General features: G+C 39.6%; 2 protein-coding genes across 3 annotated transcripts in view; one reads left to right on the plus strand and one right to left on the minus strand.

The window, feature by feature from the left end:
* The window catches only part of Srr (Serine racemase), a 197047-nt gene extending 194748 nt beyond the window's left edge, over window positions 1–2299 (minus strand). For both annotated transcript variants that reach the window (XM_067136428.2, XM_067136427.2), the window contains exon 1: window positions 2161–2299. In XM_067136428.2, the coding sequence (XP_066992529.2) occupies window positions 2161–2196 (36 nt within the window). In that variant the 5' untranslated portion in view covers window positions 2197–2299. The remainder of the gene's footprint in view (window positions 1–2160) is intronic.
* A 43182-nt stretch (window positions 2300–45481) lies between these two features.
* LOC136857268 (L-threonine ammonia-lyase-like) lies at window positions 45482–208964 on the plus strand. The gene is made up of 8 exons (XM_067135782.2): window positions 45482–45575; window positions 81284–81354; window positions 83698–83985; window positions 96725–96887; window positions 146777–146932; window positions 163939–164075; window positions 196921–197146; window positions 208818–208964. The coding sequence occupies exons 1-8, from the start codon at window positions 45558–45560 to the stop codon at window positions 208962–208964; spliced, it is 1206 nt and encodes a 401-aa protein (XP_066991883.2). The 5' UTR covers window positions 45482–45557.
* Window positions 208965–267410: the final 58446 nt, after the last annotated feature.

Consider the following 267410-nt stretch of genomic DNA (forward strand, 5'->3'; position numbering starts at 1 on the left):
TAATTAAGGTACAACCCCGGCATTTGCCTGGTGTGAAAATGGGAAACCACGGAAAATCATCTTCAGGGCTGCCGACAGTGGGGCTCGAACCCACTATCTCCCGATTACTGGATACTGGCCGCACTTAAGCGACTGCAGCTATCGAGCTCGGTGTCTTAGATTTTAAATAATAAGCGGCGTTAAAAACAACACACTCTTAAGGGGTTTTGTTTGACTGGGGGAGGCCTGATGACAAAACTATTCATTTCTCTAAAACAGTTGTACTTACGAAATTAACATTTATAATGATATCCTAGGTATTAACTAACAGAAATTCTGAAAAAACACCACAGAGAGTTAAATGAGGGGTGAGGGTTTAAGATCCGAAAACAATTAATTCCTCCGAAACTGTTTAACGTACGGAAATAAAATTCCAAATAGCGGTATATATTGTATATGCTAGGTGTGAAATATGTACTACTTTAAAACTTTCCACCTCTATGGGGTTAAACGGAGTTAGGTCCCGAAACAACATTATTCATCCCTCCAAAACTATTTGATGTATGAAGTTGTAATTTTTCAAGAAGATTGTTTTCTTATGCCCTATGTGTCAAATATCATATACTTCAAAAATATTTCTCCTAAAAGGGGTTTTGATGGGGTTGACTCTGAAAATCACAATATTAATTCCTCTAAAGCCGTTTCAGGTACGGTACGAAATTATAATTCTATGACGTCGATGTAGATGTTAAATAAGAAATATTTTTAAAACATTCTACCCCCTAAAAAACTAAACATTAATTCCTCCATTACTATTGGACGTACGAAGACCAAATTTTATATATTGATTCGTTTCTACGTCCCAGATGTTAGATAAGATAGGATTTTAAAACCTTCCAATTGTATGGGGATCAAATAAATGTTAGGCCCGAAAATAATAACTCCTCCGAAACTGTTTGACGTACGAACTGAGTGTGTATTTACAGGCTCAACCGACAATGGACTCCTCAAAATGTAAAACTTTGAAACATAACTTTCAGTTTAAAACCGTACCAAAGCACGGGTATCCTCCTAGTAAATACAATTTAAATAAATATGTGCTAATATTGGCAGATATTCAGTAGCGGCGATTGGAAATTAGAAGTGGAGGAGGGGGGCACAAACATTTATAGAAAACAAAAAAGTACCCGGGACCTGGGAATATACTGGGGAGTGGGGGTAGACAACAAAATTGAAACAAAAGAGCTACAAAATGTTTTTTTATGCTCTCTGGTGAATTTCGACAGAGAAGTAAAGCTTGACAGTTTTTTTTTTTTTTTTTTTTGCTAGTTGCTTTACGTAGCACCGACACAGATAGGTCTTATGGCGACAATGGCATAGGAAAGGCCTAGGAATGGGAAGGAAGCGGCCGTGGCCTTAATTAAGGTACAGCCCCAGCATTTGCCTGGTGTGGAAATGGGAAACCACGGAAAACCATTTTCAGGGCTGCCGACAGTGGGGTTCGAACCCGCTATCTCCCGGATGCGAGCTTGACAGTTTACCAACTTAACTGCGGTAATTAATTTTTTTTTTGAGATTTTGATTCAATACTATCCAAGAAACATTTTACCAAAGGAACAATTACACATGGGCGCAACTAAGGTTTTGTGCCACCAGATAGGCTACTAATCACGCTTCTACACGTCTCCACTACTTGCAGTGTCGAATGATATTTTGTACGTATTTCTGCTTTGTAGGTTTGCAATATTTAAACAAATTAAAGGAAAGAATTAGGTAACAAACAACAGGGTTTGTATAAATTTTTTAAAAAATAATTCTTAGTTTTAAGTGGGTAAAATGGAATCCCTACTAATCGCCACCACTGGATATTGTGTGCGGAAAAATAAAGTAAATGTTCTAAATCCGTGTCTTCTTTCCGAGTAAGTGCAACTCTTTTCAGACACACTCCCAATGAAGGTGAGCTGCGAGTACCATTTAACCACGTAACAGCTCTCCTGCCAATTTTAAATTTCTGGTAGTAACGGGAATCGAACCTGAGCCTCCGAGGATGACAGCTTAATTGTTACACTACGGAGGTGTTAATATGATTAAATGATTTCTGGAAATCAATATTGCCGTCCGATTTCAAACCACTTAAATCACCGTTATGGCTTTCTAGATGGAATTACACGTTTCGCTCACCTCTGACGTAGTTCGTTGTCTGCTTTCCTCACTCATGTTGGCGCGACTGGACACGAGTGATTCCGAGCTGGACCTGGACCGTTCTGAAGACTGACTGATAGTCAAGGTTTACATAGCCTCATACTACGCTCATCATCCGCACTCTACTGGAAGACAGAGGAAACATTTCCTTGGACATGACCCCCAATGAAAGACGGAAACGAACGTATCACAATCAATCAATCAATCAATCAATCAATCAATCAATCAATCAATCAATCAATCAATCAATCAGTGTCCGACTCGTTGGCTGAACGGTCAGCGTACTGGCTCTTCGGTTCAGAGGGTCCCGGGTTCGATTCCCGGCCGGGTCGGGGATTTTAACCTTAATTGGTTAATTCCAATGGCACGGGGGCTGGGTGTATGTATTGTCTTCATCATCATTTCATCCTCATCACGACGCGCAGGTCGCCTACGGGAGTCAAATAGAAAGATTTACACCTCGCGAGCCGAACCCCTTCTGAGATATCCCGGCAATAAAAGCCATACGACATTTCAATCAGTCAATCAATCAATCAGTCATTTACCACTGATCTGCATTTAGAGCAATCACCCAGGTGGCAGATTCCATATTTGTTGTTTACCTAGTCTTTTCTTAAATAATTGTAAAGAATTTGGAAATTTATTGAACATCTCCTTTGGTAAATTATTCCAATCCCTAACTTCTCTTCCTATAAACGAATATTTGCCCCTATTTGTCCTCTTTAATTTCAAATTTATCTTCATATTGTAATCTTTCCTACTTTTAAAAAACACTACTCAAATTTATTCGTCTACTAAAGTCATTCCACGCCATCTCTCCACTGACAGCTCGGAACCTACCACTTAGTCGAGCAGCTCGGCTCTTTTCTGCGAAGTCTTCCCAGCCTAAACTTTGCAACATTTTCGTAACACTACTCTTTGGACCCAGACTAAATGAAAGCAAATCGGTTTCAATAAATGTTGAACAGGAAAAGCTGACAACAAAGGACCTGACTCTGTATACTGATTGTTTCATAAGATACATTTAAAAATGGGGGGGGGGGGATCCAGTAAATATTTAGGTATTTCATTCAATGATGTGATAAAATTTGATGGTGAATCATTCATATTAAATCTTTGTTTTACACAGTGGCGTATACTGAGGGCTACCAAGGCTATCGGTGAAGCCAATCCTCAATTGAGAACGAAGGAAGTCTAAAGCACATTATAATGTATCTGACACATTGCTCCATTTTCAAAACTTGAAAGCAGTGAGAAAAAAACGTCGCACGTATTTCTGAGAGAAAGGCATCGGAGACTAATGTCGCAGCCCAGACTCTCGTCCCTCTCCCGTCCACTCACCCATAGCGACTTGCTGCTGTATACCGGATAGGAGCGGGGACCGGTGGGATAGGTGTGCTAGGCTTCGGTCCGTCAGATCGCCACTACTATCAACCATGCGTTACTCATCGTATAATCTTCCTCATCTCATACTTCTGACTTAATCATATAGATAACAGAGTGCTGGTATTTCATTCTCGTTTCCTTCTACATCCTTGTAGGATGATACTGCAGGGCTGCTGTTATAGGAGCGATATAGTTTTATTTTTATAGGTACAAGTGCTAAAATGAAATGCAATCTTTCAGGTTCTCTTTTGTTGGTTGGAATCGAACCCGTGATCATGGGTCAGACACCACCACTGATCTCCCGAGGAAGGTAATAAACCAGTGAACGATGGGTACGACCGCTGTAACATTCAGCATTTGTATTTAATAATAATAATAATAATAATAATAATAATAATAATAATAATAATAATAATAATAATAATAATAATAATAATAATAATAAAAATAATGGTGCATGGCATCTGTGTAGGGTTGGTGGTGTCCTAATGAGGATAAAATGAATGGCGAAGACGTCATGAACACCCAGTCCCCAAGCCAGAGGATTTAACAGTATGAGGGGTTTGATTCTGAAAATTGGTCCGGGGCCATCGGACCATCTATCCATTTAGCCACAAAGCCAGACTGTAATTTGCTAAACCGTCGGCTACCATCTCCACTGATCAGGGGTTGAGTATTGGTAGCAGCAGAGGCCAGGGCAGTAGCTTGTGAAGCAGATTTCACAACACAGCAAGCAGGCTTCTCCGTGGCTATTGGCTGCAGCTCAAAACGTTGAAGGCTTGACGTTCAGTAAACCTACCAACGAAAAGGGGTAAGCTAAGTCCACTGGTAGCCCACGTCTTGATCCCAGCACAAGCCACTGATCAATCAATCAATCAATCAATCAATCAATCAATCAATCAATCAATCAATCAATCAATCAATCAATCAATCAATCACCACTGGTCTGCATTTAGGGTAGTCGTCCAGGTGGCAGATTCCCTAGTCTTTTCTTCAATAACTGCAAAGAATTTGGAAATATATTGAACTTCTCCCTTGGTAAATTATTCCAATCCCTAACTCATCTTCCTATAAACGAATATTTGCCCCAATTTCCCGTTGAATTCCAACTTTATCTACATACACTTCCCTGCTTTTTAAACACCACTCAAGCTTATTCGTCTACTTATATAATTCCACGTGAACTCACCACTTACTGCTCGAAACATACCACATAGTCGAGCATCTTGTCTCCTTACTCTCAAGTCTTCCCAGCCCAAAGTTTGTACATTTTCGTAACGCTACACCTTTGTCGAAAAACACCCAGAACAAATTGTGCTGCTTTCCTCTGAATTATTTCCAGTTCTCGTATCGAGTAGTCCTGGTGAGGATCCCAACAACTGGGGTCTTCCCAGAGACTTATACGCCCTCTCCTTTGCATCCTTACTACATCCCCTAAATGCCCTCATAACGTTGTGGAGAAATCTGTAACCTTTCTTGACAACCTCCTTAATATGATTTCCGCAATACTATTCCCTGTACTATTCCTTAGTATCTAGTCAAACAAGCAGCAATAACAACGTTAATATTACGGTAATTACTCCAGAAGACCAGAGATGAATGCTAGTCGAGATGTGATGCTAGCCATGTCAGTTATTTCTCCTCTACCAGACGTAAAGTTTGTGGGAGAGCTTTAATATACTTTAACTTGCCTTGTGGGTGGGGGCAGTAGAATAACACCCACGATATCTCTTGCCTGTCGTAAGAGGCGATTAATAGGGGCTCCAGGGAGCGTGGGTTGGCGACCACGAGGTCTTTAGCTGAGCCCTAGCATTGCTTGTGCCAGGCTCCTCACTTTCATCTGTCTTACCCGACCTCAGTTGATCAACTCTTGTTCATTTCAGACCCCGACGTTATTAGGTCACGAGACCTAGGGAGTCTCATTTTCATGCCCGTAGTGGACTTTGTCGTTCTTTGGCCGATACCTTTATTTTTCTAATTGTCGGATCCCCTCTACTCTCCCTCCCCCCCCCCTCTGATTAGTGTTATCGGAGGATGATTGCCCAGTTGTACCTCCTCTTAAAACAATATTCAGCACCAACACCAGTGCTGTGACAACAATGGTGCGTCACCACATTCTCTATGCGGTCCGTCCTTAATGTTATAATTGGTGTCTGCAATAATATCCTAACTTGAAGGGGGTATGCGAAGTAGCTCCTTTGGGAAGAGCTTTCGCATTACTGGCCATCCGCATGGTCGTTTGCAAGACTACTTTTTATTTATTCTCTCTCGACTGCGCGTCAAAATTTATTTTATATTTTATTATCTTCTCCATTTTCTACCTTGAAAGCCTTGCAGGCGGCCATGGACCGGGGGTGACAGTGGCTCTTGAGCGGCAGTGGTCTAGCGCCGGGGATGTCTTGGTATGACCGCGACAGGGTAACCAATGCCGAAAGGAGATATGGGATTGCCTGGTGGGTTTAGGGAGGTTTCTCATAACTTCTCCTTTACGGAGGGGTGGAAGTAGCTGGCAGAAGACTAGCCTTTGCACCTCAAGTTATTCTGTACTCTTGTACTAGGCTATGTTCCTGCGTTAGTACTCGCTTGTCGGTCATTTGTCCAAACAGGTAGGTCACCACGGGCTGTGAGGCGGGGCGGAGCCTCACGGCACCCCCCCCCCCCAAGAAAAACGACTTCTTTATCTCACCTAGAAAAAGGCAAACCTTGTCGAGCTGGGTTGAGCGATGACTGTCCGACCAGGCCTCCAGTGATTTCCATCTATTCGGATCGTTGATGAGGCACGAGGATGAACGTCAAGACGTGGCTTCAGAAACTGGAAGCAGATTTCTGTCTTAAACAACGTCGATGTCTTGATGTAGAGGAACAACAGCTTAGATAAGAATAGTGAGTATGTTGAATAGCAATGTGTACTACTATGTATTCGTTTATCTGCCTGCAAAATAAAGTTTCTCCGTGCAAGATCTTGTTTCCTTATTTTCGTAAAGGTACATTGTACTTATAACACATGGTGCCCATCATCGTTGAAGGGTCTGCCTTACAAAGGCTGCACCACTCTTAGTAATAAGAAATACAAAATACACCCTGGGGTGTACAAAATTCCCTGTACTTGGCCAAACATTCCGGTTCCATTGGTGTTCGTATCAAGGAACACCAAAGTAATATCCGTCTCAACCAGCCAGACAAATCAGCAATAGCTGAGCACGCCCTATCTATGTCGCGTTCCAAGATGTTCGACTACTACTAACATGTTTTCATTCCTTCCTTGAAGGGGAAGGTGAGCCTCTTAGACGGTGACGCCGTCTCTCAGACCAGAAGATGCTTGGAGAAAGTGAGGGGGTAGGCGTTCGTTGCCTATACTAGGAACTGTCTCGGCATTCACCTTAGTGCAAGAGAATGGAAAACCACGGAAAACAATTTTCAAGACAGCCGAACGTGGGAACCAGCCCCTCTCCGTCTCCGGAATTCAGAGGCGTAGAGCCGTGGCCATCCCTCCTCTGCTCGGTTGACCGGTCAGAGCGCAGAGCTGTTGGACCACTGACCAGCCGTGACCACTTGTAGGCCCAGACTCACCCTGCATCCGCCGACCCGATGTTCGAGCTCTTACCCACACTAAACACTACAGGTCTGGGGTTATACGGAAAGCTGTGGAAATACGCATTTCAACAGGGGCACTCTTTGTCACTTAAGTAATCTGTGGTTGCCAGCCATTAAGGATTTATATAGGTGTCCTTTCACTATTATTGTTTCTTTCCGATTTTTTCCAAATTCGTATTCTCCTCATCACGAGATGGTTCGCACTGCACACAGGGAGCCATCTAGTGGCGAACGAGAGTACCAATTGCTATAGACAACTGTAAAGCATTCTTAAGTTCAAGTCATTCAAACCTTCATTCATTTTTAGAGGTCTTACTCTTGAACAGACGAGATTATCTTTTGAAGACGCAGAGCAAAGTTCTCTGTGAAAAAAGCCCAAAAGCTTATTATCGTATCTACATACAAGCTATCATTATCTATGTAATGTCATCATCATTCATTGTGCAAAATTTAAATCACCAGTATACTGTATTTCAAGGAAAGTGTGTGTTTGGTGGTTACTTACACTAATGCCTGTATTTCATGTACATCATCATTTAATTGGTCAGTTTCATTTGTAAATGGTCTGAAGGAATGCAGCTTAACTAGTTTCTGTTGACTGGGCAACCGTCCGAAGCAAAATTTGAAAAGTTCCAACAATGCTTAGAATGAATGTATTGTCCAAAGAAATACAAGCACCATAAAGGGCTTGAAAATGCAAGACTCCCCAGGCCTCGGAAACCTAACACCGTCGGAACAGAAAAAGAACAACAGTTAACCAAGGGAGGTCGGATAAGAAATATGAAAGCGAGTAGCCTGACACAAATAACTGGAAGCAATGTCAAGCTCAAAAATGCTACAAAAATGAAAGCCTCTGGGACCCCTTGTAGTCTACTTTTACGACAGGCTAGAGATACCGTGAGTGTATTCTACCGGCCCCACCCACAAGGGGGAAAGTAACATTATTATTACTATTATTATTCCTGCCCTATCACTAAATTCGTTAGTCAGCCAGTACCGTAGTTAGGTCTAGCTTTAAGGCTGAATATCCTTCCTTACGCCAACGCTGTGTAGTGAGATGTCATCAGTATTACGTGTTTCTGTGGTAGATGGTAGTGTGATGTGTTTAGTGTGTATGAAGTGTATTAAGATAATAATAATAATAATAATACTAATAATAATAATAATAATAATAATAATAATAATAATAATAATAATAATAATAAAACCAGCGGTTCCCGGCTATTTAAACTGCGCGCCATCTCTACGGCCATCTATGCCAACGGACTTGAACTTATAAACTTCCAAGGAATTTCGTCTTCTACAGTTAGATGGCTCTAACATCGATTTGCTAGCTCACTCTCATGCACCAAAAGCCTAGAACTTAGGAAATTTCATTTTTGTTATTGGTAACCTTTTTCTGAAGACTGTTTTTTTTTAAATGTACCGAAGTTGTCAACACTTTAACTGGTTCCTCCTCTACTGTAATCTAAATATCAGATGCTTGTAAATATGTTCTCTAGCCAATCAAAACCGGAGTTTTGTACAGGAATCCAGCCTATCAGCAAAGTGTGGTTCAATTTAATCGGGAAGCTCCCCCTTACAGAACTGCATAAGCAGGGCACTTTAGGGCCGTCTTGTCTGAATTGCTCCAGTGCCTGGGTGTGTGACTTGACGGAGGTCTAGGAGGCAGGAGCGCGGCCTGTTTGAAGAATATCCAGTGATACAAGGTAATGGCAGAATTTTCCTAAACATGTGATAGCTCCTGCGGGTAGTTTGAGGGGAAGGCTTTAGCCGTTTTCTTTTAATGTAATTTTGTAAACTGGTGGTTTAAATGTAGGATTTTCGGCGAAGTCTGAGGACTATTCCCAACCTGCAAATATGTAATGCAAGGGAAAGAGGAGTGGTGACCCTCTGCCGTCTCCCATTCAACCATGCAATTGGGCGACTTAAGTTCTCAAACTCTAAATTTTGTAAATCTCGTTTTGGCTCTAAAGGTTCCTCCTTTAGTCACCCTCTTGTAGTATGGGCTTAACCTCTGTATGTCTGGGCCGTAAACCCACTTAGGTTTTTAGTAATTTATATCAGAAGTGTTGGAGTTTTGCCTCCTTGCCTTTTGTTAATGGCGGGTTATATGCAACCTTTTCTCTTTTACTCTTAAGACCATGTAGTATGGTCAATTATGCCCCTGTTTATCCTGTATTATCCTAAGGCAACTATTCTTCGATGCAGCTCAAAACGTTTAAAAGGCTTGCCATTCACTAAACCAACCATCGCAAAGGGGTAACCTAAGTCGAGTGGTAGCCCACGTCTTGGACTCAGCATACGCCACCGGTTTTACAACATTTTAAAGTCGCATCGACACAGATAGGTCTTATGACGACGATAGGATAGGAAAAGACTAGGAATGGGAAGGAAGCGGCCGTGGCCTTAATTAGGATACAGCCCCAGCATTTGCCTGGTGTGAAAATGAGAAACCACGGAAAACCATCTTCAGGGCTGCTGGCAGTGGGGTTCGAACCACCATCTTCCGGATACAAGCTCATAGCTGCGCGCCCCTAACCACACGATCAACTCGCCTGGTACTAAATCTTAAAAATAATCCTGAAAATTTAGTGTCAACAACGGTTCCGGCAATACTGCCAATTGAATGGAAATGAAATCTGATTTAATCGGTAGTATGATCGATTGATATGAATATTCTAAACCGTCGTTTTCGTGTAGGAGTTCTAGGTTGTTCCTGTGATGTACTTTGATTTTCCTCACTCATGTTCAAGCTTAACCTATATTTTGACTTCGCTTTGTAAATAACAACAGTATTTAAAGTGTTGCAATTATGCCGCCAATTGTCTCACGACGATGCATAATCGATTCGTATTTTTTGTGTCAGTGGTTGCCAATACGAATCTCAAAGATAACCGAGGTCTACTGATTCAACACTAGGGAGCCGAAGATAAATTCACCGATATACATAACACCATACACTAATTAAATATTATTTACTAGTGACTTTCAGAATGCACCTAATGAAAAACTAAACGCAGTATGAAAGATAACTTGACTATGCGTTCGTACAACTACATCTCCTTGCCTGTAACTTCAGAATCACATCCATGGGGCTTGGAGGTTCTTACGTCCTACCACCCGACGGCCTACCTTGCAGTAGGGCTCGGAAGTTCTTGCAATGGGGGTTGGGAGCTGGGAGTTGTGCGTTAGCCATAATGTGGACTTAATAGAGAAAGTTTAACGAAATTATAATATCACATACAAATTCTAAATCAGTACATTCATGAAGTATTTAAAATTTGAACGGAAGCGGAGCTTCCAACACGTCCATGGACACTACGCGCCTGCAGTAGTTAAAAACCCTCAGGGGAAGTCTTCTTCTGAGGGTATGGCATTTGAAAAGCGTTGACTGCAAAGGGCAATGAAATCGAATTATACAGTGAGGTCATCGAAGCCAATAATTGGATAGCCAACACGGCAGGATTGTCTACCACTGAACTGGTTTCATGTCTGAAAGTGAAAGGAAATATTGCTGCAGTAATGCCTAGTTTACACGATGCCAGTTGATGAGACAATTGTTGGCGACAGTTGTCCTCTAATTACTGCAGGACAATCGCTGCCCAGTCCAGTTGAACGAGAACCCGTTCACACCAGGAAGCTATTACCACGCCAGTAGATGACGAGAAAATGACTGAGTGCGAAGCGTCTGTAGTATCCCATGAGATATTAAAATTATTTTGTAATTATATGAGCTGGGATTTCATTGCTGTGTCATACAAAGGTTTGACCTCAATCACACTGAATCCTTTAATTTTATCGGTATTCTCAGAAAGTGCCGCTCAACGAGCATTTTTGTCTTTGTACAGGTCTTCATGCTGGTCCCACGAACATCATCATTCGCTGTACAGCTCAACGAATTTTACGTTAGTATCGTCACACCACTTCAGAGCCATAATTACGCGAACAGCTTACAAATAATTTAAAAATTAAAGCATTTAAATTATAAGACCACGCAGGCGGCTGCACCTGTCGGTTGACACAAGCGAACTGGCACAAAATAAATATACAGCTACTGGCCTGCCACGTTCACTCAGTGTCAACTGTCCCGACAACACTGAGCTCCGGGTGGTGGGGGTTGCGGCTGGGCCTAGTGGTTGTCCTCAGTCTACTCCTGGAGACAGTCTATTGCCTGGACAATTTTGAGGGCAATTGCCTAGACAACTGGACCGAAGAGTTCACACGTAGCCAATAATTGCAAGCCAGTTCAACTGTCTTCTGACAGTTGTCTCATCAACTGGCATCGTGTGAACTAGAGTAGTTCCCGGTCGATCCTTGGATGGTTCCCGGTGCAAATACAGATGCCCGGAGAATGAAAACCCTTATTCACGTTCAAGGGCAATGATATTTTTTTATTTATTTGATATTTATTTCCAGAAGTCTATACAGAGTTTCCTCAAATGAATAGACCCTATAATATCTGGAATATAAGCCTACTTATAATATTATATTGTGCAAGTGCCTGCATGGGCGCATATGCCAAATCCCCACCCCCATTTACGGATAACCACCAACCAGGGGGCAAGCCTCCTATCTCTCCCCGCCACGGATCTCCGGCAGCTGAGGAGAAGGCGCTGTCACCTCATAACTGCTAAATAAGCTAAAAGCTAAGAGCGCCCATGCACACACCATATCCTACTCCACCAGCTACGGATAACCGCCAGCTGTGGGTACGCCCCTGTCTCTCTCAGTGCCTGAGTAATTGTACATATAGCTTTTACCGATATACACATATTTCTGACTACAGCTAAGTACTTTCTTACATTACTAGGGTTATTCCATTCATTCTTACTACAGTTTCTTGATATCATTCAAGGGCGATGTGACCGTGGTTTATTACTCAGAAACGCTCGACATCAAGTAAGCACACAAACTGCAGCGGCATTGAGAGACAAATCATGGGAAATTGAGGAGGAAGTATCCTGCGTTGCAACAAACGGCTCCACTAGACAAATAGACACCTTGGCATACTCAAAGGTCACCAGAAATGGATTCATTATAGACCCAACAATTAGATATGAAACTGGAAGAAATCAGCTGAAAAAAGTAAATGCTGAAAAGAAGAACACCGAGTATAAGGAGCCAACAATTGGGTATGTCGAAGTAAAATATCACCTGAAACGACCTAGAAGTTCAGAGGTTATACTGTACTTCAGCCGTTAGCAAAAGCTGGTACACTCTCCCAGATTACAGCCAAGATCGAACATGCAATACTGGTATACTTTTTCTAGTAGCCTATACATTTTATTTCATACTATGGTGTAAACACCTTCTTCCCGTACTCAAAAGGGTACGGAAAATGACACTGTAATTACTTTCGGCACTGTATCGTACTCACAAAGATGCACACAGGAGATACTGCCAATTAATTGTGTACACTGTTTTATTTACAAACTTATATACACATCATACACACACATTAATGAACCACCATCTTGAACAAACACTTCACTGCTACATTAGCATGTCGACCGATTACCAATACAACAAAATCACAACATGAGTTCACACACTGTATTCGACTAGCGACTTTCGCTAACAACTCAACTCTTTATATACCTTGCCTGACCAGGTTTCTAGAAAAGTATGACACAACATGATTTCTCGTATCTTCTCGAGTCTCCAATAACTTATGTACAAATGAATAGAACATTCTGTAAAACTCTAGTGATGAAGGTGTATTGTTCTATAATCTTACCCTGTGTTACACAATATTACATCGGATTTATACATCATATTTACAGGTAATAATACAGTAAATTATATATGCCTTTGCTGGCGAGATGTAATGTTTACAGTGCACTATGTCTTCTGGTATGGGCTAGAATAAATTTGTTACTTCCAATGACCTGTCTCAGTCTCATCCTTGGCTTTGACAATGTGGTATCACTGAGGTATGAGTGATGCTAGTAATACCATTCCTTATGCAGCCAGTCCCTGTTATGAATGGTGTGAAAATATCGCTCATAGGGTCGGTTGGTGCATACCTTTTAGTGGGCTTGACAGACTGATATGTAATAGCAACTTCTGACTCAGTGAGGAAAGCAACAGGAAACTACCGCACTCCTCACTTCCCTAGTACGCCTCTTCAGTGACGCCTAGGCTATTTATGACAGCTGTTGGCGGAGCTGTGGAGGATCAAACCAGCCTTTGGGCTGAATACCCAAAATACATACAATACATTATATACTATTAATTACGTGCTCTTGTCGATCCCGTGGTGTAGGGGTAGCGTGCCTGCCTCTCGCCCGGAGGCCGCGGGTTCGATTCATGGCCAGGTCAGGGATTTTTCTCTCGACCTGAGGGCTGGTTCGAGATCCACTCAGCCTACGTGATTAGAATTGAGGAGCTATCTGACGGTGAGATGGCGGCCCCGGTCTCGAAAGCCCAGAATACCGGCCGAGAGGATACGTCGTGCTGACCACACGGCCGCTCGTAATCTGCAGGCAGCGGTCGCTGGGCAGGCCAAAGCCCTTCCAAGGGCGTTAAGTGGCGTGGGAGGGGGGGGGGGGAAATTACGTGTTCTTACATTAAATAAAGTCGTATTAATATACATACACCAGACGAATGGTGACATAACCTCGCATGTTTTGTTACAGAAGACGGATCATACAGCACATAAATAATAAATGATACGACCATGATTTATACCAAATAAAGTCCGTATATAACCTGTCGAACATAGCTACGTATCTAATAATAATAATAATAATAATAATAATAATAATAATAATAATAATAATAATAATAATAGTCATAATTTAATTTAATATACTTTCGCACAATGTGCATAAGTAGAGGACATACTTAAGCATTTTCACAGAATTTTGTCAGAGATATTTCTCTGCGCTTACATGTCATTATGTGCTATCTGTCACATGGGTTATCACAAAGTTTGCATAGCCTACGCACCGTTCATCCGGTTGGTGGTAGATGTCTCTCGTGCAGATACGGTGGTGAAAGCCATGAACAGCAAAACACGTCATGAAGTGTCTCAATGCATAATTGGCTTTTATCCATTCTCTGTTGACCATAGCATCTGTAGCGTAAAATTCAGGAAATATTTCTTCTCTCTTTCCTTGCAGTTTTCGGAGAAGACTCTGGTATGCTTCTATTGATGGCAGGCATAGGTCGTATCTCAAATCCTCAATGTAGAAGGATTCTCTGGCGAGAACATATGCTAGGCGTGAGGGTGTATACTTTGAAATACACAAGGTCTTTTTCAGGAATCTTGCTTTTAATTTTTCGATTTCCTTCTGATTCTTCTATCTTAGTTGGTCCCAGATTAATGTCAATCCATATGTCACTATTGGGGTAATTTTTAACTTAAATTTTTTTAACGCAGTATTTAATGATAACTTCCGTAAATTCGGTATACTGTTCGTAGTTGATAAAGCGGCGATAACTCTCTCCCGAACATGGATACTGTATACATTTCCGTGAGTCTGTATTGTGATTTCCAAATATTTTTAATGTGTTATGATCGATAGTGTGCTTCTTTTATAAATTATAACATCGTTAGCTGCCGGTTTGCCTCGTTTCCTGAAAGTCATTGACACAGTTTTATTTTCATTTAATCGAAGTTCGTTCTCGGTTGCTCATACTGTAAGTTTGTTGAAAGCCTCCTAGAGATTCGTTAACTCAGTTGATACAAGCACCATGTCGTCCGCGTATGCGTACAATTTGACCTTTCCTGTTCTAATGCTCTGAGTTATGACCGCAGTTACAATGTTAAATAGGAGCGAGCTAAGCGGATCACCTTGTAAAACTCCGTTTGTTTGTTCTATTGGATTTGATATATCAACATTGTCATCTATTTGTCTGAAATTTTTGTTCGGAATGTTCCTTAAAATCCTCGTGATGTAATTTTTCCCAATGAGTTTCCAGTTTATCGAAGTCTTAGTGTAGTCTCTTAAGACAGCGTGTAGTTTACCTCTGTGGAATATTAATACATCTCCTATGTCCCCTTGTAAACATTTTACTGCTTGGGTTGTTGATTTACCCTTCATGAATCCAAATTGCTCTTCCGGTATTGATCCTTCAACTAATCTGTATAGACGTTTTGTTATAAGGCTTTTCAATATGTTTAGGGCAGTACATCATCATCATGTCCGCCTCTGTGGTATAGTGGTTAGCGTGATTAGCTGCCACCCCCGGAGGCCCGGGTTCGATTCCCGGCTGTCACGAAATTTGAAAAGTGGTACGAGGGCTGGAACGGGGTCCACTCAGCCTCGGGAGGTCAACTGAGTAGAAGTGGGTTCGATTTCCACCTCAGCCATCCTGGAAGTGGTTTTCCGTGGTTTCCCACTTCTCCTCCAGGCGAATGCCGGGATGGTACCTAACTTAAGGCCACGGCCGCTTCCTTCCCTCTTCCTTGCCTATCCCTTCCAATCTTTCCATCCCTCCACAAGGCCCCTGTTCAGCATAGCAGGTGAGGCCGCCTGGGCGAGGTACTGGTCATTCTCCCCAGTTGTATCCCCCGACCAAGAGTCTGAAGCTCCAGGACACTGCCCTCGAGGCGGTAGAGGTGGGATCCCTCGCTGAGTCCGAGGGAAAAACCGACCCTGGAGGGTAAACAGATAAAGAAGAAGAGTTTATTGTCCGTTTATGTTTATTTTCTCTTTATAAAATATCCAGTAGGGGTGGGGGTGGGGGGTGTTTCTAACCTCCAGTAAGCCACCTTGGTTACGGCCCTGGATTCATTCCTCCTTTCCATGAGAAAAGCAAAGTTATCCGTGATCTAGCATAAAACAAACACTATATTCGTTAACTAGATTCATTACACCCTATTGCGCACCACTTACAAATTACGTACTGTACAACTCATAAACCTCCATGGCTCAGGCGGTCTCTCACCGCTGGGTTCCGTGGTTCAAATCCCGGTCACTCCATGTGAGAATTTGTGCTGGACAAAGCGGAAGCGGGACAGGTTTTTCTCCGGGTACTTCAGTTTTGCCTGTCATCTTTCATTCCAGCAACACTTTCCAATATCATTTCATTTCATCTGTCAGTCATTAATCATTGCCCCAGGCGACAGGCACAATTTCTATCCTCGCCGCACGACGGGGGCTTCCTTCATTCCATCCCTGACCCGGTTACTGACTGGAAAACAGGTTGTAGGTTTTCAATCACTATTATAACTCACTACGACACTTACCTCTATCCTGCCTGGTGGCCTTGATCGTTAAGACGTCAAATCCCGGTCTCTCCATGTGAGATTTGTGCTGGACAAAGCGGAGGCGCGACAGGTTTTTCTCCGGGTACTTCAGTTTTCCCTGTTATCTTTCATTCCAGCAATACACTGTATGCAGGATGACCAACTGTTGAAGCAAGGAATGAGGGATAAGAAGAGTCAAGAAAGGAGGATATTCGACAATTTGGGGGACAGCTACATTTTAAGCAGAAAATTTAAAATGGTCCGTCTCTGTGGTGTAGTGGTGAGCGTGATTAGCTGCCACTCCCCAGAAGCCCGGGTTCGATTACCGGCTCTGCCACGAAATTTGAACATTTCCAAAAGCATTGTGTTGCCACATTCCCTTTTTTTTTTTTTTTTTACTAAGAGCCCTTACTGAAGTAATAACAGAAAAAGACATCCATATTTATTGTACACTTTCGTTCCCTCTTCCTTCTCTATCCCGTCCAATCTTCCCATCCGCTCACAAGGAGGCCTCGTGGGCCTAACTAGAACGTCTTCTTGCAAAGTTTACACAAGACAACAAGTATGGTGCGTTGGTTTCCCACTTTGCATTATATGCACATACGGTACGCGAATATGGCGCGCACAAACACAACTCACACAGTCACAACCATGACGTCAGGGACGCACATACCAGTGCAAGCGGTACCTAGCCGTTCGGCCAGCATTATAGACCTCGTGCGCATGATGAGTGCTACGCTCTGGCGGCAAGTCACTTAAACACTCAGAGGGAGTCGCAGTCGAGTGCCTGTGTTGGTTTTGTTTATACTGTTTGTACTGTTCTCGAAACAGTAGAATAAAATATTCTGTGGTTGATTGCAACTTGACGTATATTAACTGTCCTTCTGGCACTAAGCTTTTTGTGTTTCCAAATAAAAAGCAACATGAAATTAGAAGAAATGCCTGGATTGCGGCACTAAACCATGGGAGCCCAACGAATAACCCGCGTGTTTGTAGTAGGCATTTTGTGAATGGAATGCCTTCGAAAGATCCTGACAGTCCTGGTTATGTACCGAGAATGTTTATAAAACCGTTTGTTTCGATCGAACGTCAGCAAGAAGTGCACCGAGTGACGACTAGATACAAGAGGCGAAAACGGAGACATGAAAATGTTGAAACTAGTGCCACGGAAGATTTTTCGAAATCATACAGTGATTCAAGCACGCAGCCTGAAGTAATGATCACCAATGGTAACAAAACCAGTGTGAACGTGTTATTTTCTGCTCTGAAAAATAATTGTGAAGCGGAAGTTCAAACAAATTTGCCAATGCGTCGAGTGAATATGCAGACGACGACTGACACTTATTTTAAGGGAGATTGTGGTGTTCACGTGGACTTCCTTGACACTAGACATACATATAGTCCATGGATACAGGTCAGTGTAAGACGAGGAACAAACAGCAGCATCTTGAAATAGCAGGTGTTAAGTTTGCAGTGTTTCATATTCTCTTATCCTTATTACCCTCTGTTCATCAGAACTGTACATTTACTGAAGAAAGCATGCTGCTTCTACAGCTAATAAAATGTAAAATCGGTATTAGTTTCGCCACTCTAGGCGTAATTTTTAACTTGTCATAGGACTACAGCACCTGCTATTTTTAAATTCGCTTTCCATCATATTTTTGAGAAAACAAAGGAGTGGATTTTCTGGCCACAATGATCCACTATCAAAAGCACAATGCCTAATGCTCTCAAAAAACGAAAATTGCTCGTGCATTATAGACTGCAGTGAAGTGCTCTGTGAAAGACCTAACAGTGCTCGTCAAAGAATTTTAATGTTTTCTCGTTATAAGAATTAATTTATAGTCAAATTTCTTGTTGCCATTACTCCATCAGGTTACATTTCTTTTATAAGCAGTACTCCTCAAGTGCCTTCCGTTCATTAGCTCTGCCATATCTCACTGCAGGAGCGTTTAAATTCTTAGATAAAAGAAACGGTAATGTCAGCCTTTCGTAATCTCCACTCTGTGGCGTTCTGATCTGGTGTACATTCTGGCTGGCCGAAATGCTTAACTTCCTTTGCTGGAACCAGGAAGGATATAAAGATTGTTCCTTTGTCTCGACTGCAATTGCACGCTTCTGTCAATTTGTTACTTTATCATTTTCACGACAAAATTTCAATAAATCATTTGGCAACATGCACTCATAATTTGTGGAGGCTAGTGATATGTTACCACCAGGCAAATTATTCACAAGATAGCATCTTAATAGTTTATTAACTGTTTGTTTGCCCAACTGGTTAAGACACTGAAATAAGAGGCCCATTAGCTCTACGGCGCTTTCAACGATGTTTTGAACTATGCAAGTAGAGGTATGATTCACCTTCACACACTCCTTTCAAGATTTTCGAGAAAGCACAGTTTATGACCTTAACTTTTACTTGAGGTTTCAACATTTTCACTTTCCGACGTGTAATAAATTGATCGCTTATTTGGTGGTCCATTTAGTATTTCTTCTACATTTCCTCCTTTAAAATACTCCGCAATAACTTTTTTAGATTCCTCCCATTGTTGCAGAGAGGAAGTCTGGGAAGAATCTCTCTCAGTATTGATATAAATACACAATGCAGCAATATGTTTACAGCATTGTGAAAGTCCGGCTTTGCAATCGCACTCATCTGATTCAACCTTTCTGCCGCAATCAGTCTGTACAAAGATTTATCTTGTGTAAATTAATTGTAAAAACAATTAAAACTACAATAGATGCAAATACTGTGCTACATTATTATATAGAAAAGAAAAAAAAAACATTTGCTTACTTTAATTTTAACAGCATAAGGCGCCCGATGGATGTTTGTTTCCCTCAAACACAAGCAGGTTATTTCTTCTCCCAACGCTTCTCTTGCTTGTAGTATGTGATGACTGTCACAGTTTTTTTTTGGCACCCTTCTTTAAAGTAGAAGCTCTGAAATACGATGCATCCCACTGAATTTATCGAAATTCTACACAAACATGTAGAGACGACATTTGAACATTCAATTCTTCCCTGCGCTTGTAGTTCCACAAGCTACTACCGTCCCCCTGAAAGACTACACAAGTCACCGCTACGAGCGCCAGCAACTAAAATCACATGATCCCACGAGCTCTATAGCAGAGCCCCAACTAGAAGTGCGCTGCACAGGGAAATCAAAAATGAGTGGCAGCGGAATGGGAGAGCGAACGGGGACCGGGGCAGTGCCCTGAAGAGCTGGACCTCTCCCAAAGGGAGGAGTTACAGGAGTCGCTTGAACGCCCAGCCACGGACTCCAACTCAGAAAATTCGAGGCTGGTGATAGACGAATATCTCGTCACCGAAACCAAGGAGACGGCTGAGAAGGAGGAGGGGATGGCTGCACCGGAGCGCAAAGCGCCTACCTTGCAGACCACGGCCCCCGAAGCGGAGAGCCATCAGGGGCGCTTTATAGAATTCAAGAACAGAAGGGCACGCCAAAGGGAGCGTAAGCAGGTTAAGGAAACTCAGCCTAACGATCACCCCAACGCCTCTGTCCGCTCTGAACGGTCACTCAACTCCACAATACAAAAACCCAAGAGGCACCACGACAACATGAGAAACCAACCTACCACAATATATTCTAATGAGGTAATGACATACTGAAAATTGAGTCCGCGTTGCTCAAGCACCTTCCAAACAACGAAAGGAACTCTAAGTTCGTAAAGCCCAGGAGGGATTCACACGAAGCTGTCCAGCTGATACTATACTCAGAAAATAGTTATCACCTAGCAACTACCGCACTTGACGAGCTACAAATACAATATACATTGCTCAACTACGGGAGGACTAAGAGATACGTACTCAGAACCCCCGTAAACAAGTATACACTCAACGAGATTGGAGACGCCATCTTAGCTGAGAGAATCCCTATCCTGGCTGTACAGCGGATGCGAACAAGGGAGGGGAGAAAACAAGCCCCACTATTACTTGTCACACTGTCGGACGAGTCGGGAGTGGAGAAGATGGAGAGTCTGCGCACCCTCCTAAGCATGGCTGTGAAAGTGGAGCCTTACCGGCCTAAATCCACGTGCGCCCAGTGCAGAGTGTGCCAAAGGTTCGGTCACTCCTAAGTGGGGTGTAAGCTTAGCCACAGGTGCAGGTGATGTGCTGGGCACCACTCTTCCCGTGTCTGTCCGAACGGCGGCGATAGAGAATATGTAAAATGTTGCAACTGCGAGGAGAAACACGCGGCCAACTACAGAGAATGCCCCAGCCGCAGGGAATACGAAAGCTTCATCAGAATTAAGAGACCGAAGGGCGCTGGAGACCAACAGCGTGGCCGCCCTGAAGCTCAAAAATCGCCCTTCTGGGAGCAAAGGCCCCCTAGCCAACCAGGCCCATCAGGCAAACCTGGCCAACCGGAAAGCAAGGCCCTGCTAAGGGAACAGGCCCCTCAGGCCGAGGCAAAACACACACTAAACAAACACGAGAAAACAGGCATCCCGAGCTCAAACACAACCAGTCCTCTCTCTCCAAGCCTCGGGTAACAGAAACCCAGCCTCAACCAACAAAAGCAGGGCCAAACCACAAACCAAATGCAACGAAAGGGAAACAGAGGCCAGACCTAGGGAACCCGAGCAGGAACCAAAGGGAGAACCCGCCGCCTGCTCCAGCCCTCGCAGTCAGCGCACGGTACCCAGGCTCACACATAAAGCACCCGCTTCCCAAACCGAGCCCATCAACAATAACACAACTCCGAACCCACCTCCGCAGCCACAACCCCCACGAGATCATCCAGGTCAAAGGACCAACACAGCCAAAGACATATTGAAGTCACTAGGCATAAACAATTAAACACACCTCTCAGCATCCTAATCCCCACCATTCTAAACTTCTTAAGAAGGGTGGCTCTGAGGAAGAGGATCTTGAGTGGCTGAGGATAATAGTAAACCTCATCAAATTATATATCTCTATACCTTGAAATGGCTGCACAAAATACACAGCACATAAATATACACAGCTCTCGCGGACTATGAGTTCTAATTTGGAACTGTGAAGGAATAAGCAACAAGAAAATAGAACTCGAAGCCTTCCTTGTAAAATACGAAACACATGTATATACCGGTATATAGCGCTAACCACGGAGACTTTTCTCGCCCTTGGCACGAAGCTAACAATTAAAGGTTATACAGTACACAAGTATGACAGATCTACAATCAGAGCTGGCGTGGCAGTTCTGGTAAGAAGGGACCTAAAACACATGGAACTCGAAATCCCAGAACTAGTTGCAATGGAAGTATGCGGAATACTCTTACTAGTACGTGGTACGTTAATTATCGTCATAGCAACGTACCCCCACCCCTAAGGACAGTACATTCGTAGCGTTTGCTTTCTAAGGTGGTGTTCACACAGCGAGTGTTTATTAGATTGCGAAGGTCCCTTATTGCCGTTCCGTAAGGGAGTTTCGCCGCTGCCCGAGGCATTTGTTTACATGTATTCGAGACTGTTAAGGTTGGTTTTGGCCGCGTATCCCCATGCTGGGGCAGCATACTTGATGATTGGTCTGATTAGGGCTTTATACATGTCGACTGCTACCTTGGTGGTTATGCAGGATTTGCTGTTTAGTATCGGGTACAGTTTGACAAGCCTTATGTGTACGTTTCGCCATTTATGTCTCTGACATGGTGTAGCATAGCTTTTTGTCTAGGATTACCCTTAGATGTTTAGCTCTTTCGTGCCATTCTATTTGTTTGTTAAATAAAGTCAATGGTTTGATGTTGGTAGGTTTGTTTGTGCGCTGGTTTTTACATGTGAACTTCACTGCTTGGCACTTCTCTACATTGACTTTGACGCGCCATTTAGTTAGCCACGGTTCTAGTGTGCGGAGCGCTACCTGGATCCTCTTTCTGGTGCACAGGAGCTGAGGGTGCTGGACTGTTACTGCAGTGTCGCCCGCATAGAGGTACGACAGTCAACACAGGGGACATTGATATACTCCTAGGACTAGCCAGGAACACGATAATAGGCGGAGACATCAACTCGACCAAGACCAATACAAAAAGTACCCCACGCCGAAACACGTACTGTTCGGCCACAGGAATAGAAGACAGAGGGCTCGTCCCACCCTTTCTAAGGCGTCTACCACACCAAAAATATACAACAATTATCACTAAAAAACTGTATATATTCCTACTATATCCTATGTTCTATGTTTATGTTTATGCTTCAGTAACGCGAGGGACAACCAGGTGACCGGCACCTCAAGAAGCACTCGGAAAACAATCAAATAAGATTGGATACAGCGACAAGAGAGCGAAACCCAGGGCCCGCCCTCAAACTTAGTGTACAGTAATGATTATATTATCCACCATGTATGTCCTTGTATGTTTATCTCTAGAATAGAAGTGACATGAGTGACCACCACCGCAATGCCTGTACGCACCCAAGTACATCAGAGGGATATGTGATGATGAAAATTGGTTCATGAGGAGCCAGTATGGATTTAGAAAGAAATTTTCTTGTGAGGCACAACTGGTGGGATTTCAGCAGGACATATGAGATCAGTTGGATTCAGGAGGCCAGTTAGATTGCATAGCCATAGATATTTCCAAAGCCTTTGATAGAGTGGAACATGGAATATTATTAAATAAATTGGAGGGAATAGGATTGGACGTAAGGGTTATATGTTGGATAAAAACATTTCTAAATTCAAGGGTACAGAAAGTCAAAGTATGAAATAATATATCACAGGAAGAGAAGGTATGCAGATGACATGATTGTTTATAGGGAAATAAATAACATTAAGGATTGTTCAGAATTACAAAGGGACCTTGAGAGTATCCAACAATGGGTTGAAAAAATAATATGAAGGTTAATGGAGGCAAATCAGCTGTTACAACATTTACAAACAGGAGCTTTAAAACTGAATTCAAATATACTTTGGATGATGGCAAGTGCAAATACTTAGGTGTGAGTAATTTGCACTGGAAGGGTCATGTTGATGACATTGTTGGGAAAGCATACAGATCGTTACATGTCATAATGAGGCTACTTAAAGGATGCAACAAATAATTAAAAGAAAAAAAGTTGGTTAAGTATGGTTCGTCCATTATTGGAATATGCAAACAGTGTTTGGGATCGAAATCGAAAGCGACTTTCAACCTATTAGGTCGTGTTACGTACATTTAGTACGTGTTGAATAGATGTTAAGTACAGAACAAAAATGGCCAACCAGACACCAGAGGGATCCGAACCCACAACCTCCCGATTTCGCGTCGGTTGCTCTACCAATTGAGCTATGGTGGCCTAGGCCATCTTTGTTCTGTTGGAAAGGATCTAAGCTACAGGTCTGGTACTGGGATCCTCACCAAGAATACCTAATAAAAGAAATAGATAGTGTGCAGAGGAAAGCAGATAGATTTGTAACAGGGGATTGCAGGAGAAACAGTAGTGTATCAGAAATGTTAGAAGAACTTGGGTGGGAAACTTTAAGTAAGAGTAAATTATAGGATTATATGGAGCCTATACCGGAGAAGAAGCATGGGGAGAAATCCGTGAGAGGCTTCAGTTGGAAAATAATTACCATATATCGGCAGAACTGACCACAAGTATAAAATTAGAAGGAATTTTAGCCGAAGCGATTGGGGTAAATTTTCATTCATCGGGAAGTGCGTGAAGGAGTGGAACAATTTACCATGGGTAGTGTTTGATCCTTTTCCAACATCTGTACAGATAATCAAGAAGAGAATAAACAGCAACAGAGAAAATTAATGAAATGTTAGAGGGCATTCGACCAGTGCAGGTTATTGAAAATAAAAAATGTGTGTGAATAAATTAATTCCATCCCATGGTCTATGGAGTTTGGTCAGCCGAAGTAGGGGACTGCCTGTAGGGGTGAAGTACAGTGGGGACTTCGAGGGCCCTGGGACCACTACGGTAGCTGTGAAGGCCCTTCAGGAAATCTGAAAAGTGGTGGCAAAAGGGGCTCTGGTTAAGACGCAGCAGGTCGTTATGCTACTTAGGTTCCAAAATGGGTAATAAATAAATTAATAAATGCAATGTAAATTTTAATCTTATACCAGTTGTATAGTATTATTTGAAGTAATTCCACGTACTGTATATGAGTTGACTATGTTTGTAAGTACAGGAGATATTATAAGTAGAATTTTGTAAACAATATAAATTTATTAAGGATGAGCTGTGTGTTTAATAGAAAACATTGTTGGCGTAAATTGTATAATATTGTATTATAGGAAAATTTCCTTCTTCTCTTGTTAATTTAAAATTTAGTGCTTGCCAATAATGTATTTTAGTGTACCATTTGCCACCGAGGTAGACACCTCATTTGCAAATAAAGAGATTTTGATTTGATTTGATGAAAGCTGATAACCCATAACAAACAAACATTGCAGGAAAATGGACACGACTTGTGCATGATACATACTCCTCACTAACATAACCTGGAAACTTCCAGCCCACATTCTTGCATGTGCCATCTACATAATGTCATGTTTTACATGTAGGCATCTTTCTATTTCCGCCTATGTGGTTTTTTACTGACCCTTACTACCCGATTATACCGCTATTGATACCCATCACCACATCTGGTCTGGTAACATGCTGAGCATGGGAACAGGCAGATTCTCCCGTAGAATCGCACTCCCGCTCCTCCCTGATATCTTCTTCTTCTTAGAACTAATAGCATGTCGGAGGCAATATAGAATAGTGACGGTTGCCATGCGGGGAGAGCGAACTTCTCCCCCCCCCCAAAAAAAAAAGAGAGCGTTAGTTACCTGTGAGATTGGACGGAGTTACTGTGTCAAGAATGCCTTTACAGTTTACGACGACGAAGAGGCCAGTATCAACAGCTCACTGCCGTTGAACAAGGCCGTATATTAGGGCTACATGGAGGTGGGTTTTCCTTCCGCGCTATTGCAGAACGGCTTGGCAGGCGTGTTGGCAGCAGTGTCCACGAGAAGGTACGCTCGCAAGAAGACCGGGCTCCGGACGTCCCCGTTGCACCACCGAGAGGGAGGACCGCCGTACTCGGCGTATGGCGGTGGCGCAGCGGACGGCGTCTTCAGCTGCAATTCGAGCGGCAGTTGGCACCACAGTGACGCAACGAACTGTTCGAAATCGCTTACTTGAAGGACAGCTCCGAACCAGACGCCCTGCGGCGTGCATTCCACCTACCCCAAACCATTGCAGTCTGCAACTTCAGTGGTGTCAGGCGAAAGTTCATTGGAGGATGGAATGGATGTCTGTTGTGTTTTACGATGACAGCTGGTTCTGCATTGGTGCCAGTGATGGCCGTGTGTTGGTTAGAAGGAGGTCAGGTGAGCGCCTGCATTCCACCTGTCTGCGGCGTCGACACACTGGGCCTACACCGGGAGTTCTGGTCTGGGGAGCAATTTCCTATGACAGCAGGAGCACTCTCGTGGTTATCCCACGCACCTTGACTGCAGATGTGTACGTCCGTCCGGTGATTCGACCTATTGTGCTGACATTTATGGGCGGCATTCCCGGGGGTGTTTTTTCCGACAGGATAATGCACGCCCCCATGCCGCTGTTTTAACCCAACGTACTCTACAGAGTGTCGATATGTTGCCTTGGCCTGCTCGATACCCCGATCTCTCCCAAATCGAGCACGCATGGGACATCATTGGACGACAACCCCATTTTTGTAAAATATGGAGCCTCAAAACAATTTTATTTCGTGGAAGAGTTTGTTGTAAAATATTAGTACCTTTTAAATAGAACGTTTTCAACATATTATTTATTTGCCCTTACTCAAAAATAGTTGTCTTGACCTCTAGTTTCATTATTATGCATTTTACGGCTGGTTACCATCTCACATGCATTTTTTCTTACCAGTAAGATAACTTTCAATATATACAAAGCAAAGAGTATCAAAATACCATCTAGTTGAAATGCAAACCTACTCGATTCTCACCGCCTCAATCGAAATATGAATCTAACTACCCTTTACTATAAAACCTGTCCTTGTGACTACGTGAAGCACCTCCCCACATTACAGTGCCATATGATAAATGAGAATAAATTAAACGATAATAGTTTGATGCTCAGTGTTTATACATTGGTTTTGGAATGAAAGAGTTTCTATTAATTCTTATGTAATTCACTAATCTGTCCCTCCCTAGTTAAAGCATAATCTTCTGTAATATTGATTAAAATCCCGCGGTCCCCTCGATCAGCCCGGCAATCGAATCTGAGGCCACGAGGACGGGACACGGACTACTCAGCCATGGAGCCGGTCACTCGTCAGAGTATTAGCACTGGACAGGAAGAAAAGTCCCTGAACAAATTATAAATATACCAGTATGCCACTAATTAACTAATTTGGTGTGGCTATTTCTAGCCGAGTGCATCCCTTGTAAGGCAGACCCTCCGATGAGGGTGGGCAGCATCTGCCATGTGTAGGTAACTGAGTGTTATTGTGGTGGAGGATAGTGTTATGTGTGAGTTGCAGGGATTTTGGGGACAGCACAAACACCCAGCCCTCGGGCCACTGGAATTAACCAAGGAAGGTTAAAATCTCCGACCCGGCCGGGAATCGAACCCGGGACCCTCTGAACCGAAGGCCAGTACGCTGACCATTCATCCAACGAGTCGGACAGAATGTCACTGGGAGACTGAGTTTTACGTTATTTTGGTAGACCCTATTATTTAAAAAAGGCGACGCCTGATGTAGTATATTCACCGAAAGGCCATGATAAGACAGTTTTCAACTAAAAGTTAACTTGAAAAATGAAGTAGAATTAAGATCCCCTGGGGACCCATTTAGTAGCCCTTACACCAGGCAGGGGATACGTGGATGTTATTCTACCGCCCCCACTCACAGGGGGATAACTGCTAGAAAGCTATGTAAATAAGCGAAAATAACATTTTCATAAATTTATGTCAGAAGTGTTGCCCTTATTATTTGGAAATCTGGACTGTTGGAAAATGTGAAAGGGGAAAAATAAATACATTCGATCTGTAGTATTGATGACGAATGGAAATAATATCGTAGACGGCAAAAATGACTAATTAACATGACTAATGATAACCTGAAAATGTTTGAAAATGATCTATAAAATGACGACAAAAATCCAGTAAAATGATTCAAAACTTTTCAAATGGCATAAATTAAATGAAATTTTACAATCAATTTACTAATCGAGGTGGTATAGCCTCTGTTTATATTATAGTCATTATGATAAGCTTTCTCGCTTTTGCCATGTCAAGAAAATAAGGTGAAATTCTTCACGTTTCGCAGAGAACTTTGCTCCGCATCATCAGAAGAAAATCTCGACTGTTCACGAGGAAGACTTCTATAATTGGAGGCGTCTCTCCTGAATTGTGGACATTTCCAAGAAGTAAGTGGTGTTCTTTAGTCCCCAGATTGACAAAGCGTTGTGAAGATTCTCAAGTCTCCGTATCCATCCTCACTTAAAGTTGCGATAATATCCAATACCACACGCATAAATTCTTCAAAAACCTCAAACGTGTAAGAAAGTGACTCAAAAAGTATTAAAAATTCGAATAAATTCCATAAACTGACCAAATATGACCTAAAAATACAAAGTGGCAAAAAAATGATAAAAATGGCCTAATATAACATTTCTACAATGTGGAAACCATGATCAGGATTTATGTACAAATTAGCATTGTCTGTTTTGAATCAATTAAAAGATAACATGTTATCAAAATCCTAGCCTCGCTAATGAGGATGTGGCGAAAACAGAATTACTTGGAAGATGCTACTTAAACGAAGTGATCGGTTTGTTGGACTCTGGCACAGGCTCATTGAATGTTTTAGAGAGTAAACTGGAGAGTAGAAGAGGAAGAGGCCGTTTTTTAAACAATTACAGAAATGTGGAAATGTGGAAATCTATGTTGAAATGAAACTACTAGCAGAAGAAAAGGAGTGAAGAAGATGAATGGCTGCCTACCAATCTTCGGACGTCCAACAATATGGCGGATTTAAGCAGACGACGTCTCGAAGAGTCCAATTAATCATTTATAAGTTGGCATGCTATAAGTCATTGCAATCAAATCGTTTGTATTCACTCTTTTTCAAGATCATATAACCATTATCCCGATGTTGATATCTACAGAGTAGACCAAAATGCGTTCTTATACACTGTCTCTCCACTTAAGGGCTCCTTGGTGTCGACTCTAGTTGTATAATAGTTGAATAGAGTCGAATGAAAATACCGGAGTAAACATCAAATATGGGAGATAGTATTCCGGTCATTATTGCGCTCCTTGCTTTAGCGCCAGTGGGCAATCGCTTGAACGAGTTACTCCATCCGTGTCAAGTCCAGGTCCTCTCCCGTCAAGATGAGCGACAATCAGGCAGAAGTGAGCACAATATTAATACACTTGTAACATTTCCTTAGTTAAGGGAAAAAGTTTCAGTTTTATGTAGAGTTAATATTTGATACCAGAAATTCTTAACTAGCGCAGCAGTTGTCTGTGAGCAAGCTACGATATTCATTGTTATTTTTGCACCCAGAATTTCTGAAACTCTCACTCTTCTACCACGTTACCATTATTTTGAGTTATGTTGTTCCTTATTTCTTTGCTAGTGAGTTGCTTGACTGACAGCACTCCCTTATTATCAACAAGGTTAGAAAGTATATTCCAGCGTGATGTTGTTCCTTCTGCTAGGATTATCAGGGAAATCTCCTATTTTATAGTAGGACATCGAGAACAGCGAAACAGACATTTAAATTGGTCTTCAAATCGACAATTGATTATGGCAATTATTTCAAAATTTTTAGGAAAATGTAGGCTATTGAAAAAATGGTCATGTTTGCATGCAACATCATGGTGCTGCTTCTTAGTTGATAGCGAATGTGCACGTGAAGCGTTTTATTTATCCAAACTGTCTTCTTCAGGCTTGCTTCGAACAAAGAAAGAAGCCTTATAATTTTACAAAGATCTGATTGCTAAGTCTCGATTTAGGAAGTGGGCGTGGCCTTGAAGAAGGTTACGGAAGGTTACGTCCCAGTGGAAGTTGAAATGGGAATGCAAGATCATTCCGAAGATAGCTGAGACGGGATTCCAACACAATCGGTCTAAAAAACCCATGGGTAAACAGATCCCACTGTTTCAAATGTGCTTTAGTATGGTAGAAAAGTGACGCTCTTTCCTATCATGTGGTGTTTCATTTAACTGTCACTTTAGGTTAAATTCGTTCCCGAACGTTTATTTTCTGAAAAGCTGTGCGGTAGTTGTTTGATATATTTCCAATTTTTTGAGATCATTTAAGAACAGACTAGGTAAAGAACTGATAGGGAATCTGCCACTTGGGTGACAGCCGTAAATGCAGATGCATGGTTACTGATTGGATTGAATACCTCGAGAATTCGATATCATTCTTAGGCATGCATTTAACACGGTAGTAGTATTATTGTGTCGTTTCATTTGGCATTTAACAAGATCTTCATATGAGTGTGTTTTGTATGACCATTTTCATATCCTTTGATAAGTGATGCCTGCAACACGGTTAATTTTCTATCTGTTATGAAGAAGGTATATTTCGAAGCAGGCGTCCCCCAATATGCTGTATACCCCAACATTTGTTTGAAGTGAGTGTGGATAAACCTGTGTTGGAATCACATTCCGTACGACCAATGAATATAATAACTGTAACCTTGGATAGAACCACGCGATGTAAGTTTGCGACAATTATTTTGTCCATGTCGTAGCGGCGTTAGCTGTGATCTAGTGTAGAGTGACCAGATCTAGAATAAGAAAAATAGGGACACATTCTTAGAACATTTCGTTGAAACGATTTCATAAGGTTAGTGGCATGCAGTGGCGAAGCTAGCTATATTACTTGGGGAGTCTAAGAATATTGTTTAAGCTTACCTTAAATTCTTTTATAAAGCAAGTGTATGCGGCGCTCCTTTCTTTCTGCAAATGTATCAATGACGCGGTCCCTGAAGCTCTGGTTATTTGACAGTTCGTGCAATAGAGATTTCTCTATCGCAAGTGTACTTAAATTACATGGTCTACTGTTTGTCAATGAATTCCTCAGGAAGGTTTTAGCGCACTCATACTTCTTTCACTCGAACATGTTATCACTGGAGAACTAAACGAACCAAACAAGTTGTTTATTCGTAAACCTTGTCCAGACCATTATCTAACATATATCTTAGCAGTATTTGTGGAGGTAGATGTTTAGTTTCATCAGAGTACACATTCACAAGTTCATTTGTCAGTTGTTCGCTTTCGAAAAAAAGGGTACATCTTCAGGAGTTGTTTCATTTTCATTGAGGGAAAACTTGTGTTGTAAGCCTTAAACTGATTTTCTTCTAATAATTCAGTAAAATGGAAGTTTTCAAAGTCACAGAACCGTATTTTCATCTGTACCACGGTGGTATCAATCATTTCATATGCTAATGCTGTGAGGGTTGGCACTACAAATGATTCTGTTGTCATTGCGGTATTGAGAGCTCTGCTGGTGTCTATGCATTCATTCACTGTTTCTTCATTTCTCAAATTTTTTAATTTATGGTTTGCTTTATCTCATGGTTGCAGATATTTACATTAGATGTACATTTTGCTTGCAGCACCTTGAATAAATGATCCGTGTAGCAAAATATCTTGTTGAAGACGCACAACAGGAAGAGGAAATTAGGGTCATCTAATCTCTTAACCAGTCCCATAGCACCATTAACAGATTCACCATCCCGTTCTTCATCTTTATCAACAATGTGTGTAAGAGCTTCTTTCAAGTCCTTGAAATGGGATGCTGTTGTTGCTCTGGAGTGGAAGTTCCAACGTGTCGTACATGCCGGGGGAAGTTTAAAGGACTTGAGTTCTCTTTGATGACTTGCTGAAATATGTATGGAAGGCAGTCAAATCATAAGTAAAGAGACGCACTTTCTTTATAGTTTTTGCTCCATACACGAGTACCAAATTAAGTTTATGTGCATAGCAATGTATAAACATTGCATGTGGTCAAACTTGCTTTACGATAGTTTGAACACCCCCTATAGAACCCGCCATTACGGAAACCCTGTCATAAGTCTGACATGTTAATTTCTTTTCTACGCCCCATTTTCTTAAGACATCCAATATTACGGCTGACAGTCCAGTGGCACTTATATCTTTTGAGACGTTGTAGAACCCCACAAACCTCTCGTGAACGTTATAGCCAACACAATACCGAAATATAATGTTCATCTGATTCTGACAAGATATATCTAAAGTTTCATCCGCCTGAACTGATACAAATTCACAAATAGAAAGTTCTTTCTGAATCTCTTCATTCATCACTTGAGTTACACAGTCAATAAGTTAATTCTGAATGTCACTCGAAGTTCCTTTAAATCCTGAAGTTGCTCCCAGATGCTCTCTCATGAATTGTTTTTCTTGTGCTAGCAGTTAGAGGGTCTCCAGGTAGTTACATTTATTTACTGAGTGACTACTGTCGTCATGCCCACGGAATAGAAGTTCTTGTTTTCCGAGAAAACACACCAGCTGCAAGACGAGCCGCTTTTGATAAGGCATGCTCTATTCTACTCCTGCCGAGAAAAAGAAAACGCTGTGTTCTGAATATGTCTTTTTGAAATCTGGTGTTTACTTGCTCTTCTGTGAACATTTTTAGGGTACTGATGCCCCTCATTCCATTCACTATCACCTCCAAATACTATGCAAATGTAACAATAAAACTTACAATCTGTCACACTTGCTGTAAGCCATGTACAGTCCTTATACCATTGGGACTGGAAAGTTCTTATTTGGTTTCCATCCTTTTGCACAATTTTCAATAATGGCTGTGGCCGCTTGTCTTTCAGGGCACATTTTTCTTCGAAAGACAAAGAAGAAAATGTTCGAAGCAAGTATGTAATAAGATCATTACTTTCATTCATTATACACGGATTTAAAAGATACTGGCAACTCTTTTCACAAAACACAGACCGCTAATAATAAGTTGTAAACTTCACAGATCAACAGATCACAACGTAAACATTAACTCGTAACTCGAGACTTGGAGACTAGACTCCCAGCTAGGTTTCAAAGCGAGCACTTACCGTTGCATGACGTCATATGTTGTCATAGCAACCAGCACAAACCCCGCCCGCTAGCACGAAAGTAGGACCAAGGACCAAAGGGCCACCTAGAAGGTTACGCCTTCTCTCTGGCCAGGAGATTTGGCGGGGTTTGGGGATTTGATTGGTTTGGATGATAAAAAGGAGGGAGCTTTAATTTGGTGATGTGGTGATGGGGCCTCTTGGCTAAGGGGTGTAGTTCCGTTTTTTTGCTTTTCATTGAGCTTGAATTACAAAGGTTACTACATTATGATTTACAATTTGGTTACATTGAGTTACAATACGGTTATAATTGTTACAATACAGTTGTAGTTAGTCACTGTTGGGAGGTTGGAAAAAGTAGGTTGAAGGTTTGCTGGTAAAGGTAGGAGCGGTTGTATAGGTTGGACGGGTGGGATTGCGGGTTGGGAGGCCGGGCACGGTTTCGAGAAGTGATGGGGTGGGAGGAGGGTTGCGGGGGAGATGACTCGGTGGTGACGGCCGAAGAGTTTTATCACCTGCTGTATAAGTCGCTGGACTTCCTCTGTTGTTTGGAGCTGGAGTCGCAGCATGAAGATGGGCCCGGTTTCGTTGTGGATTCTGGATGCTCGTTTTAAGTGGAGTCCGGCGAGGTGCAGTTCCTGGCTGATGAGGTTTATCGGGATTCCTGGATTTACTCCTCTCACGACGCAGCTAGGGTTGCATTCCGGTGGTGGTGATGTTCTATTGGATTCGGGCGCTGGTGGTGGCGTTGTTGATCTTGCTGTTACAGTTGTAGATGCTTCCTTGGTGGGTGGCCGGGCTGTTGGGTTTGGTGAGCTGATTGGAGAGGTGGAAATGGGAGGCATCATAATAGGAGAGGTGTGGGTCTGGACTGTGGTAGTTATGGATATCTTGGGTGAGGTGGGGGTAAGATAGGTGGCGGTAGTGGTGGTAGTGGTAGTAGTTGGGGTTGTATACGTATAAGACGGGAGCTGTTGTGGCGGGATATAGGGAGGTGGCTGGGTGCAAGGTTTCGGTGGTTGCGGTGGAGGAGTGTAGGTAGGCGGCCGGGTTCCCGGATTCGGTTCAAATTCCTTTTCTAGATGTTTTGGGCATGGATCCACGATGAACTGCCGTCCATGGATGTATATTCCGTAAATCAGCGCCTGGTGAACGTCTTGTGGTGTAGAGGAGTCTGGCTGAGACTCAAAGGCTAGGCTCAGTGCTCTGTGAGTAGCGCGGCAGAGCGGAGTGCCGTGAAGTCTATTTTATTAGACATAATTTTCGTGCCTTATATCGATAATTTATTATTCGTAATTCGTCTGGGGAATCTGAGACTCTTAGATTCCCCCTAGCTTCGCCACTGGTGGTATGTTTCATCATAATTCTAGTGATGGAGAAAGAATAATTGGATATAGTTAAAGTAAACCCTTTTGCTGTTTTCATTTTCTTTAGCAATCAAACATTCAGTACCGGTATATAAATACAGTAATGTCACATCCTTTGCCGTCCAACAGTTTTCTACACTGATAAATCAGTCACGTAGGGCATTTCCTATTAAAAATGTGTGCTGATCAAGTGGACTGAAGAAAATCCGGGAGGTTTCTCCTCGTGACGAGCCCATCATCGACAACTTCCGCATTTCTGATTCACTGTATTTTGAGTGAACTCTAGAACATTAGTTGCCATGTTTCCATACCCGTTTTATAGCCCGGTCACCACCTCTTCGACGACTAACGTCACCACCAGCACCATTATCGACTTCAACCAAACAGCCGAAATTGCCTACCGTTCGGCTGTGATGTCCAGATACGCTGCTCCTAATTATCAAGCCAGATATATTCCTGCCACACCTGCTCCACCTTTAGATAATTCAAGACCGCGATGTCACTTTACGAGCCTGACTCCAAGATCAACTCCAGAACAAGTACCAGCCACACGGCACCTGGAAGTGGCCTCGGAACGGATCCCTCAACCAGCTACGTCGCGTGACCCGTCGCTCGCTATGGAAGTCAACACGCAGAGAGACCTTCCACCTGCAACCATAACCCCTACAACCACCACACCTACTCCTCCCCAGCTCTCCTTCATTGCTGAATCCGGCACCAGACGCCAGACGCCCTATTAATCACTCCCGATTACTTCAACAAACTCCGTCAGGTACTCATTCCTGTTTACTCTCCCATCCCTCCCCTGCTTTCCGATCACCTCAGGCCATATTTGCCACTCTGCTTTGCTTCAACATGCGCCGGGAGGATATCGCAGACATCCGGAAAACTACTGCCGGAGTCATCATCCAGGTCAACGGGGATGCTGCTGCCAACCTGCTCACTACAATTGGATCTCATCATTTCGGTTTAAGCACCCCCCTTCAACGCCTTCCACCCCCACCCATTAAAGCTTCGCCTACTCGTACACGCTATCGACTCCTCAGCTGCGTAATACGAGGTGTAGACCCCTCTATTACTGAAGATAACATCCTCACCGAACTTAAAGCCGAAGGCATCCCAGCGAAGAAGGTATTCAGGATAAAGAACTCAACAGGACCCGCCTACATGGTTCGAATCCTACTGCCGACACATGAAGACGTGGACCGAGTGCTGGCCAGCGGAGTTTCAATCTACAGACACCATCACAAAGTGGAGCCATCCCGAGCCCCGCCACTACAATCCATCAGGTGTGAGTGATGCCTCTCATACAATAACCACCCTATCACTCAGTGTACAGCAAAACATCCTGTATGCGGTCATTGCAGCCAACAGCACTCTACATCCAGGTTCCCCAACACCCGTCAACCTCCCGTGTGTCACACTTGTGGAGGCAATCATCCAGCATATTCACGCCGTTGCAGAAGCCGCCCTACATCTCCCCAAAACCGACCTGAGCTCATAGCTCCTATACGAACTATCGACATGCCCACACCATCCAACTGTTCCCTCCTCCCACCACCTACAGTTGAAGATCTCCGCTTCTTAACCATTTCCCTACTGGATATTTACCCCTACCACAGATTGTTAGTCCTCACTCATCTACAAGCCGTGGCGAACCAAACATTTTTTTTTTTTTTTTGCTAGGGTCTTTACGTCGCACCGACACAGATAGGTCTTATGACGACGATGCGATAGGAAAGGCCTAGGAGTTGGAAGGAAGCAGCCGTGGCCTTAATTAAGGTACAGCCCCAGCATTTGCCTAGTGTGAAAATGGGAAACCACGGAAAACCATCTTCAGGGCTGCCGATAGTGGGATTCGAACCTACTATCTCCCGGATGCAAGCTCACAGCCACGCGCCTCTACGCGCACGGCCAACTCGCCCGGTAACCAAACATTCAATCTCCATTTCTCAACCACTTACTCGGGCTTAAACTCCCACTTCAATTTCATACCTCTTGAAACTCTCGTCTAAAATCACTCCACATTCTTTAACTCCAGCCAATAAGCTCCATCTTTCATTCATTTCTTCACTCATAAATGTAATCACTCAAAATTATGATACAAACTTGTTGGTGTGCCAGTGTGCTAGAAAAAAAAAAGTATTTAAATTCAGTTTTCTATTTTCATACATGTCCTTCCAGACGTAGGATGACAAGGAAATTCCTGGTATAAAATTTGTTCAAACTGTATATTGTATGTACGTTCTATATAAAAAGAAAGGGAACAAAAAGAAAAAAAAGAAAAGATGAAATAAATAAAGTGTAAACTACTTAGGCATAGGCAAAATTCCTCTCCCATCTCCTCCTTCTTCACATTATTTACCCACCTCCTTCTTCCATCACATCTCCCCCACCCGTCCGCCAGAGAGAGGGCGTAACCCTCGAGGTGGAAGGGGTGGGGGAATGAAAACATAGATAGATAGATAGATAGATAGATAGATAGATAGATAGATAGATACAATAATCTGAGTGTAACTCAACTGAAATAGATTTGCAGCCATCTACATCCTGCTAGGTTGGTAAAACATGCTATATTGTTCTAGTTGACATGTTTATTTTGAGAATAAAATATTCCATAAAAGGTTAATAAGATGATCATAATAATATCATCTTCCTCTTACATAACCATCCAAATACAAAAGATCTTGGAGGAGATCCGCCTGATCAATGAAATATAATTAAGGTAAACTGCCAGCAGAGTACAGCTCCATTCCGATTTCAGGTTTAGATGCTATAGGTATATCTTCCATCAGTGCAGACAGAAAAATGGGGCAGTTATACGTCCCGTTAAGTTTATGTCGGTATAACGGGACAGGCACTAAAAGAAGGGACAATCCCGTTTTAAAAAAACGGGACCCTAGAGTAGATTAGGGTGACTGTTTCCGTATGTACAGATAGTGGGTTCGAACCCCACTGTCGGCAGCCCTGAAGATGGTTTTCCGTGGTTTCCCATTTTCACACCAGGCAAATGCTGGGGCTGTACCTTAATTAAGGACACGGCTGCTTCCTTCCCATTCCTAAGCCTTTCCTCTCCCATCGTCGCCATAAGACCTATCTGCGTCGGTGCGACGTAATACAAATAGGAAAAAAAAAGAACTTTAAGAAATTCCTCAAGAAGCAATAAGATGCGTATTGGTTTCTTATCAGTATATTATGAGATTTTTTAATGAGTAAACGGAAGGCACTTATATTGCAGAGGTTTATGCTAGCTTTTTGGGCTAATAAATAGCCTAAAATAGTCTGTGTGAATTCTGATTCTTATCGTAGTGTATATTCTGTTGGGTGAATTTTCAACTAATTGAGTCTAAAATAGGGAAGAAACCAACTGTGCCCGAACAGAGTGTCCATTTCAGTGTCCACATGTAGCTGAAATTAGATACCACGAAAATAATAAGTAAAACTTCGATGATGGCCAAAGGTGGGATATGAGTCTGTGTACTTGCTACTTTACTCAGTACTACAACACACCGAGATACGCTGCTCGTGAAGATGATGAGGCCTTCCGCTCGTTGTCGTCTGTAATTTATATTCTGAGAACTCTGGGTTCCTTGCAGAAGTTCAGTTGACCTCCCGAGGCTGAGTGGACTCCGTTCCAGCCCTCGTACCACTTTTCAAATTTCGTGGCAGAGCCGGGAATCGAACCCGGGCCTCCGGCGGAGGCAGCTACTCACACTAACCACTACACCACAGAGGACGACTGTTTTCCAGTTCTTGAATCAAGTAATCCTGGTCAGGGTCCCATACACTGGAACCATACTCTAGTAGGGGTCTTACCAGAGACTTATATTCCCTCTCCTTTACATCCTTACTACAACCCCTAAATACCTTCATAACCATGTGCAGAGATCTGTACCCTTTATTTACAATCATATTTATTTGATTATCCCAATGAAGATCTTTCCTAGGTACTTACAATGATCCCCAATGGGAGCCTTCACCCCATCAACGCAGTAATTAAAACTGAGAGGACTTTTCCTATTTGTGAAACTCACAACCTGACTTTTAACCCCGTTTATCATCATACCATTGCCTACTGTCTATCTCACAACATTATCGTGGTCATTTTGCAGTTGCTCACAATCTTGTAACTTACTTATTACTCTGTACAGAATAACATCATCTGCAAAAAGCCTTATCTCTGATTCCACTTTTTTCACACATCATTGATATATATAAGAATACACAAAGGTCCAATAATACTGCCTTGAGGAATTTTTCTCTTAATTATTACAGGGACAGATAAGGCTTCGCCTACTCTAACTCTTTGAGCTCCATTTTCTAGAAACTTAGCCACCCATTCTGTCACTCATTTGTCAAGTCCAATTGCACTACCGAACTCGATAGCTGTAGTCGCTTAAGTACGGCCAGTATCCAGTAATCGGGAGATCGTGGGTTCGAGCCCCACTGTCGGCAGCCCTGAAGATGGTTTTTCCGTGGTTTCCCATTTTCACACGAGGAAAATGCTGGGGCTGTACTTTAATTAAGGCCACGGCCGCTTCGTTCCCATTCCTAGGCCTTTCCTATCCCATCGTCGCCATAAGACATATCTGTGTCGGTGCGACGTAAAGCAAATAGCAAGAAGAACCAATTGCACTAATTTTTGCCAGTAGTCTCCTATGATCTACCCTATCCAATGCCTTAGATAGGCCAATCGCGATACAGTCCATTTGACCTCCTGAATCCAGGATATCTACTATATCTTGCTGAAATCCTACAAGTTGGGCTTCAGTGGAATAACCTTTCCTAAACCCAAACTGCCTTCTATCAAACCAGTTATTAATTTCACAAACTTGTCTAATATAATTAGAAAGAATGCTTTCCCAAAGCTTACATGCAATGCATGTCAAACTGACTGGCCTGTAATTTTCAGCTTTATGTCTATCACCCTTTCCTTTAAGCACTGGGGCTACTATAACCACTCCCTATTCATTTGGTATAGCTCCTTCTTGCAAACTATAATCAAATAAGTACTTCAGATATGGTACTATATCCCAACCCATTGTCTTTAGTATATCCCCCGAAACCATATCAATTCCAGCTGCTTTTCTAGTTGTCAACTTTTGAAGCTTACTATAATAATACCATCGTTGTCATAGGTACATTTTAATACTTCTTTAGCATTAATCACTTCCTCTATCTGGACATAATCCTTGTAACCAACAATCTTTACATACTGCTGACTGAATACTTCTGCCTTTTGAAGATCCTCGCATACACACTCCCCTTGTTCAATAATGATTCCTGGAATATCCTTCTCGGAACCTGTTTCTGCCTTAAAGTACCTATACAAACTCTTCCATTTTTCACCAATAGTTGCAATCCAATCAGAAATGTTCAATTTGAAACAGTACAATGGACCTAGTGTTTACAGTGCACTAAGTCTTCTGGTATATCCAGAGCAACTGTGTTACTTTCATCGATCTGTCTTATCCTTGGCTTTTTACAATATGAAGGTGACTGAGGTATGATCGATGCTAGTAATGCCAGTCCTTATGCAACCAGTCCCTGTTATGAATGGTGTGAAAATGTTGCCCATAAGGTTGGTTGCTGCATGCATTTCAGTGGGCTTGACAGTCTGATATCCAATAGCAACTTCTGGCTCAGTGAGGAAAGCAACGGGAAACTACTTCACTCCTCATTTTCCTAGTACGCCTCTTCATTGATGCGTAGGCCATCTGTAACTGCTGATGACGGAGCTGTTGAGGATCCAACCAGCCTTCGGGATGAGGACTGAAGATACACACATATGTCATCTGCTCTTATTTACCCACTCCAAGTTGCTCCCCTAAAGAAGATTCCTCAAACTTTTCTGATAGACGCAGATAAAATATTAAAGAGTGGAAATAAAGAAATATTACAACTACCTGCGGACGTTCCGGGTCACCGAAAGGAAGTATAAAGACCTTGGTTTGTTTTGCGCTACTAGGGACGCCAAACTGCAGCATATTAATATTTTTAATACATTAACGCATACAAACAATGGCTACATTAATGGATCTAGCAACTTGGAGCAAGAACGTCTGACTTATTTGCAGGATCTAGGTATGCTCAGGGAAAAATTGTATTAGAGATGACCGAGAATTATCCTGTGTGGATTGGAGAGAGACCATGAAGATGACGGCGAATTTTTGCGCCGTTCGCTCCGTGCCAAGTCAGCAACCATCTGTCTCTCGGCATTGCTACGAAGAGCACGAAACTCTTACCCATTCCCTGGGCACCGAGTCCGCACGGGGAGGTATTGAGAAATGTTCGCATTATTTCGATAGGGCACACGATCCTGTACTCACTGAGAGATCACGGTTTCACACTGTTCGAAGAGGTTTCAGGCGTGGCTACCGATGGGAGTAAACAGGGACATTGACATGATAAGTCTTTCCACCAGCTAGCAAGCAAGGACTCATCTTAAATCCCACAATACGGTACCCTTCGAGTTACACGTTGGCCAGCCTGAAGAGGTGGATGCCTAGAAGAAGTCGATTTACCAGTCAATCGTAAACGATTATCTGGACGACATCTTTGTCCAAGGACTCATGATAGGTGCTCGAGGCACAATTCCTAAATTTCTCATACAGCTGTGGGATCTCTTGGTCTCAACCGGATACGACTTCACGTCATCGCTATCGCCTCAGTACACGATTCAATAACCATACTTCGCATTCATTTATATAGCATTTGACGAGCTGTACATTATACTATACCTTCACATTTATTTCTAAGCCTTGTGCTATTTGCTATCTTATAAATAATAATAAATGTTTTATTGCGCACAAATGTGCATGGACAGAATTCTTATGAGCAATCGTCTGTACAGAATTTTATTAAGGAATCTATTCTCAGTTTACACTTAAGTACGTGATAGCGTTCACAAAGTTCGTCGCATGTTTTGCACCTGCAGTCTGGACTTGGCTCATGGAAACTCGCTTTAATACACAGGCGTTGGTGAAACCCATGGACTGAGAGTTTGGTCACAACGTGTCTCAACTCATAGCCTCCCTGAGTCGAGTTGCGGATGATCATCGCATCATATTGGTAAAAGTCCCACCATATGCTCTCCCTTTTTTGTTGAAGCCCTGGTAGGAGTTCTTTATACGCTGCGGTGGCCGGGAGCAGTAGTTTCAAACACAACTCTTCCACAAAGAATAATTCCCTCGACAGTTGGTATACGAGGCGTGATGGAGTGTACTTTGATAGGCAAAGTACTTTCTTTAAACATAGTGTTTTCACCTTCTATATACTATGTAATTGCCTCTTTCCAAGATATATCCATGTATTTTCTAATCCATAGGTGGCTACAGGACTAACCTTAAGATGAAATAACTCGATGTCACATGAAAGTGAGAAATGGCTCAAAGATCTGATGTCGTTAATGGATTTTATGACAGCATTTAGTCGCTCTTTTACATGTAAAGAGAACACGTTCCCCGGTGTTTGAAAAGTGACTCCTAGGTACTTAAAATTTGTGACTGACTTCAGTTGCTGGTCATTGATTAAGAATGTTCCGCGTTTTCCTCCTTTTCTGAAGGTCAAAGAGACAGTCTTATTTTCATTTAACCTCCGCTGGTTCTCTTCTGCCCATTTCGTAACGTTATTAAAAGTAGTCTTCAAATCCAACTGAGAAATTGACGTCCGAACCATGTCATCTGCATACATGAGAATATTGACATTTTCTGAATCTACACTTTGTACAATGTCAGCTGTGGCGGCAATGAAAAGCAATGGGCTTAGGGGGTCGCCTTGAAGGATGCCGATGGTTTGAAGTATCGGATATGACTTGGTGATGCCATCACTAATCTCTACCCAGTTGTTTGTAAGGACATTCTTAATTATTGGAAGTAGATAACAACTAGGCCCGATGATCTTTCGCAACTTCTCTAATAGGATACGATAACTCTATTGATCGTATCAAATGCCTTAGAATAATCAATAAACATTGCATGAAGTTTTCCCTTTGTATTTGCGAGAGCTTCTTTAATATACTGTTGTAGACAATTGATTGCTTGAATGGTTGATCTTCTTCTTCTGAAGCCAAACTGGGAGTCTGGGAGCTTGTCGTCTATTAATATTATGAGGCGCTTACATACTAGCTGAGTCAATGTCTTTAAGAGGGTGCCAAACGATCGCGAGCCGTACCGAATTGCATACACGCTGAGCGAGATAGGTTAACTACGTGGTGAACGTAAATATTAGAGTTGGCAACTAGGTTTCGAGATCATGCTCTGCCGATATAAATCGATATGAATGACAGCTTGGGATTGGTTGGATGTCTATGCTGCAGCGCATAACCACCAGACAGAGCCAAAATCTGACAAAACGTCAATTTAGAAGCAGAGTCGTACGGAGTATAGGGGTTGTAGTAAGGATGTAAAGGAGAGGGCATATAAGTCTCTGGTAAGACCCCAACTAGAGTATGGTTCCAGTGTCTGGGACCCTCACCAGGATTACCTGATTCAAGAACTGGAAAAAATCCAAAGAAAAGCAGCTCAATTTGTTCTGGGTGATTTCCGACAAAAGAGTAGCGTTACAAAAATGTTGCAAAGTTTGGGTTGGGAAGAATTGAGAGAAAGAAGGAAAGCTGCTCGACTAAGTGGTATGTTTCGAGCTGTCCGCGGAGAGATGGAGTGGAATGACATTAGTAGACGAATATGTTTGAGTGGCGTTTATAAAAGTAGGAAAGAAGATAAAGTTGGAATTCAAGAGAACAAACTGGGGCAAATATTCATTTATAGGAAGGGGAGTTAGGGATTGGAATAACTTACCAAGTGAGACGTTCAATAAATTTCCAATTTATTTGAAATCATTTAAGAAAAGGCTAGGAAAGCAACAGATAGGGAATCTGCCACCTGGGCGACTGCCCTAAATGCAGATCAGTATTGATTGATTGATTGATTGATTCCAGAGCAATTCCTCTGTACGAATTAGGGTCTGCTGTATCACCTTTGCCCTTATACATCATTTTTAATGTGGACTTAGCCCAATAGTCTAGTATCCTACCCTGTTGTAAACATTCATTCAATAACAGGCAAATGGATTCTTTTAACACTGGGAATATCCTTTTCAAATGTTCGTTATAAATGTTACCTGGACCACATGCTTTCCCATTTTTTAGGCTTTTGACAGTTTCTTCTATTTCTTCAAGCGTAAATCTCTCTGAGTCATCTGGGATAACTGTTGTGTCGACATGAAAATTGATTGGCCGCGTGTCCATCTCCTGAAGAATTGCACGAAGGTGCGCTTCCCAAACATCCATTGGTATGTTACGAGAAAACTTTGGCTGTTGGGACGCAAAGCTTTGTAAGGGTCCTGATTAGCCTCTTCAATTAAACGTTTTTCTTCCTTTTTCAAAAAACATCTGATGGGCTTGTTTAGCTATGGCTTTATATTCTCTTCTTAAATTAGCGTAGTACTCCAGCCATTCTTTCGTGCGCTGCAATTTTGCTGCATGCAGGGCTGACAAAGCTGTTTTTCTTGCTTTGTAGCAGGCATCTGTAAACCACGGTTTTGCTTTTCTATTGTTAATTACTGTAGGAGGTATTGCCTTCTTAAGAATTTCCTCCAGTTTTAAAGCAGCCTGGTTCAGGGTCCCTTTGTGTAGTGTATCGATTATTGCTTTGTTGTCTGATTCCTCTAGTAGTGTTAAGTCCAATGTTCTTCTCAACTTTAAAGACTGTAACTTCTTACTGTGATTCATACCGTTTATTTGCAGCGTTGTTTTCACGGGCAGATGCTTCTTCTCAGCTTCCATGATAACACTTTGACATTTGGTGGTTATACTAGAATTTATGAAGACAAGATCAATCGTGCCGTTGCCATTATAGCAAATATATGTTGGCTGTTCCTTCTTGTTGATTAGTATTAGCCCTTCTTCTTCTAGATAGCTCAAAACTTCTTTCGATTTATGTAGTTCTGTATCTACACGACAATTGAGATCACCCGCTAGGATGATGGGACCGTCCTTAGTTACAATATTCAAGCAGTTACCTATTTATTCTATAATATCTGTGGATGTAAACTCTGGTTGAAAATAAACACATATAAGTACTCACTGCCTTGTTCGTATTACTAACGTGTTCTTTGACTTATGTTGTATAGCGAATAGTGCGAAATTCTCTTTGAAAAAGCAGGCGATCCCCCTTTTGGCCTGCCAGTTGGACCTTTATCCGCCAAGACATGAATTGAATAATGGCTATTGATGTTCCACTCCAAAGTTAAAAAAGTTTCTACTAAAATTGCGATATCGTAGGCCTGTAACATACTCTGAATTATTATTGCTCAAGAGTCCTTCTACGTTCCAAGATAGCAGTTTAATTTCCTGCGAGATCAAGTCTTCCTTTACAATCAGACTGTGTTCACTTTCGAACACTGGGTGGAAAGGACTTGAGGCCAGAACTCTGGGCATTTCACCGTGTGAAAGTGGTCAAAATCTATTCCTACCTTAAACGTCTTTTTTATTCCATCGCACAAGATGTCTCCAGTGATTCCGTTATCTTTCAAGTATTTTATTAGATCGTCTGTTTCGTTCGTTTGATGGACACTATCGACATATAACCAGGCAGTCCTTGGGGCAGCCTTAAGGCTGCCATCGACAGTTTGTTTCGAATCCCTGACGCCGGCACTCGACCAGCGAGAACGTTTACGGTGAACGGCCTCCGTCCAGATCACTTCCTCATTTTCTTCCGAGACGTCGTTGACCACTCTCGAGGTATCTGATATGGCATCCCTGATTGCTTGGGAATCTCTTTGCTGTTTTTTCGTCTCTTCGGGTAACGACACAATTGTACTGGTTATTTGGGCTCTTATTGGTTTTCTGGACGGGTCAGGTGCCATTCCTTTTTTTCCTTCTATATCTCGAGCTTTCTCATTTCTTAGGGCGGGGATGGAAGGTCTCGTATCTTTAGTCATTAATTCTCGTTCTGACTGTGATAGAGCTTGTCTTATTTCCTCTACGACAGTCTGCTTTATTATAATTTTCAGGTTTCTAATCTCCTCCCATATTGCTTTTAACTCTTCTTTGCCATTTTTAAGCATTGCAAAGTCAGCTCTGCATTCCGTGCATAGCCACATAAGTGAGCAGCTAGGCTTCTTAAGCGTGGCAAAATCCCCTGCACTGACTGCCGCACAATCTTTGTGATACCACCTCTTACACATTCCTTCACATTCAATCACTGCATCAGCTTCCATTACAAGCTTTTCGCAGCCTCCGAATGGCGCGTCGGTACCTGTCATATCGACCCTTGGCATGCTTCTTATGTGACTGCGTAGAGAATGTCTTTGGCAAGATGGCGGTTCCTATAGATCGTAATTCAGGCCTAGTTTTGATTCGATAAACACAGTCTATAACTTCTATTCCATCAACTGATAATATGGACACTCATAGAGGTTCGCTTTTACACTACGAAAATCACTATCCGTGTATTTAACGCGGTCTGTATCACTACTAAAGTCACTTTATAAACGGATAATTCAACTTCACCAATCACTGCCACCTACATTCCGATCACAGAAAAAGTATCTTTCTTATCTGACATATTCTACTACATTCACCAACGACTTGGAAGACATAATATTTTGTAATCGATATACTTTGTCGTTGTGGGAGAAGTTGCATTAATAGTGATATGTGAAGGAATTTAAGTGTTTATTTCGAGATAACTATCGTTGTTATTTTTACAGGAGGAGCTGGTTGATCCGTACTGCCTACCCGACAAACCTGTGAAAATAAAGTTTGAAGATATTACAGCTGCAGCTTTTAAGATAAAAACCGGAATAATGATTACACCTTGCATTGTGAGTAAATCATTCAAAACTAGGTACAGATTTGTAAAACCGGATAGACCTACAGAAATATGGAATTCATATTTTACGATATCTCACCACAGCATTAACTGTTGTACAATAAATAAAGCGAGTGTTTCGGGCAAGTTTTGAAATACTTCCTTAAAACATAATATTTGAATAGGATGCAAAATAGATTGAACTCCAAGGCTGCAGACAATTTTATATTCTCCAGCAAAGCACTCAATAAGGTAAATCATCATCCAGGTATTCTGCCTAATGGCAGGTCTTTTCATGGATGAACCTCTTCCACTTTTGTCTGTCCTGCGCCAAGTTTTTCATGTCCGAATATCTATTTCTTTGGATATTGTCCGACATTTGATATCTTTTCCTTCCTCTTCCTCGTTTGCCTTTCACCATTCCTTCTTTCAGTAAACAGCCCCTCCTCAAACAATATCCGATCGAGTTCAATTTTCTCCTTCTAATGATTTGCAACATACTTCGTTCTTCTCCAACTCTTCGTAATACCTCCTCATTCCTTACCCGGTCTTCCCATTTCACTTGTTCTATTTTCCTCCATACCCGCACCTCTGGTGCCTCCAATCTTCTCTCATCTTTCTTTCGCAATGTCCAAGTCTCTGCGCCATACAGCGCTATGTTCCAAATATAACACTTAGCAAGTCTTTTCCTCAAATCTTTGTTTAGTGGTCCACAGAGTAATTTCGATTTTTTCTTAAAGATGTATTTTGCTATGGCAATTCTTTTACTTAATTTCTGTCGTGAAATACATATCATTTCTGATCATACTTCCCAAATATTTGAAGTTACTGACTTGCTCTATTTTTCTCCCCTTATAATAATACTGCAACTTCTACCTCTTCCTCCAAATATCATACTTTCGGTCTTATTCTCATCCCATATTCTTCTAGTTTCATGTTGAGTTTATCTAACATTTGTATCATTTCACGTTCACTTTCTCCCATCACAACCATATCATCTGCAAATCTTATACATTCTACTCTCCTACCTCCAACACAAACTCCACATTTTCCATTAAAACTTTCATTGATTATTTCTTCGAAATAGATGTTGAACAGTGTCGGTGGAGTTCACTGTGAGGCGTGGTCGTGTTCACATCGCGTGCTCCGCTGTTTCCCCAGCGTACTAAGTACTGTGTTTACGTGTGTTTTAGGTCTATGGCTTATGTGCTATTAGACTTTACATATCTTCCACTAATAGTTGACTGTGTTTCCTTTTCCTTTCGTTTCAAATAAGAAATAGCAGCAGTTCGAAAATTTCGTTTGTATGTGTTTATGTGAGTGCATCATGAACGATCCACCTGACACGGGTCAGGTAATTAATGTTGCTTTACAAGCATGCTAGAGCAACTCTCCACCGATGAGTCCGGAATACTTTACGTGCCAACAATCCTCCGAATCCACATCTACTTCTGTCAAATCAACAACCTGTCAACACCCACTCAACAGAGATGCAAGGAGCATCTGCCGCATTACTACAAAGAAGTCGGGTACCAGTACCCAATGTTTCAGAGTCAGCCATCAAATCAGGTAATTCTGACTCTGAAGTTTTATGTGAATTCAATTCCCAGAGCAAAAAATGCGTCCTAGTGGAAGTGAACCCCGTCCTGCAGAGGAGTCTGACATGCTCCTTGATACCATAAACAATTTAGGTTCAACTGATACCACGAACAGTTCTAATGGTGCAGCTGTGAGAGAAATAAATACTTTATCCCCATCTGTAAATCAGCCCAACACTCATCAAAGAGTTGTATATCGCAATAGCAGCGAAAATAAGTACAATCCCAATGATCATGGCCTTTTCGTTGTTATCGTCGAAGGTGTAAACAAAGACGTGCGTAGTCTCCATCCAATGGCGCTTGGTAGGCTGTTATTTAACGAGCAGGTCGTGTGCCGTCAAATCATCCTGGACATAAAACCCATAGGGCAAAACAGACTTCGAGTTGAAACCACTTCAGGAGCAGTGACGAATCAACTAGCGGAAACAAGTTTTTCGTAAACAAAATCTAGAAGTTGAGATTCCGTCTAGTGTTATTCAAAGAAAAGGTTTAATAAAAAATGTCGACCCCTCAATTAGTGAAGCTGAAATATTACGGGACATACAAACCCCGTTACCAGTCGTTCGTAAAAGCGCTTCACTAAGATTATTCACGGGGAGGGAAGGCCTATCCCAGTTTGTCCGTTAATTTTTCGTGCACAACAGCTGCCAGCATATATTCACTTACTCAGAACTAGATGTGCAGTGCAACCATTTGTGATGTCTGTGAGATTATGTGAACGATGTTTGAGATTAAATCATTCTAGCCTGCAATGCCGAAGTGCCCAACGCTGTAGTCGTTGCTCAGGGCCTCATGATGTTAGTCAGTGTTCGGATTTAATTACTCCCTGTTGTGTTCACTGGAAAGGAGATCATCTCTCCACTGATAAAAGATGCCCAGAATATGAAAAGTGGATTTCTGTTCGGGAACTTACGGCATTTAACATCATCTCGCAAGTGGCTGCGCTTGATATTTATAACAACAGAGCCTATGCGGACTCAGCGTGACCCCCACCAGTTAATTATCAAAGTCAGGTGGAATTTCCCCTTCTACCTAATATGTTTGTAACCTCTAACATGTCAACACTAAGAAATATTCCAAGACAACATGGGCCCTTGACACCAATGGTTACAGCAGAGCCACCAATGAAGGAAGATGCACCATGGAATATAACACAGCAGAACTCTCCCCATTCAATATTTAACCCACAACTCAACCATCCATTCGCCTCTCAACGTAAAATGTCAGTTCCTGTAAACCCGACAAGACGTCCGTTACAACCTTTTAAACCCAGTTTCCCCCCGATTTCTTAACTGGCCTATATTCCTCCACATTTACCTGTTACTCCGATTACTTACAATCCATACCCTCCCCAACCCCATCGGGTAACATCAAATTCTGCTAAAAACAACGATCAACTTATCGAGCAAATATTCAATATTATTATGCTCATAGTAGGCCAGCTTCAATCTTCAGCGTCCAGCAAGATTCATCCAACAGCAATCCGCGAAATGATTACCAATATTTTCGACACTGAAAATTGCCTTTAAAATCTTACAGTGGAACGGCCGGTCGGTGACCTCGAACAGAGGTGTTCCACACCGCGAGATTCAAAGCCGAAATGCATCTATAACAGCACTATCTGAGACATGGTTCATTACTTTACTGATCCAACAATCTTCGTCTCAAACATATGAGTCTATACAACCCATGGCGATCAAGAATACCTATGCTGCTACAGATTTTCAAATCTCATAATGGCATTTAAAATTCTTCAATGGAATACTCAATCGGCTATTTCAAACAAAGAGAGTCTAGATAATGCACTTCACAATATAAAGTCTCATGTTGTTGACCTGTCAGAAACATGGTTCAAACCTCAAAGATATATACATATACAACATACACAACTACCACTATAACGGAAGAGCGTGATGATGGATATGGTGGTGTGGCTATTCTGGTACACACGACATTATCTTACAGACAGCTAACTATCCAACGTAGTGTGCCCTCGCAGTTTCAGCTGATTGCAGCTATCATCCAACTATCCTCTAGAACTCTTACGATAGCATCTGGATATTGCCCACCGAGAACAGCAATCACCTTGTATATTTGGCAAGAAATCATGACGCAACTCCCCCCCCCCACAGATCATACGTGGAGACTTCAACACTCACTCCACGGCATGGGATTGTCCAACCACCGATCGCTACGACAATGATATAGTCAATATGGTCGAACAATATAATTTAGTCATACTGAATGATCATTCCCCTATATTGGTTCCTTCACCGAATCGGCAGAAATCGGCAGTTGACCTCAATATTTCCACCCCTCTTTATCCTTGTCCACCAACTGGTCCGTCCTTACTGATTCTGGTGGTTGCAACCACTTTCCCATCTTGATTACAATAGAGACTTCTCGTCTTCCTCAGCACCAGCAAGTGTCGACAGGCAAATGGAACTGCTCTAAAGCAAATTATCCAATATTCACAGCCAATATGGATGAAGAGATATTACGCCTTCCACAGTAAACTTCTAGTGGTGTCAGCTACAATTCGGTATTCTGTTAATCTCCGCTATGGAGAAAGCTGCATCCGATTCAATTTCCCTGAAGAAAGTTGGATCTACACACACGGGAAAACCAGCTGTCTGTTGGACCCCAGATTGATCTCGAGCTGTTGTACGACGACGGACAGCGCTTCGGCAATATCGGGAACAATCCACTTTAGAGAGGTACCAGCAATGCCTGCACACTACAGCTCAAGTAAGAAGATGTTTGAAAGAAATAAAAAGACACAGCTGGAAGGAATTCTGTGCATCATTAGATAGGAATTCCAACATTCCCAACGTCTGGAACAAAATCAAAACATTCCGCTGCAAAAATCACAGTCTGACCTGCCTGTATAGGGAGATTCTTCGACAAAATAGCTCCAACATTTGTTGATTTTCAACCACTTCAGTTCAACACGAACCCGAATACTCTTTTCTTATGCTCTCTCTTCACATTGGCTGAGTTGCAAAATGCAATAAAACAGTCCTCATGGTTCCAAAACAAAGCAAAGTCACCTCCGTACAGGCCATGAAGGACCTTGGAGGAGTGGAAGGTAAAGGCTTCCACCATTGTTAACCTCGGCACGTGATGGGGTAGAGTGGTTATCTCTACGCCCGGCCGCTTTTGCTCCCAGGAATTAACCTGGTACTCATTTTTGGTGTAGGCTGAGTGAACCCCAGGCCATATGCACCTCCGGAAGTGGAAATCTCGTTTCTTAAATTTTACGACTTCCTGACGGGGATTCGAACCCACGTCCTTCCGGGCGAACCGAGCACGCCTTTACCGCCTCGGCCAGGCAGCCCCTCCTCATGGTACCAGGTTTTGAAAATAATTGTTACCCGATGCTGGCGCATGAATCAATCCATGCTCTACAGTGGCTGCTTCGCATCATAAACGAATTATGGACTCAAGGAGAATTTCCGATATCGTGGCTAACAGAGTTTGTGATACCCATCCTCAAATTCTGAAAGGAACCAGAGGATCCGAATGGATGTCGTCTGTTTACTGAAAACCCTCGAGAGGATGATTAAACTTCGACTCGAATGGTGGTTAGAATTTCATAATCTTCTACCACAAACTCAGAATGGTGTTCGAAAATGAAGAATTTCCTATGACAGTCATGCACTGTTCATTACGGACATATATAAGCCATTTGTTAAGAACAGTTACAAACTTCCCCTTTTTTCTGGATATTTCTGCTGCATACGACAATGTTGATATCTCAAGATTAGTGTCTAAAATGATGGACCTCGGCCCTTCTCATCCGATCATCAAGGGAATTTACAATCTTCTGCACATCAGATGGATATACTGGGTATATGCGTTATCATGACAAGCTACTTGGCCCACGCTAAATCTCACAAGGACTGTCTCAGGGTGCAGTGCTTAGTCCGCTGCTCTACACCATTTACACCAGTGGTCTAGAAACCATATTTTCACCCAGGATTAAAATGTTACAATATGCTGACGATGTGTGTGTATATACTTGTGCAATCTCTCTCCAAACTGTCGAAGCCCACATGGCTTCAGCTGTACATCAATTAGACTAATGGCTCCTTGAAAATAATTTATCCCTATCGCCTTCCAAGTCTCAAGCAGTGATATTTACGCGAAAATACCTAAGAGCACCGCCCTTAACCTTGAACTTGGGACCGCACAACTTCAGAGTAAAACCTCAGGCAAGGTTTTTAGGTCTCACATATGACACTTGACTGACATGGTCGCCACATACATCTGAACTTACACCAAAACTGGAACGAACTCTGAATATTCTTCGTGCTCTCACCCGAACATGGTGGGGGGGGGGGTATAATCCCTGTGTTCTCCTTCTCCTATATAGCAGTTTGATCAGATCCAAAATGGATTATGGGAGCATGTTTTATCATAATGGAAACAAAATCCCTCTGCGCAAGCTGGACAGAATACAATATCTCTCGTGTCAGAACCTGCATTGGAGCAATGGCTTCAACCCCAACAAATGCGTTGTTACTAGAGTGCGCCGAACCTCCTCTTGCTGTATGTCGACAGTATTTAGCAGACAAATTTGTATTAGCCAGGATGTACAAAAACGAACCACCAATCTGCAGCAGTCTGGCTGATTTAGAAACAGTTCTTGAAAGAGCACGGACACCGAAAATGGATGAAAACTATATGCTTTCTGAACAGTCTTCAGTTTCTACGCCCCATACTTCCATCGTCAACATCCCACAAGTCTTTCCCTGCTCTTGAGATTCTGTACTCCTACTTATTTTTTCCTATTCCGATGCATCTTCTTACAACAGACTTACTTCCTCTAACCAGAGTTCAGTCTTACTTTGTAGAATATCTCAAATACAGTGGCCCAATGCTCTTCAGATCTTCACTGATGGCTCAAAAATACCCTCACCGCCTGCAGTGGGATTCGCTTTTTACTGCCTTGCAACTGAAGAATATCGTGTATTTACTTTACCGAATGACTGGACTCGTTTTTCAGCAGAAGCTGCCGCTATTTCCGAAGCTCTACCATACAGTTTAAGAGTTAAACCTTCTGCAGTTCTTATAATTACTTACTCACTCAGTGTCTTGAAGACTTTACAGTCACCTGCTACATACAAGCTAATGGTTCATCAAATTCAGATCATTCAGAGAATTCGACAACTTACACGTCTCAATATTGCTGTGCACTTTCTTTGGATACCTAGCCATAAAGGTATCACACACAACGAATATGTTGACCGGCTCGCTAGAGCAGCAACGCATTTGAGCGAACGACTAGATTCACCAGTGTCTATTCGAGACTATGTGCCACGTATCAAGCAGCGTTCACGGATGCTAATTGAAGAAGAATGGTATATTACAAAACGGCAACGGGGAAAACAATAAGCTGCAGTCCAACCATACCCTCCTCACTCACTTTGGTTCTCCAAATGGAATGCTTGTCGCCGATACATCACTTCTCTTATTCGCATGAGGTTCAATCACGGCAGTTTTGCAACTCATCTCTACCGAATAGGTGTCCTAAACTCGCCTCACTGTTACACATCTTCTCGTGCCATATTTATAATGTACAGCGGAAAAATGCATAACAAGTTTACTTTCACTGCACTTCCAAATACCACTCAACATCCAGTGCATTTTATCATCCCAACAACGAGAGGTGAATAATGCAATCGCCATATTATTAAAAGACACCGATTTAAGATTATAAAGTTTGACGTGATACTACTTCAGAAAAAATACGTAAACATCCTACAGTTGCAGTGTGCCAATTTGTTCCGTGTATGTGTGTGCGCATTCGGCAAGGACTCAGAACGTCATCACAGTATAATATTATGGAATATTCATATGTGTATATGTATTCTCAGTGTCTATTTAATGTATATGTTTTGTATTCTAATATATTTCTAGCTGGCTTTTTGATCTGGTACCTAAAGCCAATAAATTAAAAAAACAGTGTCGGTGATAAAGAGCAGCCCTGTCTTACACCTCTTCCTAATTCAATTTCTTCACTCATCTCATCTCCTATTCTCACTCTTGCTCTCTGGTTTAAATACAAATTCCTTATTAGCCTTTTATCCCTCCAATCAACTCCATTTTCTTCAGAATTTTCATAAATTTGTCCCATCTGACACAGTCAAAAGCCTTTTCAGGATCAATAAATGCAGTATAAACCTTCCTGTATTTCTGTATTCCCGGTACCTCTCTCCTATCACCCTCAGTAGCCCAATGGAATCTCTTGTTCCAACTCCTCACCTGATACCAAACTGTTCTTCACCTATAAAGTTATTCAGCTTTCTATATATCCTTCTGTTGAGCGTCCGCAGTAAGACTTTGGCTGCATGTGAAGTTAGGCGCACTACCTACGTTCTTCACATTTTTGCTGTTTTTTTCTTTAAAACTGTTCTTCACCTATAAAGTTATTCAGCTTTCCATATATCCTTCTGTTGAGCGTCCGCAGTAAGACTTTGGCTGCATGTGAAATTAGACGCAATGCCTACGTTCTTCACATTTTTGCTGTTGTTTTTCTTTTCCATAGGGATTAAGATGATTTAACAAAAGTCCTTCAACTCCAATCAACTCCTTTCTTCCTTCGTTATTTAACGCTTTTAACAGTTCAACAGGAATATCATCTATTCCCATTGCTTTTCTATTTTTCATCTCGTTCAGTGATGCTTCAATCTCTCCTCTCAGTATGGTTTCCCCATTATCATCCTCTTTAACCATATCTTCCTCCCAATTCAAGTTCTTCTCCATTTGATGGGTTGTCCAGATCATATAGACATTCTACTGTAAGTATTCTTCCCATCTTTTTATCATCACATTAAGACACTTGTCAATAAAAATATCGGCACATTCCTTACACACATGATGCAATGAATTAACATTTAAAAGCTGGACAATTTTCTTCTTAACATGAAGCCTACTAACAGAAAGAAAATCTATAAAATCCCGGCTTTAATCTGAGAAGAGGGATACAAGAAAAAAAGTATGAAAATGTTGTCGATAGTGATGCTTTGAGGAATATTTACGTTCAATTAGAGTAAAAATGTAACATGCCCTTGGCTGTATATTCGATGATTTCTATAGTCGCTGGCCTGGAAATGATCTGAACAGATCTTATAATTCTTATATAAGCGTAACGTCCCTTCTTCCTTGTACACATTATCCAAATCACTTCTGTGACATTTCAAAACCCACAGATCACACCTACAACAACACATCGATATTGAAGTTTAACTTCTGCACTATACAATAAAATATGCGTATTATATTTTAAACCCGTTAACATATGGGTCGAGCAGGTCAGAAGATTATGAAGTACTATAAAAATATCTTTGTCACTGGATGAATATATATGCAAACAGAATATTGCATTTTCTTGTCACGAGAGGAGCGAAAGAAAGACCGCACATTCTTCTCTACTTCATAGTTACTGCAGCCAAACACAGCACATACCTTTCCCCTCATGTTGAGAGGAGATATCAAGGAATGACACACGCTACTATTTAATTATGTCAACTCACTGGAAACGCATAAATAACACCAAAAACTTCACACACAAATACACGTGCTCTTATGACAGAATCAGTAGTTCTCAGGTCTACCCGCTAGAGAGAGCTCTAATAGCTGTCCATCGATATCTCGCTGAGTGTCGCGTATTTTCTCTACTGTATTTGGTTATACCTTCTGAACTATAGACCTCGTACGAATGGCGATATTTTACCTGCTGGCGCCCCTAGCGGCAACTCGCTCAGAGCATCCATGTGACGAGTGTATGTAATGGCTTGTGCGGGAGAATCAAGTGTGACAGTGAAGGAACCTATTTAAATCTGAAATGTCGTCCATGGAGATTTGTGTGGGCTTGCAGAATGTTCGGTGGGATAAGTCGTATTTCAGAACTTCTACGCTAAAGAACGGCGGACAGCTCAATGAAATTAATCATATATTCCAGGTGAAAGAACGATTGAGAGAAGAAATATCCAGTTAAATATGCAGTTAAACTTAAGGTAATAACATAACGTATCGAAGAGGAAGAGCGAAATCTTCACGAGTTACCATAGACCGCCGCACAGATGGCACTGCCATCCACAGTGATGACTGAGCGCGAGGGTAACAGAGGTATTATCGGGAGTAGTACTTCAAAATCTACTAAGAAACTCAAGCATGCAACTTATGTTTGAAAATGATTTCATCTGCTGGACACTTCCTGGATGATTTCGCTGTCTTCGAAGTAACCAGCCCCCTTCTTATCTCCTACGTGCGGAAGAAGAATCGACATTTCAAGTAGTGAAATGCGAGTTTTGGTAGCAAATACAACACATGATCTTCACAGCACACCAACTGCGATGACTTCACTTTAATAACATCTAATTTCTCCAAGCACTCGAAGAAAGTATCACCCCATAAACTATACATACACGAAAGCTTTTCTGCAACAACATTTTCCACTCGCATCAACACATCATAAACACTTTCCGATGCATACGTGAGATATGTGGCGCTTTGCACTGAACCGTAATCTTTAATTAGTTTTAGGGAAGCAGGCACATTACCAGTCGGTTTGCCGAAAAGGAAAGGACGACATAAATCACACTGAATCACTTTTGAAATATTCCGCACTATGTATCCGGCTAAATGATACACTAAGTACTCTTTGCTACCATTCCACCCACTTAACTCAGGTAAACTGTTTTCCCAGTCTGGTATTCGAATGTCATTTACGATGTTCACAATTTTTTCCCTGATTTCATCTACAGCTTGTGTCTTCACTGCACGAATTTTACTTTCAATTTCTCTTGCAAGAATACGCATTTGATTAACAAGAGACGTCAATGGGGATTCAGTTCTGTACTCACAATTTCCGCCAGACGATAAGGCAAATTTAGTCGGTACGTAAATAGACTGCAACGTGTGTAAATGTAGAAAGTCAATAATGGACGGATGATCATCACAACCTAGTGAACGCAGAATACCTAAATGCCGTTCTAGGGATCTTGATTACATTTTCCTGTCAAAACGTAGCTATAATTGTGTTCCCACAAATATTCAGACTCTTTTAAGGTAGGCCTACTTTTCACGGTAACTCTTAAAGACCCCAGTGTCCTTTGTGAAGCGAACGAATTTTTAGTATCTCTGAGAACATTCTGCCATTTAGTTAAAGTTTCAGGTGCCTGTGATCCTTTATACAGTGCTTGAGTGGGAATAACCGAATTTAATGCGTCAATCAGACAATTTAAATCGTTTGTGAAAATTTCCGTTTGTTTACTGTCTTATAAACCGTGTGTTTTAATACCCAGATTGAATGCTATACCATTAGCGACTGATCGACTGAATAGTTGAAATGCCACTCTTACACTCATTCGCTGAAACGAATTAGGATCCAAGTGAGCAGAGGTTAGTTTGCAGCAAACTTTCAATCCGGAAAATTCAGGAGACGAGTCACATTCGTAAACTTTCCTGTAGAATGAATAACCAACAGTATTGCCATTATAATTAACCAGTCCTTTGTCATGAAAATGATTTCTTACACATTTAAATATATGTGGCGCGTTTGAAAATGCCCATAACTTTCTGTTGGAATCAGCTGGATTGGAAATATAACACTTCAGATTCTTTATGTTACCAGATATTCCTAAGCATTTCCATAACTTTTTATTCGACTAGCTACCATCCGATGTGAAACCAATGATTCGGACACCAACTTGCTCTAATTGTATGACGACTTGAATGAGAATGTTTGCAATGATATCACCAGGGGTAGTGTTCCGGCTAGCATATATCGCCATGGGTTGTATCCAGTTATACAGAAAAGGAACAAACATAAAAACTAGAGTATGATTTGCCAAGTGACCCTTGTTTTTATCTTCAGTAAATTTCCCTAAATCAACAAAACCATTCACTTGCAACGACTCCGAGTTAAAGCGAATTTCTTCGCGTGACTTTACCTCGTCAAATATCAACACCCCTAAGCGTTCATGTTCATCCTTTCTATTAAAAAATCTGCTACAGCAGCGGTAGCATGCTCATTTAAGGCGTACGAACATTTTAGGTCCTTCACCAAATTTCTCAAGTGGGATTCAGAAGGCAAAGGCAGCAAGTCATGATTTAAACAGTGCCGATAACCATTGGGAGACTTTATTTTTAATAAAAGTTTATCAAGAAAAATTCATCACTATATCTCATTCCTTTTTACTTTTCGCTTGACATTTCTTTAACATTACATCGACTATAATTTCCTGTTTTTTTTGCTGAGAGAACCGAATTGTTTTGACTAAGTGAAACTTCTCTTTGATTTTATGTCAGAAAGGTCTTTTTCAACCAAATGTATCTTAGCTTTAGCGACATTGAGTTGATTCTGCGTTCTAATGTAATTAACTTTCAGATTCTTCAATCTCCTCTTTAATACCGCAATTGTTTTCCTAGCATCTGCGACATTAGAGCTATCTTCAACTGCTGAGCATATAGGTTGTTCACTATCACTGATATTTACGATCTGTTCAGGGCTTATTAGAGAAATCTCTTCGTGTGGATTGCCTGTTCGTGGGGGAGTTGCGTTTCTTAGCTGCCTTAGAAATATACTTCGGTAGATTAGGAAATATGTCAGGAAATGCTTCTGGTTTTAATTTCCAGCGCTATCTTGGTATCTATACTCTTTCACCATTCACGATAAACGAGTATACTTTTATTAGAAAGTCATCGCAAAAATGAATGTCAGACACGAAACAGTTATGAGTTAATTTTCGGTCTTTTCTATGGATAGCCTTCTCCCATTTCAGTAAAACACCACTCTCTTTAGAGGGCCTAAATAAAAGCCTACCTGAAGACGATCGGTCATATCCAGATCTGCAGCCGGGTACAAAACACGAGGGCATGATTGGTAGTTTCCTCCCGAACTGATATACTGAACCCTTGGGCCACTATGAAGTGTACCTACCTTCATTATCTATCAGCAAATTTTCATGAGATCTGTCTCTTGGGTCGTTTCGAGTTCTTCGTCACTTGCTGAGGTAAAAGGTAGGGTTCAGTAATCCTAACCTACCTACTCAAATGAAAGGTCTATTCACAAAATATTTGTATTTTATTTTGGAAATTGCGGAGGAAATATTAAATCAATATTTTGGATTCGATCTTGTCCACTTGACACCCCAATAATTTAACACAAAAGAGCGGAATAGTGGTTGAGCCTTTGACTTAACTGCCTGATGGGCATCCTTACTAGAAACCATTGTCTCATACACTTAAGAAAATGCAAAATTGCAACACCATGAAGGCATTGGTCGTTTGTGTTGATTTTCAAGATGTGCAACGATACCATGTAGGCATGTAAACGATCAAAGTTTCAGACCCATTGAATTGTTGCTACAGGCTTCCCACGTGATTGGTCGTGGAGGAATCAACTCCAGTGTACGGACTCTTGTGTAGCGTAGTTGACTTGCAGTCTGTGCAGTGAAGTGTTCCCCGTCAAGCATGCCTCGACGACAGAGAAGAGCACGCTATCAACAACTGTCGCCGTTTGAGAGGGTTCGGATAATTGGGCTGTGTGAGGCTGGATTATCGCTAAGGACTGTCGCTGCACGCGTTGGCCGACAGGCATCTACGGTACAACGTGTATGGCAGCAGTGGTGAAATGAAGGTACCCACACTCGTAGACCTGGCACAGGCCCAGCGCGACAGACAACTGTGAGAGAGGATCGCCGCATCATTCGGATGGCCCGGATGGAACCCCATACAATAGCAGCGCAAATTCGAGCAGCTGTGGCACCCCACGTTACACAAAAACAGTTGGTAATTGCCGGCGTGCAGCTGGCTTACGAGCCCGTGTCCCTGCAGAAGGTGTTCCATTGACCCCACAACAGCGACGTGTAAGGCTGGCCTGGTGTCGAGAAAGATAGACGTGGGTCGACGAATGACATAGGGTCGTCTTTAGTGATGAATCACGCTTCTGTCTTGCCCGCAGTGATCGCCTGAATCGTGTGCGCCGACGAACCGGGGAGAGGGGCCGCCCAAATCTATTGTCGAGAGGCACACAGGGCCAACACCAAGCATTATGGTCTGGGGAGCTATTGGCTTTAATGTGAAATCACAATTGGTGCTTGTTGAGGGCACTATGACTGCTCGACATTACGTTGATAGGGTACTCAATCCAGTGGTTGTCCATATGAAGGCGAGCTGCTAATGGGATGTTTCAGCAGGACAGTGCCCGGGTTCACACTGCACGCATCTCCAGAGAAGCTCTCCACGACACCACAATCTTAGAATGGTCCGCCAGATCCCGGACGTCAGTCCTATTGAGCATATGTGGGACATGATGGGTTGACAACCGGCCAACCGTCCTCAGCCACCCACAACTCTGGAAAAACTGACCCGTGCAGTGCAGCAAGCATAGGCCACAATTCCTCAGGAAGCGATCCAGGGTCTTATTGACTCCATGCCTCGACGAATTCATCAATGTATTGCAGCTCGTGGTGGGCACATCCTGTACTGATTGTTGTCCAAACTTGCGGTCAGAGGGACCTAAAAGTGTAATAATCGAAGCACAACCGAACACTCGTCCTGCATGTTCAATCGCAGCAATGTAGCACCACTCCTTCTGGGTGTTGCAATTTCCATTTACTTCAGTGTATTTAATAAAGAAAAGAAAGTCTGGAGATCCTTAAATTCGGCTTCCAACGGAGACTGCATGTGCCATCATAATGATTCTTGATGAGCCATCCCTCGTAACACGAACTCTGGACTCTGGGTATAATTAAAGCAGTCCAATCGGCGTGTGCCACACAGTGGTTGTACGGCATGGACCCTTAATTGAATAGATGTGACCTGCGACTATGTTATGGACCGACATCTAAACTTCTAAGTTACTTTAGCGTTATTGTGGATGATGACCGCAAGGAAAATGATGCTACAGTGGAATATGGCCTTAATCTAAGTCACTGAGGTTGATGACCCCATGACCATCCAAGTTTCTAAGCTGAAGGCTAAATACAATTAAGTTACATCGGTTGATGACCAAAGTTTCCACTTTACTAACCCCAGCACATTTAATACTCAATAAATCAAAGTCAGATAATACAACAACAACAACAACAACAACAAAAACGCTCACAATACTTTGTGGTAGTAAAATCCATTACCTTCGGATATGTCCCCTTAATCGTTACGTTAACATTTGAATATTTCCAGAAAAATAAACTAAGATTTCCAGAATGTATCTTCAAGTTATTCACTTGGTTTAAAGTTATTTCACAAATGCGGTTTCCACTGAATTTAATAATTAAATGATTTAATAAATCTTAATAAACAACAAATTGACGAATGGTTTCTTCCACATGTCCCCAATCAAATTCTAAGATAATTTTAATTTATTTGATGTTTATCATCTGTTGTTATCGTGCAGCTGGAATAATTTACATCATTTATTTCCAGTATTATATCTTGTTTCATGACATCACACTTTAAATCTAATCTAATACTAGCCATTATTAATACTTGGATAATCCAAATAATTAAGCACAAAGCAAAAATCCGCATGAGTAACTCGCCGTACAATCTAAGCCGATTACGATGGCATATCTCATCATAACATTTCCATAAAGCTTTGTGCATCCCTCAAAATAAATCAGTCATCACTACCATCACTCTAAATTTTGTACAACCGTGAAGTTGGCTTACCTCGCTCATTATACTCTAACTTTGGGGTTTCAAATATACATTACGATCTCAATTAAACAAATTCACAGTATCTAATAACATACACGTTACTACCGGATGTAAATTTCAACTAGTTCACGCAATTAATGATCTCCGTTGCCAAAAAATGTAATCGCATTTTTAACACATAATCTGCTACACAACTCCCGTTATTCTAACTGCCCCCTATCGATCAGCTGGCGGCATTGAAAACAAACGACCCTCCTTGCTGTCAGCTTTGATATGTAACACATGTTCAGGTCATGCTTGACTGGCCTTTAAGAATGAAATCTTCGACTTCGCAAATAGAATTAAAATACGATATTCCTGTCCAAACAGATATGCACATAGATTTTACTTTTAAATGTCCTACAATAATTGTACACGTCACAAATTAATACCTGCGTGGATTCTCTCGCACCTTTCCATCCCAAACATTACACAAAATCTTCCTCGGGCTCACATAAAATCCCGGCATCATCTACAGGCTTCCAATCACCTGATTCACAAATCCTACCTCAATTCGTACGACAAATCTAAACTCTTGTCTCAAACTCGACGACTCTCACTGACAAAAGAACTGGAATAAAAAATCCTTCGAATCCACGACGCATAATTACGCACAAATACTTTAAAAATGAACAACTTCGCATAAAATGATCTCGTATATTAAAACTTGGATTTTCAGAAAAATGACTGACAAACTTTAATGTTATTTATTGTCACATAGACAGTTTAACGGACATAGAATTGTATTACACTTCGTGACAAATATTCGCCGATCTGCATTACTCAACCCGACTGCGCGCTTCCACCCGATTGAAAATGGGTAACCACGGATTTTTGCACCAATTTCATCAAAATTCAAACAGAAAATTTTACGTCAGATAAAACATTTTAATTTGACATCACAAAATATAGGCAATAAATTCACGGAAATGACGATCTACTTTGGACGGATATCACTTCGAAACCCTCACTAATACATTTTACCACGTGTTACACGGCATTCGCAATACTTTATAAAAATTTCTCCAAACAAAAAATAAAACAAATGACCTTTTGTCATATTTCTGACATTCACAAAAACGTATTGGTGACCAACTGCGTCATAAATACCCATTTCAAATACATACAAGTTTGACATCATAAAACAAGATATAGTACGCGGTAAGATGGCATTTCACCTACCGTAATTTTACGTCAGCTTCCATTTTTGGGCTCACCAGTAACCGTTCTATATTTATTTATTCATTGTTACACTTCTGGCTTCGGATTTTGTTTGAGTCATATTTCCTGAAAAATAAAGCATAAAAATGCCCTTCACTTGGTGTTTCGTTGATCGAACTCGACTGATTGTCTTTGTTGCCCGCACACGAATTACTTCTCTTTACCACACAATATTATACATTTTACAAAAACTACTTCGGTATCTGAACCGTCTTTTATCAGATTACTTCTGCTATGAACAACTCTCTCCACATGGAGTTAAGACCCAGCCACATCGACAAAATTTAGGTTTGCAGTACTTAGTCTACTTTTTGACAAACGATTTACTGAACAGTTCAACCCTCTCTCTAACACGCTTCAATGATACAAATGCAGGGGTTTAAATATGGCGTCCCTTCTTATTTTATAGGAGCTATCCTCTCTCCAGGATCTCTCCCTTGCCGCCAAGAAATTTGCATACTTTTTCCGACTTAATGGAGTTTTTGCTGTAACCACGTACTTGCTACCTTCCTAGCGGCTGTATTCATAAACATTTACAATTTATTCTTACGAAATTAACTGGTTATATTACCTCATTTGATAGGCACTATTTTCTGTCGACTTAACGTGGGTAAAATAGACCCGCGCGTCTCTTCTGAAATAATCCACAGAAATGGCTTAGCAGTCTCAAATCCGTCTTAGTAAAGACCAATTGTCTTATAGATAAATACAGGACCCTCATTATACTGCGTTCACTACTAATTCTTTTATTTAAATTTATTTATTCAACATAAACTTTCTACTGTATCCATCCATTTTCGACACGTGCAGATGACGTCACATGCCATAGCGTGGGAAGGGAGGTAGCCACCCCCTTCCCACGTGTCGCATCTGAGGTATATAAAAAATTCGAGATTCTTATTACAATTGACATGGGGCCTCCTGTAATAACTTTTATACTTACAATTCTTAGGGCACAAAGGTTCAATACGTTGCCTTATGGCACAATAGCGACAAAGACCGAGGTATTTAAAACATAATACTTTCACACCACTCAATCGTGAATACACTAATAATGCAAACTATCGAAACATCACTGACAGCGACAATAATGAGCAATAAAAATGACTACTACTCAAGGCGAATATAACTCGGGCTAATGGCCAAGGGTCTCTGTTGACATCACAATCGCCTGTGCTGCCACCAAGCAGGTGTCCCACCAACCTCTTGAGCTCTCTTACGGGCGAACGAAGAAGATGTCACACTTCCTCTTCGATACGCTATAGTAATAGTTACCTTTGTCTTGAACCATTAATTATATTTATATGTATATAGACTATTAATTTTAAACATAACTTTATTATACAGTACATATGGTCCGTCTCCATCGGCGTTGTAAATTATTTTTTTCATTAATTAATGTTAGTCTTGTTTTAATATTTAACAGATCGATTGCAACAGGAATGTTCAATCAGCCGAGTGTGAATGCAAAGCAGGCGTTTCCAAATACTGTAATCACATTGATGCGCTTTGCGTTTATATTAATACAGAAAGAGATTCTTCGAAGACTTCCTTCCTGCGACAATGGGAAAAGCCTAAGAATGTTGCCCCGGAATATTCTAAAGGTGAACATTTAAGAGAAATACTCAAGGACAGATTAAGTAAGCGGCCAGTTTGTAGCGAATTCAAAAAGTGAAGTATTTGAAACATTCAGCGAAACTGAACTATATGAGAAAATGGAAATTATAGACTGTGCTTTGACAAGAAATTTGAAGGCCGAGTGTGAAGGTGAATCCTTAATTTTTTCTATTTCCATTGTTGAAGCTATCCGATGCTGTAGAACACAGCGAAACAAGACTTTTACTTCAGTGTCTTCAGCAACTAGACCTCCAATCTGTTTAGATGCTATGGAATAAATTACTTGCCAAACAGCAATAATGATATTGTGATGTAAATCAGTATTTGTTAAACATTCCTTGTTATATATGTAGTCCTATGCCTTATCTGTTAACTGAAACTAAAAGCTGCCAAGCTGTGGTTGTAAAGGGCAGTCCCTCCTTGTGCCACTAACTCACTGGGACATTCTATAACCAATAAATAATGAATAAATATATGGCAAATTATCATTAGTGCCAAAAATTTATGAGTGCACGTTGCCAAGTGACGCCCTGAATTTTTATTATGGCAACCTAAAAGTCACAAAATTGCAGACGTATGCTATTGCGATCGAGACTGGGGCTCAGTTTAAAAATCCTGCGTGGTTCCATCAGAGAAAATTACGCATATCTGCCAGCCAGAGTGTACACAAGATTATGACGCTGCAGAGTGGAGATTTTAATAAAATGGCAACTCAGCTCTTTATTTCTAAAGACATAAACAGTCCTGCAGAGAGATGAGGCAGAGATAATGAACAGAGGGCAATTGAGAAATTCTTTTTGTCGTCCCATTGTTGCGTGTTACAATTGGGTTTGTTAACAAAGAAGAGCAAACCTAGCTCTGCTGTAGTCCGGATGGGATAGTGCTAAGTCAGGACTGTCTCTCTCTTTTGGAGATTAAGTTCCCTTACTCGTGTCGGGTAAAGCCCGTGATTGATGACAACATGTGTAATGTTCCATATTTGTATACTGACATTGATGATTATATCAAGTTAAAGGAAACTCACGTATATTACACCCAGGTACAGACATCATTGTAATGTATATTTTGAACCTCAACTCCTGTGATTTTTTTGTATATTCTCCAAATAAAAGTGTGAAAGTGGGTGTCCTTTCAAATATTTTCCCACAGTAGAGAGGTTTCATTTCGAACATTATGTTCCGCTAATTTTCAAGCTTTATACATAGTGTTACATTATTACCATTCTCAAACATAAATTTTACCACTATTCAGACATTTTAAACAAGATATAATTTCTACTCGAGTTAGAAGTAAAAACATTAAACGAACAGTGTAATCATGTACAATTCAATAATTATGTATCATGTCTAAGTTTAGGTCCTACCTAAAAGATACTAGTCGTCTACTTTAATGATCGGAGGAGTGAAGTTCACTAATACACCTACGAGATGAACAATCTTTTCTAAATGAGGTACCAAATCCAAGGCAACTCGGTTACACTGTATTATATAAACCTTCATTCTATGTATGTCTCTTTCAACATGAATTCTGACAGATGCTATATCGTATGTTTTTTCTACTTCCTCAGCTGAAAACTGTGGATTAAATGCAAACGATGGCATTACTATTACTGCGTTCTTCTTTTCAGTGCACGTTTTTATCTGTCTTTATCACACATAACAAGGTCTCCTGGTTGAATATGATTTAGTATAACGGAATGTACGGTAATGTAGCTACCAGTCGCTCTTCCACCATAACATTTAGAAAGGAAAGAAATATAGTCTGAACGAGTAATGGCAACCAGAAAGTTTACAGTTAATGTATTTTTATAATGAGAAAACTTTAATATTCTTTGACGAGCGCTTTGAAGTTTTTCACAGGACACTTCACTACAATCTAAAATGCGCGTGCAATTTTCAAAATTACTTTTAAAGGAAATTGGCATAATAGATTTAATAGTGCATCATTGTGGCCAGAAAGTCCATTCCTTTGTTTTCTCAAAAAGATGATAGAGTGTAAATTTAAAGGCAGCAGAAGCCGTAGTCCTGTGATAATTAAATAAAACGCCGAGAGCGGCAAAACTAATACCCAGTTAGCACTTCATTAACAGAAGTAACATATTTTTCCCTTGGCAATAGTACAATTACGATGGACAGACGGTAACAACGATAACGAGATACGAAACACTGCCAGCTTTACGCCCGCTATTTCAATAACATGATGTTCATTTTCTTTCACTGACTGGTTTCCACAAAAATAATGCGTCTTGTCCACAAGGTCTACATTAACACCACAGTCTTGTTTTAAACAAGTGTCAGTCATTGTTTGTTTGTTCACACGGGGAATAGGCAGATTTGTCTGGACTTCTGCTCCGCAATTATTTCTCAAAGAAGAAAACAATATATGCACATCAGTCTTGTCACTACAGTTATACGGTCAAAATATCCGTCTGCGTGCTCGCGTCACTGAATGATCCATGCTCCATCACACTTCCTTCTCATTTTCATGCTTCATTTTTAGCCTCTTGTATCTCGCCACTGTCTTCGTAATCTACCAGGCCGTACCGTAAGAAGTGCGCGAAGGCAATCAGCTGATCGATTAGGCTGAATGTTACTAGTTGCATCTGTGAGTGTAATACGAAGTGATTGAAAGCTTTCTGTGAATCATAGGGGTTATTGAAAGTCAATTATTGATTTTAAGGACGGTACGTTAAAATATCTTAATTCATGAAATCAAGATTCACATAGGTAGCTATAATTGAACTAGTAAGAAAATGTCGTTTAGGTTAGGTATGCTACCACCTCGTCTGGAGTTGAATTAATTCAGAAGATATATTGCTCCTTGTTAAATATATTAAGTGAATATTTTCTGTTCTGTGTAAATATTACGTGTTGTGAGTTGTGTGTGTGTGTGATAAGCGATTGCCATTATGCCAAGACGTTGTTGTGTACCACAGTTGAATATACACCAGTATTTTCAGTTCCTTCGGATGCGGAAAGAATTCATTTATGGAAGAGTAAAATTCCGAGGGAAAAATTTAACAATCATAAGGAATACGGGAGTGTGCATAATTCATTTTCCTGAAGACCAGATTGTGAGAGAAATCAGAGCAACCCGTGCTGATGGTGAGTCCTGCTTTTGTCTTTCTTCTTGTGGTACAGATTTATAGTAGTGAGTTTTGCAGAATAAGCCTACAAGTAATGAAAAGGTCAATAAGTGAGCCTGAATTTGTGACGTTTCTTGGGTAGGGATTATTGAGAATTAGCTGTCTTTTTTCCTCTGATTCTCTTACTTAAAATGCAGAAATGAATGCAGTTTGTAAATCCTAATCTTTGCTAAATTATTTTTGCATTATTATAAAACTGAAAAGTTAAACTATTGCTAGTATGAATGATTTTTATCTTGTAGACAACAACAAATGGGTCAACGTTTTTGCTTAGGTACTGAATTGGTGGTACCACGCAGGAAATTGGAACTGACAAGTGATGCCATGCCATCAGTAATTCCAAATTTACCAAAGCATCTCACTTCAGACAATTGCGTTCATTGTAAATATCCAAAGGAAGGAAGAAAAATTTATATCCAAAATGAAAACAGGAAATATACTCTGTGGCTGTCAGAAGATGAAATTTCAAATTTAGATCATGTTTAATGAATCAAAGTATAATCATTTAGATTGGATAGTCAAAGGTAAAAATGAGAAATGGTATTTTATGAATGTAGATTTCAGTAAATGTGCATCCCTTAAAAGAACTGTGACCATTGATAAAGAGTTAAAAGTAAGCATTGTTGTTGATAGTATAAATATTGAGGAAGGGCAGTTTTCATATATTTTAGGCCCAGAACTGTTATGCAACTCTTACTCTAAACTGGTTAATTTGTTAACGACAGTAAACAACCTTGAAAGTAATGATGTTACAATTAAGGATAAAATTAGACATATCCAGGTTCTTAAAGAGTGTAATGATGTTTGTGAGGAAAGCAGAATAAAAGCTGCTCTGGATTTCATTAGTGAACAGCTTGCACTTTTATTTTCAAGTCAGATGAGGTATTCTGTTGATTCTTTGGTTTTTGCCTGTAGCTTATTTTATTCATTTCTTGCTGCTTACAGATTTCTTAGGGATTTGGAAATGTTTGCGTTGACACACCCTTCTTACCTCTAAACATTCACTTTATCTAGCATTAGTTCTGATATTAATGATTCACTGAAGAAGTATCTGAAAGTAAAATGTGATGCCCTGGAAGCACATGAAAAACTGGTACCGGTATTTCTGTTGTAAGATGAGATATATGTTAAACCAAAAATTACATACAAAGGCAACAAAATTGTTGGCATGGCAAGAAGTACAAATAGTGAACAGTTTCCTGATCCATGTTTCTAATAGGCTCAGCATATTTCTCTCTCAAACGAATCCCCTTCTCGGGATGCTACACGTTAACAATCATCCACAATTTCCTGATAATTTGCAACCACCCTTTCGTACCCTCTGTATCGTGGATAGTAGATATTGCAGCAATTGCTTTATCATAAAAAACAGCTACATCCTACTGGTGGGGGGTGGTACTACCACTTCTACGTGATATCGACATTTAAATGCTATTCTTGAAAGAAAAACACCTGACTACATTAGATTTCTGCCTTTCCTCGCCCCCGGGCATGGGCGCCCTTGTTTACCATCACTCTTCTCCCGAATTAAAGCCACAAACCAAGCGTTCCTTCTATGAACATGTTGCTTGTTGTTTGGGAATACGAAGAACTTCGTCCCAGGCGGAGAATTTCAACAGGAGTAGTTACATCCAACTACAGAAGAATATGTTCTACTCTTTGTAGACCTTTCTTCCATCTCGAACTTGATTTCGTACCTTAACAAACGCAGCCTGTTAATCGAGTTTCTTCTTATTTTTCTTCTTCTTCTCTTCTTGATGTGTGTGGGCTCTTGTACTGTTACCCAGTCACTACATTTTTCATATAGAAAAACACACGAGAAACTGTATGGTTCCATGAACTCCCATATGGAATAATTCGGATTCACACGCAAAACTATATAAAACTATTATGTAACGAACAGTATTACTAAGTGATACACAAGTCTCGTATGGAAGGGGTCGTACACATAGTTCTAATGGAAGCAGGAGCGACAATGAAATTGACATAGTCAATTGAGCGTTATCGAGGTATTGATTAAGAACCTGTTATATTGACAGGATAAGGGTCAGATAACAAACAAGATATACTAATAGGAAACGGAATTTTCATCTGTATGAGGTTATGAAGAAATTTACGAAGAGAGTGCAAATATACGTGATATTGTAAAAATACATGGTTAAGAGTCTCCAAAGGAATCAGCACAGACGCAATAAGGCAAAGTAGCAAGCCGAAAACGATATTTATATTGGGGAGTAAGAGCATGATTGAACCTTAGGCGTATAATGTTAGTGACTTTTCGGCGTGAATATCCTCCCTTATAAAACCAAGGTTGAGAGGGGATGGATGGTTGAAGCTGATAATAGTATTGGCCTGTGGAACGTGCGGATTGACTCCATTGTTCATGCTAAGCCCGGTAAGGCAGTATACTGTACAGTATACAGTGGTAGTAATCAAGGGGAGGTATGGCTACTGGGAGGGGAGGGGTGTAAAGTCGACTGGCTTCTTCGGCGGCGGAATCGGCGAGCGCATTACCTGCAATTTTTGAATGGCCAAGGATCCATACAAGCGTTAAATATACTCCATCACGCACGAATTGAAAAAGTAACGATTTAACATGGTATGCATACCAATTGAGAGAGGGGAAAAAGATAATAGCGCATACAAAACACTTTGAGCATCTGTATAAATTGTGACTTTGGGGGAAGGAATGTTGTTGAGTATAAAGTAAGGCTTGTTGAATAGCAAATAATTCGGCTGAGAAGATGGAAAATGTTGCTGGGAGATTAAAACGTTCTATTGTGTGGGAATGAGAAATGTAGAAGGCTGCACCAACTCTTTGCGAAGTTTTAGAGTCGTCAGTATAGATAATAACGTCACATACGGAAGGGGTGAGGCGCAGTTTTTTCAAGGAGGGACTGGAAACAGTCGTGGATACGGGAAATAGGGACTTATTAGAATAAATTACGTTGGGGGTATAGTGAAACATATCAAAAGGAAAGGAATGCATGAGGGGCGTAGATGTTTTAAGAAGCGAATGTCGAAAATGATTAAGGGTAATATAAGCTGTGTATATGGCGAGAAATCGTCCGGTTCGATGAGGCTTGTTTGATAATATTCATATAAGAGTTGTAGCTTCGGCAATAAGGAGGAGGAGGAAAATGTAAGGCGTTTAAGCTAGTATTTTTCTGCAAGCATACGCCGTCGTAGTACTAGGGGAAATTCACCAGCCTCTACTAATAATACATTGGTAGGTGTAGTTCTGAGATCACCAAGGCAAAGTCGTAAAGCGCGAAATTGTAGGGTATTAAGTAGCGTAATGGAGGTAAGCGAGGCTGTATTTATTATATGAGAAGTAATAGTAAAAATATGAGCGAATAGTCGCTTTATATAATGAGAGTACGTTGACGGGATCCGCACCCCATTGGCGGCGTATAGCAGTTTGCAGAATTTGGAGGTATCTATCAGCTTTTTGACATAACGATGTAAGATGTCGCTGCCAAATAAGCTTTTGGTCAAAGATTATCCCAAGGTATTTGTAATGAGGTGTAAATGAAATACTATGTCCTTGGGAAGTGTGAGGGAGCGGTCATATGAGCGCTTGTGTGTAAACAGCATTGCAGGGTATTTGTTGAGAGACAATCGGAGGTCATTATCATGAAACCACATATATATCTCACTCATGACGTTACTCATAAGTGTGCATGCCTCGTCAATACAATTATGAGGTGTGTATAAAACAATGTCATCCGCATAAATGAGAACACGAACATGCTTCTAAATAATATGTTCGAGATCACTAATATAAAATGCAAAAAGAATGCCACTTAACATATCTCCTTGAGGTAAGCCACTGAAGAGGAACTACTAGCTAAGTGATGATAGGACGATTGAATTGTTAAAGAGCGAAATGTACATACGTTTTGTAAGATAGCTAGGAAGGTGGCAGGTAGCCGTTTCGTAGCGAGTTTAGCCCAAAGAACATGTAATGGGACGGAGTCGTAAGTTTTATATACATGATGTTTCAAAAAGGACTTTACAAATTTGACAGCTCATAGTTATTTATTCATTTCAGTTACAGGCATGGTTTTGGTGTCATCTTGACTAAAAATATATCAAGTTCTGACTCGCGTGGTACACTAGTACAGAATCGCGCCATTGCAAGTGTTATCGGCAGTTGCAGCAAAGATGGCTGCCTTCACCGTTCCCGAGCGCGCTCGCTGTGTATTTTGGTTTGAAGAGTCGATGTCGGCGACAACTGTGCAACGTAATTTTCGTACAAAGTATGGTAAAGATCCTCTCAGTAGGCCTACTACTTATGAGTGGCGTAAGTGCTTTATTGAAACTGGATGTTCCTGAGGAGACATGCCATTGCTGGTGGGACCTAGTGTTTACAGTGCACTATGTCTTCTGGTATGGGCTAGAGCAATTTTGTTACTTTTATTGATCTGTCTCAGCACTATGCTTGGCTTTGACGAAATGAAAGTGACTGAGGATGAGTGATGCTAGTAATGCCAGCCAGTCCCTTCTATGAATGGTGTGAAAATATTGCTCATAGGGTCAGTTGGTGCATGCATTTCAGTGGGCTTGGCAGACTGATATGTAATAGCAACTTTTGGCTCAGTGAGGAAAGCAACGGGAGACTATCTCACTCCTCATTTCCCTAGTACGCCTCTTCAGTGATGCCTAGGCCATCTATGACAGCTGATGGCGGAACTGTTGAGGATCCAACCAGCTTTCGGGCTGAGGACTAAACATACGTTCCTGAGCAGCAGAGAATAATAAGAAATGAACGAATGAAGAAGTTCTGGGAAGAGAAAAGAAGAAAACTGGGCAGAAAACATTAAGTTTCACGCGGTCCACAGTTGGCCAAATTCGGAAGCAAGAAGAAGAAGAAGAAGAAGAAGAAGAAGAAGAAGAAACTGGATGTTCGGTAAGCCATGAGAAATTCTCAGGTCGTTCACATAGTCTGACGATGTCATAGAGCAAGTGAGACAACGCTTTGAGCACAGTCCTCGAAAATCGACACGGCATGCTTCTCGAGAGCTGGGCGTCGCACATACGACTATTTGGCGTGTGTTGAGAAAACGATTACATCTCAAACCATACAAGTTCACAATGGCACAGAAACTAAAAGTCACTGATAAGATTGCTCGTAAGGAATTTTTGTGTGGACATGTTAAATCGGTTGGAAGAAGATGAACATTTCATTGGAAAGATTATCTTTAGCGATGAGGCAACTTTTCACTTAAGTGGTAAAGTTAATAGACACAACTGTAGGATCTGGGGCAGTGAAAATCCAGTGAAAATGCTAGAACATGAACGTGATAGCCCAAAATTGAACGTGTTTTGTGCATTGAGCAAGGGCAAAGTTTACGGTCCTTTCTTCTTCAGTGAGTAAACTATCAACGGAATAGTATACTTAGGTATGCTGGAAAACATTTTAATCCCACAGATTGACGCTGATAACCAAGAACTCAGCATACACTTCATGAAAGATGGCGCACCGCCACACTACCTCTCCGACGTCCCGGATTTCCTGAATGCACGCATTCCCGGGTATGTGGATTGGACGAGGTGTACCAATTGCATTGCCCCCACGCTCACCAGACCTGACACTTCTTGTCTTTTTCTTGTGGGGATTCGTCAAGGATACAGTGTCTGTTCCACCCTTACCGGCTTCTCTTCTAGAACTCAGACGTAGAATCGGCATCGCAATTGAACGAGTCACACCTGACATGCTGCAGCGAGTTTGCCAAGAAATCGACTTCAGTTGGGATGTGTGCCTCATGACCGATGGAAGACACATTCAACCTGTTTAGGTAAAACTTGATCTATTGTCAGTCAAGATGACACCAAAACAATTTCTGTAAGTAAAATGAATAAATAACTATGAGCTGTCAAACTTGTAAAGTCCTATATATATCCAGAAATGGCAAGGGTACTGTTTTTACGGTGTTGGGCAAGGAGAAGGTATATGGTCAAAACATTAATAGGATCATGAGTACTGCTGCCTTTGAGAAATGCATATTGGTCTCTGGGGTGTAAATCATAATATTCCATTTGTTCACAACAACCGCTGTAGGAATATTTAAAAAAAGTTTTTGCGTATACAGGATCCGAGGACGATACCACGATAGTTCTCTCGATTTGTAGAAGATTTTTGAGGTTTGGAAGTTGGAATGAGGAAAAAAATCGTTCCACTGAAGAGGGGTATGAGTGGTAAACGGGATATCGTTGTAAAAGTGCAGGAGTATCGACTGCGCGTGCAAGGGTAATAATCGAAGCATTTTATATGTGCTGTAATCTGGACCAGGAGAGGATGTGGATGCTGAATGAAGGACAGATTGCAATTCACTTCATTGGAGGGTTTGAAGTAGGATGGAGTATTGAGAGTCTGAGGCATACGGGGGAGGTGGAAATAGAGGTAAAATATAATTCGGGGTCAATGAATGGAAAAAGGAGAGGAGAATATCTTATGGTATGATTCGTTGAACATTATGTGAGGAGGAACGTGACATGGTCCGGATGGCATTCCATAATTGTACGGGAGAAAAATGCGAAGCGAGAGAAGATATAAATAATTTCCACGCGGCATGACGTTTATTATTGAAAATTAATTTGGTTTTGGCAACATGATGTTTTAACCTGAGATAATTCAGACGTGTAAGGGATTGCCGATAGGTATGGAATAAAAGTTTACGCTTTAGAATGAGTTGGTGGCACTTATTATCGCACCAGTGAATATATTGAAAGGGACGGGGGTGGAGGTAACAAAAGGTCTAGGAAGATTATAATATACTGGATGAGAAGTGCAACGAGAGATTGATACGTTAAGGTGTTTTCCGAGAAAAAGCGAATGTGATATTGTAAGTGTGAGGAAAAAGTTTGATCACCGAAATTCCGTAATGATCGGATATTACTAGCAGGGGCATTAGGATGAGCACTGGGGACAGGGCGGCCAAACCTATATGTAACCCAGATGGGATAATGATCGCATGTGAATGTGTCCGAGATTGTTGTCCAAGTAAGCCAGGGTGTTAGATTTGACCGGCAAAAGGTAAGATAGACTGCACTAGGTGGAGATCCAGGAGAAGCGATTCTCGTTGGACAGCCATCGTTAAGAAGAGTCAAATCGGAACGTTGTAAAGAAAAAAGAAGGTATGAACCACGGGGGTATCACTAGCTCCACCCCAGGCGGTATGGTGTAAGTTAAAGTCACCTAAGTAGAGGATATTAGGTAAATGCACAAATTGTTGGAAGAATTGCGCCCATTGTGTGCTTGTGATATGAACATCGGGGGGACACTAAAGATTGATAAGGTGTAACTGTGTATAAGTAATACCAACAATGAAGGTGTGAGGTATATGGTTCTGAATAGATAAGGGTTGGTAAGGGAGAGAACGATGGATAAAGAAGGCAGCTCCACCTTAACCTGGGCCATCATGACGCTCCTGATTGTATCCTGGTAACGAAAATGTTGTTTGGTCCGAAAACCACGTTTCTTGTAAAGCAAGAATATGAGCACAGGCTTCATTAATAATCAATTGAATGTCACTCTTTTTACTGAGCACGCTCCTGGCGTTCCATTGAGGTATGTTGATTATAAAGATTAAAAATGTCACATAACCGGTCTCGCAGTTGGTAGATGACGTGCGTGATTGAGGTGTGATCACCTAAGGCTTGGATTAAAAGATTAATAGTGGATATCTTTCTGAAGGTGTACCTTTTGGCGATAAACTGGGTGCTGCGTATGTGTTAAGGGAGCGGTGGGGAAACTGACGTTAGCTGTAGAAGTAGAGGGTTGGGACTGCAGGGGTGATGACGGGGGCGTTAATACTCACAGGGGAGTTATGTGGAATGGGTGGATCACTGTGGATAGCCATATGTGCAGCACTATCATAACTCGGAGGGGGTATAGGTCGAGGCGAATGCATAAGAACCTGAGTAAAGTTACGTTTTCTCGGGTTTTCGCTGGGAGGGGAGTATGGTTCCCTAGAAAGGGGGAACTGTTACGGATGTTGGGTAACATAATATACCGGGGGTGAAACTTTGGATTTTGCTTCGGGAAAAGATATGGTCTCAGTGCTCATAACTTTTTTTTACAAGTCGTTGATGTTTATGTTCGGGGTATGTAGAGTGCCCTGTTGGATGTTCTCCTTTACAGTGTGCACATGTTTTGATCTGTTCAGTACATTGATCCGTGGCATGCTGCATAGAAAGTTGCCGCATCGATAAGCTTGAGCCCGACACTGCCGTGTTTTATGTCCATAGCGCTGGCATTTCTTGCAAATAATAGGGTTGAAAATAAATGGTTCAACATCGAGAAAGACACTATAAAGTGAGACGTAGCGTGGAAGATTTTGCGAGCGAAAGACTACTTTTACGGAACCAGTGGGTATGTATTCAATGGAGTCATTAATAACAGCCTTACGATGGAGCCGATTGTCAGATTTGACCTTGTTATCGGATTTGAGGAGTTGGAGAATAGCCTCTTCAGTCAGGTTTTTATCCACACCTCGAATAATGCCAAAACGGAAGATATTTTGCTAGGTATATAGGCTCTTGCGTGAATGGTTTCAAGTAAAGAATGACGCAAAACTTCATTCGTTTGAACAGCGGAACTGAATTCAACATAAAGACGATTTATTTCTTTGTGTGTAATTGAATTAACTGGCATTTTCCTATCATAAAAAGGCAGCCTAAAGCCATGGAATAAAGCTGACCTACATTTTTATCTGCTACTGATTCCATCAAAACAATACAAAACAATATATGGTCCAGAATGTTCCCGGGTATAAAATTCCTGTATAGCGGGAGGGGGTGGCTTTTGACCACGTTGCGCTGTTTGAGTTTCGGTTACTTGTTCCTGAGTAGACTGTTCTATTGATTGATTATTCGAAGTCTCGTCGATCATGGACACTTCATTATCGATAGCCAGCTGTAAATTGTCCAAGAGGACCTCCCTCCGCTGGAGGCCGACATCACACGTATTACTCACAGCTGAATATATCAAATACTCTTTATTTGCAAATGAGGTGTCTACCTCGGTGGCAAATGGTACACTAAAATACATTATTGTCAAGCACTAAATTTTAAATTAGCAGGAGACGAAGAAAATTTTCCTAGAATACAATATTATACAATTTACGCTAATAATTTTTTCTATTAAACACACACATCATCCTTAATAAATTTATATTGTTTACAAAATTCTACTTATAATATCTTACAAACATAGTCAACTCATATACAGTACGGTATGTGAAATTACTTCTAATAATACTATACAACTGGTATACGATTAAAATTAACATTGAATTTATTTACATATTTATATTTTACCCATTTTGGAACCTGAGTAGCATAACGACCTGCTGCGTCTTAACCAGAGCCCCTTATGCCACCACTTTTCAAAGTTCCTAAAGGGCCTTCACAGCTACCGTAGCGGTCCCAAGGCCCTCGAAGTCCCCACTGTACTTCACCCCTACAGGCAGTCCCCTACTTGGGCTGTCCTAACTCCTTAGACCAGAGGATGGAATTAATTTAATCACACACATTTTTATTTACAATGTCCTGCACTGGTCGAATGCCCTCTAACATTTCATTTATTATCTCTGTTGTTGTTTATTCTCTTCTTGAATATCTGTACAGATTTTGGAAAAGGATCAAACACTACCCCTGGTAAACTGTTCCACTCCTTCACGCCCTTCCCAATGAATGAAAATTTACCCCAATCGCTTCCGCTAAAATTCATTCTAATGTTTTACTTGTGGTCAGTTCTACCAATATAATTATTTTCCAACTGAAGCCTCTCAGGGATATCTCTCCATGCTTCTTCTCCTGTATAGGCTCTATATAATCCTATAAGTCTAGTTTTCTCCCTTCTCTTACTTAAAGTTTCCCACCCAAGTTCCTTTAACATTTCTGATACACTACTCGTTCTCCTGAAATCCCCTGTTACAAACCTTGCTGCTTTACTCTGCACACCATCTAGTTCTCTTATTAGGTATTCTTGGTGAGGATCCCAAACACTGTTTGCATATTCCAATAATGGACGAACCATACGTAAGTAACTTTTTTCTTTTAATTCTTTGTTGCATCCTTTAAGTAGCCTCATTATGACATGTAACGATCCATATGCTTTCCCAACAATGTCATCAACATGACCCTTCCAGTGCAAATTACTTTCAAATCTCACACCTAAGTATTTGCACTTGCCATCTTTCGGGATAACTACCTCATCCAAAGTATATTCAAATTCAGTTTTAAAGCTCCTGTTTGTAAATGTTGTAACAGTTGATTTGCCTCCATTAATCTTCATATTATTTTCTTCAACCCATTCTTGGATACTCTCAAGATCCCTTTGTAATTCTGAACAATCCTCAATGTTATTTATTTCCCTATAAACAATTATGTCATCTGCATACAATCTTATTTTCGATATTATATTGTTCCCTAAATCATTTGCGTATATTAAGAAAAATAACGGACCGATTATACTACCCTGTGCAATTCCCTTCCAAACTTTCTCTTCCTGTGATATATTATTTCCTACTTTGACTTTCTGAACCCTTGAATTTAGAAATGTTCTTATCCAACGTATACCCCTTACGTCCAATCCTATTCCCTCCAATTTCTTTAATAATATTCCATGTTCCACTCTATCAAAGGCTTTGAAAAGATCTATGGCTATGCAATCTAACTGGCCTCCTGAATCTAACTGATCTGATATGTAATGCTGAAATCCCACCAGTTGTGCCTCGCAAGAAAATTTCTTTCTAAATCCATACTGGCTCCCCATGACCCAATTTTTATCATCACATATCCCTCTGATGTACTTGGATATTAAACTCTCCAGTATTTTACAAACTATACTGGTCAGGCTGATTGGTCTGTAGTTCTCTGGTTTCCTTTTATCACCCTTTCCTTTATAAATTGGTATTATTATAGATTCCTTCCATTCCTTTGGTATTATACTATTATTTATGACATAGTCAAAGAGAAATTTTAAATAAGGCACTATATACCACCCCATTGTCTTTAATACCTCCCCAGTAATTTGATCACTTCCTGCTGCTTTTCCTTGCTGAAGCAGTTGGATTTCTCTGAAAATATCATCATTCGTGAATGAGAAGCTTCTTGTTTGCCTCTGTGTCTCTCCCTCTCTATCTTCTGTTACGGTTTCCAAGTCCTGACAATCTTCTACTGGATCTCTGAATTCCCTACTAAAGAGGTTTGCTTTCTCAGTATCTGTTAAATAGTGTTCACCCCCTTCTCCCACCATTGTAGGAATTTGGATTCCTTTTCTTTTTTGATTCCTATTACATGAATACAGCTTTTTCCATTTCCCTTTGTGGCCATTACCCTCTTGAAGAATGCCATTCATATACTTCTCTTTTGCTTCCTTTTTCACTCTATTCAGTTCCCTCATTAGCTGTTTTCTAGTTTCTCTAGTCTCCCTACCTTCTTTGATTTTCCTGTTTACTATTCTACATTTTCTTTTTAATTTTCTTATTTCGCTTGTATAATAAACAGGGTCTGAGGTCATTTTACCCTTCTTAACAGGTACAAATCTCTTCTCTCCTTCCCAAATGATTCCTATAAATTTAGCCCAAAGTGTATCCACATTATTCCCTTCACTTATCCAACAACTGAATTGTGATTTAAGGTAAGTCCCAAATTCATCAACTTTAGTTTTTCTGTATAATTTCTTGTCTTTTGTGATCCTCTTATTAAGCATTTTTGGTACGAGTCCTACATCCATTATTACAGCCTTATGGTCACCTATTCCTTCAATTACCTCAGTTTTATCAACAATTTCCCATGGTTTAACCAAGAATACATCTAGCAAGTTATTGAGACGAGTTGGTTCTTGCACTACTTGTGTAAATCCTCCCTCCCAAATTAACTTATTTGCCAGTTTCTGTTCATGGGCTTCACTTGCAGCTCCATTCCATTCAACTTCAGGCAAGTTTAGATCTCCCCCAATTATTACCGTATCATTATTGTTTTTATGAGTATAATCTATTATTTTCTCAAATATTTCCATGTCTCTTTCCTCTCTTCCAGGCCTATATGTTCCTATAATTCCCACCTCCTTCATATTATCACAAACTAATTTTATCCCTAATATTTCATCCCTTTCATCCAGTAAACCATTCATGTGAACAATAAGTTTTCTTCACCAGAATAAATACCCCTCCTCCCTTTTTATCTCCTCGGTCTCTACGATAGACTGTATACCCTTCTGGAAATACTTCTGTATTACCCACCCCTTCTCTCAACCACGATTCCAATCCTATCACCACATCTGTCTCATAAGATTCCATCAATGTACCGAATTTTAATTGTTTATTTACTACACTCTGACAGTTTACCAAGAGCAATCTCAGACCTCCTTCCTCCCTAAAACTTGACTGTTGCAATTGGGTAACGTTGGACTCATGAGTTGAGAACTTCTCTGGAACCCAGATCCTTGTACATAGATCTTGATTTAAGGGTCTGGGTTTTCTGGCAAGTTTCCCTGTATGCGCCAGTTTAGTGGTATGGGTTTTCTTAAGTACAGATTAGTTTGCAAATCTCTGTTGATAATTGTAGCAATTTGTCTACAGAGAGTTGCTTTTCCATTACCATTTAGATGTAACCCATGTCTAGTGAACATTTGCCTGCCAAGACCTAAAGTATCTACTACATAGACATTTCTAAAACTTTTACATAATCTCTTGATTTTTATATTTACATCATGTACAGCTTTGTTCACACATGAGTCCTCTAAAAGGTCATACCTGGGTGGCACATTAACTACAATTACTTTTGAGTCAGGTAGTTTGGAAATCTTACCTCTGAGAGTCGTAATTAGTTCCTCACCTTCATTTGCAGCAATGTCATTTGTACCACTCACAATCACCACAAAATTGTCCTTCTCTAACACAGGATCACAACTTGAAAGGACATAAAAAGTTTTGGCACCTGGTTTTATTAGTCCTAAAACCTCAGTTTCTGGATTCTGCAGCTCATCTTTCATGCCTTCTGCCATACCCCGCCCTTGACTGTCTGCGTAGAGATGAATCTTTGGTGATCTTGACTTTCGGTTGGTTTTCTTCTTCTGTAGCTTACCTCCACTGGATTTAACATTATTTGGAAAACTTGGTGTGTCTTCTTTAGGAACTTGCTGCAATAACTGAAATCTATTTTGGCATTGCAAAAAATTTTTCCCGGTTTTAAGTTGTACGTAGTTTCTCCCATATGTTTAACATTAGGCCTAAAATGGCTACGCGTCACTTCCGTCCACGGCGATCTTTCTTCTCCAATATCTTCTTTATCTTCCAGTTTCTTTATTCTGTCCTTTAAGCTTTCATTTTCATGTTTCAAAGCGCATAAGTCTTCTTGTAGCACTCGTAAAATCTTAATTATAGTTTCGTAAGTCTCTCTTTCTTGTTGTTCTGCCTCACTATCAGTTTGTTTACACTCGGGACACAGCCACTCACTTTCTTCAATATCAGTCCTATTTACAATATTTGCACAACGAAAATGGTACCATTCATCACACTTACGATACAGAATCCCATTTTTAACTACTCTTCTGCATTTGCCACATGTTTCACTGCATCTTACACCATTATCTACTATGGATATCACAGACTCACACACAGTAGTCGCCATCTTGGATTTTTTTTTCTGTCACCACAAGTACACAAAGTAAACAACCCACACACGACAAAACCTGATCGGTTCGCGGTGCACTGGACACTGAAGAGTATAAGGTTGTGAACCGCGTTGCTTCACTTCACTGACGAGATCAAGTCACATGAACTATTCGAGCAACTTGCCGCCAGAGCGCAGCAACATCCGTGCCCACGAGGTCCATAACACACGTTCTATCTCATATCACAGTATTCTTTGTTTTGCGTAAAGGAGTGAGTACCTGTGCCTGTATACGAAGGGTTGTTATAATGAAATTATTTCCGAAATTTAAGAAGGATCTGTGCCCTTAAGTATGGTTGGTGGGAGCACTGTATGGATTCTCTTCTATCCAACAATCCGGACGTGTGCTGACTGATACCAAACAGGCCAAAGGATTGAAATGTTTGTGGTACATTTCGATTCCACAATCCGTTATAAAACTTTGAAAATAATTTCAAGGGTGGTCCGTCCCGTGAGCCTTAAGTGACAAGCTGCGACTGATGCATTCCTTCGTGGTGCCGAATTTTCCATTTTCTCTAGAACATTTTATTGCCAAGTTGTTTTACATTGCTCCTTCTGTGAATGTTACGTTATGTGATTTCTTTGCCTCTTTAATAGCTTCTTATATTGTATACATTCTTGCTTTTATTTCCATGTAATTTGTAATATTTGGTATTTATTTAAAAATAAACTGCAACAAATTATTCAAAATTGTTGCTTTTGACACTTTATGAGCATCTTCAATCTTTCATTTCTCAATTCCAGAGATCGCACTTTTCGAAACAAGCAGGAATGGAAGTCTATTTGAAGAAAGAGTTTCTACAGTACACTGGCAGGCAAGTACATAGTACATAATATACCATTAATTTTGCCTAGTTACTATCATATTCAGCGTTTCAATTTGCAAGATTTAATCACCATACTATTTATGGCAATATTTTACTAATATCTGTGTATTACTAAAGGTACCGTACCGGTAGTTATTCAAGGACAAGACAATATTATTAATATATTGATGTTTCTTGCCAAAATTCCCTTGTAAAGAATGCTATTCTTAGAGTCATTTTGTGATAAACTGTACATTTGTTCAGGAAAAAATATGATAAATATATAGGCCTGGAATCATTTCTTGTTTGTATGAATATGAGCCTTTAATCAGGCCCACTTTTGTGTCTAATTTTGAACCTGCACTTTGTCTCGATATTTCAAAACAGAGCTTATTCCTTTGACGTGGAGCGACAGGGACTCGTCCGTATGTTTGGACTGAAATAATTTTCCCTTTCTCCACATCCTCTCGTGATACCTGCCTCATTAGCATAATTTTGTATCAAGGCTCATCCAGTTGTGTAAGAAGCCTGCCCAAATATATACGAATTTTAAAAACAACTCTTCAAGTGCCTTACCTGAAGCCTAGTTAAATTTTCTCTGCCCTCCTCTAATAATACAACGCTTCCAACGTCTTTTCCACTTACGAAAGCTTTGCTGGTAGGCAATTTGGGAAATGGCGCCTAGTGTCACCGCTGATTAAAGTTTGATCTCTTCAACTGAATGAAATTTTCGTTCTTTCAGCGTTAATTTCAGTTTGGGGAATAGGAAAAAGCCTTTGGGCTAGGTCAGGTGAGTAGGATGGATAGGGAATCTCAGTTTGTGTTCGTCAAAAATTCATGAACCAACAGCGATGCGTGAGCTGGGGAGTTGTCACATTGCAGGATCCAGGAATTACGTCACACCAAGTCTGGTTTTTCTCTTAACAGTTTATTTCACACCAAGTCTCGTTTTTTCTGCTACCAGTTTCTCTCAAATATCTCAAAACTTCGACATAATAACAGCGGTTCATCGTTGATATTAAAAAAAGCCATCAACAATACTTTCTTGAATGGCCGTGCTTTCGTAGCATGTGCGAAGTGCTCTGCATTGAAAACAAACAATTAAGGCCTATGGAAGCAACGAATTCTTTTAAAACACAGATGCAGAATCCGTCACCTTCAAATATCCCTTTTCTATAAAGACGTATGCAGTGTAATGGTTGGAGCCAGTATTCCATGGTCCAAAAGTAAAGCGCCAGAATTCAGATCTTTCCTGAAAATATAATACAACCATTATGTTTCTGATCATACGACACTTCACAAGAATTATATTCAAGTCGTTTACGACGAAACAATGGACAACATAAGACAGTATATAGGAAATGCTTTCAAATATGTGGTTATTTATGAAACAACGGATGTTAAGAGCCAATTTACTGCAAATCTTGTGTGGGGGTGGAGGAGTTAGAACCTGACTGGCCCTCAAAGTCATGACTGATCTGCTGTAAAGAGCCGGGCCGTATAAATCACTCAACTATTGCCAGATTTATGAATGATGGATTAAAAGTTTTCTGGCCTACTGCAATACAGTAATAATGTTACTGGCTTTGTTTCCCTCTAAATACTTTTACGGTTTCCAAAAGTAATATTTGAATAGGTTGTTAAATAGACTGAACTACAAGGCTGCAGACGATTTGACATTTTCCGGCAAAGCAACCAAGATTAAAGATCTGGTTCAACAAATTGCCATTGGGGTATTGAAAAGCCATAGCTTTTAATGTTATTTGCTTTAGGTCACACTAACTACTCTTTTACGGTTTTCGGAGACGCCGAGGTGCCGGAATTTAGTCCCGTAGGAGTTCTTTTACATGCCAGTAAATCTACCGATATGAGGCTGACGTATTTGAAACCTTCAAATACCACCATAATGAGCCAGTATTGAACCCGCCAACTTGGGGTCAGAAGGACAGCGTCTCAATAGTCTGAGCCACTCAGCCCAGCAAAGAAAGTATTAGTGCTGTATTCTGAATCTGCAGCATATATGCTTCAAGCTGCAACCAATCTGTGTTCCATTTTACCGCAGTCTTATCACATAGAGTCGTTTTAAGATAGATATGAAAATTGTGTGAAGAGCAACCATTTTATGAAAATTAGTGAGAGATAAAAATAATAAATCATTACACGAAATTTTAAACTAAACTAAATTTATGTAACAATAAATATGTAGAGTTCTAGTGGTAATGTAACAGATTTTCTAGTGAGGTTTAGTTGCTAAGTTATAACTGAGATATTCTTAAAATCCCTGTATTTTTCCTGTTGCAATATTCCATAAGTTTCGTAAGATACGTTGTAATTGATTGATGTAACTTACAGTTTCAAGGAGCGTGGGGCTCGATATGCTCTCCTCTCACTGAGTGCAGACAAAAGGCAAAAAGGTGTTATAGCAGCCTCCGCAGGAAACCATGCCCAGGCTTTATCTTTCCATGGCAAAAGTTTAAAAATACCAGTGACAGTTGTGATGCCTATCATTGCACCTATCATGAAGATACAGTGCTGTCGTCAATATGGTGCCAACGTTATAGTGAAAGGGAATGACATGGCAGAAGCGAAAAAAATAGCCCTCAAGATGGGAAAGGATGAAGGCTACACGTACATCAACGGGTAAGTTATCTATTCCATTATAGATGTGGAGCAAAGTTGCCGGCACTTCTTTGTAGACAAGGACATTTAAAAAAATCATTTCACTAATATTTTATATCATTTTCAAAAGAATGTAACGTTTATTTACTTTAATGACACTCCAATTCACTATAATTGTGATATTTAGTTTCTGCATTCGTGAATCTCATGGAAATCTATACAGTATTTTATTACATTATTTCTCTTTTTACATACATACCCCGGTATACATTTCCAACTTCTATAGGTGTTCTTTCAACAATCTGCATCATATCAAACATCATGCATAAGCATGTCGGTCACTTATAGAAAGCATAAACAGCATTACGTAGGTTTAGAAGGAAGACACTGAAACTTCAAATCAGTACACAATAATAATAATAATAATAATAATAATAATAATAATAATAATAATAATAATAATAATAATAATAATAATAATAAACGAAATGTCGTGTGGCTTTTAGTGCCGGGATATCCCAGGACGGGTTCGGCTCGCCAGGTGCAGGTCTTTCTATTTGACTCCCGTAGGCGACATGCGCGTCGTGATGAGGATGAAAATGATGATGAAGACAAAACATACACCCAGCCCCCGTGCCGTGGGAATTAACCAATTAAGGTCAAAATCCCCAACCCGGTCGGTAATCGAACCCGGGACCCTTTGAACCGAAGGCCAGTACACTGACCGTTCAGCCAACCAGTCGGACAATAATAATAATAATAATAATAATAATAATAATAATAATAATAATAATAATAATAATAATAATAATAATAATAATAATAATAATACCGGGAGGTACAGCTCAGCCCCGTCCTTAAAGAATGCTATGTAACACATAAAGTTGCAACAACAATTTCAAGAAATTGGGATTTTCTCCACAGATATCCCTATTAAAAACGGATGTCGCGCACTCTGGTGCAAAGTGGAACAATTAGAAATGTAAAAAAAAAAGTGTTTATAGGTTTTCTGAACTGAATTAATTTTCTTTATTTTTGATACTTCAAGGTTTGTAACACTTCTTACTCATCCCGCCAACGTTGGATTCTGGCCAATCAGAAATTTTGTATATTTATTTTTCAGCCAATTATATTTATCTTGTACATATTTTATCTACCAATAAAATCAATCAATCATCAATACTGATCTGCATTTAGGGCAGTCGCCCAGGTGGCAGATTCCCTATCAGTTGTTTTCCTAGCCTTTTCTTAAATGATTTCAATGACATTGGAAATTTAATGAACATCTCTCTTGGTAAGTTATTCCAATCCTTAACTCCCTTCTTATAAATGAATATTTGCCCCAATTTGTCCTGTTGAATTCCAGCTTTATCTTCATATTGTAATCTTCACTACTCTTAAAGACGCCACTCAAACTTATTCGTCTACTAATGATATTCCACACCATCTTTCCACTGACAGCTCGGAAAATACCACTTAGTCGAGCAGCTCGCCTCCTTTCTCCAAGGTCTTCCCAGCCCAAACTTTGCAACATTTCTGTAATGCTACTCTTTTGTCGGAAATCACAAAGAACAAATCGAGCTGCTTATCTTTGGATTTTTTCAGCTCTTGAATCAAGTAATCCTGGTGAGGGTCCCATACAATGGAACCATACTCTAGTTGGAGTCTTACCAGAGGTTTATATGCTCTCTCCTTTACATTCTTACTACAACCCCTAAACACCCTCATAACCATGTGCAGAGATCTGCATCCTTTATTTACAATCCCATTTATGTGATTACCCCAAAGAAGATCTTTCCTTGTATTAACACCCTGATACTTACAATGATCCCCAAAAGGAACTTTCACCCCATCAACGCAGTAATTAAAACTGAGAGGACTCTTCCTCTTTGTGAAAGTCACAACCTGACTTTTAACCCCGTTTATCATCATACCATCCATCTCACAACATTACCGAGGTCATTTTGCAGTTGCACACAATCTTGTAACGTATTTATTACTCTATACAGAATAACACCATCCGCAAGAAGCCTTACCCCTGATTCCACTCCTTTATTCATACCATTTATATATATAAGAAAACATAAAGTTCCAATAATACTGCCTTGAGGAATTCTCCTCTTAATTATTACAGGGTCAGATAAAGCTTCGCCTACTCTAATTCTCTGATATCTATTTTCTAGAAATATAGCAACCCATTCAGTCACTCCTTTGTCTAATCCAATTGCACTTTTTTTTTGCCAAAAGTTTCCCATGATCCACCCTATCAAATGCGTTAGGCAGGTCAATCGCGATACATTAATTTGACCTCCAGAATCCAAGATATTTGCTATAACTTGCTGGAATCCTACAAGTTGAGCTTCAGTGGAATAACCTTTCTTAAAACCGAATTGCCTTCTATCGAACCAGTTATTAATTTCACAAACATGTCTAAGGTAATCAGAAAGAATGCCTTCCCAAATCTTACAAGCAATGCATGTCAAACATACTGGCCTGTAATTTTCAGCTTTATGTCTATCACCCTTTCCTTTATAAACATGGGCTACTATAGCAACTCTCCATTCATTTGGTATAGCTCCTTCAACCAAACAATAATCAAATAAGTACTTCAGGTATGATATTATATCCCAACTCATTGTCTTTATTATATCCCCAGAAATCTTATCAATTACGGCTGCTTTTCTAGATTTCAACTTTTGTATCTTATTGTAAGTATCATTGTTATGATATGTAAATTTTAATACTTCCTTAGCATTAGTCACCTCCTCTATCTGGACATTTTCCTTGTAACCAATAATTTTTACTTACCGGAACTGCTGACTGAGGAAGATCCTCACTTACACACTCTCCTTGTTAATCAGTTATTCCTGGAATGTCCTTCTTGGAACCTGTTTCTGCTTTAAGTACCTATACTGGTACATACCCTTCCATTTTTCACTAAAATTTGTATGACTGCCAATTATGCTTGCCATCATGTTATCCTTAGCTGCCTTCTTTGCTAGATTCAATTTCCTAGTAAGTCCCATCAATTTCTCCTTACTTCCACAGCCATTTCTAACTCTATTTCTTTCCACTGTGCGCCTCCTTCTTAGTCTCTTTATTCCTCTATTATAATAAGGTGGGTCTTTACCATTCCTTACCATATTTAAAGGTACAAGCCTGTTTTCACATTCTTCAACAATTTCTTTAAACCCATCCCAGAGTCTGTTTATTTCTTATTTACCTTTCTCTACCGATCAAAATTACTTTTTTTAAACTGCCTCATGCCTGCTTTATCAGTCATATGGTACTGCCTAATAGTCTTACTTTTAAAACCTTCCTTCCTATCACATTTATTTTTAACTACGACAAGGGGCCGATGACCTTCGATGTTAGGCCTCTTCAAACAACAAGCATCATCATCACCATTTAACTACGACAAAAACAGCTTCATGATTACTAATACCATCTATTACGTTGGTTTCTCTATAGAGCTCATCTGGTTTTACCAACATCACGTCCAGGATATTCTTCCCTCTAGTTGGTTCCATCACTTTATGAATCAGATGTCCTTCCCCCATGATCAGAGCCTCAAACCTACCCCCCTCCTTTGAACCCCTCCCCTCCTGGTCAGTCCTATCTTTCCTGATAGTTGCAGAAGCTACCTCGTTCTCCTTTTTCTCCCTCCCATGATGCCGTTCCACCTGTCTTTTCCTATCCTCTACTCTACATTTCCCTTTTCTACCTTTTCCCTTCCTCCTACTTTCACACATCTCAGCAACAGTTCCCTGTTCCTCTTTTTCCCTCTGTTGTTCTACCTTGAGTGGCTCGTACCGATTTATCACAGACACCTGTCCTGAATTTTGATCCTGGATAGAGCCCTTAGCCTGCAGTCTCCTTCCCCTTAGAACATTAGACCACCTGTCTTCTACAGTACCCCCTTTCCTTCCAATCCCTCTTTTACACCTGCTGTAACCTGTACATTGTTTGAGGGAGGCCCTACTTCATTCTTGTCTTCTGTGAGAATCCCAATTATCTCCCTCAAACTCTCCAACTCCTCCCTCATACCCCTCAATGCCTCACCACACTCACAGTTCTTACACTTGCACTCCTTATCCATTATTTACGGGAAGAATGAAAAGAAAAGATAACATGTTTTGTGCAAAAAATGAGCGGAAAGAAATATTGTCTAGGATCATACTTAAAGGTCACACGACAATAAGGTAATTAATATAAATATCTACAATCACAATATACTACTACACTACAATACTACTTAATTCTATTTTTATCCTACAACACCCTAACAGATAAAAACTGCTGCGTATTACTGAATACCGAAAGGAATACACAAGAATTACACAATTCTATACTGCAGTTGAGCCTATCCCAATTAAAACAACAGAATTTTAGTAAGATAGTTTTTGCAGATACCTCTACTATACTGCACAAATATTTTACAATAATAAAATAAGCACGCTAATTTCTAATAAGATATTACTCGTATACTACTGTACAGTACACTACAATAATGTTAACCAATGTTCAGACGTATCCTAATTACAATACCAGTACCATATGTCACTACTAAGCACAAACAGAAAGTGAAATCTTTAGTTTGAAATTTGCACGAACTACTGTACTCAAAAATTACCAACAAAGCTAAATGCTTAGACAGATTATTATTAGTACGATGCTCTAATAGATACACACACAAAGATTCACACGAATATAGCAGGTAAGATGCTGTACTTTCTAAATATACCGTATCAGCATTACAATTCTAAACTGAAATGTGGTTATATTAATTTTACCGCTGGTGGATGATTATGATATTCCCTACTACGCGGGACGGTGAATATAAGTGTCCTGAAATGCCGAAAAATAAGTTGTTGTCTACAATAATTTCTTTCAAAACAAAGCCGGGGTCGTGAACTGCAATATCATCACGATAGGCCCTATAGGAATTTTATTCTTAACTTTAAATCGATGTATCCACGAAGGTGCAAAGTACAGTACAAAGTATGCCGGGACCTTAGGCTACAAGTTATCGGAATAAAGTAATCAGCTGATTTTGTATTTGTTTATACAACTACCATGTGTATGTAGCACGTACTCTTTGAACTCGTCGGAATATACGGTATCAACTATCGTCAACAGTCCAAAAACTGTTAAGTACCGCAATTATCCAGTGAAATTACCGCGTATTCTCTTTAACTTCTTTTTAAATCGAAGTTTACAGGCGTATCGTGTTTTTAATTTAAGAAATTATTACCTTCGTGATAGTTTGATAGGATATCTATACGAGATACCGGAAAAGTTGCGGCGGAAGTTGCGGTACTATTCCTTATGATAACCTGCCTTTGTATGTATTATACCAACGAACCTACAGATATTTACAAATATTTTTAAGTTAATAATATTATTACCTAAAGTATCCCCTAAACCAAAATTCGAAACAGGGTACACCTAGCTAGCCTACTTAACCTAAAAACGTAATTTACTGAACACCAACTGAATTACTTGTTATAAAATGTAAATAAATATCACTACTCCCAATTTCTACCAACAAGCACTAAGCACCAATATATAAATAGCACTAAATGAATCACACACTCACAAAATTAAGCTATTTCATTAGGGTTTAACTACTTTATCACTACAATAATACAAGAGCTCTCTCAACAGCCAACCGTTCACAAGCGCATCCAACAATGGAAAATGAGAGGGTGTGTCTGGTATTAGTCCAGAGCCTTCTCGAACCTTCCTCTCGGGTATAAAAGCTGACGTCTTTTCGAGCTAACTTGTCTTATTGATCATCGTGTTATTGGATGTGTGTGTGTGTGTGTTAAGAGAGGAGGCGGAAGCCACATCCATCGGCAGGCAGAAAATGAGCTAAGGCAATGACCACCATTTTTTTATCTCAGTAGTTATTTCCGCAAGCTGACTCGAGGGGAAGATTTCCAATCTTTAACTATGTAACAGCCAGTTTCCTAAAATTTAAACATTCTTCCTTTTCACGTAAAAGTTCAAGTAAGCCAAAAGTACTTGAACAGAAAACCGGGAATAGAGAGTGCGTTACCCTCTCGAATTCACGTTCAATTAATCTTGAGGTGACTATGATTTAGTAACTGTTTTCACTATTGTAAATTGTAACTTACCTTGTCCATCTAGTCACCTCAGTAGGGTTTTAATATTTGATTTGGAGGAGCGCAAGTGTACGCCTCCATACATTTTTTAGTTTGGGGCCAGTAATTGAACCTGCTGCTTTCCATAAAGGCCCAGTAGAATGGGTACTCGATACCCCTGTACTATTTCTTCCATGTAAAAGAAAACTGATACGGTGTTGTTAAATGTAGGTTGTGCCTAGAGAGGCCTGAAAGTGTAAATTTTGTTGAGCAACGACGTTCTAATCCCTTATAGGTTGCCTTGAGTAGGCTGTAATCGTTTGGGAGCGCAGTCTCCTTGGTTGAATTATAGAGCATAGAGGTTCTTTTCTTGTAATGTAATATATATTCGTGTAAATACTGAGTGGTGCCTTTGGAAGGTCGTAACCTGTAAAATTTGGCGTAAGGTGCCCTTGAAAATTGTGTTTTAAATATCCTGTAAAAGAAATTGGGAGATTCGTCTTTTTTACTATCTGTCTTAACGCAACATCAGTGATGTTGGGACCTTTGTACATTATGAGCTTGAAGCTCAAATAGTAACTTACCAATTCTTGGTTTTTCTGTTTTTTCTACCTTGTACCAAACGAGCTCTGTACCTGAAATCTTGTTGTTTTGTTAAAATTTAATATCTGAAAAGAAACATAACCTTTATTTTTAAAGTTTTAAATTAATCTTTGACTGTCGTAGATAGACCCATTCAAACCAAAGCCGTCCTTCACCTCTCTGTTACGCGAAAACTCCATAATAATAATAATAATAATAATAATAATAATAATAATAATAATAATAATAATAATAATATAGTTCATTGCCATTAAACATACTGTTGCAATAGACAAAGTCAAATACAACACACAAAGTGCACTTAATGAAATATATACATCTAAATGGCATTAAACAGGACACTACATATCAGTCGCCCATTTGCAGAAGTGGACAAATTCAAATTTTGCATTTTTTTAAAGCCTCCGCGTCATCTTATTCGTCTATCCAAGACGTACAGAAGGATATATCACAATTCTTCGAAACATAATAAGTCCAGCATTAAATTTAAAAAATTGCAGAATGAGAAGAGTCCTATGTCAATTCTGATACAGAAGGAGGCAAGTGCTCACATGAAGCACCTAGGCTGCCAAGAGGGTTAAATCCTTGGATTCGTTAATATGTTCATATAAGCGAGGATGCAAATTGTGACGAGTCCTTCCCAGATTATGTTTTTGGCTAAGAATACATTTATATTATTTTAGGACAAGTAAATTTAGAACATTAATGTTGTTTATGCTGATGTAATCACTATTAATTTATTTTGCTTCTTTGCGCGGTAAAACTATGGCAGGACTATTGTTCGCTGGTGGCCATGTAAGCATGAGAATTTGTGTCTCAGTACTTCGTGTTTAGCTGAAGGTTGTTAACTAGGGTGTTTCAATATGTCATATTACGCACCCGAGGTGATGGCTAATAGTAATATTACACACCATAGTTGAGAGGAAAAGGAGAAAGAGACTTCGCTTGCCATCGACATGAAACCGGCATATAGCGAAAAGAAGTTGATTTCTATGTATTTAGTACTGTGTTGAGTTATGCAATTTATATTATTTATGTTACTGTAACAGCGGACAAATAGGACTGTCCGTTGAAAAACAGCTCTCAAAACCGTGTTATGAAGTCTCCAGCTTCGCCCTACAACTAACTAAATGTAAAAGGTTAGTAACCGTCCTCGTCCAAGGTGAAGCAAATTATTGCCTTGATGCTGGCGTCGCCAAGATCTGTACTGAAGTATGGCATGTTTTTCGTTTCTCTTCAGGCGACGAAATTTAATAATGGAGTGCTGAACAAAGCAGTAAGTAAAAAAAATTGCTATAGTTTTATTTGCTGCACGTTTTAAAAGTAAACTGGCCCTTACTGCCACAGCCTTATTATTAAAAGAACGATGTAGTAGAACCAATTTCTGATTTTGAGGAATTTATTGAGGATGAACCTAGTGGAATTGTTTAAATCTTCGGTCACTCACTATGAATAAGAGATCCACGAGTGTTTATGCATGAGTGTTTAATTTTTAAACGTTCGTGTGTGACAACAAGGGTTGCCACTTTTTGATTTAACAAATAAGGGACATGTAACTAAAAACACGGGATTTTTCACAAAAATAAGGGACAGTTCATAAATACTTGAAAATCAAACGTTAGGTCCAATTTCAATTAGATTATACTGCAGTTAGTTTCATTAATAGAATAAGATAATTACTGAAATTCGTAAAAGACACTAGCTTCCACATTTTTAACAGTACATACAGTAAAATACATCTGACATCTTAACACTGATGTCTTCGATGAGCTTTGATAACTTCACAATTTTCGTAGATTTAGTCTCATACGGCATGAACAATCACGTTAGAAATTGGAATGGAAGTACGCGGCAGAAGACGAGGTAAATAACCTAGCATTTTCAGCTTTCCCAGCAGATGGCCAGACATCACGAGATTTACTTCTTCTGAGGTTCCAGAGAGAAAAAAAATAATGGAGCTACTTTGTACTTCAATGGCGCTCAAATTAAATACGAGTTTTAAAATATTTAGAGACAAGAAAAGACAAACGCTTGTTTTTACGGGACAACAGTTCATAATACGGGATGCAAAATTTTCACCTCAAATACGGGATGTCCCAATGTCCCATACAATACGGGACAGATGGCAACCTTAGTGACAACGGACCAATTATGGTGGCATTATTAGCAAGTTTTGCACATTTTGGAAGAGTTAATATAAAATAATACCGTACTATATGTTTGTTTCAGCTTGTTTCTTAAGATAATAATTTGGATTAATGCATAAATGTTTATGTTCAAAGTTCATAAATATAATTTATATTCTATATTCTAATGACATAAGGAAACTGTAGTTTGTATTTATTTTAAGTGGTTTGTTCCTTACGCTGCAATATGGGGCAAGTCCATCGAAGAGTTGGAGAAGGGGTAAGTCCAATATCTTTTTTCATTTTTCGAGAAAAGTACTAATACCGGTAAACAATGTATGAAATTACATTCCATGAATCTACGTACGCTAGAGATTTGTTTATGAAAAGGAAATTATAATGATTTCTAATACACCAGTCAGTGGAAGTTCTTTGCCGACATTGGGTAGGTAGCTTATTGAGTAATTTAATTCCATTATATCTTATGTCTTTTTCAATCTAACCCACGGTAAATCTAAATCATTCTTTCTCTGTGTACATTTATACGAAATGTCAGATAATTGGGATTTCCTTTTTAATATTACGGATGTAATGAAATATGTATAGCGACTGGAGAGTCTTAATAGCAAGGTGTTGAAACTTTGGTCTGTATGACTTCCTATTGGCCCTGCCTTTTATACATCTTATTGACTTCTTTTGCCACTTGAACACATTTTGTGCGTCTGTCGAATTTCCCCATAATAAGGTATCGTATTACAAATGTGAATGAAAGAAAGCATAGTAAGAGCACACATCTGATAACTACTACCTGACTCTTTCAGTCTTCGAAGTAAAAGTAACCCTGTAGACAGTCTTTTACATAACTTTTGTGCGGAAGTGTACCCGGTTAATTTAGAATCAAATGCATTCACAACTATTTGACAGAGCGATGTTCATTCTCATATAAAATTGATTTAATTAAGTGAAAATAAATAATTCTGTCTTGTTAGTATTTAAATACAATGTATTAGCCTCCAACCAATTGGATGATTTCTGCAGCATCTCTAACCTTTGATCTACCACATTTGTTCAGTCCTTACCACTTGTTAAGATAGTGATATCATTTGCGTGGTGTACTGACCTGCAGGTTAAAATACTTACAATATCATTTACAGTCGAACCTCGATAGCTCGAACCTCTATTACTCGAATTTTCAATATCTCGAAGTAACTTAAATTTCCCAGACGTTTGTTCTATTCTTCGCGTGTATTTATTTATCTATTACTCGAAATTCGGTTACACGAATTTCTCGATTTCTCGAAGCAAACATTTCCTCCCTTGAAACAAAAACTACTCTGTAACTCGAATTTTGTGCAACATTAACTGTGCAGGCTTTTGTGGTTTGTGAAGAACAGTTAACAAGTAGAGAAAGGTTTACATTGACACTTCTAATGATCGGAAAACCGGCAAAGCCTCGCTGTTTCTCGGGTGTGAATTAATTACCGGTCACGTACGAAAGCAACCCCCGAAGTCGCGGATGACAAGCTCCATTTACGAATCTCGGCTGCGTGGTATAGACGAGAAGTTACAAGTGAAGAGAGGAAAGTTTAACAGTCACAAACAGAAGAGACGCGAACGGTTTTTTACAAATGTGTTAACTGTATATACACGAGGAAGAGAAAATATCCTATAACACAACCCTTAACTAATACTGTTTCTACTTTGAATGCTACAGATTTTTCAACTTGTACAATTTGATGTCTATCATTGAGATAGGCTGTGATTAATAACAACCCTTAATAGTTGAGATTTCTTATTAGAATACAATGTGGTACAGAATTAAATGCTTTATTGAGGTCTAAGAATGTAGCACAACAGTTCTCGATCTGGGGGGCGCACTCCCCACTGGGGAGGCGTTGGAGAATTTCAGGGGAGGTGTGATGAGTAACGAAAAACACATGCGAATTTGCTAAACAGTAAGAAGTTATTACAAAGAAAATAATTTACTACAAAAAGTTATCTTCGTTACCACTAAAACGCACACGTAGAAAAAAGCTTTTCCTAAAATTATTATACTTTATAGTAACGTTGGAAAAATGAATTGTTTATGAATTTTGTAAGGAAATGTGGAAACAAATTATACAAGTACAAGACTTTTGATCATGAAGTATAGTCAGACTTATTGCATTTTTATAATCTTTTTTACACAAACGCGTTTTTGCGTGCATAAGAAATGTAATAAATCAACTGATAAATATGAATGTATAATATATTTTCAGGAAATAAAATAATTTTAACTTGTATATTATTTTCAAATTGTAATGTGCAGTTTCCATCTACATATCTATGTGAGTATATGTTTTCTACGATGGCTTACACCAAATCAAAATACTGATCACAGCCGGATGTTGAATGTGATTTCAGGCGTGAATTATAACAGACGAAACCAAACATTAAGCAACTTGTGAAGGTAAAATAGTGCCGGTACTCTTATTAATCATTAATTCTTTTCTTAGAAAATCAAATCGAACGATGTAGTTTGAAAAGCTAATTTCAGTGAGTATAGAATCCTCCGTAATATATTTACTGTAATTTGTTTTATTCCTTTTTGTATTATTATTTTCGTTATTCATGACTTTCTTTATGATTGAATTATAATTATTACTTTGAACCATGTAATATTATGTATTAAGCATTCATAATTAACAAAATCATTATAAAATGTTTCTGAGATATTAACTCTAACAGAAGTGTAGAACTTTTGTAAATCAATAATTCATTGGGAGGCATGATTTAATTTACGGCTGAAAAGGGGGCGTAGGTCCACAAAGGTTGAGAACCAATGATGTAGCGCATGTTAAGTGGTGAAGCTCAAAACCCTTCATTAACACAGTCACAAGAGTATCTATAATTTTAATTGTGAATTTATCTGTTCTGAAACCAAACTGTGCGGTATTTAATACATTTTACTTTTAGAAATATACTGATAAGTGTTCCTTTGTACAATTTTATATGATTTTAGATAGAACTGGGACAATTTAATTGGGTCGATAGTTAACTGGATCCAATCTACCACCATTCTTAAAGTAAGGTATTGTGGCTGTAAATTTCAAACAATCTGGAAAAATTTCTCGCACTCAGTATCCAGTTGATCGGCTGAGGCATAGGAACTAATATTATGTCAATAATTTGTTTGACAATATATTTACTTAAGCCATAATAACCTTCGCACTTTGAGGAGTTCGATTCTGATATCAAGAACTTTTTCAGGCTTTATCTCTTGCCACCTAAATGGAGGTCTGTAATTCCCTATTTTTAACATGCTATTGTACATTGTTTAATTATCTCTAGGGGCGTTATTGTGGTTCATATATCTGATACTGTTTACAAAATATTCAGTACATTAGGTGCTATTGACTCGACAGTTTATTGTCTGTCTTACCAATTTCATCATTTATAACCAACCGCCGTACATTTATTTTTGAGTTATTAATAAAATAATCATTAGCTTGCTTTTTCGCTGATTTAATTGCTTCACGATAAGCTTTTTTAATAAGAACATAACTTTCTTTATCATCTGAAAATCCCCCCTTTTGCTTTAATGTAATAAATCACCATTCGATTCCTAATAGTTGCGAGGCAGGGAGTGTACGATTCCCCTTCTGTTTATCTTTATATTTAACTGATGTGTCAATTATCTTTGTTGTTCTTATGCTGGATTCTAACATTTCCAAAAAAATCAGTTGCTTCTAAAACATTACTGGAGTTTGCTATAGTGTTTCAAAACTGATGTTCTGTAATTCATTTCTCAGCTTAAGAATATTATTATCTCCCAACATCCTAAAGTGTTCATATTGTCTGTGGTTACCGTATTTTTCCAAGACTTAAAATTTATATTTTAACACTGTTATAAATTGGGAACTATTCACTCTATTTGACTTTCAGGTATGACAATCCACATGTTCTGGCGGGGCAAGGTACCATGGGACTGGAAATCGTTGAGCAAGTAAAGGACTTAGATGCTGTTATTCTTCCCGTTGGCGGTGGAAGCATGATCGCTGGCGTGGGACTTGCAATCAAGACACTTGCTCCTCGTTGCAAATTAATAGTTGAGTAACCAAGTCAAATTTTCGTTCTATTTTGTTAACTGTAATATTGATTACTGATTCACTTGAAGCTACGTTAAATAGGTATTCCCATCACTGGAAAAAGAATAGGGAAGTGTCCTCACCCCTAGAAGGATTAGATAAATAAATAAATAAATAAATAAATAAATAAATAAATAAATAAATAAATAAATAAATAAATAGCTTTGAAAGATGGGAAATTGAGATAATCCATAGACCTCAAGTCACATAATACCGGAAGAGAACGAGAAATGACTCAGGGAATTTGGATAGGAAAGAGAAAAGAGGAGAAACTGGCACAAATAACTGGTATCAACCGAAGAGCCTTCTCCTCTGTTCCTCAATGTATATGTAAAGTTAGATATCTTAAGGCGTGGCGCCTAACGAAGATTAATACTGCACAGGTAGAATTTTCGAATTGGTGTAGCAATAAGATAAGTCAAGACATTGCTTCAACTTGCGCCACTATCCCGTCTGTCGTCTTTTCTCTCTGACTTCCCTGACCGAGGCTTTTTTCTGATTCCTGTATATTATCTTGCGACGTTTAAAGATTTTATTTTCCTTCCTTTCATGCCCTTTACCTCCTGATAGTCAACGCACTTGTTCTTTGATAATTCAGACCCATCATCCTGCCTCTGTGGATCAGTGGTAGAGTGTCGGCCTTCGGATCCCAAGATAGCGGGTTCAAACCAGCAGAGGTAGTCGGATTTTTGAAGGGAGGAAAAAAGTCCATTCGACACTCCATGTCGTACGATGTCGGCATGTAAAAGATCTCTGGTGACACATTTGGTGTTTACCCGACAAAATTCATTAAAACCCAGCATTAGACCCCCATCTAGTGGGCCTAGAGTAAAATGGGAACGTCGAAATTGACGAGCAGACAGCCAGATGGCGTCAATTCGAAATGTCTGCACACGGTAGCTGAGGCCTTAAAATTATTATTATATATATGTGCGTTAGGCCCTCTAAGGAGCACGTAGAACCATTAGTTAGCATTCTTCTTCTTGTTTCTCTTGTCCTCCCAAAACTTCTTCATCCTCGCACTGTGAGTCTGTCGTCTTTCTTGAGTCCATGCCTCCTGGAGTTTCAAGTTTCTTGTACATTGTCTGGCTTCAAAGCTGTGCAAGTTAATTTTGTGTCTAAATGTAGCCCGTGTAGTTGTCAGTGGGTCAACGCCGACTTCTGCGAGATCTTTTTGGGTGTCAGCAAGCCACCGTACTTTATTTTGTCGGGTTCCGCTGATAATGAGGAAGATTTTCTTGGTCAGTCGCGAGTCGTCCATTCGTGCTAGATGTCCGTAGAATTGCATACGTCTTTTCCGGGCGATTGAAGTGAATTTTTCGGTCAGCGAGTAGAGTTCTTCCGAGCTTTTTCGCATCCATATTCCATCTTGGAACTTTGGTCCAAATATTTTCCTAAGTATTTGCCGTTCCATTTTCTCGATGCCATTGATATTGATGGTCAGTGTTGATGTTTCAATCGCGTAGAGTGCTTCAGGAAGAACTACTGTATGGTAGTGACGCAGCTTGGCTTGGATGGAAAGGGATTTCTTATTGTAGATATTCCAAGTGACTGTGTAGGCTTTACGTAATTTTTCGGCACGGGTTTTGTTGGCTATCCTGTCGTTACCAGTGCTTCCGATGATTTCACGTAAGTACTTGAAATGTTTAACTCGTGTGATATTGCCATATTTGGTCCCAAGTGAATCCACATTGGTGTTCTTGGAGTCCATGTATTGTGTTTTCTCATACGATATTTGGAGGCCAGTCTTAATAGCAATCTCATGCAGATTCTCAAGAGCGGATCTGGCTTCCTCCGGAGTGCGGGTGATTATTGCTAGGTCGTCAGCAAAGGCAAGGCACTTAATATTGATTCGCTTATCTCTCGTTCCCATATTTATCCCGTGTACTTCTTTCTCCCATGTTCTAACGATCTTGTCTAGTACAAGATTGAACAGCAGTGGAGATAATCCATCACCCTGCCTCACGCCTGTTCTTATCTCAAATGATTCGGAGATTTCGCCCATGAATTTCACTTTAGAAGTTGTGTTAGTTAAAGTCTGTTGGATTAACTTCGTTGTTTTGTTGTCAACACCATATTCATGAAGTACATCTAATAGGGTGGCACGGTCAATCGAGTCGTAAGCTTTTTTAAAGTCAACAAAAGTGACCACTGTTCGAATTGATTGGCGATGTTGGAGAATCATCTTGAGGTTCCAGATCTGTTCTGCGCACGATCGGTGAGGTCTGAAGCCCGCCTGGTATTCTCCAATCTTCCATTCTATCTGTTGTTCTAATCTGGTACGGAGAGCACGAGAGAATACTTTGTAAGCAATTGAGAGTAGAGAGATACCTCGGTAATTGTTCGGATCTGTCTTGTCACCCTTTTTGTGTAGAGGATGAATCAAAGCAGCTGTCCACTCTGCAGGTATGATTTCGCTCTCCCATATATCCGCAATGATGGCTTGTAATCGGTCAATAATGACCTCACCTCCGATCCTGAGCATCTCGGCAGTTACACCATCTTCCCCTGGTGCTTTGTTGTTTTTCAGATTTAATACAATATTCCGTAACTCGTCATGTGTTGGTGGAAGTGAGTCATGGTTTGGGGTGGATATGCTGAATTGCAGTTTTTCGGCAGGAGGTTCACAGTTATGTAACGTTTCAAAGTACTGCTTTAAGATTTCACAGTTGGCTTTTGTATTCGGCTCAAGTGTTCCATCGATGCGACGAAAACAAATACTAGGGGGTTTGTAGTTAGTCAGTTCTTCTCTAAAAGTTCTATAGAAATTTCGAGTGTTGTTCCTTTTGAAATCGTAATCGATTTCCGACAATCTATTGAGGTGGTAGGTACGTTTAACTCGTCTAATAGTTTTGGCCGTTCGCTTCTGTATTTCTTTGAAGTTACTCCAATTTTCTGGTGTTTGGTGACTATGCCAATTCTTCCAGGCTTGCATGCGGGATTCCAGAGCTCTATCGCAATCGGCAGTCCACCACCTGTGTTTACGTTTTCGTGGAGGTTGGCCAAGTTTCTTCGCTGAGTCTTGAATGGTTGCAAGAAGGGTGTCCCATGTTTCTGTGTTAGTCTGCATTGATTCCATGAATTCCTGTGCGTGATCTTTTAAGTATTCTGGATCAATGCGTGGTATTTTAGGTTTCTGATAACTTTTCCGGTTAGGTCTGAAGCGGACTTTGATTTGTGAAAGATGGTGGTCGGACTCTACGTAACCCTTGCGAACTCGTACATTCATGATTTCAGGAGAGTATTTTCTTGTGATGGCTACGTGATCAATCTGGTATTCACCTATGTAGTTGATTGGTGATTTCCAAGTGGTCATTTTCCACGGAGGTTTCTTAAAGTGTGTGGACATTATTTGGAGGTTAGCCATTCTACATATGTTGATTAGGCGATGTCCATTGGCATTAGTCTTCTTGTGTGCGAAGTGAAGGAACTTTTTTTGAGAAATTTTGTGTTCATAAGTTTGTTCTTTGTTAAATTTCTTTCAGTCATTTTTTGGGTTGGCAGTATAACCCTTCTCTTACCACTTGTTTTGAATTTAGCCAATCCCGAATTTCTCTAATTAATTTTGACCAATAACGTACGTCTTCTCCGATATGGATATGTTGCTTGATCCTAGCCAATAAAGTTGAGGGGGTGTGGGTTCTCATTCTTGAAAGGTCTCGAATGTTCCACGAGGGTATTTAAACTGCTGATTTTCTGGTCTCCGGGCCACTTCAGTAACGTCTTTCCTAGTGTGATGTAGCAGGGGTAGGGAAGCGCCTCTTCCTTCGGGCAGCAGTTCTTCCATAAGGTAATGGCCTTCTAATAACTTCATTTCTTGCTAGCTCAGCAGTTTAACCCTCGGGGCAGGTTCGAAACTTTTATCATGTAACCTTCCTTTAAAATGTAAAAGACTCTTGGTATAAATTCCGTCTCTTTAACTACAAATCGGGATAGAGAGTGCCTAACCCTCTCGAGCTCCCTCTCATATTGTTTTTGAGGTGACTACGTTTTCATAGCTTCATAATGTAATAAATTTTCCTATCGTGTCACCTCCGTAGTACGGGATTAGCCCTTGCATAAGCGGCCTAAGAGCAAAATAGGTTTTAAAAAGATGTATTAGGAGTGCAAGTTACGCCTCCACTCAAGTTGGTATTTTGGGGCCATGTTATTGTCCTGTTTCTTTAGTGAATAGGCCTCAGTAGGTTGGGTATTTTTACCCCTGTTCTTGTGTGCCTGGGGGGCAGCTTGAAAGTGGAGTTTCGTGTGGCCTTTGAATTGGCTTGAACTTTGAGAGCGGGTTGCTCTTTCTTAAATTGTATTTTCTGTGTGCCTCGAGCAGGCTTAACTGGGTAATTGGGAGCAAATGCTCCTTGGCATGATTGGGATTTTCTGCCCCTTTGTTGGACCATGTGTATAAGTAAAGTTGGGCTCATTGCTCAGGGATTGTGAATCTGGGGCTCGAAGCCCAAAAATCCATTAATAAACTGTAATTGTACATTCTTAAGTGGTTGATATATAACTGAGTTCCTGTCATATTTGTTATTTCTTGATCTTGAAAAGAAAATATAACCTTTGTTAAATTTTAAATTAACTTTAATTTCGTAAGTTGAGACCTATTCATCCCAGCACCTTCTTTCACCTCTGCTGTTCCACAGATACCTTGGAACAAGTATTATTATTATTATTATTATTATTATTATTATTATTATTATTATTATTATTATTATTATTATTATTATTATTATTATTATTTATCGTTACATTATATAGCACGGGCTGATAATACAGCTATTTTTCTTAAAAACAAAAACCGTCTGTATTACTAGCAAAATGTCCATAAAATATTACTATTTTAGGGAAAACATTAATTACATGAAATAACCGTGGTAACACTCACAAAACTTTCGTTTAAAAAAAGATTGCACCATGCAATACTTCATTTAATAGCTAATCCATTAATTTTACATACGTTTAGCGTACTGTCTCATCGTCTAATTATAATAGTACAAGTTTCATTCCAATTTTGGGGAACATCTTCAGCTAAGTAAAGTAAACTTTGCGAAAATTGACATAAACAATCAAAAGACGTAAACTTGTATTTAAAATATTTATGTTCTGCGCTGATAAAGAGTTAAGAATCAATCAATACTGATCTGCATTTAGGGCAGTCGCCCAGGTGGCAGATTCCCTATCTGTTGCTTTCCTAGCCTTTTCCGAAATGATTTCAAAGAAATTGGAAATTTATTGAACATCTCCCTTGGTAAGTTATTCCAATCCCTACCTCCCCTTCCTATAAATGAATATTTGCCCCAGTTTGTCCTCTTGAATTCCAATTTTATCTTCATATTGTGATCTTTCCTACTTTTATAGACGCCATTCAAACCTATTCGTCTACTAATGTCACTCCACGCCATCTCTCCGCTGACAGCTCGGAACATACCACTTAGTCGAGCAGCTCTTCTTCTTTCTCTCAATTCTTCCCAACAAACATTGCAACATTTTTGTAACGCTACTCTTTTGTCGGAAATCACCCAGAACAAATCGAGCTGCTTTTCTTTGGATTTTTTCCAGTTCTTGAATCAGGTAATCCCGGTGAGGGTCCCATACACTGGAACCATACTCTAGTTGGGGTCTTACCAGAGACTTATATGCACTCTCCTTTACATCCTTACTACAACCCCTAAACACCCTCATAACCATGTGCAGAGATCGGTACCCTTTATTTACAATCCCATTTATGTGATTACTCCAGTGAAGATCTTTCCTTATATTAACACCTAGATACTTACAATGATCGCCAAAAGGAACTTTCACCCCATCAACGCAGTAATTAAAACTGAGAGGACTTTTCCTATTTGTAAAACTCACAACCTGACTTTTAGCCCCGTTTATCAACATACCATTGCCTGCTGTCCATCTCACAATATTTTCGAGGTCACGTTGCAGTTGCTCACAATCTTGTAACTTATTTATCACTCTATAGAGAATAACATCATCCGCAAAAAGCCTTACCTCCGATTCCACTCCTTTACTCATATCATTTATATATATAAGAAAACATAAAGGTCCGATAACACTGCCCTGAAGAACTCCCCTCTCAACTATTACAGGGTCAGACAAAGCTTCACCTACTCTAACTCTCTGAGATCTATTTTCTAGAAATACAGCAACCCATTCAGTCACTCTTTTGTCTAGTCCAATTGCACTCATTTTTGCCAGTAGTCTCCCATGATCCACCCTATCAAATGCTTTAGACATGTCAATCGCGATACAGTCCATTTGACCTCCAGAATACAAGATATCTGCTATATCTTGCTGGAATCCTACAAGTTGAGCTTCAGTGGAATAACCTTTCCTAAAACCGAATTGCCTTCTATCGAACCAGTTATTAATTTCACAAACATGTCTAATATAATCAGAAAGAATGCCTTCCCAAAGCTTACATACAATGCATGTCAAACTTACTGGCCTGTAATTTTCAGCTTTATGTATATCACCCTTTCCTTTATACACAGGGGCTACTATAGCAACTCTCCATTCATCTGGTATAGCTCCTTCGGCCAAACAATAATCAAATAAGTACTTCAGATATGGTACTATATCCCAACCCATTGTCTTTAGTATATCCCCAGAAATCTGATCAATTCCAGCCGCTTTTCTAGTTTTCAACTTTTGTATCTTATTGTAAATGTCATTATTATCATATGTAAATTTTATTACATCTTTGGCCTTAGTCTCTTCCTCTATCTCGACATTATCCTTGTAACCAACAATCTTTACATACTGCTGACTGAATACTTCTGCCTTTTGAAGATCCTCACATACACACTCCCCCATAAAAACAATGGTCAAGTCTGTGAAGAATTGTGTCCACCGATGAGACGTTTTTATTGAGTGTTATCTTATTATTTCTTCAAGGGGCAAGTCGCTGCTATTGCTAAGACTGCGTTGTAGTATAGTAATATTTTTGGCAGGTACCGGTAACACGTTTGAATATAGAGTTGGCACTCTTTGACTAGAGTTCTGATGGAATTTAAGTTTTTATATGGACCGCTGAAACCCTTGAAACTGTAGGCGGAAATAGGATTGATTGTAGTGTTGGCTTTGATAATTAAACGTAGCCAAGGAGTCTCCCCGTTGGTCCTGCTGTGCTCGCTTTACTTACTCCCCAGTACGTCTCATCAGTGGACACAATTCTTCACAGACAGGGATTCGTTGGACACTGAATGAGAATGTATATTCGTCAGGTTGCCATTGACGAATTAGAAAACCTGTTTCCTCTTCCGGTGTTTATAAATGGTTTAATATTTTCGTACCGCGAGGGTACACCCGTCCCGTTCATTCAAATTAAGCGCCTTGAAAAACTCCATCTTCAATGTAAACTTGCAACAACTTGTGCAAAAGTTGGTGTTGATATATCTTCATTTCTGCTCATTACACCGTTTTAGGTAACCGAGTTGTACCATAGAAACACCAGATTCCTCACACACATCTTTTTATTACGAGCTATTGACTACAACTGACATTCACACACACCAAGCAGTTCAAACGTTCAAAGAACAAAAGCAAATTAAGACAAACCACTCGACTCAATTTACACGAGTTGCCAACACATAACCTTAATGTTGTATTTCTCAAAAATACTACAAGATACATACATGGCATCTTATTTTTATTTTTATGAGAAAATAACAACATTCCAACACTCCCTCCTTTTCTCAGAAAATAAAATAAACTGCACTTCAATAAATTATCTTCTCATTGCAATCCTATAAGCTTATACAAACTCTTAAACTTGTTGCCAGATAAGTACTTTGTGAACAAGTCTGCAGAATTTCTCTCTGATGCTACATATACAAAATCAATGAATCCCTTTTCTACAAGTTCTCTACATACATGGTATAATTATGATGTCAATATGTTTTGACCTTTCACTCACATTATCGTTTTTACTCAATTTAATTGCTGCTGCATTGTCAGCAAAAACTTTACAAGGTACATCCATAAACCTTTCCAGCCCTAGCTCTGATAGCAAACCTTTCATCCAAGTTACTTTTCGAGATACCTCTGCCATTGCCATGTATTCAGCATCCAAGGTAGATCTAGCAATACAACTCTGTTTATTACTAAACCATGATACTGCTCCCCCTGCCACTGTGGTTACATACCCACTCACTGATCTTCTAGACTTAGTATCTCCTCCGCAATTTGCACCACAGAACACGTTTACTGAATCCTCACTATTTTTGAAATACAACTTTATATCTCTAGTACCACACAGATATCTCATGATATGCTTAAATTCTTTCCAATCTTTAATCTTACGTTTTTGACAATTTTGACTAACTTTATTTACCGCAAATGCAATATAGCAAACTTCCTGCTGCTCTGCGATAACTGGTACAATCAAATTCTTGCTTATAATTTTCAGCTGCTGAATACCCGCTTGGTAAAGTAGTCTTATTCGGTTTACAGTCACTCATGAAGAAATCAGCAAGTAATTTGTCAACTTACAAACTTCGACTCAACATAACCCCTACTTTTGTCTCTTCTGTTTTTATTGACAGTAAGTTTGTTGATTTCGCTAGATCCTTAATCTATAACTCATCTGCCATCCTTATTTTAACCACCTCTTTGTCACCTATTACAATTATGTCGTCGACATACAAGCCAATGATACAGCAGTAAACACACATGGTTCTTTGACATATTTCTTAAAATCTAGTCTTCTGATTATAGCATCAACACAAGCATTCCAGTCTTTACTCGAATTAGGTAGTCCATAGATGCTTTTCTTCAATTAACATACATAATTTTGGACATCTTTTTCTACGAACAATTCTGGTTGTTCCATGTATACAGAACAACTGATTTCACTATTTAAGTAAGCACTACTTACATCTAGATGTTCTACAGTCCAACCTTTACGTACTGCAATACCTATTAACAGCCTCATTGTTTTCCTCCTTATAACACGACTAAATGTTTCATCATAACTAAGGTTCGTCTGTCTCTTAAAACCTTGAGCAACCAACCTGGCCTTATATTTCTGAATGTTACCCTCACTGTCATATTTCAATGAAAGCACCCACTCAACTGTTCTAGTTTCCACTACACTCCCATGTTTAACTTCCATCACTGCCTTACAATCTGCACAAGTCTTACCTTTCCTATGTCTTATTGACCTTCTCAGATTATTCCCTGGCTCTTGTATCGCTATAGACTCAACCTCTAGTTGTTCCTCACCGGTCGTTGACTCAACAGCCAATGATTACTCTCCATCCTCCTCTGTGTCTAACTCAGTCCCTAATTTTATCTCTGGATCTTCAATGCACAGTATGTCAAAGTATGTTTCACTATCCTCTGCCTTGGGTACATTTATCTTTTCTATGATATCAGTTCCAAGACTTTTCACCTTAAAGGGAAATATCTTCTCTTCAAAGATCACACTTCTCCTCACTATTACTTTTTTCCTTTCAAGACTCCATAATCTATATCCATTTTAGTACCTGTCTCGTACCCTATCATAACGCATGACTCTGCTCTGGGATCTAACTTCCTGCTGTCTGTACTCACAGCCCACGCGTGACATCAAAATACTTTCAATCTACCTATTTTTCCTGGTCCAACTTCCTATTGAACCACAGTTCATGCGGTATCTGAAAATTTATTCGTGACGATGGGCACCTATTTCTTAAACACACTGCAGTCATTACCGCTTCTCCCCAATTCTTTTGGTAACCCTGACTGGATCAATAGACATCTAACAGTATCAAACATCGTTCTATTTTGCCTCTCTGCTAATCCATTTTGTTGTGGAGTGAACGGTACAGACGTTCTATGAGTAATACCAAATGTTTTCAATTGTTCTCGAAACTCGCTACATGTATACTCTGTACCATTGTCAGATTACACTACCTTAATTCCTACACTATGTAACTTTCCTACCTTTGCCTGATACCTATTAAACACCTCTAACACTTCATCCTTGTTTTTCACACATACAGCCAGATTAAATTTGGAGTATTGATCAATCATAGTTACATCATATTGAGCTTTCCCAAATGATGGTGGACTAATTTTTTCCAATGACATCAGTGTGCAAAACATCAAGCGTTTTTTCTGTCTTACGCTCACTAGACTTAGGTACTTCATTGTTACTTAGTTTCTCCTGAATGCATACAGAACAACTATTAATATAATTACTCCTTTTCAATTCTAACATAGGCAATTTAAACAAAGCTTCAGAATGTACATGCCCATATCTTTCATGTCACAACCTAACCTGCCCAACACTTTTAAATGCTATATTATTATTACATTCTTGATCTATTATTTGGTAAAAATCACTCACAGCTACAATATAATTTCTCACCTCTGTCTGTATTACATACACATCATTCCTCCTGCTTGCAATAAACAATGTTTCATCTCCATTCTTATCTACAACCGCTGCTTTCTCACCTGCAAATCCTACTTTGAAACCTTTGCTGGTTAAATTACCAACTGATATTAAATTTGCACCTAAGTTTGGTACATACAACACGTTTGTAAATATAATTGCCCATCCTTTTGGAATTTTTACTTTCACCTTACCTATATCTCTAATATCCAGCTTACTATTATCTCCTATTTCTACATTCCCAGTTACATTTGTTGACATGTCTATAAACATCTCCTCTGTTGGACGCATATGATGTGACACACCTGAATCGAACAGCCAATATCTAATTTTTCAGTTCTGCAGAAACTGCCATGCTCGTTACTTTATCTACTACATGTATAATTTCTGAGCTTACCACTTTTCCACTCGCTTTCACTGATTTACTCTTCTGTGAGGATTAGTCACTCTTCATTGTTAGAAATACTTTAGAATATATCCCGACTTACCACTATTGAAGCACTTTTGAGTACTGCGACACTATTTAGATACATGTCCCTGTTTACCGCAATTGTAGCAACTACACTGTTTTCCCACAGTACAGCCTACGCCACTGACGAGCGCGGACGTGTTGTCCCGGGAGAGCGAGAGGGGAGCGGGAGGTGTGGAGTGCAGGAAAGAAGTGAAGTGTTTATTGACAATGATTGGTGTGGAGCAATACAGGGCGATCATAGCAAAATGGCAGGGAAGAAAGAAGAAGTGAAACCAGGTGGGTGTAGAATGGAAATGGGAACGAAAGCAGAGTTAATGCTGACAGCGGCGGTGATTATAATAATGCTATGGATTGGGGGAGTTGAGTGGAACCTAGGTCCGACTTCAAGTGCAAACATGAATTGGGAAGACGTGGAAAAAATCAGAAAGGTAGTAAAAGAGGTGATTGGAGAAGTCTGTCGCTTTGAACAACTCAAAAATATGATACAAGTGTAAACGAGGGAGTTCTACAAAATGAAGAAATGGTTCCGAGAAAGGGCAGACGACACAATATCCCAAGTGAGGAAAAATATCGAAGAATTAGCAGCATTAAGGGAGAAAATAGGACGATTAGAAGAGGAGACGCTGAAACTCAAACAGAAGTGGAAGACAGTATTCAAAATCGCAGGAAGAAATGCCTATTTATATATTGTGTGCCTGAGGAAAAGAGGGAGGACAAAGTGCTCATAATTTATAAAGTGGTGGACCTAATTGAGGGGAAAATGAAAATCAATTTTAGCGAAGTGGACATAAACGATGTCCAGAGAATAGGGAAAATTAGAGGTAACAGGCCTATTAAAGTTCAACTGCTTTCTACGTTGATGGTCGATATTGTGATTTGAAATGCGGGCAACATGCAGAGAGATAAAATATGGATTAAGAGGGACGTGAGAAGTAAAGCGATCAGGAATGCAAACGGTCTCAAGAAACATATGATACGAGCTAAACACGAAGGATTGAGAGCAGTTATCAGGGACCAGGAACTAGTTGTGACAAACGGCAGCTGGAGTAAAATCTGGACCATGAATAAATTTATGGGCCTAGAAGAAAAGATAAAACAAGAGGAAGTAACAGAGAGGAGTATAGTGATTAGTAGGGAAGATAGACAAGTTATAGATAGTAATATTGGAGAAGACGCTGAAGGCACTAAGGTAAATACCAAGAGAATCAGTGAGCTGAGTGCAGAAAGGCGGGGAGAGGTGCTATGTGAAAGAGTGTTCATAAACAGTGACAAGGAAGGAGAAGTGGATAATGGGGCGAGAATAGGAAGGTCTAGGATTACAGTTATGGACACAGCTAGAGACAAGGAAAGTCAGCAGAGTGGAAGCAGCGAAGAAAATGAGGCACAGAGGGAAAAGGTATGTTCAGAGACAACCAGGAAGGGAATAGAGCTGTTCATGAATGGAGGGAAGCGCAGAAGATTAACGGACATGTGGGGAATAAGAAGAAAAGGTGAGGGTATTATAACAAGAAGTAAACACGCTAATAAAGTTAGAAGGAAGTAAGAGAATAGTCGCAGATAGCAGGGTGGCAACATAAGGAGGGAGAGTGGTATCTTTATATTAGTTGTGTAAATTGTAATTGATTTGTAGTGTGTAAGTTGAAATTAGCAAGTTGTATTTGGTTGTAGTGTGAGTGGTGAATTATTATTGTAGTTATAATGGATACAAGAGTACGGTATTAGAGTGAATAGAGTTGTTGGTGCTATTAGGTAGATGTGGTGGTATGGTGGAGAAAAGAGTGAAGTTATTATGGTATTTAAGAGAATATGTTTAAGAGTTCGGAGTTATATCGTGGTTGGTGTTTGGATGGTAAAATTATTGGTGACATGTGATTTGGGGTTGTGCATGAGAATAGGTAATAAAGTGGTATATTTATTGAAAGAGTTTGGGAGCAGTAGAATTAGATTGTTATGCAGAAGGGGTAGATTTGCTGATGTGTGAGAGCGATTGTAGTAAGTGGTGGTATGTGTATATTTGAATTGCCTTGGCTTGTTAAGAGGTAATTGTATGTGAAATATATAGTGTCTTGAATGTGTATTAATTGTTAGTAAGCTAAGAGTGAAGAAGTCATTTAATGGTAATTTAATGTAGAGTTGGGAGTGGTGCAATTGTACTGTTACGGTAAGAGTGGTATTAGGTGGATGTGGGTGGAGAAAAGTGTAGAGGTAAGTGTTTGTGAAATGTAGAGTATCCTGTGTTGATAGTATACTGAGAAATGATACGAGGAAGTAATTTAGTTTGTGTATTAACTGTAAGTAAGCTAAGAGTGAGGAAGTCATTTATTGTTATTTAAGGTGGAGTTTGGGAGTGGTGTAATCGGTTGGGTACAGTAAGTGTGTTATTAGGTATATTTGGTGGTAGGGTGGAGAAAAGTGTGAAGGTATTATGGTATTTAAGTGAATGATAGGTATGTGTTTGTTTATTGGATTCAATGGTGGTATGTTTATGGTTAAAGAGAGGAGGTGAATGAGGTGGTGTTGATGGCACATGGTGGTAGATGTTGTAGAGTGAACGTAATGGTGAAATGTGTCTTGGAGATAGGTTTATAGTTAAGTTGGTATGTGGTGATAGATGTCTGTATAGTAAATTTAATCTTTAGTATGGGGGTTGATATTGAGTAATGCTGTTTCGCAGAGTATTTAGTTGAAGAGTTGGAAACGTTGGATTGCTTTCTTATTGCGCAATTGAGTATGAAGTTGGATCTCTAAGTAGTACAGTGCTTGTGTGGTAAAATAGATAAAACAGCTCAGCAGATTAAGTAAGTGTAGTGAAGACATTAAGTAATATAAATGGTAGAGGACTGCCCTGTGCAACAGGAAAGTCAGCGCACTCAGCGGAAAACGTTATCTTGCCAGGGTTCGCTAGGAGTGGCATTGTGTTGCCAGACTGGCTTACTCAGGCATGCAAATCTAGGACATGGTTTATGTTGCGTAACCCTGGCAGGTGCGCAACTTTTCCAAGTCATCTGGTTATCAGCATCAGATTCTGATTGCCATTTTAATTCGCCTTATTGTATTTAATGTTGCCATTCTTTCTTACCATTTTAATGTTGCCTGTTTGCCATTTGTTCATCTCATATGCCGTTTGCCACAATGCAATGGCCATTGGACCTCCGAGAAGGAGATGTTCAGGGGCCGTATATCTGCATCAGTTGTTCATTCCATTGTAGTTTATTCTGGCTTATAGGCTGGACATTGTTATTTTTCTCATTCAAGAGATCAAATGGGTATTTGTTACTGTAGATCCGGAGGAAAATAATAAAGAATACTGTGACCGTGAGTAGGTCGCAGCTGACTGTGTATGTGTTAGTATGCTGCCCGAGCTCACTTGTCGGCGAGGGAGTGCGAGCGACCTTGACTCGGTGACAGAGAACTGGTTTCTGATGTGAATAGGGTGGCAGTATGGCCGAGAAAAAAATACAAAAAAGTGGACGAGAGATAAAAAGCAACTAGCGCGTGTCACCTGTAATTACTGGAACTAAATGAATGAAATATTTATAATATCTGTGGTGGCGTAACATGTATAACTATGGAATGCTCATGGATCATATTATAATAAACTGGATTAGGAATTGCACATATAGATTATGTAAATTAAAAACTAAAATTTTTGAATCAATTTCCACGTCATTTGGCTAAAATGATGATAAAAACGATATAATCATACCGCAGAAGAATACAGTACTTAAGCTGACTTCACTTCCGTTCGTGAGCGCCGGACACGATATCTAAGTCAAGTCATACGAGTACATGCACACACATGCTGACGTGTTCCTGAACTATTATTTTCAGTTGCTTCGGAGACCTTGCCAGCGGATTTTCAACGCAGAACACCTTGGAATACTATCATCAGGGATAGTGGCTTCGTTCCTGTGCTCTACACTTCCTATGATTATGTCAATCTACGACTTGGAATAGTGCTGTGATCAGACGTCGAATGTGCAGATATTAATTCCTAATGTACGAGTTATTTCCAGCATACAATTATGTGTCTGTTTAGAATTTATTGTAACACGCTTTGTGTAAGTTTCAGCAATTTCACGAGTGAACGTGAAGGAGGACCTCTACGTAATCATCTCCAGGAAAAGATGGAATTTCGTGCTATGGGCTACAAGTGTGTCACCATGAAGTTTTAAACCATCGACCACCGTCAGCGGCGGCGGGATGCAGAGTCTCTCACCCTAGAATGGCAGATTGAGGATCCAGACTTCCTGATGTGAAGACATCTCCTAAGTTAAGTCGATTGCGTCTTATTTATATCTGTTCTATGTAGCTTTATTCTATTCTTTCTTTGTTCTTAGATTTGTCCTTCATTATCTAGTAATTTATTTTCTAGGCATTTTTCTGGTTGTCTCTTCCGATAGAATATGTCGTAAAATTAGCACACTTGACTGATTAATGACCACGTGGCAATGAGTTTGACAGCGAGTGTTCCGATAGAGTTATCCATGTGTTATCGAAACCATCCTTGCTTATGGTGTGAATTTCGTTACGAATGTGAGCTAATCTATGTCTGGCGAGTTCAATGAGGTAATATTTTGATAATGGTTTCGACATTTTCATGGAAATAGGACTTCTACTTGTACCTCACATTTGAGATAACTTGTCATCGGGATGTTAATTCTGAATTACAGGTATGAATTTAATTAGAGTACGTGCATTGTAGCATCTGATAATTAATTGGATTAGTTAATCATCGAGACACATTTAAGGAGGATATGATGTATTTTAGGACGATGATAGGTCCTTATGTTTCGCGACTACACATGTGTGATATTGGGATACGACAAGTTAGAGTCGTCATTGTGATGCACTGTACGTGTAAATTAGGTGGAATAGTTGCGTATGATATGAATCTTCGTGAAATTGAGTTTTTCACACGTTAATGTTGTAATACTGTTGTGCCTGAAGCTGATCAGGATGTAATGAAAATGCGGAATCTTCGAGACGTTATGCAGTTTAGTTAAGATGATAGTGTTTTCAGATAATAAAATAAAGTCCATGTTACTCGATGTACGCCCAAATTCGTGATAATATCCCAATCGTGTTTAGGAAATGCAATAATTTCGAGTTAAGGTATGGGTTGATGTTCATGAAGACTTTAAGTCTGGAGAACAGATCTTCAATTAAATATTTTAATAATATTCGGTTCATAACCAGGCATGCTCACTCTTCAAAGTAGTATTTCGCACTCATGTGGTAACTCGATCTTGTTGGAACATAATGGAATTTGTGAACAGGAGAGTGATAAGATTGATCGACACTCGACGACGTGTAAATATTGTAGATATTTTCTTCTTGACAATTTCAGTAGTTAGTAGTAGATGCAGTGATTTTCTAGTTGTAAGATAATTATTTTCTATGTGTTTTGATGTGCTGATGTGTGACACTTTGACAGTATTGATGGATTGTGGATGGGATTTCCACACTGATGATATTTCTTCATTTACTAAATTTCGCAAGCTCCTGAGGCGTGTTATTTTGTTCAGTTAATAACCAAATGATCATAAGTTCTGTATTAGTTCTCACGAAAAGAGATGTGAGACGACATGAACAGATATATCCGACGTCTCGGATTAACTTAGAAAAAATAAAGGCAAATTCAACTTTTCATATTTTTTTAATGTCAACCAAAATTTTGATAAAACGAATTTCAATCTTATATTGCCATGAAAGTAAAACTAATGAATCTTGGATATCTCTTTTTATACACGTTATTAAAATTAATGCATTTTTCCAGATTGTTCGAGGAATGTTTGGTCAAGACCTCATTTTTAATAACAAATTTCAATTCGACTTTTAATTACTAATTTAATAACATTAAATCGAAGAAAAGAATACATTAATGTAAAATACTCTGTTAGAATTGTAGGGAAAACAACTTACGTGTACCATCCCATTTGTTTGCATTTGATTTTGTTACATCAAGAGCCACAGTAAATTACGTAAAGTAGTGATCATATCCATTATCACAGACTGCAGGATGGATAATATCTCATTTAATTCAATAAAAGTGTCATATTTGTTCTACATTTTGAACATGCTTATTTTTCGAACCCTATGTTAATCCTGCCACATTCATTTATATTTTATAAGCCTACAGCCATCGAACTGAGCACCCCTGGGGTGTCTCGTGTTCGCTGACTGACTCGTCGGGGACAATACATACACGTCCCACGTCTTCTTTCCTTGTATCTTGTTTCTGTTGAACAGCCATGGCTTGAGCTTCATCCTCCTCACGTTTCCCAGACTCGTAAGCCTTTCCTCCATTTTGCTGAAGTTTCCTCCTGCTTTCCTCAGTGAGTGATGTCAGTCTCGCCAAATCAGCTTCTAAGGAAGGTATACAACCTGCATATTCCTCTGTAAGTTTTCCGATGATCATTCCTGCAACTTGTTGGTCTGTGAAATTGTATCCGGCTTTACTCCTCCACAGTTGATTTAATTTTGCGAAGTATTCTTGAAAACTCGTGTCCTTGGGCTTCACAAAACGAGTTAACTGTTTTAAGGTCATAGCACCATTCACTAGCCCTTCGTCATTACACAACTCGTCCAGTGTTTTTCATGCCTTTTTCGCTGACTCAATATCTGCAATGTCACTTTCAAAATCTTCTCCTACATATATGAAAATAACCGCTAATGCGATCACATTGTTTCGCGCTCGTCGTCTCTTTTCTGTCTGACGCAGTTGACAACCTGGCGTATCCTCATACCCTATTGCTGATTCCCATACATCTTTCAACAACAGGTCTTGTTTAACCTTTAATGCCCACGAAAAATAGTTCTCTACTGTAAGCTTGGCCACATTCCTATTTAGTGTTTCTTCATCGGTCCACGAGGTCGCCATTTTTCTCGTCAATAATGTCACAACTTGCTTCGTCCGTTAATTTTCGTTACTCGATTTCCTTATATTGTCCGAAACATACTGCGGCGTTTTGGCGCTCTGGAGATCTCGGCCCATAACCTGTTGATATATCTTCATTTCTGCTCATTACACCGTTTTAGGTAATCAAGTTGTACCATAGAAACACCACCTTCCTCACACACATCTTTTTATTACGAGCTGTTGACTACAACTAACAATCACACACACCAAGCAGTTCAAACGTTCAAAGGACAAAAGCAAATTAAGACAAACCACTCGACTCAATTTACCGGAGCTGCCAACACATAACCTTAATGTTGTATTTCTTAAATCTACTATGTTATTCCCTCTGGTGTGAAGGGGAACGATTAAGACTACAAAGTAATTTGTTATTTTAAGGTTTCCTAAACTGAGTTGATTTGTCTTTTTTTGTGTATCACAATCGTCAACACGGCGATCCCTTCCCGAAAACTTCAAAATTAACCAGTAGAAAATTTTGTACGTGTATTTTTCCACAAATTATGTTCATCTTCAAATTTGATTATACAATAAAAATTGGGGGTGTGTCAGGCCTTAGCCCAGATCTCTCCAGAACCTTCCTCTCGGGTATAAATTCTGGTACCTATTCGAGCCATCTTGTCTTCTTGATCTTCCAGTTTAGGGAGTGTGTGCTAATAGTGGAGGTGGGGACGTCTCACCCTTCATCGAGCAATGCAGCGCCGTAAGGTAATGGCAGCCATTTAATAACTAGGTGATAACCTCTGAAACCTAGCTCAAGAGGAAGGTTCGCTGTCTTTAAGAATTTAAACTTAAATTTATAATCTTCAATAATGTAAACTTCAGCTTTAAATGTACCCTCAAAACTAGCCAAGAAACTTAGCCGAAATTCGGTAATAGAGAGTGTGACATCCTCTGGTGTTCCCTATCAACTTCTATTTGAAGTGACTGTGATTTTGTAACTGTTTTCTGTCTGTAACTTAAAGTTTCTCTTTCTAATCACCTCAGTAGTATACGATTAGCCTCTGTACGTCGGGCAGTGAGTCCAACTAGGGTTTTAAACTTCTAAGTGAAAGCTTCAAGGAGTGCAAGTGTCTGCCTCCGCAGCATTTTGATTTTTGGGCCAGTAACTTTAAGCTGTGTTTTTTTCATCCCACCAAGGCCCGGTAGAATGTGTATTCGATTCTCCCGTAAAATTCTTTATGATAAGTGGGCAGACTGTTGAGAGTTTAAGACAGTGAATTCTATTTGAATTATTAAATGTAGTTTGTGCCTCGATAGGCCTGGAAAATGTAAATTTCAGTGAGCAAAGATGCTCTGGTTGTTGAAGGTGGCCTTAATAAGACAGTAAGGGTATAAGGTTCGGAGCTCAGCCTCCTAGACAATTCATTGATCATAGATTAGTATTAGTATTTATTAATGAATATAACAGGCTTCCAGCCCAAGTACATGGTCACAAAGCATTAATCCTATTAATAATAATAACAACAATAATAATAATAGTAATATTAAACCAAAATCTACCTACAAAACAACTAATCTAGCCCTACCCTGACCTTGCATTCACCACATGATCGTCACGACAGATAGTTCTACAAAAAACCGCTGTCATTACGTTACAACAGATTCAGCTCAAGTCCTTGTATACACAGTTGCTTACTTCGCATTCCTTGTCCTTAACCCACTCACCCTGGATTTAAAGTACACCAAATGACAACAATCGCATACTGTCTTGCGATCTCGCAATCGGTAAGGCCTCTACATTTCCCACATACTATACCATTTACTTACTCAATTACTTCGAAATCTGAATGCCCATCGCTGTCACTCGGTCTTACTTCACCTCCAGGCTCGAATTCTACATTCATCACTACGTACACATCGCCAGCACTTCACTTACTGCTGAAATTACCTAACAAACTCAAACCATTGGATACTGTTCAACAAGACCCCCATAAACATTATAAACACCCGTCCCCATTCCAAACACAAACCCCCTTATTCCCTCCAAGTTATACTCACCACCATCGCCCTATGAATCTCCTTCCATTTTTCTCACACATTCATTTTAACCGCACATAAATACCTGTTCAATTCTCCCCGTCTTCCCATTCCTTAATAATCCACCTTATAATACTCCGCTCGTCCCCTATTCCTAATATTTTCCGATGTTTAGCACTCAGTAGACTATTTCTTACCTTACTTGTTTCTTCACAATTACCTAATAAGTGAAAGTCGTTGTTCTCTACCCCACAAAGTTTATATACCGTATTTATCTCTACCTTATAACCATCCCTTATTTTTTATGAACCTCCATTAGCCACCATACCAACCCTCTCCTGTTTAACCTCTCAAAGTATATAATATTTATCCCTGTTACTTCTTCTACTTTATTAAAAACACCAAGAGAACTTCTTACTCTTCTTTCTGCCAATAATTTCTGCCTATACGTATATTTAATCCTCCTTGGTAGCACCTTCATCCCTCTAGCTTCTGTATTCGTCCACACCTCTTCCCACATGTACCCCAAACCTATCATCTCCAAATATACCTTATTTTTTTCTAGCCAGCATCCCTTTTACATACTCTTCCGTTGTTGTTCATACGCGGCCTTTAATACCCTCCCCCTTCCTGTCTTTTAAAATTCATCCAATATCCAACTATTCTTTTCACACACTCAGATTCCAAATCCTCCCCACACATTAATTCCGCCCCTGCATTAGCTGTGCACAGCGGAAGCCCCATCACCATCTTACCGAAATTCCTAATAATTCGTCTTAATTCAACTCTTTTCACATCCAAACCCCATACTTCCGCGTCTACCGAAAATCACCGATCTTAACACTAACGTCAAGGTTTTATAACTGATACCCGGATATTTTACTAGCAAGTTTTTGACTGAGGCTAGGGCTGCAAAACCTCTGCTCTTCGCCCTACTAATCTGATCGTTCCAAGTTCCTTTACTGTTAATAATGACTCCTAAATATTCCAACTTCCTTACTTGTTCCAACCTTTCTCCCTGCAGGACCATTTTCCCGTCCTCCCCTCTTCCTTTGTTTACCTGGGCTACTAGCATTTTAGAGTTATTCCCATTAATTCTTAAGTCCCATTTCTTCGCGAAAACCGACACTGCATTTAAAGCCTTCTGCATCCCCCTGAAGTTAGAGTATTCAATATCACATCATCAGCAAAAATCAATCCCGGTACCTCCAACACATTCATTACCGGCACAGCTCAGTTGCTAGCCCCATCCACATCCAAGATATCGTTAATAAATTAAACAATATTGGCGATAATTTGCACCCTTGCTTTAAACCCACCTTAGACTCTAAGGGTCTGCTCAATTTATCGCCTCCCAATTTTATACAAAACCTGACCACCCTATATATTCCCTCCACTGCCCTCATCATCTTTTCCGAAAGCCCCAACCTACCCAATTTCTCCAATGCAGCCTCTCTATTCAACTTAGCAAACGCTTTTTCAAAATCGATTGCTGCCACATACACCTTACTTCTAGACAGGCTCCTATACTTCTCTAAGTCTGTCTTTACTATAATTATATTATCCACCGTTCTTTTCTTGTTTCTAAATCCCCCTTGGTAATATGTCAATATTTCGTTTCTTTCGGCCCATTCATTTAACCTGTTCGCCAACACTCCCGTGTAAATTTTACTTAAGGAGCCTAACAGAGATATTCCTCTGTAATTGTTCAAACTGTTCTTACTACGCTTTCCCTTATATATTGGACATACAATTACTATTTCCAATTCCTTCGGGTACTTACCCCCATCGTAGATCTTATTGGATAGTTTAACTATGCCCTCTATCATTGTCACATTTTTGCTAATTTCTCTCGAAAACTTATTATTGATCCCTTTACATCTCCCCGCCGACTTGCCCCTGATTCTTTTTATCACTCTCAATGTTTCTTCCCTAGTAATTTCCTTGTCCAGTTCATGATTTGCCACTCTTCTATTCCTCCAAATTACTTCTTCCCCGGTCTCTCTCCACCATTCTCCCCGCTTTCCCCCGAGTAATTCGCCAAAATACCTCACCCACTGAACTTCCTCAATGCTCGTTCTCTCTATACTCCTTCCACCCTTAATTATTTTATTAATCCTTTCCCAAACTTTATCAATGCTGTTAGTCTTACAATCTTTATTTATGGCTTCAGTTTGTTCTTCTATCCACGCCTTTTTTACCTCACAAATCTTTTTATACTCCTTCCTCAACTTACAGAAAACCTCCCTTTCTGCACTCCCACCTTGATTTCTATACCCAGCACCCTCCTCCGCATTCCTTCACACTCTCTATTAAACAATTCTTCAATCTCTTTCTTTTTCCTCCTTCTAGATTCTACCTTCTGTGCAATCATCTTTATTGGATGTAGCAGCAATTCCAAGGCTTTATCAATATTATTCTCCTCTAACGCACCTTCCCAACCATATTTCAGAAATTGAAATTTCTTTTTGCCACCCTATCCCAATCCCGTCCCACATTCTCTGACCATTTGTACTTGTTATATCCACTCCCTAGTTTATCCTTCGTCTCAACTTCCTTCCTTACATGCTTCTCTTCCACCCCTTTTCAACATAATCCACAATGGGAAATGGTGTGATTCAATCCAGTCTCCTACTTCCATCCTTAAAATATCCTCTAACACTTGAAACCATATTTATCACACTATCTCCCTTCTCGGTAACATACGTCAATTTCTCCGTACTGTCACCCTTCATCCATCCATTCAGAATATACAAATTTCCCGCAGCGCACATCTCTAGGAGCTTCTCCCCATAACTGTTTATAATTTTATCCTCACTACTACTTTTCAACATACACCTCCCATCCTCCCTACTATATACTGGGCTCTGTTCCCCTATTCTCGCGTTCCGATCTCCGAATAACAACATTTCCTCTTCTCCTGAAAACTTCTCTCTTATCATACTAATATCCACAAATAGCTCTTCAAAAAGATACTTATTTGCATATGCTGATCTACTACGATGGCAATATACGAACGCTAGATTTATTTTCTTCACCCTTTTCTCTACCCATCCCATATTCAATCTCAACCATATGGTTACTTTCATATCTGTCTCTACATCCTCCACCAGTTCACTAATTTCTTCCCTAATTAGTACCATCATCCCTCCTGCGGAGCGTCCTTTAGTCCTCTCCTTCCTTCTATATTTATATTTAATCACAAACCCCTTCCATGAGATCTCCCTGCCTGTTTCCAGCCACGTCTCCAAGAGTGCCACAACATCGAAACTTTCTATTGATTCTCGAACTTTCTTATTTCCTAATTTGCTTATTAGTCCCTCAATATTCACACATCTTATTTTCCTTTCCTCCCTCCCTTCTCAATTTCCTCCCTTAATCTTACACCTTGGAGTTATTGCCCCCTCATCCCCTATTCCGTTCCATGCCCTCCGAATCCTCCAGCCCTTTACATACTTTAACTCATTGGTATTTTAAACTCCTACTTCTTCCTCTGCTCATAACAGCTTTACCTTCCTGTCGATCACTCTTCTCATGTCCTTTCTTGCTCACTAAACCACTAAACCGCACTATGTTGTCGCCATTTATTGCTGCTCACCCTCACTCACCCCTTCACTGTTCTGATTTTCTGTATCCACACTGCACTGTCCATTCTCACCTGAGTTGATCTCCTCCCCTTCCTCGGCTCCACCCCTCCACCCCACTTCTTCCTTCCTTCCATCTTGCTCTGTCATCTCTCCTCTCTCGGAACTAACGCGTTCGTCCTTCTCCTTCAGCTTCGCCACTGAGTGCTCCCTAACCCATCTTCCGTTTGTCACCACCAACCTCTGACCTCTTATTCGGGCCGTTAGTCCCTGTTGTCTCGCTCTCCACAGGTGTCTGTTCATAATCTTCATAATATCACTTCCTTCCTTTCCCATGTCTCCTTTCACCCCTACTTTCTGACCCTGAATGTTGTTACAGTTTCTTATCACAATTTCTGTCATTAGGGTTGAGAAATTTTTTAAGCTAATTGGCCCCCGTCCTTTAGTTTTTCCCACTCTCTCCACATCGTCTATGCCCACTTCACTGAAGTTTATCTTCATCCTATCCCGTATGACCTCTACCACCTTGGATATCAGATCAATCTTGACTTCCCTCTCACCTTATTCCACACCATATATAAATATGGCTTTCTTCATTCTCTCTTGCCTGTACCCCTCCGCTTCTCTCTTCATCATCACCTCCTCTTCTAGATGTTTCACTTTCCCTCTTAATAACTCTATTTCCTTCTCATTGTTGCCCACTCTCTTGATCGATTCCTCAGTCTTCGTTTCTAGCCATTTCTTCATGTTCCCTGTCTCATTTCTCTGCTCTTCCATCATAACCTTTACTTCCTGTACCTTATCCCATTGACAATTTTCCTGTATTACTTCGCCCACTACCACCTTAATTGCTACCAAGTCCACCATGCTGAATTTTCCGCTGGTATTTGGGTCTGGGTTTAAGTCCACCCCCCAGTAACCAGCAGCACCGCTATCACTGTCGCTACCAGCACCGCTATCACTGTCGCTACCAGCACCGCTTCACCCATTTTTACTCCTTCTTTTCATTACACCAGGCCTTTCTTGATCTCCTTCCTCTGCTTCACCTGCCACTTCCCAATCGTGGCCCGTACTGCTCAATAAGAACCATGTTCACACTACGCACTGGAACACGCGACTTCACACCTCGGTTGCTCAAGCTAGACTGCCTTGAGCAAAGATGCTCTTCATGTTCTAGTAGAGGTGTTAATATACTCTGTCTCTTTGAATCTCTAGTGGATGGAGCAATAGAGCTCAAATAACATTTGTAAAATTGGGAGATTAAAGCTCAGATGATTAATTGAAAAATTTTGTTGTTTTTTTTATTTCTCCTACTCTGTATTAAACTACTGTACCTGAAATCTTGTTCCGTAGCTGAGCGACTTGTTTTGTTAATATTTTGCATTTGAAAAGAAAGAGTGGAGAAAAGAAATATAACTTTAACTTTAAAGCTTTTAATTAATCTTCGGATTGTAGTAGATAGACCCATACATGCCCGCACCTTCTTTCACTTCCGTCCACCACGGAATCTCCGTAACAAGTAGTAGCAGAACGTGGTTGAATGGGTCTATAGAAAGCTCTCTTTGACAGCTAAACATAGAAATCTGCATCGCCTTCTAAAAAATTTCTCGGTTGCTGGAAATTTTCAAAATAGTTAAATTTTCTATCAAAATGTCTCGTCCTTGCGAAGTCCTTGCACCCGGGTATTTGTGCAAGGAGGAATTGATTTATGAACTTCTAATTAGGAAGGTCCAATCTGGAGGGACGGTTTCGCAGATTTTGCCAAACTTAATGTACCATTTCTTTGCCCTGATTACTGAAAACGGGAATTTAAAGTAGTCATTTGCCGTGAATAAAGCTAAAATTCTCGAAGATCGAACGGCAGAAAATACAAGTTAAATGGTACGAGCAAGCGGAATCAAAGAGGCCGTGACCGAAATAAATGTACTATTGTCAAATTGTTAAAAAAAATCAACACAGAGAACAATCGAATACTAAAAATATTAAGCCATGGTGAAGATCAAGAGAATAGTTTTGTGAAAGAAATAATCGTATTTGAAAGAAAAATATCAATTTTAATTGCTAAACTGAAAGTAATACGGAATCCGATGCCGTCTATCTCAAATATACGGAATTCAAAGTGAGATAAATAGAAGGAGATAAAGTGCAGTTGAATTAATACAGAAGTTCTACTGATGAAAAGCGAGAGTTTCTTAGGAACACATCTTAAGGAAACGATATTTAAAGTGAAATACCAAGAAATGAGTCCTTAAGTTACCATTGTATCATAAAAACCTCTGTAGCGGTTAAACTGACGTCATATTCTACCACACAAAAACGTAGAAATAGTACAAGAAGGCTTTGTAACCAAGGTATTATTAACATTTTCTTTGGATATATCTTTCATGCATGTTTTTGAGGTCGACATGATGGCTTGCTAAATCTAAGATGCGATTGGTGACTGGTGGACTTCAGCCGATTCTACCCGTGAATACGAGCCCGTCTGCTGAGTCTCGTAGATTATGGAACCGAGGTCCAGAGAAGGGCATACCCATGAAGTGATTTAGAAGAACAACGTTTCCGGCTACAAGCACACGCACAATAAGATGTTTCACTATTTAAAATCATTTATGCTTTGCTAACTTGTAATAAGTTGTTGGTTGATATTGTTTGTAAGGAATAGGTCGTTATATCTTCGTGAAGTGCCTAAATACGTAGTTTCAACGCGAGTGAATTAATAATGTCGCATTAAGGAAGGTTATAGGTAGTCTTCCGAAAAATATATAATCATATCCAAATGTCGGAAGAGGTGCGTATGTTAATGAAGTGCTGTGTTAGTAATATTACAATTTATTCTCGAAAAGCAATGCCAAAGACAAGGAGTTTTAATGAATATGAAGTGTGATATGTGTTATAACAAACCTTAGGTTACCGGGGTCGTAAATATCGACAACTTATTGTCAATTTCAAATAATGTAGGTTAAATATGGCAATGTATTGACAAGTGAAGTGCATATTACTAGAAATATGATAGTTGTTGATCCATGAAATATCTATTTTAAGGAGTTAATTAAGAAATCCGTTACAATGAATTAAATAAAGAAAATTTACATCTGCGGCGATATAAATATATGGAGAGATGTGAGGAAATGGAAGTGTGTTCAAGAAATAATGTTGTCTTGGATAATGTATTTGATTATGATGAATATGAAGAGGTATACGAAAATATTTTTATGTAAGGTTAAATTATGAGTGATTAGGTGACGCAAATATGGATCGAGGATATAATAGTAATGACGTGAAATATGGAATAAACTATAATATGAGTTAATGGCAATTCGATAATGGACTTTCGTGTTAATAGTAGATTATGGTCTTCAAAAATAATCTCAAGTAAACCATAATTAACTTTGATGGCAACTTCAAAGAGGATTTCACACACTATTTAATGTTTATAAGCTAATTTGAACTCAAATAGCAAATACTTGATTGGAAATACGATCTTAGAATCTTCATTATGTTAGCCTATTACTGTTAAAGAGTTAGGAAGACTATCCATGGTATTCCTTGTCGAGTAGCCATCATATGATTGATTCTTATGAAATGATATGACATTAATGCAACCTGTAAACAATGTTATTGAAAGTATTTAGGACAATCCTACTTATTTCTTGAGAAAGTATGTTGAATATGGTTCTTCATGATATAATTTTTTATTATTTTGATAGGTAGCCAGGGGATGCTACAATAATGAAACTAGTCTTATTCTGCGCATGTTTAAACAAGTAAATAATCGTGAAAATAGGAGACGAATGAAAACTTCCACGAATCATTCTTAGCCATCCTGAAAATGTTATTTCCATATTATTGTGAGATTCCAAAACATTTAGACCATGTTAATCGAGATAATTATTTTTCTTAAAGTTATGAATTCTTGCTTATTTATGCTTTAATAAGAAAACTAGGACGTAAGAGAAGTAGGTGAAGTTAGGTCAAGATGATTTTCATTTAACTATTCGAAATCCATATAGACTGACTGGAGACGAATTAAGTTGTGTTTAAGAAATCAAGACGTTGGAAGAGCTGATGGTACATTTTTATGTTGAAGAAATAAAATGAGGAAATGCGAAAGAATTAATTAAAACCGAGACTGACAAAGAAATATTATTGTAAATAATGAGAAATATTTTGTGATTTAACTTAACCATCATATTCTTTATTATTTGAATAAATTATAGTAGGTAAGATTTTAATCCATTATTATTATTTTCATAGATGATGATATTATTATAAGATGATCTCATGGTAGATAGTAAGTTACTGAATCTGCGATTGATATTTAAGTTTGAAGGTCCGTAAAACTGATATGTCGCAAAATGAAAGAAAGAGAAAGGATAGTTCTCAATTTTTTGATTTAACAAAATCCCTGAGATATTCTCCGACTTTAGCTGCGGATTTTCTTGAACGTCGTGAATTACGGACTTGGAATAAACATGGGACTTAAACGGGAGAAAGAAAGAAACCATGACCGGTTCATTAAGGAGTCTTCAGAATTTCTTATTTGTATCCTCGTATTCGGGGAGAAAGGAATTGATGAGGCTCTATCCACTACCATGGACAATACGACCGAGCTAACTTCTGTAGTTAGTTTCTTGAAGTAAGCGATCCATCTTCTAATGAAAAAAGGGTTCAAGCTAGACTGTTTGATTTAATATGGCAAGATGTAAAATGAAGGAAGATCATGCTAAGGAAGCAAGTAATCTATTGGAAAACCTCTTTGAGATGTCGAATAGAGTTAGTCAATTATTGTCCAGGGCCGCTACTCCTAAAAGCGACCAGGTTCTTATGGTAAACTTGTCTACGGAGAAAGAATCTAGTAGAGTGATTGAGTGTAGGAAATCTCTTGCTACTCAACAAACATCTGCCCCATGGAAACAAGTGTCTGACCATCTCAGACAACTTCCACCTTTATTTTTGAGTAACGCAGTGTTTGAAGCGTCCCAACCTCCAATGCCGTTACCTATTATGTCGCCCTGTTTCAGCAGTTTGCCTCACCCATTAGCCATGCTGCTTAGAGGTATATCAAAATTCTCAGTAAATTCCCCTAATTCCAAGGCCATGCATTAGTGTTTGCTCTCCCTCACTCCCAAACACGTACTTCAAATCATTCACCAATATTCTGTAGGCGTCCTCCCGGACAAAATAGTAAACGCAATAGCTGACGGATCTTCAATAGAAGACTTCCATGCCCATCTTTTGGCTAACTTCATTTCGGCTAGAGCTATATCATCTATAATCCAGAAATACTATTTTAGAGTACAGAATTTGGTCGAGAACCTTGCCTACTTTATTCAAGATATAAATTTTTATACGAGGGTATTTCCCCTTCATTTCCCTGAAGACCAAATTGTGCAGACAATTGTAGAAGGAATCTCTCCGGCCTATTGGTCATACCTATGTTTTGCATCTCGGCCTTAAACTTTCCCGGAACTCGAAGCAATGGCAGTGTCAGCCGAAGGAGTGAGGTATGCTGACACCTTATGAGTCGCCCGAGAGCCCCCTCCGACATCTAACTGTCTCGGCCACCACCTCGCCGAACCGCTCCAACACACAAGTGTTACGCATGTGGATCAACTGAACGCCTTGGGAAAAAGTGCACTTGGTCAAATCGAGCAGAAGTAGGAACGAAGCTGGTCCGTCTCAGGGTTGTTTCAAGTGCGGATCGTTGTCCCATCTTGCTAAGAAATGTGCTTTAAATAACAGCACACCATCTTGTTCAACTTCTGGTGCTGCATCCACGAATCCAGGTGATACGAAGTGACTAGCGTCCTTAGCTGAGTCACAACGTTCACTTTCCCTAGGCTCAGCCCCCATTAGATCAGGGAACGAATCCTTCAAGAATAAAACTTCATCTAATTTATCATTTGAAAGCCCTAGATAATGCCTCAGAATTACGGCAGAGACACCGGGATTCGTGCCATTTCTGAAAATTCAAGTAAATAATGAACCCGACACGGCTCTATTAGATTCAGGAAGCGTGAGTTCCATTATTTCCTAAGATTGGTATTCTAAATTAAAAGCTTGTAAATTTCCGGACTATTGTTTCACTTCTATCAAATGTGTTTCGGCAAACTCGTCACCATTGGAAATTTTAGGTTTTCCTTTTGTTAAAGTTCGCATTTCAAAATTTACCTGGAAAGTTAAGTTATTTGTAGCTAAACAATCGTCTAGCCCTGTAATATTGGGGGCCGATTTTATGTATAATACTGGTCTTGTGCTCGACATTCAGAGCAAGTCGTGTACCTTCAAGTTTGCTATTAACTGTAATATTCCGCTTTTGAAATGTAATTCTGTGTCATTTTCATCTATTTCGCCTACAAAGAGTGGCATGTCGTTAGATCTTAGGCATCTGCCTGAGGATCAGGCTGAAAGTATTGGAAGGTTGTGTTAGTCCTTTCCTGACGTATTTTCAGATATCCTTGGCGTCACTGACCTCTTTGAATATAAGATTGAGTTAACAGTTTTATTCCAGTTAGGTTCCTTCCTTACAGACAATCGCCACCTAAAATGAAGGCTCTTAAGGAAATCATTGATCAGATATTAAGGGATGGTACCATTCGGTCTTCCATGTCGGCGTATTCATCGCCCATTTTCCTTGTACCGAAACCTCAAGGTGGTTTCAGGACTGTGATTGATTACAGGGCTTTGAACCCTCAGGTTGTGTTACAATCTGTGTCCCTTCCGGACCTTCGTTCTTGTTTTTCATGGTTTCTCAAGGCTAAGTTCTTTACCACCTTAGACCTTCAACAGGCATATAATCAAATTCCTCTAGCGGAAGGACCCAAACATCCACTGGATTTCGTCACAGATTGGAATCTGTATGAATACAACCCCGTGTCTTTCGGTCTCCCCACGGGTGCATCTGTCCTTACAAACTGCTGGATAGGGTCTTCTCTGAAATTAAAATTCGAATATCTGTATCATTACCTCGATTGTGTCGTCGTGTTTCCGGAAACCTTCGAAAAGCACTTACATCATCTGAAGGAAGTCCTCAATCGCCTTCGGAAGGCTTGGTTGACTCTTAAATTATCTAAGGACATAATGTGTCGCCCGATGGTGTTTCTATTGACCATTCCAGAACACAGGCTATTCGTGATTTCAAGCCTCCTAAGGACATCAGAGGAATTGCTAGATTCATATGCATGGTGAATTTCTTCAGAAAATGTATTTCTAATTTTGCTAACAGGGTGGCGCCTCTGAACTTACTTCGCAGGAAAGGTGTCAAATTTGAATGGGGGCCGTCGCAGCAAGCCTTTTTTAAGACCTTAAATTAGCTCTTTTTAACGCTCCTGCATTAGCTATGCCAGATTTCTCCAAGAAATTCATTGACCAAACTGGTGCCACTTCATCTGCTGTGGCTGCTGTCCTCCTTCAGGAAACGGAACTCGGAAGGCGGCTCAACGCCTATGCGTCTAGGACTTTATCGGCTCAAGAAGCCAAGTATACTATCTATGAACTAGGCGGTTTGGCAGTCTTGTTTGCTCTGGAGATGTTCCGCCTTTATCTGGAACATGTCAAATTCGATTTAGAAACAGACAACCAAGCCTTAAGTTGGGTATTAACTCGGCCTCGTCGTACTGGACGTATCACTGGGTGGGCTATCAGGATCTCAGCATTCCAATTTGATGTATGACACATTAGGCGATCAGAAAACGTAGTTGCCGATGGACTAAGCCGTATGTTTTCTAGTGATGTTGAGACTAGTGAACAGGAAGATAGTTCTAATCTTCCCACGCCCATACTTTCTAGAATTAATGCTATTTTGACGGATTCCCCTATGCTATTCCGTGACATTGAGAAATATCAAGGAGAAGATTCAGTGATGGCTCCGTCGCAGCAAGCCGTTTTTTAAGACCTTAAATTAGCTCTTTGTAACGCTCCTGCATTAGCTATGCAGGGAACATGTTGTCCCTTATGTGTTGAGAAACGGGGGTTTTGTGTTGCCATTCGAGGCATGATCAGAAGATGAAAGTTGTGGTTCCAACCGTTATTGTGCCAGTGATTTTCAAATACTATCATGCGATCCGTTAGGGGGGCATTTAGGCATCGTTAAAACAAGGGGAAAATCGGAGAGATGTTTATTTGGAATAGTATGGACGGTGAAATCAGTGAAATGGTTAAAGCTTGTAAATCTTGCTTGCATAGTAAGCCCACCTTGTCTACTAAGCTAGGGCTATTGTCATCACACCAGGCATCCCGCCCCATGGAGCGGTTATACATAGATTATGTTGGACCATTCCCCCAATTAAAGGGGAACGGGAATAAATTCATTCTTGTATGCGTAAACGGCTTCACTAGATTTTTATGGTTGTTTTCGACTAAGCTGGCTACCACTCAGTCTACGGTTTCTTGTCTTAATACTATCTTTGCTTCTTTTGGCCCCGGTCAATATATAGTTTCTGATAATACAAAAGCTTTCACATCTAACTTATTCCGAAAATTCTTTTTCAACCTGTTCATATCACATGTACCTACTTCCGTTTATTACCTTCAACCATCTCTGGCTGTGCGGGTCAATCGTAAACTTCGATCGGCGTTGATCGCTTTTCATCATGAAGATTCAAGGTGGGATACTTCTCTGCATGGGTTAACTTTTGCTTTAAATTCGGCTGTTCATGAGTCCCACAAGTTCACTCCTGCCTCTCACATGTGCAAATTTGTTCCGTACACGCCGCTGTCCAATCTTTGATCACTCAATGACATATTACCTGAGACAATAGATCCTGATAATATCAGAGACCTATTGAAGAAGGCGAGAAGTAGTCTTACAGCTTCTCATGAAAAGGTTAGAGAAAAATATGATCGTGGAAGGAGGCCCACCAATTTAAAAGCTGGAGATCACGTTACGGTTAAGAATTTTGTTCCTGCAGGCAAGCTTGCCCCCAGATTTCATGGGCCGTGTAATATTTTGGACTATTTAACTCCTGTTACTCTTCTGGTCAGCAACCCAGCCACTGAGAGGATATTTAGGGTTCACCTTTCTCAAATCAAACCCATATAATCTTTTGTTTTACGTATGGATCACTAATTTATGGCAGCAAGGAATACGTTATATTTCTTTCGGTTGCAGTTCAGTAAGCAAAGTGTTTTAATCAAGTTGTAAGATATATGGGGAGGCCTTCTGCCCCGCCCATATCCACGTAAGGCATTATTTTAATTTACTCAACCCTGTACAAGCTTCCCCTCTAGTAAGGTTTACCTTATTCCGTCACATGATGGCCATTACCTTACCCCCGCCTCCAACCCCAAGCCTGCAATCACACACTCATCCTCTATGCAGCCCGCCTCGTCTTAAACAACAGCGTAGACAAATACACAACTCTCACTCTCCACAAAAACAATCTTTGTCGCCAAGTAAATGACTGTTTCAGTGCCCTCTCCGAAATCGGCAGTCGAGTTGTAACATCTGGCGAGCGATGCTGGCGTGGGGTGAGTGCCCACTCTTCTCTTACCCAGTCTTCTACATAACGGCGTGCTGGATAACCATCTTTTTTCGGCGAGGGCTGAGGTGCGGTGAATCAACCACCTACCCATCTTGGTGCAGTATATCTGGTCTGCGGCGACCATTACCATGGCTGCCCCTCTCATGGTAGCGGGAGAGGTGTATCTGAGGGTACTTGGGGGGTCTGAGAGACGCCACCCTGGTATCGGCGTCGGCGTTCGATCTTGCCGTCAAACTTGAACCTTAAATCCCAGACTTCTACAACTTCATGAAGCATTCAAGATTGGTTTTGATTTACATTTTTCTTCTAAAGGAAATTTTTCACGAAGATTTCGTTCAAATTTTCCTCTATCTAGCAAATTTCACATTTTTACCGTGAGTAGAGACTTTAAGGGGGCAGGGAGGTCTGTACCGCGCGGGGGTACACCCGCCCTGTTCATTCAAATGAAGCGCCTTGAAAAACGCCATCTTCAGTATAAACTTGCAATAACTTGTGCAAGAAATTTGAACTTTCCTCATGGATGTATCTACAAAAATGTATGTTGTGCCCTCTAGTGTGAAGAGGAACGATTAATACTACAAAGTAATTTGTTATTTTAAGGTTTCCTAAACTGAGTTGATTTGTATTCGTTTTTTGTGTATCACAGTTGTCAACACTGCGATCCCCTTCCGTCAACTTCAAAATTAACCAATAGGATATTTTGTATGTGTATTTTTTCACCAGTTATGTTCATCTTCAACTTATTTCATTATACAATACAAATTGGGGGTGTGTCAGGCCTTAGTCCAGGTCCCTCTAGAACCTTTCTCTCGGGTATAAATGCCGGTACCTTTTCGAGATGCCTTGTCTTGATCGTCCAGTTTACTGAGTGTGTGCTAATAGTCGAGGCGGAGACGTCTCACCCTTCATGAGCAGTCCAGCGCAGTAAGGTAATGACAGCCATTTAATAGCTAGGTGATAACCTCTGAAAGATAGCTCGAGAAGAAGGTTTCCTGTATTTAAGAATGTTAACTTAAATTTCCAATCTTCAATAATGCAAACTTCATCTTCAAATGTAAATCTCAAAACTAGCTTAGAAACTTAGCCGAAATTCGGGAATAGAGAGTGTGACACCCTCTCGAGTTCCCTATCACCTTGCATTCCAGTTGACTATGAATTTTTACAGTTTTCTGTCTCCAACTTAAAGTTTCTCTTTCTATTCACCTCAATAGTATAGTCTTAGCCTCTGTATGTCGGGCAGTGAGCCCAACTAGGGTTTTAAGTTTCTAAGTGTAAATTTCAAGGAGTGCGTAACTTTAACCTGAGTTTTTTCTTCCCACCAAGGCCCGGTAGAATGAGTATTCGATTCTTCTATAAAATTATTTATGTTAATTGGTCAGACTGTTGAGAGTCTGAGACAGTGAATTCTGTTTGAATTATTAAATGTAAGCTGTGCCTCGAGAGGCTTGGAAAATGTAAATTTCAGTGAGCAAAGATGTTGAAGGTGGCCTTGATAAGGCAGTAAGGGTATAAGGTTCGGAGCTCAGTCTCCTAGACAATTAATTGAGCATAGATGCTCTTCCTTTTCTTGTAAAGGTGTTAATATACTCTGTAAATGAAATTAGGAGACTTGTCTCTCTGACTCTTGAGTGTATGGAGCAATAGCTCAAATAACATTTGTAAAATTGAAAGCTTCATACTCAGATGATTAATTGAAAATTTTTGTTGATTTTATGATTTCTCCTACTTTGTATTTAAACTACTGTACCTGAAATCTTGTACCGTCGCTGAGTGACTTGTTTTGTTAATATTTTGCATTTGAAAGAAAGAGAGGGTAAAGAAATAGAACTTAAATTAAAACATTTAATTGATCTTTTGATTGTAGTAGATAGACCTGTTCATGCCAGCACGTTCTTTCGCCTCTGTCCACCACGGAATCTGCGTACCGGTAACACTTTTGTTAGTAGAACTTTTGAGTTTAGTGTTCAGTAAAATCTATAATTCATTGTGTTAAATGTTATCCTGTATCATTGCATTTAATTGACTTACATGGTGAAAAAACTAAATATTCTGCTTTTATTAAAGGTGTAATATTATCAATGAAGAAGTTAGTGATAACCAGACTGTACTCCGTGAGTAAACTTTAGCATTTCTGAAACAAAGGGGGAGTAAATCGCCTGTAAGTATTTAAGTTAGTTCGACTTCCTGTTCTCTGAAAAGAAAACGCCAAGGCGTCAACACTTTTATTATTTTTAAAATTATAACAAAGATTGATTAGGCCATTTTAAATTTTTATTATAATTCTGTATGACTAGTCTCACCATATTGCAATTTTGCTAACATATGCCATTCAGTAGCAGTAACAATAAATGGGGCACAGGATTGCCTGTGCCATTTAAAAATAAATTGTTTATTTTGCATATCAAGAGCTATGATAATATCACCAAGATAAGGGAAAGGGAACGTTCAGAGGAAACTAAAATGGATGGGGGTATAATATTTCATAACTTTGATTATATTTGTGAGGAATAAACTTTATTGGCAATCTAAATATTTAGAGTGATTACTGCCTACTGAACTTTGCACCAGCCTATATATTATTTGATTAGCATACAGTGATGTAGCAATATTAAGGGGGTCAAAAACAATTAATACCGGTATTTCTTCGTTAATATTAAATGTATCTGAAAATTTTACGTTATAAAAGTTGTATAACTTAATAGTTATTTAAGGTACGCAACAATTACGGAAAGCAATGTTTCACCTTACTAGTGTGACGGGATTTCGAGACGAGTAAGGTGAACTATCACTTTAGGAGCCGTCTGTAAATGAAATATTTGATTATAAATAATGTTGACACTTCGCTACCCAAATCATGAATAATCAAGACAAGATGTTAATGTTTGTACATATCATATCATATATCATGTGTCGTGTAATAATTAGGTATCTTAAATCCATTTAATGCAATACTTAGACTCGCGAATACACAATTTTACAAGGACTGATCGATCTGAACTTCTTTTGTAAATCTTCGTAGTCCTTAAAGAAAAGAGTCTGTAGATAGCGATGCGAGCAGTTCCAAATGTACTGCTCGGTACACAGCGCATGTGAACAAACATACACACATCTTCTGATTACCTCTCACAATCAACGGGCCGGCCAAGTGAACACAAACTACTTCGAAAATCTTGGCATCTCTCACGCGATCGTGAGGTAGAGGTGGTGTAGAAACCTTTAGTCTCTCTTTCTTATATCTCTTGCAAATTACACATTTTCGCACACATGATCTCACGACTCTTCTTCCATTCAAGATCCAGAATCTTTCTCTGAGAATACCCAACAGGGTCTGTGAGCCTACATGAAAATTCTGAACATCAGTACCATGAATAAGTCGCTGAACAGCTGGGTGATCTCCCGGCAAAACAGCGGGCTGGCGAAACTCAAATTTATCCTCCCTAATACTCTCGTATTCACTCGCAAAATACCATGTTCGTCCAGGATTAGTACGACTGAAATCAGCGTTTGATCCTCAGATCCTCGAAAACTCTCATTCTGGATAAGTTTAATAACTGTTTTTTCGCAGTCTTCCATTTCTGAACAACTCAGCTCTCCACTTTTCCTCATTTTAGACTTACAGTTAAAATAAACCGTTTGATCCAACCAATCTATCTCGCTATCTTGTGAAATCGAGAAAAATATTTGTAGTACCAGTCTGACCTTAATGGATCTTCTAAGACGACGAGGCTTGTGTCAGTCTTTCTTCTTTCGTGCATAATTTCATCTTCATTCCTCACTCTGCGATCTGAAGGCCATTCTTCCGCTGGAAGGTACAACCAGGATGGCCCCTCCCGCCATCTGGAGGTTATAAATTCTCTTGTCCTACATCCTCGAGTAGGCAGATCAGCAGGATTCACTGTACCAGGCACATGCCTCCAAGACTCCTTTTGAGTCAGTTGTCTTATTTCCCTAACCCTGTTTTCAACGAAGACTGACCAAAGGATCTCACGCTGTATCCATGTCAACACAGTCGTAGAATCTGTCCACAAGTAAACTGACTCAGCGTCAAAATCTTTTCTCACAGTTGACAACAATCGAGCACTTATTGTTGCTCCCATGAGCTCGAGTCGAGGAATGGTCGGCCGGGGTAAAGGAGCTACTCTTGATTTTGCTTGAAGGAGCTGGACGTAAACTCCTGACTCCGTATGCGTACGTAAAAATACCACTGCGGCATATGCATCTCGACTCGCATCGCAGAAGACGTGAAGGCTACGTTCTATATATACCTCAGGGAGATTTCTGGAGATCTCCAACTGATGTAATTCTCGAAGTTCACAAAGCCATTTACCAAATGTGGTTTTCATTTCCAAAGGTATTTCCGTGTCCCAAGAGACCTCGTTTATTTTCTGTAGTAAAAGCTTCGGCAGCAGCATAATGGGCACCGAAAATCCTATTGGATCATAAATCCGATGGACAGTAGACAGCACTATACTTTTAGTTATCTTATCTTGTGAAATATTTTCCAGAGGCTCACAATTCAAACGAAGCACATCCTCCTTGCGATTCCACATTATTCCAAGGACGAGTGACAACTTGCAATCATCTTCAAGCAAAGGATCAGTGCTCTCCCAACCTCTGAGCTCAAACTTGTGTTGGGAAAAAACCTCTTGAGCACTGACAAATAGTTCCAGCTCCTCCTCATTTGAGACACTTGTCACACAATTATCAACATAAAAACTGTCCTTAAGCTGTCTAATAATACCAACAGTCACTTTATTTTCATCTTGAGCATTTAGCAAGGCTTGTTCTAGAACTGACTTCTTTCGGAACTGTAAGAGGAGAGAAGGAATTCGTTTGATTAGATTGGCACCCTTTTTTAGACAATCGTTGAGGGAAGGATTGTTACCTCTTCTCGCGGAAGCATCGAAGACTGGCCTCACTGGTGTTGTTGCAGAATTCTTGATGACAGGTCGATGAGGAAGATAATGCCCACAGATTCCAGCCTGATCACCCGGAATTTCTTCTATTATCCCTTCATCAAGCCAGCCTTGAGAAACGTTATCATATTCATCTGAGAGCCCGTTGCTGTCAAGCTTTCTCTTTGTAATTTCTAGCCGCTGTTCTGCTGTCTCGTATGACGGACCTAAGGACAGATGATCTTTCAGCCATGGAAGTCGAACTTCGTACCCACCATCTTCTTTTATCTGTACGGTTTCCAGGAAATCTAGCCTTGCTTCTTCTTCCAGTTGACATTTCTTCTTTTCAGAGATAGGATCTTCTATCCCCAAAACGTCCAGTTCCCACAGGTCATTCACTTTCTCTATATTCAGCAGAATAGGTGTCGCTTCCCTCTCATCACAACCTGAGCGCTGCTTTCTGCCGAATACCGTCCACCCTAATGTAGTCAACATTGCCGTCAAATCTCCCACTATTCTACGCTCATTCAAGAGAATTGAACCTAGGAAATCTGCTCCGATAAGGATCTCTATTTCTTTATCTCTCCCCACATCTGGGTGTGACAGTCCCTGTTGCATCACGTGTTCTGCTGTAAGGCGATGAAATTGACTGCAAATAACAGGCTGGCTAAGAGCAGTCAGTCTCAACTGATTAGAATTATCAAGATTCTGAAGAACAAGTTCAAATACACGATGTTCTACAGGAAACCCAGTAATACCACCAAACACAGCATGGCTCATTATCACTTTTCTAATCTCCTGAAGACCTAATCCCTCTGCCAGTTCTTCTTTCACGTAAGAACGCTGCGAAGCAGAGTCCAGAAGGACACGCTCAAGTTCCTGATTATATCCATGCACTATTTTAACCAAGACAGTTTGAAGATAGACACGCGAGGAATAATGCAGAAATTAATTACTGACCTAGACTGAGATGAAGCCTGCGACTCTTTCTCAACTTTCCTTTCTGAAAGATCACACATGACCAGATAATATTGACGCTTACATACATTGCAGGAGAGGCGAGCATAACATTTTCTTGCAACATCCCCAACCTTGAAGCACTTGAAGCATGCACCGTTCTGGGAGAGTCTAGCTTTCTTTTCTTCGAGAGTCATATTTTTTAGCTGCTGGCATTGCGATGAAGCATGAGTCTCTACTTTACAGAAAGCACATGCATTACCTACACCACTAGTGTAAACTAAACCTTGAGCAGTTGGAACATCAGATTTTCTCAACGCTTTTGATGTTTGAGCTTTACCCACACTAATATCACTGATATTCCTAGTTAGCTGCAAGTATTCTTCATTTTCTACTTCAGATTTCAGAAATTCTAACAGTCCTTTGAGCTTTTCTTGTGACCCAGCTTCTTGCATATTATCTCCTCTCCTTTGCCACACACGGATCAATTCATCAGTCAAGCAAGACTCCACGAGAGGAAATAATAATGCAGCATAGTTGTCAGTAATTAGACCCATTGATTCTAGCGACCTAACATTAACCTCAATTCGATCATACAACACTGACAGGGAAGGTTTTGCAGTCACTAGATTTATAATGTCTCTTATGTAAAGCTCTATTAATAAATCCTTTCGACCATAACATTTTTTTAACAACTGAACAGCTTTACTATAATTTTCAGGAATAGATGGAGAACCATTCACAAGCTCATAAGCCCTTGTCCCAGGAGTCATAGATTCTCTTAGAGAATCTTTTCTGCATCATCCAGCTCGCTACTTTCGTGTATTCGTTTGAACTGTGCCCAAAATGATAACCACTGCTTAATATCTCCCGAGAACTTCACAAGCGATAACTTCGACAATTTACTAACCAATCTGCTAGTCTGAGAAACACTCGAACTTATGGAAGAAGCATCACACGTTATTTGACATTCACTGAATTTCTCGTACTTACATTTTACTGTTGTCCACTTATCTCGATATGATTCGACTTCTTCATATTCCGCAGCTACATCTTCGTCCGTGCCTTCATTGGTATATCAAGCTTCATGGATTCTCTCATCAAGTGTAAACAGTCGATCGGCCTTATCTTCGAGTACCTTAAAACTGGTGACAACATCTTCCTGCGTCACATTTTCCTCAGCAATCTTGTTCTGGAATATGTTAAGCGCTCTTGTAAATAAACGACGTAACGGTGTTCTTTCTTTCAATAATACATTTAAAGCAACCATGTCTTTACGTCAGTCGAAATCGAAATCGAAAAGCAAGTTTTCTCTTATTTTACCTTCATAGGATTATTACACGGCCAGAACTGTCCTGTCACGGTCGCCAGATGTTAATGGACTAGTCTTCTCTGTTGTCAAGCAGTGTCAATACTCCAACAACTGGTCAGATGGAGATGGTAAATTAGGTACGGTAGCCTAAGATTTAGCAAATGAAAGTCCAGTGTTATGGCTAACTGCATAAAATGGTAGCCTAAGGTTTAGGAAATTAAATTCTGGCTTTATGGCTAAATGGTTTTATGGTCCAATATTGTATGGCTGACCCATCCTCGTCAAGGTTTCTGCTCCATAAAGGCACTCTGTTCTAACCACTGTGCAGTAATGTTTTAACTTGGCCTGAATTGAGAGAGACTTGGACTTATAGGTGTCATGACACAGTCTGAATGCCAGCTCCATCCTTCTCACCCTCTCCTTTAATCCCTCCTTTTCATCTCCATTGGGGGTGAGTATTTCTCCCAGGTATTTAAATTTTTGCACACGCTGGATATCCCCATACAATGTAACAAGTCTGTCCGTGTCGCCTTTTTTTATAGAATCCATGAATGCTGTTTTCTCGAAAGAGATTCTTAACCCTGTTTTGACTGCAACATTTTGTAGTTCTTCGACTTGTTTCTTGGCTGTTTGATGGTTGTCTGTAATAAGAACGACATCGTCTGCGAAGGCAAGGCAATCCAACATCATCGCATTATTATTATTATTATTATTATTATTATTATTATTAAAATGTACAATGTTACCAGCGGTCTTACCCGTCATTCAATGGCTTATTAGCTTCCTCAGTAGATCAGTGGTGGTGTCTGACCCATGATCACGGGTTCGAATCTAAACAACAAAACACCAAGCCTGAAAGACTGAATTTCATTTTAGCAGATCTACCTCTAAAAGGAAAATATTATTCCTATAACAGCAGCCCTGCAGTGTTTTCCTACAAGGATGTTGAAGTAAATGGGAATGAAATACCAGCACTCTGTTATCTAATTAAGTACGGTACCGTAAGTAATATGAGGTGAGGGAGAATGTACCATGAGAAACGCATGGTTGTTTGCCAGTTTGGAAACTTCCGGAGAACTTCGAGTCTTTGATCTCTCTCTCCTTCGTTAGCAGTGGCGATCTGACGGACCTAAGCCTAGCATACCTATCCCCCTGGTCTCCACACCTAGCTGACATTCAGCAGCAGGACGCGCGAGGTATGGCGAGGGGAGAGGGACGTAGCAATTTGACTGTAATATCAGTCTTTGATGCCTTGCTCTCAGAAATATGAGCGATGGTTTTTCTCATGGCTTTCAAGTTATGTAAATGGAACAATCCATCAGGTGCCTACATTATAATGTTCTTTACATGTCCATCGTTCTCATCTGAGGTTTGGACTTCACCGATAGCCTTGGTAGCCCTCAGTATACGCCATGATTTCCATGTTTCCATCCTTTGTCTCTTATTACAAACTTGGTACAACAATATTCTATGCCCACCGTAGTAATACCAGTCACTTGAAAATTATCACAATGAGTACTCCTAACCTATTTGCCATTAATGATCGGAAATTGTTGGTGATTATATCATGCTGAAAATTCAGCACACAGTTAAATCATGTTTATATGGGTGTATGTAGAAATACCCGGCCTATTTCGCTGTACACATGGCGGTGGTAGATTCTATTTGTCCTCTCTAAGGTTGGAGCAGGATTACATTCGATAGTATTGAGCTAGTAATTAGTTCCTTCACCACTTCATGTCTGAATATTTACATTCCTTGTTTAGCACAGGTAGGCTATTGCCTCAGAAAATATTGAGTTGCCTGAACATCTGGTGGAAAATCTCTGTGTCTTGGAAGGTTTTAATAGTGCACGTCAGAAAAGAAACGTCTTCATTGATAAATGAATAATAATTTAAAGGAGAAAATGCTCTTTTTAAAAACCAATGTGTTTCAGCCCTCCAAATATTTCAGTGTTATCTGAATTGAGAAGCTAATATGAAAAAGAGGTCGGTATGAATAAATTGGAGTTTATGCTGAGTATGACCTCTTGGTAGAAGTATGTCCTCACTCCAACCAAAATGTACTCATTTTCGTAAGAATGAAAATACTGTTACTTGACCTAGTAGCTACTCAAGCGCACTGGACCGTCATGTGGACCATTTGAAATTGAGTAAATGCTCATATAGACCACCTCCTTAAGTCGACCAAATTTTCATTAACCGGACGTATACTTTACTTTATCATGGAAGACTGGTCTCTCTCTATATTGACCACCTCCGTAAGTTATATCTCGACAAATTCGCTTGAACAGTTGCCCATCCTAAACGAAAATTACAACTCAGATACGTCAGTTACCTGGAAAGATACATATGCATTTATTACAAAATAAGTAGATTGTAGGTATTTGTACTTTAGTCATATTATACTAAATGCATACAATGATCATAATACGAGGGTTGGGGCAAAAGTCACGGCAACTATTTTTTCTTGAGGATACCAGTCCAGTTGGAAAATGTGACATATACAGACGAAAGGACAAAGTGTTAACTACGTGTGTGGACAATGATAGCACTGAAATATCGTAATACACTACAGTAATTTATTACTGTAGTATACAGGGCAATATGCCTTCCCGGTGCAAAAGAATGACAACACAGTAGGCCTACACCTAAAGTTGACATGACAAACCTGGGCCTAAATTCCCTCAAAGTAGTCCCCTGTTACCGACATCTCACGCTGCCAATGATGTGGGAGGCGCTGAATACCATCTGCCTCAGCATTAGCGCACCATGTGTGAATCGGGTCACTTTTTTTTATTGCTAGTTGCTTTACGTCGCACAGACACAGATAGGTCTTATGGCGACGATGGGACAGGGAAGGGCTAGGAGTGGGAAGGAAGCGGCCGTGGCCTTAAAATAAAAGTACAGCCCCTGCATTTGCCTGGTGTGAAAGTGGAAAACTTCCATAGTTAAAACAGTATCTTGTGTCTTCATGGTTACCCATTGCAGGAGCTGTAAACAGAATGTTTTAATGATGCTTTAGTCAAGAGGTTGGATTTTTATTATCGTGCTTGAAGGAAAACCATTTTCAGGGCTGCCGACAGTGGGGTTCGAACCTACTATCTCCCGAATACAGGATACTGGTTACTAGCCGCACTTAAGCGATTGCAGCTATCGAGCTCGGTGAATCGGGTCACCTGTTTGCGCACAGCATTAGCAATGTCCTCTCATGTTGCAAACCGCCTACCACGTAGTGGTTCCTTAAACTTTGGAATGAGATCAAAGTCACAGGGCGAAATGTCGGGAGAGTACGGTGGGTGCTTCAATTCTTCGCATCCCCAACATCGAAGTAACTACCCTACACACTCTGCTTTATGTGGTTTTGCATTGTCGTGCAGGATTATTGCACTGTCCACAAGATCCGGACGTTTCTGCCGAACGCCACGTCGTACCTGTCGCACCAGGAAGTCCCTGTAGTACTGTGCGGTCACTGTTCTGCCATGTGGAGCAAAGTGGCAAACAATGACACGCCTGACGTCATACGCAACGATCACCATCAGTTTCACTGGGGAAGGATTCTGACGGACCTTATGCCTCCTTGGACATCCAGCATGTCGCCACCATGCGGACTAACGTTTCAGTTCTTGTTCGTATGTCCTGGTCCAAAATTAATCGATGACGATTATTCGTGACAAGAATTGATCGCCGTACTGTTGCCAGCGTGAAGGTGGTGGGAGCATATTGCATAGCGCACCCACCTTTGAACTTCCGTCAGTGCATGCGGTACCCACCGCGATGCGATTTTGCGCAGTTGCAGCTCATTACGCAATATCCTGTGGACGGTGCGTTTCTCGATACCACTTGCCCTCTCTCACTCCAATAGCATCCATCATCTGTCTTCATCCAGGAGCTGCTTGATGACATCACGTGCCACGTCGGTCCGCACACTGACAGGTCATCACGAACGTTGCTCATCACTGATTGACACACATCCTTGCTGAAACATTCCTACCCACCGTGCTACTGTACGGTATGGTAGGGCATTATTCCCAAGGGCTTCCACTAATTCACTGTGACATTCCATCACATTTCTCCCTCGGAGAATGGCTATTTTGATGTAAGCGCGCTGCTCAACATGGGTTACTTCCATCTTGCACGAAACTCACCAACTGACTGATTTCACAGCCCTCGCTGCGCTACTACCAGCAATCAAAGAGCCATCTGTTGTTCTGCATACACACTATGCCTGCAGAACTTCCACACGACAGATATACGTTTGTGATCCGTTCACATATCTACAAGAAAAAAATAGTTGTCCCAATCCTCGTAGATGTTGCTTGCAAATTAAATTTCTTGTTATAGTTATTAATGTGAAAACAATTTAGTTGCTTAATTGAAGTCTCCGAAAACCGTAAAAGTAGTTAGTGGGGCGTAAAGCAAATAATATTATTATTATTATATTAATTGAAGGACTGAAACCAGTGTACAGTACTAATCAAGTGATGCTGTCCCTAAGGAAAGGACTGAAAGAACTGACATTAAAAGACGTGGCTAAACTTCGGTATTATCTGAAAAATAGCATCCAAAGAAATATGGCAGTATATTTTGATGTTAGCAAGACAACATTTAGCAGCATCCAAAAATCACAAAGTTGAGTACTTGGAGAGATAAAGTAAGCAAAGTGAGGACCTACTGCAGAGAAGGAGGACAATTTCCTTTGATGAAGTCAATGAAGCTACAATGTGTTTATGCCAACAAATGAGAGCAGTTAATACCCGAACCTCTTGGTCAGTGATTGAAGAAATTGCTAAAAATATTCACACAGAAATTGGGGTTAGCAAATTTTCAAGCATCAAGTAGAAGGCTGGAAAATGTTATAGTATGAAACGAAATCTCTCAGAAAGTCTTGTGCAGCAAATCTAATGAGGTTACAATTGATGTTGTTGAAGAGTTTGTGGAGGATTCAAAGATGAAGACATCTTTAATGCTGATGTATATGTACTCTTTTTCAAAGCAATGCCTGACAGAATCCCGGTCTTGAAAGGTGACAAATGGTAAAGTGCAAATAACGTTTCACAGTTCTGATCTGCACTAGCTCAACAAGAAAGAAATATAAGCGTTTGGTGATTGGTAAGTCAGCAAAGCCATACTCTTTCAAGAACTTGGAAGCATGACGACTTTGCTGTCACTTGGAGATATAATATATCTGCAAGGGTGACTGGTGCCATATTTGAGGAGTGGTTATTTACAGACAAATGCAGAAAAAGAAAATGTCTATTCTAATTACAGTTGCTAACTCTCCTGGCTACTGACAAATTTGGTACTGATATTTTTGCCTCCAAGCACGATAATAAAATTCCAATCTCTTGACTAAAGCATCATTAAAACATTCTGTTTACAGTTCATGCAATGGGTAACCATGAAGACACAAGATACTGTTTTAACTATGGAAGTAACTTCATCTGCTGCATCAGTTAACACTTTAGACACTTTCGTCTGGATCAGTTCTGCTTGGAATAAAGTTCAGCCAGAATCACTACACAAGGGCTTCAGAAAAGCTGCATTTATCACAACTTCACACAGTCCATCTCTCATGACAGATATCAAGGGAGTAGATATTGAAGCTTTGTGGCAACCTACAGTGAACTTAATCCAGAAGCAAATTTTCCAAACAATATTGCCCGAAGCACTTCCCTGCGGAGAAATGTTGGAAGCAGCTGCTGAAGCAGAAGGTCAGAATGATGTAGATATAGATGCAGAGACTAAAAATGAAGGTGAGGTCAGTCATAGGGCAGTTTAATTGAAGTCATTTGATGTGGAAAAATGCCCGAGTATGATGACTGGTACAACCAACATAAGATTTCTTTTTTGGAATTGTGCCGGCTGTCGAAGCCTGTTCCAGTCTTCTGGGGCGATGATTAATGACAATCAGTCAATACTGATCTGCATTTAGAGCAGTCGCCCAGGTGGCAGATTCCCTATCTGTTGTTTCCCTAGTCTTTCCTTAAATGATTTCAAAGAAATTGGAAATTTATTGAAGTTATTGTTAAGTTATTCCAATCCCTGACTCTCCTATACATTAGGCCTACTCTGTATAGTATAAAGTTATATGTCCTATACTTCATCTGTATGTACTGCAGTATGTTCTTTATTGTTTTCTGTTTCCATAATTTGTTTTATAGTACAGTACTGTATTACTTCTTCTAATGAAATGCTGCATCAGAATTTTTTTTTATAAGTTACTTTTTTCCTTGCTATTTGTTTTACATCGCACCGACACAGATGGGTCTTATGGCGACGATGGGACAGAAAAGGCCTAGGAATGGGAAGGAAGCGGCTGTGGCTTTAATTAAGGCACAGCCCCAGCATTTGCCTGGTGCGAAAATGGGAAACCATGGAAAACATCTTCAGGGCTGCCGACAGAGGGGTTCCAACCCACTATCTCCCGGATGCAAGCTCACAGATGCGCGCTCCTAACTGCACGACCAACTCGCCCGGTACGAGTTACTTTACGTCTCACCCACACAGATAGATCTTATGGCGACGATGGTATAGGAAAGGGCTAGGGGTGGGAAGGAAGCGGTCATTGCCTTAATTATGGTACAGCCTCATCATTTTCCTGGTATGAAAAAGGGAAACCATGGAAAATCATCTTCAGTGCTGCCGACATTGGGTTTGAACCCACTATCACCCAGATGCAAGCTCACAGCTGCGCTCCCCTAACCGCACGGCCACTCGCTCGGTTGCATCGGAAGTCATATTCGTTACTGTGGAATAGTTCAATATGTTGACCAGTTTTGCTCAGTTCCTTGTGGGGGTCATACTTAGACAGGTCTTTCTTTATTGCTCACCGCTACAAGTTAAAGCTCGACCGTTTTGATTCATAATAAGACAATTTTATGTGTCTCTTGGAAAGGTTTCCTACAGTCACTACATTATTAACCATTTCAGCAATTAATGTAAATCTCTCACTCCTAAGAAGAATGAATCAGTTGATACTCATGCCTGGGACAACTCTTAGCAATAATCAAAACAGAATAATCATACACTCATCAATCTGAGCTGGACTTTTATTCATACCACAAATGAGAACCGAACCTCAGACTCTTCAAATTTTGAGTTTATTCTACGCTATTTTCATGACATGAATATATACTCATTTAAAAAGTACAAGCTCAAGAACTTTGTTCTTATGAATTGGAGTATTTGCTCAGAAAAATTGAGTATATACCACATACTCATGCTTATTCACGCCATCCAAATGAGAAACTATTATGAATAATTCAGACAAATTATTTTTTAAATATTGCTTTTGATATGGTTATGACTAGAGCCTGGATTTCCATGCACTATCAAATCTCAAAATATGCATGCATTCATGCACTAACAAATGAAGGAACATGCACAGTAAACTAGAAAATATGCACGATCAAAATTCAGTTCCACATTGTTATATTTTCATTTTCTTTTGAAACACTGTACAACAACTAATTTAACTGCATTTTCTTCATTTAAGTTAATTTGTTTATCTGACAGAACATTCCTGAACACAGAAAATGATCTTCCTATGTCACTAGAACTGACAGGCTCACACTTAAACGAAGACATTTAGGACAAAGTACATCTGAAGTTACGAGGGCTATGCCCAGTTTTTGGCAGTGTGGGAAAAATAATTTATTTGCAAAACAACAATTACAACTTTTCAAAATACTCTCCATTAGCATTTTTCCATTCTCTGAAACTACTTAGAAAACGTTTCAGTACAAGCTTCTTTCGGGATGTCACTTAGTGCACTCTCGTGCGCTGCAATGGCCTCTTCATCTGACGAAAACAGCTGCCCACGTATTTTTTCCCTTGGTCTTAGGGAACTGAAAGAAGTCACATGAGGCCCGGTCAGGTGAATAGTGGGGATAAGGTAACACTTGCACTTTTTCCCTTTCCAAAAAGTCCATTGTTCTGGCAGCCCTGTGTGCAGATGTATTGTCGTGATGCAGCAGAGGGTGCCCACTCTTGGACTTTGAGTGCTGTGACCTCCAAGTGGCGAGGACTTTGAGAAGACAGTCATTCACATACCATTTAGCATTGACTGTACGACGTGTGTCCAAGATCACAGAGGTGAGATGCCCCATTTTCGTAAAAAAAAAATGTTGCCACCATCTTCTTTCCGGAGCTCCGACTTCGTCGAACTTTCGTGGGTGGTTCCTCCCCTGGAAAGCACTACACAGGAGACTGTCTCTTCGTTTCAGGGTCATAATGGTAGACCCGTGTTTCATCACCTGTGACGATATTTTAGGTGTCTTCAGACTGCCCTCCATTGAATTTTTCTAGCATGAAATGACACCAGTCCACTCTCTCCTCCTTTTGGCTTTCTGTCAGGGAATGTGGCACCCAACAGGCACATCTCTTGATAAGGCCTAAATAATCGTGAACGATGGTCTGCACTACTCTTGACCCAATATTTAAGGTCCCTTCAATGTCACAGAATATAATATGTGGATCTGCTTTGATCATTTCCCTCACAGCATCAATGTTTTCTTGAGTCACAGCTGTTGCTGGGCGACCGGGACGAGGTTCATCTTCAATTGACTGCCGACCCCTTGAAAACTTGCGAAACCAATTTCCAACTGTGGCTCTAGAAGGGGCAGCCTCATCAAAAACGCGCAGCAAAGACAATGGCATTCTTCGGCACTTAATTTCTTTTTATATTCATAAAAAAGCCATTGCTCAAAAATCGCAGCACAACAGATCCATCTTGCACCGTGTCTGACTCAGCACTGCCTGTGCTTTCTTCCCTCGCTGTGGAGGAACTACCGCTAGGAGGGGTTGCGTGCGCATGTTCCAAGGTCAAAAAAACATCGCTCTTTCAAATGAAAATAATCCCATTGTCCTCAGAATTACGGTTTAGGCGCTGCTTAAAATTTTCGGCATTACCTTCGTATCTCTTTAAAAACTTAGAAATTCCTTTCCCTCAGTCCATTTAGACATGAGGGCTCTTCATAGACTTTTAACAGGTGGCATGACACCAACATTTCACAGCACTGCCCAACACTAAATTACAATCTGAATCATGTTAGCGTGCTGCTTTTCAAGTCCCTTCTTTTCTCAATTATTTTGGCCTCAGACATGTGACGAGTGGGAGTCTGGGGTAGGAAATTCCAGGGAAAAAAAGAAAAGAGGATTCAGTGCAAAACGAAGGTTTGTAAGCTGCTATCTCAGTAACGCGGCATCACAGAAGTGTGATTGATATTTTTATTTCTTCGTCTAACATAGACGAAAAAAGAAATAGTCGTCATTTAGTAGTGCAAAATTTAGGGTTCATCTTTTACTGGGACACCTTATTTCTAAGGATTAGAGCGTTCGACGCGGGGATCTTCCCACTTATGTCACTGTTTTGCTCAAGCAACAAATAAGAAAGTGCTTGGGTAACTGGGCTGTAGAACCTATATGCATCTAACTTTGGTTGTCAAATAGTACGCCAGGAATACATTTTCTTTCTTTCTTTCTCAGTGATGGACAAATAATGTGGAAGTAGGTCCCGAATTCTGAAAATCATTGTTCAAAAAAGGCACCATTATGCAAGTTAATATATGCATCAAAGTCAGAAGAAAAATCACATAATCCTATATAAATATCCAATTATTTTCTATTAAATACAAAATTTTCAAAATATGCATTATGCATGAATTTCCTCTCAAGAAGGGCGAAACATGCAAACATTCATGGAAAAACTATGGTTATTTGGAACTGATTAGTCATAAAACAAATATCTGCAAAGTTTCAGAAATGTAAGCAGCTTATTTAGGAACGTGCATTTGCATGGAAATCCGGGCTCTAGTTATGACAAACAATGATTGCATGATTTTTGATTGAATTCTTATTTTAGGGAGTAGAAAGTGAGATGTGTCCAGGTTTTACGAATGCCTTGAAGGAAGGGAAGCCTACATATACGAAGTCGAACCCAACCCTTGCCGATGGTTTGGCTGTGCCTGTGGTTGGCTATAACTCATTTGCTACTGCATCCTCTCTTGTTGATAAAATGGTGAGTAATAGTTGGATTTAGTAGCTTATTTCCATCTCAGTATTAATTTTCCTATCATCATCATCATCATCATCATATAAAATAAACCCTCAAACCTGAACTTAAGGTTTTGGGAAGCTACGCTCTGCCTGTCATAACTCAGGGCAAAGAGCGAACGGTGGAGGAGTAACACCTCTCTAAAAACCTTGGTCGTACTGGCCCAGGTGATAGCACCTTGTAGGTCCCCTCTCCAGAGTTACGGAAGAAGATGGTCAGAGGGTTTGAAGGCGGACGATGACCTTACATCCCAGTGGCAGGAAAAGCAGAGGAACTATCATCATTTAGCAGTGTCTGTACTGTAGACAAGTAGCTGCATACAGCGTCTGTACTCCAAATGAGCGGCCTTCATTGACAACTGGCAGCAGCTATAAAATGCCTCCAACATCAGACGGAGTGATGCGTCGGCTGGATTATTTCTCAGTCGTATCTGTATCATGCAAAGTCATTTTTGGGGTTTGGAACAACGAGTTACGGTGTCCCCCTCAAGCAACGTGCGCAGTCCTTGCCTGAACGGTGTGGAAAGTTGGCGAGGGCTACGAATTAAGGGACGAAGAGGGCTGAAGTAGTAAATCCCATGATGTCTTGGCACGTTCAACATTGGTAACATGACTGGAAGAAGTAGTGAGGTGGTCAGTGTCCTTAAAGACCACCAAATTGACATCACGTGTGTTCAGAAGACTAAGTGGAAAGGAGCAAATTCAAGGGACACTGGGGAAGTTTCAAATGAGTTAAGATCATGTGTAGTTTGTGTGCGACTTTTTACATTTGTAAGAAAGAACAGTACTTCATTTACAGTTTCCGAACAGTATTTAGGACAATATAATGTGTACTGAAAGTGGGTTAATGATATCTTGTGAGATACATGATCGTTTAATAGTGATTTTTATACACAGATATTCTATTACTTTTGTGCCTAAATTTGATCCATAGATAACACTCCCAAGAAAGGCACTTTATATCGCATTTATAATCTTTGCCCTAAGTGTCAGCCATATTGATCGATTTGTCATGACTGTCATGGAAACCATGAAGAAGACTGACACTATGTATGTTTTTTCATGGCGTTGCCTAGGACACAGAGGTTGCTTAATTAATTATTGTTATTATACCTCTGGGACTAGCAGCCTCAGTTGTAAGAACGTAGATTGCCTCGTAACATCTTCTTAAAGCCTATTTCAGCTTTTGCATGATGAAAACCACTCGTGAAACTGCCCCAGGAGGTAACCAATCCTTCATCAATGCAATCGACACATTCGGGCATTCGTATATTGGGGAGCCTGAAACATACTTGTGTCTAGCGCCTGACAATGTTAAGCCACTCAGCTGCGCTCGGGCGAGATTTGTTGGCTATACTCGGCCGTACTCGAGTGAGATCTGTCGACTGTACTCGGCCGTGCTCGGGTGACATCAGTCGGCTATGTTCTACTGGCGCACATGAAGATAGTTATGGAATATCAGTGTCCAAATATTAGGCAATATCCTCATTACAATTACTAACTAGTATATTTGTTATGGACTTTGTAATATTGAACTTTCAGATAGCAATGGGACCAGTATTCTAATGTTACTATAATATGATAGAAGCTTGAGACATGTTATCACTTCACAGAAACTAGGAAACGAACAGCAGGAGTAATCCGAAAGGTTATAAGACAAGTGGATGAAGTTGAAAACTTTAGTAAGAACAGCACAAGAGACTTTTACCGAGTATTCAAAAGCAGATTGTAAGGGTGCAGAAGAAAGGGATTAATTTTCCATGATCGACAAGGCAGAGTGGCAATAAAGAACGAAGAAGTGTATTATTCTAGCTGAGTATTTTAAGGAGCTACTAAATTGTGAAACATCGAAAGAGAAATTGACAACAACGATACCTTAGGAGTATAAACAACCAAAATGCACCACACCAGGAGAAGTAGAAAGAGCCATCATGGAACTGAAGGATGACAAAGCAACAGGAGAAGACCAGATATCTGATGAAATGATAAAGTGGGAAGGTGTAAATATGCTAGCAAATATGTTCAATCTTATGTAAGATATTTGGAAAAAAGAAAGAATAACCGAAGCTTGGGAGACTGCAATCGAAGCGTTGAGTTCAAGAAGGGGACTATTCCCTCAGCAGTCATTTCGATAAAAACAACAAAAACGTTATAAATTGCATAAATTTGCAGTAGGCTTAATTTATTTTGTACATTTGGGTTTCGTATGTCATCTGTATGTATAATAAAAGAGTTTTGTCTGTACATTGCTCAGAATTTAAAAAGAATGGTATTTCTGTATCGGTCATGTCCACAGTAACAAGGAAATGCACTTTTTACTTTTCCGTAATTTCTGTCTGTCCGTCTGTCCGTCTGTCTGTCTGTCTGTCTGTCTGTCTGTCTGTCTGTCTGTCTGTCTGTCTGTCTGTATGTATGTATGTTTGTATGTATGTATGTATGTATGTATGTATGTATGTATGTATAGTATGTATATATGTATGTACACGCATCACTAGAAAACGGCTAAAGAGAATTGAATGAAAATCGGTATGTAAAGTCAGGGAATAAGTCGCTAGAATCTAGGCTATAAATAATTTTATTCACGCTGATAGAAATGGTAGTTTAGGGGAAGGCCTAAAATTTAATATTCAAATATTTTTGTTGTTAGTGGTCCTATCTTAATGAAAATTTGTAAGTAAAGTTGAGGAATAAGTCGCTACAATCTAGGCTATAAATAATTCTATTCACCCTAGTGAAATGGTAGTTTAGGGGAAAGCCAAAATTTAATTGTTGCATTTGCTGGCAGGACCTAGTGTTTACAGTGCACTATGTCTTCTGGTATGGGCTAGAGCAATTTTGTTACTTTCATTGATCTGTCTCTGTCTTATCCTTGGCTTTGACAATATGAAAGTGACTGAGGTATGAGCGATGCTAGTAATGCCATTCCATATGCAGCCTGTCCCTGCTGATTGGTGTGAAAACGTTGCTCATAGGGTCGGTTGGTGCATGCATTTCAGTGGGCTTGGCAGACTGATATGTAATAGCAACTTCTGGCTCGATGAGGAAAGCAACGAGAAACTACCTCACTCCTCATTTCCCTAGTACGCCTCTTCAGCAATGCCTAGGCCATCTATGACAGCTGATGGCAGAGCTGTTGAGGATCCAACCAGCCTTAGGGCTGAAGACAGAACATACATACACATTTACGTTATTAGTCGTCCTATTTCAATGAAAATTGGTATGCTTAGTCGGAGAATGAGTCACTATAATCTAGGCTATAAATAATTGTATTCATGCTGAGTGAAATGGTAGTTTAGGGGAAGGCCTAAAATTTAATTCTCAAATATTTATATTATTAGTGGTTGTATCGATAAATATTGCATAACAAAAGTTATATAGAATTAAATTTCTGACCATTTATGTCTTATAAATTTTTACTTCTACCAGACTGTCCTATGTATCCTTGTTTACATGTTTGGCATGTTAATTTGTAAATTCCTGATTTGTTGAATATACATTTATTCTCTATCTTATCTGAAATGAAAATGATCTTATTAGTATTATTATCTGTTTTATATGCGACATAGATGTTCTTTTTCCTGAAAATTTTAGCCAGTTGATAAGAATTCTTATTTCGAAAAGTTAGGACTGCAAATTTCTTTTTCCTTTTGCTCTTTAATTAAAGTTGTTTTTGGTTCATTTTTCACTGTATTTATCATTCTATTAATAAATCTTTTGGAATATCCGTTACTACGAGCAATTTGATGGATTATATTTATCTCTCTATTATGATTCTTCTTAGACATAGGTATGTTCATAGCTCTATTAATTAAACTGTAAAATGTTGCCTATTTATGTTGACCTGGATGATTGGAGTCATTTCTTATAATAGTATCTGTTTGAGAAGCTTTTCTGCAAATTTGAAAATCAAAATAACCAGAATTTCTAGTAACTGTTAAATCTAAATAATTTAAAGTCCTATCATTTTCAGATTCCAACGTAAAATGCACTTGTTTATCCAAAGTATTTAAATACTCTAATATACCATCAGGTTTAACCTTTTCTTCATCGATAATAACAAATATATCTGACCACTGAGGAAGGGAATGGTTGAGATTTCCCGAAACATGTTTGGTTTAATAAATAGTTTTTCTTTCATTTAATGAGTGTATTGATCAAGGCGGATTCAAATAAACTATTTTAAATAGTTATATTATACATTCAGACTAGTCAATACGGACCAAACACAATATTAACCTATCATGGCTAAATTTATTAACAAGGAAATATATGGCGTACTGCAGAAAACCTACTGTTGTGCACCTAAGTGTACAAAAAATGAACATCTGTACGATTCCTATTTTGGCCTGTACAGGCATCTGAGAAAATATACAGTTTTCTTATTGTACATGATTTTCAATAAAACTTATTACCAGCGGAACAACTTCATTTGGGGCTTTCCTAGCAGTTGTCTCATCATACACATACATGAAGGCTTTATCATCAGAGAACCTGTATATCCCAGAAACAGAAACCCAAGGTTGTCAGTAATAAAACATGTCCCCAACTGGTATGCATGGAACTGGAATGTTCTGCATATACGGTAATCAAAAGTTGCTGTTTCTCATTCCTCTTAACTAGTTCCTCACCTCTTTTCCTGCTATCATAAAATGATTTTGCTCTTAATTTACAAAGTTTAAGTTCATTTTCTGCTTTTATCTTTAAATCCATGTTTGTTTCATTGTTGATTTTACATTTAAGTTGTTTACAAATCCCACACATATCCACCCTAGGATGACCAGATCCATAGTTAAAATGGTTTTTGAAATAGTCATAGAAATAATGGTATTTCAGTTTAGGATTGAATACATTTTTATCACCTCCATTGGATTTTATATCTTGATATTTCCAGATCGTACTTCTCCATGAAAAGCTCCCATTACTTCTGAACCAATAGGTTACATGATAAATACTTTTATTTTCTACCAGTTTTTCCATTATGCACAACCCTATATGGAAATAAACCAATGAACACTTGTATTAACATATTGGTATCCTCTGGAATCCTGTGCTGTTGGTTGTGCCTCCCTCGACGATCTCTTGGCGAACACACACCCTCCTGGACAAGTTAACATATCCTTTCTAATCATTGCTTGGTAATGCCGTGAAGTGCTACAAATGTCTTTTTGAATACGACAGTGTCGTGCAAACCAACTTTAACCTAAGAGAGAATAAAATGTATTCATGTATTACAATTCCACTTTTCTGTTATAGCTTATTATATATCTATTCACAGATTTCTTACCCACCTTGTAGTAGTAGTTCGCTGACCTTGGCCGGTGTTGTAAACTATTTTCCCGTGGTTTTCTGGTCTTATGTATGTAAGGCACAATGAGGGAGCATAGATAGGTGTCCTGTGCATCCTTGCTTTCCATTCTATTAAACTCATTCGAATCGTGACATATTTTATTGAAACATTTCCTTTTGCATCCGTAAGTAGAAAAAACAGGGCAAACACTATTTGATAATGATATTTTAAGGGAACATTCGATAAACAATTTAGAACTGTAGCCCTCACTCAACAGTATATTCGGTGTTGTGGTTATAAATGAATACCCAGCCTATTATTATAAATATTTATCTGCAGTCTGCACCAGTTTGTCTTGCTGGAACATGTTCTCCTTTCGAATGTTCATGTTCTTCACAATTTACGTTCTTCATTTTCAAAATATTTCTTTTCCAAAGTCCAAATCTCCGTTTTTCCGTTTCTGTCAAGTAGCAAACAGATTCATGCAAGAAGAGGACTTGTCATTTAACAAGCCCCTTTTCCAACTTAACACATGAATTTTCCTAGGTACCAAGTGTGCAACAAGCCCATTTTTATGTTGAATAATGCAGAGTACACTGGTATACACCACTCAGATACCGTAAAATAGTGGACTTGTCCCCTTCTTGAAATGAGCGCTTTAATTATATGTCCCATTCACAAGAAAGGAGACCCTAAAGATGTGAACAACTATAGGGGAATTTCTCTACTATCTGTCGTGTATAAGATCCTATAAAAATTATGTTAAACAGAATGGAAGAACAGACAGCAGACCAAATTTATAAATACCAAACAGGGTTCAGTAAGGGAAGATCATGTGTTGAACAAATTTACATCCTCAAATCCATTACAAAGATCAGAAAACTCTGAAGTAAACCAGGAATCATGGCATTTGTAGATTTTCAGAAGGCGCACGACACAGTCGACAAGCGTTGTTCAACATACTAGTGGAATTCGGTGTTTATCACAAAACCAGTTCTTTGATGAAAGAAACACTCACCCACACTACATGTAAAGTAACGTTCGAAGGAGAAGTAACAGAACCATTTGAGGTCAAGACGTGATTAAGGCAGGGTGATAGCCTTTCACCAATACTGTTTAACAAGGTATTAGAGAAAATAATTAGACTTTGGAGAACAGAATGTCAATAGGAAAGCATGAGTGGTGTACAGCTATGTTGTAAGAAAGTTAACCTGAACGTGGATTGTTTGACTTTTGCCGATGATATAGTGATTTTAAAGTGACACGTAAGATCAAGGTAAGAAGATGTTACGCAAGCTTGAAGAAATTGCAAGAAAGGCAGGACTAAAAATATCATATGATGAGACTCGAGTAATGAACACGCTGACAGACTGGGAAATGGAACACGGGTAGATAAAGAAATTATCCAAATTCAAGTAGCTCGGTGGGTGGTTACAGTTAAATGGTGTTGGTAATAAAGCGAATAAGAGTAGGATCAGGAAAACAGAATTAGCTTACAAACTCACACAAAACGGTACAACAAAAAGTCATTGTCAATAAGAACAAAATTAAGACACTACAATGCAGTAATAAGATCAAGAGCACTGTATGCATCGGAATGTCCAACCCACAACAGAAAAACACAAGGTGAGAGGTTTTGGGAGCAGAAGAGCAGGAAGATGAGAAGCAGAAGCATAAGCTAAGCATGGTACATAGAAGGCAGAAACGCATGTAAAAAATAATGTAGTTAATCCAGAATTGTATTGATGTACTGGTCAGCGAGAAGTTACAAGATTATATATCTTAAAAGTCGACTGCGTATCTGAATGCTTAAAGTCGGCGAAGACTGACATGTGTGAAGTGAACCTTTGAGCCATCTCATGTCACGCTATGCAAATCAGTTGTCCCGACGATGGGAAGAAAAGTTTCTGGGATAGCTTTAACACACATCTGGAGCCAACTGCACAAGAGGAACATACCAAAACTGAAGGTGACTTCAATTGACATGTCGGGCAAGAAAGAGAGGGCTATGAACAGCAACATGGTGATCAATGTTTTGGCATGGACAATGAAGATAGATGTCGCATCTTTAACTACCGGTATACTGAAAAACAGTAGTGGCAAGTATCTTCTTTAAGAAGAGGAAATCCCAGCTGATTACCTACAACAGTGGAAGGCATACAACTTAAATCGTCTACTAGGTGATCCGCCGATGTGACCTGAAGTTGGTGACAAATACAAAGGTTACGCCATCCGTCTACATTGCTCATTAGCATCGTCAGCTTGCCCAGGATAGAAGACAGGACGTTATTCACCAGAGAAGAGAGCAAAGGATGGTATTGGAAAGGATAAAATGGTGGTGGTTAGGCAAATACAAACAACAACCTGTAGGTGCCTTAATGGAAATGAAAGTCGACTTCAGTCAATCAGAGTCACCCGCATGGAATAATGTAGCCAGCGATATCTACGCAGCGCCTCTTGAAGTACTAGCGACAACCAAACCTGGAAGCGATTTTTAGGCATCTGGCGTGTGTTATGCTTGCACAATGAACATCCCTGTTGACATTTTGTTTAATCCATTTGATGTAGGCTTCAGGGACGTTGTAATTGGCACCACAGCAGCATACTCTTTCGTGGGCGCTTCTGGTACTACTACTGTATCTTCTGCTACCTCTAATAGTGCTGCTGAAAACAAAGACTTGTGATAAGAGTATAGGGAGGTAAGGATGTAAGGATGAGATAAAGTTGTTAGTATTAAATTGTAGAAGTACTGTGCAGAAAGGAATAGAATTAAGTATGTAATAGATAAATTTTTACCAGAGAGTATAACAGTAGTTGCACGATGACGAAGAAGTTATATTACGGATGAGGACTTTTTCTCGTGGGACTGGAGTGTTCATCGTAGAGACAGGATGAGAATGGTAGAAGAAGGAGTATTCATATTGGTGAAAGAGCAATTTGTAAGCTACACACAATAACTAAGAATGGAAAACATGAAATTCTAGGTGAAAGGCTCATCTCAACCTAATATATTTTGGAGTGTACAGACCTGGAAGGAGTGATACTGAAGTGATGTGGAATTATAAAATATAAAATATAATCAGCTACGTGGGGAAAGACTCAGAAATTTAGCCCCCGTAAATCCATGGAAAACACATACTTCTGTAGCAGGTAATCTCATCTCACAAAATGTTAACTGGGAAGGAAGTGTAAATGACAAAAAAGCATGGCCAATAAATGGTAAATAAGGCCAGTTCACCTAGAGCCACCGGCGAGTGCAGACGTACGGAGTGGAGGGTCCCGGGAGTGGGAGAGAGTGTTGGAAGTCAGCGAGGTGCTTACAGGCAATGATTGGTACAGAGCAGTACAGGGCGAGCATAGGTGGTTGGGAGGGAAGGAAGAAGAAAGAAGAAGTGAAGACAAGAAGATATAGAATAGAACTGGTTAAAATAGGATACTTTGTACTTTCTGCAGCGGTGATTTTGATATTGCTTTGGATCGGGGGAGTAGAACTGAACCCAGGTCCGACTTCCAGAGGAAACAATCAGAAAAATCGTAAAAGAGGTGGTAGCAGAGACATGTCCCTTCGAACAAATCAAGAACATGATCAAGGAACAAACGAGGGAGTTTGAAAAAATGAAGGGGTGGTTTCAGGAAAAGGTAGAAGACACAGCTGCACAGGTGAGAAGAAATGGTGAAGAAGTTTCAGCATTAAGAGAGGAGATAGGGAGATTGGAAGAGGAGATATCGAAACTGAAAGCCGACGTAGTTGTTAACACCCGAAGTCGCAGAAATAAATGTTTATTTATATATGGAGTGCAAGAGGGTAAGAAGGAAGATAAGACGAGTATAATTTATAAAGTAGTGGACATAATTCAGGGTAAAATGAAAATAAATTTCAGTGAAGTGGACATTGATGATGTGATAAGAGTGGGAAGATTTAGAGGTAATAGGCCTATCAAAGTGCAATTATTTTCTACATTGATGGCTGATACAGTGGTGCGTAATGCAGGTAATGTGCAAGGAGAAAAAATATGGATAAGGAGGGACATGGGAGCTGAAGAGTGGAGGAATGAAAGAACCCTTAAAAAACACATGATACGAGCTAGGCAGCAAGGGTTGAATGCAGTCATCAGAGGTCAGGAATTAGTGGTGACAGGCAACAAATGGAGGAGAATATGGTCGGTGAATAGACTGATGGACCTAGAACGGAGGATGAAACAAGATGAGGAGGCTAAGAGAAGTGTAGTGAATAATGGGGATGACAAACGAGTGGAGGATAGTAGGCAAGTGAAAGATAACGAGGGTAGAAGTGTAATTATAGGAAGTAGTACTGAAAAGTGTCAAGAGAGACAGAGCGAGGTGCTAAGTGGAAGTATGAACAACGGTAAGGAAAGAGCAGTGGACGGACAGTGCAGGAGAGAGGCGGAAGAACAAAGGGGTGATGGGGGAAAGGAGAGTGAGCAACAAGAAGCTGAGAGAGCTGAGTGTAGTGGTGTAGTTTGGCAAGATCAGGGCATAAAAGTAAGGCCAGAGTTAACCCGTGAGTACCTAGCGCGGAATCTGAGTAGGAGCGCAGGGAGAGATAGAAGATATACGGACATGATGAGAGACATGAAAAGTAATGAGGGTTTTGTTACAAGAAGTAAAAAAAACAATAATATAGCGAGTAAGTAAGTAATTAAGGACGTGGAAGCTGAAATGTTGTGATGGAGAAGTGGTATATAAGTTATGATATGTTATAGGGTTGAAATGTGGTGTTGGAGAAGTGGTGGTATAAGATGGTGGATGGCAGTTTGTTGATATATGAAGCTGGAGGAGTGGTGGTAAATGTGGTGTGGGATAAGTGTTATATCGTTGGAATGTGGTGTGGGAGAAGTGGTGATGTAAGTAGAGGTGGTATAGAATGTGGAGTTGGTGTTGTACTGCTGAGATGTGGTGTTGGAGGTATTGAAGGCTTAGTAATTATGATTAGGTGATGTATGGTTTGGTATTATGTACGGTTTGGTATGGAGATGGTTTATTTACGGCTGATTTCGTGGGAGTTGGGAGGTGGTATTATTGTATTGGTGTCTGGTATGGCTATTTAATTTTTGGAGCTGGAAAGAGGTGAGTTTATTATCATGTTGTATTGTATTGGTGTCTGGTATAAATGCTGAGTGATGGCAGACGAGTGTGTGTTAGGGCTGAAATGTGGTGTTGGAAGTAGAGGTGGTATATGTGGAAATGTGGTGTTGGAAAGGTATGGAGATGTAGTAATATTTGTAAATTTTGGTTTGGTAGAAGATGGAGTTTTCAGTAGGTAATTATGATGGGTAATAGGATGAGTATGTGTGTATGGTAAATTGAGTAAGCTATGATATGGTATAGGGTTGAAATGTGGTGTTGGAGAAGTGGTGGTATAAGATGGTGGATGGCAGAAGGTGAGTGTATTTGTGGAAGGAGTTGAGCTGGTATGCTGAAGTGTGGCGTTGGAAGTATTGAAGGCTTAGTATTTATGATTAATTTATGATTAATATATGATTTATGATTAATTTATGAGGTGTTATGTGTTATGATTTAGGAGGTGTCATATAGTTGGAATGTGGAGGGGAGAAGTGGTGAACTGGAAAGAGGTGAATTACTATCAATGTGTAAATTTTGGTTTGTTTGTATGGAGAGGAGGAAGATATATGAGGTTGGAGAGGTGTTAGTATATGCGTGATTGGTATTTGTTATTCATTGCCGAAACTGTTGGGAGATGGAGAGGTAAATTTTATTATGAAGGATTATGGCGGAATAAATTGAAAGGAAGCAAAGTTAATGCGGATTGGTAAATGGATTGGAATGCAATGATGGAATATGGCTGGTTGGAATGCAACCTGGTAATGCTGCTGTTGCAGCTTATGCTGGAGTAGGTCAGGGAACAATAGAGGTGATGAAAATGCTGAAGTAAGAAGGTTGCGTACGTGAGAGTGATAACAAGCAGGGAGTTGTAACACCAGCAGTAGAATGTAAACATTGACCAGGCTGTTGTGAATTGATGTAGATGGAGTTGGTCCTGGTATAAAACCGGGACGGTATTGTTCATTGCATTTTATGTTATTTAGTATATAGTGGAGAGGGGTGGCTCAGGTTGGACTATGCTTATTAATCTTATTAGTTATTTATTATTATTATTGTGAACATGTATTCGGGGCTGAACGCCTGTTTTGTTCACTAATAAATACAATACAATACAATACAAATGGTAAATAAGTTAATCCAAGAAGAACAGCTGAATCAGAATGTGACAGAACCAGCTAGATGGCAAAATACTTTAGACGTGGTGCTGATAAAACCAGATAGACTCTATGGAGAAATTGAAGTGATTGATGTTATAAGTGACCATGAAGCTGTTTTCCTCGTAGTTAAAACCAAATGTGACAGAAAGAAAGTTGGTAATACTAGGACTGCTAACAAAGGCATAAGGGAATTTATGAAAAGTAATTGTGATCGGTGTAGTATGGTAAATAAAAACGTAAACATCCCATGGAATACGATTAAAGTAATTGTTGAGAAGTGTGAAAATATATATGTACCGGTACTTTTAAATGCGGTTAGGAATGGGAAAGACCCACTTCATTATAACAGAGAAATATATTAAGAAGGAAGTCTAGGTTAGAAAGAAATATTGATAGGAATATTGTTGTGGAAGTCAGGGTAGACTGAACTTACTAGAAAATTGAATGTAGCGAGAAAGTCAGCTAAGAATAACATGATGGAAAACATAATTGGCAACCATATGAATTTAATAAAATGGAAGGTTATGCATTGGTACTTTAAGACAGAAATAGGTTCCAAGAAAGATATTCCTGAAATCATTAATGAATAATGTGAATGTATATGTGAGAACTGCAGAAGGCAAAAGAAAAGAGAGTTGAATCTGAGGAAAATATCCAGGTAGAGGAGGTTACAAATACTGGCGAAGTGCTGAAATTTGTTTTTGTTTAACCAACACTTGTCACGTTTCTACGTGGTCTTAAATGAGGTGAGATGTATTTGTCATTGTGGATTTTCACGATCGGATGCCCTTCCTGACGTCAACCTCATCAGAGGAGTTAATGAGATGAATGATGTGACATATGATAGTTGGAAGGGAGAGGCTGAAACCCGGTGCCAGCACACAGCCTACTCCTATCAAATAGCACCAAGGGGTCTGCTCAAGGCTTTACATCACCTTTCGATGGACAAATCACCATCAAGAGCGTCATATGCTCTCACTCCATGTGAACACTATGGAGAAGTTTGAAATGTAATCCAGACTTTTGACACGCAATCTAGTGATTAGAAATTGTATACCACCACCTCCCCTACCCTGCCAGTCAACATTCTGATGGTGAAAATATTTTCAACAAACCAAACAGGGCTTGAACCGGCTAACTACGGTGTCAGACCATTTAGACTTCAAAGCCTTAATGATCTTGATAATAAAGTTCTTAACAAAATTATACAAAACTTTCGAGCTAGAAAATTAGCTGGGATTGATAAGTTCTCTGGGGACAGACTAAAGGCATTGGGACCAGATATAATTCCATATTTTAAATAATTAGACGGCTGTTCGCATGAATGAGCTATACCAAATGAATGGAGAGTTGCAATTGTAGCCCCAGTGTACAAAGGTAGGGGTAATAAACATAAAGCGGATAATTAAAGGCCAGTCAACTTATTCTGGGAAACCATTATTTTTGAATATATTAGACGCGTTAGATTAATTAACTTTGATAGATTGCAGTTTGGGTTTTGGAAGTATTATTCCAGTGAGGCTGAACTTGTAGGATTGCAGCAAATTATAGCAGATGTTCAGGACTTACGAGATCAAATGTATTGTATCTTTATTTACCTGTTAAACGCTTTCGATAGGGTAGATCATGGAAGGTTATTGACGAACTTGAGAGCTATTGAACTAGACAAAAGAGTGGTTGAAAGGGTGGCTAAATTTCTATAAAATAGAGCATTAGAGTAGATGAAGCATTATCTGATCATGTAACGATTAAGAGGAGGTTCTGCATGTCAGTATTTTTATACCTTTATGTTTACTTCATCATCATCATTTTACAGTTCCAGGTTCCCGGGAACTGTTGGCGAGCCTCTTCCACGCTGTCTTGTTGAGGTACATTCTGTTGTTTATGACGACCTCCAGTGTCCTTCCCGGTTCTGCAATGTCCATCTTTATGATGTCCATCCAATGGGTTCTTGGTCTTCCCAACATGGGTTTTCTTGCCACATTTCTCTCCCAAGTTAATATAAGCTGTCTTTGTTGGTTCCATGTTAATTACATGTGCAAACCACCTCAATCTGGATCTTGTGACCCGATCTAACAATGATGTCTTAATCTCAGCTTCCTTTGTAACTTGTCCAGGTTTTTTGAATTGTGGACCTCAGGAATTTCATCTCAGATGCCTGCTATCTTGATGAGTCCTTAGTTAGGGTGCAGGTTATCTTGTGTACCAGGTATATGTATAAGTCTTTTCCAGTTTCACTAAGAGATGGAGCTTACTAAGATTTCCTTCATTATGGAATTGCAATATGCGGATGACCCTGCCGCACATGCTGTCACACCTAATGAGCTAAAACACTCAGTTGTTTCAAGAGAGCTTGCAATCGTTTTGTTCTCTCCATTAATGTTCAAAGTACTCATAGAGCCTGCATCTGGTTCGAACCTCCCAGCTATCAATTTCTCCATTGCGAATACTCCACTGAAGCAGGTCGACCACTTTTTATATCTAGGAAGTATCCTCTCAACAAATGCTAACTGCTCACAAGATCTGGATGGGAGAATTGGCGCTGCCCACTCAGCATTTAGACGTTAATCCCGTCGTGTCTTCCTGAATAAGGAACTTACTAGCATACCAGATCATGATTTACCATGCTGTTATCTTATCAACACTGCTTTATGGTTGTGAAACTTGGCCCCTCAGCCATCGGGATATCAGAACGCTAGAGCGCTTCCATTTGCAAAATCGTAGATCCATCTTGAACGTCAACAGTGTGGACCATGTAACCAAACTTGCATTCCTTGAGAAAGTGCATGCTATACGCATTGAGGCTACCATCATTGGCTACATCTGGGATGGGTAGGGCAGATCCGTCGCATAAGTGAAACCAGGCTCTGCTCTTGCACAAGACTTCATGCAGCCTCTTTGAGGTATTTCAAGGATCAGCTGAAGCATACTATGAAAAGAGCTGGAATTAACACTGTCATGGGATATGCTTTCCGTCCGACTCGTTGGCTGAACGGTCAGCGTACTGGCCTTCGGTTCAGAGGGTCCCGGGTTCGATTCCCGGCCGGGTCGGGGATTTTAATCGCTTCTGATTAATTCTTCTGGCTCGGGGACTGGGTGTTTGTGTCCGTCCCAACACTCCCCTCTTCATATTCACACAACACACTACACTACCAACCACCACAGAAACACGCAATAGTGATCACATCCCTCCATATAGGGTTGGCGTCAGGAAGGGCATCCGGCCGTAAAACAGGGCCAAATCCATATGTGCGACGCAGTTCGCACCCGCGACCCCACAGGTGTGGGAAAAGCGGTAGAAAAAGAAGAAAAAAGAAGATGGGATATGCTTTCTGGAATTGTATACTTTGGTGCTGCACTGTCTCTAAATCAGTTACGGTGTTGGAAGAAGAATGGAAGAAGATAAACGACAAGCACGGAAGCTCCGTCAAGCTCAGCCCCGCCCACCCCCCGCGATTGCATGTGATCTGTATAAACGTATGTCTCATGCTAAGATTTTTCTACTACATCATGAAACATCCACAAAAAATATGAGTGTGAAAATGTAAACTGCTGAAGAATATGTTTACTCGGATACGAGTTGCAGCTGCCGCTGATGATTATAGTATGGTTCCAATTTATGTGACCCACACCAAGATTACTTTATATGAGAACTGGAGAAGATCCAACGGAAAGCAGCACAATTTCTGGGTGATTCTGATAAAAGAGCAGTGTTACGAAAACATTGAAAACTTTGGGCTAGGAAGACTTGGGAGTAAGGAGATTACTTGTTCGACTAAGTGGGTGTTCCAAACTGTTAGTGTAAAAATGGCGTGGGATGACATTAGACGTATAAGCTTAAGTGGAGCTTTTAGAGGCAGGAAAGAGCATAATATGAAGACAAAATTTGATTTCGAGACGACAAATTCGGGAAAACGTTAATATCAATGAGGAACTGAAGAATCAAATAATTCATGAAGAGAAATGTTTGATAAATTCACAGTGTCTTTGCAGTCATTTGAGAAAAATCTAGGTAAACAATTGATAAGGAATCTTTTTACCTGGACGACAGCCCTAAATGCAGATCAGTGATGATTGATTGAAGATTGGGTGAAAGGGTGCCGCTACGTACTGAGCTGGAGACTGATGCAGTTTGCACTTTGTTGCCACTTATGACATTGGTGTACAATGCGTACATTCCACCGGATACCAATCTACACATGAATGAGTTACAATATCTAGTTGCTAAGTTGCCTCGTTCTTTCCTCTTGCTGAAAAATGTAAACACCCACACTTCCCTTAAAGTCTCTGCATCTTCCTGAGCCATTCATGATCTAATTTGATCTAATTGAGTCTTTGCGTGCTCAATGCTGAGCGAACCTACTTGCTTCAATAACGCCCATGGAACACTGAACTTACTTACACCTGAATTACACCCTGTGTAGCCATGCGCTAATTCCCCTCTTACGGTGAAAAGTACACGATGATCTCTGTGATAGGTGGCCGTGGTTGTTGTTATTGTTTTAAGAAGATAGTGACCACTTTTCTGTAATTTTCACGGTCTTGAATAAAACAGACCGAATTGCTGGAGTGATTATTAGCCACAGTTTTCGAAATGCGCAGTGATTACCGATGAGGTACTGAGATCTATTAACAATACGTGTGTTCCATTACAACTGGAATTCTGGCCACTGCAAAGGAAACAATACCGCCCATGTCCGGCATCTCTCACCGGTAACAGGTCCCATGTGGACCAATGAAACTGCAGCATCATCAGTGGGCTTAAGCGTTTTCACCGGTATTGTACGATGGCCAACCATGTTACTTCCTAGCCCCTGCGCTAAGGTCCACTTTTGATTCGAGAGAGTAAAAAAGCCACTTGGGAAAAGTATGTGTCTTCCATGACAGTTCATACTCCTTCATCACAAGTACGGATAGAAGTCCACTGTATCGCTAGTGTCCAAAACAAACCAATAGGATCACGAGTTTCCATTAATGTGGATTGTGCTATGGCTCCCTCCGTCATTTCCGATCACATTGCATCACATTTTGTGAATATATCTGGTTCTGGGTGATATGACCCTTTCCTACGAATAAAACACGAGGCAGAGGCATACCATCTCCATTTTACCTCTAATATTTCGTAATCCTTGTCTCTTTTATATAGTGGGGTTGTGAAGTTCCCTCATACTACAAAAAGGGCACGGCTCTGGGCCAGGCAAAAGCTACAATCAAATGCTTAAGCAATAAGAAATAATTGTATATGTTTCAGTGGGAATATGAGAATGAATACTGACATATATAAACATATATGACCATTGTCTGGAGAGTGATGGATTGTTGATTATAACAGATTTTATTTATGCTGTCACTGTTCTGTGTCCAATTTTTGGGAACTCCGCTATATGTGTCACACATTTGAGAAAATTCATACTTAATGAGCATTTGTTATTTCGGTTCCAGGTGGTTGTAAAAGAAGAGTGGATAGCTATTGCTATCCTTCGTTTAGTAGAGATGGAAAAATGCGTTGTTGAAGGAGCAGGAGCTACAGCACTGGCAGCACTTCTCTCTGGACATTTAGACGATTTCAAAGGAAAAAAGTAAGTCCTGTCATCATTTCTAATACTTTTGACTTACAGTTACTGTGATATCCCTGCAGTAATGCATTTATCCAACAGAGCTCGTACAATTTTAAGAATCTATATTTAATGCAGATAATACTGAAACAGTGTAGGTTGTTAACTCGGTGGCATTAATTCACCTGCGAGTTAATTTGCACGATGACAACAGACACCAGAAACAATTCATTATATACATTTATTAGATAAATGTGTATGAATCATATCCTGGCATTGCATCTTCAACCGCCAAATTTTAATCGGAACCATTCCAACCTAGGAATCTTAGTGAGGTTCCAGTAAACTTGGACAGAGAGCACGAATATCCTCACTTCTATTGTATTTAACTATGGCCATTTTTAATATCCAGGACACTTCTATTTTTCCGCCGATCACATTTTGTATTCAGTGGCATACGAATTATATGTAGAGTTGTTGTAACATAGAGCAGTAACTGTTCTGCCTTAAATACTTGTGCTTCCCAAGTTTCTTTATTGGCATTTAACGGAAGGGGCCACGTGGGGATGACAGTCAGTTTTATCTGTACTACTGTTATGAAGAAAGAGAGTTTGTACAGCTATTCAGGGTAATCCCCAAACCTACTGGACGCATGTTGATGAAACCTGCATTGACGTATTTATTTTGACCTTCGGAGTAACACAGGCTATGTATAACTTTTTTGTGATGTAACACATCCTGAAGCTGTTCTTACATTCTTCAATTACACAAATGTTGACTTTACTTTGTCTGCCGACCACCATCAATACAGACTTGTTAAATTTTTGTACCCTTGTTGTAATTCATCTTTCATCTCTTGTTCTATACGGAGGCCCACGAGAGTTGGAATCTGACGTTTAGCGCTACCAGCGAGAAACATTTGACTAACGCTGCTTGAAAATTATTTGTTGCTATGGCAATGATAACAGCGATGCCACATTTACGCAATCTATCGCCATGTGGGCTTTTTTAGTTGCTTCTGTGATATTATTTGGACTGGTACTGTGTTATCTCTGTTAGTTGTTGCTGTTTTATGTATTTACGTATTTGTTTTGTGAATGTTATTTTTGTCGTTAGGTTTCTTCCTTTTCTGTAAGTTAATCAGCGGCTAGTTGTACAGTTTTCCTAGTTTTGTCCACCTGTTGATTTTAGTGGCCTTGTAGTGTGACTATAGTGTTAGTTTGAAGTGCTTCGTTATTAATTACGAATACATGTAGTTTTATTTTCTTTTTTCTTTTGAGTGTTTAACAATGACATTTAAGTCAAAAGAAAAGCCAAAATATACAACAGGCCGAGTTGAGACTGTTCGAAGCTAGGGAAGGGAAATTCTAGTGTCAGTGTGGGATTTCTTTGAAAGGGAAGCAGACAATGTTAAGGAAACAGTATCTCCTCTAATATCTTTCAACAGAGTTCAGGAACGTTTTGTTAGAGCCATGAAAGTAAGACCGTTTGGAGGGCCTCAAAGGAGAAATTCACTTCCCTGGAATATAAGTTAACCACTCGAAGTAAAAGCAGACCTGGGCACACAAATAGTATGAGTGTTACCTATAGACACGATATACGATTTTTAGGCTTATGCCATGTCAGAAAATAAGGTAAAATGCTTGGTGTTTCGCAGAGAACCTTGCTCTGTGTCTTCAGAAGAGAAGGAAATCAATGTCATTCTTGGAAAATTCTTCCTCGTGAACTGTCGAGATTTTCTTCTGAAGACGCGAAGCAATGTTCTCTGCAAAACGTAAAGAATTTCACCTTATACTCTATTCTTGACACGGCATAAGCCCAAAAACCCTATGTCATCATGTCTATAAGCACGACTGTTGATTCATTCCAGGAGGGTGCCATTCATCACCTTGTTAATGATTATTATTTTAGGCTGGGGCTTCCCACATTTAAGAAACTGCTTACCTCTCTGGGACACGGCAATTTATTTCGTGGGAGTATTACGTCGCTGCAGAGATTATTGTTCAAAATTTGATTTTGAGTACAGGCGAATTAATGGAAGGAATATCTTACTCAAAAGAGGTGACATTTTGTCCAAACAATATGAAATTTTGAAGATAATTTGGTGCAAACATTTTAAAGGCATTGTCTGGCTGGACGACACTTGGGTGAATGCTGAGCACACAAAGTCAAAGGGATGGACTGATGGCACTTTGTAATGGACTACCATTGGTGCTTCTGGGATGGCAGGAAGATTTATAATCGTGAATGCCGGGACATACAAGGCTTTGTCATCAATGTTCTCCTTGTATTTAAATATATAAGAACAGGAGATTACCTTGAAGAGATGGATCACAATAGGTTTTTAAGGTGATTCGAGCCAAATATAAAGGCGAACAGTGTCATTACAATGCGCAATTCGTCATACCTCTTTGTTCAGATAGACAAGGCACCTATAATGTCGTGTAGAAAGGATGAGATGATTGAGTGGCTCGTTAGGCATGGCATTAGAATAGACTGCACTATGACGAAGAGATTTATTTTGAGTGCCATTGATAGCATTAAGCCTTGATATCCTCTGTATTATGTGGATCAACTTCTTAGACAGCAGGGCCACAAAGTCATTAGTCTACCACCTTACCACTACCAGTTCAATCCCATAAAACTCGCATGGGCTCAAGTAAAAGAAATGATGGTGCCAGCAACAACAAAACATTCACCATGGCAGAGGTCGCAAGACTTGTCGCTGAGGGTGTTGATCAGGTAAGTCGGGAAAACTGGGAGAAAGCCTTAGGACATGTAGAGAAGGAAATATAAAAGGCGCGGGAATGAGAAGGATATAGTGACAGCGATGTGGACGATTTAATTATTCACTTAGGCAGTTCTTCAAGCTCCAGTGACAGTGACAGTGAGCAGTATAATGAGGAGAAGATATAGATGGGATAGAGCCCTTTCTAGACGACTGACTGCTGTTGGCAGAGTGGTGAGAAGAGTTTACAAACATTCCAATTCAGTACTTTGTGTACATTACATGTCTGTTCATCGTAGTTCAACTTGAGCGAGCAACCAGTGTAGACGTGTGGAGTGGTGAGTGCGGAAAGGCATGGTGGGCGTTGAGCAATACGGGTAGCGATTGAGAGCTGACAGCGAAGGTTGAAGAAGACGGCGGGGCGGGAGACGAGCAAGGGAGTGCAGGGGAAGTTGGGTGAGGTGCTATCGGTAGCGGCGGTGATAACCATGCTACTAGTTATAGGGGGTGTGGAGTTGAACCCCGGCCCAAAAATGAACTGGGAGGACTCAGAGAAGATTAAGGAGTTGATAGGAGAAGATGTTTAAAAAACGCCGGAGTCGAGCAGGTAAAGGAAATGAGAAAGGACCAAGCTAAGGGATTCGAAAATATGAAGGTATGGTTCCAAGAACAATTAGGTGACGGGGTAAAAATGGTAGAAAGGAATGATATTGCAACTGGAGTGTTAAGGGAGAAGGTTAAAAACCTGGAAAATGAGGTGTTATTTTTGAAGAAGGAGATGGACGACATTAGCCAAGAAAGGATGAAGAAATTTTTATTCACACATGGGTTGCAGGAAGAAAGGAGTGAGAAGAAAGTGAGCATTATATATAAAGTGGTGGACGTCGTCCAAAATAAAATGAAAATCAATTTCAGCGAAGCGGACTTTGACGATGTTGAAAGGGTAGTAAAAATGAAAGGACGGAGACAAATTAAAGTGAAGTTAATATCAACTCTGATGGCGGACATGGTACTAAGAAATGCAAGGAACTTGCAAGCTGAAAAAATCTGGATCAGAAGAGACTTGGGAAGAGAACGGAGCGAGAACTTGAAAATTCTGAAGAAACATCTAGGGAGAGCTAGGCACCAGGGTCTTAAGGCATATATAAAGGATCAAACGCTGGTGGTATCTAATGGTATTTGGTGGCGTGTCTGGTCTGTGGCAAAATTTAAAGTCATGGAGGACGAGCTCAAACGGGAAGAGGACCTAACAACATGGCAAACTGGCAGGCAGGAGGCCGTCCAAGAGGAGGGAGGAAATTTGGTAAGGATTAATGAAGAGTCGAGTCAAGAGGACAGTTCAGTGCAGTGCAGTGAGAGTGCAAATATGAGACCGCAGGTACAGTAAGTGCTGTTAGATAATATTCCTAAAGAAAAGACAGATACAGTGATCGATGATCTGAGGGAGGAAAAGAAAGGGCGGATACTATAATGAAAGGGAGAAGCAGGAGCCTTAAGGGCCTGTAGGGAAAAAATAAAGGTATAGATGAAAAGGAAAGGAAAGATAGTAATAAAATGTCAAAGTATGATGGAATGGAGGTAGAAGGAGAGAGGTAGATAGTGACGAGGAGCAAAAACGAAGATGGAAATTGGGAAGGCAGGCGAAAAATGCTGTAAATAGGCTGGAAGATAGGATATGTAAATTTTGAAGTTTTATTGGGCAAAATAGGTAATATAGATGTGAAAAGTTTAATAGAAAGTCTTGAAATCGTAGCACTCTTGGCAAACATGGCCAGAGGTAGGCAAGGAGATAGTTTGGGAGGGGAAGGGGGTTACAGTTACGCACAAGTCAAGAAAAAATTGAATAATGATGGGCATTACCCAGAGGAGTAGTTGTGTTAGTTAAATAAGTGATCAGTGACTTAATGGAGGACAATGAGAGCGACCTGGAAGGATTTAGGTAGATAAGATTTAACATGTGTAGGGAGAAAGGGAGAGAAAAATATGTTTGCTTGGCTTTTGCCTACTGTCACCCCAAGGGATCCCTATATGCAAACAATTCCTTTTTGCGAAATTACTAGTAGAAACCATTATCATTAAAGGGAGGTATGAGGAGGGCGGACGGAATATTATTACTTGGAGATTGGGATGTCAGAATAGGTGAGCAAAATCCATTGTACAGTACGGAAGATGAGATGATAATAGGGATAGGAAGAAGGAGTAATGATTAGGAAATTAATAGTTACGGTGGAAAACTCCTGGAATTCTGCGAAGTAGGGAAGTTTTTCATCAAACATGGTTGTTGGAAGGGTGACAGAGAAGGTAAAATGACTTATATTACTGAACAGGGCATGGGGGGATTGTTATTGACTTAGTAAGACATGTTAGAGAAACTCAAAAGAATAGGGATAGGTGATTGGGTTGATTACATAAAATCAGCTTCATGGTCCGTATCGCACTTAAACAGATTCACAACTACCACAAAAGTAATTTAATATAATAGAATCCACCTTTTCGATACATAACTGTTGCACATAGGTTATGTTACAACATTTTAATTATAATGGTACCGGTTTCGCCACGTATACAATGTCATCAACAGCCATAGATAAAACCAAGCAAGTGAATGGATTTGCACATAGCGACAAGACGTACAGACTATATAAAATTCGTGAAATGTCACATTTAAAATAGTTCTTGTAAAATGTCTAGAGATAGCTACGCGTTAGCGGCGTATTAGTCTTGTACATGAGCTGAGGCACTTTCTGTGAATTTTTTGCTTTGATATGATTAAAAACATTGCGAACACGTTAAAACCTTATTCATTATACGGCACTGAGGAATAGTTCGGTCACCGCTGGTGGTATGGTCTTCTTAATTTGAAGTAGTGCTGTGGGCATTAGAATGTACATGTAGGTCCTATTGAATTGTATAGGACCGAGGTTCCTCGACTCAAGCGGAACATAAAGCCTAAAGAAAACAGAGAGATGATTTGAGTGTGGAGTTCAGTAGAGGGCAAGTCAAATGAAGCATGGATATAGAGAATCAAAGGATGGGGACTCACCTTGCTGCAGCGTGCCGGGAAGCTTATACTGTGGAGAGGAGTTGAGAACTGATGCAGGTTTGCGAGTAAAGGTGGTCAGGAGAGAGGAGGACAGGAACGAGGGGCTTGGAGAGGAAACGCCTACGGGGGAGGTGTTGGGGGTGGGTCTGGAGGGCTATGTGGTGGGAACGTGTAGCAAGGTAGGGTGTTATTTAATGCGCGGAAGATCGAACGCTTTTTCGTAAACTTAACATGTTTAAGAACCGTAATAAGGAAGTCGTAAAGAATATTGTATTTCTCGGAAATTTCATTTAAGTTTAAATTAGGGTTAAAAACTGATCAAGGCGTATAAAGCAATTCTCGGTGCCGTCCAGGAGAGGGCCTTTTCCTAATGTTCTAAGGATCTCCAAGTCTTGGTCTATCGTAGTAAAAGTATGTTTTGCGTCATGCATATGATGGCCCACTGCCGAAAACCTATTATGTCTAATGGCATTGACGTGCTCCATGTACTTGATTTTGAAGTTTCGTCCGGTGTGTTCTATGTGCGTGGAATTGCAATTATTGAAACTAAACCTGTATACCCATGACCTCAAGAAGGTGTTATTTTTGCTTGTTGTGCATTATTTCAACATTCCTATTGTTGGTACGAAATGATATCTTGATATTATGCTTCTTAAAGTTGTTGGCGACACTGTAAACATTGTCATTGAAGGTAAAAGTGGAATATGCGGTAGGGTTTTGTTTTTCTTTTTATAGCGTTCGGTCGGTACTTGAATATATTTATTATTCTATTTATGAAACAGTCGTTATATCTATTGAATTTGGCAATGCAACGGATGGTGTTTAGTTCTTTCTATAAGTGTGCTTTTGACATTGGTATTTTAAATGCGTGGTTGACCATTTGCGCATTTGTGTGTGTGTGGATGTGTGGAATCCTATCTTATGGTTATTGCAGTTTGCGTGGGTTTTCTATAAATACTGTTAGAGAAAATGGGAGCCTGTTTATTGTAAGTTCTAAAAAATTAATTTGTTTGTTGCATTCCGACTCAAGGGTGAATTTAATATGTGGATCTTTTTTTTTTTTTGCTAGGGGCTTTACGTCGCACCGACACAGATAGGTCTTATGGCGACGATGGGATAGGAAAGGCCTAGGAGTTGGAAGGAATCGGCCGTGGCCTTAATTAAGGTACAGCCCCAGCATTTGCCTGGTATGAAAATGGGAAACCACGGAAAACCATCTTCAGGGCTGCCGATAGTGGGAGTAGCGTTAGCACTAGCAGTCCTACCATTTACTATTACCAAAGTGTCATCGACATATCTAGACCAAAACTGAGTATTAGAAAATGTTTCATCGTTGTCGATTATTGTATGTTCTAAGGAGTCTAGATATATTTCCGCTAAGATCCCCGAAGCCGGCTACCCCATTGCCAGTCCATCCTGTTGGTATATGATACTGCCGAAGGTGAATTAGTTATTATTAATTACTTATTTCAGGACATCCATAAAGTCTTGAACCTCAAGTTTGCTTAGGGAACTGTGTGTATTTGGATTTCTTTCAATGATGGGATTTAATTTTTAGTATCGATACCTGGATACACATTAGTAATATCAAATGAGTGGATGGAATAGTGGGGTTGTATTTCAAAGCTATCTAATTTCTTGATCAACTCTGTAGTGTTTTTACAGATTTATTTGACAAAAATCTGTAGTTGTTTTTAGGAATTTATGAATGAACTTTGAAAGTTTATAAAGTAGGCTAGGCCTATAGTTAATAATTGGGCGGATGGGGTGCCGGCCTTGTGGATCTTAGGGAATGCTTTGGCAGTGGGCAGAGCCGGAATCATGTTGTAAAGTTTTGCTTTTTCCTGATCAGTGAAGAGAAACGAGGAGTTGTTAAGGGTTTGCTTTAAGTGACGATGGATTTGTTGGGTATGGTCTTTCTTCACTATAGAAAATGAACTGCTATTAAAAAATATTTTGTTTTATTTATGTATTCGTCTTTGTCCATTCCGACGGCCGTGTTCCCTTTGTCCGCTTTAGTGATGTTGAGGCTATTATCCTTGATTTTCTTTTTAAGCCTAAGGACTTGTTCCCGTTCAACGAAAGGATTATTATTATGATTATTATTATTATTGTTATTATTAGGAAATGCCGTTTTATTTTCGGATGTATAAATTTTACTCAATTTCCTTTTTACGTCTTCTCTTACTTCCGCTTGTTAATCTAGAGGCATTTTATTAATGGTGACTTCTGATTCTATGACTAAGTTAGAAGCTGTATTCATTATTGAAACTGGGCCAGTTATGTTTAGGACCTTTTTCAAGGATTGCGTTTTCATCATCATTTAGTTGTGTTTTTGACAAGTTAACTACCGGGGGATGGAATTGATAAATGAGTTTGTGAGGGGTCAAGGATTTTTTGGATGTTCTTGTAATGTCGTGATCAAAAGCCGAGTTATTTTTGAGTGTCTTGTTTCCTCTCCAGGGTAAGCTGTTTTTTAGATAAGATCTCAAATAATCTGTTATTAACTTGGTTCTGATGCAAGTTCCATTGAGCGCCGTTAAGTAAGCAAGCTGCTTCAAGGTGGATCTCATAAAGTCGGTTGTTTAAGAATGATTTCTTCTTATATAAAAGCTTAATTTCATTACTGAGCCAGATTTTGTTGACTTTGATTTGAGTCTTCCAATGCTGGGGATTATTCCGATGTTTTTACGTTGCCTTTGAGGAAATTCGGAGTAAAATTGTGTGTTTTACATTGCTTAAGAAAATCTATATCCTTGATCAGTTTTGCGACCTTGATTTTAAGTCTCATGTAATGTTGGGCCTTTGATTTTGTTTGGTAAGCTGTATCATCTAAAGTTATAAAATTCATGGCCGTTCCGTACTGAATCGAGAATCACAAAAGTAATTTAATATAATAGACTCCACCTTTTCAATACATAACTGTTGCACATAGGTTATGTTAAAACATTTTAATTATAATGGTACCGGTTTCGACACGTATACAATGTCATCATCAGCCATAGATAAAACCAAGCGAGTGAATAGATCTGCATATAGCAACAAGACACACAGACTATATAAAATTCGTAAAATGGCACATTTAAAATAGTTTTTGTAAAATGTCTAGAGATAGCTACGCGTTAGCGGCGTATTAGTCTTGTACATGAGCTGGGGCACTTTCTGTGAATTTTTGCTTTGATATGATTTTAAAAATTGTGAACACGTTAGAAGCTTATTCTTTATACGGCACTGAAGAATACAATATTTTTACGACTTTCTATTACGGTTCTTAAACATGTTAAGTTTACGAAAAAGCGTTCGATCGTCCACGCATTACATAACACCCTACCTTGCTACACGTTCCCAGCACATAGCCCTCCAGACCCACCCCCAACACCTCCCCCGTAGGCGTTTCCTCTCCAAGCCCCTCCCTTCCTGTTCTCCCTTCCCCTAACCACCTTTACTCGCAAACCTGCATCAGTTCTCAACTCCTCTCCACAGTATAAGCTTCCCGGCACGCTGCAGCAAGGTGAGTCCCCATCCTTTGATTCTCTATATCCATGCTTCATTTGACTTGCCCTCTACAGAACTCCACACTCAAATCAGCTCTCTGTTTTCTTTAGGTTTTACGTTCCGCTTGAACCGAGGAACACACAATACAATAGGACCTATATGTACATTCTAATGCCCACAGCAGTGACCGAACTATTCTTCAGTGCCGTATTATGAACAAGCTTTTAACGCGTTCACAATTCTTTTTATCATATCAAAGCAAAAATTCACAGAAAGTGCCTCAGCTCATGTACAAGACTAATACGCCACTAGCGCGTAGCTATCTCTAGACATTTTACAAGAACTATTTTAAATGTAACATTTTACGAATTTTATATAGTCTGTGTGTCTTGTTGCTATATGCAGATCTATTCACTTGCTTGGTTTTATCTATGGCTGATGATGACATTGTATACGTGTCGAAACCGGTACCATTATAATTAAAATGTTGTAACATAACCTACGTGCAACAGTTATATATTGAAAAGGTGGATTCTATTATATTAAATTACTTTTGTGATTTTCGGTTCAATACGGAACGGCCATGAAGTTTATAACTTTAGATTCACAACTAAGTTTTTTTCATTTTCCACCTTGTCAATGTACTAAATTGCTTAAGCCAACTTTTTGGTTAAAATGGTACATCTTTCGTATATTATCAACATCTTCAGCCACATAACACTGTTTAGATGAAACATTCATATATTGACACTTCCTCTAAAACCCTGATACCTTGTCAATATATGAACGTTTCATCTAAACAGTGTTATGTGGCTGAATATGTTGATAATATACGAAACATGTGCCACTTTTAACCTTAAGCAATTTAGTGTATCAACAAGGTGGAAAATACTTAGTTGTGAATCTGATTGGGTTGTCTTGCATCATGCTGAAGTGAGAAGGAGAGAGGAATTAGAGGAGGGAGACAACAGAAAAAGATCCTCGGAGAGGGGTAGCGGCCATACTAAATCTAAATGGACAGAGAACACAAAATGGTAACTAGACGACCTTATAGAAAATGAGATAAAATTAATTAGAAGTGGGTAGGAAAGGGCTTTGGAGGAAAATAACATAGATAGAGCACTGGAGCTAACAGAATATCCAATAAAGAGGGTTGCACGGGCAGTTCAAGGTAGTAGAAGAAAAATGATGGAAAGTTGAGGCTGGTATAACAAGCAACATAAGGATTTTAGAAGAGTAGTGATGAAAGCGTTAAAAGATTATAGAGTAAAAGGAGGGAGCAAAGAACGAGAAGTCTTTCGTAGATTAAGAAAAGAATACAAACTTAAAATTGCTGAGAGGAAGAAGCTATTGATGAAGGAACAATCAGAGCTAATAAATGAGGAATGCAGGATAAATCAAACTGAAAGAATATGGGAAAGAATAAATATAATTAATAAAGGAGGGAAGAGATACAAATATTGATTATGATCAGTGGGTGACGTACTTTAGCAAGTTATTATTAGGAAGAGATGAATGGGGGCATAAAGAAAGGAGGCAGGTCACATGGAGCAATATGGAAGTAAGTATTTATGAGCTAGATAAGGAATTTACAGTAGATGAATTTCAGGGGGTGATAGGTAAACTGAGGAGGAGATCGGCAGGGAGGATAAAGGGTATTAGCAATGTAATTTGGAAAGAAATAAGTAAATACAGTCAGATGGAGGAGGGAACAGTAACAATATTTAACATGATTTTAATTGGGGTAAATTACCAAAAGAATGGGAATATGGGATTATTTGCCCAATATATAAAAAGAAAGGGAATAAAAACCTCCTGAATAACTACCAAGGGATAACTATCTTAGACTCATTGAGCAAGATCTACACGGGAGTCTTGGCAAATAGGTTAAGAGATTGGTCTGAAGAGAATGCTATATTATCCATATTCCAAGGAGGATTCAGGAAAGAGAGGCAAACGGTAGATAACATCATTACAGTGAAGATGATAACAGATAATTACATGAGTAGGGAAAGAGGTAGTGTATTTCTAGCAGCTATTTATTTCGAAAAAGCATTTGACACGGTGAGTAGAAGAACGCTAATAGAAAAATTAGAGAGGATTGGAGTTTTTAGAAAGATAATTCGAGCAATTGAAGCGATATACCAGAATGTATATTGCTGCATCAAATTAGAGGAGAATTTAACTAGCAGATCAATAGAGTGCAAGGTTGACCATTTTGTAACACCGTATTTACTCATTCGGTACAAATATTTCAGATTACCTATGGGAATCAACATCTATATCATCTGATGGCCAAGCAGGCATCAATTTTTGATAATGAGACAAAGTCTCTCATAGTGCATTGGCACTGACAGTGGCTACAATTAGCCTACGCAGTGGCCTCCACGGTATGCACTAGCCAGCGTCTCAGTAGGTGTGCTAGGTACCAACTGATGAGCTCAGCCTAGCACACAAGGGCAAAACGCTGACAACCAGGAATGAGTTAGCTGGAAAATTCATAATGTCCAATAACGGACCATTTATATTGCTATTATAAATTTACGCATTCAGAACAAATATTTTAGATTCCCCATGGGAATCAACATCTATATCATCGACTAAATTGATGTCAGTAGGTAAGAAATTCAACAGAATTGAATGTCAGATTGGTGATACAAAGCTGGAACAGGTCGATAATTTCAAGTATTTAGGCTATGTGTTCTCCCAGGATGGTAATATAGTAAGTGAGATTGAATCAAGGTGTAGTAAAGCTAATGCAGTGAGCTCACAGTTGCGATCAACAGTATTCTGTAAGAAGGAAGTCAGCTCCCTGACGAAACTATCTTTATATCGGTCTGTTTTCAGACCAACGTTGCTTTACGGGAGCGACATCTTATTCATAATGTTAAGAGAATTTTCATTTCTATCCTGTTATGTGTTTGTAGTGGTTGGTATCATGACAGCCCTCCCTTAAGTTTTGTTTAAAAAAGGATGACAGTCGTGAAATGCGCAAGGCGTGTGTTTTTTGTTCTATTGAAAGTGTTTTCAATAATGGTGTTAGGAAATATTCCTGTACAATAAATTATTTTCCTTATAGATTAAGCTCCAAATTTATTATTACGGAACATTTTTTTGGCGACCGCGACAGGACTTAGTTAAGACGGAGGAGCTTAAACAGCATAATAAAGAAAGATCACAAATACGTAGACTATTTACGAGAGCACATGGCGAGTTTCAAACAAAAATATCTGAAGCAGTCGTAGATGTGGAAGAAATGTTGACATACTTCCGTATTTTAGAAGATAAGGCAATGCGGACTTTATATTTGGATGAAAAGGTTCAAGCACGTAGGGGTGTTTAAGAAACGACAGAAGAAGACTACGCCAAGTAATTCAACACGACAGAAACGTACCGGGAGAAGTGGCTACAAGCTGAGATTAAGTTCGAAAATAATTTTCAAGTGAATTTATCTGTTGGTGGAGGTGAGGCCTTAGCGAGTGAGATCGAGACGACGAAGAAAAGAATTTCAGTTTACCCAAGCTACAGCTTAAACAGTTCGATGCAGATATAAAAAACTGGATTGGTTTTTGGGGAAAGTTTAAGAAAATAAACTACGATAGTGATATCGACCCGGAAGACAAATTTCAGTATCTTCTACAGGCTACTGTTCCAGGTTCCGTGGCCAGGGAGCTGATTGAGAATTTCCCTGCGTCCGGAGCGAACTATCAAAAAGCAATAGATCACCTGAAATCCAGGTATGCCAGGGAAGAATTACTTATAGAAATATATGTCCGTGAACTTCTAAATCTTGTTCTGCCTCAAGCTACCGAAGGTAGTAGCCTTAGTATTAGAAGCCTCTATGATAAATTAGAAACTCAACTGAGAGCTTGGAATCTTTAGGAGCCACTAGTGAAAAGAATGCAGCAATGCTGCATCCTCTGGTGGAGTCTGCATTACCAGAAGAGGTTACGAAGGCTTGGGAGAGAGTTCATGTATCACATATATCAGAAAATGATCACGATCATCACCTAAGCAAGTTGTTACTGTTTATAAAACAAGAAGTGGAGAGCGAAGAACGTTTGTCACTTGCTCGCTCTAGTTTTATTTTGAAAAGGGATGACATGATATGCAAGCCTGGTAAACAAGAGAGACTTCCCACTGCTGCTGCTTTGTTCTCAGGGGAGGTTCAGAAAACTGAAACAGGTTGTATCTGGTGTGACAGGAGTTCCCATAGATCTGTTGATTGTTTTAAAGTGAGGAATCTCCACGTTGGAGAGAAGAAAAGGGGTGCTTGCTTTCGTTGTTTAAGGAAGGGGCATAACTCGAGCAAATGTGAAGCGGTTGTGAAGTGTATGATTTGCTTAAAAAGGGATCATTGTGCTACCGTATGCCCTGATTTTGTTACTAAGAAAGAGGAAAGGGAAAATTCAAAGGGAAAGGATAATCAATATAATCAAAACACTGAGTCTTTAACTGCCTATCAAAATGCAGAGACGCTATTACAAACTCTTGTTGTGAAGGTTTCTGGTAGTGAAGGACCTGTCCAGCTTGCACGAATTTTATTAGATTCACAATTGTCTTACATAACCAAAGAAAGCTCTAGGAAGTTAGGACTACAAAAACTGGGAAAGGAAGTGATGTCTCATTGTTTGTTTGGGGGTGTAGAAACTAGCAAAGAGACCCATAATGTTTATGATGTAACACTACAAGCACTAAAAGGGGATTTCAAATGCACAGTCTCGGTGCTCGATAAGAAAAAGTATGTGGTTATGTTCCAAGGTTAGAAACTCAACATGTTTACCCTATTCTTGCAACTAGAAGCATTCAGTTAACAGATGTCGGGGTCAATGTTCCAGAGGTGCATTTGTTGCTTGGAGCAGATGTTTTGGGGAAGCTGCTTAAAGGAGTTCTGATTAAGCTGGGTGTATGCACTGGAAACCAGGTTAGGTTGGACAGTGATGGGTCAGCGAGATCTGGCTAAGGACAATCAGTCACTAGTCATTCTCACCTGCGGTAAAGCAATGGATATATCAGACTTGTGGAAGTTAGAAACCATTGACCCTGCAGGATCTCAGTCAAAGAAAGAGATGGAAGAAGAAGTCGTGAAACACTTCAATGAAACTGTAAGGGTGAATGAAGAAGGGAGATACGAGGTTCGTCTCCACTGGAAGGATGTCCATTCAGAATTGTTGGAAAACAGGAAGTTAGCTGAGAAGCTGTTGGAAGCAGTCACTAGAAGATTGATAAACTTGGACAAGCTTAAAGATTATGATGATATGATTCAGGAGTGGATAGAATGTGGAATCATGGAGACTGTAAATGAGAATGACGAGACGTCAGGTCACTATTTACCACACAGAGCAGTAATTAAGGAATCAAATTTAACTACTAAAATTAGGCCTGTGTTTGATGCCTCGGCAAAGGACAGACATGGCAATTCGCTGAATAAATGCTTGGAGGAGGGACCAAATTTAATCGAGATTATTCCCAAACTTTTGTTACAGTTTCGAAAGCATGCCATATGGGTCACGGATGATATTAAAAAGGCGTTCCTGCAGATAAGCCTCTATGAGGATGACAGGGATTTTCTAAGATTTCTCTGGTGGAAAGATTATTCCAAAGGCGAGGTCATCATATTGCGGCATTGCAGAGTGGTGTTTGGGGTTACGTGCAGCCCATTCCTATTAGGAGCAACGAGAGCGCATCACCTGAGTAAAGTTTCAGTTGAAGATCAGAAAATGGCCAAGAAGCTCCAGAATTCTTTCTATGTGGATAATTGTGTCACTAGCTGTGAAACCAAAGAAGAGTTGAGCGAGTTCATTGAAAAATATACTAAAATGATGAGTTCAGCACATTTTGAATTAAGAGGGTGGATAAACATTTCACCAGAAAAATCAGAGTCAGAGAACATTGTTTCAGTACTTGGTCTTATGTAGGATGCTCGGTCAGACGAGATGTTCTGTATCATTAATACAGTTGAGCTAACCACACTTTCAACTTCTAAGAGAGGCTTATTGTCAATTGTACAACGTATTTTTGATCCACTTGGTTTTCGTGTCCAGTAACATTAATCTCTAAATTATTGATGCAGGAAGCCTGGAGATAAAAATGTGGATGGGACGAGGAATTACCACAACTAATAACAAACAAATTCCATTCTTGGGTGAAACACTTACCTTTGTTGAAACAATGCAGGATTCCAAGAAGACTTGTACCATGGGAATTTGATAGCAGGGGATTAACTATTCATGTGTTTGCTGATGCCAGCAAGTTGTCATATGCTACGTGTATATTCCTAAGGGCAGAAAAGGACTATATTGTGTCATTACAGTTGGCCCAAGCTGGGAAGAAATAGTTTCCAGTTGTGTTGTAGAAAGAATAACTTGGAAATTCAACCCTCCCACTGCTGCATGTTGGGGAGGGTGGTGGGAAAGGCTTATTGGAATGGTGAAAGAGCTGCTTCGTCGTAATGTGGGCAAGGCTTCGGTTACTTGCGAAGATTAAGCACGATACTGTGTGACTGTGAAGCTATTATAAATTCACGGCCATTGACATATGTATCCGATGAGTTACACGATCTGAAACCACTGAAACCAGCTGATTTTCTTCATGAGACACCCAGTACTGATGTGCCAGATTTGGTTGCCATCGACAGAAAAGGAATAGAATTAAGATGGCGGTATCTACATAAACTGCGGGACGATCTTCGGCAGAGGTTCCGCAAAGAATACCTGGCTCTTCTTATTCAACAGGGAGGTAGGACATCCAACAAAGTGAACGTTGGAGACGTTCTGCTGAAAGGAGCTGATGACATCAAACGAGTCGATTGGCCACTAGGTGTCGTCCAGGAGGTGTACCCTGGTAAGGATGGCGTCGTCAGGGTTGTCAAACTGATAACGGCTGCGGGCGAGAGGGTGCGGCCGGTTCAAAGGCTTTATCCCTTAGAAGTCGCCTCATCAGATGAATCTGCAGTAGTACAGGGCAATCGGCCAGATTCTATCCTGGAGATACAGCCAGAGAAGGCTTCGCATGGATCATCTGATGCAGTGGCAAATCCACAAGTGAAGTTTACATGAAGTGGTAGAATAGTGAAAACACCAAAACGTTTGGACTTATAAATATTCCAGAAGAGACAGGCATTGTATGAAAATCAGTGTCAAATGAAAGATTGTAATGTTTTATTGTAGAATGCTGCTGTCTATTTTTATTGTGTTGCAATTTTATCTCTGGATTAGTGTAAACGAAAATTGCAAGGTGGGGAGGATGTTAAGAGAATTTTTATTTCTATCCTGTTATGTGTTTGTAGTGGTTGGTATCATGTCAACCCTCCCTTAAGTTTTGTTTAAAAAAGGATGACAGTCGTGAAGTGCGCAAGGCGTGTGTTTGTTATTCTATTGGAAATTTTTCAATAATGGTTTTAGGAAATATTCCTGTACAATAAATTATTTTCCTTATAGATTAAGCTCCAAATTTATTATTACGGAACACATAAGCTACGGGAGCGAAAGCTGGGTGGACTCGGGATATCTTATTCATAAGTTAGAAGTAACAGACATGAAAGAAGCGAGAATGTTTGCTGATACAAAAAGTGGGAACAATGGCAGGAGGGTACTTGGAATGAGGAGATAAAGGTTAATTTAGGAATGAACACGATGGATGAAGCTGTACGCATAAACCGGCTTCGGTGGTGGGGTCATGAGTGGCGAATGGAGGAGGATAGGTTACCTAGGAGAATAATGGACTCTGTTATGAAGGGTAAAAGAATTAGAGGGGGACCAAGACGATGATGGTTAGACTCAGTTTCTAACGATTTAAAGATAAGCCGTTTTACTAATAAAACGTCCTTATACAGTTTTTTAACTCTTGTATAGTTATACAGTGAATAAACCCTGTACAAGCGTTTTACATTTTTCTTACTAATAAACGAGGTATATGCATTGTCAGGGCCGGAACTAGGAGATTTGTCAGGGGGGGGGCAAAGATCAGTTTGCCGCCCTCCATCCCCCGACCCCCTCCCTCCCCCTCCCCCTACCGTTAAAATATAATACCTCCGTAAGCTATATTTTTAGATGCGGCAGTTCAAATTACACACCATATGTATACTATTAAGAAGTTTTATTTATGAAGAAAATGCTTATATTAATATACTTATACATATTAATACATACATTACACTTATATTGAAAAACACTTATATTAATGCACTTATACATGACTATTACAAATAATTTGTTTGTAGTGTAACTCAATTGTAACTACGCAAATATTTGTTATGTTATTGTACCTCAAAATTGAATTCTTCGAGCCGTCTTAGCTGCAAATGTACTGATGATGTCATCAAATTTGATTAGGGATGCTCGTTTGTGTTCATTTGATATTATACTTAGATTAGACAGTCTCTCCTGTGCCATTGTACTTCCCATGTAGTTTTTGATGATTTTGAGTTTGCTAAAACTTCGTTCTCCAGATGGAACTGTAACTGACAACGTGCGGAACATTCTCAGTGCAGTAGTAATGTTAGGGTAGCCTTCCTCTAGTTTATTTTTATAAATAAGACTTAACATTTCTCTTGATGTGGCTCCCTTTAAATTTCCGTCAACTGATAAAGCGTGGTGCTTGAAACTTTCTATTTCAAATTTAAATTCTTCATTGTTGAGATCGGCAGTGTAGATATTTACCAATTCTTCTGCTTTCATTTTTAGATCTTTTGTTTGCATTTCTTTAATGCGAACTGCATTCAAAAATCCAAACTTGCTGTTTATGTTGTCCAAAGCCTTAAACCTGTCACTGAGTTCCGTAATCATCTGGTCAATAACCTCTAACATAGCTACTTGGTACACATTCTCAGTACTTGTCGGAGCTTCATCGCCACACAGCTCATCAGACATTTTTCTTTTTTCTTTGTCTTTTTTCTGAGAACTCAGATGGTAGATCACTCATGCTTGCTAAGAATATACCCTCAATAATGGCCTCAGATGGAGCAAACTCTCTGCAAGACTTCAAGAACGTTAAAAGACCTTGAAGGTTCCGAGTGGCCAAATCTACCGTTACATCTTTGCAAATACTCATTGGCATGATTGATCTTTTTGAAGAAAGCATGCCAAAACATGTGAAAACGGTGAATTCAATTTTCCCAATATTTTTCAAAAGGGAGCTGCCCTCACTCTTAGTTTGAGGTGTTGAGATATCATGGTTTTTAAGATCCCCTAGAGCCTGCACAACTTTACCGTAATGTTCATACACAGCTTCGACCGCATCTAATCTTGCAGACCATCTTTTATTGCTTTCAGGTTTCAATGTCAGTGGCACATACTTTCGGAGAACTTCCCAGCGTGAAGTTGAAACCGCAAAGAAAGAATACATACTGTTCAAAGTATGGGCCATAAAAGTAGCACTGGCCGCATTAGCACCAACTAAATTGAGGGAGTGAGCATCACATCGGACAAAATGTGCTAGCTCGTTCCCCTGAAGTACGGTAGTCTGGACTGAACTCCTTTATACTTCCCGGCCATATTTGCCCCATTGTCGTAGGATTGGCTTCTACGGTTCTCTAAGTTTAGTCGATCTTTGTCTATTTTTTTAGGATTTCTTGGCTGAGACCTTCACCTGTTTTGTCATTAACTGGGAAAAAATCAATAAAACTGTCTTCTACCTCCGATATATTTGCTTTGACGTAACGAACTACTTGAGTCATTTGCTCACTGTGGCTGATATCCGGAGTGGAGTCAAATATTAAGGAATAATATTTCGCATCCAAAATGTCTTGTATTATCTTTTGCCTTATGTTATTAGCAATAATTTCAAGGAACTCATCTTGTATTTTATGTGAGAAATACGAAATTTGCCCTTTCTTATGGCGCTCAATGTGTTGTAGAAGAGGGACATTGTAATGAGATATAAGTTGTACTGTATTCAAGAACTTTCCACTGGATGGTTCGCTGAAACCACAGTCTTCTTTAGTTCCTAATAATGGACTCCCTTTGCTTTGCTAGGAATAGAATAGCATCGATAATGCAGCGCAATACCGCCTTCCAGTGAGACTCTTCTTGATGGATCTGGTTTTGGAGTTCTGCATCAATACCTCTCTTTCCTAAACAAGATTCCAAAGCTTTCCACGAACAAAAGCAAAGTTTGTGGATGGATGAATGTTCATGTTCAGGCAATTTTTCACTGAGGTTTCTCCAATTAGTAAGTCCTTTTTCTTTAGCTAAGGAAGGCACTTGATTTGATGCTAAGTGTGAAAAAACAGCCTGCAGGGAACACAATATAGAGCTTTCTTACTTTCACTGTAGCCTAACCGTGATCTCTTTACTTTTTCTTCATTTTTGAGAACTTTATCAAACCAATCTTTGGTTAAATTATGTTCTTCTCTGCTGCTATTACTTAAATTTGGCTCAATCAGATTTTCAAAGCTCATTTTTGGTATGTAACACCTTTCGGAATCTGAAAAACTATGTGGCCATGAACAGGGATCCCTAAAATCAAAGGAAATGTCGGACGTTTCTTCAAGACCAGGTGTAGGGTCTGGACGAGATGATAATTCATCTTCATTCACTTCACCAATAGGACTGAGTTTCTTGCAAAGTTCGACATGTTGCGTACCTTCCTCTCCAGCTTCAACGTCATCTAAAATATTAAAAGCTGGGATTCAAATTCAATCAGTAATATGATACATTACAAAATGAAGTGTTAAAAATGTCGTAAAGTCCGATAAGGCACAATTAATTCATCTCTTCCCTGATGTGCTATAATTTAATTATTGAAATAAAAATTAATATTTAAGTTACTTACCTGATTTTTCTTTTCAGCCTTCATCTTCATTAACATTGGTGTTTGTGACAGCACATCGCTTTCTTTCTTCTTTTTTTCTTTGGCAAGTTTTCTCTACTCGGCTCCACTGAGTCGTTTTCTGCCATCCATAATTTGGAAACTGATAAAGCTCAAACTGTACTAAACAATTCCGTTTTCCAAACGATGATACACGGTAACACGAATAACTAACCAGCACTCCGAACACTAATACCTAAACAGTAAATGTAAATAAAATAAAACAACTGTCGGTTCGTATCAACACACGCAGACAACAAACAGTCTACGCAGGCTGCATGTGTAGCCGTCGATAACGACAACGATGACTGCAGGTTTCTGTTTAGCATGAGGAGAAAGGGGGTGAGGCAGATGAGATGCTCGCGCATTGCGTCAAGGTCAGACTGTTTTCGAGTCCCTGACCCCGCTGCCGAGCGCTCAGGCTACTAATTATTCATATCAGTAGTAGGCATAACAGTATAAGACTCACTTCAGACCCATGAAGTACGTTAATTCTTGTGTCGTGTCTTATAATGAAGAAAATAACTTGGTATACGGTGTCAGTGTAATAAAGTTGATGAATTGGGCAACATAATTAAATAAAATTAAACAATATTAATTGTGGTATTATTATTTTGAAAAATTAAATAAATTACTTTTTATTAAACTTTTCAAATTTTGCCGCCCCCTGAAATCTGCCGCCCGAGGCACGTGCTCCCCCTGCCCCACCCTAGTTCCGGGCCTGCGCATTGTATTAGTATACAGCACGTATACACTCATTCCAAGGCGTAGGAATCTCTTCCTGCAGTTCACTGACGTATTTCGCACGTTCACCGCCTTTATGATCGCTTCTGCTGGTTATCTACGAGCAAAACTTTCCGGAAAGTCGCACAGTAGCACGACATATCCAGAAGGCAGTGGCAACACTGAAGTGAGACAGCTGGAAATTGGCTTATACCAAATACAGTAGGGACAATACGCGACACTCAGCGAGATATCGAGGGACAGCTATTAGAGCTCTCTCTAGCGGGTAGACCTGAGAACTACTGATTCTGTCATAAGAGCACGTGTATTGTACGCGCACTTTTTAGTGATAGATTTCTGTACTCGTTTGAGGAGTAAGAAGGGAGTACTGACGGTTCCGGTAGTACTGGCAACCGAATGGAAATTAAATCTGAATTGAATCGATAATATGATCGATCGAAATGAATCTTCTAAACCTGTATTATCTTACGCCAACAACTGTGTCACACACACACAATATATAATACTATATAACATTTCCCGATGCGAAACGTGTTCCTAGCATGAATTCTATAGTTTGGCTCTGCTGTGTAAACAACAACAGTACGAGTACTTAAAGTGTACGCCAGGTGTCGCACAGCGGTGATAAATGATTTGTGTTTCAAAGGTTGCCAATACGAATCTCGAAGATAACCGAAGTCGACCGATTCAGCACTAGGGTGTAAATTTATCGCTAAAAAGTGCACAGATAATATTTGTGTGTGAAGTTTTTGGTGTTATTTATGGGTTTTCAGTGAGTTGACATAATTAAATAGTAGCGTGTGTCATTCCTTGATATCTCCTCTCAACATAAGGGGAAAGGTATTTGCTGTGTTTAGCTGCAGTAACTATGAAGTAGAGAAGAATGCGCGGTCTTTCTTTCGCTTCGCTCGTGACAAGAAAATGTAAGTAATATTGTGTTTGCATATATATTCTTCCAGTGACAAAGAGATCTTTATAGTACTTCATTATCTTCTGGCCTGCTCGACCCATATTTTAACTGGCTTAAAATATAATACGCATACTTTATTGTATAGTGCAGCAGTTAACCTTCAGTACCAATGTGTTATTGTAAGTGTGATCTGTGGGTTTTGATTTAATTCAAGAAAACGCATACGCATATGTGTGTGGCTGGTTGTGTTCCAAGTTACCCCATTTGGAATGTCGTAATGTGTTGTCAAGCACTGAACAAAATATGGGTAACTTAAGAAATGTACACATGTTGTTGAAGCTGTATGATGATGCAAATTTGCTTTATCCTAATGTAATAGCAAGTTGGTTATAGGGAAGTTTTGAATGTTTTTGAGGCTAATTTTATAGATTTTCTTTCTGTTAGTAAGCTTCATGTTAAGAGGAAAATTGTCCAGCTTTTAAATGTTATTTCATTGCATCATATGAGTAAGGAATGTGCCGATATTTTTATTGACAAGTGTCTTAATGTGATGATAAAATGTGTTTTAAGTGAGAAAAAAGACAAATCTAACCGTAAAAGTTCAGGCAGGAATGCTAAAGCAAAGAAGTAATGCATAAATGAAAGCTCAAGCCATTTCACAGCAGTCCATTTCACATCTTGTTTATATGTCTAATTTCAGTCTTAAAAAACTTTTAAATAATTCTTCATTCATTTATCCAGAATTGGTTTAGCAACTTCGAAGTTAATATCTCAATAATACTTTCCTTTTAGACGTAATTTATTTATCCATTTTCGTATATACATTTCCATTGATATTTGAATTTAGCGCGACTCTTCAGGTCAAGTCACTAGGAGCGCCACCGTAAAATAGTCTCCCATTTTAAGAAGGCTAAATCCGTAAGTGTCGCGTATTGTCTGTACTGTATTTGCTTATACTGATATCAACATTTCTTCAGCTTGCTTGTGTAATGAACCCCAAAAAAGAAATGGAAAAGCTTAAGAAAAGATCAATAGCTCCTAACTGGGATAGTACGGAAAACGTAAGGGATTGTAATTGAATCGGCGAGTTGAAAAGTGTACACATTCCAAAATCTTTACTTTTCAGGAGAAAGGAAAACATGTTTTGTAGCTAAAGGAAAGGTTTGGTGAAAAAAAGTTTCTATTAGGCATTTATACATCATATTTCTGCGTATTCAACTACAAAATATGGAAATCATATTACGTACGGTTTTCAAGTTAAACCATTTTTTATGTCAAGGAATATGTCCCTTTTTACACTCAAAGTTGAGAAAGATCTAAGATCATTGTAGAGGCAGATAATGTATAATAAACTCGCAATTTCAAAAGTCTATTAAGCAGTAACACATTATTACACAAACAATTGCCCAACCATCATTTCTTTTACAGTTATTCATTGTCATTCCGTGAGACAGCTGGAAATTGACTTATATTGATAACATTTCTTCAGCTTGCTTGTGTAATGAACGCCACAAAGAAATGGAAAAGCTTAAGAAAAGAACAAAATCTCCTAACTGGGGTAGTACGGAAAACGTAAGCAATTGTAATTGAATCAGCGAGTTGAAAAGGGTACACATTCCAAAATCCTTACTTTTCAGGAGAAAGGAAAAACTGTTTTGTAGTTTAAAAGAAAGGTTTGATCCAAAAGGTTTCTATTAGGCATTTATACACCATATTTCTGCGTATTCAACTACAAAGTATGGAAATCATATTACGTATGGTTTTCAAATTATGCCATTTTTTATTCCGAGGAATACGTCCCATTTTATAGGTACGGTACTCAAATTTGAGAAAGATCTTTGTAGGGACAGATAGTGTATAATAAACTCGCAATATCAAAAGTGTATTAATCAGTAACACATTATTACACAAAAATACGCCCACCCATCATTTCTTTTACAGTTATTCATTGTCATTCTGTCTCTTTAAAGTGTTTTACTTTACGAAGATGTCTAACCTCCATAACCTCTGAATGGTGTATGTCTTTTATGTTTAAAATATCGTGAAGATCATCAATGTTATCGTCCATTCTTTCAATGTGTGTTCAATGTTAAATGGATAAGTCGAATATTTCCCCACGATTGTATTACTGTAGACAATAAATACCACGAAAATAAACTGCTCACTCGTTTCTTTTTCCGCTACTCGCTGTTATACAACGCTTATACAAGGGTCCTGGTCTGTATAAGCAATTCAATGAATAACTACGGTATAACAGATGTATACACAGGAGGCTTATACACGGTTTATTAGTAACGAATTTTACATAAACGTTGTATAAACCTTGTATAAAAGTTATACACCGTTTATTAGTAAGACGGAAGAGATATAGAACTAAATGACGCCGCAGCACTAGTTGCAAATAGAGGATTGTGGCAACGTTTAGTAAATTCACAGAGGCTTACGCACTGAACTCTGAAAGGCATAACAGTCTATAATGATTATGTGTGTACCAGTGGCGTATGCTGCAATTAAGACATGGGCTATCACTAGACTTAGGTTACCCATTTTCGATAGTTAGTTTAGTGAACTTCAAGTCTTAAGGGTTTTGAGCTGCAGCTAATAGCCAACGGAGTAGCCTGCTGTGTTAAGGATAGTTCACAAGCCCTAGCCTCTGCTACTGCCAATACTCAACACCTGATCAATGCAGATGGTAGCTAAAGAATCAGCCTCCTCGTACTCTTAATTCCCCTAGCTCGGGGACTGGGAGCTTATGACATCTTCACCATTTATTTCATCAGGTCACCATCAAGCCTTTCCAGAGGCTATGTATTATTATTATTATTATTATTATTATTATTATTATTATTATTATTATTATTATTATTATTATTATTATTATTATTATTATTATTATTATTATTATTACTTAATCCGTTTGTCCTCCAGGTTGGTTTTTCTCTCGGACTCAGCGAGAGATCGCACCTCTACACTCAAGACAAGTGTCCTGGAACGTGAGACTTTGGGTCAGGGGATACAACTGGGAAGGTGGGCCAGTACCTCGTCTAGGCGGCCTTACCTGCTGTGCTGAATCTTTTGGGGGATGGGAAGATCGGAAGGGATAGACAAGGAGGAAGGAAGGAAGCGGCCGTGGCCTTAAGTTAGTTACCAACCCGGCATTTGCCTGGAGGAGAAGTGGGAAACCACGGAAAACCACTTCGAGGATGGCTGAGGTAGGAATCGAACCCTCCTCTACTTAGTTGACCTCCAGAGGCTAAGTGCTCCCCGTTCCAGCCCTCGTACCACTTTTCAAATTTCGTTGCAGAGTCGGGATTCGAACCCGGGTGGTCAGGGGTGGCAGCTAAACACACTAACCACTACACCACAGAGGCGGACATTATTATTATTATTATTATTATTATTATTATTATTATTATTATTATTATTATTATTATTATTATTATCTCAGTTGCAAACAATAAGCATGGCCAACAATAAAGTTTGTGAAGTTCGCATGAGCCACATAACCACAAATACTTTTCATACTTACTTAAGTTGAAATACCCTTTGCATGGATTCTTGTTTTTCTCCTCTCGTTCACAATGCAACATAGTAAGAGGTGGGGTAGGCTTACCATTTTTAATTATCAGCAATTTATCTTCATAGGCCTATTTCAACAACTTACACACGGTTCAGCAATTTCACAAAAGTAACATCACAAGGTCACAAGGGCGCCCATACCCGGGGGCAAGGTGGGGCCACGCCCCCCCCCCCCGCCCCTCTAGCTTTCAGGGAAAGGCAAAAATCTAGTGTAGTCACGTTTTCCCTTTCAAGAAAATGATTTAAAATTCAGCATTACGTAAAAGAGGTAGTACCGTCCCCCACCAACAGGCAGGGGATACCGTGGGTTATTCTAACGCAAAATAGAAATCGCCATTTATCTTCGAAAATATTAAAATTACAACATACCCCGAGGTCTGGGCCCCCCTCTAGAAACTGTCATATGGGCGCTCATGCAAGGTCACAGTCACATTAAACACCATAACTTCAGATAAACTAAAATTGTTCTAAGATCAACTGAAATATACCAATAATTTCCAACTATAAGCTACCAATAAGATGTCCTGCACATGCAAAAACAAACTCGTGATACTGTAGCTCATGGGTGAATCCCATCAATTCGGACACTTCCGGAGAACTACAAGTCTTTGGGCCTTCTCTTTCCACCGCTGTCTCTCTCGTTAGCGGCGGCGATTTAACGGACCCAAGCCTAGACCACTCAAGGTTAGGATCCCCTCGTTCCCCGCACCATTCCGACATTCGCCAGCAAGCCTCGAGCGGAGGGTCGAGGGGAGTGGACCGAAGGCCTGGGCTGCGATGTTAGTCTCCGATGCCTTGTTCTCAGAAATACGAGCGACGTTCTTTCTTAATGCTTTCAAGTTTTGTAAATGGAAGAATGTGTCAGATGCTTACATTATAATACACTGACTGACAGAGCAAATGCAACACCAAGAAGGAGTGGTCAGAACTTTATGCCAATTGCAGGGTAGACTGACGTCACTGAGGTATGCTCATGATGTGAAATGCACCGCTGTGCTGCGCACGTAGCGAACGATAAATGGAACACGGCGTTGGCGAATGGCCCACTTCGTACCGTGATTTCTCAGCCGACAGTCATTGTAGAACGTGTTGTCGTGTGCCACAGGACACGTGTAGAGCTAAGAATGCCAGGCCGCCGTCAACGGAGGCATTTCCAGCAGACAGACGACTTTACGAGGGGTATGGTGATCGGGCTGAGAAGGGCAGGTTGGTCGCTTCGTCAAATCGCAGCCGATACCCATAGGGATGTGTCCACGGTGCAGCGCCTGTGGCGAAGATGTTTGGCGCAGGGACATGTGGCACGTGCGAGGGGTCCAGGCGCAGCCCGAGTGACGTCAGCACGCGAGGATCGGCGCATCCGCCGCCAAGCGGTGGCAGCCCCGCACGCCACGTCAACCGCCATTCTTCAGCATGTGCAAGACACCCTGGCTGTTCCAATATCGACCAGAACAATTTCCCGTCGATTGGTTGAAGGAGGCCTGCACTCCCGGCGTCCGCTCAGAAGACTACCATTGACTCCACAGCATAGACGTGCACGCCTGGCATGGTGCCGGGCTAGAGCGACGTGGATGAGGGAATGGCGGAACGTTGTGTTCTCCGATGAGTCACGCTTCTGTTCTGTCAGTGATAGTCACCGCAGACGAGTGTGGCGGCGGCGTGGAGAAAGGTCAAATCCGGCAGTAACTGTGGAGTGCCCTACCGCTAGACAACGCGGCATCATGGTTTGGGGCGCTATTGCGTATGATTCCACGTCACCTCTAGTGCGTATTCAAGGCACGTTAAATGCCCACCGCTACGTGCAGCATGTGCTGCGGCCGGTGGCACTCCCGTACCTTCAGGGGCTGCCCAATGCTCTGTTTCAGCAGGATAATCCCCGCCCACACACTGCTCGCATCTCCCAACAGGCTCTACGAGGTGTACAGATGCTTCCGTGGCCAGCGTACTCTCCGGATCTCTCACCAATCGAACACGTGTGGGATCTCATTGGACGCCGTTTGAAAACTCTGCCCCAGCCTCGTACGGACGACCAACTATGGCAAATGGTTGACAGAGAATGGAGAACCATCCCTCAGGACACCATCCGCACTCTTATTGACTCTGTACCTCGACGTGTTTCTGCGTGCATCGCCGCTCGCGGTGGTCCTACATCCTACTGAGTCGATGCCGTGCGCATTGTGTAACCTGCATATCGGTTTGAAATAAACATCAATTATTCGTCCGTGCCGTCTCTGTTTTTTCCCCAACTTTCATCACTTTCGAACCACTCTTTCTTGGTGTTGCATTTGCTCTGTCAGTCAGTGTATTTAGATTTCCATCGTTCTCATTTGAGGCTTGGGCTTCACTGATAGCCTTGGTAGCCCACAGTATACGCCACTGGTGTGTACCGGTATGTATGTATATGGTACTTCTTCTAATACTCATCCCTCACAAAAAAATCTTCCTTTTCCACAGACTGTAAAAGAGATAACACCCTTGCCTTCTACTCTTCATAACTCATTTCATCAATACGGGATTCGCTGAATGAATTCCTAACATGATTACACAAGTAACTCACTGGGTGCACTCAACACTGCTGCTGGTGTACTTCCGACGGACCGTTCTGGTTGCATGGGGTTCAACGAGACACTTCATTGCACCAATTGACAATAATCCCTCTTTCTAAGAATGCACACCCTTCACTACAATGCCACTGATCCCAGAAAAAATGTAAGGAATGTGGGGAGAGGTATGTGGTAGCCAAGGTCTCTAAGTTTAAAAACAAGCGCGATCAAACAAAATAAATTTGCATCCGGTCACAAAAAACACCGCGCCAATATTCCCAAGTAAACAATCAGTGTTAAATAAACTATCAATGTGGGCATGTGCTATTCTGTATTTATCATGTGCATCTGTTGAGATTATCGTCAGAAACTGATGATTTTGTTAGTGATTAAGAAATCTTATACTTACCGGCAGTGACGTGTTCTGTCTTAAATGCTGGAATTTTACCACGAACTTAGGAAGGGGACAGCGTTTATTAAATCAAGTATGGATTAGGTGGAAACACCAGGTTTATAATTGTGATTGTAAATTACACTTCCATCCTGCAGAACAAAATTCATGGGGCCTCCCAGGATTGAACTGCTACTGAAAGAAGAATGGTATGGTTTTTGGAACAATCAATCTACCACTGATTTAATTTCCAATATAAGAATGGGTTAGTATAACATTACAGAAAATGTCACCTTTCAAAACCACTCATCAGAAAAGTGCAACTACCGTGTAAACTCTCCCGGAGTTGTGTGAAAGTAGAGGATGAGAACCATAAGAAGAGTCTGAAAATATCGTGCACAAGTATTTCCCCTCTTCATCAGTATTATGAACTAAATCATGAAGAGAGTAAAATCAACAATCCTTCAGATTACAGCATTTTCTTTTGTGGAAAATATCGTAATTAGGGGAGTTATAGTTGGGCCCACGAGATTGGACTCTGACATGTGCGGAGAAAGCAGTAACTGAGACGTGTGCTGCGTTGTCATAGTTACCTCCATCTGCAGCATATCATCCTTTAATAAAGGCTGAGGGCTTTTCATAAAATATTTTGACCTAAGATGCCATCTTCAGCAGAAGAATAACCTTAAATTGATAAAAGAACATACAATAACGTTAAAACACTACTTATTTCTAAGTTTAAGTAATACAATTAGTGCTAAAACTTGGAGTAATAAAGGTCTAAAGTAAAGGTTTGGAATTTAATCCAGGCTTTTGGCACGCATTGTAGTGATTAGACATTGTATACCACCACCTCCCTTCTGATGGTGAAATTTTTTTCGACCAAAGGGACTCGTACCAGCTAACTACGGTGTCAGACCATTTAAGACTTCAACGCCTTAACGATTATGGCTACCAGGCGTGCTTCGTTCAATGTTGATTAATCTGTCTATTTCTGCATGGCTATTTGTTTTATAAATTGTTTCATTTGCGCATGTTATTTCTGGTTGTGTAACTGTGTTCTTCTTAATGTTATACTACTTCATTTCCTGTTTGCAGTCTTCTGGGTTGGGTTGTGAATCAAGGACCTCCACAGTTGTCTACCTCTCCACCACTCCCTCCCTTCCTTCCTGCAATATTTCTTCTACTTTTACTCCTCTCTTCCCTATACTCTCCTTCACCGTATCCATCCACGTCTTTCTGGGCCTTCCCTATTGCCTTCTCCCTTTATTTTCTCTGTAAATACTCACTTGGGAACTCTATCATTTTCCATTCTCATCATGTGTCCAAACCATTTATGTCGGCCCAATACTTCATTCTTTGCGATCTGCATTTTTGTTTTAATGTTGTGGCTATTGAGAGGCCTTCTTTATTGTAAGTATTCTTGGTGATATGTTGCGCTCTGGTCAGCACCACACACACACACGCACACACACACACACACACACACAGAGAGAGAGAGTTTCCATATACATTTTCCCCTCCTCAGTCACTTTAATAGCTTTATGTTAATTACCAATGAGTGAACACAATAACAAAATTTCGTTTTAATTTCTAGTAACATTGAAATTTTGCAAATCAAAGTAGAACATTTTCTCCCGAACTATTCCTATTCCTGATAAGGAAAGTAGAAATCGATTTTTCTATAGCACTTCAAAATAATTAGGGTTTGAGTAGGTACTCACACCCACATTTCTTTGAATGAAAACCTTGATATTTAATCCTCCTATGCCTCTGTCCATTCTGTTGTTTCTCATGTTCCCTTGAGAAAAGCTGAACTATGAGCATATAAGTGAGCTTACTCTTCTTATTATAAACTTCCTGTTTTGGGCTCCTAAAATACAAAAGTTAAGGTATGTGCTATGCAACTTTGATATGCAAGTGAAGAGAAGCACTTGTAATTAAATAATAATAATAATAATAATAATAATAATAATAATAATAATAATAATAATAATAATAATAATAATAATAATAATAATAATAATAATAATAATGGTATGGCTTTAGTAGTGTGTTCAGACATTTCAATTTAACGCCATCTGGCTGTCTGCTCGTCAATTTCGACGTTCCGTTTTACTCTAGGCCCACTAGATGGCAGACCGAGTAAACCGAAACTCTCTTGGACGTCTATGGCTGTGATTTAATGAATTTTGTCGGGTAAAGACAAAACGTGTCACAAAAACTAAATGGAATGCATATTTACATGAGCTTTGTTGTGCAGTTTTGGGTGCAGTGCCCTTTTTAAAAATAATTCTCATATATTAATTTGTAATCTATATTTATTTTAAGTTTCAAGAGCATATTTACTTTACATGTAATTTATTCTATACTGTGTGATTCACCAGCTCCTTCCAATATCGTTTGCTGCAGCCCAACTAACGTGCACATGGTTATAGGGGTGCTGTTCCCCTGCGGGCGTACTGTATGGTACTAATGTTCAGTGAGCACATTTTGCACATGATTATGAACCCTAGCAAAATGTTATATCATCCGTTCGCAAAACCTGACGCGTTGAAATCAGGTAGCAGAGTCCTTTTACCATGTAACTATGTTAATGTGTCCTGCCTCGTGACCGGGTGTAACGTAGAGGGGAATCAGTGCATAAAACTAGGTAACGGTGCAATAATTAATGTCTTAAATACCGAAGCGGATGGTGCACGTACCCTGCTCTTTTCGTACTACCAGCATGTTTCCAGCAGTGTTAGCGTAGCGCATGTGGTTAGGCGTTCCCCTAGCAATCGACGGAATGTGCCTGCAGCGTTCAAATATTTTTGCATCGGCATGATGAATACATAAACACAGGCCCACGTTTGCCACATTTAAACAGTAGAATGACGCTGTTATTCATCTTGTGCCCTGCGAATACTCCGCTGGTTAGGGCCAGAATGTACTGTAATCTTTGCTGCCATTCGGCACGTTTTCCACAGAGGAATACGTTGACATGCTTCTCATTTATTGGGAAGAAAGACAAAATGCGTGCGAGGCACCGCCTGTACCAGGAGCGGTATCCCGACAGGCGACACCCGGCTGCTACGACATTCCACCGTGTTAAAAAATGCCTAAGGATAATAGGTGTGATTTCCAACCAGCCACCATTCCGCGATAAGCCCGTTACATTGGGTGAAACAGAAGAGGCCATTCTGTAGGAATCTCGTAATAATCCGCACATCAGTACAAGGGTGACTGCATGACAGTGAACACCAACCAGCCGTCTGGCAAATACTGCATGAACATAAATTTCACCCATACCATCTTGAGCTACACCAAGAGCTCCATGGGCGGTATTTTGAAGCTCAAATGGAGTTCTATCGGTGGCTCTATTGGGCAGGCTGGACAATGATGCAGCATTCGCATCGCACATCTTGTTCTCGGACGAGTCGCGTTTCCACAATAATGGGAACGTTAATCGTCACAACATGCACTATTGGAGTACGGACAAATCTCACTGGGTGCAACAGGCGGCCCATGGAGTGAATGTTTGGTGTGGAATCTTGTGGGATCACCTGATTGGACCTTATTTCCTTGAGGACCATTGGATGGGTCCACGCTACCTGCACTTTCTGCGTCAGGAACTCCCACTGCTGCTGGAGGATGTGCCCTTCATAATCGTTTGACGATGGGGTTGCAACAGGATGGAGCTCCACCACATTCTACTTTGACCGTTCGTAACCATCTGAACGAGAAACTGCCAGGGAAATGGATAGGACGAGGAGGCCCTGTTTCTTGGCTCACCAGATCACCGGATTTAACGCCGTTAGATTTCTTGTGGGGACATTTGAAGAACGTCGTTTACACTCAAGCGCCGGAAAACCCCGACCAGCTCCGGCAACTCATCATGGATGAATGGTGAGCAATTACACCTGGAATGCTTCAGCGGGCAAGGCGATCTATTGGACACCGGGCCCGAATGTGCATAAAACATTGTTAGGGCAGTTGTGTTCTTATTATTTCTGGTCTGAGTGTGTCCGGCCTGCTAACTAATCGACCCTTCTTAGGACCAAAAACACATTCATTCACACGCAATTTGCATGAAAGCAGGTATTGAACTTACATTGCCTGTGGCACATATTTAAAAAAAATATTTTAAAATTTCGTAATCTTCGCCCCGGACTCGAACATTTCACGTGACATTCAAGCCCGCTCCGCCACGCATTTACCGACTACACTACGGTTTCGAATGGCACACTGGGCAGTTTATAGCAAGTATTAGGTTCAGTGTGGTCACAATATCAATTTAGTATTTTGCCGGCATTTCAGGTTCATATGATTTGGAAGGCACACACATGTTTCCAGTGTTTAATACGGGTATGATATTATGGCATCCTATCATGGTGAGCGGTAAATACCAAGATATCCGACTGTGTTGTCTGAGCATACCGGCAGGGCAGATGTTTTCAGGACGCAATGAATATTGTGGGTTGCATAAAACTTCATTGCAAAGGGCGGCTGAATCACGCTGTATACTGTCTATTTGATTAGAAATTTTGGGACATTAACTACCCCAGATCTTAAACAAATGAAATATTTCTCTGAAAGGTATGTCCTAGTCTTCTTCTTTGTGTAATTGAAGAAGAATCTGATTTTTTAGGATTGTTCTGGTGTGTTCTGGTGGTAATATTGACACAACAATATTGGGCCGGTGTCTAGAGAGAGGTCTAGCTGCTGATGGTCGACTGATCAAATTCGCGGTCACTGTTAGTGACCGTCCTGGAGGGATGTCTGATCTCTGTCATTTGCTGAGTTCACTAGGAGTATCTATTAAGGATATGATACATGAACGAAACTGGATTAAGTCTGACATCTTCAGCGTGGAGGTAATCAACTAAATATTCATTTATAAACAAACCCCATAGCACTACAGCCCTTGAAGGGTCTTGGCCTACCAAGCGACCGCTGCTCAGCCCAAAGGCCTGCAGATTACGAGGTGTTGTGTGGTCAGCACGACGAATCCTCTCGGCCGCTATTCTTGGCTTTCTAATCCGGGGCCGCTATCTAACCGTCAGATAGCTCCTCAATACTACTCACGTAGGCTTAGTGGACCTCGAACCAACCTTCAGGTCCAGGTAAAAATCCTTGACCTGGCTGGGAATCGAACCCGGGGCCTCCGGGTAAGAGGCAGGCACACTACCCCTACCCCTACGTCTATACCTATTTAAAAATATTTATTGTGTAGTATAAATATATCAAGCTCCCTCTGTGGATTAGTAGTAGAGTGTCTGCCTCCGGATCCCAAGAGAGCAGGTTCAAACCCGCAAGGGGTAGATTAATTTCCACATAACAGTGAATAACAGCAAAGTTAAAATAGTGAAATAATTTAAATACTTAAGAGAAATTACAACATAGAATTTGGACAAGAAACATGCATGGCAAGAAAGAACTAATAAAATGATGAAAGCTCAAAAATTAACATGGTCTACATACAATAAAAAATGGCTGTCGATCAAAACAAAATTAAAATATTACAAGACGGTGGTTCATGCAGAAGCAAAACTCTTTTTAAAGTCACTCAGAGAAACAGAAGTGACAAAATTAAAAAGTAGAGAGAATAATAGCAAGAGCATTCATAAATTTAAAAAATTCAAAAAGATAGACAATGTTGGATAGTTCCAAATGAAGTGGTGTACAGAGAACTTTTCTTGCAATTTTCTTTACGTCGCATTGACACAGGTAGGTCTTATGGGCACAGTGGGATAAGAAAGGGCTAGGAATGGGAAAGAAGCGTCCGTGTTCATAAGTAAGGTACAGCCCAATCATTTGCGTTGTGTGAAAATGGGGAAACGACGGAAAACCATCTTCAGGTCTGCCGACAGTGGGGTTCGAACCTACTATCTACCGGATGCAAGCTCACAGCTGCGTGCCCTTAACAGCATGGTCAACTTGCCCGGTACAGAGAACTGGAGCACATCACAGATACTATACAGAAGGGCATCTCTTTCTTTGGAGGGGGGGGGGTCAAATTATAAGGACACCAGAGACCAGATTACCAAGAAAAATTATAGAGAAACTGAATCTGAAGCTACAAGTATGATGGATAAAGGAAATTAGAGAGGATATGGAAGAACTTAAAAAAATTTGATAAACAAAACAGAAAATTTAAAGAAACTGAAAAACAAAAATAAGATTTAAACCGAAAATAGACAAAAGGCATACAATGAAACGGGTACCATACTTACAGACGAGGAGCGGCAGAAATGATCAGAACAAAGGAAAAGCTTCTGGACAATTTGGAAAGAAAACCTACTGAAGGAGACGACCATAAAATGATTGACTGAAGTGGTCCAATGAGGCCGTAAAAGCAGAATAATAGTAAATATATGGACTAAGCATAGACAGCAAAATCTATATTTATGTTGATCTAAATATAGGCCTAGTTTATGTTCAATAATGTATTTTTATTTTACATGTTATGGTCTTCATTAGACCACTTTAGTCAATTATACAACGGATTTTTCGATTTTCTATCAGCTCAGTACTTCTTCATTCTCTCGGATCTTGATTTTCCCATTTTCACACCAGGCAAATGCTGGGGCTGTACCTTAATTAAGGCCACGGCCGCTTCCTTCCCATTCCTAGCCCTTCCCTGTCCCATCGTCGCCATAAGACATATCTGTGTCGGTGTGACGTAAAGCCAGTAGCAAAAAAATATTACTCTTACTGTTCTACAATTTTTCTATTATTATCCTCCTTGATTCTATTTTCGGGTGCTCTAATTAGGTGATCAAAGAATGAGGTTCATTTTTTCTGACAGTGCTCAATACCGGTTCTATTTCTCTGTAGACTGTTTCGTTAGAAACTAGTCTCCAGTGTTCATTTTCTTGGCATTTTTTGTTTATACATGTTCTGATTATTCTCCTTTCTATTTTGAGTACCTATTGCTGCAGTATTAGTTGTTTTGAAAATGGTTATTTCTGGTTGTATGACTGTTTTATGATGCTTTAACTTTGTGGCTATTGAGAGGTCTTTTTTGTTGTATGTGTTCTTGGTGACATACCGGTACTGAGCTTTGGTTAATTTATTCTAATATGCCATGTTTGCTTTTCGGTAAGGTTGTATTTTATAATTTCACCTAAGTATTTAAATTTGTATACGATTTTTTTCCTGTTCTCCTACTTCGATTATCTGAGCTTTTTTGAGTTTATGAGTTTTCTGAGATTTTATGAGGGATGGCTTTGAAAATTCCCCTCTGAACTTGGCTTTTGATTGTGTGTTGGTTAAGGTGAGTTCGATCAGTTTGATTAGTTGTGGGTGCAGTCCAGAATTTCTTATTATTTTCAATAATGAAGGTTTGTGAATACAGTCATATGCCTTCTTAAAGTCTACAAACGTTATTGCGAGAGGTTGCTTTGTTTTCTCTAATATGCCTTGAGTGGAGCAAACTCCAATTTACAATAATAAGATAATCACTCTTTGATTTCTTTGATTTCTAAAATAATGACGTTATGCTTGCTTGCTCTCTTCTATGTTTTTTAGCTAAATTTAATGTATTTCTAGTAATTCAGTCATTCTGGGTGAGTGTTAATAAAGACATGTAAAGAGTTTCAACTAGGGTGTGATTATTGTGATCTTGTTACGGGTATTTTATTGGAGAACAGTGAATTTGTGTTTGTTTATTGTTTCAGAGCGTTCAGTTTATACCTTTCTCAGTTATATCTGACGTAGACAGATACTGATTTTTTTATAATTGTGATTGGAAAAAGAAGCGATCTTACGCCCAGGAGAAAGGCTGTCATTTCAGCATTGCTTGAGAATGGTGATTGTTCACAGCGGGAAATAGCCCAAAAAATGGGTGTATCTCCACAAACGTCTATGAGTCAGGTTAAAAAGTATTTAGAAAGCTGGAAATGTTTAGAGTGTCTTCGTTTAGGAAACTGTGGTGCATATAGGAAGACATCGCCACGTGCAGGCAAAAAATTAATGATGGTCTCAAGCAAAATCGGAAAAAGTCCATTAATTAAGTAACGAGTGAACTAAATACCAGTAGTGTGAAGGCGAACTAAATACCAGTAGTGTGAAAGTATCTGAAATGACTGTGCACAGATTGTATGAACAGGGCTATAAGTGTCATTGTTCATCTAGAAAACACCCACTAAGCACTGCCATTATGGAAAAGCGAGTCCTGTGGGCAAGACAGCGCAAATCATTGACTGTGGAAGATAGGAGAAAGGTAATTATTGCTCAGTAAGGTCCATAGATATTCAACATTTTTAATGTCTTGTTGAATTCTGGGTCTGTTAAAACTTTAGACGCCTTCTTCCTCAGGTATGATTTTCTGATGAATCAACTTTCCAATGTCTGATAGAAAAAAACAAAATTCATGCGATGAAGGGAGGACGGGAAATTGGACTCGTCATCCATTGTTAGAACTGTCAAGCATCCTACATCTATTATAGTGTGGTCAGTGATATCAAGGAAGGGTTGGGGTTACCTTTATGTTGTGAAAGAATGATGAAACTGGACCAGTTTATCATTTTGCTAGAGAAAGTGCTCATTCCTCCGTTGAAAGACCGGTTCCCAAATGGTGAAGACTACACTTTTATGAAAGATGCACATCTTGCCATACAGCTAAAAGGATCCACAAAGAGTTCCAATTATGCACTGAAAGTATTTCATGTAAAATTGAGGCCATAAACAAAGCAAAAGTTGGACGAGAAAAAAAATTGGCAATTGACAATAAGTACTGTAAAAAAGAATGTAGTGCCCTTTTTCTTAACTAAGTGCTCAAAGAGGTTAAAAACATTTATAGTATATGTTACAGCTATATGTAAATCTCTGGTGAATGTTCATTGGTTGTCAATCGAAACTGAATAAATAGAAGCAAAATTTACAAAACTGCAGGTGATTATAATAATGTGGCCAGATACCGTAGGCAGACTATCTTGGAAAGTTGTTTAAATAATAAGATCATTATCACATTCCAGGAATATAGAATAGGTACCAGTACTGAAACTCAAATCATTTTGTGATATACGATTCTTATTATATATTATCCTTAAATAGGTCATTTTAGAGTTGTATTGATATTTATATTAATAATCCTGATTGAAGTTTGTTAAGGAGACGCTAACCCAGGTTCTAGGTCAAACGTTAAAAAAGTATTCTTGCCATTTTTAAAACAATTTAAATATCAGTTTGTTTATGTTGTTGAAATCTCTATTAGATTTCACGTTGTAGGATTTTAAAGTTGATGATGTAGGGTGAGTATAGCATTCAGATATTCATCTCTACCCTAGTTGTTTTACTTTTCCCCCCGGCTATTTTTCAACATTTATATATTTTCATACAAAATGTGCATTTTCTCTGGAAATATAAGTTTTATTAACATGAGAGTTTCAGTACGAGTTGTTTCATAGCTCTCCATCAATCTGAAATAAAAAATAACAGTAGAATAAGATGTCTCCACTAAAAACTTGTAAAATGACCAACTAAAATATTAAACAGTTATTGAGAACGAAATCATTTACATTAGAATATTCCCCACAATTTGAAATATTGAGATCAGTACCACAAGTCTTTCAAGAGGTATGTATATCCAATGCTTGTCCCATTTCTCTGTGGGGTCGAGCATGAAATGAGATTAATCTTCGTAGCGAGTTTTACGACCGGATGACTTTTCTGACGTCAACTATATCAGGTAGAGTATCAGAGGAGTTTGTGAGATGGAAAGAACGATGCGATATATTATAGTAGTGAGAGAGACGGTGAAATCCTGTGCTGGCACATAGACTCCTCCTGTCGAATAGCACCAAGGAGTCTGCTCCAGGCTTTACGTCCCCGTTTGATAGACGAATCACCATCAACAGCGTCATATGCACTCACTCGATATGAACACTGCATAGAGGTTTGGAATTGAATACATATTTTTGGCACAATCTAGTGATTAGAAATTGTATACCACCAACATTTATATATTGAAAAGTTTTTCTACCAATGGAACTCAAACTGACTAACCACATGTCGGACCATATAGACTTGACGCCTTAACGATCAAGGCCACTAGGCGGGCGTTTCAGAGATAATGCAGTATAAATAATTTTTACAATACTACAGGAGAAAATGATTTTGTAAAGAAATTATCAAGATATAAATTTACAGATTAAGCTACCAACTGTTCAATAAATGCACTATATGTGATATAGTCTTCATGCAAATCAATTGTACGATTCCAGAGGTATTGTTTTCTTTTAACTATATCAAGAGTTCCTATGGTGGTTATCACCCCATCGAATTAACTCCTTTATCATTCTAACTACAGTAACATGATATGGGTATGTCTATATAATTCATTTTTCTGATAGAAATCGTACAAATGCACCTTCATATTCATTTAATGAGTGTGTTTTTCAATGCCAAGATTTTCTTCGCCATTTAAGAACATCAAGTACCGGTAGTGGTTTTGTTTCACCTTATGACACTATTTATTTGGATATTGGATATTGGATTTCCATATTCTTACATCAGTTCAGAGGTTGGTTAGAACTACCACGTTCATGAACTTCTTCACAGCTTTCGCATCTCGTAAATGGAACAAAATTCTTGAGAATATCAGGGCTATAAAAAGTGGAAATATATTCAAAGCAGTTGTTGTGAAAATTAATTTATAATTACTAACCATACTAATTAAAATATTTCTCTTTTAATATACTCCTAATATAACTCACTGACTCTTGTTAATTACATGGTATAATCAGGATTCAAATAGGTGTGTTTCTTTTTGTCATACTTTTAGAGCAATTAATTATAAAACAATTTAGTTTTGAATTAGTTACTTTATTTGATTATTTTATACAGCTTATTAATTATCATCATTTCTATTTTACACTTGAGTATATATACCAGGTGGCTCTCGAACGCCGTACTTTCTACTTATAAGTGCCCCGCATGCACAAATGATGAATGGGATGTCTACCAACTGATTTTCACAGGCGAACTACTGCCGGCGGGCAGGTTACGTCAGAATATGAAGAGATAAGAAACGGAGTGTCGTTCGCAGCATATTACTCAGCGCTTCCGGTCTAATGCCCCCCTTGCATTGGTAAACATCATTTCGACCGCATAGTCCTAGGCTGGTGCATGGTACAGCCACACTATATTTGCTGTCTGCATATCAGCAATGGCTAGTGTGATCAGCAGCGACGAATACGCAGACATTATTTTAATATGAACAATCTGGTCGGAATGCAACAAAAGCTCCAAACAGACGTATGCCTTCTGCACACGTACTTCACCAAACAGTATTAGTTTTTGTTTCATACAAGCAACTCTTCCATCGAGTGGAATGTCTACATGTGTATAAATTAATAAGTTATTAGATTTCTTTTCTGCATCTTTGGCGTGTCTACAATCAGTAGCAGCGATTAGGAGGTGGGGCGACGAGGGACAGTCGCCCCCCCCCCCAACTTTGTGGAGTAAACATTACATTTTTGTTCCACTTTAGCCAGCTATTAAAAAGCTGTTTGTGCAAACCTTGTTATCTTATGAAAATGGGAAACCACGGAAAACTATCTTCAGGGCTGTCGACAGTGCGATTCGAAAACACTATCTCCCGAGTGCAAGCTCACAGCTGCGCGCCCGTAACCCCACGGCCAGCTCGCCCGGTACAATCACATAGATGTACGGCATGATTATGCAATTGAAAATCATTTAGTATTTGAATACACACTAAGAAACTAACAGACAATAGAGAAACTGCCAGACTGACGAATGCGCGCGGCAAGCGGGTGAATTATAAGTCAGTGGCCACGACCTCGGCAAAAAAGAATACGTACCCCTACTACCCTTCCTCACAGCACATGCAAAGTCTCCACTACTTGTCGTGGCACTACAGCCCTTGAAGGCCTTGGCCTACCAAGCAACCGCTACTCAGCCCGAAGGCCTGCAGATTACGAGGTGTCGTGTGGTCAGCACGACGAATCCTCTCAGCTGATATTCTTAGTTTTCGAGACTGGGGCCGCTATCTCACCGTCAGATAGCTCCTCAATTCTAATCATGTAGGCTGAGTGAACCTCGAACCAGCCCTCAGGTCCAGGTAAAAATCCATGACCTGGCCGGGAATCGAACCCGGGGCCAAAGATGTAGTAAATGAAATCTGAGAACGCATTAATTTATACACGTGTAGACATTCAACTCGATGAAAGTGTTGATTGTATGGAACAAAAACTAATACAGTTCGATGAAATATGTGTGTAGAAGGCGTATGTCTGTTTGGAGCTCCTGTTGCACTCTGGCCAGGTTGTCCAGCTTAAAAGAATGTGTGTGTATTCACCGCTGCTGATCACACTAGCCATTGCCGATAGGCAGACAGCAAATATAGTGCGGCTGTACCATACACCAGCCGAGAACTATGCGGTCGAAAACGATGTTTTCTAATGCAAGGGGTGCATTAGACCGGGAGGACTGAGTAACTTGCTGCGAGCGACACTCCGTTTCTTATCTCTTCATATTCTGACGTAACCTGCCCGCTGGCTGTAGTTCCCCTGTAAAAATCAGTTGTTAGGCATCCCATTCACCATTTGTGCATGCGGGGCATTTATAAGTAGAAAGTACAGCGTTCGAGAGCCACCTGGTATATAATGTATAAGTATTTGTATAATTACTGTTCAGTTCATACTTAATCATAACTCAAATAATATTATTTTTTGTAACTTTTTAGTTTATGTATAAATAATTTAATCCTTTATTACTTACTCATTAATTACTTATTTTATATTTTTAATTTATATTACAATTTAAAAATACAGTTGATAAGAAACGCTATTCATGTCTACTTATAGTCTAAGCTCACCGGAAAAATATAAGTCACCCCTGGAGAAATCATTACAAGCATCATTTAATATCGTGTAACTCCGCCTCTGGACTTGATAACCGCCAGGATTCGGTTAGGAAGTGAGTCCATAAGTTTGTGTAGGTACGTTGCATCCAGGTTAAGCCACTCGCTGAGGATTTGATGGCGCAATTCCACCAAAATGCAAGGTTGCTGCTATCGGTGTTTTACCCGCTGTTCCAACATGTCCCACAGATTTTCAATGGGTTCAAATCAGGTGATTCTGCAGGCCAATCGAGATGTAACAGGTGGGGTGAGTGTTCATAAAATCAGTCACATATACGTCCAGCCCGGTGAACTTTACTGTTGTCATCTCGAAAAATCGGGGTATCAATAGCATACCGGTACTCATCATGCAGATGCTGACTGAAAGGCAACACCTCAACATCCAGAATGTTTATTAAACATTCTGGTTGATGTTAGTGGTCACCTCAGTGAACGGGCCCAATCCATGATACAAAAAATACCAAAAAAATCATAAACCCACCTCCGACTTGAACCTGACCTTGCACACATCCACATAAATAAGTTAAATGCTTCATTTGGCCTTTGGTGCACTCGACGATGTGCGTCATTGGAATACAGGCAAAAACTTGATTCGTTAGATCACGTTACATTCCGCCAATCTGCTACAGTCCACTTTTGATGATTTCTATCCCATTGAAAACGCGCAATTTTATGTGCCTGTGTGAGCAATGGCTTCTTGCGAGGCGACCGACTCCAAACGTTCATTGCATGCAGTTCCCGTCACGACGTTCTCTCGCTAACACATTGGATGGACCTTCATTCACTGACTGCGGCAATTCCTGTTGGGTTTGGTAGTGATTTTGATTCACAAACCGTGAAACGCGTCTTCGGCCCTTCTCAGTCAGGATATTTTCCGACCACAATTCTGATGTGTTTCATGGGCACGTGTAGTACACCACTGCTTGTAGACACATTGAACAGTCAGCTGCGAAACACCAACAAATCCAGCAACTTTACACATCGTATGGCCATGAGCACGGCCAAACACGATTGCCCCTTTTTGCCATCCTGTCACATCCTTACACATACCCTTGTTGACGTACGCTGTCCTCTTGAAACATCGCTACTGCCTTATGCTCACGTAGAGGCAGTGCGTGTGCGGTTAAATGGGACTCGTTCGCTGCACCATCTGCACAGGCTTAACGATCCATCTGTGCGTGCGCACTAGGGTGACTAATTTTTTGTCCGCTGAGCTTATATCAAAAACGCCTCAAATACTCAGACCTTTTTGCTACTCTCGAATCGTTCCAAGATGGTGAATCGAGTAGTCAGGCATATTGGAAACAAGGGTTTGTTGTTTTCACATGCAGTCGGTGTAATTTCATGAAAGTTGATGATAAATATTAGTTTCGTGTAGAAAATAATTTTGCGAGTGTTTTATATGTGGCACTTACGATCTGTAATTATATGCAGTAATGTGAGAATGTGTTTGTTTTGATCGCGTCGTGAACCGGGCTTAAGTCGAAGTATGGCAATGCCTCTCATGCAACTACAGTATTCTTAAGTTTTCTAAGGAATAAAATATTACGAGAGAAGTGCATTAGGAATATACACCGTGACTATTGTGAAGTAGATGGAAAAAGGGTAATGTGCATACATAATTTTGATCTTCTGATTTATGCCGTGGATAACTGTTATCAAGTAGACTACTAAAATTGAAGCTCATCCATGTAGATTGAAGACAGCAATGGTTAGAGTCAGTAGAGGTTTTTACATTCATTTCCCTCAATGTATAAATACCTATTATATCTTTTAATGTCTGAACGTTTCATTACTATGTTTACCATCATTAAGTGACCTGCTACTACGCCATATGTCAACATATGTTTTAAGAGTTTCCAAAAAAGGAAAGCTTAGCATCACCAGAGCCTTTAACTGGGTTAACATCATTATTTCGGGTGTACTTTCCTTCCGTTAGATGCCAAACTTCGGAAATTGTCCACCACTTCGAAACTAAGGCAAAACGTTATGTTTCATAGTTCTCATGAGAGTGAATAAAGTGAGGAATTTCGCACCTTAATTTATTTTTTAACGTTCAAAATGGTGTTGGAAATATTATTTTAACGGTTTTATCATGTATTTCCATCTATCCAGTGATGTGAAGACTTAGAGGAAGTGTTATTTGAGTAAATCCAAACTTCCCTTTATACCGTTTCTCTACGGGGTCGGGTGTGAAGTGAGATGAATCTTTGTAGCTAGTTTTTAAGACCGGATGCCCTTCCTGACTCGGAGGAGTTAATGAGATGAAATGAATGACGTGGTATAGTGTATGTTAGTAGGAGGGGAGAGGGTGAAACTCGACGCCGTAACATAGCGTAATCATGTCGAATAGCAATAAGAGGTCGTCTACTCAAGGCCTTAAGACGCCATTCGACGGTCGAATCGCCATCAACACTGTCATATTTCCTCATTCCATTTGAACACTGCAAAGAGGTTTGGAATTGAATCCAGGCTTTTGGCACGAAATCAAGTGATTAGGAATTATATACCGCCACCTCTCCTACCCTGTCGACCAACATTCTGATGGTGAAATCTTTTTCGACTAAAGGAATTTGAACCGGCTAACCGTGATGTCAGACTATATAGACTTAACGATCATGGCCACAAAGCAGACTGTTACTTGACTAAGTGAAATTTCTAAATAATCAGCTTGTTGTTCTCTTTTTTACTGTGGGGCTGTGCGTCTATTCTAGCAGAATATATGTGATTCTAGTTGTTACATGTGATGGTTAGTTGTTTGGCGAAACGTTTTCATACGTGCAACAGTGATTTTCCTTATGATGTTAAATTTATCATTTAAAATGACCGTCGATTTTATAATATGTACTTGATACTTTCATGTTCGCCAATACCTGCAATCCAGCTACTTCGGCCGCCATTATTTTTTTGTGTTACAGTCTGATTATTGGAGTCGGTCTTGCTTGAATGTCCTGTTAATAATTTCAGTCACTATGTAATTATAATATAGGTATGTACATATACAGCCGGCCCCGTGATGTAGGGGTAGCGTGCCTGCTTCTTACCCGGAGGCCCCAGGTTCGATTCCCGGCCAGGTCAGGAATTTTTTCTGGACCTGAGGGCTGGTTCGAGGTCCACTCAGCCTACGTGATTAGAATTGAGGAGCTATCTGACGGTGAGATAGCGGCCCCAGTCACGAAAGCCAAGAATAACGGCCGAAAGGATCCATCGTGCAATCTGCAGGCCTTCGGGCTGTGCAGTGTTCGCTTGGTAGGCCAAGGCACTTCAAGTGCTGTAGTGCCATGGGGTTTGAGATATGTACATACGGTATATATTCAAGAACAACGGTGTAATAGTGCATTAAACAGGTTAGATGTAAGAGAAGGCCATCTGACCTTAATCTTTCCAGGATAAATAAATCATTAATCAATCAGTTAGTGTAAATTTTGTCAATTTTCCCCAAATTGTTCCTCAGATAAGCTAACATATAGGTTAGAGTAGCCCAATCGGCGATAAATAAGCTTTCTAAAGGTGAAAACAATTGAAATTTGTGTGGATGTCGAGATTATCCTCCACACAGGAACAAAACCACAAACTTTCTTTATAACAATAGAACAGATTATAACTGTATAAATATACCTTGATCGAATAATTTAACGTAACAAGTCTGTGTGTTATAGCTGACATGTGTGGGGGAGACGAGAGACTTGGAACATGCCAACGAAGTTAAGAATGCACTTAAAGAGAATTTTCCGAATTGCACGTTCGTTGATTTTCCCAATCCAGAGCCAGGCGCTGGTGAAGTATTTGAACTCTCCAAAAGGTGAATTTTTAATAAAATACTTTACCAAGGGAAATGTTGTATTATTGTCTTGTCAGAATTTGTTTCAGTATATTTGTATGGATTTATTTGTGGCAATATATTTTATATAATGAAATATTTATCACAGTATTATTGGTCGTTATTTAATCAGTAAATATTGAAAGGGGTTAGAAGCAAAGGGGGTACAAGTGCCAAAAAATGATGTTAATATGCAGCAAGTGTGATGGAAGAACCAATCTGTTTGGTGATAAGCCAGTGCAAGTGCTATCGTTGATAGATGTTATTTTTTCTTGCGGTAGAGGAATACAAATACACGTATACCTCTCTGCCTCCAAACTGCTTACAATAAGCCAGATGGAACAAACCTGAGGACGGGGTGCATGCAGTTGCAAAGAACTACATAGAACAAAGTTATATTCGTAATGTTTCAAGTAGTCAGAATGACTACCGGTACTGAAGATTTCCATTCTATTAAAAATATGAACGTGTCCGTAAAACATAGTATTGTGGGAATTAGCAAATTTCAGTGGTTTCGTTTACTACAAGTGCTCGCTCAATGAAGATCTGGAATTTTGAAACTTATGCCATGAAAAAACATTAGGTTGGGCGCCCGATAACCACTGCATTACATGTAACTAATCTCATGTTTAGATCCGTATTGAAATTTGCTATAATTTGCATACAAATTTGTATTTTATTTTTCTATTCCACCTTTTCAATACAATTGATTTTGTGTTGTTAGAAGTTCACATTGCTACAACACTACATTAAAAGGGACATATTTTGCTTGGCTCCAAGCATCCTCAGCCTTTGTAATTTATCTCAAGGTTAAGACCCGTCATTGTTAATTTGCTTATAACTAATTAGTACTTAATTATGATTGTAAAAACTAAGTGGTAAAATACATAAATATAAGCATTTGTAAACACAATGGACAATTTAACAATTTAAATGACAGTGCTAAACGTGGGATATTCATTAATTCTAATAACACTGACGTCCAAAACACAGTAATATATTCACAATAACGAGATTTGGCTAAAATTCTCACCTTTGCTTTTTAAAACAATTGTTAGTTGACTTATTGTATTAAAGTTTGAGTCGTAAATTCCATTAAAACTCAATAGTGTCTGAAGCTTAATATCTTAAATGCATTGGAAATATTCTGCTTGATGTGTTGATTTGAGGCATGCTTCTGTAATCTATTAGTTGTAGACGGTGAAATGCAACTATTAGTCGTTACCTCGAATTAGTCTTGATTTGACGAGCAGATTTTACATTGGAAGTGGATCTTTTTTTTGAGAGCTTAGTCAAAAGGGACGTCAATTCGAGAATCTTGAGGTGTTGATGTTTTCTTTTTACAATATTTAAATGATGGTTCGTCCCTTTGACTGCTACTACAATGCCTCGTGGTACTTGTTACATTACGGTGACTTCACCAGCGCCCGGCCTACGGTGACTCACCGTAATGGCATTTTAGTAGCAGTCAAAGGGACGCACCATAATTTAAATATTGTAAAAAGAAAACATCAACACCTCAAGATTCTCGGATTGACGTCCCTTTTGACTAAGCTCTCAAAAAAAAAAAAAGATCCACTTCCAATGTAAAATCTGCTCGTCAAATCAAGACTAGTTCGAGGAAACAACTAATAGTTGTAATTCACCGTCTACGACTGATAGATTACAGAAGCATGCCTCAAATCAACATATGAAGCAGAATATTTCCAGTGCATTTAAGATTTTATGCTTTAGACACTATTGAGTTTTAATGGAATTTACGACTCAAATTTTAATACAATAAGTGAACTACCAATGGAAAAACCCAAAGAACTTGAGAATTTTAGCCAAATCTCGTTATTGTGAATATATTACTGTGTTTGGACGTCAATGTTATTAGAATTAACAATTATCCCAATTTTAGCACTGTCATTTAAATTGTTAAACTGTACATTGTGTTTACAAATGCCTATGTTTATGTATTTTATCACTTAGTTTTTACAATCGTAATTAAGAGATAAATTACAAAGGCTGAGGATGCTTTAAACCAAGCGAAACATGTCCCTTTTAATGTAGTGTTGTAGCAATGTGAACTTCTAACAACACAAAATCAATTGTATTGAAAAGTTGGAATAGAAAAATTAAAAATACAAATTTGTATGCAAATTATAACCACTGCATTACCGGTAAAATTAAAATTCTGCATAAATCACCACTGTAACGCTTATGATTTATAGTCACTTGTACAATATTTGACACCAATTTACCGTGAATTTTACAAAACATTCAAGTATGGCTGACAGAAGGGAAGAGTATCTGCTGCTGTGGCATCTTCTTCGATAAAAGTGGAGGACAATGGTGATGACGTCGTAGAATACTTCGGAGATTCAGATTAATAATCATGCATACCTAACATTTAACACTTTCGTGGCCAAATTATTTAACCCGTCAACACCCGTTGCTTGGCTAGGAGGTATTTTTTGCTGATTTTCATAACATAAGGCCCTTTTCCTGTCTAATGAAGGAATCTAAAGTCAAACTTCCAAATTCAGTAACAGAAATGATAGAAATGAGGTGTCATCTACAGATGACACTGGACATTGCAGATGCTGTTAACAGAACACACACATTTTAGAACAATGGCTTTATTATTGTTATGAGAAGTAACACGATTGAAACATAAGAAGAACAAGATAAATTTTATCAAATATTCACTTTTATTATAATAGCAAATAGAACAAATTACTAATGTATTACAATAGCAAACAGAAAATAAATACTAATACAGTGAATTCACTTTCAGTATCATGACCCGCTTGGTATGAGAGGCTATAGTCCTACTGACTGCTTGAGTGAAAGCTGTAGCAGCACTGAATATGAAGTCCTACTTGGCACGTCTTGCACATAATTCTCGTTCTTTTGTGGCAGTGGCGGCATCTTCTTTGGGAACATTGAGTTCATGTGGAACTCTAATATTTGTAGGAGCTCCACAAACGTAGGTTTCTCTGGTGGTTTTCCATAAAGCCTACAGTATGCCTGGACAATAATTCTTCGGAACTGACAGTAAGTCAAATCCTTCCCATTCTCACACACTTTTGCTATCTGCCACGCATTTTGGCATGCCCCATCTAGACCGAATGCAAATAGAGGAAACCACCACTTCTTTCCTCTAAATCCAACCCTAAGGTCGTAAACATTTTCATTTGATCGGTCGACGCCTCCCATGTATTTGTTGTATTTTTGAATCATTGACGGACACTCGACTTGAATTCGTGTTCGTTTTCCTTCAATTACTCCAACTCGATCGACCTTCCGCATTGGACTAACTCCATGAAAGTTTGAAGCAACAGTGACTACACTGTTGTCATGTCACTTTACAACCATTATGTCCTTATCTGCTTTATACGATAATGCACCCCGTTTTTGCTTTCTGAGCATAGGTGTGCTTGTCAGTGGACATTTTTGAAGACGATTTTTACGGAGTGTACCCGCTCCTCCGCAATTCTTTTCAGATAGTGCATCTAGCAGTGCAAAAGGGGTAAAGAAGTTGTCAAAATAGAAGTTATACGGTCCATTCTCTTGAGGTAGACGTGATAACATTTCCAACACCACTACCGGACTGAGGCCAAATACTTCTTGCTCAGGCAGCTTTGCTGACTTTGCTCCCTGATAAGGTTCAAATGTTACAAAATAACATTGCAGCAGACCAGAGTTTATATCCAAATCTCAATGGATTCCCATGGATATGTTGCTTAGCACTATGTCTACCATAGTACGGAACCATTGTCTCATCAACAGCTACGTGACTCGAGAAAACTTTGTTGAAGTTCAGAATGAAATTGTCACTAAGCATGTCAAAATATTGTCTCACCTCAGCAAACTTATCATTTTGGGGCAAGCTGGTGTTGTCACAAACATGTAGATAACGGTGAATTTCAAGAAACCTATTTCTTCGAATACTTCGAATACGAGAAATCATCTCATTATGGGCATCGTGTTTCACTTCCCAAAACATGCGTATGTATTGTGGAGCCAAGTACCCTGTCAGCACCAAAATTGCAATATACACCCTCATTCGGTTCTAAATTCAAATTGTGGTTTCTTTGAAGAGCATATAAATTAGACATTGTTGTAATATACCGGTATTCAATTTCGCCACTAAACAACAACTCAAAACATTCAACAGGAGTAAGGGTTAGAATTCTGTCAGTATCTGTCCATTCTTCAGTATCACCTCGTCCCAATTTCTTGGAAAAAGTATTCTTCATTATTTGACTAACTCATCTTAGGTTGCACCAGTTTCTGTAATTTGCTTCCCTTACCGTAAGGTTGGCGTGGTGGTAATTCTTTTTCTTCCCTGTTTGTGGTGGATTCAGAATCAGAATCAGGACCTACTTCTGACGTAAGGTTCGTCTCAACAATTGCTGTCAACATACGGCCACTTAAATGATACATATCCGTATCTGCCTCGGCACCGCTTTCTTCTTCCGTCTGTCCTCCGTCATCGGGAGGAATTAGTCTAAAGTCAGTAATACTGTCCAGTTCATCTAAAGCCTCTATAATCTCGTCAACCTCCAACCTAGAGAAGAAACAAACAATGTGCCGTAACTCTAATACTGCCACAAAGGATCGCATATAGAAAGTATAATGCCTGGTGTCATTTGTAGGTGACACACTGATTTCGAACATACCCCACCCCTCTAAAACCAATTCTACCACAAGAAAATGTAAACAAATATCAATACTAGCCTATTATCTGCAAGTCATAATACACTCAAAGTTTTAGACTCACCGTTTCTTCCGGTTTTTTGACAAAGAATGAGAAGTGGTAGGTTCTCCACCACAAGTACTTGTAGGCATCATAGAAAACTAATCCTCACAACCAATTCCAAGGTTCAATAAAATAACATTCACACAGATTATATAGTGAAAGTTTCAACAATGACTCATGAGCAGAAACCAGCTCAATAATACCTTCCAGTTTGTGACTGTTGCCTTTTAAATGCAGTGCACCTGTAGGTGACACTGGGCGTTGACGAGTTAAGAAATTAATTTTTGGGAACTAAACATATTTTTGTAGTGATAGAATGTCAAAGAATGAGAGACTATTTTTTTTAAAAAAAATTCAAACACTGGAACTGTGAAAAAATATTGGGAACATAGAATGTGAATATGTGCATTCATCTTATACCACACAGAAGTATAACTAATTTACATTGAGTACAACTGTAACCATAATTTCAGGTAGAATAAGGGGTGTAGAAAGTGAAAGCCAAACGAATAATAGATTCACAGTTATATATTGGATAGGTAATCTTTTTTTTGCTACTTTGCTTAAAGTCGCACCGACACAGATGGGTCTTATGGCGATGATGGGACTGGAAAGGCCTAGGAATGGAAGGAAGCGGCCGTGGCCTTAATTGAGGTAAAGCCCCAGCATTTGTCTGGTGTGAAAATGGGAAACCACGGAAAACCATCTTCAGGGCTGCCGACAGTGGGATTCGAACCCACTGTCTCCCGGATGCAAGCTCACAGCCGCGCGCCTCTAACCGCACGGCGATAAATAATCTATGCATATTTATTTTTCATGAAACAAGCTACAAATAAATTACATTTTTCCTTTCATGGAATTTCTGGAACACAGTAACATAGTAAAATAAAATAAAATAAAATAAGAAAATAATTCTGGAGATGAGTAATCATGGCAATATGAAGAACTTATGTTCCTGTATTTCATCTTTACATAAATCCAATTTATTTATCCATACTGAGACAAAAATATGCTCAATCTATGTCTAAAGCACTATAGAATAATGTATGATAACCTAAATAGCTTAGAATTACTAATATCCATCTCTCTGGTGCAGAAAATCACTTCACTTCCCAAAAATACGCGCTCCTGGCAGTCATTACACTACACACATGTCTTCTTCTTCTTCTTGATATTTGGTTGGGCTCGGAATGTAACTAACACCCAGTTCCAATACTTTATGAATGAAACACTTCACAACACTCTTAACCACTTAGTTATGATCAATAATAAACACGTAATCTCACAGATTTTAAAACTGGTAAAACTGTAAACTTCTTGGTTATTACCATGTAAGGATCGTATCTTATTATGTGGAAGGAATGCAACTATTCGGAAATTACTTTAACACAATGATCTCTAGTAGGAGTGAAAATCTGCATCGTGAGGGTATAAGGGGACAAGACCTAGGAGTAAACACGTGGACACAAGGTACTATATCTTCACGCCGAAGTGACCCATCTTGGCGTCTTGCTACTATAACATACCGACCGGGTCTACAATTGGGAAGAACATAGGATATAACTCAACTACTAAAGGATCTAGTATTAAGGATGGGATAACACAAATCAGGGGTTGTAATGTAGATATTGCTCAATGTGTATATGAAAAGTACCAAGAACGTGTGTTATTACGAACGACTTGTTACCCTAATCCTTACCTACTGAATCTTTGATCTTTCTAACAAAAGAACAACGCACCATAACACGTGTGATAGAGTCGACAACTGACAGTAGCAGTGCGAACAAGGGTCTTAGTAACTGCAGGAGTTGTCTATCAAACAAATCCGAAACAAATCTTAAATAGGCATAGTAGACAGTGAGAAGTTAGACATTTTTTAAATGACACAACTATTACTGAAAATGTTAACCGAATGGAATTTCTTATAGTTTGATTTTCGCATCATCTAGAAATCTGTTTAATATGTATATTACCTCCGGTGTCGGGTTGTGAACAAGACAATCAACACTTGTTGGAAGTGGTAGTCTTATCCGTATTAGACCTGTAAGTAACCGTGTTCGGGCCTGAATATATAACGGACACTGTAGAATGAGGTGATTTGCGTCCACCTCATTTCAACCTCACTGACATGTCGGTTGGTTGACAATGTTGAAACGATATTTGTACATAGGCGTAAGCGCATGGTTGAAACGTAGCCTAATAATATTTATTATACATGACGCCGTGTGTATGTTGTTCATTGATACCAGTGTTGGATTGGCAGCGAGGGTTGGATTCTGTGATAGAATTTCCCTTTTATACATGCAGTTTCATTCCAGAGCTGTTGCCATGTTGATTTTTTATGTTTATTTAATATTGGCATTAAATAAGTTACTGGAGTCATAAATGTCATTATAGGGGTGTTGAGCAGTGATGCTTCTTTGGCAGCTTTATCCGCTTTTCATTACCGGGAATACTTTTATGCGCCGGAATCCATTTAATCGTAATATGTATACCATCATTATGTAGGTCATATAGTAGTTGCTTAACATTATAAACATACCAGTTAAGCAAGAATTTAGAGGACTGGATCGATTGTAACGCTGATAGTGAATCTGTGAAGATATTGGCCTTTGGAATTGGTTCGTTTTTATATACAGTAATGTTTGTCTTATCACTATAAGTTCTGCTGTGAATATAGAGAAATACGGGTGTTTATATAGTGCAATGTGTTGTATTCGTTCACAATAAAAAGCTGCGCCTGCACCACAGGCCTACACCACAGGCCTACACCACAGGCGGTATAGAAATTATGACCAATATTATAGTATGATAAACGAAGTTTTTTCGAGGATGATGAAAACGTAGAGATTTTATACTGGAGCAAAGCAAAACTAGTAGTTGTAGCTTTTACAGTATCTGGGTAGTATTGGACTACGTCATACGATACTGTACATTGGGGAAGTTTTGCGTTCCTTACGATATTGGTTTTTAGTGTCGAGCTGTGTTGGAATACGCTTATTAGAATAGGGGTTCTTTTATCTCTTCTATTATACGAATTGTATCGTTGATACAGTAGTTGGAGTTTCGGTACAATGGGGTAAGAAACTGTTACTAAACGTCGTAGTAGGTACTTGGGAGCAAGGTATTGTCTGCGAATATGTAGTGGTGGTTCTCCCGTTTCCACTTGCAAAGCATTCGTCGGTGTAGGTTTTAATGCACCAAAACAAGTACGCAATGCTTGGTGTTGTATAGTATTTAGCGTATTCAGTGCTGAGGGATTATCAATATCAATTACATGTGCGCAACAATCTAATCTTGAACGAATTGTAGCGCAGTACACTGCCTTGGTTGTTGTAGGGTCTGCACCCCATGATCGTCCGTTATGACTGTGAGCAGTTTTATATAATTATCAGCCGTATGTCTGAGGTAGTGGACATGTCTAGAAAAATTTAGTTTGTTATCTAGGATGATGCCTAGATATTTATGTTGTGTATTTATCGGTATCTCATAGGAAGCCACTGTTAGTGGTTCAGTGTTGTAGATCCGTTTCTGCGTAAATATGAGTCCTGAACACTTAGATGGAGATAGTGATAAACTATGAGCACTTAGCCAGTTCTGTACTTCAATCCTTACTTTAGTAATAGTATTACGTGCATTATCAATATCTCTCTCTGAAGTGTATATGACTATATCATCCGCATAGAGTAAAATACGGGCATGCTGTAGTACAAGTTCTTCTAGGTTTGATAGATACAAGGCAAACAATATGCCACTAAAAATATCGCCCTGTGGAATTCCATCCGTAGCCTGGCGTGAAGGAGGTGGAGAATCAGGGTGTTTTATTATTAGTGTTCTATATGTAAGGAGGTTTCGGAATAGTGTGATGAACGAAATTGGAATACCTTTAGATGATAATGAGGCCCATAACATATGCAATAGGTCAGAGTCAAACGCCCCCCCCTATATCTAGAAAAATTGCAATTGTGTGGTATTTGCGTGTTTTAGCAAGCAGTATGTCAGTTAGTGGGATATTAATGGCATCATGTGAACTGAGACCTTTAAAATATGCATATTGGTATTTGGGAACTAATTCATGGTATTCTAAGTACCATAAGAAACGGTGTAGTATTTTTTAAATGTTATGCGTATACAAGATGCTGATACTATGCCACGAATATTCTTATGATCATTCAACAGTAGACGTGGTTTGGGAATAGGTATTAAGAAAAATTTATTCCAGTCGTCTAGAGGGGTAGAGGTTTTTAGGACTTGGTTGTAGTGATTAACAAGTTCTTGTAAGGCCTGGTTGGGTAGGGCTTTTATCATCGTGTAATGTAATCCGGACCAGGTGTGGATGTTTTACATTTTGTAACGTAGCTGTAAGTTCACGTAGGGTGATGTTCCGTAACAAAACCGAAGATGATCGTGTAGTATGGTTGCTTTCAGGAATAAAATGTGGGACCACCGTATTCGGAGTTAATGAGTAAAGGAATTGTTCCAATATATGGTGCTGAATTAAAGGTCTAGTAATTTGTGTTGAGACACGTGTCAGGTGCTCTGACCGCAATCCAAAAACTTGCTACTGATATATATTTATTGAAAGAATTGATAAATGTTTGCCAAGCTTTGCGTCTTTTTTGGTAGAATATGCAGAGTAGTGTAGCAGTATGGTGTTTCAGCCGAATATAATTCGCTAAGTTTAATGTTTTCCTATAGATTTTAAAAAGGTGTTTCCTTTTAAAAATTAAGTGGTGACATTCATCGTCCCACCATCTGAGGCCACCAATATTGAGGGACATTGCGTTAGGTGTTGTTTAAATGGGTGATAACATTCCAGATATTGATATATCATTTGATAGAGAGTATTGTAATTAAAATCATCGGCAATCTGTGTTTCAATTTGTTTGAGTATAAATATCTTGAACGCTTCGGGATCAAACTTATGTAAGGAGCGTGTTGCACTCGTTACTTTATGGGAGCATAGGGTTGCACTATTGATCCGGAACCATGAGTGATAAATATTGGAAAGTGATCACTGCTATGGGTATCACTTAATGTACCGCAGGTATTTGTGGATGCTATATTATAACTGCGTAATGAAATATCCATTGCACTGGGAGGTGCTCCAGGGGGGTTAGTCTATCCGGTGACCCATCATTGAGAATTACTAAGTTACTTTGCTGTAGTGCATTCAAGAAATTAGCTCCCCTATGTGTATCAACTTGGGAACCCCATTGGGTATGGTGAATATTCATGTCCCCTGAAATAAGTAGCTGGCTGGTATCGGGGAATTGTTGAAAAAATTATTGCCATTGCATACATGATATATTTTGATCAGGTGGGCAATATATATTTATGACATATATATTGCTAGATATTATACCTAGTACATATGTATTAGGTATTGGAGATGAAATAGCTGATATGTGAATGATTGATGTATTAGAATGGTTACCCCCATCATACCCCGGGCCGTCTTTGCGTTCAATTTGGAAAGACAGTATAGAAAAAACATTATCGGGCGTAAGTCACGTTTCTTGTAGGACTATTATAGCCAGTGTTGTTTCTTTTATCAATATTCGCAATTCATGATATTTATTCCGAATACTTCTAGCATTCCATTGAATTATTTTCATTGCCTTGATTAAATAAGTGTTGGAGGATGTCGCAGAATTGTCCAGTCATGGTTAGCATATTGGGTTGATCCTTAAGTAAAGGTGCTAGTAGCAACATGAGTGTATGTAGACAATGTAGGACTCGGTCCTTTTGCGTACAACGTGAAGAGGGCAAAACAGCAGGGTTTACCGTTGGCTGTGATAAGTTTTGTTTCGACGTAGATGATGATGTGAAGGGGCTTTTGCTGTGCCTGCATTTGTACGTGCCACGGAGGTTGGTAGTGTTGCAGAATTTGCATATGTCCCAACCTATGATAACCGTGAGTTGGTTTGGGTGGCAAATCTTGAAAAATAACCTGTGTAAACTTTCGCTTACGCGGAGCTTCAACAACAGGTGGAGACGCAGGGGTACGTAGGGGGGCGGGGGAATTTTGAAAAGTATCTTGTGGAGCTATTGTCTGTGGATAGAGACGAGAAGAAGCCTCAGAAAAGGATACATTCTCTAGGCACATTAATGTTTTATGTCAACTTGGCGTTTGTTTACTTCACATTCTCTCGAACCCGTTACATGTTGCTTATTGCAGTGCAAACATTGTATTATATTAGATAAACAGTCAGCTGTCGCGTGATTTAATGACAATTCCTGCATCTAAAATTGGTAGATTGGCAATTTCTGAGAGTGTGGACATATCTTTGGCATTTCGCACAAATAATTGGATAAAAAATAAATGGAGTAACTTCTAACAGAACTTGAAAAATAGAGACATATTTGGGAAGTTGTTTCGCACAAAAAACAACTTTGACTGAGCCAGTCGGCACATATACGACCTTCTCCTCTTCCATAGTCTTATGATTTAGCCTTTGTACAGAATGTACCCTTATATCACTTTTAATTAGGGCTAATATGTCAGCTTCGGTAAGATTTTTTTCAACCCCTCTAATTATACCAATCCGAAATAAGTTTGAATGTGGGATGAATGCCTGTAAATTGTGTGAGGCAAGAAGGTTACTCTGTAAATATGAGTTAGCATGTAGTGCAGATTGAAACATTATCTGAATCCTGTTTCTCCCGTTTGTCTGAATCGAGTGAACATGAAATTTACCTTCATGTAGACGTCTTCCAAGTGCCATTGGATGTAGGTTGCCAATGTTATTCGTATTTTTGGAAGACACAAATACAATATATGGACCTTGATGATTGGTTGGGTAGCTATGGGAAGCACACTTATTGTTAGTGATTTTAGTAGTTGGATTATTAGTGTTATTAGGTGGACAATTATTTGCCATAGAGTTATCCTTGAAGTTTTTTGCTGAATTTTGATTCGTCTTCACAGTTTCTTCATGATCTACGCTTTCATGAGCTGAAGGATCAGGTCCTTCACCTCCTCCACTGTCACTATCCATCTTGTCCCACACTGTGCACTCTACCAATCTTCAAGCACTAAGTAGAAAAATCTAGAACCGACCCGAAACTACGCAACCGCACGAGCTATACAACCGCAACCACTCAACAGAGTGAACGAGACTGCAACGTTCTTCTCTTTCGTTGTTTTTCTTGGACTCAGCCCACTACCTCCAAGTAGTATAATTGGATGGTTCGGCGGCGACCACCACCACCGGGTCCCAGAGGCCTCCTCAACCACCACCACAGCCACAGGCCTCCCAGGGGCCTCCTCCAACACAGCCAGAGGCCTCTTCCAGTGCTGCCAACTTAACCTAACAAGCGCGAAATTTCAATTGGTAAACAAAGCCACGTGCATTTTTTGACAGCCACGTGCTTTTTGACAGACAACAACGCATCCCTAACCTCAGTACTGCCATCTTGACGGGCCTAAACCTCAGTGGTACCAACTTGACCTAACTAGCGCGAAATTTGAATAGGTAAACAAAGCCACGTGCTTTTTGACAGACAACAACGCATCGCTAACCTCAGTGCTGCCACCTTGACGAGCCTAAACCTTAATGCTACCAACTTAACCTAACTAGCGCGAGATTTGAATCGGTAAACAAATCCACGTGCTTTTTGACAGCTGTCATCCGCCATCTTTAAACTACAGAGCACCGTGCTGCCCTCTTTATCGCAGTAGCTGTAAATTCGTCACCTGTCATCGGCAGTGCTGCCATCTTAACGGGCCTAAACCTTAGTGCTACCAACTTAACCTCACTAGCGCCAGGTTTGAATCGGTAAACAAAGCCACGTGAATGTTTTGACAGCTATCATCCGCCATCTGTAATCAAGAGAGCGCCGTGCTGCACTCTATGTGGTGGCGGCAAAGTCGAAGTGCTTTACAAACTCACGTGCATTTGTCATCCGCAATCTTTAATCCAGAGAGGACCGTGCTGCCCTCTTTGTGGCAGTGGCAAATTCCACGTGCTCTTGTTTGGGAAACAAACTCACGTGCTTTTTCTGACAGCTATCATCCGCCATCTTTAATCAAGAGAGCACAGTGCTGCCCTCTTTGTGGTGGCGGGAAATTGCACGTGCTCTTGTTTGGAAACAAATTCTACGTGCTCTTCAGCTGTCATCCGCCATCTTGCATCACAAACCTCAGTGCTGCACTCTTTAGCTAGATACCTTTGAAATGTGGTGGCGGCAAATTCCACGTGCTCTTGTTTGGAAACAAATTCTACGTGCTCTTCAGCTGTCATCCGCCATCTTGCATCACAAACCTCAGTGCTGCACTCTTTAGCTAGATACCTTTGAAATGTGGTGGCGGCAAATTCCACGTGCTCTTGTTTGGAAACAAATTCTACGTGCTCTTCAGCTGTCATCCACTATCTTTAATCCAGAGAGCACCGTGCTGCCCTCTTTAGCTACTTACCTTTGAAATGTGGTGGCGGCAAATTCTACGTGCTCTTGTTTGGAAACAAACCTATGTGCTTTTCTGACAGCTGTCATCCGCCATCTTTAATCAAGAGAGCGCAGTGCCACACTCTTTATTTGAAATGTGGTGGCAGCAAATTCTACATTCGCCATCTTTAATCTACAGAGCACCGCGCTGCACTCTGTGGTGGCAGACAATTTGAAAAGCTGCCAAGAGAGCATCGTGTTGGCATCTTTATTCTTTGACATGTGGTGGCGGATAATTTGAAAAATGCTTTTTGACAGCAGCCATCTTTGAGCACCCTGCTGCCCTCTTCAGCTAGATACCTGTGGTGGCAGGCAATTCCACATCCGCCATCAGAGAGCACCGTGCTGCGCTCTTGATCGTAGTAGCGGACAATTTAAAAAGAACATGTCAAGGAATACCTTTGTTCTAAAAGAAAACTAGACTACAGTTCTGAACGGCTTGCGTAAGATAGCGATTGTTATAACCTCCTTTTCCCTGTTCTGTTAAGGCATAGCTTTATCGAATACTTGAAGATTATATTACAAAATAAGTGATTAAGAAAATAATCGAACACTCTACTCGATACAACATATGACCAGAACATTGAATGATGTGTTTGGGATGCACCTTCGTTCTAAGAGAATCGAACCCGAGACTGCCGGGTGAGAGGCAAGCACACTAAACCAAACCGTAGGAGCCGGCAATTCTCTTTCTATATAATAATTTCGTGTGGCTATTTCTAGCCAAGTGCAGTCTAAAAATAAATCCTAGTCTTGTTACATCAGGAAGGGTAACTGGCTAAATCCTAGTCTTTCAGCGTCAGGAAGGGCAATCGGCCGTAAAACAGATTCTTGCGATTTAAACTCTTGCGTCAGGAGGGGGCGCTCGGCTGTAAAACATAGTTTTAATCCCGGCCCAGTTACGTTAGGAACCACATCTAGCTGTAAAAACAGGAGCTCCAAACATTTACAGTGTTAAGCTTTAGGAGCAGGCTATGTGCTCACACCAGGTTACATTTTTGTTCCGCTGCTTAGAACACTGTCTTTGAAGTTGTACCTGTGTAGTCAGAGTGAAGTGCGGAATGCATGGGTTGACTGAAATTGTACGCTAGTCTTCCGGCTGTAGTAACCTTCAGCGAGGTCAGTGTGTGCATGATAAGCTACTTGTAACTCACGGAACATTTTCTTAATCGTGTTAGTAATTTCTTCTGGTGTAAGTTCTGAAGATAAAATATTATGATTGTACGGAGAGGGTATAACCTAGTGCTAGCACATAGCCTACTCCTATTGAAAGAGCCTGCGCGGTACCGGCATATAGGCTACACTTGTTGAAGGAGCCTGTACAAGGTTTGACGTCCCCATCAACAGCGTTATACACCCTTACTTAATGCTAGCTTTTTGCACACCCTCTAGTTATTCGAAACTGCCTAAGAATGTAATATACAACAGTAGGGAGAGGGTAAAACCCGGTGCCGGTACATAGCCTACTCCTACCGACAGAGCCTACCTATAGCTTATCACCTCCATCCGACAGATGAATCGCCATCAACATATTGTACTCACAATCATTTTCGAAGGAGCCTGCACAGGTTTTAACGCCCCCATCAACAGCGTTATATGCCCTTACTTAATGCTGGCTTTTTGCACGCCCTCTGGTTATTCGAAACCCGCTGAGACTGTAATATGCAACAGTAGGATCGCCTCCATCCGACAAATGAATCACCCTCAATACTCTTGTACCCGCAATCATTCTCGCTACTTCGGGAGATAGCGGGTTCGAACCCCTACTGTCGGAAGCCGTAAAAAAGCAAATGCTAGGCGAGGGACCTGCGCGATCGTCATAACGTGTAATTACATGATCTAACCGGATGCGGTCTTAGCTCAATACCTTTAAGTGCCTACAGGTAAGGAATACCGCGGATGTCGGCTTCTTGCTTAGCTTAGTACCCTCCCGTTTAAGTCCAGAGGTCGAGGATCGCGCGCTAACTTTCTAAGGCTCGATCCACTGCAGAACTCTTAAATTCTGACACCTCGTCATCAACAGCAGGTTCGATCCCGGCTTAAATACGTCAGCCTGCAGAACTCAGCGTAAGGCACTCAGGAGAGCTCTTGTTACATAAACATTTAGTTCCGACTGTACTGCAGTTGTCAGCGACTTTCACATCCGCTTGGTAACGAGCAGCATATTTACTCGCTGCAGTCTGCGTGAAGCGCTCACAGTTCTTTGTGTGTGTTTATTACGTGCACATCCCCCGTCTAAGTACTGTCTGCTGTGAATATTATTCTTCAGCCTTCAACTTAAGGTAAGCCTGAACTGTTAGTTACTGTTTGCAAAGCAACTTCTACGCTAGGTAATAAACATCTACATTCATATATTTTCTTTTCTTTTTAGGTACAACTAGAATATTATCGGTCGAGTTACAGGCTTGAAAGTACGCATTTTATTCATCCGAGTGACAGTCTGCAGCGCGAACATTTTAAGGTATGTTTCGAACTTTGAGTTGTAAAGATAGCTAGGCTAGCTGATGTACCCTACACTACATTCATATATGTTTGTTCTTTTTAGGTACGACCAGAATATTATCATTCGAGTGTAAGGCTTGAACGCACGCATTTTAATCATCCGAATAACAGTCTGCAGCACGTGCATTTTTAAGGTATGTTTCGAACTTTGAGTTGTAAAGATAGCTAGGCTAGCTAACGTACCCTACACTACATTCATATATGTTTGTTCTTTTTAGGTACGACCAGAATATTATCGCTCGAGTTTCAGGCTTGAACGCACGCATTTTATTCATCCGAGTAACAGTTTGCAGCGCGTACATTTTAAGGTATGTTTCGAACTTTTTTCTATCGCAACTTTAGTCTAATCTCTATTGATAAATAGTTGTTTTCTTCAATCCGCACGCTATAGAAGAGGTTAATCTTATAATTTCAAACTCACAGCAGTGTCTGACCTCTATAGGTTGAAACTTGGTTTCTTCCGAACATCGTAACTTTAGTCTAATGATAAATAGTTATTCTCTTCAATCAGCATGCTGTAGAAGAGGTTAATCTTATAATTTCAAACTTTCAGCAATTTCCGACCTCAATAGGTTGAAACATGGTTTCCTCTGAACATCGTAACTTTAGTCTAATGATAAATAGTTATTCTCTTCAATCAGCATGCTGTAGAAGAGGTTAATCTTATAATTTCAAACTTTCAGCAATGTCCGACCTTAATAGGTTGAAACTTGGTTTCCTCCGAACATCGTAACTTTAGTCTAATGATAAATAGTTATTCTCTTCAATCAGCATGCTTTAGAAGAGGTTAATCTTATAATTTCAAACTTTCAGCAATGTCCGACCTCAATAGGTTGAAACTTGGTTTCCTCCGAACATCGTAACTTTAGTCTAATGATAAATAGTTATTCTCTTCAATCAGCATGCTGTATAAGAGGTTAATCTTATAATTTCAAACTTTCAGCAATGTCCGACCTCAATAGGTTGAAACTTGGTTTCCTCCGAACATCGTAACTTTAGTCTAATGATAAATAGTTATTCTCTTCAATCAGCATGCTGTAGAAGAGGTTAATCTTATAATTTCAAACTTTCAGCAATGTCCGACCTCAATAGGTTGAAACTTGGTTTACTCCGAACATCGTAACTTTAGTCTAATGATAAATAGTTATTCTCTTCAATCAGCATGCTGTAGAAGAGGTTAATCTTATAATTTCAAACTTTCAGCAATGTCCGACCTCAATAGGTTGAAACTTGGTTTCCTCCAAACATCGCAACTTTAGTCTAATGATAAATAGTTATTCTCTTCAATCAGCATGCTGTAGAAGAGGTTAATCTTATAATTTCAAACTTTCAGCAATGTCCGACCTCAATAGTTTGAAACTTGGTTTCTTCCGAACATCGTAACTTTAGTCTAATGATAAATAGTTATTCCTCTTCAATCAGCATGCTGTAGAAGAGGTTAATCTTATAATTTCAAACTTTCAGCAATGTCCGACCTCATTAGGTTGAAACTTTGTTTCTTCCGAACATCGCAACTTTAGTCTAATGATAAATAGTTATTCTCTTCAATCAGCATGCTGTAGAAGAGGTTAATCTTATAATTTCAAACTTTCAGCGATGTCCGACCTCAATAGGTTGAAACTTTGTTTCTTCCAAACATCGTAACTTTAGTCTAATGATAAATAGTTATTCTCTTCAATCAGCATGCTGTATAAGAGGTTAATCTTATAATTTCAAACTTTCAGCAATGTCCGACCTCAATAGGTTGAAACTTGGTTTCTTCCGAGCATCGCAAATTTAGTCTAATCTCTATTGATGAATAGTTGTTCTCTTTAATCCTACATGCTGGTTAATCGTTAGTAATTAAATTTTCGTTTTTTCTTTGCGACTCGAGGAAAGGATATTGAGTTACTATATTTTTAACAACAAGAGTGCTTCGACTTTGTTAGGTATAGAACATTTATCTCTTTCTGTTTGCTTTTAAAAACTTACAACTATGTCTGACCTCTATAGGTTGAAACTTGGTTTCTTCCGCACGTTGCAACTTTAGGCTAATATCCATTCATAAATAGTTGTTCTCTTCAATCTTTCATGCTGGTTGGTCGTTATTAATTAAATTTTTGTTTTTTCATTGCGACTCGAGGAAAGGACAATAAGTTACTATAGTTTTAAGAAGAAAAGTGCTTCTGCTTTGTTAGGTATAAAACATTTATGTCTCTCTGCCTGATTTTTTAAATTTACGACAATGTCTGACTTGTATAAGTTAAAACTTGGTTTTCTTCCGCACGTTGCAACTTTAGGCTAATCTCTATTCATAAATGGTTGTTCTCTTTTCAGGACTTGAGGTCAACATGTTTCCCTGCTCGCAGTGCGATATAACTTTTACAAGACGAGATGCCTTTATACGTCATTTAAAAATAAAACATAGTAAGGCATCCAATACGTTACACTGCGAGCAGTGTGAGGCGACGTTTACGAGGGTAGATGCCCTTACGCGTCATGTTAAATCAAAACACCCTAGCATAACATCCGCTTTATGTGATGTTTGCGGGCTGTACTTCGCTAATGTAGAGCAAAACCAGGCTCACTTAGCAGATGTACATCAAATATCTACTTGCCCTCAGGTAGTAGGGAAAAAGCGTGCAGCTACTGATGTAGCTGTAGAAAGTACTAGTAGTAAAAAACCTAGACAAAATCATGAACTTCAAACTATTCACTGCGAGCACTGTAACACTGATGTACCATCTTCGCATTTTCAGGGGCACTTACGCAGTAATGAGCATAAAAATAATGCGTGTAAAAGTGGCTGTAATGCAAACATCGAGGAAATTAATACTGCATTTAAAAGCAGGATTTTTAGTTGTAGAATTCGTGCCAGTCAAAAGTTTCAGAGCACTTCAAACTTTTTAAATTGTGTTCAACCGGATGTACAACAGCTTCTCGCTAAAACTTTGTCCAATCAAAATTTATTTAAAGTTAACTTTTCGCCTTGTACATTAAAAGCACGGATGAATCGGAAATAACGGACATTAAATCATTTAATACGAATAATTTCGTCATAAGTCAGTCAACTAATTTTGGTGATGTACTTAGGGATGTCTCGAACATTATTTCAACTAAGAGCGAGGAATTTTAGGAAAAGGAATCAGGGTGGGCTTTAGTTGAAATAATGTATCTAGAAGTTAACATCAATAAGTACAATCCTATGCGAGGTTCATCGTACATCGAGCTGCCGACATGGATTCAGCGAAAATAGGCTGTTGTAAACATCCAAAACAATGACGAAGCATGGGCGGTGATGTCGGCTTTAAATCCTGCCAAATCAGACGTAGCTAAAAGAACATCATCGTATCCGCACTATTCAACGCAACTAAATTTCGATAGCATAGAATTTCCTATGCAGTTAAAGGACATTAAGCGCTTTGAAGAACTAAATAACATTAGCATTAATGTGTATGGTGTAGAGAAAAAGTCTGTAGTAGGTCCTCTGTATTATACATGTCATAAGAAGAGTACTCATGTTAACTTACTCTATATCGAAAACAGTGAGAATAGCCACTTTTGCTGGATTAAAAATCTGAGTAGACTTGTTGGTAGTCAGTTGTCAAACAGGTGTAACAAAAAGTGGCTATGTGATGGATGCTTGCAGTATTTTAGAACTGAAGATCACTTAACGAAGCATTCCAAGAATGACTGCAATCATGTATGTACATAGATACCTACTACGGGCAATGATGTCTTAAAATTTACAAATTTTCACAAGCAGATGTGGGTACATTTCGTGATTTATGCAGACTTTGAAGACATCCTCAAGCCATGCAGCACATGCTCACCTAATCCTGACAACTCTTTCACTAGTACTACACACACGCATGTCCCGTATAGCTTCGCGTATTACATCAAGTGTAGTTATGATAGTACGCTTAACAAGTTAGAGCTGTATCGAGGACCTGATGCTGCTAAAGTATTCTTAGAAAGACTTGAAAGTGATGCAGTACGTCTTGGTCGTATTCTAAATAGAAATATTCCTATGAAGCCACTCACCGAAATTCAGTTAAATGATCATGAACGTGCTACAAAATGTAGTATTTGTAATGGGGAATTTTCCAAAAATGACCCTACTGGTTTCTACAGATGTGCCGCTCATTATAGCTGTAATCTTAAGTACAGAGTTCCAAAATTTATCCCTGTAATTTTTCATAACTTATCTGGTTACGACTCACATTTCATCATTTCACAATTTGGAGCTTCAGATGAAAAAGTAGATATAATCCCTCAGAATAAAGAGCGGTACATTGCGTTTACAAAGTCTTTAAAAGTAGATGCGGAGCATTCTATAAAACTGAGATTCCTTGACTCGTTTCGCTTTATGGCGAGTAGCCTCGATAAAATTTCTAGTCATTTACAACCAGAACAATTTACGGAAATTCGACGCGTTTTTCCTGAAGAAGCGCAGTTTAATTTACTTCGGCGTAAGGGTGTTTTTGTTATGAATATCTTGACTGCTTAGAACGCCTCGAAGAACGTGCCTTACCATCGAAACAATCCTTTTACAGCTCGCTGAATTCAGCAGATATTAGTGATGATGACTATTTACATGCACAACATATCTGGGAGCAGTTCCACATTCAAACGCTGGGTGAATACTCCGACTTATATTTAAAGACGGATGTACTTTTGTTAGCTGATGTTTTTGAAAATTTTCGCTGTGTTTGCAAGAAAACCTACAGCCTTGACCCATGCCAGTATTCTACAGCGCCTGGGTTAAGTTGGGATGCCATGTTAAAATACACGCAGGTGAATTTGGAACTGCTAACCGATATTGATATGGTGCATTTTATAAAATCGTCTATTCGAGGCGGTCTAAGTCAGTGTAGTGGGCGGTATTCTAAGGCAAATAATAAGTACATGCGAGTTTCGATTCTAGTCAGGAATCTCAGTATATTGTTTATCTCGATGCTAATAATCAGTATGGGTGGGCGATGAGTCAGCATCTACCGGTGAGTGGTTTTCGCTGGCTAACGCAGTGCGAAATTGATGCTTTACAGCTGCACGCCCTAGGCGATGAAGCTGATAAAGGCTATTTCCTCGAAGTTGACTTACAGTATCCTAAAGAATTACACACTTGTCATAATGACTTACCGTTCTGCCCTGAAAATATGAAGTCCCCGTACATCGCATCAACGACGAAAATGCTAATTGCTAATTTGTGTGATAAATCCAAGTATATCATTCATTACAGAAATTTAAAACAGTGTTTGCAGCATGGTTTGAAGTTATCCAAAATTCATCGCGTACTAGAATTTAATCAGTCACCGTGGCTAAAGCCATATATCGATCTGAATAATAATTTAAGAACAAATGCAGTTAACGAGTTTGAGAAAGATTTCTACAAGCCCATGAATAACAGTGTGTTTGGTAAGACTATGGAAAATGTTGACAAACGCGTTGATGTAAAATTAATTACAAACTGGGAAAATATTAAGAAAAGGTATGGTGCTAACTATTTAATAAGTAAACCAAATTTCCACAGCTGTACCATCATACATGAGAATTTAGTTATTATACAGATGAATCGTGTTAAGGTTAAGTATGACAAATCTACCTACGTCGGATTTGCAGTACTTGAATTGGCTAAAACACTCATGTATGAATTCCATTACGATTATATGATGAAGAAGTACGCTCATAATGCGCAATTGCTCTACACAGATACCGATTCGTTTATTTATCAAATCAAAACTGATGACTATTACAATGATATAAAGCCAGGCTTGGGTAGGTTTGATACTAGTAACTATCCTGCAAATAATCAATATCATCTACCGCTAGTGAACAAAAAGGTTCTAGGTAAAATGAAAGATGAATGTGCTGGAAATATTATCGATTCATTTGTAGGTACTAAATCCAAGTCATATTGCATAAAAGTCTTAATTAAACTACAAATAAAGAGATTGAAGGTGGTTAAAAAGAATGTAGTTCAGAATCAGCTAAGTTTTGAAAACTATAACAATTGCATTAAAAGTAATCCACCTATTTTGCATAAGCAAATGTCTGTCATTAGAAGCAAGAAGCACCAGTTGTACACTCATTTAATTAGTAAGGTAGCCCTTAATAGTGATGATTGCAAACGGTTTGTCATTCCAAATTCTACCAACACTCTAGCCTGGGGGCATAGTAGTATTGATAGGTACTACTTTACATAAAGCAGATGTGTGTGTGTGTGTGTGTGTGTGTGTGTGTGTGTGTGTGTGTGTGTGTGTGTGTGTGTGTGTGTGTGTGTGTGTGTGTGTGTGAAAACATTATGCTAGAGGTGTGTACTTTGTAACATATACGTTAAGCTGTCTTACATCACAATTCACTGTACATGTTGTATAAAGATAGGGAGAGGTACGCTGAGAGCGTAGTACGGCAAGTTTAAACTTGTATATTCAAGAATTGTGTCGAGAATAGGAGAAGTACGCAAACATCACTACGGTAAAATGTTTCGAGATAAAACTTGTACATACAAGATGTAAATAAATAATGTAGAATTGGCATATTCTTTTATTTTAGATTAGGTATTACCTTCCTCCCGCTCCTTATTTGCAAGATAGAGTAGTGTTCAATACTATATCACTCAAGGAAGAAGAGTAAGTATGTCAAGAAAGGAGCTGTTGAGCAGATTCGAGAAGAGAATTTGCAGCGTTTCATTCTAGTCTTGCAATGCAGTGTTCAACAACATCGAACTATAAACGGTAGTATGTGTTCAAGTCTAAACCTGCATACTCTTGCTTTTGCGATGCACGTTCGATAGAAATGTACCTTGATAGAGGAGGAAGAGCAGCTTAGTAAGTATGTTGAGAAGATAATTTTTTTCTTTCTAAACAGTGCTCGATTCTAGTCATGCAATGCAGTGTTCAACGACGTCGAACTATAAACAGTAGTATGTGTTCACGTCTAAACTTGTAGGTACGTGATATGCGTGCTGTCTTATGCGTAAGATCGCGTTGTATGTTCGATAAAGCTATGCCTTAACAGAGCAGGGAAAAGGAGGTTATAACAATCGCTATCTTACGCAAGCCGTTCAGAACTGAAGTCTTGTTTTCTTTTAGAACAAAGGTATTCCTTGACATGTTCTTTTTAAATTGTCCGCTACTACGATCAAGAGCGCAGCACGGTGCTCTCAGATGGCTGATGTGGAATTGCCTGCCACCACAGGTATCTAGCTGAAGAGGGCAGCAGGGTGCTCAAAGATGGCTGCTGTCAAAAAGCATTTTTCAAATTATCCGCCACCACATGTCAAAGAATAAAGATGCCAACACGATGCTCTCTTGGCAGCTTTTCAAATTGTCCGCCACCACAGAGTGCAGCGCGGTGCTCTGTAGATTAAAGATGGCGAATGTATAGACTTTGCTGCCACCACATTTCAACCAAAGAGTGCGGCACTGCGCTCTCCTGATTAAAGATGGCGGATGGCAGCTGTCAGAAAATCACATAGGTTTGTTTCCAAACAAGAGCACGTAGAATTTGCCGCCACCACATTTCAAAGGTAAGTAGCTAAAGAGGGCAGCACGGTGCTCTCTGGATTAAAGATAGTGGATGACAGCTGAAGAGCACGTAGAATTTGTTTCCAAACAAGAGCACGTGGAATTTGCCGCCACCACATTTCAAAGGTATCTAGCTAAAGAGTGCAGCACTGAGGTTTGTGATGCAAGATGGCGGATGACAGCTGAAGAGCACGTAGAATTTGTTTCCAAACAAGAGCACGTGGAATTTGCCGCCACCACATTTCAAAGGTATCTAGCTAAAGAGTGCAGCACTGAGGTTTGTGATGCAAGATGGCGGATGACAGCTGAAGAGCACGTAGAATTTGTTTCCAAACAAGAGCACGTGGAATTTGCCGCCACCACATTTCAAAGGTATCTAGCTAAAGAGTGCAGCACTGAGGTTTGTGATGCAAGATGGCGGATGACAGCTGTCAGAAAAAAGCACGTGATTTTGTTTCCAAACAAGAGCACGTGCAATTTCCCGCCACCACAAAGAGGGCAGCACTGTGCTCAAAGATGGCTGCTGTCACGTAGAATTGTCTGCCACCACAGGTATCTAGCTAAAGAGGGCAGCACGGTGCTCAAAGATGGCTGCTGTCAAAAAGCATTTTTCAAATTATCAGCCACCACATTTCAAAGGTAAGTAGCTAAAGAGGGCAGCACTGTGCTCTCTTGATTAAAGATGGCGGATGACAGCTGTCAGAAAAAGCACGTGGAATTTGCCACCGCCACAAAGAGGGCAGCACGGTCCTCCCTGGATTAAAGATTGCGGATGACAAAAGCACGTGAGTTTGTAAAGCACTTCGACTTTGCCGCCACCACATAGAGTGCAGCACGGCGCTCTCTTGATTAAAGATGGCGGATGACAGCTGTCAAAACATTCACGTGGCTTTGTTTACCGATTCAAATCTGGCGCTAGTGAGGTTAAGTTGGTAGCACTAAGGTTTAGGCCCGTTAAGATGGCAGCACTGCCGATGACAGGTGACGAATTTACAGCTACTGCGATAAAGAGGGCAGCACGGTGCTCTGTCGTTTTAAGATGGCGGATGACAGCTGTCAAAAAGCACGTGGTATTGTTTACCGATTCAAATCTCGCGCTAGTGAGGTTAAGTTGGTAGCATTAAGGTTTAGGCCCGTCAAGATGGCAGCACTGAGGTTAGCGATGCGTTGTTGTCTGTCAAAAAGCACGTGGCTTTGTTTACCTATTCAAATCTCGCGCTAGTTAGGTTAAGTTGGTACCACTGAGGTTTAGGCCCGTCAAGATGGCAGTACTGAGGTTAGGGATGCGTTGTTGTCTGTCAAAAAGCACGTGGCTGTCAAAAAATGCACGTGGCTTTGTTTACCAATTCAAATTTCGCGCTAGTTAGGTTAAGTTGGCAGCACTGGAAGAGGCCTCTGCTTGTGGTGGAGGAGGCCCCTGGGAGGCCTGTGGCTGTGGTGGTGTTGGAGGAGGCCTCTGGGACCCGGTGGTGGTGGTGGCCGCCGAACCATCCAATTATACTACTCGTCCAGTCACTGGATTGCTTTAAACTTCACCGATCAAAGGAACTGTTACAAAAAGGATAAATTTGAGGCTAGTGGGAAACGGAAGTACACACTAACTAGTGTATTGGGAGAGGTTGTGTAGGAAAGATACATTAGGAATATTAGAGGCGTCTAAACTACAGTTATGAACAAAAGAACAAGTTTACATGTGTTAGGTTACAGGGATTTAGCACAGGGACACAGGGTTCTACATCTTCACGCCAATGTGATCTATCACGGCGATTTACTACTATAGACAAACATGACCAAATCGCAAATAAAGGAGGCAGGATCGTCCAGATTAAATTGGGATATTACATGCGTGAAAATAATTAGTAACTCAGCTAAGCGAACTGTCGGATGGTATATCAAACAAACAATATTGAGAGGAAGTTGAAATCCGAGTGATAGTAAAGTGGAAATGAAACGTTGTTGCTGTAGGGGATATTTATCACATTGAAACAAGATATGATTTATAGTGCCGATATAGTGATCACAATTACACAAGTTGTTATCCTTAGGCCCGGTTTCATCAACACATGTTAGTACTTAACAAGGTGTTAAATCATTTTAACATACGATTTAAGAAAATTTGCGTTTCATTAACAACTGTTAACATTAACAAATGTTAAACTGCGTATTAAAGTTAACATCAGCTATTTCCAATGTTAAATGGCTAACATTAGCATTTAGCAACCTGTTCCAAAATGGTTGCTGTGAATCTCGCTTTCGAGGCGGAATTGCTCTATTTAGATCTTTTACAAAACAATCCTGATCGAAGAAGAGTTCAGCGACGTAATGACTTTGAAAATTTGACGGATGCGGAATTTCTTCATAGATACAGGTTATCGAAAATAGTCGTTGCTAAGGTTGTTGACGAAATTCAAGTGAGGTTGGAATATCCTACGAAGAGAAACTTGCCTCTTTCTCCAATGTTGCAGGTACTGATAATATTACGATTTCTTGCTACTGGTTATTTTCACATAATGTTCGGAGACAATGCTGGAATTTCTAAAGCCACTGTTAGTAGAGTTGTATGTCGAGTGTCTGCAGCAATAGAATCCATGAGAAGGAGGTATAACATCCCTTCAGTATAAGAGCGTCAGCAAATTATCCGCGACTTCTATGAAATAAGCCGTTTTCCTGGTGTTTGTTCTAGGTGCAATAGAGTGCACACATGTAAGAATCCAATCACCTGGAGGCAATTGGGCCGAAATATATCGTAATCGGAAGGGATATTTCTCTGTTAATGTTAATTTTCAGGTGATTAGTGAGCCTAACCTCCAAATCAGGGATATACTTGCTAGGTGGTCTGGTTCTGTACACGACAATACAATATTTAATAACTACCATATCGGAGCACAGTTTGAAGTGGGACAATTAACGAAGTGATTTTGTTAGGTGACAAGTGGATACCCGCTAAAAAAGTATCTGTTAACCCCATTCAAACCCTCGCGGACTTTTCCCGCGCCTCGTCCTTTTCTTTTATCGTCAAGCCATCTGTGCGCTTGCACTCAATAACTTATACATATTTACTAACTAATTCAATTAACAACTCTTCTTCGAGGGAGGAAAAATTAGAACTACGATTCCGTTTCACTTCACGCGCCATATTTTAGAGCTGTACTGAAACAAAAGCGCATCGGAGCGTGCGGTAAAGCAGCATATTCGTACCACGGCCTCCTTGATTCGCACCAGTTCGCATATTGGGAGAGTTAACAGTCGATTAGTTAACATTTCACAAGAAAAGTTTGATGAAACGCAAGAAACCTAACAAGACGTTAAAATTTTAACTCCGTATTAACTAACTACTTGTTAGTATATATTTAACATGTGTTGATGAAACCGGGCCCTAATCTTTAAGCGATACAGATGTTCCGGTGTACAGGTATGATTCAAGCGAAATCTGACTAGACTAGTGATATGACGTCGAGTATACTGTCCTTTTGCAAGCCATGGTTTAATAGCAATTGTATTTTGAATATTGTAGAAATGTTTACCTTTAAATTGTGCGGATTGGCGCCAGTGTTCGTTCCACTTTTCTCGGATAAATTTCTGACAGTGTCCATACATCATTTTGTGGGAGTGAAATATGGAAGCGTAAGCTTTGTCCATCAGCTGTCTCGTTGCCCAGTTTGTCGGCCATGACATTGCCTGCTATGCCAGAATGTTCTGGAACCCACTTAAATAATACGGAACGATTTAGTGTAGTTATATCATACAATAGTTGTCTGAGGTTTTCTGTATACCAATTGTCCGCCTTTGTAAGGTTTTCTAATGCTTGAAGAACACTCAGAGAATCGGTACATATGAGGGACTTTTGGATCGTAGAATGTTTAATATATATTAACACTTGACGAACTGCAAATATTTCCGCTCTGTAGATGGATGCCAATGGGGATAATATGAATTGTTTGGATAATTGCAGCAGAGGGGAGTAAAAAGCGGCTCCAACTTCGGATGTGTCTTGATGTTTTGATCCATCAGTATAAAATGGAATGTATTGATTATATTGATCTAAAATAATTTTGAATGACTCAGTTGCTATCAGGCTGTTTAAATTCTCAGAGATACTGGAATCGTCGAATTTTGTACGTATGATATTTGGTAAGTGTATATTCGCAGGAAACATGATAGAGTACTTAGGGTGAGTTCTTGTTGGAACAACGTTAGGTCGTAAATATGTAAATTGAACATAAGCACACAGGAGTGCCGGATATTTGGCTAGTAATACAGTTCCATTTCCATAATATTCAGATAATAACTGCAGCTTGGGAAGAATCGGATGATGATATCTGGCCATTTTCTTGAGAAGATATTTAGTAGCTACATATTTGCGTCGCACATGTAATGGTAGTTCGATAATTTCAGCTAGTAAAGCATTTGTAGGAGTAGAATTCATGGAACCTGTAATCAGTCTAGCAGCTTTATACTGTACTTTGTATAGTCGCCGTTTTTGATCCTCCGAGGCCATATCTATAAACTGGCTACCATAGTCAAAAACAGACCTGATAATATTTTTATATACATTTAAAAGGGTAGCTGGGTCAGCTCCCCAGGTTCTGTTCGTTAATAACCTTAATAAAGTGTAGTTTTTGTTCTGTTTTGCGACATATCTCTGCAATATGATGTTTCCAGGATTGTTTATTATCGATCGTTACCCCCAAGATAATTAACGGTTTGTTTGACTGAGATTTCTTGTTCACCGCAACTAATGGGTGACTTATCACATATACGTTTGTTGGTACATATGAGAATTGAACTTTTAGCCGGTGCTATCTCTAAACCATTTTGTATTATCCACGTCTGCAGGACTTCTCAAGTCTTCTCTAGAGTAAGCCGACATTCTTCTATGGTATTGTGAGTGCAGTAGATTACTATATCATCGGCATATTGCAGTATCCGAGCTGTTTTTACAATTTCTCTTTCAAGATCCGCAGTATACAACATATACATAATCGGACTTACATTGTCCCCTTCTGGACTCCCAACGGATAGAGTACGGCAATTGCTTTGATGGGCGATTTGAGGGAGACATACGCGTCGATGCGTATAGGATTGTCCTATGATATTAATCAACGTGGAAGGAAAATCCATATTCCATAGTTTCTGGAGTAAGATGGGAATATTAACATTGTCATAAGCAGCTTTAATATCTAAAAAGGCAGCCATGACGTGCTGTTTTCTGGATTTTGCTAACAATATATCGACTAATAAAATATTCAAAGCATCTGTCGTGCTGCAATCTTTGAGGAATGCAAATTGGTACTTCGGTAGAAGGTCATAATATTCTAGAACCCACATTATTCTGTTTAGTAAGAACTTTTGAAACAGTTTCCGAATACAAGAACTTAAACAAATTCCTCTGTAACTAGTTGGATCATGTTTCGGTGTACCAGGTTTCTTGATAGGTACTAATACGAAATAGTTCCTCTCCATAGGTATATTACCAAATTCCAAGATCAGGTCAAATTTTTGAAGGAGGATATTCTTAGCTTGTAGGGGTAAGCTTGTAAGCATATGATATGATATATAATCCATTCCCGGGGAAGTGGTTTTCGTATTATATAAAGTACATCGAATTCCGATGGGATTATTGGTCACAGCAAGGTTTGAAATGTATGTGTAATTCCAGTTATCGGATATTGGAGCTGAGATACAACATAATCAGGAGTTAGAATTTGATAAAATTGAAAGAGAGTTGTACTATCTCAGTCATTATTGGGTGAATTATTGCGGTTCGAGTTGCATAACTTTCGAATTGCAGACCAGACGTTTTGAAGAAGAGTTTGCCTATTTAATGAATTTGTGAACATTTTCCAAGCAAATCGTCGTTTCTCATTGAATAATTTTTGGATTTGGGCTGCTATTGTCTTGTATTGAAGATAAGACGCCATTGTCCCTTCATGTCGGAATTTCCTTAAAGCATTTTTTCGATGCTGTACCCATGCTTAACATTCTTCATCCCACCAACGAACGTTTGGGGAATATTGCGACGGGTTTTTAAGTTCAAGTGGATGGTACGTGTCTAAATACAGCGTTATAATATTTAGTAATGTCTGGTATTGATCATTATTCCCGTTGTTACCGGCAATGGATAATTTATCCTGAATATACCTTTGAAATAACGAAGTATCCATATGTTTCATTTGTCGTACACTCCTGGAATTTTTTGTGGCTTTCGGAGCGCTTTCGACGTGATAGTAATAAAAATAGGAAAATGATCACTTTGATGGGTATCATTCCCTGTTTGCCACAACAACTCATGTGCCAAATCAATAGTTGCAATAGTTAGATCGACAGCACTAGGATCTGTATTGGGCGCAGTGATCCTTGTTGGTGAGCCACCATTCAAAATTGTAAGAGGGGACTTATTTATGATGTTCTCGATATCCCGGTCTTTTTTGCGACAAGAAACACTTCCCCAAATCGGATTATGGGCATTGTAATCTCCCCAATAATAGTGGACATGTGAAATTGTGCGATGAAATTCTTCCATTGGTCATATGTCGGTCTAATTTTAGGAGGACAATATAAGGAAACGACGGTTAAATTATTTATGAGGAATCTCATTTTAGATCTCTCTGACTTAGAAATCGATAGCATTTTTAATAAGGATACACACACCATTCGCAATATAGCCATCTAATCGTAGGACATTGAAACCAGTGACTCGGAAGTGATATTTTCGTTTGAGAAATGTTTCACTAAGGATAACGATTTGTGGATCAAAAACTTGTATAATCCGAATTAATTCGTGTTTCTTGTTTAAAATACTCCGACAGCTCCACTAAAAAATTCTCATTTAGTTATTTCTTAATAAAGTAATAACTTCATCGTGTAAAACTTTAAGTAAATGACGCCACTGAACATCTTGTCTCATTTGATTAAGAAGTCAAGTTTTTTCGATAATTCTTGAACTTTCCCCTCGGACTGAATGCGTACATTAGAAGATTCGCCCGTCATAGAAACATAAGCCTCAGGAACACAGGTCCCAGAACGGACTTGGTCTGTACTGGTAGAGCTATGAATTAGGGGGACATTCCCAGAGTTAGAAAGTAACTGAGATCTGATTTCCGGAATAGATTGTTTGTCTCTTGGAGGGTCCCTTATCAAATTGAGGTAGTTACTTCTATCGAAACCAGGTCTACACGGTTTTCGGGGTGGGCTAGTTATAATAGCAGAAAACTTCCTTTTACGAGGGGTTAATGGTTCAGATGTACCTACTAGAAGAAGGTACTAACGGGGTGAAATGTTGTGGGAGTGTTAAAGGATTAAAAGCCTGTTCCAAAGGAGCAAAATAATGTTTTAACTCCAAGAAGGACTTATTCTCAACACTCATGATCCGTTTAATTTCCTTCTGTCTCTGATGTTCGGTACACCTTTCATCCCCTACCGGATGGTTATCGTCACAATGGATGCATTTTACCAATGTCTGTGTACAGTCCTGGGTGTTATGATTTAATGCACATTTCCCGCAGCGAGGTTCCCTAGCTCTGCAATTTGTCGATGGATGGCCATATTTTCGGGAATTACGACAAATGAGAGGTGCAAAAATGAATGCCTGGACTTCCAGAATTACATTAAATATAGAAATCGTCTTTGGTAGTTGTTGAAATTGAAAAATTACCTTTACCGTACCGGTAGGTATGTATTCGGTCTTACCCTCCTTGGATGATCTTCGATTCAATCTTTGAACCTTGATCACCGGGTATAGTGAATCTATGTACTGTAAGAGTTCAAGCTCTGATATAGATGTATCAACCCCCCGCACCAAACCAACTCTATTTATATTGCAGGAAGGTACAAACGCTTTCAAGTGTTTCTCTTGAAGAATCGGGTGGGAAAGAAAATTGTTGGCATCCTTGCGAGTGCTAAAAGTAATTTGAATTCGGTTGCGGCCCTTTTTATGAATTGCTTTGATGTTGGGAATCTGCCGTTCATAAAAACGTCTGCCTAAAGCCATAAGCTGTAGGTATCCTATTTTTCTTTCCGGATCATCCGATTCGACATAGACAATATACGGCCCTATATGAGTGTCTGTATAGGTGTTGAGTTTATAAATGTAAGACACTGCATTATTATTTGGAACTCTGTCTCTATCCATAGCTTGATTAGGTAAATCTTTATCAACAATCATCCCGTCTGAAGAAACTTGTTCCAAGATAAGGTTTTCCTTAGATACCGGAATCGAATCTGGAGGTCTAACCAAACCTCCACCGCCACTATCTATGGACATCCCTTAAACTATTCACTCTATTACTTATCTATAGGTAGCTAGTGACAGGACGTAGTCGCTTCACACACTCCGAACAAGTCAGCACCAGTCAAGAACAGCGAACAGGTTCAACGATCTGCTACAGTTGAATGCTCGCACGACACTGGACAAATACTCATTCTTGCACATGTAAACAAACACGTCCACCAACCTAGAAACTGCAAATATACCCGAGCAGAGTTTTTTCCTAGATTTTCTGATGTCCACACCAGGTAGCAGCACAAATCAAATGTGGGAATCAGGTCACCCAATGGCTCAATAGCGTAAAAAAGTTAGTGGTAATTATATCACCCACCGGCCACGAAAGGGTTTTAAAGTATCATACTTATCATTGATAGGTAACATGATTCATTTTAATAATAAATGTTATGATTCTGTGACAATAAAAATGTGTTTTATTATCCATAACATCAACCAAAACCTGTAATTCTTCGAAGATAAAATGGGTGCAAGTGACGGAGTTGGAAGTAAAAGGATGCAAATGATTACAGGCTTGCATGGAAAAAATATTGTGCTAAGGGTAATAATTATTATTACATAAGACTTCACATAAAAATGCATAGCACTACATATAATAAATTTGTTATAATAATGTTCTTATTAACGTCCACCAGAATTGACAGTAAGATCCAAACTTTGCACCTCTTTGGCTCCTAAGTATATATTTAGCACCCAAGTATGCCTCCCTGTTTCTAACCCCCTAATTTGTATAGTTCTTTGATAATTGCAATAACTAATGTGCAGGATTGGCAAAAGACAGTTTCTCTTAACATATTAAATAACAGTTAGGACAGTGGTTGTTTAAAGTGTCCGCCGCCTTGATCAATACATTTCGTGCAAGACTCACAACCGATTCGCAAATACGGGACAATAAATGTTTATCTTCAATAATGGCAAGTGAACTTTCAATAGACATTCTCAGTTCATCTAATTTTTGGCGATACAGATAACACCATATTCTTTACAATCTCCCATATACTAAAATAGTGTCAAGTCAAATCACAAGAGTATAGTGACCACGGTATCTGGTCCACGCTCTGAAAATTCAATGTGTGGTGGAGTTCCATCTTCTTCCTAAATGAAGTGCTGAATGTGATTGTTTTCCATATCTGATAAGCATTTCTAAATAAGCTACTGAAGTAACTGTTTAACGAAAAGGAAATTCCGTGTACTTGCGGTAAGGTACACATTGGCCAAACATGCTGGTCCATTGGTGCTCGTATTAAGGAACACCAACGAAATATGTTTCAACCAGCCAGACAAGCCAGCATTAGCTGAGAACGCACTATCGTCTGGTCATGATGTCGTGTTCCAAGATGTTCGAGCCCTTACCCATACTAAAACCTGTAGGTCTAGGATTATACGGAAAGGCGTGGAAATGGATAAATATACTAACAATTTCAACAGGAGCACTGGCTATCAATTAAATAATACGTGGTTGACAGCCAGTAAGGATTTACGTAGATAGCTCTCTTCCCTGTCCTTTCATTAATGTAATTTCGTTTCGGTGTTTTCAAAATTCTTACGTTCCTCATCTCCAGATGGTTCGTTCCAGGCTATGTGTTAAGTGTCATACCTTCATAACGTGTGTACACCGGTTATGCCCCCTCTCCCTACCAGACTGTCTGTCACACCCGTTACTCTATGTTTTTCTACACATTTTCTTTCCATTCTTCAGCTCTGTTCTATTCTTCTAACCTGGGTGTCTTTCGTTATATTTTTATTTTATTATATCATTTGTATTCCTATTTATTTCTTCTACTACATTCGCCTCTGATTCGTCGAATGACCTTCCTGTTATTTCACACGCACTCACAGTGTAATATGAACATCTTAATTGGAGCTTAGATGGTGTTGTCAGCTCCTACTTATAGAATGCTAGCTCTGTGCCAGCATAAAGCGTGCAATCTGGTGACGAATGAGGGTACCATTTATTAAGACCAACGGTAAAGCATTCTGAAATTCAAAACTTCATTACTGAAGAATTCTTCCTCGCGAACAGTAGAGAACTTCTTCTGAAGACGCGGAGCAATGTTCTCTGCGAAACGTAAAAAATTTTGCCTCGTTTTCTTGACACAACATAAGCCCAAAATCCTACATCAGGTCTACAAGAAAAAAAGGAAATTTTACTAATACAATACTTGAGAATTATTCCCAGACAGCAATACATGGAACATTGAACTCTTCCTTTGTTATCTTACGATTGTTTGTCTTGGACCAGAATACAAAACGATGATGATTAACACGTCCATTTAGTTTGAATATCACCTCATCAGTCCGTAAAATCGACCACCAAATATTTGGATCTGCTTCGTTCCCTATTACAAGTAACTCTTCTGTTATAGTCATTTTTGTGCAATGCTTGAAGTAATTTTGAGTGAACAGACTTGAATTTCACATCTTTTAAGATTCTCTGTAGAATCCTTCAAGATATGTCCAACTGAAACAGACTTCTTCCTCGTTGACTTATGAGGACTTGCTACAAATGCTTGAGCAACCAATTGAGCATTTTCTTCATTAGGGACATTACGTCGCCGGACGTACCTTGCTTCATCTCTAATGTTTTCCGTACTTTCAAATTTGGGGTTAAGTTATCTCAAATGTTACTAAATTAGTACCGGTACATCAGGAAGCCTTATACTAAAGCCATTATGAATTCTGGAAATTTCTTTGTCATGATTCTAACATAACTGAAGCATGAAATTCGTTGCATGCCGTTGCAAAGAACATAACATAACAGAACAGAAATTCCACTCAACAATAAACTTAATAATAATAATTTTTACCGTGGTTTTGTGGACCAGAGGGGTATAAGAAGGTGTGGGCATGAATGGGTGGATGGACAGAGAAAAGATCAAATCTTAATTTAAAATTCTAAAATTGGAAATTTTATTTCTTTCCTTTATTTCTCTTTTCAGATTGTAAACGTCGTTAAGCAATAACAAGTGACAGTTGGATAGACAGAAGGGGAGCTCTTCAGCTCTTATAATAATAGTTATTTGAAACCTAAAAATGATCAGTTACAATACACAATGATTTTAAAGAGATGAGTTAGGTAGCTCAAACGTTAGCCTATTACCAAGAGCACTACTGCTCCAAACAGTTACAAGTAAGGAGACGGGGCTCCAAAATGTACCCATCCGAACGAGCATCTTTGTTCCACACAATTAACAAGGAGACTACTCTCCAAAATTTACAAGTTTCAAGCCTCTAACTTTTACATTAGGTCAAATACAAACAGTTTTCATTGTCTTATTCGCTCGACAGTCTAAGTTACATTTAAATAGGAATAGTTAAACATTAACAGGGGCAATAAATGCCCATTCTACCTGGCCTTAGTAAAAAAGAAAATATTTAATACGTCGGCAGTAAAGCAAAACGTGAGAGGAGGCAAAAACTTGCACTCCAGTTCACTTCAAAATTCTTAAAACCATATTATGGCCCGAAGTTATAGAGGCTAAGCATATACTACAGAGGTGACTATATGGAGAGAAATTTTTTAAAGTTTACAAAATCATAGTCACCCCCATACCAAGTTGAATGGGAATTAAAAGAGAGTTCACACTCTTTATTCCCTAAGTTATAATAAGGACTTTAGACTTGTTTGAAAATTTACATTGACAGATTGAAATTTACATTATGAAAGAATTTTTAAACCTTCCCCTCAAGTCACCTTTCTGAGACTATCACATGATTAAAGGATGTCTGCCATTACCTTTAGCTGGTGGGACTTCCGACGATGGGCGAGGCTAGCCCCCTGCCTTCGACGCACTCTAAACCTCTTGATTGGAGCGATGGAAAAGACAACATGGCTCAAAAGGTCCCAGCTCTTATAGCGGAGAGGAAGGTTCCAGAACTCTCTGGGCCGAAGTCCTGTAGGTACCCACAATTTTTGTTGGTTAATTAAATAAATATCAAAAATAATTGGCTAAAATTTTAAGAAGGCCGGAAGAGATAGAAGTGCTAAAAAACTTAGAACACCAGAAAGAATATACAAACAATTCAGTTTAGTAAACTTATAAATACCAAAATTCTCTGAAAATTTATTTTCCATGCTCTTACCAGATGGGGCACATAAGTCGACAGTAGAGACATCTGACGATAAACACTCAAACTCCTTTCAATACACAGTTTGAAGCACACGATACAGATGACCTTCTAAAAGGCGCTCAGTTTAAATGCACGGATCAGGTGTAGCTCCGGTACAATAATTATTATTATAGCTGACTCATAACTAACGGCTGTCAACCGAATGTGTTTGTGTAGTGCTGCCACCTATTATTACCGAATTAAACCTAAAATCTAAGCATGCTAGTCTCCCTATTCATTACTGCGTAAATGGAAGATGACTTTTGCGCAGCCTTGAACTTTATTTACTTATTGATTTAATCTTCTTTCTTCGATTTTCGACTTCTATCGTCCACGTAAAATAAAATCCTCAGGTTTTGTCTCCTTCCTTGATTTATATGTAGTTTAATGGCATTAATTGTCTGGAGATGAATAATTTCGATAACACAGATGATTAAGAGATTCAGTTATATCATTTAGGGGAAATGAAACAAAAAAAGTCATTTCGCTCGTATTCTGTAACGACAACAAGATGGCGGACCGTAAAGATGCCAGTGTAGTAGTAGCTGGAGAAAAAGGTGATGAAGTAAAGTGTGTGGTGTGTAAAAAGAGGCAAGTTAATGATGCAGACATGTGTTATGTATGCAGTTCAAGAAAAATGATGAAAATATAATAATTAAGCGTTCGAAGAAATAAAAACATTATTGACATCGGATCTTCGATGTGAAGAGGCTGGATATCATATGGATCGCCAGAACAAGTCTGAGCTTGCTACTAAGGATGACATTATTAGAGTACGATATTAAGAAGAGAATTAGGAATAGCGCAGGAAGAAATCCGTTGTCTCCGAGATCGAGAAGTCGTCGTAGAAGAGAAGAACGAAGAATAGAGGCAGTAGCACAGTCAGGATAGACCAAGAGCGGGGTTATAATTACGAAATATTGGTAGAACACAATGAATGTGCATGAATGACTTGTTATTACAAGGGCACTGATATAAGCGAATTACAAATCTGTTGGTTCTACAATTATGCCCCTGAAAGTTTTATTTTATTGTTTATTGTCAGTTTCTGTTGATTTTCTGTTTGTAAAAATTCCATGGGGGTGTTCTAACCCCCAGTAACCCCCCTGAATGTAGGACAGTTCGACAAGTACTTAACGTGAAAGCAGCCCCAACAAAAATACACGACGTAAGTTACGCATGGCTCATAACAACATAAAATCGTTTTGAAAGTCAGCGAATCCGGAAGAAGAGAATATATCTGAATGTACGGGATATATTTCTAATAAACATATTATAACAAAGGAGGTTAGGCATAAAACTCGTGTTATACTTGGATACCCCTTGGTCAGGGATATGGGCAGGATTATGAAGAATTCTCTTGTGTACCATTGTCCAGAGATCCAGGTAAGTCAACTTACACGGATAGTTGATGATGTAAAAGAAGAACCACATATTGTTGTGATTCATGTGGATACCAATAACACAACGAGCTAGAACGAAGATTATAGAGTGGCTACTGAACCATCATATTTGAATTTACCTGAACGTCGCGCCCGCCATCTTTTGTGCGATCAAAACATATGGGTGTGATGATGAAGCAAGTGAACAGGCTACGAAAATAAATACCGTTTGACAGTTTTCTTAATTAGGAAAGCACTCAAAAATTCATAATGTATTATTAAATGGACGTTTAAAATACAAGATATAGGCTACATACTTACATATTGTATAAAGAAGGAAAAGTAACACGTTTCCAGTAATTACAAAATAAATCACAATATATTGCCATTAAACAAATTTAACCCTACTCATAGAGAATGAAAATATGGAACAGAAAACCTCGAACAAAATAATATAGCAACATGGCGAAGTAATTCATATAATAATAATAATAATAATAATAATAATAATAATAATAATAATAATAATAATAATAATAATAATAATAATAATAATAATAATAATAATAATAATAATAGTAGTAATAATAATAATAATAATAATAATAATAATAATAATAATAATAATAATAATAATAATTGTCCCGGAGGTAGACGCGTCCCACGCAGTTAAATCAAGCGCCTTGGAGAATGCCATGTGAAATATAAAGCTTATAACTAGTACAAGAAGTTTGAACATTTCTCAACAGATGTCGCTACTATAAACGTACGTTGTGCCCTCTGGTGCGAAGATGAACTATTAAAATTCTAGATAAATTGTGTATGTTAAGGTTACCTAAACTGAATTGTTTATACTTTGTTTTTGGTGTGCTAAAATTTACAACACTTCTATCTCTTCCCGCCAACATAAGATGCTGGCCATGAAATATTTTGTACATTTATTTTTCGGCCACCATGATATTTTATTACAGTCTGATTGTTGGAGTCGGTCTTGCTTGAATGTCCTGTTCATAATTTAAATCACTATGTATTTATAATGTAGGTATATACACATATAGCCGGCCCCTGGTAGTGTCCCTGCCCCTTAGCCGGACGCCCCGGATTCGATTCCCTGCCAGGTCAGGGATTTTTACTTGGACCTGAGGGCTGGTTCGAGGTCAACTCAGCCTACGTGATCAGAATCGAGGAGCTATCAGAAGGTGAGATAGCGGCCCCAGTCTACAAAGCCAAGAATAACGGCCGAGATGATTCGTCGTGCTGATCACACGACGTCTCACAATCTGCAGGCGTTCGGGCTGAGCAGTGGTCGCTTGGTAGGCCAAGGCACTTGAAGGGCTGTAGTTACATGGGGTTTGGGGTTATGTACATATATATTGCCAGGACAAATAAATCATTAATCAATCAGTTCGTCAATTTTGTCAACTTTCCCCAGTGTTATTTTAATTGCTCCTCAGAGTAGCCTAATCGGCGATAAATAAGCTTGTGTGTGTTCCCTTATGCTAAATCCGCATCGGGAAGGCCATGTAGAATAGGTACTTGTTACCCCAGTTTAACTCCATTTATTTCATGTTAAAGGTATTAGACTGTTGAGCATTTAAGCCAGTGATAATATTGTTTAATTGTGTTAAATATAGGTTGTGCCTTTGATAGGACTGGAAAGTGTGAATTTTCGAAAATAGATTCCTAAGTGTAAACTGATAGAGCAAAGATGCTCTTATTGTTGATGTAAAAGAAATTGGGAGATCCGTCGCCTTGACTATTGATTTAAAGGAGCAGTAGTGCTCAGCTAAAAATTATAATTGGGAGCTTCAAGCTCAGGTTATAACACTGTTACCTGATTATTTTAGATTGTATTTCTAGCTCACGAGCTAAAATTGTATCTGATTTTGTCATGTTATTTGCAAAGTAGAACATTTGAAAAGATAAAAAGACGGAAGGTTAAGAAAAGAAATAAAACTGCCAGTTTTAAAGTTCTAATTCAATCTTCGATTTTCGCATATCCACCCATTCATGCCCGCACCTTCTTTCACCTCTGCTCTCCATAACATCTTCTTAATAATAATAATAATAATAATAATAATAATAATAATAATAATAATAATAATAATAATAATACCTGGTCTCTTCCCAGTTACCTAGATTCGGCATTTTGTATGATTTCAGCCCAAGTTTATTGCCGGCCAACTTTATGCGGAGTTATGTATTCACTAATGCGTGTTTCCGTGGTGGTTTTTTAGTATGTTCTGTTGTTTGTAAATGCAGATGGATATCCAGTCCCCGGTCCAGAGGAATTAACTATCAACTTCCCAGTTAAAATCCTGATGATGACGATGACTCAAAATAATTATAGTCGCTCACGTAGCTGTCAGCTTGAATTCGAGAGATAGTGTGTTCGAACCCCACTGCCGGCAGCCTTGAAGATGTTTTCCGCGATTTGCTATTTTGACACTAGGCAAATGTAGGGGCTGTGCCTTAATTAAGGCCATGGTCATCGCTTCCTTCCCACTCCTAGCCCTTCCCTATTCCATCGTTGACCTATCTGTCGGTGCGACATGAAAGCAAATTGTAAAAATATGTATACTGGCAACAGTAATGACGCTAATGGAGATGGTAGACTAACTACTAGTACTACTACTACTACTACTACTACTCTAAACAAATTTCACTGTGAGGAATCGAGAAGAGTTATGGGAAACACATTTAATCACAGTGAAATAAATATAAGTTTAAGCATTTTTCACCTAAATATTTGTAACTCAAGAACTATAACTTTAGAATTAAATGCATTCTTAAGAGGTTACAATTTTGATATAACGTGTATTAATGAACAATGGTTGGATAAGTGAGAGGTGTATTTCTTCACCTTCATGGTTTTACACTAGCTGACGCATTTTGTCAAACCAATCAGCCTAGAGGGTGTGTTGTGTGTCTATCCTGTGACTTGGTATAGGCATATGAAGATACGTCTCAGTTTTCTGCTGAATCTCGTTCTGAACCAATATGGATGCTTTCACGGCCCGTAATTGTAGGCTTGATAATAAGCCTCTGGACTTCTGCCATATTAGAAAACGGGGTGAATTTTTATCATGTCTCCAGTAGCTATTTCGCTTTCTGAATTTAACTTCGATAGCCTTTTACCAGTCCTCTTCCTCTAATATAAATATCTTTCTTGAAAATATGGAAGCATTACTTGATAAGATATTAAAGACTAGGTCTAAAATAAAAGTAATAATGTATGGGTAGCTTAATTTAGATCACAGATTTTCTTATAGACAACGGCTCATGGTTTGTAAGTTCTTTAAATGTTAAGGATTATATCATACTGTCAATAAACCAAATCGTGGGCAGACATGCGTAGATAATATTTTCACTGATTTTAGCCGACAATTTTTTTAAATGAGAAGTGTCAATCCTTGTCTGTCTGATCATACTGCTGCAATGTTTAATTTATTTAACCTAGTAAAACGAACAAAATCCGAATTCATTGGCTTTAATCAGTATTAGAAAATTACACGACAGAATATCGATTTATTTAAGAGCTGTAGTGCACGTGTTTTTAGAAAACTGGGCTAGAGAATAATATTCAGCTCTATAATGTTTTAATATGTTGTTCAGTATCATTATTGAAGTGTTGAACTATAATTGCCCTTTATATGGACTACAAAATCTACTGATCATCGGGAAACTAAATATCAGGTAAAATGGTATACTTCCGATCATGAAGGTTTAAAAAGGAAGGTTTAGCTGTTCTATAAACTACCTAAAATCCAGAACACATTAAATACAAAAAAGGCACATGTTTGCATACGGAACAAAAATAAAGAGGCACTTAGTTTAACCTCCTTCATGATGAAACCAATGGAGAAAATTCTGGACAAATATATCAGAAGATCGGTGCAACTGAACTCAACGTTACATGAAAATCAGTTTGCATGTAGACCTGGCAGATTCACTAAAGTAGCACTCCACCAGTTGGTTTGTAAACTAGAGGAAAGCCTAGAATATAAAGAAATTGCACTGGCGGCATTTCTAGATATAGAAGGAGCCTTCAACAAAGAGCAAGGTGAGTAAAATCGTCGTCAAATGGATTAAATTCATGCTAGACGGAAGGAAAATAAAAGCAACCCTGTTTGAAGAAACGCTGACGGTTAGGGCCACCCGAGGCTGTGCTCAGGGAGGAGTTATTTCTCCTCTGCTGTGGAACCTCGTGGTGAGCAAAATCATAGCTATGCCCAACGAATGAAAGAACAAGGTTTTTATACACAAGGATACGCAGTTGACCTGGTGATTGTGGTACGAAGTAAGGTGATGAGTTTTATCCAGGACATCATGCAAAGATAACCCTGTGGAGAACTGGTGTAGGGAAGAACAAATATCAGTCAACCCAAACAAGATAACTGTGGTCCCGTTTACAAGAAGGGGAAAATTAGAGAGAAAGAGATCACTGAAACTCTTTGGGCAAGATATATGAAAGATATATAGAAGAACAGGCACTGCATCTAGGTGTACTGTTCGATAAAAATCTAACCTGGAATCCACATATAGAAAGGAACATAACCCGGGCCAAGAACTTGCTGTTTGCATGTAAAAGAGTCGTCGGGAAATCATGGGGCCTGAGACCATCAATAGTAATGTGGATATATACAATGATCATTAGACCGTTGATGGCCTATGCTGCAATCATCTGGTGGCAGAAAGTAAGCCAAGGAAAAGTCAATAGTAGATTGGATAGCCTACAGAGAATGGCATCCATAGCCATAATTGGGCCTATGAGAACTACACCGACAGAATCCTTGAATACTTTACTAGACCTCCCATCACTATGCAATTTCGTAAAAATGACAGGATAGTATGAGTTCATATAGATTGGCACAATCAGAGTGCTGGAATGCACAAAGACCCTTCTAGGACACTGTAAAATTAACAGAGTAATAAAAAAGGAAGTTCTACACATGGCTCCTGATCATATGATACCAAAGCACAAATTTGAAAAACCGTTTGAGACCCAGAGTTATCACAATATGAAGATAAAGTTGGAATTCAAGAGGAAAAATTGGGGCAAATATTAATTTATAGGAAGGGGAGTTAAGGATTGGAATAACTTACCAAGGGAGATGTTCAATAAATTTCCAATTTCTTTGAAAACATTTAAGAAAAGGCTAGGAAAACAACAGATAGGGAATATGGCACCTGGGCGACTGCCCTAAATGCAGATCAGTATTGACTGATTGACTGATGATTGTTGTTTAAAAAAAGAAGACTAGGATATCAACATATGGAATACTGAAAGAGAAGCTATAGTGCAGTGCAGTGGCGAAGCGTGAGCTAAGTAAGGGGGTAGACAGAGTTGTTTTCTGTATTTAAGCTATTTTAGTCATATTATAAAATATGGAATTTTGTTTTCGACGCATACAGATCTGTATTCAATATTATATTAATGACTCGGAAACTAAGACAAACACGATAACAACCTATAACCCTACGTGCACCCGTTTTATTTTTAGACTTAATACACGTCCGCCTCTGTGGTGTAGTGGTTAGTGTGATTAGCTGTCAACCCCAATTCGGTCACGTAACCCCTCTACTATACTACACAAATATTTTACAATAGAATTAGCACACTGATTTCTTATACGATATTACTCCTATTCCACAGTACACTATAATAATTTTAAACTACGTTCAGACGTATCCTAATTACAATATGCTACTACTAGTATGCACAAACAGAAATGAAAACTGCATGTTCGAATTTTACAAGAACTACTCAAAGATTACCAACAAAGCTAAATGCGTAGACAGATTAATACTAGTACTATTTTATCTTACTATGTTCTAAGAGATACGTACACAAGAAAGATACACACACAAAGGTACACACGAATATAGCAGGCAAGATACGGTACATATACATGCATACACTATCATTATAGACTGTTATGCCTTTCAGCGTTCAGTCTGCAAGCCTCTGAGAATTTACTAAACGTCGCCACAATCCTCGATTTGCAACTAGTGTTGTGGCCTCATTTAGTTCTATACCTCTTATCTTTAAATCGTTAGAAACTGAGTCTAACCGTCGTCGTCTTGGTCTACCTGTACTTCCCTTACCTTCCATAGTAGAGTCCATTATTCTCCTAGGTAACCTATCCTTCTCCATTCGCCTCACATGACCCCACCACCGAAGCTGATTTATGCGTACTATACGCGCACTTTTTCTTGAGCCCGGAGCTCGCTAGTGCTGAATCGGTAGACCTCGGTTATCTTCGACATCCATATCGGCAACCTTTGAAACACAAACTATGAATCGCTTATTCATCGCTGTGCGACATCTGGCGTACACTTTGCAAACTAGTACTGTTGTTGTTTACACAGCAAAGCCAAACTATATAATTCATGCTAGTAACAAGATTCGCATTGAGAAATGTTATATAATGTTAAATAATGTATGTGTGACACAATTGTTGACGTAAGATAATAAATGTTTAGAAAATTCATATCGATCGATCATATTATCGATTCAATTCAGATTTCATTTCCATCCAGTTGGCAGTATAACCGGAACTAGCAGCACTCCCTCCTTGCTCCTCACCCCGTAAAAATCGGGCTCAAGAAAAAGTGCGCGTATAGTACAGCTTCATCCATCGAGTTCATTCCTAAATTAGCATTTATCTCCTCATTCCGAGTACCCTCCTGCCATTGCTCCCATCTGTTTGTATCAGCAATCATTCTTGCTACTTGCTACTTACTACCATTCACAAGTGCATCCAACAATTAAGACCTCCAGAATGTTTACTCTCAATTTGGGCATTTGCTTTATGCTACTATGTCTTTATTGTTTATCTCGCTGCAGAAGCAGTACGCATCATACGTACTCAAGATTTCAGCTGGCGAGAGTGATGCCTCTAGAAGCCCTTACTTATAGTTGCTCTTACACCGCACCACTCGCATTAAAAACCATCAAATAGACGCTTGTTGGTAGAAATTGGGAGTGGTGATATTTATTTGAATTTTCTAGCAAGTAGTTTATTTGTTACTTCTAACTTATGAATAAGATATCCTGAGTCCACCCAGCTTTCGCTCCCATAAAGCAAAGTTGGTCTGAAAACAGACCGATGTAAAGATAGTTTCGTCTGGGAGCTCACTTCCTTCTTACAGAATACTGTTGATCGCAACTGCTAGCTCACTGCATTAGCTTTACGACACCTTCATTCAATCTCACTTACTATATTACCATCCTGGGAGAACACACAACCTAAATACTTGAAATTGTCGACCTGTTCTAGCTTTGTATCAACAATCTGACATTCAATTCTGTTGAATTTCTTACCTACTGACATCAATTTAGTCTTCGAGAGGCTAATTTTCATACCATACTCATTGCACCTATTTTCAAGTTCCAAGATATTAGACTGCAGGCTTTCGGCACAATCTGCCATTAAGACCAAGTCGTCGGCATAGGCCAGACTGCTTACTGCATTTCCACCTAACTGAATCCCTCCCTGCCATTTTATACCTTTCAGCAGATGATCCATGTAAACTACGAACAGCAAAGGTGAAAGAATACAGCCTTGTCTAATCCCTGTAAGTATACTGAACAAAGAACTCATTCTACCATCAATTCTCACTGAAGCCCAATTGTCAACATAAATGCCTTTGATTGATTTTAATAATCTACCTTTAATTCCATAGTCCCCCAGTATGGCGAACATCTTTTCCCTCGGTACCCTGTCATATGCTTTCTCTAGATCTACGAAACATAAACACAACTGCCTATTCCTCTCGTAGCATTTTTCAATTACCTGGCACATACTGAAAATCTGATCCTGACAGCCTCTCTGTGGTCTGAAACCACACTGGTTTTCATCCAACTTCCTCTCAACGACTGATCGCATCCTCCCTTCCAAGATGCCAGTGAATACTTTGCCTGGTATACGGTACTATCTAAATATTCCGTATCTACACTACAATTCTCAATTGAAATGTGGTTATATGATTTTTACAGCTGGTGGGTTAATATTATTTTTCCTACTACGCGAGACGGAGAATAATGTGTCCTTAACTGCTGAAAAATAAGAGGATGTCTACAATAATTTCTGTCAAAACAACGCCCGGGGCTTGAACTGCAATATTGTTGGGATATAGGAATTTGATTTTTAACTTTTACTCGATGAATGAACGAAGGTGCAGAGTGCAGAGTATGCTGGGAACTTAGACCACAATCTATCGGAATACAGTAATCAGCTGATTTTTGTATTTGTTTACACAACTACCATGTCCATATCATCCTTGATCTCGTCGGAATGCAGTAACAATCGTCAACAATCCAAAGTTTTTGAGTAATTATCCATACACGGTATTTTCTTTTTTAATCGAAGTTTACAGGCGTATTGCGTTATTGAATTGAATAAATTATTACCTTCGTGATATTTTGAACGGATGTCTGTACGAAATACCGGAGCAGCTACGGAAGTTACAACTCTTTATGATAATCTGGCTTATTTATTACCTAAAGTATTTCCTAAGCCTAAATTCGAAACAAAGTAACCTAGCTGGCCTACTTAACCTAGAAAACGTAATCTACTGAACACCAACCGAACTACTTGCTAGAAAATTCAAATAAATATCACCACTCCCAATTTCTACCAACAAGCAATAAACACCAATGTATAAATAGCACTAAATGAATCACACACACACAACATCAAACAATTTCAATAGGTTTTGACTACCTTTTCACTACGATAATTGAAGAGCTCTCTCAACAGCCGACCATTCACAAGTGCATCCAACAATTAAGACCTCCAGAATGTTTACTCTCAATTTGGGCATTTGCTTTATGCTACTATGTCTTTATTGTTTATCTCGCTGCAGAAGCAGTACGCATCGTACGTACTCAAGATTTCAGCTGGCGAGAGTGATGCCTCTAGAAGCCCTTACTTATAGTTGCTCTTACACCGCACCACTCGCATTAAAAACCATCAAATAGACGCTATTCCTTAGTGCAGTCTCCTGTTTGCACTTCAACGAACGTTCAAAACATATATAATTTGTAAGTAAAGCACAGTTATGAAATCTAATTAATCAATGGCATTCGATAAATTAAATAATCATATTTCTCCGTATCACCTTTACACAAGGTGGCTCCCTGGCGTAATTAGAATCTCGTTTTCAGGGGATTCCAGGCCTGTCTTCTCTCATATATCACTAGCGTGCTGTGGTAGTTGCTGAATAGCCAAACAAAATTCAAGTATTCTGTCTCGCTAACTGCAAGCACAGTTCTCTTTCTTACTCTGGGCACACCCAAGCTTTCTTAATTTGGCTCACCTCGCAACTAAACCATGGCTCTCTGGTACCCCCTCGTTCATGGTTCGGCGCTAACTTGCCATACGCGTTAGGCGTTAAATACTGGCCCTATGAGAATGATATTGTAGGGTTCAATATATAACTGATTCTAGTTGTATTACCCGGTGCTGCGCGAGCACTTTATTGATTGTTTACTTTTAGACACTTTATTACCTGTTAATTATGTGTGAAGCGAACCTTTGTAGATTTCTTCATTGAGACGTTTACTGATATTTTAGGATCTATTTTGTATTTTAAAAGTAAATTTATGTGTCTAATTTCAGTCATATTTATAGATTTAATTTGTTTCTGATTCAGAAAGTGACGGAACCAATTAGAGGGGAAAATATTCCTGGACGTGGTGCTGATAAAACCAGATGAGCTCTATTGAGAGACCGAAGTAATAGATGGTATTAATGATCACTGATCACGAAGCTGTTTTTGCCGTGGTTAAAAATAAATGTGATAGAAAGGAAGGTTTTAAAAGTAGGACTATTAGGCAGTACCATGTGACTGACAAGGCAGGCATGAGGCCGTTTCTAAAAAGTAATTATTATCGGTGTAAAACTATAAATAAAAAATGTAAACAGATTCTGGGACGGGTTTAAAGAAATTGTTGAGGAATGTGAAAACAGGTTTGTTCCTTTAAAGGTGGTAACGAATGGTAAAGACCCACCTTATTATAATAGAGAAATAAAGAGACTAAGAAGGAGGTGCAGATTGGAAAGAAATAGAATTAGAAATGGCTGTGGAAGTAAGGACAAATTGAAGGAACTAACTAGGAAATTGAATCTGGCGAAGAAGGCAGCTAAGGATAACATCATGGCAAGCATAATTGGCAATCAACAAATTTTAGTGAAAAATGGAAGGGTATGTATAAGTACTTTAAGGCAGAAACAGGCTCCAAGAAGGTCATTCCAGGAATAATTAATGAACAAGGAGAGTGTGTAAGTGAGGATCTTCAAAAGGCAGAAGTATTCAGTCAACAGTATCTAAAGATTGTTGGTTACAAGGAAAATGTCCAGATAGAGGAGGTGACTAATGCTAAAGAAGTATTAAAATTTACATATTACAACAATGATATTTACAATAAGATACAAAAGTTGAAAACTAGAAAAGCGGCTGGAATTGATACGATTTCTGTGGATATACTAAAGACAATGGGTTGGGATATAGTACCATATCTGAAGTACTTATTTGATTACTGTTTGCATGAAGGAACTTTAGCAAATGAATGGAGAGTTGCTATAGTAGCCCCTGTATATAAAGGAAAGGGTGATAGACATAAAGCTGAAAATTACAAGCCAGTAAGTTTTACATGCGTTGCATGTAAGCTTTGGGAAGGCATTCTTTCTGATGTTTGCGAAATTAATAACTAGTTCGATAGAAGGTAATTCGGTTTTAGAAAAGATTATTCCACTGAAGTTCAACTTGTGGGATTCCAACAAGATATAGCCGATATTTTGGATTCTGCAGGTCAAATGGACTGAATCGCGATTGACCTGTCTAAAGCATTTGATAGGGTGGACCATGGGAGACTACTGGAAAAAATGAGAGCAATTGGATTAGACAAAGGAGTGACTGAATGGGTTGCTATATTTCTAGAAAATGGATCTCAGAGAATTAGAGTAGGCGAAGCTTTATCTGACCCTGTAATAATTAAGAGGGGAATTCCTCACGGCAGTATTATTGGACCTTTATGTTTTCATATATATCAATGATATGAGTAAATAAGTGGAATCAGTGGTAAGGCTTTTTTGCGGATGATGTTATTTTCTATAGAGTAATAAATAAGTTACCAAATTGTGAGCAACTGCAATATGACCTCGATAATGTTGTGAGATGGACAGTAGGCAATGGTATGATGGTAAACGGGGTTAAAACTCAGGTTGTGAGTTTCAAAAATAGGGAATGTCTTCTGAGTTTTAATTACTGCGTTGATGGGGTGAAAGTTCCTTTTGGGGATCATTATAAGTATCTGGGTGTTAATATAAGGAAAGATTTTCGTTGGGGTAATCGCATAAATATGATTGTAAATAAAGGATACAGATATCTGGACATGGTTATGAGGGTTTTTAGGGGCTGTAGAAAGGATGTAAAGGAGAGGGCTTATAAGTCCCTGGTAAGACCCCAACTAAAGTATGGTTCCAATGTATGGGATCCTCGCCAGGATTGCTTGATTCAAGAACTGGGAAAAAACAACAAAGAAAAGCAGCTCGCTTTGTTCTGGGTGATTTCCGGCAAAAGAATAGCGTTACAAAAATGTTGCATTGTTTGGGCTGGGAAGAACTGGGAGAAAGGAGACGAGCTGCTCGACTGAGTGGTATGTTCCAAGCTGTCAGCGGAGAAATGGCGTGGTATGACATTAGCAAACGAATAAGATTGAGTGGCGTCTTTAAAAGAAGGAAAGATCACAATATGAAGATAAAGTTAGAATACAAGAGGACAAATTGGGGCAAATATTCATTTATAGGAAGGGGAGTTAGGGATTGGAATAACTTACCAAGTGTTCAATAAATTTCCAATTTCTTTGCAATCATTTAAGAAAAGGCTAGGAAACAACAAATAGGGAATCAGCCACTTGGGCGACTTCCCTAAAAGCAGATCAGTATTGATTGATTGATCTCGATCACATTTTACATTTTTTATCATCACTGAACTGGTTCTTGAACGGGATCCAGAGTGTCACAATACAACTCAGCGGCCGCGGAAAGTATGTATTGGACGCTAATATTGGTTGTTTTCCATTATTCTTTTATATCATACTATTTGTAAGAAGATTGTTTCAGATCTACTTAAGATTTGTAGGTATTAACAGTTTGAAGTAAACTTTAGTTTTCTAAATTGTTACGCTGATTGATAGTTTATGAACTCTTTTGTAGATTTAGAAATATATTATGTATGTATAATTTTACGTTTTAGTTTGAGATTATTTATTTTCGCATTGAAGTATTTCCTTGTGGCAGCCCATATTGTATGGGAAGTAGCTGGTACTTTTAAAAAATTAATAAAAATAGTGTATAACAAAATGTATTTACGCGCCGCGCTATAGATATAATTTTCACGATCCGAACTATCACTGTGTCTGTCACCTGTCAGCTGACTATGGATTCGACAGTAATATTCGTAGTTTTCGTTTATTTTTTATTTCATCCCCTCCACTACGGTTGTCTTACACCACATAATGTTCTTTCCATTATCACCACTTCTCACCATGCCTATCTCCATGGCTAAATGGTTAGCGTGCTGGCCTTTGGTCACTGGGAACCCGGGTTCGATTCCAGGCAGGGTTGGGAATTTTGACCATAATTGGTTAATTTCGCTGGCACTGGGGCTGGGTGTATGTGTCGACTTCGTCATCATTTCATCCTCATTACGACGCGCAGATCACCTACGGGTGTCAATTCTAAAGACCTGCACCTGGCGAGCCGAACATGTCTTCGGACATTCCCGGCACTAAAAGCCATACGCCATTTCATTTTTTATCACGCCTATACTGCTGAACTGACACTTAACCGGGATCCAGAGTGTCACAATACATCTGAGGGGCGGTGGAAAGTATGAATCGATGCTAATATTGGTTGTAGACAACCAAATTTAGTTGATAACTATGCTCTATGCTGGAATAAATAACATAAGTCCATAATCTCGACCATTTTTGACATTATTTTTCAACCCTTCTCAACCTCCATTCCGAATTGACCTGAAGTATGACTTAGACGGCATCCAGATTATCACGCTGTTAGGGGAGTCCTGCCCCCACAATCATTTTTAAGATAGTCTGCCGTATGTGTGCTATGTTTGGTTGAGAGGTATGATGGAACATAAACACATTCATCCATAATCTCGGTTATTTTGAATTTTTTCACCCCTTCTGACCACCGTGCTGAAGCGGCTGTACATGGTCTTAAACGACATGTCCAGTGTCGCTATTCATCCCAGCGACCCCAAATATTATGGATTCTACGTTCATATTGACCGTTTGCTATTACTTCTACATCCATAATATCGGCCAGAGTGGACTTTTTTCAGCCCTTATCATTGCATCATGTCGATGGGGTCTGAACTTGGACTTAAACGACGTGCGGAATGTCACTCCTCACCTCAGCGACCCCAAATATGATGGAATCGACACAATATATGTGCCATCCCTCCCCACCTTCATCCCTAGGGTTGGCTACACTGACAGTGCTTTTTTCATACAGTCATGAGTTGCAGAATCTCTCCTTGGCCTAGCCTAAATTTACGCATGTGTTTAAATGAAATACCAGGTTATATTCTACTGTAGATGCCTTGAGCTGACGTTGCCACGGTTACGGCTGGTCGTTTCGTCATCCATCCGATTCCTAGAGATGGGTAATATGTTGCCAGTATCTCCATAACGGTTGGTTTTTAGGCCCTTAAGACATGATTTTCGGGGACCGTAGAGCCTAACCAATTTTTGTTCTACGCGTCGTGAGGCTTAAAATGAGCTTAGTCTCGTCCTTGTACGGCAAATTCGATACTTCTCCTGTATTAGCCTATGTCCCAAAGTGCCTAAATCTAGCGAATTAATAGGACTGTGAAAATTTCTTGTAGATGAGCTTACCCGCAGGGCCTTAAAAGATAAGTATATAAAATTTGGTTCAGATTGATAGAACGGCATGGATTTGTATAAGGAACAGACGGACACACGTACATACATAATCACATATATACATACATAGAGATAGACAAACAGACAGACAGACAGACAGACAGACATTCTGCTTTATATAAAGTATGTACTAGCTGATGTACCCCTGCTTCGCTACGGAATTCTACACTGTATACGGAATTCTGATGTACATTTTGTGAACAAGATTGTTTAAAATTGCATAGCCCTGAACGTTACCCTAGAAATGCGACGGGGAAGTCACCAAACATATTTTCTCATATGAAAATTGAGTTAGGGAATTTTCATTGTAATGGTAGACCCGCTTGCATACCATCAGTCACAATCAGGTTGGGGAGTTTTCATTATAATCGTAGACACTCACTCTCCGCCTGCCTTTTTACATCTTCAGAAAGACTGTCTTGGTGATTTTCCCAACTGGAATGAACATACATTACAATGACGTCAGTAGGAATGGCGCGATTAAAAGCAATGCTTTCATATGAAATAATCAAATGAAACTAAACACATTTTCTCACTTTTAACGAACAGGACTACACTGCCGATCTAACAGTCCAAAGTTCCAGAGCTGGAATGACCAAGCCGCAGACAGCCGTGATTTGTGAACACTCTTCGCCTTTTTCGACGGGGAGAGGGTCGAATAGTGGAGACTCCCAGAGCAAACACTATACCCTTTTACTAATCTGTTTCCTAGAAGTACCCGATGAGTCGGAAATCATAAATTCACTACACTGGTGGCTGAAAAATCAATCTGACTTGGAGGCAAATTTTCCTCCAAGCCTGAGGAGAAACCCCCTCTTCACTAATAATTTGGAATAAAATTAATGTAGAATTTAATAAAAGTGAAGAGGAAGATGCTTTTCTTCAGAAACGGCCCTTTTCAGGTTGAATTTTTAGTTATTTAGTGAATTGTGGTGCTATAATTTGGAATAGGTCTAAATTGTTGTTCTAGACTAGGCCATACTATTACTACTGCTATTACCACGAAAACTACTACTATTATTACTACTAAGTCAGCCTCTGCCTCAAGATCAAAACGGCGCGTCAAGGTAGGGATCAAATAACTGGAATACTATGAAGAACCGGTGTATTTCGTACCAGCTGTATCAGAAAATATATGAACCAGAGGAATGGCATGCTAAAGAAGAAAGTTTTCTAACTCCCCGGCTATTTCCCGCCGATATTCAGTCAGGCTATAACACTCGGTCCGCAGCAGTAATCCCATCTATCGGAGTTGAGAAGCAACATAAAGGCTCGTTTATACGGGTGGAGTAGATAGTAGTGTAGCTACGTTACTCTACTCTACCACTGTCTGGTAGAGTTGACACTCGTATCGTTCGTACGGGAGTAGAGTCATACAGTAGATTAGAGTAGTAGCACCACGTCAAGACGTAAGCACATTATAAGGAAGTGTTTAAAGACATATTAGTGCAGGAGGTTAGTGAAGCGTTAGAAAAAGAAGCAAATAAGGAAAGAAGGGAATGCGTAGTAGGCAAGATACACTCGGGGCATCAACATTAATTCTGAGAGAACTTGCGACAGAGGATAAAGAAGAATACAGAAAATTTATGGCGTTGATATCTGATAACTTTCAGACATTGTTAGATGCTATAACACCGCAAATTCAAAGACACGACACAGTGATGAGACATGCAATAACACCGAAAGTTAAGCTTGAGGTGACTGAAATTCTTGGCCACTGGCAATAGCCATCAGTAGACTGTAAATCACGCTGGCATAGGCCTAATTTGCAGTAGTTTCTTCGCCATAAATACCCCAATTATTGATATATTTATATCATTTTTTGTTCGTTGCTTGTAGGCTCAGGTGTAGAGCTTTATCTTCAAGATCTGACACTGTTCTGAAAACATTAATTATTTTGGATATTCAAAACAAAATAGGCAATAATTCAATTTGTTGGGGAAATTACTGTTATTGCTGAAAATTAATGGCAATGGCAAGTGATATGTAGAAGATCCCTATGTTTATTATTAATAAGATTAAAGTATACAGCCCTGCACCGTTGTCTTACCTAACTTAAACACATCGAGGCACATGATGAACATGCTGTGTAACACTGAAACTTGGGAAACCTTAATTTAAAGGGACAATCCAACTGACAGTTGTTTATATTTTATGTTGCATCTTCGAAACTATTATGTGTACAGGTATTTTAAAATCCTTCTTCCAACGAAAAGAGGGAAGTCTGTTCTCCATTATACGACAGTACACCCGCATTTGTTTGACCTCCAAAGGTGTACCTCCCCTTTATATCACTAAGTTACAACGTTACGTTGTGGATGAATGGGCCTAATGTACTTAGATTTTAGTATTACCTTGCAAACTATACATTACAAAACCACTTAAGAGAGGGAGTGTAGATGTCTGCGGCACCACCTCCAGACTTCTTGGATTTACGAATTTTCATCACTTCTTGGTTTAGTTAATCTTATTTTATATTTTATATTTAAGTTCCATTAAATCAAAACCCTCTTTACCCATTTTCGAAATCAAGTCCACTTCCGCCACCCGTCTCATATTCTTGTTTCTCTAAATAATGCTGTTTATGTTTCATAAACATTCTTTCTCACGGTAAAGTTCTACAAATTTGCATGTTTCTTCTCCCGTCTACTTCATTTTGCCGCCAAATAAACGCACAGATGCTCAGTTTACACAACGAAATACCGTCCGTATACACATGGGAATAGTCGAATGACGCGCCAACTGAAAAATCGAGTGTCCTCGGCCTTCTCCGTCAGCTCACGGAGCTCGGTTCCGGTGGAGGGGGGAAGGATAGTGGTAGAGTGAGTTCCTTTACCACAGCAGAAACCCACTTTACTCTACTGCCTGCTAGCTACTCTACTCTACTTGATACTATCCAAGTTGTTTAAACGATGCTAGTAACTCTACTATCTACTCTACTCGCTTCGCTACTCTACCCGTGTAAACTAGCCTTAAGAGACAAACAGAATCACAACAAACAATGGCCGACTACAATATATTATCAGACCTTAATACTACTATCGATTGGGAGTTAAATGGCGCTTGCGTGGGCGAACGTTTGAGACATGCGGTTGCTTCATGGCTTTGTTTACATTGTGTTAAAAGTATCATTTTGACCGAGTAATTGAAGTACAAAGTATTTATTTGGTGAAATAGAAATCTGTAACAGTTTATTAGCATGGTGCATTGTTAGGAGTGTATATAATGGTATTGTTAGTATATAATTGTGTATATATTGCCGTACTGTAACATTTCACGAAATGGGTCGTTCCTGCTGCGTTCCTGGTTGTAGATTGAACGATACCATTGTGGATATTTCAACGTTTAAATTCCCTAAAGGTAGAGCTTGCGGGAGAAATGGATAAGGAATATTCATCGGGAAAAATTGGAAGTCAAAGGCTAAACTACCATACGTGTGTAACCAAAATTTGTGGTTAGGAAAGTTCTCTTTCCAACCGAAAATGGTGAGCCTATTCGTTTTTGTTTTCTTATTCAGTCGGAATAATTTCTTGAAACTTGACGATATATATTAGTTTCTTTGTAGAATATAAGTGTGTGAGTGTATTCATATGGGTCAGTGGTCATTTAGTATCTGTAATTGTGCGCAGTCTTGTGAAAATGTGTTTGTTTTGATCGTGTTGTAAACCGGATTTAAATCGAACTATGGCAATGCCTCTCATACAACTATTCATTTCCTAAGAAATAAAACATTAAGAGATAAGTGGATTAGGATCATATATCGTGAATATTTCTACAAACCAGTAGTGTGCACATGTCATCTGAGATTGTCGGAGGTTAGGGAAGACATTTTGCTAATTCTAAATGACAATTGACATGATGAAAAGAATGAAATGTCGTATGGCTTTTAGCGCCGGGATCGGCTCGCCAGGTGCAGGTCTTTTTATTTGACTCCCGTAGGCGACATGTGATGAGTAGTTGTTCGCGAAGCGTTTTCAAAGGCGCAACAGTGATTTTTCCCTAAGTGATGAGGAAGAAATGATGATGAAGACAGCACATACACCCAGCCCCCGTGCCATTGGAATTAACCAATTAAGGTTAAAATCCCCGACCCGGCCGCGTATCGAACCCGGGACCCTCTGAACCGAAGATGGAGCAATCTGTACACTGTTACACAGAATAGATAGTGACTTTTAGGTATTAGCTTCGTTTGTAACGCAGGTTTTTTGAACCAGTACCTTCCGATCCATGCTGTGGATATCTGTTATCAAGCAGTCTACACCAAATTGAAGCTCGTCCAAGTATGTTAAAGACATCGTTGTTTAGTGTCAATAGTTTTATACACATGTCCTTCAATGGGGAAAATCCTATTGTATCTTTAGAGTCTGAACGTTTCATTACTAAGTTTACCATCATTGTTGGAAGTGCTGCTATACCATCTGTCAACATATGTTTTAAGGCTTCCAGTAAGGAAGGCTTAACATCATAAGGGCCGTTCATAGAGCTGGCATAATCATTTCGTGTATACTTCCCTTTCATTGTGTGCTGAACATTAGAAATTGTCCACAACTTCGAAACTAAGGCAACACGTTATTTTCATAGTTCTCATGAGAGTGAATACAATGAGGAACTTCGCACCTTTAATTATTTTTAAACATTCAAAATGATGTTATAAATATAACTTTAAGAGTTTTATAATGTATTGTCATCTATCCTGGGAAGTGAAATCTATGAGAAAAGGTTATTTGACTAAGCGAAATGTCTAAATAATCAGCTTATTGTTATCTTGCTCTGTGGGACTGTCCATCTATTCTAGCAAAATATGTGTGATTCTAGTTTATTATATGTGATGAGTAGTTGTTCGCGAAGCGTTTTCAAAGGTGCAACAGTGATTTTTCCCTATGATGTTACACTTATCATGTTAAATTACAACCGTCGGCAAAATATGTACGTGATCTTTTCGTAATTCTTGGCAGATTGAACCAGATATTGTGTAGGGCTTTCAGTGGTGTCAACGAAAGTAATTTAATGTGACGCCGGGCTGAGTGGCCCAGACGGTTGGAGCTCTGGCCTTTCTGACCCTAACTTGGTGGGTTTGATCCTAGCTCACTCCGGTAGTATTTGAAGGTGCTCAAACACGTCAGCCTCGTGTCGGTAGATGTACTGGCAGGTAAAAGAACTGCGGAACTAAATTCCGGCATCTCAGAAAACCGTGAGTTGGTTTATCACCGAAATGAAGTTATTGCGTGCTACCCTAACCTTCATCAGTCGGCAGCTACTGCGCCCACCACGTCTATCATTTTGGTTTTGATATTGCGGTCTGATATATTGTAGTCGGTCTTGGTTATTTTTGATCCCAGTTATGCGCCTTCGATATTGTAGGTCTTCACATTTAGTTTTATTCCGACTCTGAAATACCACTCATCATGGTACGGTAAAACTGAATAAAACATAAATGATCGGAAATTGTATTCTATTTACTTTTGTTATGTAGTACTTTTCGATAGGACCAAAAACGTAGGTATTTAAAAATTAAATTTTAGGCGCCTTCCCCTAAACTACAATTTCGTCCGGGGTGAATAAAATTGTTTATAGCTTAGACTCTAGTTTCTTATTCCCCGACTTTGCATACCAATTTTTATTAAGATAAGACCACTGATAACGTTAGTATTTGAGAACTAAATGATAGGCCTTCCCCTAGTCTACCATTTGTATCAGCGTGAATAAAATTATTTATGGCTTATATTGTAGCTACTTATTCCCCGACTTTGCATACCGATTTTCATTCAATTCTCTTAAGCCATGTTCTAGTGATGCGTGTACATCCATACGTACATACATACATACATACATACATACATACATACATACATACATACATACATACATACATACATACATACATACAGGCAGACAGACAGAAATTACGGAAAAGTAAAAAGTGCATTTCCTTGTTACTATGGACATGACCGATACAGAAATACCATTCTTTTCAAATTCTGAGCAATGTATAGGCGAAACTTTATATATATATATACACATCAAATGACAGAAGATGAGCAGAGCCCTGCACGGATGCGGATATCCACGGGTTTATCCGCGGACATCCACGAAGTTAATGTCTTGGCGGATACAAACTGTATGGCAGTGCGGATAATTTTGCTGATCATTTCTAAATAATGAAGTTTATTTATTTTCACTTAGGTATATTCTTTTTTTGCTTGTAGTTAGGTGACCCTTGACACTGGTATGGGAGAATAGTGATATATAGAGCATTGAGACCATAAAGCCGAAAATCTGACCTAAGCCTAGCTAGCTCCTGTCCTCATTTAATGGACGTAATGAACAAAGGTCAATACGTCTGTAGTTGTCGCAAGAGAAAGTCTCTCATGAACCTGTGACTGTAAGGGTTCTGGAGGTAAGTGTCAAAAGTATTGTCTTATGTTAACAGATCTATCCGTTTCAATATCTTGGGTGTAATTTACTGTAGTTACAGTAAATATTTACAATATGCGTGGATAACCATTTTTCGGATGTGAATAATTTTTCGCGGATGCGGATGCTGGTGCGGATGGAGGAAGTCCGGATGCGGAGCAGATGCGGATATTATTTTGTATATCCGCGCATGGCTCTAAAGATGAGTGAAGAACAGGAAGTAGAGTTAACCCTTTTGCGGATAATATTTGAATGTATAGAGTAATAAGTAATTTACAAGAATGTGAGCTACTGCAAAAAGACCTCAACGATGTTGTGAGATGGACAGCAGGCAATGGCATGATGATAAACTGGGTGAAAAGTCAGGTTGTGAGTTTCACTGATAGGGAAAATCCTCTCAGTTTTAATTACTGCATCGATGGGGTGAAGGTTCCTTATGAGGATTACTGAAATTCCCCAGAAGTATAAGGAAATATTTCCATTGGAGTTATCACATAAATGTTATTGTAAATAAAGGCTACAGATTTCTGCACATAGTTATGAGGGTGTTTAGGAATTGTAGTAAGGATGTAAAGGAGAGGCCATATAAGTATCTGGTTTGCTTGATTCGAGAAATGGAATCGTGGCCAGACTACACTAAGGCCGTGACGCTGATACTTGGCAACACTGCTACTCTTTGGAGTCTTACTTGTAACATATTGGAAGTTAACCTTCAATTATATTTTCCCAAATAAAACGTTGATGGAAGAACAGTTTTCATTGGATACATATAAAACAAGGTGAAAATTAAAATAAATACGTCAATGTAAATATGAGAATAAACAAACATATGGCTACAACTAGAAAACAATAATTCCTATGTACATCAAAATACAGTTTTAATATTGGGAATCAACTTACAACATGATCACTCCAGAGTCATCAGTTTTCTTTTCTTGCCAGAACTTTTAACCATAGCATCAGCATTATACACATGTTGAAATATTTGCAAAATAGGCAGAGAAGTTCATATAGAGGTTTTCGCAATATGAAAAGCACTCTCTTGTATCAATTACACTT

This window comes from Anabrus simplex, chromosome 1 (genome assembly GCF_040414725.1).
Source record: "Anabrus simplex isolate iqAnaSimp1 chromosome 1, ASM4041472v1, whole genome shotgun sequence".
Taxonomy (NCBI): domain Eukaryota; kingdom Metazoa; phylum Arthropoda; class Insecta; order Orthoptera; family Tettigoniidae; genus Anabrus; species Anabrus simplex.

What these genes read in the sequence shown, in the direction of transcription:
- LOC136857268 (XM_067135782.2), top strand. An exon ending in TTTCTACAGTACACTGGCAG is followed by an intron (nt 81,355 to 83,697) that starts GCAAGTACATAG and finishes TGTAACTTACAG; the next exon opens with TTTCAAGGAGCGTGGGGCTC. An exon ending in CCTCTCTTGTTGATAAAATG is followed by an intron (nt 146,933 to 163,938) that starts GTGAGTAATAGT and finishes TTTCGGTTCCAG; the next exon opens with GTGGTTGTAAAAGAAGAGTG.